The sequence below is a fragment of the Xiphophorus couchianus genome, chromosome 20, assembly GCF_001444195.1.
Source record: "Xiphophorus couchianus chromosome 20, X_couchianus-1.0, whole genome shotgun sequence".
Lineage (NCBI taxonomy): Eukaryota > Metazoa > Chordata > Actinopteri > Cyprinodontiformes > Poeciliidae > Xiphophorus > Xiphophorus couchianus.
The window spans coordinates 16,968,926-17,190,406 of NC_040247.1; the positions used below are offsets into that span (position 1 = coordinate 16,968,926).

At 37.3% G+C, this 221,481-nt stretch overlaps 5 protein-coding genes and 2 long non-coding RNA genes across 10 annotated transcripts; 2 read left to right on the forward strand and 5 right to left on the reverse strand.

The window, feature by feature from the left end:
• Nucleotides 1–5,274: 5,274 nt before the first annotated feature.
• Nucleotides 5,275–44,093, reverse strand: LOC114135634 (potassium voltage-gated channel subfamily B member 1). Its single transcript, XM_028003078.1, has 3 exons — nucleotides 43,738–44,093; nucleotides 42,410–43,074; nucleotides 5,275–8,380 (listed from the first exon to the last, which is right to left on the reverse strand). Exons 2-3 carry the CDS (start codon nucleotides 42,962–42,964, stop codon nucleotides 6,548–6,550), a joined length of 2,388 nt encoding a protein of 795 aa, XP_027858879.1. The 5' UTR covers nucleotides 42,965–43,074; nucleotides 43,738–44,093; the 3' UTR covers nucleotides 5,275–6,547.
• Nucleotides 44,094–46,134: 2,041 nt separating this feature from the next.
• LOC114135636 (prostacyclin synthase-like) lies at nucleotides 46,135–53,987 on the reverse strand. Its single transcript, XM_028003080.1, has 10 exons — nucleotides 53,929–53,987; nucleotides 53,407–53,530; nucleotides 52,664–52,839; nucleotides 52,164–52,307; nucleotides 51,571–51,698; nucleotides 50,193–50,374; nucleotides 48,616–48,769; nucleotides 47,344–47,525; nucleotides 46,508–46,659; nucleotides 46,135–46,418 (listed from the first exon to the last, which is right to left on the reverse strand). Exons 1-10 carry the CDS (start codon nucleotides 53,985–53,987, stop codon nucleotides 46,268–46,270), a joined length of 1,452 nt encoding a protein of 483 aa, XP_027858881.1. The 3' UTR covers nucleotides 46,135–46,267.
• A 2,761-nt stretch (nucleotides 53,988–56,748) lies between these two features.
• On the reverse strand, nucleotides 56,749–72,197 carry thumpd3 (THUMP domain containing 3). Its single transcript, XM_028003079.1, has 10 exons — nucleotides 72,140–72,197; nucleotides 71,516–71,842; nucleotides 69,909–69,986; nucleotides 69,385–69,828; nucleotides 68,309–68,439; nucleotides 64,619–64,688; nucleotides 63,174–63,289; nucleotides 62,060–62,164; nucleotides 61,670–61,793; nucleotides 56,749–57,228 (listed from the first exon to the last, which is right to left on the reverse strand). The coding sequence occupies exons 2-10, from the start codon at nucleotides 71,762–71,764 to the stop codon at nucleotides 57,037–57,039; spliced, it is 1,509 nt and encodes a 502-aa protein (XP_027858880.1). The 5' UTR covers nucleotides 71,765–71,842; nucleotides 72,140–72,197; the 3' UTR covers nucleotides 56,749–57,036.
• A 5,899-nt stretch (nucleotides 72,198–78,096) lies between these two features.
• srgap3 (SLIT-ROBO Rho GTPase activating protein 3) lies at nucleotides 78,097–146,560 on the forward strand. 3 transcript variants are annotated; one of them, XM_028002741.1, is made up of 22 exons: nucleotides 78,097–78,687; nucleotides 96,372–96,567; nucleotides 109,980–110,142; nucleotides 114,094–114,156; nucleotides 122,561–122,746; nucleotides 124,162–124,290; nucleotides 128,174–128,395; nucleotides 128,499–128,600; nucleotides 129,161–129,358; nucleotides 129,565–129,649; nucleotides 132,126–132,153; nucleotides 132,867–132,969; nucleotides 134,628–134,688; nucleotides 135,240–135,317; nucleotides 135,422–135,556; nucleotides 136,050–136,155; nucleotides 136,993–137,220; nucleotides 137,382–137,455; nucleotides 139,811–139,991; nucleotides 140,095–140,244; nucleotides 140,337–140,655; nucleotides 141,757–146,560. In XM_028002741.1, exons 1-22 carry the CDS (start codon nucleotides 78,624–78,626, stop codon nucleotides 142,201–142,203), a joined length of 3,318 nt encoding a protein of 1,105 aa, XP_027858542.1. In that variant the 5' UTR covers nucleotides 78,097–78,623; the 3' UTR covers nucleotides 142,204–146,560. The 3 variants fall into 3 exon arrangements, with proteins under 3 accessions (XP_027858542.1, XP_027858543.1, XP_027858544.1); XM_028002742.1 differs by lacking the exon at nucleotides 132,867–132,969 and adding an exon at nucleotides 133,455–133,485 and having other exon boundaries at nucleotides 78,098–78,687; XM_028002743.1 differs by lacking the exons at nucleotides 78,097–78,687; nucleotides 96,372–96,567 and adding an exon at nucleotides 107,029–107,284.
• LOC114135438 (uncharacterized) lies at nucleotides 84,948–91,978 on the reverse strand. The gene is made up of 3 exons (XR_003593594.1): nucleotides 90,637–91,978; nucleotides 90,468–90,536; nucleotides 84,948–89,787 (listed from the first exon to the last, which is right to left on the reverse strand). It is a non-coding gene; the product is annotated as an uncharacterized LOC114135438 (long non-coding RNA).
• Nucleotides 146,561–156,556: 9,996 nt separating the features above from the next.
• On the forward strand, nucleotides 156,557–185,725 carry rad18 (RAD18 E3 ubiquitin protein ligase). Of its 2 annotated transcripts, XM_028003312.1 has the most exons (13): nucleotides 156,557–156,727; nucleotides 159,092–159,170; nucleotides 161,137–161,198; nucleotides 161,951–162,021; nucleotides 166,414–166,820; nucleotides 168,261–168,360; nucleotides 169,570–169,757; nucleotides 171,625–171,695; nucleotides 172,004–172,064; nucleotides 177,205–177,336; nucleotides 178,000–178,126; nucleotides 180,819–180,863; nucleotides 185,486–185,725. In XM_028003312.1, the coding sequence occupies exons 1-13, from the start codon at nucleotides 156,677–156,679 to the stop codon at nucleotides 185,583–185,585; spliced, it is 1,494 nt and encodes a 497-aa protein (XP_027859113.1). In that variant the 5' UTR covers nucleotides 156,557–156,676; the 3' UTR covers nucleotides 185,586–185,725. The 2 variants fall into 2 exon arrangements, with proteins under 2 accessions (XP_027859113.1, XP_027859114.1); XM_028003313.1 differs by lacking the exon at nucleotides 180,819–180,863.
• Nucleotides 185,676–196,138, reverse strand: LOC114135761 (uncharacterized). Its single transcript, XR_003593648.1, has 4 exons — nucleotides 196,127–196,138; nucleotides 190,559–190,565; nucleotides 190,429–190,435; nucleotides 185,676–188,267 (listed from the first exon to the last, which is right to left on the reverse strand). It is a non-coding gene; the product is annotated as an uncharacterized LOC114135761 (long non-coding RNA).
• Between the last annotated feature and the right edge of the window lie 25,343 nt (nucleotides 196,139–221,481).

Genomic DNA, 221,481 nt, shown 5'->3' on the forward strand with positions numbered 1-221,481 from the left:
ATCTATTTGGCCCTCAGCAGCTGGCGCGCTGCGTGTAATCATTAGACGTGAGACATTTCTATGGAAACAATGAGACTCCACGGCTAGTTTATCGTCTTTTATTAAGCATCAGTCGGTAAAAGAAGAAATAGGCTTGAAAATTGTTTTCCTACAGCTTTTCTGATGATATTTACATGTTGTTTGTGTCATTTAGCGCTACATGTGTTGAAGAAAACAGGGAAAGCAAAAAACATATTCTTCTACAAACTCAACAAGTACAAAGTCTGAAACTTTTACAAAACAAACATTTTCTCTCAATCACACCATGAGGGCAGCACACAGAGCTTCAAGAAGACTGTTTCCCTGAAGGAGCGGGATGATTCAAGAATAATTTCTGTTTTTCAATGTGACAACCTGGTTCTTTGAAGTCTTTTATTTCCAGATGTGTGTGTGTGTGTGTGTTATTAGACAGTAGTTAAAACCAAAATGTGTTTTATATCAATATTTCAATTAATACAAGACAACAGAGGACTTCCTTCAGACAATTCAACAAAGTGCAGTTCAGAAAATACAAAAAGCTATGAGAAAATAGTTACCATTCACTCAACACAGGAAGGAGCCGCATCTGTTAAATTTACTATGGCTTATTTTGCAAGAGATTTGGCGACAATTAGAGGCTCGTTTTTAGAGATTTGTCATTTACTGCATGTCTGACTGTGATGAATGCTAATGAACCCTGATCCTTCAGCATGTTGCACACCCTCACCGTTTTCTATCTACTTCTCTCTTTTGTCTCCAACACCTCTTGTAGAGTAGGTCATACAACCATTTGTCAGTTTGACATTTTTATTCCATTACCATGCATCGCTAAAGGCTGGACTGACAAAAAAAAAAAGAAAAAAGTCCACACACACCAGTGACTCCGCAGTTCCCAGTAAGCTCCACTGTTTTTTTTAATCCATCCTTTTCTGGAGTATTTTGTTACAAAATGTGTTCTTCTGAAATGCATGACAACGCTGCTGTAACCAAGCCCTTCCTGAAGGACCAAACCCTGTGCGTAGCCAGGGGGATATTTATAGAATTAGAGATGCGAACTCATGCTCAAAAGGATGCTGCAGCCTGTCTTTGCACCATCATGATGGGAAAACAAAACAAAACAGAATTAGGACTCACACACAAATCCATGAGAGCCTTGCTCGGGACCTGGCTCTGATGGAGCTCATTTTGTTTTTAAGATTGCATCGTTGTCAAGCACAAGCAGCGCTCGGTAAAAGTTAGTGCACCTTGCAATTTTAAAGAATTCACAACTCTTAAAACTCTTACACAGTTTATCACATTACAGCCACAAACATATTCCACACAAAATGGTGCATACTTGTGAAGTGGAAGGAAAATTATATGTGGATTAAAAAAATGCTTTAGACGCTTTTAGAAGAACCATTTCACTGCAATTAAAGCCACAAGCTGAAGCCTGATGAAAACTGGATGGAGAACATCTGTGAAGATCAGTTTTCAGATTCTCATTTCAATTTGACAGAACCGGGCTACTCTAACACATGAATAATTTGATATAAACAATCATACTTTATCTCTGGCTGGACGTTTTTGTGCTAGAAGGTGAACCTCCATCTCATTGTCAAATCTTTTACTTCCTTCAACAGGTTTTTCTGCAGATGTGATGTGCAACGTTAGTCCTCTGGAACAAATAATGCTCTGTTTGATTTTTGGATTATTCGACCAGAACACCTTCTTCCAGATGTTTCCTGTGGCGTCAACATAGGTGAAATTTTAAATGGAACTTTTTATGGTTTAATTCCATCAAGACTTTGATCCGAGTTCCCATGGTCCGCTTGGCTCTTTATGTAATTCTGTCAGTTCAGGTGGAAGGCCATGTCTCCATACATCTGGATTTAACAGAGGTCTGTGTGACGTTCAAAGCTCAGGATATTACTTTAACCTAATCTTGGTTTAAACTATTTCACCATCATTTTTTTGGGTCATCATTATGCTGTTTGTTCACTTTTTTTTTTAACAAACCTCTGAGGCCTTCACATAATATATGTAGTTTATACTAGGATTACATTACACACAGGTGGACTCAATTTACTGATTAGGTGAATGTGTAGGTTATTTGTTGCATTGTATTTTATTTAGGGAGTAAAGATGGAAGCTTAACACAGGCAAAAACTTTAAAAATGCATAACTTGCTGTCCACTTCACACTTTTGCGCTTTAAGATTCGCATAGAATCCCAGTAAAATACATTGTTTGTGTTTGTCATGAGACAAAAGGTGAAAAGCTATGGCGAGTCCTTTTTGTCTTTTTCAAAGCAGAAGTTACCCATGACTTTGGGAATTCAGAGTGGGGCTTCAGAGTGCTCCAGCCATCATTCAGGATGTCAGTTTAAATCAAGCTGATAACTCTGAAGCACAGTCCGTCTGTCGCACACTCCTTGTTCCCACTCTGTTCACATTTCACACTCACTCCCTCCCTTCAGGAACAAGGTGGCTGAAGTCTTCATCAACATCCCTGAAACAGCGGCTCACACCCAGGTCCATGTGGCCACGCTCCGTCTGCTCTTTTGTGATTTGCAGAGACGGGTGCGTGTCTCCGCGAAAGCAACCGAGTGACATAAAGCGATGATCTGGCAGTTTGACTGAAAGACCCACAATCCAGTTTTCTTCTTTTTCCCCTGAACTGAAAATTGATGAACTGAGATGAATAAAGGAACTGATTAAGAGAAAGTCTGTAACCATCCTCTGTAAATTAGGCTACATGCGTGCATCAAATGTGAGCCATCCAGTCATCTCAGCCCCTCACCATGGAAACCGTTCAGTCTGCTGAGAGTGAGTCTGCACCTGCTTGTGTTTCTGGACTTTTTCCATCCAAATGTTTGGTGCATGAGAGAGACATTAGAGTTTAAAAACAGAAACAAGCATAAAAGCTCCACAGGATGAGTACTCTGTCCTTTTTGTGTTTATTTGCTCTTTATTCAGGCTCCATTAGAGCAGATTCAGAATGCAGGGTTTTATTAAAAGCAAAGGCACAGAAATATCTAACTCATACTACAGTGCCAGACAGATTTGTTGGCACTCCTGGTGAAGATGTGAAAAAAGTCTGAGAATAAATTCATATTTTTTTCCCTGCAGCAAAATCTCACACTGACAATTTTGGAAAAATTGAACCATGGCTGGTTGTACAGGTCATAAAGCAGAATTTGATTTGGCGGCCCTCTTTGTGTTAAGAACATCACTACTGCTACCGGCATTGCAATAAAAGTGTACAGTAGAAGAATCTGGGAGAGGAGGTCAAGTTTCATTTGCCGATCTTTAAAGCAACAGGAATAATTGGTTATTATTTGCAGAGATGTATTTATGAAGAAACTAAGCTCAAACACAAAGAAAATAACAAACCTCGTATCAGATCATGATTAGATATAGTTTTTCTTTGCTAAAAATGCAAAAGTCTTCTCATTCTTAACATTATAAGAATTTTAGATCTATAGTCAGTGTTAAAGTTAGAGCATTTATGGGAGCCATCCCCCACATGGCCTCTGCGGCAGGTTCACTTCCTCTTTTCTGCAGCTGCTGTTGTCCTGCACACACATTAAAACCTTGCACCACTGCAAAATCTGAATCTAAATCACTTCACATCTGCTGTTTCAGTGGTTCTCTGATACCAGGGTGATTTTCTCTGCCAGAAAAACTGAAAATAGGTTGCAACTGGCTCTTTCAGCGTGATAGTGAGTCAAAACATGTGATTAGATTAGCACAAAATAGTTAAACAAATAGAAAAAAAAGCCATTCCAGAGAGCATAAGGGAGGCTAGAGGACTTGGATGGATGTTTTAAAAATACTCTGCAAATTCTCCCAAATTTTAAAATATTACAGAAATAGAAAAAGTGAAAAAGAGGGTTTTAAAGTAGATGATGTTTTTCTGTGCTGAATAAATGCCCTCAAATTAAAGTTGCTTTTATTAGCATGATAATATGCTACTGCAATATTAGCTGAATGTTAAAGGCTTTCACACATCTTTACCAGGTTTTCCAATGAACGCGGCTGGCACTTGTATCTCTAAGGAAACCATCTACATTAAATAGGTCCACTATAATATATGTTTCCTGCAAAAAGTTCCTTTAATTCATGCTTGCAAGACATATATCATAAAGTTTATATGTTTTAAATTAAGTTAGTGTGAGAGCACCAAGTTTGGTGTCATCGGGTGCATTAATAAAAGAGCAAAATGCAGAACATTTGGTGTCTAAGTGCAGGCAATACAGATCACTTTAACTTGTGAAAGTGATTAATCTGCCAAGAAACATAAAATGAAACTTATCTTTCAAAGCTGTTTTGTTAGAACTCCAGAATATCCTCCTGCTTATGTGTTTGCCCTGCATGAGCAAATACGGCTCCCTGAAATGACTCCTATTATGTGGTTTTTAAAAGGAATGCTCCAACATTTTGAGATAAAACATCAGGATGCACAACCGTCTGTATATGTCATCAGAAAGAACAATTCTTTGGTTCTTTACATTGCACAGAAAGACTGCAACAAGCATGTACAGAGAGACGGTAGCAAATATAAATCTTTCTGCTGCAGAATGTTGTCTAAGAGAAGCAACTCCTTCAAAGAAATAGAGCACATACAGTGCTTTCAAATGCATAACTATGAGGTTACCACAACATGTCAGTTGTTTTAGAAAATATCTTAAAAATATAAATTACTTTTTAAAATTTTGTACAGGTGATGCGTAATGTCGTTGTAGAGTCTGGCTTTGCATGGATGCACGTACAATATTTACACTCATACAAAACAGATTTTTTTCTCTGTTGTCTCCTGTCGCTCAATGCAAAGTTCACCTCATCCGCTACAACTGCTTGAAGCTTAAATTAAAAAAGACTTTGATGGACAAATGTAACCCAAACTTGAGGACACACTCAGACATTTAGAATAAAGGTTATAATCAGTGTTATAATCAGGTTACAATCAGTGGCGGTTCTTGGGGAGCTGCTCCTTCTGCCTCCCTACTGACAGCCAACCACACACCCATTCCTCTGAGTCCCATTCAGGAAGAAATGCATCAGGTCACCAAGGCAAAATCTTGGTAAAAATCAAGGTAAAATCAGGTCACCATATGGTAAAAACGGAGCATCTGGAATCAATTTAACATTAGCTGCTACATGTTTGACAAGATTTTATCTTTTGATTTTTATGCTTATTTTAGCTTAATGTGATCCTAATTCTAAAAAGTATTAAAAGTATCTTTCATGTTTTTTTTCCCTTTTTTTTTTTTTTTTTTACAAAAACAAAATAGTAGCTATAAGTGCATCATAAATCTGAAATTATATGTTTAGAAATTTGTTCAGTGAAGAATGATCCACATAAGGGTAAATATTCTAATAATTTACACCGGAGATGGTCCAAGGCGGTCCAGAGTTTTGAGCTAAGACTCAGACACCAACTTTAGCATCATATTAATGTACAACAATATTTTCTTACAATGCTTGCACCCTGCACACCACAGGGAGCCACCGGTGCCCAAATGAGCCAAATAAAACCTGTTTTCACCACCGACAAATAACTTTTTATTTTCTGCTCTGTGGCGCCCCCTTGAGATGCATCATTCGGGAAGCCATATTTCCCATATCCAAAACCGCCACTGATTATAATAAGAAAAACAAGAGTGCAACATTTCCAAAATGATATTTTCCCTTTTCCCACCAATGATTGACGAGGATGGATGTGACCTCACAGCTTATGTGTAATCTGTGCAGTAAAAATGCCAACCCAGGAGAGACACTGAGCTGTTTGAAAGAAACAGACCGAAACACTTCATTCTGCTGAAGATTTGACATAGGATGAAAGACGACTATTGCTACATAATAAATATAAGTGAAAGGTAGTTATTGCACACACACGCACAGAGATACTTATGTGCTATCTTTTACCCTGCCTCAGGCTTTCCTCCTCAACATCAAAACGTAAAACACAGGACAACATGAACTAAGGCCAGTTTTAAAGGAAGTTGTAGGAAGCAAGAACATGTTCTCAACCCTCTGCCTTTGAAACATACAATGTATATAAATATACACTGTAGGGAGAGAAGATGTATGTCTTCCTTTCATACTGCAATTGAGGATTTTAAAATATCTCCTCTTATTGTGCCTTGTTTTGATGCCCTTTATGTTTCACGATGATTTGACAGCTTTAGCTGCAGTGACTTTAGCATTTTATCCAGGGCTCTCAGAAAACAGGTTATAAAATTTTAGACTAGACTCCTGCAGCTAGTCTAATGATGGCATTATAATCTGGGCTTGTATAAACAGCAAAAAATCCCTTCTTTTCTTCCACTCTGAGGGCGTTTGAATGTTTTCATCTGGAACGTTTTAGAGAAGATAACAACACTATTTCCAGTGATCCACAGGTGTTGTAATTTTGTAGGAAAAGCCTTTTTTCTTTCAGTTCTCCTGCAAATTGTTCCCAGACAAGTCTCTGAGCTCTTCATTAGCAATCCCTTATATTTTCATATTCTTTGTATTCTCTGTGCAAGCCATTCCTTTTAATCGACTCTAAGAGTTATACTGACGCTTCTCCCCCTGAAGCGGCCGCAGCTCTGGTGAAATGTGGTTTTCCTGTCCTTCCAGCGGCAGGGTGCTGTTCCCCAGCTTCTTGGAGAGGCCCTCCATGTGGTTGGGACCCTGTTGAAGCTGAGCAAACCTGGGGCTGGCTCTCTCCAAAAGTCTTTGGGTCACGTTGGCTGCCGAACTGTCGTGCAGGTGTTCCTCCTCGTCCGTGTCGGCGTCAATGAACTTACTGACAGACGAGTCGTGGAATGTGAAGATGCTCGGCCGTAAGTTCTCGGGGCTCTTGCTGGGCGTCCTGCTGCTGGCAGTGGTGTAGACAGATGTCTCTGGGCTTTGGATCGATGAGCTGTCAGAGAGACCTCCTTTCCCTAAGTCCTCCCCGCCTCTGACTCTAACTTTAAGTGAACGCCCCTTTATTGGGTTGTTTAATGGCAGAGCTCTTGGGTTGTCGTTGTTGAGCTTGGTGCTTTTGCCTGACTTGGGGCTGGTGGCGCCATGCAGTCCCTCATGCTCATTCTCCAGGGTGGGCTCCAGACTGGGGTTGGTACTGACCCTTCCAGGCATGTTGCTCCCAGAGCTGTGCGAAAATCTGGAGCTCTCAGGAAAGTCAGGTACGCAGCTGTTGAAGCTATCGATGCTGGAAATACTCTTCATGTCTGTAACGCCCTCCGCTGTGCCTGACACGGTCTCAAGGAGGATGCTTCCCATCTCAAATTCAGCTTTCTGCCTGGCTGACTTCGAATGTGACGCTTTTTCCTTGCTGTTCACGTTTGGTTGTGACTGTGCTTTTGTCATGTTGTTGTATGCTTCCTCAAGTTTCTGTGCGCTGAGATGCTGAGGACTGCTGGCTGGTTTTGCCTTTTCTTGGAAGCTGGACTCAATAGTCTTACTAGGACTACTGGGGTTCAGCGGTGACTTGATCCTGGGTGTTCCTCTGTGTGGTGACACGTGATTGTCATGGAGCTTCTCCTTCCTCTCATCAGTTTTTTCCACCATGACATCCATGAGTTCCACGCTACGGCCAAAGGCATCCTTAATGTTCATTGAGACAATGCTACCATTTCTCTTAGCCCTCTCCAGAGCCTCTCTCCTTTTGATGGCTTTCTCCTGCCTCTTCTGCTCTTTGTAAAACTCAGAGAAGTTATTTACAATAATAGGAATGGGTAAGGCTATCACCAAGACCCCTGCAATGCAACACAAACCTCCAACTATCTTTCCCAGCAGGGTTTTTGGGTAAATGTCTCCATAACCTACTGTGGTCATAGTAATGGTAGCCCACCAGAAGGAGGCAGGGATGCTTTTAAACTTGGTGTCCTCTTCATCCTTCTCAGCAAAGAACACCAGACTTGAGAAGATCATGATGCCCATGGCAAGAAAGAGGATAAGCAGGCCCAGCTCATTGTAGCTCCTCCTGAGAGTGAAGCCCAAAGACTGAAGGCCTGTGGAGTGACGGGCCAGCTTCAGGATTCGCAAGATCCGCATGATCCGGAATATCTGAACCACACGGCGAACGTTTTGGAACTGCAGCACGCTCTTGTTGGACTCTGTCAGGAAGATGGTGACGTAATAGGGCAGGATGGCCAGCAGGTCGATGATGTTGAGGGGACCTTTGAAGAACTTCCATTTGTTTGGAGAGGAGAGGAAGCGGAGCAGGTACTCCATGGTGAACCAGGCAATACAAACAGCTTCCACATGAGCTAGCTGTGGGTTGTCCGTGGGCTGGCCAAACTCGTCGGTGTCCTGCAGCTCTGGGAGGGTGTTCAGAGACAAGGCAATGGTGGACAGCACAATGAAGAGGATGGAGATGATTGCAAGGATCTGGAAAATAGAGGAGAAATTAATTAGAGTTCTGAAAACAGATGACAAGTTTGTCAAAAGGTATTTTACATTTGTCTTGCTTTGATTCCATTGAACTTCAAATATAAGTAGAAGAAGGAAGGAAATAGTTAACAGTGCCAAGTAATACAGGTTGTACAATCATTTGGGGAGAATCATTAGTCTGGTGGTGCTTCATGCTTTGTTGTATTTGTCTCAGAGATTGGAGCTGGGAATGAAAATACTCAAGTTAGACTTTCTGTTGCAAGTTGGAAAATATTTTTGTAGCACTATTTTTAGCAAATGAAAGTAATGTCAATGCAATAAAATCCAAAAGGGACAAGTTATAGATATTTCACATGCACTTCATGTACAAATATTTTGAAGAGGAATGACTTTTTTTTGCAGATTTTCTCTTATTCATACAGACTAAAAAATATACATGCAGACTTGAATATATATAGACATCCCACTGGTATTTAGTAAATATGCCTCAGCTTGCACAGCCATCAATTTTAGTCATAATTCTGGCTGGATATAATCATTTCTCTTGTAGAGCTGGTAGAGTTAACTTAAACTGGTTGGCATCCAAGCGCTGGTCCAGCTTGGGAGCATAGTACACAAATTTCCAGGAAGGCTGGTCATGCCAAAAGCTTAACGTTCACCTGCTTGATTCATCCCAGAACCAGCTCTGGTGTGTGTTTTGGATCATTGTCTGGTCTTGATCAGCCCAGAAATAATCGTGGATAAATCTTCAAGTGTCCTCAAGTGTCAATGTACACACAGAAGCCTGATTTATATGACAATGGACCGAGAAGAAAGAAGATTGAAATTTTGAGTTGTGTATGTAGTCAAGGAGAAAAGGATTGTGCTGACACAAATTGACTTATTTTCACAAATACAATCGATATAGTTAGAGGGATATGGATTTAAATATATCGATTTTTAAATCGATATATTTAAAAATTGCTTTGAAACCTAAGAACACTGCACTGAGTCTTTTACACAAACTGTGAAAAATCCTTCTAAATCTTCCTGATCTTCCCCTCAAATCAACCTCCAGATGGCGGAAATAAGGACAAATAACATTATTCAGCATTCATATCTTGAGACTAACTAGAAGAAGCAAACTTAAAGGGACTGAAATAAAACTGAAAGAAGGTACTGGATATTGGATATAAAATTAGTTTTTGTTCTGTGGTTCATTCTTCATTTATTTTAGGAACAACATTTATTTTTTTTTCAGGTCCATAGATCAATACTGGGTATTCAATGTCTGAAACACAAATCAAACTGAATCATTAGCTGTCTAAATTAGCATCTTTGCAGTTTTTTGTTTTTTTTTAGATTTGGCACACAAGGCAGCAGCAAATATGACAAAAGAAAACTAAAATTAGCTCTGCCCCTGAACTACATGCTGAAAGTCATAAACTACCTCCACAAAGTCATGTATATGGTGCTTCTTCAGGGTCAAAGGAAGGTTACTCTCCTGAGAAGCTGTGCTTCAAAGTGAAAAAGTGGTCCATATCCTTCTGCTAGAATATCCCTACCAGATATGTGTTTTTTAACGTTATACTGACCCATTTAACTTTCTGACCTTCCCATCAGCATTTCAAAGGAATCACGGTCAGAGCTATTATGAGTTCATGGCCAGGTGTTTTATTTTTTATGACTCTCGTTAAAATAATGTGAGAAAGTTTGTGACAGCAAAGTTTTCCACTTTGTTTTTTCACTTTTAACATCTATCCCTGAGAGCTGGAAGTTACAAAAATCCCCCAGAAAGTTGTATAAAGCCCACCACACACGGGCAGAGAGTCCGGCTGAGACACTGACGAGGTACTCTGGACATTTCAGTGACCTGCTAATGATCTAATCTGCTGAGTACAACGGGGTCTGGCCGCAGTGCCGGGGATTAGCATGGCTGCACATAGTTGTGGCTGTACGGCTGTGCCACACCTATTATTTCTGTCCCACGATCGGTGTGAAATCCAACACAAGGTCACTATGGAGGCTGTGTCCCAGGCGACTGGTGTGAGTAGGATTATTCTCTGGTACCGGTCAGCCTTCATAAGCTTTAATTAAGGCTGACAGGTGACTGCTTGAACACCAACCTTGGCCTTTGAAGAGATGGAGGGGGACTAAGTGCAAAGAAACATTGCAATGGAGAGGATGGAAGAGGAAAGAGAATATAATTCACAAATTAAGAGATACAAAAAGACTGAACTCTATCAAAACCAACAAAATACTTTATGAATTACTCTAGAAACACATATCTGTTTGCAATGAAAGATAAAACGTAGTTTCAGCGCTTTTTATAAATTCAAGATCTATTAGTTGGCTAAAAAAGGGTCTGGAGAGGTAGGATAACAGATTATGTGCACCAATTGAAAGGAAACAAGCCTTTGTTTCTGAACTGCACTGTCCAGTGGAAAATACACTGATCAGATGAAGGCTTATCTCTGTTCAGGCTGCAGTGCAGTAAATGAATCATGCTGAATGCAACAGACAGCGCTGAAACCAAACTGTAAAGGCAATACACACAGGATGATTACCTTCTCCTGGTCACTTTTTCCACTTCTATCGTAGCAGTGAGATAACCGAGGTCAGCCAGACCGGATATTAAGGAGAAGTGATCTGACTAAAGATGAACACTCAGGCAGAAAAGGGAAATTTAACAGGGACACACAGTTCAGTGACGTGTCTGGGAGAGAGATAGCCTAATCTGTGGTTTTTAGCCGAGATATTTGAACATTTTCAGATGCCAGTCAGATGTTCAGTAACTGCCATTTTTTTCTGTTTCAGGTAATAGATCTGCAAAGTCTTGGAGGTGTTGTGGATTTGTTTTCTAACTCAATGTCAAACTTTATTATTCAAATGTGTAATATTACTATTGATATTTAGATAAATGTCCCTCAGCAAGTTGTAGAAAAAACTAAACTGATTGTTTGGACTCTCTTCTAATTAGAAGTTTTACAGCTAATGTAAATAGCCTGAATCATGCTTGGAGCTCACTTTTAGGTATATACCATACATTTTCAACAGAGTTGCAGACAGCTTAATTCTAAAACCTTAACATAAATCCAGGTTTAGATCAAGAATTTTTATAATCCAAAGAGCCACTTTTACAAAGAGTCCCACAAAGAGCTAAATATGTTGTTTAGTGCAGCAAATGTCACACGACCCATTGGAAAAAAAATGTACTCTAGGAAAAGTGTGATTTTTAAAGAACCATCCTTTAATTTATTTGTTATTAGTTAAAGAAAATAAACAAATCTGCATACATTTTCTGCTATTTGATGTCGACATTTATGGAAAATATGTACCCCCTCCCAAAAAAACAATTTAAATAAAAACACAGCTGCCAACCCAGAAAGGTTTTGTGGTGGAAATTCAATGCAAAAACTGAAAAACTGCTAAAACCTGCATTTGTTTTTATGCCAAAGTTATGAGAGTCACTGAGGAAGGTGCAGAGAAGGTGCCACCTCAAGAATACAGAAAATACACATCAAATTCAAACAAGTGGTTTTAATATTTTTTTTGATTCTGAAGTTGTATTTTTATAAACAACAGTCAATGAAATGCAGAAGTTATTTTGACATTAGTGCATGTGATGAGTGTGTGTAAACATCTCAGCACCATAACAATGCAACAAAGGATGCAATAAATCATCAATAAATCATCAATAAATCATCTTATTCTGGCCATCAGGGGCCCTCCCAAGAGAGCTTGACTTGACACGCAGAATATTTAGATGTCGAAACATCATATTTATATATATATATATATATATATATATATATATATATATATATATATATATATATATATATATATATATATATATATATATATATATATATATATATATATGTAAGACATTCATTGAGAAGGATAAATAAAATATTCTGTTTTGAAACGAACGGGGATTTAAGGGATTTAAGTGCTTTGGTTGTGTTCACACAGAGTGAAACCTGGATTTAATGTTGTCTTCTGTCAAAATGTAATGCTGGCAAACTATTCATGTTTTTGTGTCAGTATTGGAGTCCCATTTTGTGCAGACAAATAAATCTCACTTAATGTTAATAAGTGGCTGTTTATGAACACAAACTATTAAGTTTGATCCTCTTTTTCTGGATCTATCGGTTTTTTACTGAAGAGCTGTACAGCAGACAAGATTTGTCCCAATCTATTCCCTCATTTGTTGCTCGTTATGTAATCAAGTGACTCATGTGAGTGGCAAGCAAAACCCATTCCAATTGGCTTACTTGCAAATAATAAAAATAGGAGTGTTAAATGCCCAAAAGAACATTATTAGTGGTGGCTGATGGGGTTAACTTAAAGTTAGGCCCCATAATCAAATTCTGCTTTGGTCCCTGTACAATCTATGAGAAAGAATTACAGAAAGTCTCTGTTTAAGAAAGGCAAAGTTAAAAACTAAGGCTCTGTGTTGTTTATAGTTTGTGTTTCCTCATCAGCTCTTAATGGCAGGCTCAGTCAACCACCTATTTTCAAAAGTAGAGATACTTCCTCTGCACAGTCCTGAAAAACACTTCATCTCCACCAAACACAAACACCTATGCATAACACACTTACATAGGCACTCCCACCACAGTAATTAGCTCCAGGCATCTCTTCCATACAAGCCGAGGGAGGAAGGAGAATGAATATTTAATATCATGCTGAAGCGCAAACTATCCCAGTCTTTGGAAGGGGAAGGCATTAGTGGATCCTCACTGAGCCATTAGAGACTGCAGAGTCAGAGCGGTAGCCTAGTTTCCACAGTTTTCCCTACACATGGTTACCTCAGCTGTCTGATCAAAGTAAGGATGAACAAGGAGGTTTCCCTTGACACAATCACTGTCCATTCAAAATGAGGAGTGTCACTCTTATTTGCTGTGGAGACGAGTTCTGCTCCATTTCCAGGGCTTTCAGAAAACATCATGAGTTTTCCGGTGGTTTTTCCAAAATGGTAATTTAATCCTATTCTGCACAATCTGGATTATATAATTCTGTGAAAAGACATTTCTTTTTTTTTTCTTATCATCAAATTTAAAAGTTTGGAGTCATCAAACAAACATTTATATCACACAAAGATAACCCAAGTAAAGAGTTATCTGAATAAAGTCTTACTATAGTCCTCAAGCAACATTAGATGCATCTCTGGTCCAACACACCTGAATCCAAGGGTTTAATTACCTTCTCAACATGTAAGTTCTGCAGAATCCTGATAATGACCCAATGCTTTGACTTTGGTGTTGAAAAAAAGTTGTAACACGCAACTGAAGTTTGACCATTTAACTCTTCTGCTAATTTGCCTAATAATCACCTTCTATCACCTGCTAAACTTAAATTGTCAATTTTTATTTTATTTAAAATATGCTTTACTTCAGTTGTAAATAAACTCAGCTGCTCAATGTGACAAAGAAGCAAAAATAGGAGAAATCTGTAAGGGGGAAATACTTTTTTACAGTGCTGGTCTTGAAAGGAGAGACGAATGAGGGCAATCAGGGTGAAGATTCAAATAAAAATTGTAGAGGTGTGACAAAACAAGTCACGACAAGATCATCCTGTACCAGACTTATGGGTTTTCCCTTGTGTCAGGCTGCGTGAAGCACTGATTCACCTTTGTCTCATATCATCCTAACTGGATTTGCTTTTCCTCACCACAAGAGCTGAATAAATAAAGGGATCGTCACTCAGTGACTCACTCATTTCATGTTTTTGTCGACAAGTGGAGTCCAAGATGGTATCTCTAATCCTCTTACAATGCTGCTCCTGTGACTTGACAGTATATTCCCTGAGCCTGTGCACTGAAAGCCGCCTATTTTCCTACAGAGCAGTCCCTCTGCAGGATACTGGGTCATTTGTTTTGGTTTTCCATTAGAGGCCTCAGCGGAAAAAATAGATGAAATTACACAGGCGGTAAACAAAGGGGAGAATCCTCTTCTCACCAGGGAAGACAGGAGAGGCCTGCTGCAGCTGCAAACACATCCTCCCAGGGCTACAGTCACCTTCTTGGAAACTTCCACCTGAGGACTGTGGTGCATCTGCTCTCCACATTTAAGGCACTTAATTTATAGTTCTTCCCTTTTTATTTCACCTAAACTGCGTCTAAATAAGTTGTCTTTTGTCTTATTTGTAAAAATTGACGGGGTTGAGCTGAGGAAATATGCATCCTTTAAATTTTGGGTCACAAACGGATTAAAAAGAAACATCTGATTGTTATTTATTAAATCTGTTTCAGCTGTATATTTATCACTTCGGTATGGAGTGAGTAGCTTGCAGAGTAAATAACTTTTCATTTAGTGCAGATAAGTGGCTTAAAGAGCAATGGAGAAGCAATAAGGCTTGAGCGATTAGACCAACACCTGCTGATAGTACATTTCTGGTTTTGGTGTTTTTATGAAGTCTAATGAGTGGAAGAAAAAGGTGGAGAACTACAACACATGTCACGTGTCAAAGTTTCTCATTATTTCCCAAAAAAATATGATTATTTGAAAAATGTCTCGTCTGATTTGCTGGAGTTATAAGTTAGTTCAGAATAGACTTTGATCTAACCAGCAACAACATCAACATCCTGTTTCCTTTAATTAAAACGCAGATGATGATCTATGAAGTTTACACACTCACTGGCCATTTTATTAGGTACACCATACAAGAACTGGGTTGGACCACATTTTCTCTTCAGAACTGTGTTAACTCTTTATGTCACAGATTCAACAATGTGTCAAACACATTTATCAGAGACTTTGGCTCATGCGGACCTGGCAGCATGATGCAGTTGTTGGAGAATTTCGAGACGTGCATCCGAGATGGAAACCTGTTCCTGCACATGCTAGAGATGTTTTGCTGAATTGAGATGTGGTGATTGTGGAGGCCATTGGAGTTCAGTGAACTCGCTGTAATGTTCAGGAGGTTTGATTTGAGATAAATGGCGCTTTGTGATGTGGTGCATTATCCTGTTTGAAGATGCTAACAATTTGGTCTTAAAGAGATGAACAGTAACAATAACTGTGTGAGATGTGATGTTTAAACAATGGTCAATTGTTCCTCATTCATTACACCACCACCACCAGTCTGAAACCTTAATGAAAGGCAGGTTATTAATGCTTCTGTGCTGTTTGTGCAAAATTATGACTATGCCATTTGGAAAATTTGGTGGACCAGGCGATGCTTTTTTCAATCTGTTGTTGCCCAATTTTGTTGTGTCTCTCTGTGTTGAGAGTTTAAAGATGATGTCCTCCATAATCCTGTAGGCAGCTTCATTACTCCAAAAAAAGCCCAGTCGTATGTAGTGAAAAACTTTAACTAATGAATTTTTAATGTGGTTGAAAACCTATCGACAGTTTCTAATTACAGTCTAAATGTTCTCGTGTATTCCTGAAGCAGAAAGAAAAAAAACTGGTTCAAAACAATTTCAACTTCGCTCCAAAGAGCCACAGAGATGTTTTGTCCTCCTCATTTGCCAAATTTCACCTTGTCCGACAGCTTTCTCTTTCCCACCTCAAACTGGGAGCAGAAGCCTGGCCCTCTCCACTTCTGTCGAGTGAGGAGAAGTCAGGGAGATGGATTGCCGAGCTTGAGGCGACTCACAGGACGTGTCCTTTAAAAAGTGTGAAGGTGGTGCTAAAACGATGAGCAACAAAGGCACATTGCATGAAAAGCTTTGCATACATAGGTGGTTTCCAGCATTGTATACTAATCTGTGAAAGTAACATGTGAAGGTAAAATTAGTTTTATTTATGGGATTTGTTATATTTAGTTTAATCAAATTAAAATGTACTTGAAATGATGAACATCATCTATTCATGTTTGTAATATACTGTATATATATATTTCTGAATAAATAGAATCTGACAATGGTTTCTGAAATTCCCAAAAGTCTCTATGTGCACAGTCTGAAGTCTTTAAAAGTAGCTGTCGGTGCTCTTAAGGGGACTGAAACATTTTTTTTTCAGTACGGTGAAAGGATGAGAAAAGGAGTAAAGGTGACATTGTGAAAAATGAGGACATGGGAGAAAAATAAATTGAGTGTGTTTCTTGTGGACGCCTAATAACAACCAGAAAATCGTACCAACCTTGGTCCCCTGTTAGGGTCAGAACCCTCCATAAAGCTTGCACTGTCCCCCACAGGCCGTTTGTGTTAGAAATACTCAGTATTATGTGTCAAAGGTTTGCATATAATTGGTAGGTGTGTATTTTGACAATACAGTCCCTTTTGAGATGTGCTGAATGAAAATACATGTATGTACATTACATGTATTTAAGACACTGAACTTTCTTTAAAAAGAGTAAAATGTTATCTCAGTTTCTGTTTCTATCTGCAGGTAATTTACTTAGAATGATTAAAACGTTTTGAGAAGCATTAGAAAACCTAACGAGCTGATTTGTTCTGAGGAATTCTGCAAACATATTATCAACTTCTAGGTAATTTCTCATACACGTAACTATAACAAAATAATTTACATTATCTTTTGGCAATTTGAAATCAACAATAAATGTGAGACAATCTTGACTTGAAAATATTTGCAGTTTTGTTTCTGGCAGAAAAGAGTCACCTTTTTGTGTAATCACAAGAAGAAAGTATCATATGAGGTGAAGTGGGCCAAACTCTTGGTGAACCATGTGTTGTCTGTTCACTGCTGAGACCTAAAGACACTCAGGTCATATAAACAGCTGAGTAAAGCTGTTGTAAACCTCAGTGTGTGAGTGCAGCCTTTCTTCTAGTCTGGAGAAAAAGAAAAACACACAAACAACCTGCATGGCTGAGCTCCACTAATGGAATAAGTACAGCCTCCTATGAGACCTCCCCTACTTGTAAGAGGTATACAGTATTTTTAAAAGTTTGAAAAGCAGTGATGGATCACTACATACATGACACACTTTTACTAAAGTTACACTTATTGGAAGCTTTGTCCTCAATATTTTTATTCTTGTTTGCAAACTAAAGTTTGCTGATTTCTATACAATGACAAAATATCTGTATTAATTGCTTTCTTCAGCATCAGGGCAAAGTTACTTTTGTAGTGATTTTTACTTTTTCTGAGGCTTAAAATGAATTGTGAGTGTTACAGCATCTACAAATGTGTTGAAAGGTAATGCAAACCACATTTGCAAGTGTTGAGACATGGTAGTGGTTTTAGACTGCAACGTTAGTATTTGAACATACAGTATTTATAATGAATAGGCTAAAACATTATGTGGCACAATGACAAATTTTATCACAGAAAATGATCATTTATAAAATATGGTGTCACTTATGACTCACATTTTGCGTCATAGTGAGCAAAGTTCAGTCAGAGGTTCATATGGGGGGAAATAGCTAACTCCTCCTGCAGACACGGTTTGACTATTAAGCAACAACAGACCAATATCCTTATACCTTTTTTGTTGTAGAGTAATGATTTTTTTCCATGTCCTTTTATTAATTTTCTACCTATCTTCACGTTGTGCGAAGCTCCATCATGCGGCTGCATCCAGACCGAAAGCCTGAAATGACAAAACTGCATATGGCGGTGTCTGCTGACACATAATTAGCATTCAACAGTGTTCCTGTCTGTGGTGGTGCAGCAGCCCAGCGAGGTCAGCGTTTACAACAAAGAGCAGATGTCGCCGGTTTCCTGTGACACGATTGGGTGTCAGCATTGAGCGGAGAGAGTTACCGCGGCAGCTTACAGTGAAACAGGAGGCGCCTGTTCAAATCCTCAGTTCCACTGAGTAAATTAAAGAAAGATAAGCTCTAGACTCAGGTGTAATTAAATTAAGAAGTACAGTACGTTAATTAGATAAGGAGTATTGCAGTTACTTTATCTGAAGCTAACTTTAAATTAAACATAAAGCTGTAAATTTACTCCATGTAAAATCACCTATAGTTTGTATCATTTGAAAGTAAATCCTGAAGAAACTTCAGTGAATGCTTAATAAGTATTTCATATTCAAACCTGTTTTGTCTTGCAAAGGAAATAAACAAAAATAGTTTAAACTATTTATTTTTATTTTTTCTGACAGAAACATGAGACTTTCTTCCATTTTAAACCTTATTGCTATAACGTATCAGTACAAATAAAGTTTAAAAAAGTAAAATATGACACACTTTTGAGCTGCTGTGTTTGCCTGTGTATACGTAAATATATGTAACATTTAAAGTCTAGAATCCTACAGACTGTGACGTTGGAGCCATTTTAAGCATTCAGCAAGCTTGAGTGATTAAATTTTCAACAGTGCAGACTGAGTGTCTGCATAGAATAGAATGAGATTAAATAATGTTATCATTTGTACATGCAAAAAGTCCAAATATATGTTCGGTGTTTGTGGCGTCTCTAAATGACAATACTCATTCTAACATTTTTTGACATGTCCAAAAAATTAGTGGCAGTCATTGTTAGGTAGAAACCAGCCCCTTGTTCTACGTTTTGCTTAGACGGTCTGGACCCTCGGTTATTGAGAAACGATTGCTTCCAGGAGGCGTGGACTCTGTTGAAGTTTTAAATTTTACCCAATTTCAAATGTTTGGCTGTGACATATGTAATGCGCCAGTTACACATTATAAAGCTTAGCAGAAATTGCTTGCGCTGTAACACTAGAATGGCTGGGTTTTCGATTTCTCCCCAGAATGGCTGAACAGGGCCAAAAGGCCCTGAGTCCACCCTGACGACTCTGATGGCTCAAATTAGCATTCTTCTTCAATTGTAAATGTGGCCGTTGACCGTCAGGCCAGAATGTAGGAATGTGAATAGTCCATGTTGGGGGTGGGTATCTATGATACCTACAACTCGTCATGAAGTGTTTTTGGAGAGATGTGACCTTTTGCAGCTGATCCATGATGTTGTGCTGCATTATCCAGGTCATTTTGCCAAATGTACATAGAGTTTGCAAAACATACAATCTGTTTCAAGAAATATGCAAAGGTTTTTCTAAAAGAAATTAGTAATGTTTTTCTTTGAAATAAAGCTAAGAGGGTATAAAATGACAGTTTAGAAATAAACTAACCAAATTAATTGTGTTGATCCACCTCAAAAAAATCATGCAAAAAGTGTAAGCAAAAGAAATCTGGGAGACTTTGCACATGCAAATTTGCATGCAGCCTTTTGTGCTGTGGAGGATAAATAGGTGACTGCTTCACCTATTTAGTTCACAAGAACTAGGTACCTTGCACATGTACATAGCTAAATAACTTCTATTTTACTGTCAGTCCTGCACTTTATATTTTATATTTAGATTTATATTCATATTTTATACTGTATTTTATTTTACTCACAACATTGGAACCTCAAACATTATCCTGAGCCGTATGCAACGAAATTTCGTTCTGTATACACCCTGTGCATTGAAAATGACAACAAAGTCAGTCTAAGTCGAAGTCGAAGTCTAAGGAACAATTGTGCAACTGTGAGATGCGTTGAGGCCATTACCAGGGTACTTCTAAGGTAATGGCCCTAGGTAATGGCCCTATTTACTGAACAAAAGGGCTTCAGTGCAACGGGCTTCAGGCCAGTTGGCCTATCTCTAGCCTGAATAGGTATATGTCCAAATGGCCTAACTCCAGCCATTCTAGTGGTAAACTACCATCCTCCAGAAGTACAGAGCCGAATAAAGCCGCTATTAATGTCAATTTAGTCCATGTTGAATGTTAATTCAAATTGTCATTGTTTACAACTCCTCCTTCTCTTTGCTAATAGTCTGGGTTGAAATTCAACTAGAGAAATCCAGCTCAATGGAAGGAATCCTAGACGGACCACTAAAGAGATGAGAATCAGTGGAACTGCGTAGAAAGGCAATGGCCCAGTTAGATTAGTAGGAAATCAAATTATGTTAATATTGGAAAACAGCATATATTTGTATCCAACATCATTGAAACACATGCCAGATATGCAATAGTGTAAAGGTGGAATAATAAAATATGACAGATTGTGTCTTTGATATCAGCAGAATATGCTTGACTTGATTACCTGTAATTTCAGAAATGAAGCCTGAGTCTTTGATTAATGTTGCCACATTAAATAATGCCTTTTGCTTTCGCTTCTTTTCCATGCCGTCTCACTGGTCTCACCTTTCTGTATGTACCCACAAAAGTACTCATGCATCAATTCTAAAATTATCGTAACCGGTCCCATTGTGAAAGGCCTTCCTTTCAGTGTAGTCATGACAACAAATTCACCAGGCAGCAATTATAGAAAAGGCTGCGCCACTGGATGCCTGTCAGAAACTATTTCCTTCTGTACCATTTCCTTTTTTTCCCTTTCGACTGTTACCTTACATCCATCCGTCTCAGAGCATGGGTCTACCGTGGTTCTGATTCTGTAAGGTATTTCTGTTTAAGTAATAGGTGATGATCAAAACGGTTAGCTGGAAAGCCAGATGGCACAAATGCTGTGCTATATTTCAGTACCATGATAAAAATCTGTGATGAGGAAACAGATTTCACACAATCTGAAAATAAAATATGCTGAGCTTTGGATTAAAAGTAACTGCCATCCGCCCGACACGCCAATAAATGTCGCACAAAGATGGACTTGCATTGCAGATTCATTGCAGTTTTAAAATGAAGGCATCTTTAGCGTAACTCGTATGCAGCATATACAAATCCCACTGCAACTAGAACCATCTATATTTCATTCTCTGTATATGAAACACCTGGTGTTTTTCTTGAATGATTCAGTAGGAGTGGGTGGGCAAGGAGACAGGAAAAGCTCCTTGCCTGACCACTGAAAGCCAAATTGGACGCACTCACACACGCAGAATATCTCCAGCAGCAAAAGAGTCACAAATTCCTCTTAATGTTTCCCAGACTCAAATCTTTTCTGTCCAGCTGCTTTGCACTCTGCAGGCCACCCTGCGCTACGACACCCACTCACCCTGAGCGGTAAAATAAGGTGAGAAATACATAATGCAGAAAGACGGCCAAGGAAAGGAGATGTTTGAAGTGCAGAGTATGGTGTATAATGTATTCATCCGTGATGTACGGGTACTGAGAAGCCCAAAGGCAACAGGCAGAAAAGAAACTTTAGAAGTGACCTATTTTTCTTTAACACCTCACTGAAATGTTAAGAAAAGAAAGAAGGAAACAAAGAACAAATGAAAGAAGGAAAGAGAGAGAAAGAAAATGTGACATTTACAATGGGAGCAGTTAAAGGGGATGTAACCTTTAAAATGAACATTCATTCAGAGCTTAAATGTCCACAAAACCAAAGTAAAACTCTCATTAGAAGTGAGTCCTTTGATGCAGAAAGAGAGCACATGGTACTTACATGCACCCGGCTATGACTGTGTGTATGCACTAACAGTGGAATATGAGAGCTGAGCAGTAAAGAGATCATGAAGCATAACCAGCAAAGAGGGCAAACAGCAGCAGACGACTGGATGCAGCATGTATGGTGAACTGGACCCTGACCTTAAAAATTTAAATATCTACCAAAGCAAACTGTGTATATAATGGGACCACAGCCATCTCCGCTCTCTTAATTTTCCTTTATTCATTCACTGAGTTACATGCACATGTAAACACAGGCGCACCATGACAGAAAGCAGCAGTGATTACACAAATCTCCTGATGGGAAAACTGCAGCATCCTCAACGTACTGACAGTTTCCATGGTTACGTGAGGCCTTTACCATATTTGTATAACAGACTCATTCACAAAAACCAAAACAAAACACAAGACACGGGAAAACACGGGCCAAGAGACACATGCTCATCCACTGGGAGGTACCTACAAATCTCCATCAGTGCTCCTCAGCGACTGTCAGATGAGCAGCAACAAAGAAGTGAGTTCGGGTAACTTCAAGAAGCCGGCTCTTATGATTTATGGAAGAAATCTGTGTAAGCAGTATTAGTCAGCTGTGAATTTGACAGGCTGCTTGCTGAGACATCTCTGAACACCACATCCAGTCCCACCTACATCCCACAGATTTGATTACAGAGAAACACTGGCGTATCAGTGTCCAATGCAGGAACTGAAATTCCAAAATTTCTACATAAGACATTGCTGAAATAGCCAGTTTATTTAGTCAGAAAAAATGACTGACCATGTCATTTTGCAGGTGAAATCTTTCACTTTGTATCATGACTTCTGATGAGATGTGGTTACATTTAAAATTTATTTGACGTTATCTTTTACTTAGTAATTATTCAGTAAAAAACTAGTGCAGCCTCAATGCGTCCTCTATACTAATCCCTAATTTTAAAGTTTCTCTAATCTACAAAAAGATTTAAAGGATTCAAATAACAGAAAGATGTTATTTTCCTTTGGTAACCAGGCCTCTACCGGCTACCAAAGTACTTAGTTACTCCATATCTGTATATTGGTACTTACTTGGTAGTATTTTTGATTAAATATGGACAAAACTAGTGATACAATGTTCTAATCTCAATGTTTATTTTAACCACAACAACATTTTCTTTCTGGAAATTATAGGCAGACTATAAAAAAAATCACTTTAAAAGATTGAATGTCGACACACCTTTGATTTTAACAGAAAAATGGATACTGTAAATTATTTACTAGGTTGAGCATCGTTTACGGTGTAGATTTTAATTTTCACTTTCTACTACTGTAGTGCAATAACACTACCACAAATAATGCAGGGTAATAATAATAATAATAATAATAATCATCATCATCATCATCATCATCATCCTGGAAAGTTAAAATAAATTCAGCATGCGGCTTAACTTGCTCAACTTATATTTGTGGCAATTATATCTTTATATATAAAGATAAAACAGTGTATGCATAAGAATTTCTGTGCAGGTGATTCTGAGCATCTCTGTGATTTAGAGGCTTTATATGTTATTTATATGGTAACATTTGAGGAAAACAAATGGAGAACAGACATAATTTCCAGTGGACACAAACAAATGGCCAAAGTTTATTTAAGATAGATGCAAGCTTCAGTTATAGCAGGGCTTCACTGTTATTGCATAACTGACAAAGGACAAGAATAAATTATCACTGAAAAAAATAACACAAAACCCCCCACATAAATAAAAAATCCTTCTTGAACTCAAATTTTCACAAAGTGTTTTGCTCTTAACAAATAAATAAGAGGTGTGCACGTTCATTAAAGCACAGACAACTTATTATGTTTTTGATTATGATCATGATCTGTATGTTGGAATAAATCATAGAACATAAAGCAATAAACGTTTTATTTGTGACTGTTAGTGAAGAAATGTTGGCTCGCTGCATTCACTCAGAGCTGTCTTTGGTAACACTAACACTACAAAGAGAAACATTCGCGCTAGCTCCAGACCAACACTGATTTCCATCCTGCTGCTGTCTTCATCCAACTATCCCAGCTGTGTAAAGTGGAAATGACAGAGAAAATGATTTGCAATAGGAACAAAACCCTTAATAATAAAAGGATGTGTTTATGAGAGTTGCAGTGTCAGGGATGTTAAAGCTGGGATGTTCGCCAGTAGGAGAAACCTCAGCCTGTAGGATGAGAGTAGCTATTGTTTAACCTTGACAGATAAAGTCATAATTAAAAAAAACAAAAACATATTATTATCTCATAAATACAAGTGTTGACTTTAGTTTCCCAGACAAAGTCTGAAGCATAGAGCAACTCGTACTGACTAAAGGCCTAAACAGATGTCAGAGTGGTGGATGACGCTCCACACGCTGCCCATATCCATTAAGGCTGCTGTAAACTGGCCGACAGTCAAGCATGCTGGCTCAGCCAATCACTGCCATACATGGACATACCGACCCTGCGTTACAACATGTGGAGAAAGGCAACTTCTGTCCTTCCTGACCCCTGCTGTGGTCAAGCCTGTGTTTCTGAGGAGGAAATAATGGTCATTGCCACCTATTTAAACTGATTCTCGTTAATCTCATCATTTATCACCTTACTTTTCCTGCCTTAGCGACCAATGTACCTGATCAAGCCTTACTGCAGACTGAGTAAGCAGCACTTTATTGCTTGTCCAATGGGCAGTTACAGTGCTTCACTTTATGAAAGAAATCAATCAGTGAGCAGTTTTAATTTGCAGCTGTTATCCTTCCCACCACTAATCTGCTTTTCCTCCTGCTGCTGCAGCTGATGCCTACAAGCTACTGTAATGTACTAAAGAAAAGCTGCAGGGTGTGAGCCCATTCTTTCCTCTGCTTTAAACGTCTGAATGAAGCCGTATATTCACTGCAGTTGTGGTACCCTTTGTAACAACGGTGTTGTAAAAGAGTAACAAGGGCTTATCTCTAAAAGACTGATTTGTTGCTAAAAAACCAAAAAAAACAATTTGTAATAGAATTGTATGTCAATATAAATGATGCCATCCAACATGTGTTAGTAAACATCTAGGAAAACTACACAGGATTAAAATCCCCACCTTTATGTCTGCCCACTTACATAAACACAAGTAAAAGCTGGGACCCGAAACAGAAAAAAATGCATAATTTCAACAACAACAACAAAATAAAAATAAAGTTAATTAATTAATACTGTCATTAAGCTTTCAGAAAATGTTCTTTGATGACTTTCATTAAATGGAAAAATATTCAGGAATTAACAAAGTTTTTCTACATCCACTTTTGCTAAAAGGTACTTCAGCAAAATGTGAACTTTGGGGGATTAAAAGGGTTTAATTCTTCATGAAAGCTTTTTTTCAAAATAAATCTTTAAGTTCAATTCCAAATTACAAATAAAACAATTTAAGAATTTCTTTAGAATTTTTTTGTGTTCGCTAACATTTTGAGAGTCATAATAATGATTTTTACAAGAAGGGCCTATTAGCTAGCAAACTGAGAGTTTTCTAATTAGCGGAGAGCTAGGTGTGTTTTACAGCTAGTAGCCATTTGACACTTTATTTTTTTGTCATCTCTGTTCCCAGACCTCAGCTGCTAAATGTTTTAACTCATGCATGTTGAAATCAAATCATCCACTTTTATTGTGCAAACTTTAAAAAGTCCTTCATGTCCATTTTATCATTTTAAATATAATCATTTATATCCATAAATCACACTCTTCTTTGTGACAAAATGCATTTGGATGGGTCTACTGCTGCCTCTTGTACCACAGTAGGATTTCCAAATATCTCCTCAATCACTTTTAGGTATTACACATAGAAAGTAAAATATCCCACTGAGATTAGAAAGCAAATCCTCACAGATTTGGCAGCAGAGTTGTTGGCATTATTTAATGAAGCAGGGTTGCCATGGGAAAACGCTGGGGATTTCTGATAAATACTTATTTTAAACTAGGGAGAAGCTTGATTAACAGTCTCTAATAAGCAGTCCTCTTTTTTTTATCAAAGAAGTGCTTGGCTTAAGACCCACAGAACTGACCTCATGAGGAACCGTGTTACATAACACCATTGTAAAAAACAAAAACAACAAAAAGAGATTCAGATGTGCTGTTTTCATCACATCCTTGGTTTATAGAAAAACAAACCAGAATGGCGTCTGGCCTGACTTGTTACACAAAGTAGCGTATTGGGTTTTTTTGGCAGCGCACAAAAGGCCTCTACAAACCAGATCATCTTTATTTCCATGTCCAGTGTGCAATGTGCTGAGCAAAACGAGCATTTAAAAATAGAGTGGATGGATGGAGTTGGGCTGACACATGTTCTAATGGTCTTAGCAAAACAAAATAATTCAGGGCAATCAGAACCTGCCAGAACTCTTGACACTGATTAACCCTCAATCCACACTTTGAATGACTTCAAACTATTTCTGCGCAGCAGCTGCACTCACCTGGTTCTCAGGCTCTGTCCACATTCACTTTGTATAATAATGCATGGCTATAAGCACACAAAGTCCGGTTTGCAATGGTTCTGCAACGTTTGCTACAAAGTTTCCCATAACAGCAGCAGTGTCATTTTAAAGGCTATACAAAGTATGAGCCTCCACATATATCTCAGAGTTAATTGTGGGTCTTTCATTATATTGAAATAGAATTAATTGCTGTTACGAAGTGCCTGTTTCAGTATTAACTCACAGAGGAACAATTGTCAGCCATAAAACCTCAGGCAAGTTTTACACATTCTTGGCTGCAGTAAAGACTAGTTGTGGACTACTGAGACTAAAAACAACGTGGCTCAATCAAAGTGTTGGAAACCTTTAATTCTGAATAAATAAACGCCCCAAATCATTGTTACTTACAATGACTTGGGTTTTTATGATTGCTCATTGGCATGTAAAATGCCTTGTAAAAGTATTCACACCCATTGAACTAATTTATAATTTGTTATGTTACAAGAATAAACTTTGACGTATTTAATTGGGATTTTATGTGACATAACAGAGTGTACTGGTGCACAGCTCCCAGTTATGAAGCATCAAGCAGACTTTAATTCTCTGCTGTTTGTCATTATGCTAATATACTGGCAAAAGGGAAATAAAATGCCAAAATATCCTAATTTGAAGCATCGCCTAATAGAATAAAGCTTGAATTCAAAATAAATAAAAATAAAAACAGAGAAATTTTATACATCTTTGAGAGTACGTTTATATGCACTCATATCTCATTTATGACCAGTCTGGTAAATACATTTATTTTTCAAGTTTTGCCTTAGTTGCTCTGTTGGATTCAGGTCTGGGCTTTGACTGGGCCGTTCTAACACGTCTATCTGTTCTGTTGTTGCTCTATCAATTTAATGTTTACGGTCAACAGGACTTTCTATAGTTTGCTTCACCCACATCCCAATCACCTCTGACAGTTTCCCTGTCCTTGTTAAGGAAGAGCATTCCCACAGCACTACACTGCCACAGCCATGTTTTAACATAGGGAAAATGTGTTGAGAACAATGTGAAGTGTTGGTTACCACCAAATATTCCACCTTGCTTCAAGGCTGGAAAGTTCAATCTCACTGTTTCTTCTATGATATTTTTTAATATACTGTAGATCTGAGGCCTTCACTGAACAACTCTCTTTACACTGACATAAATTTACACACTGGTAGAGTAATTAAGTGAGGCAATGCATTGCACCAGAATATCAAAATACAGGTGACAAACAAATGTATGCAACACTTTAAAGATTTTTATTTGTAGAATATAGAATATAAAAAAGGAAAAAGTCTCATTTTCTTCCACCTTTCAACTATACTTTGTGTTAGTCAGTGTGATATCATGTGGAGCAGGTCAAGACTATGGATATTATTGCAGCCTTGATCATTTTCACAGGTGAACACGTCACAATATTCAGGGTCTAAGACTGTGAAAAAGAGGGTACCACAAGAAAACCCAATTCTGCAATCAACCTTCTTGCTGTGAAGCAATTATAACTAACTAATTAACCAAAGGTGTTGGCATAGACTTTTGTAAATTAACAAATTAACCAATATCATATTGTCAGGTTAATAGATTTTTATGATCCTATGTTAGTTTCAGCGTAATGGGACAATAAGACTTCCCAATCACTTTCAGTCTGAAACAACAACTGTCTTAATAAAACAATGGAGTCAAGCCATTCATGCATTAAATGTAATTCACACACATCAGTTCACAGAGCCAAAACTATCAGCACAAGCTGCTGCCATTGAACGTCTTACTCTTTGTAATTTGTAGACTTTGAATCAAAAGAAACAGCAAGATGAGTTTTTTTTCTTTGCTATTTGCATTTTCAGTTTCAATAAGAGAGTCAAATCAAATAATGTTCTTAACATTCTCTTCATAAAATACAAAAAAAAATTAAAAATGAACCCTTTATAAAGCTGTTTTTCTTGACAAAACATTTGACGGAACTCTGTCACCATTAAACTTCAGTCAAGTGCCAAAAGGCTTGAACGTTTTAGAGGAAATGGCAAACTTTCGCATTTTATTGCCATTAATGGTAATGTTATCAACACCTACTGTTGTGCTATTGATATTGTATCTGTTCATTAAAATAATATTGCATAGTGGGGGTCTTATCAGCCCACTTCAGACCGATGTGTAGCCCGAATGTCTGTGTGACCCAAATTTCACAGCAGATCGAGGAAAGGTGGCATCCCTCTGACTAGTGTCTGGTAGAAACACGAAAGAGCAAGAAAAATTAGAGCAGCAAGGAAACTCATACTCTGGCAGCATGCTGAATAAAACACAGACTCCTGGGACTTGATATTACTGAGATAGTGGCTGAAACCTACTGCGACTTTTGCACCTACTCTCAGCTTCACTGGTTCCTTGTTTCAATTACATTTGGAGCATTTAAATTCAGGTGGCTGAAGGGATCTCTAGTGAATGCTTTCCATGTGACACACCTGCATGTCACTAATCATTGAGTTGAAGAGGCACAAGGACTCTTTGGAGCTTCAGGAAAAGAAGTCAAATACTTTTCTTTTGCTCTGATGTCACATTGATAAACAGTCATGTTGCACTGAGGTTCCTCTGAGATTTATACTGCTAGGCTTTAATGCTGCTCTTGAATGTAATTACAGCAAATGACAAAAAAATTTTTATTCAATCATCAAAGTATTAAATAATTATGTGAATTGTACATATTTTAAATGCACCTTTTCTCTCTCATCACTGCAGTGTGACAGACAGTGCTGCTGTTGCTGCAGCACATGTCTTCTTGTTTGCCTCCCTGAATGACAGCTAAACCTTAAGAGCTGCAGGACAAAATACACACTTGAATGACAGCAAACACACTTACAGACAAGCAACTTTATCTTTCCGCTGCGTTTTAAATAGAACAAAAAAGAAAAAAAACTTATACTGACCCAGAAAAACATTTTTTTCTCACTTATTGTGTTTTCCTAACACCTAACCTTGCTGAAGCCTAAATTTAACATTAACCTAGTAGAATTTGGCTAATTAATTTTACAGTTTTTCTTAATTGCTATCTTATTTAATTCTTACCTTACAGATGAATGGGTGCCTCTGTAGGTTCAAAGCATTGTCTCAATTCCAGCTTTTTTGTACTGCAGCGAGATTTTTTATGTTTAAAAAAATGCTTCAAGGCAACAGATGCTTCAGAGCCATCAAAGCGCAAATGAAACTAAACTAACATACTAATTACAACAGCCATTATGCCACAAATAATCACCTGTATATTTGAAGAGACAGAGTATCAATGGGCTAGACATCACTGAAATAAAACTAAGATAATGCACTTTCTCATTTTCTTGTGAAAACTCAAGTGTCTACCATCTTTATATTACTTCCATAAGCGTCTATCGAGCAACAATGGAGCCACAAAATATTCTCAAACCAAAATCAACCTGGACTCTTTATGAATTGTTTATAGCTTCCTGCTTGGTTGTTGCTCTTTGAAAATAAAACATAAGCTCATCCCACTGATTCATGTCTCTCGTCTTCAGAAAATCTTCGACCCTGACTGAAGTTTTGGGGAACACTTCTCTTGATAGGAAAAAAATAAACCCAGAGTAAGGAATTTAAGGGTGGTATACATTCTCTTTACCTGTTAACTGTTAAAATTATTTTTTGTGTTGAAAAATTCAGAATAATAATAAAAAAACAAGACATTTCTGCGTCTTACTTTGGTTACATTCACCAAACAGGTGCAGTGTGTTTGTAACTGAGCATCCATCTTCATTGTGGCGAACAGAATGCTGAGTGTTTCCACCGCCTGACCACTTTCCATCCTCTACACCCTGCGCTATCACACCAATCATTTGAGTGGCAGTCTATCTAACACTGGACCCTCTCCCACTCCATCTACGTCTCTCCCTCCGCTTGACAGAGAACCTCGGCTGCACTTTCCACTGATTTAGAAACAAAACACACACATGTACCTGACAGTCTGCTAATAAGAAATTAGATGACTGCCTTACAGGTTGATATAGTCTACTGAAAAGGTTCCAGTCTGTCATGAGCAATTAGTCTATTTAAGCATTTATCGGAGTGTGTGTGGGGGCGTGTGTGTGTGTGTAAAAATGACATGCTGGAAAAAGAAAGAGATGGACAAGACAAGCAGATTAGGTGCAGGCGTGTGCATGTGTGTGTGTGCACATTTATCACAGCGTATTTATTTATGGAAGTCACTTGGGAGTGGTGCGTCATTACTGTGCAAAGGAAGGGAATACGCTGGGGCTGTGCTTGATGTCACACTGAGGTGGTTTCATCACTCCATGCATGCTGTACCTCATTAGCTTGAGCAACACCCTGGATAACATTAACAGCTGCTTCTCCTCTGCATTGTCCATCTAAATGTCAGTATGCAAATAGCAGACCTTCTTTGCTGAAACATCCCTGCCACTGATGTCTGTGAAAACATCCACAGCTTTTCCTATTTCTCACACAAAGATGTCCGTGTCTACCGACTGTCCGAGTTTAAATGAAGTATCATTTTCCAGAACAAACTGAAGACCGTGGGAGGATGCATCGATCCAGGGATCGAATTGACCTCCTCCTGACAGTTTTCGTCTTTTTCTTCATGCGGCAGTTGCTACTTTGAAGTCCACCCAGGTAAGCAGCGAGGTGAGTAAATCAGCTAAGCCGAGTGAAGGCTACACTGAAGACATCATTAGAGGTGGGACCGCTGGGAGAACCTCTTACCTCGCTCCCACTCCATTCGACCAGACTAAAGAGCTGAATTATCCCCACACATCTCACAGACTCAGACTTCAAAATCACTGAAAACACACTGTGCGGAGTGGTGAACTCACACACTAGAGAGGATCTAAAAGGCATGATCATTCCAGACTGATCACTCAGATTATTCTGAAGTTTTGAGGCTGATGCATTAGTGAATCCTCAGCGTATGAGTTGGAAAATGAATGTTTGCGCTTCATTCTCCTTCTGTTTGCTGGAGACAAGAATCTACCGAGTGACTCTGGAAAGCAATTAGTGTGATAGCACAATGAAAATGAAGCTCTGCTTACTGTGCTTCTTGCGCCAAAGTGTGTCACTGGCACCTGTCTAAAATGACGTAAGGTGATAAGATCTACACCGGCTCTGTAACCCAACACGTTCCTTAATTTTGAGGCAGAGGTGACGGCCTTCACTGAGAGACCAAGAGGTGTGCTTTTGCTAATTGAACCTTTTGTTTTGATCTGTACGGTGTTTGCTTCTGTACCATTTTCAAGTAATTACTGTTCAACAAATGACACATTTTAATTCAAAGAAATGTCCTGCTGTTTTAATCTCTGCAAACAGTTCTTGTAAATATCTGCTGCTGGAAAAAACTGAAGAGCCCACTGCACTGAACCCCATTGAAAACCTCCTGGTTATTCCACTAATTATTGATTTCTGAAATCTTCCTGAGTTAAGACATTAATATTGTTGTTTCTAAATGAATATGAATTTGTTATTTTTGCATTATTTGACGTCTAAAAGCACTGCATCTTTTTTGTTATTTTGACCATTTCTCATTTTGTGCAAATAAATACAAAATTTTTGCTTGGAATTTCAGAGACATGTTGTCAGTAGTTCATAGAATAAAAGAACAATGTTCATTTTACTCAAACATAAACCTATAAAGAGTAAAACCAGACAGATTGATAATTTTAAGTGGTATTTTAATTTCTTCCAGAGGTGTACATTAGATTTCATAACTAAATCTTTTCTGAACTCCTCAATAAAATAAATTTTTATCAGACGGGGTTTTCTAACTCTCCTTTGATTTAAAAATTGCTCTTAAAAATGTAATGGAAAATTTCTATATTTTCTCCGGATTAATATTTATTAAAACAACAAAAAAAAAATCAACATGAAAGTTTACCCTTCATCTACAAGTTACAGAGGGAGAAAAAAAAATCAAAACTAAAATTAACCTATTAGCAAGAACCAGTTCTTCTATGAACCAGTTCTCTACTGTTCATTCAACTTCATCAAAAAGTCTGGTTCCAGCATTTGATAGAGTTTATGCAGATGCTGGTTATTAAAAGTAACTTTGGTCACAATAGTAGTGTGTTTTCGATGAGTAAAGTTACACAACAGCTGTATGGATGGTCAGTAGGAGCGTCTCATTATTTTCAAAAAAGCTCTAAACTCAAAGGTAATTTTGACTAAATCACAAAATCCAGTCCGCCAGATAAGGTGGGCAGGACAGCAGAGAGTGCTTGAAAGTAAAGGGTTAAAGGTAAGTGGTGTGCCTCACTGCACAAATATTCATACAAGTCTGACATGAGCACGTTAGACGTAGTTCTTTTTAACAAGGCACATCCTGTAATGAGTGAAGTGCATGGTGATAAGCTAATGGAGAGGGAAGAAACTCATTTGAATGTGCTTGCTGAACCTTATCTTCATCTGGATATCATATGACCTGCCCCTTCTTCAATACGATGAGGCATGGAGACAGCCATTTCTGCTCTCTGCTCATCAGTGAACCATTACAGTAGCATGGCAACTGCTGTGTTTTTCTGTTTATTCTTAAATCTCCTTGTGAACAAACTGTGGACGGACGCTGGAAAGCAGCTTTCTGTTTAGAGATCCGAAGAAAATTTCGACTCAACCACCTCCAGACACAATTTCCCTCTCAACCATATCAAATACAAAGAGGATTGCATGCATGAGAAGCAATGACTTGAGAGTAGACGGAAGGATAATGTTAAGAAAAATCAGTGAAGCGGAACAAAGAGTCAAGGCTCTGAACTTCCTCAGTTATATTATCATCACATCACTTTTTTTCTGCAGTGACACAGAATAAAAAGGCTGATTCTTCAGGAATGACTAAATGAACAAAATGAACTGTACAGAAACTCTTGAATTTTTGTTGTTTTTTCTTATTTGATTCTTAGAAACTCAAACTATCTGGTTCAACTAGACAGTAATGTGACATTGAGAGGAAAAGGTAAAGCTTACTAAGCATAGAAATAAAAATCCAAGGAGCTATTGAAAAAATAAAGTGCCATTTTAAAGTAATTAAACTTCAGAACTAAATATCCAAGCTTTCTTGGGTTTGGTGTCATTGTGTTGTGTTTTTTTTTTCCATGAGTGTTTGCTTAGGTTTGCAGGAGGTAACTTTTTCCTCCAGTCTGGTCTTGACAAGGAGAGTACAGCCCTGGCAGCACTTGTGTCATGAAGACACGACTGTGAGGGCTTGGAGATGGACTGCATCCAGCAAGTATACTCCCTGTCAACAACATTCCAATCCGTCATTCAGCCATGCAGCTGGAAGCTGACCTTTTCAATCACCGCCTGCTTGGTGAGCAACGAAAAGCTTCACACTCTGAAAAGAGACTCAAGAGGAAGCATGTGGTGGTTTTTGGTTTCTGATGTCGACCTCTCTGGAAAGTTGTGCTTTCCTCTGGTGGTGACCACGAAGCCCAGAGCCACTCTACAACTTCTTGAGTGGGTGTTCTTTTGCTGACAAGCCCGTCTGAATAATGAATGAAGCAACGCAGCAAAGTAGTTGTGTCTCTGTCCTCTTACTAGTGACCTCTCACCTTCTTAATGTCAGTGTCATCCAAGCGCTCCGCATTCCTCGCTGCATCGGTGAGCGACGGAGAAGGACAGATAAGAAATGTTGCTGAAAAGTGAGGCATGGATTTTATAGGTCTGTCAAAAGGAGATACTGTGTCGTGGGGATGTGCACTCAGTGTGTCGCCTCAGCTGGCTTGTGTGATAAGCTAATGTAGCGTGCTAGATCACCTCTCTCTGTAGAAACTGGCAGTGAAAAGTCTCTGAAGGCATCAGTCACCTACTTTTTTGTTCTCCAAGAAACTATATGAGCCAATCTGGAACAAATGGAGACATCCCGTCTTTATAACTCTGTTATAAACTACTCTTATTTCATACTTTAAGCAGGTGAGCACTCCAGGAAGGTAAAACAAAGTAATCTTTCAAGAGTTTGTTTCTGCATGTTGTATTTTTCTGTATTTTATGTTCAATATGCTGTGACTTTCACTGCTTCATCTAGGACTTTCCATTTGCGGTTCACTGCTTGTACTTTCCTTCTCCCTCTTGCAGTCCAAACTTTAGGTAGTTTGATTAGTTAGTGTAAAATGTGCGTAGGTTTTAATTTGAGTCTGTGTCTGGACTAAAATTAATTCAAAGTTCAGCCCGCCTTATATTAAATATGAGCTGATAAATCTCATCACATCTCTCTGTAGGATAAAGCAACAGATTATAATTATTATTGCTTTCAACCTCATAGCTGATGTTGCACTAGTTACAGCATTAAGTCTAAATCTCTTTATTATTACAAGATTCACTGTTTATAAAGTATAACCTAAAATCTAAAGAGTAAAATGTGAAGACTGCTTGGCATGGAGGCCCATTTCGCTGTTCAAAATGGGAAAGACAGGAAAATTTGAATTTCAAGTAACACAGACGTTTGTTGATCATCATGAATGAGGAAGTGGCTACAGGAAGAGTTGGCCATGTTTAGAGTCAAAGCAGTTGTTAGCAAAAAGTTAAACAAGTGAAGTTGTTGCAAAAAAAGGCTGGACAAAAAGTTTCAACTTAGCAAAGATTTAAGGCTCATCAACATCATTTTATTCCATTTACATGTCACATAATGACTGAGTAGTAACGGTAGAAAAGAAGCATTTATTATTTATTAAATATCTGGAGATAAACAACTTAAACTTTAACTGGAGGTGTGTGATGTGGTCAGGTGAGACTAAGAGCAACAAACACTTCAGGTGGGTTTGATTAGAAACAAAGGATGAATATGTGAAAACCCCTCATGCCTGGTAAAAACGTACAGTGGAGGACCTATGATGCTGTGGGTTTCTGTCTCATCCAATCGTCCTGTCAACCTCGTTAGAGTTTTCAGTGAAAGTGTCAAAAGTAATTTTAAATAAAAATCTGGTGGCCTCTACCTCCAAACCAAACGTTGTGTTGCCGTCGGGTCTTTCAGGTTGATGATGTAAAACACTGAATAAATCAATTCAACATTTTTGCCAAACCTAAAATTATCTTTCTTTCATGGCCGTCTCCATGCCTAGACCTAAATCCTACAGAAAACCTGCGAAATAAACTGAAGAGAAGCAAACAAAGAAGAAAGAGGTCAAAGATCGTCCCTCTCTATGCTCCAATCTTTTACAGAAGAAAACTAACCAACACTGACAGCAGGGTTTTCAATAAACCTATGATTTTGTTACAAAAAGTATTTCTAATTAAGAATTTTTACCCCCTGACACAACAACATGTTCAACATAAACGATTACCGTAGAAAAATTTAGAGCTAAATTGTTTAATGTTTAAAGTTTTGAGAAAAAATAGTTATTTTTCACTCACAGTGAACAGACAGCAGCTTTCTGTTCACTCTCTCCTTTCTAAAGTCTCTTCAGAGAAACATTTATCTTCTTAGCTACTTAAGGCCCTGCCATGTTCAATGATTTCTGTTTTTAGCACAAAGCTTGTATTATGCTCCGGAGTTGTTAGATCTAAGAGTCGAGGATGTTGCTGCTGTCGCTGATGCTGATGTGATCGAGTGAAGACGGCAAATCACTTATACACTTTTGAATTCATATAGTTACATGGTCCAATAATTTAGGATACTAAAAACTAATCATTATAAACTGAGTATATGAAAGTGATGAAAGAGAGTGTGCAATATCTTATTGTATTCAGGGCACCTGCAGTTCTGCTGTGTCCAATATTATATCTCCAGAGAAAGCAACCTTTACTTCCATACAATCCTCTACATGTTCATGCATTTGAAAGTACACGAACATATTTCGTTCCCCTTGATGTCATTTTCATTGTTTAGTTCGGGCATCTGCTGACGTGAGCTATGAATATATGAGCCAACCCAATGCCACATGTAGGTAAATGAAATAACGTACAGCCTGGCAGTGGGTTGGATCGTTTGTGCAGAGGTGTAATCATTCAAACATGAAACAGCCCTACAGATTGAACACAGATGCTTGGAGGCAAATTATCCACATTGGTAACGCAACACTTCCATCAACAAAGAAAGTAATTTATACGCCACAGGAGTACAAAGCTGGGCTCTACTTACTGACCATCATGACATCTATTCTCAACTTTGTCAGACGTTTGCTGAACAAGTTTCAGCTAAAATGTAGCTTTTAGCAGCTGTAGCTGCAGCATAAGTTCCTTGCAAAAGTTTTCATGCTGCTTCGTCTTTTCACAGTTTTTAAAGAGCCTAAATACACCAGCTACAATTAAATTATTGGCGTCAAAGCATACGCATCTGTTAGCCCTAATGTAAATGTAATTGAGAATCTGAGGCAAAATTTGAAAGTTGATCTCTGCAAATGCTCTCCATTCAGTCTACATTGTGGCTGTAAAATAACGTGACATAATGTGGGGAAAGTTCTATAAGTATAAATACTTTTGCCAGATACTTTAAGACCTTGAAGTTCTGAGAAAGTTACGCAGACACTCAACGCAAACAATTTAATCTTCATCTTCGCTGCTCACAGATGGACAGATCTTCTCCTCAGATTAGCTGCCACTCGGCTCTGATGGGATGCTGCTTCTGTTCGAAAGCTGATCAAAGCGGCGTGTTAAATTGATAATGTTAATTTCCTGCCCCGTGTTTAGAAAGCTTCATTAGAAATGTGTAATTGCTGCTGAAAAAGCTGGGAAAAACAAACTTAGAAGGATTTCATCAGAGCCTTAAGATGTCATCAAGATTAATACAGCTGATTTATTCTTTCGATCACTTCGACATGTCATTAGATTTTCCACAATAATTTCTGAGTATGTGAATACTGGGAAGAGGCGTCCCAGCAGAAGAAATGTGAAACATGTGGAGATGGTGATGAGTAAAAACAACAACAGAGACTCCTTAATCTCTCTGTCAATGAGCCTGGCTCTCCTTGTGACTCGACGCTGGCCCACATGGCGATATATGGCTCTGTAATCAGTCTGGCAGCTGGGAAACTGCGTGCCCTAAATTTATGGCTATTCAAAGCTTACCTAAGCGCAGCGAAGGAGATGCCGTTACCTGGCAACAAATCGTGAAAACAACGTAATATGCCCTCTGTAATTCCGAGCATAATTGTTAGTGCGAACAGACGGAGCGAGAGGAAGGTGAAGAGAAACAGAGGAAATGATGAGCTCTGGTACTCGGAGTCAACGCCGAGTGACTAACTACTGTTTCACCTTTGAACTCTCCGCCTTTTACGTCACTCACTAACACACTGACTGTACAACTTCAGCGTCTTGTGAAAGTCCCTCTTGAAAGTCTGATAACTGCATCCAATATGTCCCCAAACAGATTTTCTTAATTTTCACTAGAAAGTCATTGATCGGGCCAGATAGCTCGAACGCTAAAGGGTTAAGAGAAATCACTGGACTGTTGCATCCCAACACTGCCCTGGGCGCACACAGTCATCCCAGACTCTACAAACAACAAGGCAAAGTGCTTAAAGTGAAGTCAATCGGAAATATTTGATGTGTGGTAAGAAGTGCAGTTAAGTGCCCTCTGGTCATGGCTGCCTGTGTCTCACTGGGACGAGGAGTTTCTATGCAATTAGCTCACACAGCCTCGGCCAGAGCAGCAGAGTTTGTACATGCCAGCAGAGCTGCTCTGTTCATTAACAGGACTGCAGCACTTAAAATCAAATTCATGATTAATATTCAATGTAAACAGGTATTACGAGCATTCGGATGGACTTTACGTTACATGGAAAACACAATAAAATGTATTTTTAAAACAATCTAACATGAATGAGATTAAATATTTCCAGAGTAAAATTTTTTGGTCATTTTTTGGCTCGTTTTAAAGTTTTCTGAGTTTAAATCTGGAGCTTGCAGAAAGCCACTGCAAAGGAATTTCCGGGTTTTTAAGATCTGCTTCATTGATCAGCACAGCTGACTCATGCTTTTGAAAAAGTGAAAGCATAAAAATATTAAACTTATCTGTTTTGATAAACAGGCTGGCTTTAATTTCTCCTCTTGTAGAACTAAGTTGGTGTGACTCCCGCAGACATTGCCCTTCACCGCTGCCTAAAGACGGAGAGCCTTGGACTGAGCGCTACAGCCTAAGAGCCTCACAAGGAAATCAGGGTTTGCAGATGTTTCATTACGCTCCCTTCCTTTAGGTCGGAGTCAAACATTATTGTGGCACAATCAAAAATTTAGCACCACTGAAATATAAATGAGACACAATCTGTGTTTGGGAAGAAACAATTTCACAGAGACAATTTTTCAATATAGTGTAAGGAGCAAACTCTGTCTTAATGTGACATTTTTACTGTCTCACACTAAAGAATAAAATATTGGAGGAAAAAACAGCAGGCTTCTTTTTTTAAAACTTGTAAAAATGATTAAAGTTTATAAAACTGATTTAAAATCCTAGACCAGGTATTTGCCATGTAGCATCCTGAAAATACTTTTATAAGCAAACAGATTCAGGTGATGAATGAACAAACTAAAGAAGCATTTTGGATGATTAATTCTTGCATCATCATCTTCCCTAAACTCCTGAAAACATTTTTTTACGTTGACCAAAGAATACAATCAATCAAAACATTTACTCTTCATTTGTTTTTATACATTTCAGACCATTCTTGAGCTCCAGCATATTATCAACGGCAAAATCAACTCTGCAGAAAAACATCATGGAATATTTCCAGCACAGTTCAAGTGTGTAATATAGTTAAACCTAATGGCACAGCCACGTTAGAGAGCAGAAATGAGCCGATGGTAAAATGCAGACTAATGAATGCGGTAAACCAAGAGGCACTTAATCAGGCTGAAATTTAGCTTGCAGATGAGAATAAATTCTTCCAAAAATTCAGCATAAATGTAAAGTGAAGCAGAATCTAAATCTATTCAAAACAGAAAAGAAAAGAACAAATGTTTCTACTGCTTCTAAAAGAATAAAACACATTGACTATTAAAGAACAATCTAGAAGATGTGTGCTACATTTAGTAGCACTTAGCAACATGTACATACTGTATATTTGGGGTTGCTATGTTTAAGAACAACCAGCTGATTTTAGCTGGCTAATTAATCATGCTATCTGTTCAGGTATCTTGCAGCTGAAACAATGTAAGAGTGGCGACGCCCCTTTAGCTTCCACACCATGATTATCAATGTTTTTCACAACCAGAAATGTTCCCAAACAGCCAAATTTCTTTTCCTGTAACCAAGGAAACAAGGATAGGGGCCTTCCTTCAGCCACTGGCTCCGTAGTGCACAGCAACAGGTTGGGGAGGGGGAACCTCAGGACACATTTCCTGGCATCTCAATGAATGAGATTGAATCCTGTTTTAGACGTTTGTGTTGCTCATTATAAGAATATATCCAAGTTAGTGAAAGTGATAACTTACCATAAAAGCAGAGAGATGATCTGAATCTCAATTATTGTGGTGTTATCCATGCGGACATGGTCATAGTGGGCTGTTTGAGTTTCTGCCTGCTTGGTAAGCTAATGTTCATGCTCCTCTGCTGCCAAAGATCAGGCCCTGCAGTGTTTACTATGATGCTGCATGACTTTAAGCAACGTGGCCGAATATTGAAGAAAAAATGATTGCCAGTCTCTGCAACACAAGGTCAGACATGGATCAGAGTCTTTAAATAGACGAGTAACATTAATTATGTAGCAACTCCTGTTCAAAGAAGTGTTTGAAACTTCCTCGAGTAACGATTTGACCATCACAGCTCAAAATACACGTCTTGCCTTTCCACACAGGAGGTCTTTTTAATGCGTCTCACAGACTGACCCCGTCCTAACAGGGTCTATTCAAAGGAAATTTAAAAATGGATTAAATCTGGACAGAATTTATACACTTTTTCTTGTTTTTTTATTTATTTCTGTTTTATCAGTACTTGATCCAGATATACTTCAACGATGCAGATTTTTCCTTTAGCGATTTCTAACAAACCTGTGATGCCTTCTCAGAACAGCTGGGATTAAATTACACACCGCTGATTTCTCAATGCAGTTTGTTTGACTCCTTAACTCAGGCATCATTAATCCCCACACAAATATGCTGCTAATGAACAGGCAGCAATCCACGTGTAGTGAGCAACGACCAGGTTGAATCTTTAACTGCTTTCTTCATTTAAACGTGTTGTTAACATGGCAGCCCTCATTGATCCAACAACGTGACGTTCGTTTCTTCCTGGACTGTGAGTTATGAGCCTCTTAATGAGTTGGGTGATTGAGTACTGAGCTGGAAATGAGACAGAGGTGGCAAATGAAGCCAAGAGGGCAGAGTGTGAGGAAAAGGGAGTGGGTGGGTGGGTGTGATGTGAAGGGCTAAAAATACATATTTTGCACAGGAAGGTTCTCTAACAGTAAGTGACAAGACTCCTTCCTGATCTGTTTGCTGTTGCCCGGAAAACAAATAGTCATTAATTATCTCCTGTTATCTACACGCTAACAGCAGCGGAGTGGTTATTGTGCGACTGAAACCAATAAAGGGAAACAAAGACTGGTGTCATGTGTTTCAAATAACAAAAACCCACCAAGAACAAAAAAATTCATTAGTGCTCCAGGAAGACATCAACATGGAGCAGCTCTTTGAAGATTGCATACAGTTAATTTTATGTCACTGATTCATCGATTAGAGAGAACAAAATGAACCTCTGGAGTGCTGCTGTTCGATACCAGCTGGTGAGTAGACTATATATGCCTTTATTTTACAGACGGCTTTAATATTCGCTTTTTTCTTCTCCTTAAATTACATCTACTGATAGGAAAAGATTTAACGCAGCAGCTTAGTTTAAAGAGAAGCCCAGAATCTTTACTGTTTGTCATCTAAATTAAAAAACATTCAGTAAAGACCTAAAAATGGAGAAGTCATTCATTCAGTCTTACTGTGTCTTGCAAAAGTATTCGTGTCTCTTGAGCCTTTATAAATTTAGCTGTATTGTATTTTGGGGGAGATTTTATGAGTTTTACCAACACAAGAAAGAGCAAAATTATGTATCTGGAAAAAGAAATATGACATTGTTTTCAATTTTTTTTGACAAATAAAATCCTTGGAAATGTGGGGTACATTTGTAGTCACCCCTTCTACTCTGAGACCCATAAATAAAAACCCAGAGGACGAGTTCAGAACTGATAACATAGCTTCACAGTAGGATTTAGGATGTTGGATTTAACTGGAAAGTTCTAACACATGAACATGATCTCAGGCATCCTACTGGTGCAACTGACTCTTTACTTTACTCTCTTATCTGGCTGCAGAAACAAAACTCTAGACTGGAAAATAAATATAAATTATAAAGAAAAAGTTGTGTCCCTTCAGCTTTCATCTCATTGAACAAACTCCTGTGAAGATCCACTCCTCTGTGTTTCTTATGATGTGTTCAAGGAGACGCATAAGAGAAGGAAGACAAAGAGAGGGAAGGCTGTATTATCTATCTATCTATCTATCTATCTATCTATCTATCTATCTATCTATCTATCTATCTATCTATCTATCTATCTATCTATCTATCTATCTATCTATCTATCTATCTATCTATCTATCTATCTATCTATCTATCTATCTATCTATCTATCTATCTATCTATCTATCTATCTATCTATCTATCTATCTATCTATCTATCTATCTATCTACAGTATCTGTCTGTCTGTCTGTCTGTCTGTCTGTCTGTCTCTCATTTTAGTGCCACTTTGTATTTGGCTGTATTTGGTCAGATCACCTTCTTCTACATGTTTGGAAATTACTTTTTTTCTTTCAGTTTTCTGTATTGGTAAGATTTGTAGTTATCCCGTTGATAGTTCCTCCAAATCTGAGGAGGAACTATATCCATGCAGCTTCTCAAATGTCACCATCAGCCTAGTTGCCAGCTGTCTCTGACTGCTGCTCATGGCCAGTTTAGCTGGGCGGCCATGTCTGTGGATCTGACGTTGTGCCAAACTTTATGTTTCCAATTGATGGATTGAAAATTGGAAGGTGAGTTGTGCAAAACTTGGAATACTGTTTTATAACCTAAACCAGCTTTAAACTCATAGACAACTTGATCCCTGATGATATTAACTCTTGTTATTTACCAAAACAGCTGCTTTTACACTGCTGGATTCTGGAGGTAGTTAGTTGCATTTTATTTTATTTAGCAATATCAGAGTAAGAGGGGTTGGAGGGTGGGAGATACGCTTTTTGTTGACTGAATTAAAAAAACTGTACTTCAGTTTCCTTTAATTTTGATGAGCAGCCTTGTGCTGCTCATCAAAATAAAAAAGAACTTAGAAAATAGGAGGTGCTGAATACTTTTGCAAAACACAGCGAGCAACAAAAGTCTGCACACTTGAAGTTAGTTTACCTTAGCAGCAAACGATGAGCTGGGCTTCTCCAACAGGTCCCAGAGCTTCTTCCTCTTCTCGGAGCAGCATGTGGTGGTGAACTCCTCTCCGTCCCGCTCCCTCATGTTCTCGGCCTCCCTCTTCAGCTCCTCGTTCATCTGCTCCTTCTTCTGGTGATACCGGGCCTGGCAGCAGGACTCCAGGTAGATCTCGTCGATGCCCCAAAAGTCCAGCTCCTGGCTGAAGGAGAGGGCGCACATCTCCTCCATCATGTGCAGCTTCCCGGTGCGGTAGAAGTTCAGGATGGAGGTGAAGGCGCCAGGGTGCCGGTCAAAAAAATACTCGTTGTTGTCCAGGCTGTAGTCGTCACATATCTCCATGAGGGACTCGTGCGTGTTGCAGTCCCGCAGCTTGCCAAGCCGTGTGCGGGGCAGCCTATCCAGGGTCCTCCAGAGGACTTCGTGGAGAAGTCCCCCGACATTGAGTCTCACCCGGCGGGAGTGTGTCTTGGTCCGGATGATGTCTATGGTGTCCGGAGGCAGCGTGGTGGTCAACCGGGAGCCGGTTTTGATCATCTTCGCTCAGCTCAGTTGGACACTTGGAGAGCCTGGAAGACGCAGTCTGGGAGATTAGGGAGACATGATCCTGGAGATGACCGCATCAGGACCCCGCTTCGTGTCTTGTGCTTTGAAAAACAAGAGGAAGAAATTTTTTTTAATTATTCAGCGCCTGCTGAGCGGCCACCGCCGGTGTCCTACAGCAGCAATGTCAGGTGGTTTATCCACTCATCAGAGAACCAAATAGATATTTTAATCAGCTTTAAGAGGCACAGCCGAGTTTCTTGCTGACACGGGAGGTGGACAGCCGGGCCAATGATAAACTGGACTCAGAGTGGGATCGCTGTCCGGTGCTGAACATCCCCCCCAATCTGCCACCCCCGCCGGTCGGGTGCTGTCCGAGGTGCTGAAAGGTGTCAGTCCGGGTGGAAAAGCGTCCGGTTCCGGTCTAAGCTCGTCATATCATAAAGCTATGAAGTTGTGTGAATACAGAGATGAGCTGTTCTCGTATTAAGCCGAGCTAATACTGACACCGATTATCAACTTTGATTAAGAGCCCATAACACGCCGGGTTATCCCCCTAAGTAGAACCAGATGGACCTTGGGTAGATATCACACTTTTTTCCACCACGCTTATCCAAGCTTACATTGGCTCTTGCAAACATTGCGAGGGGAACAATAAACTTTTATGAGCGCAATAGGAAAATAAAATCAGCTCCAACGCCCCCATATTAAACAAACTAACAACGCAATATCTTAAAACACAGTCAATAAATAAGCATCACACTTACGCGTCTTCTTTACGTGACGATTCACCTCATGAAGCGAAATCAGCATCGTTTCGTTTGTAGGAGCGCAACAACTTGTTAATCCTGCCACACGCTCCTTCGCTCTGCCTGGAGTCGAGAGATGCATCATCAGCCGCGCTCAGACATGATGGAAAACACAATGCCAATACAAAAAAAAAATAAAATAAATAACAACGATAATAAAAATTAAAAAAAATAACAGCGCCAAGAAGTCTCTGTCTGCCTCTCGCAGCACTTCTGGAGTGAATCAACAAGTAGACTGCAGAGTGGAAGCGGGGATCCTGTCTGAATCTCGCCTCTGAGCAGCTTCCTGGCAGCGCTGAGTGGCTGTGACTGTGGACGGGATGCTGCTGGGGCTGATTTCACTCAGGCTCCTCCAGCGGCGGAGTCAGTGTGAAGTTAACCCTCACAGCGCCACAGCGTCGCGACTGATTGCGCTTTGTTACTTCGCTACTGGACATAATTGGAGTGGATTTTGATTTTGCCGTCGCGTTATGCTTCCAAGGAGTTTAGAAGTGACGTCTTATGTAAGGAAAGAGGGATAAAATAAAATCCTACTCACTTAATCTAATTGTATTTGATGGGGATCGTATGAAACACAAAAAAGTAGTGCATAATTGTCATGTGCAATAAAATTGATAGATTGTTGGATTAACATCCATTGCAACCAACAGCCTTTAAAGTGACATTGTTGGGAAATAAGTCCTACCAAGACTTGGCGTCCACCTAAACTAATATGGAGAGCATTCATCAGTAAACAACCAGAAGGCCCATAAGACTCTAAGGAAGCTACAGAAATGAACAGTTCAGTCAATCTGTTTTTACACAATCATAACACAGGACCTACATAAAGTGCATCTCTGACGGTTTCACATTAAACTTAGACAGTTTTTTGAGGTAGATTTGTGGTTTGGTTTTGAATGTGTTATGATCTTGTTTATTTTTTATTAATTTTTTTGTATGAACAAACACTAATACCTGACAAAATAGGTCAACAACTAGTCATAAATCTGATCTTTTTGAACAACTCAAACGTAAAAAGTCATTGTTGAAAGGAAGCAGTTACCAGTTTGCCATCATAACCAATATGATGGGTTATGATGGGTTAGAAATAACCCATATTTCTAATTCAGGAATATGGGTTATGAAGGCCAAAAATGAATATTTTTGTCCTTTGTGCAAAATGCCATGTGTGTCAGAAAACAAGAATGCACATCTTCTCAGAGAAACATGATGGCAGCATCATGTTGTGAGGTTGATTTTATTGATTTTATTACCAGAGGCAGAAAAGCTGGTCAGAGTTCATGGGCCAATGGACAGAGGTAAATACTGGAATACTGAATAAAAAAATACATAAATTGGTCAGAGACTGCAAAGAATTTAGATTAGTGATGGAGGTCGCACTTCCAGTAGACCAACAACCCGAAACATTCAGCCATAGTTACATTGGGATGGTTTATACTCATGCGTTAGAATGGCCCAGTCAAAGTCCAGACCCAAATCCCATTAGGAATCCGTGGCATTACTTTGAAACTACGGTACTGTTCAGAGAAGCTCTCTGTCCAGTCTGATGTAGCTTAAGTTATCTTTATAAGACAAATTGGCAAACATTCTGTCTCTACACGCATAAAGTTGGTAGAAACATAAAAGACTTGTGGTTCTACAACAGAGACGTCCAAAGTCACTTCTCAAGGCGTGGTATCCTGCATGTTCTAGATGTCTTTCTGATCCAACAAAAATAAATAAAATTCATAATTTATCTGGCCTCGGCAGAACGACAAACGGTGAAGAGCTAATTCAGACATTTGACTCAGCTGTGTTGAAGGATGGACACATCTAAAATATTAAGGACTCCAGCCCTTGGAAATATCTAATCTACAAAAGAACGACAGAGAGAGGGCTGCATACATAGTTAAAGCCACACTTTTCAGGTTTTAATTGGAAAATATTTGGTCAACCTTGCATTCTTTAAGATCTGTGATCTAAAATCTCAAGAGTTCAACAGGTATGCGTACAATTGCAAGGCACTGCATGTGTTTTTTTTATAGTTCTTTCAATGCTTCTGCTATGAGTTGTACTCTGTGATAGATACTCTCCTGTGAGTAAGAGGGACGAGTTGGAGCATAAACTGAAACGTTCCACTCAGATTCACTCTGCAAACAGCAGGCCTGTTTCTGCCGGTACCAGATCAGCTCTGTTTACTAGACAAGCGCCGCCCTCATTAAACTCACTCTGTAGTCAACATGAAGAACTCCCCAGCTTCCTAAAACAGTGAGCAGCAAATCACTGCAATTTTATTTTGTTACATTTTTATTGTTTTGTTTGCTTACAAAGGCAGACTAAAATATTTGACGCACCAACAAAAGAATATTCACAAAGTTCAGCAAACACATTACTCATTTTTATTGATAGAAAAAATAATGTTCTTATAAACACATACAACAATAAATACAAACGTACAAAAATTATATTGACAATATTAACAATGATTTCGCGATGAAATGTTTAAAATTTAACGCGTTGCTCTTGGCTTATATCTGACAAGCAGGTCTGCCTGAGGCTGCAGCATCCCAAACCCGTAACGGCTGGCATCTTTCTCCGGAAGCTGATCGCTGGAGTCACAGAGCTCCAGATCGTAGCTGGTCAGCAACACGTAAACAAATCTGAATCGTGAACACAGGCGAGAAACATAATTAGAACTTTCGACTTCAAAGCTGCAATTATTCTGATGAAATATGTGCAGGGCGCTCACTTTCTGATGGTATTGATGGCAAACTGCCTCCCCACGCAGCCATTGGTCCCTGCACCCCAGGGCATGGTGTAATATTTCAGCTTCTTTCCTCCTTTGTAAAAGTCCTTCTTCACTGATCCATCTTCATTCAGGAAACGGTTGAACTGGAATTTCTAGAGGGGTAACAAAGCAAAAATAAGATGCAAGAAATCACAAAAAAATTTAAATATGACTAAATGTGATGTTTGACAGTGGATATACAGCTCTGGAAAAAATTAAGAGACCACTCAAAAATGATCAGTTTCTCTGGTTTTACTTTTTATAGATATATGTTTGAGTAAAATTAACATAGTTCTTTAATTATATGAACTACTGACAACATGACTGCAAAATTCCAACCAAAAATTGGAAATGGGAAAATGAGAAATGGTCAAAATAATGAAAAAGATGCAGTGCTTTAATACCTCAAATAATGCAAAAAAATAGAAACAGTTCATGTTCATTTAGAAACAACAACATTGATGTTTTAACTCAGGAAGAGTTCAGAAATCAGTACTTTGTGGAACAACCCGGAGGTTTTCAATGGGGGTCAGTGCAGCGGGCTCTTATATATTTTCTGTATATATTTTCAAAGCAGACTTGCAGTGTCCTTCCCACGCCTATTAGCTCTGTTTCTGTTCTCATGCTCTGATAATCCCTGAGTAGCCCAGGGCTCTGGATCTGACCTCTCACTGGGCCGTTCAGGGTCAGCTTTGTGTGGCCGCTTATTCCCACCTTACATAAACCACTCTTGATATCAATTATGGTAAAACTTGCCTCCAACTAGTGGAGGAAGAAGAAAGACGCTGGAAACAAACCTGTGGCTCGGGGTGGACCTCTGGGTCCATCTGAGGGCTGACAAAGGGAAACAAACACAGCCTGTCTCCTTTTCTCAGCAGGTAATCCCCACCATCAGCCATGTGGAGGGTCTTGTCCCGCACTACCTCTCTTGTTATGAAGGGGGCAGCAGTGAGTCTAAGAGTCTCTTCCAAGACACTGTCTAAAATAAATCAAAACAAAAAATCACAATGACTGTGCGAACGAACAGACATGTTTATGTATTTTTAATCTTTACAATAAATATTTGCAACTAAACCAATGGATTTAGCTATTTTTCAGCTGCAACACACAGTTAGCATGTTATATTTATTTATATGTAAATGCTATTACAGTAATAAGCAAACGTATTGATACCCTTTTCACATTTTAATGTTTAAACCACTAACATTTTCAAAGATGGTACATGTATCCTGTCTGTATCAGTTTTAAAACATTTAGAGACTGAAGGTCCATTTTTCTTTTACAAGCTCAGTCAGACTGGTCGGAGTGCATCTGTGAAGATCAATTTTCCGCTCTTACATCAACATGCTTCGATCCCATTTTACACCAGGCTGTACGTTCATGATATCTGTGCTGATAGAAGGTAAACCTCCAATCTTCTGCAGCATCTAACATGTTTTCTTCCAGACCTGCCCTGTTATTAGCTCCATCTATCTTCCCATGAACTCCGATCAGTTTCCTGTCTATGCTAAAGAAAAGCATCACCACAGCATTTTGCTGACACCGCCATTTTGTTTCACAGTGGGATGGTGTGTTTTTATGCAGGTCTGGAAGTTTAATTTTAGTCTCATCACCTTCTATGTATGCTGGGTCTCCTTCACTGCTTGTGACAGACTGCAACAGGGATTTTCTTTTTCTTTTTTTTTTTTTACAATCATGCCATTTTTTCATAAAAGCCAGATTTGTGGAGGGCATGAATAATAGATGTTCTATAAACAGATTCTCCCAACCTGAGCTGTTGATTTTTGCAGGTCAGCAGGAATCTATTGTGGGGTAAAAGGGACTGAATATGAATGAATGGCACATTTTGGCATCCTGCATGATTTTGCTTCTACCTCACAAATATGCACTACTCTGTGTTGGTCTGTCAAATAATGTGCCAATAAAACATATTCACGTTTTGTTGCTGTAAACATAAAAAAATGAAAAGCTCCTAGTGGTATTAATACTTTTTAATTATTCTAAAAATACATCCAAAGTAAAGCAGAAAAATGCTAATCTGGTAACAAAAACAACAATAAAGCCCTCACCAAACACTGGGGTCTTCGTGGATTTGTCCATGAGAGGAGTCCCTGAACTCGCCATCTGTGAAATCTGGCCAAACTCTCTCTTCACTGCCGTCAGGGCTTCAGGGTTTGTCAACAAGTAGCCCAAAAGCCAAAATGCAGCAGGACCGACATTTCCCTGGAAACACACAGATGGAAAAAAAACCCCTCACATGAGCATGGTGTGATAAGATCCCCCACTCTGGTGTTGCATAGTGACGGCGCAGGTGGCTGTTTGTTAACGGCAAATAAAAAAATCACGTGACATCCACAGATCTAAAATCTACCTTCTGGTTGGAGTTGTGACAGAACACAGCCTTTATTTAAATTTAGGGGTTTTTTTGTAATTACATGAAAAGCCTAATGATTTTTTTTATTTAGTGCTGGAAGACAGATAAGAACGGTTTCCTTTCATGTGTCTGGGAAGAGGAGAGCCATGCTCTGGTTTGTCTCACTTCTGGCAAAGCCCAGTGCAGTAATGGTTTACTTAAAAAGGAAAGCCAGTGGAAACCTGAGGTCCCCTGCCATCTGCCTGCATTCAAGGGCAGGACGATCAGCACTACAGCAAAGCTTGTGACTAAAATACACACGCTAGAAAACAGAACTGTAGCAGTAAATATAATCACTTTTTCATTTATCAGTATTTCTCGTAGTAGAAATTTCACATGGACATACAAAAAGAAGGATTAAAATAGGAAACATCTCTCTCTGTCATGTTTTAGTGTATTTTAATTATATATTTTTTTTTTATCTAAAAAGCTAATTCATGTGTATTTATGCTCTGGAAACAAATAGAGCTGCAGCTGTACCAATAAGTTTTCTCTTGACTAAACACTGATTTCTGGTTGTTTTTGAGGTCTGAACTGCAAATTCTATTATTGTTTTTTAACGACCATCATATAAAAAAGGAAAAGGTTTTTCAGTAGAGTTGCATCAGAGAAAAACAGCTTCTGGAGCAGACTTTCTATGTTTCATCATGATTTTTAAAAAAAACAAAAAACACCAGGAACATCTTTAATGTTACATATCACAGTGTGAAAAATGTGTATTCTTCTAAATTCTTCTTAGACACATTAGACAGATTTGTATCCATTCTCATGTCAAAATGTTTAAGTAGAGATGCACAAGAGATCAGAATCAACTTGGCTGATACATTTATAGATCAGAGAAAGTGGGAGATCTTCAATCTGATACATGTATTGAAAAGGAAAATTTAATTTGTCTGTATTTGTACAATCAGGGATGATTAAGAGAAAACTGGCTGATTCTGCTCTAGAAGCTGATTTTCCTCAACACTGGCATCAAGTGCCAACAGTTTTGTCCTGTATCAAAAGACAACAGCACCACCATGTGACTAAAAGGGAAACTGCATCTCCTTTTCATTTTGAGAGTCACTTTCTTTGGAGACAACAAACAGAATACATAATAAAACTCTAATAAAGACAGGGTTATGCCATGTTAATGTGACAGAGCAGCAAGCTTTTCTAACTTACAGACATAATCACAGTCAGAAATCCAGGCTTTGTTTTCACTGAATGCCAATCCCACACGAGCTGACTCACCTGCGTGGCCCAGAGTTGCATCAGGACGGCCCTTCTTTGCATCTCTTCGTCCACGCCATCCTCTGTCAGGAGCTGCCTGTAGGCGTGGAGCCAGAGGCTTGACCCAGAGTCTTCTGTGAGACCTGCTGGAGCCAGCAGCTCCCAGAGCTTTCTCTGAATGCTCTGTGCAGTCCTCTTCTCCTCTGTCACACACAGATAAACAGAGCAAAAGTGAGCGTGTGAATAAGTCACAGAAAAAAAAAAAAAAAAAAAATCAAAAAGAAAAACATAAGCAGTCCGATTCAGTGACATTGTCATGTTTTACTGCAGTGAGGGTGGATGGATGATGGAAATCTCCAAAATAAAAAAGGGGATGAGAAGAAACAACAGCAGAGGGATTTCTATGTTTGTTTTGATAGATACGAGTTACATCACTGTTAGTGGAGCAAAATTAGTCACACAGGACTCAGACACTATGTAAGCAGCTGAGTAAGAGCAGCTCCCCATAACTACCTCTAAACAAATCTAAGACTATATTTTGATGATGTCAAACTACATTAACTAGTGACAGACGTAAAAACCAAAAAACTACATTTACTCATACTGGTAAAACTCCTCCTTTATTGACTTAGCTTTACCAAACGTAATCTCTCTTGCCCTTTTTCCACATTTTCTCACCCTGCAACCACAAATTTCCATTTATTTCATTGAGATTATGTTTGTTAAAGAACTTTAGTGATCTAAAAGCATTATGACAAACAGGGAACACAGCAAACAACTCATGGATAAACTTGTGAAGAAGTGTAAACAAAAGCTAGGCCAATAAGGCAACATCGCAATTTCAGAGATCACTGTTTAATAATTCACAACCTTAAAATGTAAAGATTAGGCACAAATGCACTCCTATCAAGACACGAACAGAAAGCCGAGGAGAGAGCATTAATAAGAGAAGCTCCTAAAATGGTTGCATTGGAGGAGCTGCAGAAATGCTCAGCTTAGGTGTGAAAATTTGCTGACAGGACAACTAAGAGTCACACATGGAACAAATCTGACCTTTATTAAGTAAAGGTCACATTCTAATGTCTAATGCTTAATGTTTAACAATAGACTGTTAAACATGTCTAATGTTTTTGCCATGCATTCAAACATGTGCAAAACTGGTACGGACTAAAAATATATCAAAACCAATAATAATCATTTTCCCTCTTCTTCATAATGATGGCTTAACTCTTGGCTTACCACAAAAAACATCCCAATTAAATTTACATCAAAGTTTGAGGTTCCAATGTGGCAACATTTGAAACAATTCAAAGCTTATGAATACTTTTTGTGAAGCATCTAATTTCCTTGAATTAAATGTTTCAGAAGCTTTTCAAAGAGATCCAGCCTGTCTCTGTACCTTTCCTCAGAGTCCCTCTCGCCAGACTGCATAGGACGCCGTCGAGCTTCTTATATTCCTCATAAACTCTTGAGGGATCTGTGCTGTTGTTGTTTTGTTCTCCTCCAAACAGCGTCAGGTAACCCGCCCTGCAGAGAGAAAAGAAAAAAAAGGATGAAGAATGATTAAGTCAATGAATGCTACACTCATTCTGTTGATGAACAGATAAACAGCCCAGACAGTTTTTCATTTTAAAAGCCCACAACGCATATCATTTGAATTTTTCCACTCGCACGCCTCGTCGATGTGCGGGATCTCCAAATTGTAGACACAAATGTATAAAAGGAAACAATCGTACACTGTTTCATGTGACCCTCTCCCTCTTTAGCTTACTTAACAGTTGTAGTAAAGTTACAGTTGGAAACATATCGTCCATCTGCCAAGATTGTTAAGCCGGAAAGGTGACCTCAATGCGTTTCTCCAGCGATGCTTACAAACAGAAAACCTCCAAATGAAGTAGTGTGTAAACTGTTTACCTAAAGGGTCTTTAGTCACATTCCTGTTACAACAGCCAAGAGTATTTGAGTGTGGGAAGACGTTCTTTTTTTTCATACTTAAAGAGTAAGCTGTAGGAGAGGTGGAACAAGCCCTCCTCCTTCCAGTTCCTCTGGTTGAGCGGCATTTCGGTTTTCAGCAAGGTCTCCAGGTTTCGACTCATAGTGCTGTTGAGCGTTGATAAACTCCCTCCCATAAAGTGCCTGCAGACACAAAATGTTTAAGAGGAGAGCAGAAAAGGTAAATTGCAGGGAATCTTGTAAAAATGCCTCACAGACTGATAGTAAAGCTAAAAAGCATAATTAGGGAGTTGCTGACTGGACATATTAGGCAAGAGGCAAGTGCAAGAAGCCAAAGAGCTCTTCCCCAAAAATACTTTCTTTATGTTTAATTCCCTTCAGAAAGAGACTTAAAATTCACAAGAAAATATTTCTGTTCTTCAATAAAAAGAGAACTGGATAATGACAAAAGGAGAAAAACAAAAATAGGAAGCAGATAAAGAGGAATAACCACAGCGATGAAAAGACGACATAAATGGCTTGAGCCATTAAATAATGACCTTTTCATCATCGTCTTGGCTTTCTCTGGCTGGTAAAGAGGGAGCCGCAGGTTAAAAATACGCTCCATGAGCACCTGAGCGTAGCGCCCGAAGTCCAGCGAATCTGGGTCATTGATGACTTCATCGTAAGAGTGTGGATCCAGCAGCAAGGTCACATAGCGGCCTGCAGCACGCACCTATGCATCCAGAGAAGTAAGAATGGATGAGAAGATTTTAAATTTCTCATTAAAAATACATCTTGTGACACTTGGTTTTTATGGTTACTTTACACATAGGGAATTAAAAAAAAAATAACAAAAATTTGATTGAATACTAAAGGTTCCTCTGGGTTAATTACATTTTGTTACAAAAATATAAAATGTGTTCTACAATAATCTGGAGTAAAGTCCTCTGGAAAATTGGTCTCTCCCAGGGTAGATTTTAAATGACAGAAACAGAAAGCAAAAACATTCAGAGAAAACATGATCAACATTCACTTCTCTATGTAAAGACTCTAAACTCGCCCAAAGCTGCAGGTTTTTCAAGATCAACAGGAATGAACCTCATCTTCAAAATGATCTACAGTGAGTGAGTAAAAACAAAATACAATCTGCCACAAAGAACTCGTGCTGAGTATTTCAATACTTCCTCGGTTAATTTCATGCAGCTGAACTTAGATTTCTTTCCAGATAAAGAACAACTTTCACATCCAGCTGTTACTTTACAGTAGACGGTATTTGAGGAGTTTAAAACTCCTTACTTACCGTGAATATGTTGCCATGTTTCAGCTTCATTCGGGTTATGAACTTGGATGCATCTTTTCCAAACTCAAGTGCATGACCCAACCATGGGATTAGTCCTCTGTCCAGAGGCGGCTCAGTTTTGTATCTAAAGGAAAGGAAATTAAAACAAAAGACACATCGTACACATGAGTTAATATTTGGAACCAATATCAAAGCGCATTTTGTTATGTTGTTTCCATCGTTATAAGAGATGTGATTCAAAGCACATACTTCTGTATTAGTAGATAATAATTATGCCTAATTACAACAACAAAACAAAAATAAAAGCTTGAGGCAAAAGGCATTTTGAATTTGATTTGTAGCCTGTCTGTATTTTTTAAACTTGAACTTCATAGTTTAATTTATATGAGATAGATCCTCCATTTTATAGCTTGTTACAATTTCCCTTTCGTGTGTAACACAGACATTTTTCTGCACTCATCAAATCGTTACAATAAAGTCTTCTTTGTAGTTGTTCATCGTCATGAGCTCAGACTGACTTACCTCCAGCGGTGTGTGAGGAGAAAACACAGCAGAACCAGCACAGGGAATATCCAGATCATCTTTGCTCAACTTTCTCCTCCGCGGAGTCGCGATGCTCCCACCAGCGTCTCGCTGGCTTTTATACTCTCGCGCAGGCGCAGTTGCTCAATAGCGCGCTCGAGCCGCTGAACACGTTTTTCCTCTAGTTTTACTTTCAAGTGAAATACCGAAAAAAGGGCAGACTTCCTAAATTAATTTGTTAACGTTTTGTATGTCATTAAAAGAAGAAAATAAAGTAGATTATTTAAAATGAATTGCTCCACCACGGAGTGTTTTCTTCAGAGGTAGATATTTTTCAGTAGAATTTGCATTTGTGATTAGGGTTTGTGTTCCTTCTCCAAAGCAAATGCTTTGGACAAGAACCGGAAGAATTATGTTTGTTTGTTTGTTTTTTAACTGCTGGGAATATCCCTTTGAAGAACAATTCCTGTTACTGTTCACGTATTCTACTGTTCGATATCTGAGTCACAACACTTGTGCTTAGTTTTTATTAGATCAGCACCTACAATAATGAATGGATATACGGGCAAAAAAGGGCAACTGCGTTTCCTCCTATGGTAGCATTGTAAAATATCCCTGAGGGCAAACAATGAAGGAATGGATGGATAGGTGGGTGGATGGGTAGACAGACAGATAGTAAAACAAATGTTGTGTTTAAGTGTTGTTCTCTCTGCTAAACTTCCATAAACGTTACAATGATTCAGTCTCTTTAGCAGGCGGCTGCTGTTTGTAGATCCCAAGATTACATTTTAGGCTTTAAGGCTTCACTTAGTATTTGGATGCCTGTTGAATCACCCTCTCCCCTATAATGTTAACTCTCACTGCCGCAGTTAGTTGAACACAAAACTAATGATTTTTGTAACATATTTTACTAGAAAGTTTGGATGAATGCCGGACAGAGACTAAGCCAAAGAGCTGCAGCTTACATCAGACAGCTTATTAGTTTATGTTTCCTGGCAGTTTTACATGATTTACAAAACATTGCTGAGATTCTTATGAATACTTGTGTTGTATGTTGAAATAAAAATAAAATTACAGGGAAAAAATGCTTAGTCTAAATCCAGTTACACTTTGACTAAATATCTAAATCAGATTTACGCACAATTGCGTAAATCTGTCATGTTTTTATGGATTCTGATTGTACGGATGTTTCTGTCTCAAAGGTTTGGGCTGTACTAATGGGATGTTCTCCATTGCGTTTAAATTGTGTGGTGTCTCATCAGTGTTGCTACATTCATCTCCTTCACTATTGGAGATGAGTCTCTCTTCGTTATTGCTGATGTAACAAGGTGTCGGCCAGTTATAAAACAATGACATGTCTGAAACTATACATGCTATTTCCTATTTTAGATAAGTAAGGATTACCATTGTTTTCTCTTTATTACGTAACAGTAATAAAAAAAAAATTAATTCAGAATTAATTTCCTTACGTTTTTGTCGTCTTTAAACTGTATGACTTCCATAAGGATTTCTTCCACACATTTCTCACAATAGCTTGCTGGTATTCTGACCCATTCCTCCTGACAGAACTGGTGTAAACAAGTTGGATTTGATGGCTGCTTTGCTTGCGCACAACCTTTCAGCTCTGTCTTTGTGACCAAGATCAAGGCTTTGTTGGCTTTAAGCCACTTGGTAATTAATTTTATGGGGCGGATATTATGATTGTCTATTTGACTCACCTATGCACAAGTTTTAACTCAGAGGCTGTCTTGAAATGTTGCTTCAATATTTCCACATAAATTGATTTTCTCACGATAAGGTGCATCAGTCCCTCTGGCAGGCAAACATAACAAATATAACAAACGTTACCGTTTCGTCAGACCTAAGGGGAAGTTTTCCAAAAGAAGAGAAAGGATTGTTGTCCCAAAGTGAGTTTGTCAACTGTAATCCAGTTTTGGGGGTATTGGATTCATCCTCACAGTATTGGATTCATCCTATTGCTTTTCCACCCATGTTACAACAGGTTTTGTGTCAGAATAAACGATGACGCTTCCTGACTAGCCTCAGTTGACATCTTCACAAGGCCTTTTGTGTTTGTTCTAGGTTTGATGCAATGGTGTTGGACTGAAACAGCTGGAATTTAGAACCCGTCTTTTTCCCTGTTGGGTATGACGGCTTTACATTCACAGGCTATTTATATTTGAACATAACTGTTTATTTATTGATTTCTCCATGATGTCACACAAGGAGTCGACGTGTTTGAGGTGTTGGCTTGAAACGCATTTACAGGTGTGCCTGCATTTGCCTGAAACAAGGTGAATGAACCAATCAGAAGGTTACAAACTGAAGGCACTCGTTCAAAAGAAGAAGTTCAGTTACCTTCGGCTGAAGCATGTAGGATTATCAAAGTTCTGGATGATTGAAAATCTACACCAGCATATCCTGGCAAATAAAATCTTTTAGTAATCCTAATTTCCCAAATGAGGAGAGGTTTAGTTGGATTAATGTCAAGAGTGAGGAAAGAAAACAACGTTTGTGTCCTTCTATTCTGTGTATGTAAATATCTGGTTTCAGAAATATTTTCTTGGATGTAAAAAATGTTTTAGAACTTGTTATTCAAAGTAACTAAACAACGATTTCTACTTTTCAGCATGTTTTTAAAATTACACTTCTCCAACCTCAGTTGGGCAAAATCTGATTGAATTTATGTAAGAAGTCCTGTTCTATCACTTCCGATGTTTGATGAGCTGTTCTACATCTTTACACTTTGTCGTGATGAAATACTAACCCATTTAAATACATCCGTTGAAAACATACTGATGAAAATGATAGACAACTTCCTGTAAATGAACCTCAACGGATCTTTATTAATGAAATGGAAAACTTCAGATCCTGTTCAACTGGAACATCAGATCTGACGAGTCTGATGAAGACGACTCCTGTTACCTGAACACAACAAATGAAATCACTGCCAATTAAACCGCTTCAGTGCTGCTGAACATAAAAGCTTCCTTTCCAAAGTAAGAAAAAATAAAAATCTGTTTGGCATGCTTGAGAACAATTTGAGATCATGTAAGCAGATTATCTTAACATCTCCTCATGTTACGCCACTTAAAGGTTGGATTAAAGTTAACAGAGTTCTTTGTCATCCCTTTCATCCTTCTGTGCGTCACCCCTCCCTCTTGATTCATGGACGTCCTCAGGAGCTTGGCCAAACACGGTTCCGGTCCGCTTGAGGAGGTAAACCCCGGCATGTAAACCCCCAACATTCACCCAAACAGTGTGCAGTTTCCTCCACAGACCTCCCATTCTTGAAATAGCCTGGAGGGAAAAATAAATCTTGTCAGGGCAATCGAACACACGAAACATTTGCTTTATGTGAAAGAGGAGTTCTGCGTAGACAAATGTCAGAGGGGGAGGACAGGTCTTTCAATGAGGCCGAGTTTAACTTGAAGTACTTTAACTGCTGAGTGGTTATTTGTAGAGCATTTCACAATGAGCTGATTCATGTTTGGTTGTTTAGAGATGAGGAATATCTACGCAGACATAAAGGCTGTTGCCAAGAAGAAAAAAAACCTCAGCATTTCCTCTGTTAGAGTATAAAATCAATAAATACCTTGTGAAAGTACTGCTGTGATTTAAAGTTTCTATCTACCTGCAAAATAATATAATGCAACTTGTAACCTCAACAATATTTTGACGTAAGATTATTGTTGGTTACCTTTTGTAAACATCCTTTTTCCTACTCAGTTTCAAAAGTAATATTGAACTGAAATACTTTAGTGTAAAGTCTGGAATTTATATAAATGTTATTATTTAGCATTACATTGTTTTGCTTCTTTAAATTCTTCATTTCCAATCGTGTTAAAATGGCCGTTCTGTGAGAATCTGTTAAGGTTTGAAAAGCAGTGTTTGTGGACATTCTCCATCCAATCTGACAAAGCTGAAACTACTTTGCAAAGCATAAAGGGCAAAGATTTCAATCTCTAGATGTGCAAAACTGATAAAGACAAGGCCTGAAACACTTGAAGCTGAAATTGCAGCGACTCAGCAGAAGAGAAAACTCACTATGTTTTAGAAATGTGTATCTTAAAAAAGGCACAAATTTCCTTTGAGTTCACTATTAAATACTTTGTTTTGGTCGATCACATTAAATCCAAATAAAATACAATGCCATTTGCGACTATAATGAAACAATACAAAGTTAAAAAAGATCAAATGTTAAATACTTTATGATTTTGCCAATGAAGTTGCAACCTATACCAAGTTATTTACCCTACATTTGCATCTATCTATTATCTGCACCCCCTTATTTAATGTTGGTGATGGTGGTAGGAGTGGGTTGTCGGTTCGGCCTCAGTCCGTCTCCATCTTTCTGTCCTAGGACCAGGTGCAAGGCAATCCAGTAGTTTGCCACCATCAGTGTGTGAATGTGTGCATGAATGACTGAATTCATAAATGTCAAAGGAAATGGGATCAGACAACCACACAATCTGACCAACAGCTAATCTACCATCTTAGCATCAACAATGTAAGATGGTGTTTCCAAACACAATCAACTTTTTAAGTGAAAAATGCTTTAAAAACAAGTGCCAACATTTCTTCACCGCGTATGTGAGAATCCAGACAGTAAAAGTTTTGTGGAGTCACAATCCTCTTCAGCCCTCAGGGTGAAATGTCACATTTGATACTCCAAAGGCAAATTTCCCCCGTGGGCTGATTTCTCGTTTATCAGGTGAAATCTTACTGGAAAGCACTCGACAAGCATCAACAAGGCTTCATCGCCTGACAGGTGATGACAGAGGTCACCACCAGGTATTTCTAGTTTACCTTAACCCCTCTTTAGCCATGCACTGCTTTTCATTCAATTTGTTCAGGTTGAAACACATAGTAGGCTCTGACCTAGTAACACTAACTTGAACTGTCCCTCCCAGATTTATGAGCACAAATGTATGGAAGCAGTTTTGGTTAAAATGCCCTAAGACCTACTTTGTGTCGGTTAAAGGTGGAGCGCAACCTGTCAACAGTTCCTTAAGAATAAGATTGATCATGTTTATGCTGAAATCAAGGTTGGATGTGTTTATACAACAATGGTGGCTCTAATATTGTCTTTAAAACTGTCTTAAATCCTTGTGACTTTTGTTTAACAAGGTGTCTGCAGCATTCTACAGAGATTTAGTTTCATGATCCAAATCTCCTGATCATCTCAAATCTGCTTTATCAGTTGAGATCTGGTAACAGCAGAGGCTACAGGAGTGCATGATGAAAATACGCAGTAAGTGATATGTTGCATTATTTCTCTAGAAATAGCCTTCGGAAGACCGTAGTCTTAAAGGATGAGCATTGTAAGCAAAAATACTCAAATAAGATGTGGTGATTGGAGGCATAACAATATATGTCATGATAAAAACATGATGAGAGAACATGATGAAACATGTTATCATCATCTCATCATGAAAACATGATGAGATGATGAGGTTGTTGTGTTAACAAGTAACTGGACAGGTGACTAAAAACCCACCTGCTTAGGATTGTATTTGAAACGTAATCAATTAAAAGATTTATTGATGGAACTTGACTTAATGTTGTGTTTTGATTGTTGATTCTATGTTGCATTGTGTTTCTGTGTTTGATATGATGTAAAGCACTTTGAAATGCCTTGCTGCTGAAATATGCTATACAAATAAAATTTGATTGATTGATTGATTGATACCTAATAAAGTGGGCAGACGGTATAATAATTGCTGTTGTAAGTTAACATTGTTGCACTCTCCTTCACTGCCAAAGTCAGCAGACATCTAAATGATTTAATGTCTCTGTTAATTAATATTATGTAGCCATTAACTCTTCATTTTCCAGACCTTGAAAGGGGTAGTAAGGCTCTTCCTCTCAAGCTTTGTGTCCTCTGTTCAGAATGTGCCCATTAGTGACCTCAAGCAGAAGGTCTCTTATCCTTTTAATAAGGAAGGACTTGTAAGATAAAATTTTTTTGGTGAATTTGCATTAACAAATTTGTGAATAAATCAACACATCAATGTTATTTACCCTTCAGTGTAGCTGATCTTGGGTTATGTAAATTCACAATAACTTTGATTGTTATGATAAGAAGATGAACATGCTGCAAAGCCAAACTGAAACCTGGTCTGAACTTGACTTTAGAGCAAAGCTTTGTCTCTAAATGCCCAGCAACAATTATCCCCATTATTGTTTTGCTGTCTGTTTTATCTGTAGGTGTTCTGCATGATTCAGTAAGTTAAGTTCCTTTTAAAGTGGATCTGTTATGCAAAATTCACATTTTGCATGTCTTTGAGCTTCTACTTGGGTGTCAACTGTTTTTAAAAACAGCTGAAGCGCAACAAAAAACAAACACCCAGCTGTTTTTGGCAATTAATTAATGTTTTTTGGTGACTGAAAAATTAATCGTTTTGAAAACCTCCCAACTGATAAGTCACAATAGACAGGTTACCTAACAACCGCAGCCAAGCCCAGCCTGTCACCTAGCAACCCAATCAGAGATCCAACACGTTTCGTCAGCTGGTTTTACTAATGTCCAATGGCTGCTGGAAAAGACAAGTGTTTTGTTGTTGACTTGCCATCCAGAAACTACTTGCTGCATTCTTGTTGGTTGTGCAGGAGGCTCTTCAGCGTTTCAAAGACGTACAGTTGTATGACTGCAAATCGTTTTGCAGTAATTTTCATGAACAAGTGTAAATGCTGGCTCTGAGGGTGTGGAGAGCAGCAGTTTATTTGGATTTAAAGTGACAAGAGGTCCTAAAACAGTTCAATCTGAAAGTAGCTCAAAATAAACAGAACTGACCAGACTGAAACCTCATTAATTATCTGCTAAAAATGTAAAGAACATATTTTCTATAGCTCAAAGTCCTATCCTAATCTGTTCAAAGAAACATAATAGGTCACCTTTAAGACTGTGATGATTTAAATTTAAGACATACATGAAAAATAACCAAAGATACACTGATAACAAAAGTGAGTTCAATAATTTTGCCTACTTAATTGGCTGTTATTTTGGATCTGGCACATGATTCTGATTTCACACGTATAAATTCTATCTTATAAATCTTATTGCATTTCAATAAAATATATTGAAGCGTATATCATCAGAGTGAAAAATGTATAAAAGTTCAAACAAACTTATCTTATCAAGTGATGATAATAATGTAGTTTCTACCATTTATCCAGGATCATAAGAACAACTTCACTTTTGGGTACATCTGCTTTAAAAATGACTTCATAGAAAGAGGATTTATCTCCACTCACTTTTTTATAGTATTCAGTGAAGCAGAATAATTAACACTAAAAAACAGAATAACACTAAAAGGTTACAGAAGCAACTTTTTAGTGTTTCAAAATTTAAGATCATCTGAAGACAGATCTGTGCAGTCAAAACTATCTGAGCTTAAGTCCAATCTTGGGGATCTGAATTTCAGGTTGCTTGTTTTTTTTTTCTCTCTTTAGCAATCCTCAATGTAAGAGGATGTCAACACAAGCTCAACAGTGAGTGTATTTTCTGTGGGTTTGTTCGATGCAAACGGTTGTCACTGTCGTAGTATATCGGAGCATATCTGTGGGTTTGTATGTATATTAGGTTTGGCATTTGCATAAAACTAACCACACCTGTCACAACCTACTACCAGGAAGATTTGGCAAGACAGGACCTGCATTTATTTGTAACTTCCTGGAAAAATATAATTGTATTATCTGGAAAAAAATCTCACATACGCATTATAAATGCCATGGTTACCTTTGCAAAACACTTTTTGTCCTGCGTCAGGAGCACGGCCTTCCCCGAGTCTGGTCTGCAAACACGAGCCATTTCTCTGAGACAAGAAGGGTACAAGTCCCAGTTCTTTTTCCTGGACCCCATCCTTCAATCAGACACAAGAAAACAGTCACATGACCATCTGCCTAGACTATAGGCATCACCGCTGATTCTAGCTAACTTTACAGTGATGCAACAGAAACGCTTGCAGCCATGTTGAAACCCGAGTTCATATTTACACCAGTTAGCACTTAGTGCAACACCATTAAGGATCTTCTCTTCTGTGCCATATCTGTTCAAGAAACTATTAAAAGGCCACAATTACAATGCTAAATGGTTTCTTTTGTATAGTAACGTTAAATGTCACAATACCTCTTCCCAAAGGGCATGTCAGTGATGATGATGTCCACAGAACTGGTCCTTATGGGTAAATTACTTAGATCCCACTGCACTGTGTCAATAGGTAATCCAGATGGGCTGCGTGCAATAAAATATGAAAAAAAAGCATTAATTGTTATTAATTAATAAGACTGCATGCATCTCAAAAAAAGAGTAGATTATATTAAACATAAACAGTGAACTATATTTTCCTGACACGTTTTTTACTGTTAGACATGTCTCCTCCACTTTTTATGAGTCTTAGCATCTCAGTTATATTCAAACTGGTAATTAAGTTTATTTAGACCATATCCAATTAGCCGAAGGTACCATTGATACCCAGAATGTGACAGTCCAACATCTGAGATATAATACTCTAATAAATATGCCATCCAAGCAGTTACTTGCAGCAGTCAAAATGCAAGAAAGATTCAATATGCAGTGCAGTGATAAAATATCAAACAAAACACATTGAGCTTTGTGCTTTTAATGTGAAAAACTAAAACTGTTGTAGGGATATTAATACATCTGCAAAAAACTGAATGTTCATAGTTCTGCTTTTTAATACAAAAGAAGGCTAAATGTTTGGTGAAACACAACTGCAGCAAATCGGTTAAAACTTGGGCCAGACTTACAAAACCCTTTACTGGGAAAGATTAACGTCACACTGCCTGATTTAAAAACTAAGAGAGAACTAGAGCACAACAGTGCAGATCAGATGTTTCTTAAAAGGAACCCTGCTGAATACTTTTTCCAAGTGAAAATGGCATATGAAGGTGAACACTTAAAGAGAGATTAAATTTACAACTCAAGCCAAGATTTTACTATTTCAAAATACTGGCTGACAAAGGGATTTTCAAAGGGTTACCAGGAAAATGCTGTTGTTTTTTTTTTTTTTTTTGGTGTAATACAAACATTTCTCAAGATTTCCTAAAAGGTGAAAACAAAATCCGAACCCGATGACAAAAAAAAAAGCTACCTGGCCTAAAGTCAACATTTCCATGGAAGATCTCCTGATAAGAATGAAGAGTCTCATGTGAACCACAGTTCAGCCTTTCAAAAATGAGAGCTTTTGTTGCAATATGTTCTCTGTGTGGGTCTCACCCACCTGCCTTTGTCCGCCCTCCTTTTCTGGATGTGACAAATGTTGTTGACTGTGCGATTAACTGCCATGTCATTGTTATCACCCGCAATGTAGAAAGACTCGCTGAATTCAATAGCACCCTATGGAGGGAAAAACATAATGCCATTATCAGTAACATAAGGTGCAACATGATAGTGATGTTCCAGATGCATCAAGAACTCCAGAATAACAGAGTTCAAAACATAGATCTTTTGCTGATGCCTTAAATGATTAAAGGTATTTGTGGTAAGATGTAGGTCTTCTAACTATTTATTGGTAGTTAAAGGGTTTTGGTCAAATCCTGCTGGGGAATGATTCTGTGTTGATATTGTGCTTTTCCTCGCTTCATGTAGACTTTGGGACATTTCCCCCCAAAAAATCTAAATTGACTTTTATCTGAAAAGAGGATTTTGGGACACTGACAGTCCTCTTTTATTTCTTCAAAGTCCAGGTAAGAAGCTTCTGATTGTGTCTCTAGTTCAGGAGTGTGGTGAACCACAAGTCAGCCTTTCAAAAATTAAAGCTTTTGCTGCAATACAACAAAGGCTTGCATTGCAACAAGCTTTTGTTGCAATAGCTTGTTGCAATACAACAACTGCTGCTGAGTAACTTGTGCTGCAGCAGCAGCAGCAGCAGCAGCAGCAGCAGTTTAAGGCTCCACCACAGTGTCTCATAACTGCTTAAAAATAAAAAATAACAGTATAGTGAAATATTCAAAAGAAATTCAGCTTGGGAACCAGTGCCACATGACCCACTATTGGCTGACATTTGTGAAATAGCCGATCACAGAGTGCTGTTTATTTTCTTTGGCTGATTGGCTGGATCCCCAAGAGCAGAGAAAAGGAAAAGTATAGATATATTTGCTTCTACTGTACTGCTAAGATAGTATTTAAACTATTAAAATAGGAAATTACAAGTGTTCTTAGAGGAGTTCTCAAGTAAAACCAGTTAATACTGGGGATCCACTGTATAAACAGACCAACACAAATAATAAAAAAAACTTTCTTGACCTTCAGTAGCAACTCTATGAAATTAAACTACAAGAATAAATTAACTTAACTTGACAAAATCCTGTGCTGTTTAAGAGTTTTAAATTAAATTTTATAAATTCAGTGTTTGACTGAAACATAAATGGTAAATAATCTGAGCAGCAAGACGTTAGTGGATAAAATGTAGCTCATTTAGGCAGGTAAACTCTGACGTTTTCCTTCACTCCTCATCTCTTCATGTTTACAACTGCCTCCTCCATAACAACTATCAGAAACTCAGAAAAATGACATCATGCATGCAGAGATGTTTTGTGTTGTGTTTCTATAGCTTTATGCGGTGTTGTAGCAATAAGCAGTAAATCACACCCATTCTGAATGGGTGTAGGGCTGAATTTGGTGGAGTAAGATGATGTAATGTAGGGCTGCTGAGTTGTTCCTCACCTCCAGTGGTATGGCTCCGGTCCCGCACATAGGATCAAGGATTATATCAGATTCCTGAGGTTTACACAGCCTGCCAACACACATCAGAGGACAATACAGCACAATTATGATTTACTTTCTCTGGTTTATTATGTAACTAACAGCATATGGAATTATTCAGCTGTCCTATATCGCTAAGTCTTTAAATTTCACATTGTGTGGACTGTTTTCTTCTGTAATGGGACATATATCAGTCCAGGATGTCATAAACAAGCAAAAACAAATAGAGTTAAGATCAGACGTACAAGCCAACGGATCAAAGCACACAAACTCTGAATATTTCCACGGAAACAACCATAATAAAAAGTGTTCATACTTGTATTGCTTCCAAAAGAATAAAAACAAACTATACACAAAGAGGGAGAAAATCAAGTTTCACTAATGTGCTGAATTTTAACATGGGAGCTGGGTCTGGATTTTCACATCCTTCAACTGCTTTGCGACCAACTTCGAGGCCTTAGGTCATTATTTTGAACCAGCAGCGGCATAACCAGCAGATTGATTTAAATCATTCTTCAAATGAACAACATACTGCTCATTTTTTGGTGATCCAATGAACACAAACATGGTTTCTAGTGCCTGAAGCAGGAAAACACACCACAGTCCGATGCTTTCATCTTCATGTTTAAAAGTGGGAATTAAGTTTTTAGGGTTGAAGGCCTCTTCCTTCCTACTCCAAACAAAATACATCTTTGTGCCCAAAAACTCAGTTTAGTCTCATCAGACCAAAGAACAGACTTCCAAATGAATCACCAAGTTGCAAATGTTCACAGGCATTTATGTACAGTTATTTCAGCAATGGAGTTTTGGAGTCTGCCATGGTGGAGAGCTTTCACAACTGTCTTTCTCGACACATCAACTCCAGAAGAGATGAGCTCATTAACAATCAGCTTGGCAGAAATCCAGGGATCCTTGATGACATCTCTGGTTAATTTTCTCTCCAAAGTTTTTACAATATTGCTCTTACAGCCACACCCAGGTTTGTTAGCAACATAATTTGTCTCCTGATGCGTTTGCAATGATTCATCATACAGCTTTTCTAGACATCATGAAACATTTGGGAATGACCTAATCCTCATGATAGACGTCTATCATCCTCTTTGTGAGGTTCAGACTAATTTAATTGTGTTTAGTATGATGAATTGGCTTCTTACCAAAAGTGTCAGAGTAGGCCAATTCTTCACGTGTCACTGGGCCTGCTAGCTGGAGTTCCTTCTGTTAGATTCAACGCTGACTGATTACTCAGGAGTGGTGTGAAAGTTAATTGGATGTTCAGATTTGTCTTGGAAGTAAAGAAAACACAGGACTAAGTAGTTTTGGCCTCGTCATTTTTTTCAGCACATCAGTGAAATATTAGTGTTGCACTGATTGCAGTTTTCTGGCTGATTGTCAATTACCAATCTCTAAAATTGGTAACTAGCAATCCAATCAGTTTATATGTCGCTACAGTCACTGAGTTGTCAACAGCGGAGTGACTATTCTTAACTGCAAACATGCAGACGTGACCTGGTTTGCCTGTCTATCAGTCAAACCTCTCTCACGGGAGAGCGGAAGAGGACAGTGGTTGATTTTTAGACCTTTACTGAGATTGATCAAATTAGCGGATAAGATCGGCTTCACTTGTAAATATCAGCTGATCGCAGATCTCCCAACCTTAAGGAAATCCGCGCCAATAAATCGGTCCACCCCTGTAAAATGTACTGATCAAACTTTGTGGAGATTTTGTCTGTTCTTTTGGGATCAATGCACAAATGAACAGTTGTGATTCTGGAGTTTTCATAAAAACATTAAGAGTTTTAAGGGATGATATCCTAATTAACTGTTTTTAATGGGCCAATACTTTCATATTAGTATTTAAATGATCTCATATAACTTGTTTTAAAGGAAATATCCTGTTTTCTCACTGCAGAAAAATTTTGCCTGTGAACCTGCTGGGAAGTTGAGGCTATTATTTTGTTGTTTCAGTTGCCTTGCAGCTTACAAAGTCTTTTGTTTGTTTTTAATTAATGGCTCTTTTATATCAGCTGTAGGTGGGGAAGTGCTTGCAGGTCTCTGCGATAGCGGTGTGAAAGGGTGTACCCCACCAACCTTTCGAAAAGTTTTTGTTCCAGCTCTGCCAACAGAAACAAGTTTGTCTTCCAAGAAGACAGAATGTGATCAACAGAAGGCGGTTCTGGTATTAAACACTCTGGCCCCACAACAGTTTGTTCTCTGTGATTTTCCAACAATGGTTGTGTCTAAAACTGCTGCCAGTTAAAACATTTTTGCTTGTCAGTTTCTTGAAGGCAATTAAAACGGCAAGCCTGAAAAACGTGTATCCCATTCATAGCATCACTGTGTGTGCTGTCCCTCTTTGTTATCTGCTCATCACATTGTTTACACTCTGCTAGAGGACGTCACGTGATGACACGTGTAGCTGCTAAATGTAGCAGACGAATCTGAAAAGGGTCTTTTGAATCACAGACTCACTGAACCGGTAAATTGTTTTTAATTATTATTTTTTTAAAGCAGCTAGAATGACGCAATAAATGTCAAGCATAAAGGCTTGTGACAATCATGTGTTCAAAGCTTTCAAATATATTTTTAGCCACTCTTCAAAATGGGAAAGACAACCTGACAACGTCCAGAAAACAGGCTTAGCTACTTAGCTCATTATTAGAGAACTGCATCAATGAGAGATATCTTGGAGTCACTAAGTCTCCATAGCAACCATTATATGCCATCTACAAGCCAGTCGTTCGTTTGGAGGCATCCCTCATGTTGAAAACAAAAACATGTAGAGTTTGCTAAACTCACTGGAAATGTGTTCAAATGAGACTTTCAGCAATAGACGATCCAGATGGGAACGACATGAAACAAAGGATGAATATGTGGAAAAGCTCCTTATTCCACTTTTAAGTACAGCACTGTAGAGAACCCGTGAAGCTACAGAAAGTCTGTTTCTCTTTCTCTACATCTTATTTAAGCGTAAAGCCTCACAAACTCTTCTACGATTAAACTCCTACAATAAAATTCACAAAATGTGCAAAGAAAACTCCTTGCTACCTGAACTAGCAACAATAATTGCGTACATGGATTTAAATTCAGTTTTTCACTGCCTACAAGATTATTTAAGCATAATGTTGACTCTAAATATAGAAATGCAAGTTTTACAGTCCTCAGCTGTAAGAAGAACGTTTTATCCAAACATAGGGCATGTAATAAAAGACTGACTATACCCAAATAAAACAAGTGTAATTGTGCAAAAACACATCAAAATACCTAAACCATAACGTGTCCTACAGAACATAAGATGTTGCTTAACTAAAAGATTTAAGCAACTACTTTGAAAACAGTACATAGTTCCCATAGTAGATACTCACAATACCCTCATCTTGATACTGATCTTCATGGAAATTGTAAGTCAATATAACAGTCACCTGACTATTTTGTTACACTACCTAAAAAAGCAATGAGCGTTGACGTACAAAAAAACATTTCTTTTGTTCTCCAGAAAAACACACTGGTTCCACCTGTATTCATTCAGAGCAGAAATATGAAGTCAACCTACACAGCTATTCTTTCCCACAACATGCCTGACTGTATAAAGAAGGCAAGAAAGAAAACATTAAACTTTATGAGGGCCTTCAGATCCTGAAAAACAAGAGTCACCTGAGCATGCCGTAGCACAAGGTGGAACGGAGAGTAGTGGGTCCAAAGTGACTGATGTTCCTCCTGTGAAGACTCTCCTCTGTGAGGGCAATCCCAATCACTACCTCATCATTATGGATGTTGAGCAAAACCTGCAACAGAAGATTATGTTATTTTACAGAAAGTTGGGAGATTCTACAAAGTAGGAAAAATACAATATTGTAAAAATAATAAAAATCTGAATAACTGCACAGCCCTAGGTTAACTCATTATAAACAAATCACAGTTCTTTTCTTAAGTGGTCTTCCATTACTTTTGCTACCGTAGTTACATGATGGTCCCCAACAAAGATCTTTTAAATCCAGACAAGGTGTTGGTTTATTAAGTCTCAGACAATATTTACTTTACTTTTATCATTACTGATTTACTTTTTAGCAAATGCTATACACTGATGATGTTTGTGCTTCAAACATCATCAGTGTGGGCAAGTATGGGCGAGAGTGTGTGTTTGAACCACAAACATCATACACTGATGTTAGCACAGTAAAGTTAGCACTCTTCATAACTTTTGGCTGACTTCTCAATTGTCTTTTTTCCTTCATGATTTTTTTCCCCCACATTTCTCAATTTTGGTCAAGGAAATGAGTGTAATTATTGTAAGCAACAAGTCTGAACACAATTGAAAAGAGAAATGCTGTAATGACACATGTTCTATAAGCAGGGGAATTGTCTTCATTCAACATGTTAACCAGCAACATAAGGTTTAGGGGCTGCGGTGGGAATATAGAATAATAGGAACAACAAAAATTTAAATCGATTTTATAACTTTGAATCTAAAGGACGACCAAATAAATCTTCAGCAACTTTCTACATCACAAACGTCACTGCAGAGATATTCATAAGTTTCTCCCCAGGAAAAAAAAAAAAAAATCTAAAAGGAAAATGTCACCTAATATTATTATGATAAGATCTTTTGAAACTCCCTAAAGTAAGTATGTGCTAATCCCTTGAGCATTTACCTCAGCGAGCAGAGCTTTTCTTGGCTTGGGTGCTGTAATTTAATAAGCTCTCGGTTCAGTCTGAACAAGCGTGCCTACCTCTATGTCAAACTTTGTCATGTCTGCTTTCCACTGGAAGAATTCCTGCACAGCCCCACCAAAGTCTCTGGCTGCCTCGTTAGAAGAAAAGCTGTGTTTGTCCCCGGCCCTGTTGCACGTCACACGAAACTTGATGAGTTTGACCTCTGGGGCAGTGTCCTCCAAGTCCTGCTGGCATGTTTCTGAGTCAGGCGTGACCTCTGCCTTTGCGTCATCATCGTCTGGAGACGTCACCTGAGGTAACTCATGCTGCTGGGTCTCAGCAGCAGCAGCAGCAGCAGCAGGAACTTCGCTGGGCTCAGCATTAGATTTTGCTCTTGTAGCATTTCCAGCTTTGCGGTGGCCCTTCTTCTTTTTTAGAGTTCTGTTGAGTCTCCAAACCTCTAAAGCGTTAGTCCAGGGAAGTTTGGAGGCAAGCTCCTGCAACTCATTCAGCGTCTCCTCCTGTACAAACCAACAAGCTTGGTTAATAAGATAATTAATATGTACTTTAAACAGAGAGAGCAGAGTTGAGACAGGCTCACCTTAGATTCTTTGAACTGGTAATGGTCATACTCTGCAACCACAACACACAGGTTGTCAACGGAGCGCAAAAGATGAACCTGTAACAAAGAATAAAGTCATTTAGACACTGTACAATAATGACATGCACTGATCTTCAAAACAACGTCAATGTAAAAAGTCAAAAGTAAATGCAGGAATACAAGAGGTTGAAAGAGGTTGATGGTAATCTGCCATGAAAAAGGTTAGGATAGTAGGGACATCTCTGGCCCATAGGTCCCCTCAGGTGACCCCATAGATTTTCTGGTTGATGTAATGCTGAACTCTGGCTAGCTCATTTCACCATTTTATTGATTTGGCCTCACTGTGATGATAAAAAATCCAATTCCTCTTCATCTGGAGAAATCTGAATGATTGCGGTCAACCCTTGTTGGTTTTTGGAACCGTTTGTAATTTCATTCACCTCAACAAAAATCCTAGTTGTATTTGAGGAAAACTGGCATGATGCTGTAGACACCATGTTCGGATTTTAGTGTTGTTTTAGTGCCAAACATTGAAATTGTTTTCTTAAACATAAAGTCTGAATGTTTTCTTTGGAAGAAAAGACTTTGTTTCTGCAGCCTACACGTTAGAAAAACCGGTGGTGAAAGGAAGAGATTGTTCTTGTGTGTTGACTCAACCAATTCTTTTGGGAAGTACCTGCCCTTCCTTCAGGGTTGCTGTCTTGGCAGATGTTTGCAAGAAATTACAAGGTGCTTTAGGAAAGAATTATTTTAAGGTTGGCCACACTAGTGCAGCCAGGTTATTTCAGCATTTTTTAAATATTTTACATTCCTTAACACATTTATTTTCAAGTTAAGGTGTACAGGTTACATGGAACTAGAAGTTGACAAATACCAAATAAAAAGACACCATTTTTTTCTCACTGTATGAAGTCAAATCTGATCCATCTGATTAGAACTGCCAAAATTCTTACTATTTGCAAATACTACAGTATTGAGAGAAAGAATATGTCAGCAATTTATTTATTAGTGTCTGTTTAACCATTAAGCAACTACTGAATAAACACAGAAGCAAAAAAGAAGCAGTCATTGACTGTCTTAAATGAAAATACAACCTCCAAAATAACTCTGCTTAGGGCTTCATTCAATCCAGCCCGGCTCTGCTTTTATCTAAATGATGCATAGTTCAAAGGTAATACACTGCAGAAAGTCCCTTTTCAAAAACAAGAAAAGACGTACAAAAACAGGGTAAATATTACTTAAAATATAAAAAGTGATCTACCAACAAAGCAAGAACATTGGTATTGTCTAGATTTTCCAAAACAATAAAGCATGTCTAACCAAAATGAGCCCACAAATATCATAAAACTAGTATATTTTCACTAATAACAAGACCTTCTTTACTTATACAAATAAGATACATGAACTTAAGAAAATGTTCCTTGATAATAATTTCTTGAAACCAGCACATGCTAAAGAAAACACTGACAGTTTAAAAATGTTCACATATTGGATGGGAAAAAACACTTTAAAATATTATTAGGAAGTATTTTATGTTTTAATGCACATGTTTGCACACTAGAAATTGAACTGTATATTGAATGAGCAAGGCGAGGAAAACGCTTTACCTGGAAGAGTTTGTCGGTAGTGATGGGGAAATATATGCGACCCCGATCTTTGCTAATTCGAGCATCGACTCCAATCTTCTCCTTGACCTCCTCTGCAGCAGTGTGCTCAAACCCAGTGGGCACGGTTGCTCCGACGGTGACGGTAATGATGGTTCCACTGGTGGGGTCAGTCTCAGTGGATGATGAAGAGGTGGGTGCTTCCACTGTGTCAGAGGTCTGCTCTGCAGCCTCATCTGCCTGAGAGGACATCCTGGGTAGGGAAGGGTCTGTGGTCTGCTTCTGTCCAGACAAGGTGTCAATGCGATCAAAGTGACAGGTGGGGACAAGCTAAACATCAACACAAACACAATAAATAACCAGTTACTGCTGTTTATTTTAAAGATGGGAAAGATGAAGCAGCCATAGCAACCCTGAAGGTCTATAAATCTGCCATTAACTTAGCTGGCTAACGTTAGCTTCAATGAATAATAAGTTGTTTATTTAATAAAGGTGAAGAAAGACACGCTAACTATAGGTATTTTATGTTAAACCTTTATCACACATTTATGTTTTTACAATGAATCCACCGACTGAACTATAAAGCCGATATGTTTAAAAGCTCTGCAGCTCTGGAGTGAAACCAACCTGCAACACACGCGGCAACAGCGAGCTGCTTCCGGTTAGCAACAAGTAGCTCCACTTCCGGTTGAATATTTTCAAAATAAACGAACCGCGTCCAATATTTGCTTTGACAGTCAGGAGAGAGAGAGAGAGTTGTTGATGTTGCTGAGGTGCTGTTAATGTCAGATTAATTCTCTGGCATTGTTAGTCCAGATCTGTTTACAGTAACCATGCAGGACAAAAACATTTTTGTGTACCTTTCATTTTGAGACCCATAAATTACAAAATCTGATTTGTGGTTTCTTATTTATTTTGCAGTTATTTACAGTTTTGTCATTATAGTGACAACTTGCACTAAGGGTTTGTACTAAATGAAACAAAAATGATCTTTTCTATCATTTCATCTCCTGACAGCTCGATTTTTTGTGATCAAGGAATGATTTTTATTCCATAAGATGAATGAACTTAGATTCCAGTTTCAGTGCTTTCTTTCTTTAAATAAAGGAGTGATTATCTCAATTTCATGACAGAATCGCTAGTTTTAAAACTGGAAAAAAGGCTCTTTTTAACTATTATTCAACATGTCGCTCTTATGAAAGTAATTTGTAGTCTCAGGTTTAATGATCAACATTTATACACATATAGTTTCTTACACCAAACGTCACTCCAAAATAAAACAAATTAAATCAAATTGAACTAATTAAAAATAATAACTCTATCTATCTATCTATCTATCTATCTATCTATCTATCTATCTATCTATCTATCTATATATATATATATATATATATATATATATATATATGACAGAAACTGTTAAGAGTCTAATGAGTCTAATAATTTCATGTAAAAATTCGTTATTTTAATTAATAGGGTTTTGTTTTGAAGTGCTAACTGTATGACTACTATGCACCTTTACTATAAAATGACAGAGATTGCTGTGATTGGATGGAGTGGGTCACTAAAGGTTCGAGATTGGTTCTCAGTGTTTAAGTGGGTGGGACTTATCGCTCTATATTTTGAAATCGACGGTCACCGGCGCGACTCACCTAAATGACCAGCAGATGGCGACATAGTACAATACTCTGAGCAGAGAACATGGTCAGTGAAACAAAAACAAATAATTTAAACACTTAATTTGATCAAGCAGAAAATATATTTATTTATAATAGATATATTAAAAGGATGAGCTAATTTTATGTAAATTATTAGTCTGTAAATTATTAATAAGAATCTAGACGATGTTCTTCTTTTCTCTTCAGATTAAAATAAATAATAACATTGTTGCATTTTCTTTTTAATCATATTAGGATAACAGAACAGCAATTTCTTCACATTTGACATTATATATTTTTGATTATTCTGCACTAAAAATCTGTACTGTTAATATTTGAATGAAAAATATATCAAAGTAATTACTCATGATGACAATACACAGTTAGATTTTGCCTCTAAACATGCTTTACATCTATACCATATCATTACTACTAATTTAATATTTTCTTAATTAACATTGCCAATCTTTCTGACCAGTACATACATCTCCGTGTAGCCCCTCATAATCTCCTATTTTCATTTATCATTCATGATTAATGAAGTTTATGCTCAAGGTGACAGTAAGAATAACAGTCTTCTCCTGTGTGTCAAATTTTCTGTGTGTGATTAATGACTTCTGTAGGTAGGGACAAGTAAAGGGCTATTCTGACCATTAAAGTAATCTCTATGTATCTTCAGCAAAAACTAAGGCTGATGTTAATGCTTTACCATCACACATGCTATACTTTTGAAAGACTTTTTCGTTGTTGTTTTCTAACTTTCAGTTATAGGTCAACTGATTAGTAAGCGTGAAGTCTGACACAAGTGGGTGTTTGCTCATGACGAGGAGCGAGCAGAGCAGATGGCCAGTGTTGCACAGAGTACATCTACTTCCTGCAGAAAACCTTTGACCGCTTAATGATGCTATTAGGTATGCAATGACAAGATCAAATGCATAAATAATGCATGTATTTGTTCTATGAGAGGATGAGTAGCAAGCAATGCTAATTTGTTCATTTCTACATGTTAATTTGTGCTACTTGGAGAAGAAAAAAATCTAAAGCAGTATTTTCAATGTAAACTGTGAGAAATTAAATTACTGTGCAACACAAGCAGGATTGTAGGATGCTCCTATCATCACCTGCATAAAAATGTGCCTTGCTGCCTAAGGAGTGGCACATATATGCAAAACTAGAGTAAAGGTGTTTTTAAAGTGAATATTCTTCACTGCAGCAAATTATAAGAAAAAAAATACGTGATCAAATGACAATCATCAGAGCCTTTGTTGCCCTTCACTGTTGACAAAGAAGACAAAGCACTGAGTCATATCATCGTATTAAGCTAAAAAACAAAACCTATATTTGCTCAGACATGTGGGAGATGTGAGAAACAGCTTGGAAGGAGACTGTCCTTTGACGCTGAGAGCATGTACATGAGCTCAGATGACAGATGATTATAGTCTTATACAATAACTTTATAAAGATCCAAACAAAAAGTTACACATTTCTGTAAAAAATTGCTTGTAAATATTTCCAACCAGAGACTTTCTCTGCTGATGTAAAGTCAGGTTTCCCCTCATATAGAGTTTTGCATGTAGGTCTCCTTTCCTAGCCTGTCATGTTTTCTCTGAGATGTTAAAAGGGTGGGATTTTGTTTTGTAACCTAATGCTGCTGTAGCATTCTCTACCCTATGTATCTATCTGTTAGGCATGTTGCTTGGTCTTCCCGATACTGTTTGTTCACAATCAAACTTCTGAGGGCTTCACTAAAAAATCTGTATTTAGAATGAGATTAAATTGGACAAGGAAGGACTCTGTTAACTTATTATATGGCTCCTGAGCGCAGTTTGTGCCACTGTCACATTAAAGGGGCCTTAATGACATTTCATGGCACACTTTTCAGATTTTATTTGTAAAACATTTTAAAAACAATTCTTTTCTCTTACAATTTGTGTTTATCTGTCACATAATGATGTCACAATCAAAGTTTGGATGCACAAACTGTGAAAACGAAGTAGATGCAGGGATAAAAAATAAATGAAGGAAGAAATCCATGTAATTCAATAAATCATTATGAATAAAAAATTAAAGAGAGCCCTAATAAATAAGTACACTGATTAAGCTAAATTATGAGACTTAGATCAAAATGCTGACATCATCCATATCATATGTAGATTTTTTTTTAACTGAATTTTAAATTTGTTGTTGTTTTAACTGTGGGGAGTATATTTACAATATTGTTATTTATAATGAGAAAGTTATGAATTAATTCCTAATTTTTCCAGTTTCATTCCTCAATAAAATCCTCCAGTAATAGACAGCAATATAACTGAGATCAGCATGCACCAAACTGAGCTTGTGTCAGCATCTTGTCTTCAGTCCTGTAGTTCTGATTTTTAAGAAGCTAAGTAATAAAGTTCACAACAGTGATACAGCAGCACATACCCGTCCCGTGTTTGTTATTAAATTCCTATTATCACAACCCAGCTACACGTAAAACCTAGATGCTTGGAAATCTCTCCTCCTTCCTTCACATGGAGTCATCTGATCATGACATGCTGGCTGTGTCAGGATCCCCACTGGTAGATATTTCAAACTAAAGCAGGTGCAATTACAGTGTTGACAACTTATAATAGTTGCATCAACACCTTTGGAGGAGCTCCTTCGCTCACAGTCCTTCGACTGTGATTTACACAGTCATGCAGTCTGTGTAAATCACTGTTACAATCTAGTAGGATGCGATGTACAATATCTGTAGCCATGGCAACAACAACTGAAATCCTTTTCTTTCAAAACTCAGCGATGATGAAAATTTCAGTTACCATCTCAGGACAAAGTCAAACACAAGAAAAAAAAATCTGAAACTGTAATTTGAAACTTGTCTGTTTCATTTGTTGTGTGAGGTCATTTTCAGATACTCAGAAGATCTAAGCCATGCGGAACAAGGACGACAGAGAGGTAAACACAAACAAAACCAGAATGCAATCACACTGGCCTCTGTCACAAGTGACATGTCCTCTCTGCCCCTCTTCGCGGGCCAGTCGTGTTTCCGATACACAAAGTCTGACAAACAACTTACGGCTCACCGCTGGAACCACAAAGATACACAAAGACTCTGCAGGCTGCTGTGTGATTCATGCAGACAAACACAAGACGAGACTTTGTCTCTAATCCACTGTCACGGATAGAGCAGACGATTCACAATAACGGAGACCATTCAAAATTCGTTGTTTTTTACTCCAGAGAAGAGATTCATTCAAACTTTAATTGCCAGAAAATATCCTGTGAGAAGTGTAGAAATAACACCACACATTTTTTTTCAATTATGCTGGTGACCTGAATGCAGGAATAAACTGTATGCCTAAATGAACATATAGCGGAGGCTCCATTGTTTTCAGTTGTTTAATGAACTGCACATATGTACAAGTGCAATGTACTTGTACATATGTGCAGTTTTGAGTTCTTTTTAATAATTGTTGGCTGCTGCATTAATTATAGATTGCCAAAAATGCCTATTGCATAATTATTTTTTATTTTTTTATTTTTATTTTAATTCGTAATAATGAGCATAGTAGTTTGAACTTAAAATGGCGTAATGTACTGAACATGTGGGTATATGTACATATATTTCTCCCCAAGTTTCTTTTTCTTTTACTTTCCCTCTTGAGCTGCAGATATAAATGATACACAAACATCTCGGTGTGTGTCAGTATGCCATTTTCCACCGACACAGGATGTGAGTTAACAGCCTGCTCCTTTTTGAGCTCAGAATAGCTAAGGTGACAGATAACAAATACAGTGTCACCTCCTCCTCCCCTCACCTACTCCTCTGCCCTCAACCCCCCAAAATGATGAAGCATCATCCAGATGACACTATCTGCCAGTGAGCGTAAAGGGAGACCTGTCTCTGTCACCATATTGCTTTGCAAAGTCCTTCTTTTTTTCATGACATGCATGACAAAAGGTAGGGAAACCTTGGAGGACAATTTGTTTTCATGTATAAGAGGACTATGGCTTCAGAGAACATTCATTTTCCAGCAAGACGACTCAAAGCATCCAGCTAAAGCTACACAGAAATAGCTTAAGCAACAAGGTGGAGTGGCCCAGTCAAAGTCCAGACCTCAATCTGATTTGCAGCAGGTCTTGTAAAGGATTGTTCACGGCCAATCTCCATGTAACCCGACAAATCTTCGCAAGGAAGAATAGAGTAAAATCTTCAAGTGAAAGCTTCAACGTGCCTCAACTAAATGCTGACGTAAAGGGATGAATATGTTCATACAATCCCTTATTATGTGTCACATATTTTTAATTTAATTATCATTTTGTAGAAACCAGTCTTCACTTTGATATTAAAGTTATTTGTTGTTGTTAAAGAAGGCCAATTTTGTTTATCTTGATTGATTTGTAAAAGCAATGAAAAGAGTAAAACATCCGGGGGGGGGGGGGGGGGGGGGATACTTTTTTACTGACTGTCCTTACTCATTCATCTATCTAATGTGAATTAGGTTTAGCTACTTTTTAAGGACAAATGCCCGAAATCCTCAAACTGTAGTGGTTGAAATGCACACTACTCAGATTTGTATTTGCATTTTTTAAGATGACAGTTCCAGTCTAATTTGTGTTGCCTCATCATGTGAATCTCCCCACTGCCCCCTCGCCCAAACTACCCTTTTACAATAAATGCAAGGTTTCCATGGCAGTGAAATGCACAGAGAAAGCTTTTACTCAACCATCTATGATAATTAATGTTATTGTTACATTTAATTACACTAATTGCCCAATGCGGGGACTCGCAGTTAGTCAAAGGGTGACAAATGCATGTGGAAAGTGGTGCATATGACCAGGGGAGGCTTCAGGAAATTGGTGGTAAGTCATAATGTGATGTCCTCTGAAGTGATGCAAATGCGTGCGTGGGTGCAGGAGGGGGCGTGGGGTGGAGGGGAAGGAGATCTGGTTGGCAATGCGAGGAGGCTCACGTGAAAATTCCTGTTTCCCCGCAGCGCAGTTTGTCAGCCTCATCTCTGTGTGTGCGTGTGTTGTCTCGCTGCTCGTACGCATGTCTGATGATTCGTGCCACAGAAGGACCTGCCTGACTGCCTGAGACCTTCTAGCTCCGCTCATCCTCCTCATCATGTTCTTGTTGTAGTCCGAAGCTCTTTTTGTTTTTCCCGCTGAAAGCCTTTAAGTAGACTCGAAGCAGGAGGAGAAAGCAGGGGGGGAAAAAAGCAACAAAAAACAAAACACATGCAGTACTGACTGGACCGATGACCAAGAGCTGTGTGTACGCTGATTTCAGGACTGCAGGACTACAATAGCGAAAAGCCCTCCTTGCCTTTTTAGAGGCCACAAGAAGGGGGAAAAGGAAAAGAGAAAAAACGGAGGAAAGGCGCCGCAGTCCTGCAAGTCGGAGGGGGAGATCGACACCGAAGAGAGTCCTCGATCATCGGGGGTCTCACCCTGAAGCCTGAGGAGACATGTCATCCACGAAAATCAAGAAGGATAAGGAGATCATAGCGGAGTACGAGACCCAAGTGAAAGGTGCGTGAGGAATCCGGTGCTATTGAGTCCTTGGTGCTTACTTATTACGGGATGAAGTGGCACCACCTTTGGACTGTAAAGCGCTGACAGACCGCGCCAGTCAGGTGACAGGTAATCCGCGACAGCCACTGAATGCACTCTTAAGGCTCACATGCCCTAAGAGTGCAAAAAAAACCGTAGCTACATTTCCGTGTCTCCTTCTCCTTTCACTAATTCACCAGCAGCCGGTGGGGTGGATGTGGGTTGAAGGTGGCTTTGCACGCTTTGTTGCTGGGTGAAATGATCCCTGTGTGGAAATGACTGCAGGATGGTGGTCCGGTTTGTGATCTTTTCTTCTGTCAGTCTGGATTTGGCTTGTTGTTCTGGTTGCATATGGTTGACAGAAAAAATTGGGTTAAACAAATTAAATGCACACAGTGACATGAAATGCTAATTATTGCAATTATAATGGATGGATGGTTCCTTCCCATGAATCCCATTTGCTAGGGTTACCTCAACCCTCAGCCTTTGACACATTTATGCTCCCACAATAAGCTGATATATCATCAGTTCTCATGGGTATCAAAGCATACCAAGGTTTAACACAGTAACTGTTTCAAAATCACCAACATTTTCCACCATACTCTTTAAATGATTCCTGGAGCGACTGATGTTTTCTCTGGCTGCATGGATCATTGCCCGCACCCTGTTTGTTACTGCACATTGCCAGCCAGATGGCTGAAATAAGCCAAGTACACATTATCTTCAGTTACAAGAAGACATTATATTCACTGTTTGGAAATATCCCTACACCGTACACCCTGTTTATATTTATTCAGAGATGCTCCATAAAGTTAATTTAAGTCTGTGTAAGTCTTAAAAAGTTATGGATTAAAAAATTCTGCCGGTCAGAAAAGCGACAACCCACTGTTATTTAATTTAGGTTTCAGTAAGCGGTAAGGCTCCTATATATCAATATTACCCTATCACATAATGTAATTTTGCTACCTTGTTCATGTTATATGATGGAACAATTTGACTTTCCTGCTTGGTTTTTACTTGTTCCGCTCGATTATATCATTTCATTGCTCCATCTGGGATTTTTGCCATTGAAATGCATTGTGAAATGTTATAATATTATTTGCCCTTAGCACTTGAAAACTATTACTCTGTGTAAATTTATTGTTTTTTCTTAATTCTTTGTATAAATGTTTACTACATTGTCGTAACTCAGATAATCATATCTTATATTTTTAAGATTTTGCTGCTTTTTGAATCCTGCGTAAATAACAGGATCAAGTCAAGTCAATTTATCTTTATTTGTAAAGCACATTTCAGGAACAGGGAAGTTCAAGGTGCTTTGGAGGTTTTATTTATTTTTTTACTCATGTTTAGTAAGAATCTCAACCAGCCCATGCCTGTCCTGGAACACCAAATTGGACATTACGGTGGTTATTGTGGCATTAAACTTATGCTAACTGAGAAAACATATACATTTTTGAGTGGATTTGCAAGAACAACTTTGATCACCTCACTTGTAAGTGTTCCTCTTAAAAAATAAGACAAATTTTAAGGCTTAAGAGCTCTGCCCATTCACTCTCCACTGAAGCTGTAATTGAGCCACCTTTCTTTGAGTTTAAAAAATAGGCCCCTGTAAAAGATTTGTGTAAACATGTCACTGCTCATCTATCCCGTTTTGCTTGGTGCCTTTCTGCAGGCCATTTCTGGCGACTCAGGCATCATTTATTCAGCTCAGATCCAACGGTATTGTGGCTGAATTGCTCCCGTGTCACATATCCGGGCCCCGCTTGCAGCCTCTTTTTCGTTAGGCAGCACCCCTTCAAACTGTGGACGTTAATTCACGCAGACTGCTGCTTGTTTCTCATTCACAGCTGGTGTGTTGTATACGGCCTGCGGGCACATAGAGCGCCCTTGCTCTCCACAGCCACCACCTCACAGGCACAAAGGCGACGTTACGAGCCGGAGCAGGCAGTGAGTGAGCCATAATGATATTCAGATTGGAAATTGCACCTGTCTCATTGTGAGTTATTACTTTATGGTTAATGTGTAGTCAACATGGCAGATGGGGCCATATCATCCGAGTGTCACTGATTAGGTCATAACAAGGCGGCGGGGGTGCTTTATTATGTATGAGCTTTAATAGACAAGTGACAGAAAAATAGCTGGTTTCAGCAATACAACAAAGGATAAAAAACTGTTAGTGCATTTGTCAGGGATAAATAATAGACTTGTTTGAATTCACAAGCTGCAGATGACATGAAATGTAACCCCCTCCCCTTATAGAGCTGCAAACCGCTGTGCTAAAATTTGAACCCCCTGCCACTGATGAATTCCTGACGACCCCCGAGACCGGCTGCCTAAGCAGAGACTCTTAAAGACCCTGGGTGAGGGTGTTCACTTTGTTCAAGCTGTTCAGCTGGCTGATCTTTCATTTGCATGTCAATAGGGGAGGGCTCCAGGCCTGAACAAGGAGGGAGAGACAGAGTGGCTGAGGAGCTTGGACTCTGTTTTGTAGCTCACCACCATGTGGTTGCTGGACTGCGGCGCTGCCTCCTCCTTTTTGCCAAGTTTTACAGGAAGCTTGTGAAGTGGGCTCAACTAACAGCAGCTGCTTGACATTTACGATAAAATCTGTGTCCGTGAAGCTATGCTCCCTCATTATTATATACACATATGTGCTTTAAATGTTTAAAAAACTGGATAAGAAGTAGAAGCTTTCAGCCTGAATAGTCAAACACCTGAACGTTTGTTTCAGCAGGACTGGTTTTTATTTAACTGGTATGGTGTTTAGTTTTTTTTTTTTTTCCTTTTCCTTTTGCTGCACTTTAAATTGACTTAATTAACTGCAGGATCTGTTGGCTGCGTTTCCTGAATCCCACACAGTAATTAATCACTGATTCCATCCACTGGATGGAGTTCAGTAAAACTTCACCCCTACTGTTTTCATCTGGTGTTTTCACATAATAGTGTTTTTCTTATGGTGTTTTACATGCAAACGATGGAGTGATCTGTTTTTTTTTTTTGTTTCGGATTATTGCATTTAAAAGTGCACAGTAATTATCACGTTTACGTTCAATTAAATAATTTACAGTGTCTTGCAAAAGTATCTATATCTGCGTTTTGATATTTTGCCATGTCACAGACACACACTTCAGTGTATTTTTTCAGAATTTATTCTGAATTACACCAAAAGCAAACAGAGCCTTGTCTTAAAAGAGAAGAATTTTGTTTAAAATGATGCTTAAATAAAACTGTAAGTTCATTGACAGTTTTACATTGGTGACTTTTCTTATTCGCCAAATAACTCAAGCTCAATCATATTTAATTCAGCGTTTTTGATTGGACTTAGATTCAAACACATGAATGGGCTTTGATCTAAAACATTCCTTGAAGTCGGGTTGTATGTTTGGACTTGTTATCCTGCTGGAAGGTGAACGTCTGATCTTCCCGTTAGCTCTGAGCAGCTTCCCCGTCACCACAACTTGAAGCTGCTGCCATCATTTTTTATGAAGACGATGTGAAGACGATGGTGTGATCAGAGTGATATCCTGTGTCAGTTCTGCACCACACATAAATTAGATTAAGCTGACGTCTGAAGGTATTTGGTTGCATGGTATTCTATTTAGTAGTATAAAAGTTAAGGGGGTATACCATACTTTTTAAAAACCAAATACCGTTTTCCTTTAACTTCACAATTATTTGCTACTTTCTGTTCATCCGTGACATAAAATCCCAATTGAATATGTTGTTTGTTCTTGTAATTTGACAAAATACGGGCTTAGAGTTTTAAAATGATCTTATCTGGGCTACTTGCTCTTCTAAAGAACTGCCTTGAGTTGGTAAATTAAGACATAAAACAACTCATGAAAAATTATCAGTATCCTCCAGCTGTACAAAGTTATGACACCTTAAGTCAAAAATGCACACTTCAAATGAACAGGAGGTGAAATTTTAATACCTCTGCGTTAAGGCTTCAGTTTGAACTTTTACTGCTTAAATTTACAAAGAGAAGTAAAAAAACAAACAAAAAAAAAACAGAAAAGCAGTGTTTTTACACTCATAATGTTGTCATCATCATGTTTTACTGTGATAGTGTTTTCAGGGGGTGAGCATTATTCGCTTCTGCCACAGAAAAAGTTTATCATGTATGTATCATGCAGCACTTCAGTGTAATCTGACCAGAGATGCCACGTTTTAAACTTCATCCCTGACCTTCTGCTGGTTTTGTTGGTCTTCATGATGCTATTTTATTAATTCAATAATTGTCTCTGACAAACCTCTGATGCCTTCACATAATAACTGGTTTCAAACTGAGATTAAGTGACATGTAGGTGGATTCTGCTTACCAATAGGCAACATCAGAAGATGTTTGGTTGCACAGGATTTTATTTATTTACTTACTTAGTGTCAAAGTAAAGGATCCTGTCAAAAAAATAAAACACAGCTTGTTTGACCTCCAAATTTGTAGAAAAGTTTAAAGATCTAGTTTTCTTTCTACTTCAGCATTATATGCTACTGTACATTGTGTTGTTCTGTCATACAAGACCCCAGTAAAGTGTATTAATTTGAAAATATTCCAGGGATACTAATGCTTTTGGAAGTAAATTTGGTCCAGTGTTAGCTGAACTCTGGGTTTTTGGTTAGTTGGTTGTTGAGGTCTTGGCAGGCAGCAGGAAGCTGCAGGAACAGACAGAGAGCAGAGGAGTTGGTCACGCTGAGTCATTTAATGTGGACCCTCCAGCTTCCTGCTTGTTGGGCAAACCTGCTGCAGACTAAGTGAACATTGGCAAAGGAAATTTAATTAATTTGCTGTTAGGGCATTAATCTTGAGTGGGACAGCTTGTTTATTGTACGGCCCAATAAATTCACCTCCTCTCTGGGCTGCTTTGGTTTGTGTGAAACTGCAGTGAGTTATTAAAACATGACAAAGCTGGAGATTGCTTCTGTTGGATTGTTGGATTCCCTATTGTTAATCACTAAGAAACATTTATTAAATGCACTTACTTACTCTGTTGTTGAAAATAAAATAAAAAGATTGATTATCTTGATTTGTTCATAATGAAGTCTTTTTAGAGCTTTATTACGAGCATAACTGGGGCATTGGGAAATCTGTTTGCTAATATTTCCATCTAAGTTATATATCTTTTCTTCTTTTGCTTTTCTAAGCTTTGTGTTTTTTTTATCTAAAAGTGTCTAATCAAGTGATAGTTGACTGACTGATGGGTAAATCAATTTTCAACATACAAATAGGAACATGTTCTAAATGCAATGGTTGGTCTGGGGTGGATTTCACCTCTCATTGCGGAGACAGAAGGCTGCAGCAGGCAAAATGTAAACTTTAACGAGTTACACTAAATTTGCAAATCTGGATTTTCCTAACCAGTCTGTTGGACCCCATCAACAACTTCCCTCTTGCATTTTATTTCATGAATTCCCCAAGTTATTAAATAAAAGATAATGTGGTGTTTGAATTGTTAAAATAAGCAGTGATAGGCGTTTTAAAAAAGCGGTCTCAAATATTCACAGATTTTTGGCTATTAGCAATTATTCGTGACGCTTAAGTCCTTTGAATAACAGGGTTCACTGTGTTAGTAATTGTTTACCAGAATGTGCTAGAAATGTATTAAATGCCTCAATAAAAGTGCATCATACTTAAATCGTCCATCATAATTTAAAGTAAAAAAGATTTATAATTATTTCAATAATTATTAATAAATTGTCCTGTGCTATAAATTAATTATGGTACATTTATTTTATCTGGAAGTCTTAACCGTTATAGTCAGTGGACGGTGGTACAATGGCTCTATGTAATTGGCTACCAAACTCGATAGGAGTAGTTGGTGTTTTTTAAAATTGGTTTACAAAAGACTGTAGCACCTACAACGTAAAATAATAAATGGGTTTCTAAAGTTTCATTCATTATTCATTTTTGTAAAGCAAACCTATTCATATTTAACAAATTATTTATTATCTAAAAACTATCTGAGTTTTCAGCAGCACAGAAATTGGTATCGATCAGTGAAATACTATCATTTATTTGTATTTATTGGACTTTTAAAATAGGATTATATCAAGATGTCTTCACTCATAACTGGAGCCTTGATAATCTTTAAACATTTTCCAGAGGAGATAAATATGTGAATTCAAATGTCGGCTTGCATAAATGTATTAATAATAACCGATAAATATGCATAGAAATCAACCAACCGTACATGCCGCTAATGTATTTTGCTTTTTTCTTTCATCTTGTCATTTTTATGTAGTTTATTTTTTAAACTTTAAACAGCACAGACATAAAATCAAACAACATTACAATTACAAAGGGAGACCTAGATGTTTTCTTAGATGCATATAAAATAATGTATCATGTCTTATCACTAGTGAGCTGTTCATAAATAATATCCTTTTATTACACACTGTATGTCATCCTAAATAATAATGACAATTTACAGCAGGAAGGCTTCAAAAAATGTATTTAATGTTGTTCATTTTCCCTCCCCCACAGTCTAAAACTATGACTCTTAAGCTAATTAGTGTCTCTAAATTGCTCTCCGTGTGGACGTGTGTGTGTGTGTGTGTGTGTGTGTGTGTGTGCTTGCGCATTGTTGTGCTGTGTGTTGCTGTTTCCCCGTAAAGAGTGTACCCCACCTTTTACCCAATTAAAGCTGGAGATAGCACCAGTAACCCCACAACCCTGCAAGAAAAGCAGGTACAGACAATCAGAAAGCTGGCTGAAGCTTTGGAAAACCTAAAAATTTAAAAGGTGCTCTGCTCATTTTAAATTGAGCAGAGCACCTTTAAAATGCACAACCAAATTTTACCTTTTACAAAACATTTTTTGAGTTGTCATTCTTGTGTACTGTATCATTCAACTCTGTCTGTTTTGCTTCAGAGTTCAGAATCAGCTTTTATTTGGTGTCTTAAGGCTCAGTATGATGAATGCAGCTGCGACTTGATTAACAGAGACGTTGTTCTGTCTGTTTCACAAATTCTCCAGATATAATTAGCCTTTCAAGAAAATGCAGATCTGTCAAGCGTTATTTATCATTTAACAGTGTTTGAATAGTTCCTCAATTCATGTGTTGGCATTAATGAAGCTAACAAAGGCCCTTTGAAAGAAGACAAACAGCTTCGTTTTCATGGTTACTCAGTGCCAGTCAGTCCAAGTGTTCACTTTTCATTTAAGCCATTCAATTTGTTTTAAAAAAATAAAAGTCAGCATTTCCTGTAAAAGTGACCCTTTAGCCCCATTCCAGTAAGAGACTGCTGTGTACTGGGAAACTAGAGATGAATTAGAGGCAGTTTTACATATTTTTCAGCTTAAACCTATAAAAGATTTGTAAAAACCAAAATTAGACTCTCCCCACTTCTCTTTTATTGCCACCACTGCACTTCTAAAGCGAGAAACCTCAATAGGTTTGATATTTGCACCATCAACACTGATGGTTGTCTGTCCTTTTCTTTCTGTTTTACGACCAGAAACGCATAACAAAGCCAAAAAATAAAATTGTAAAAACGAGATTAATATGTCCACAACCCGAGTGACAAGAACATTAGTGATAAAAACAAAGCATCATTTAGCGTGTATCTTAAAGGTGAACTCTTTTTCTAGAGAAGTTGAAAGGTAATCTTTTAACCCTTTAAGTGGCCCTCAAAATGCTTACATGTACGTCAATGAGGACATCAGTGTCATCGTGAGAGTTAAACACAGACTCTTTTCTTGTCAACACATACTATATTTTAATCTTTGTGTCATGCCTTAAAGGACAGCAACAGCTCCTTTGCACCAACAGCAACCAAATGCAAAAAAATTTTTTATAAGCAATGGTGTTAACAAAAATGTCAGTTTCAAATGAATCGACACTTGTTCCTGTTTATGAGGACAAGGTAATGTTTGCACTGCAGCACAGGTGTTTGTTGCAGGAAATAAGGAAAAGCAATAGTATAAGTTTGGATTAGCCATCTCTTCTGAAGTTGTTTGGTGATTAATAATCATCATAATGGAAGTTGCACTTTGACACTGTAAAAAGCTAAAGCCATATATCTGTGCGTGAGACATCTGCAGTGAGACGTTCTTGTTAAGGATGCTGGAAATTTGCAGTCAAAATAAGATAAAACTGAATATTAACTTTAAATGTTCAACATGACTTTTTTTTTATCAAGAGATAAAAATGGTTCAGATGGAACCATATTTCCCCCCCACTGTGACTGTTTACATAAAAACTGGCTTCAGCACAGCAAGCTCCTACACAAAGGTAGGAAAGTAGTAGTTAAAAATTGATGGCCAATCAGGCAGAAATTTATTGTACTCACCGTGTTCAGTGTTTTGCAACAGAGATGTTGCTGAGTATGGCTCACATTCGTGCTGCCAGCATTCCAAGGTTGGAAAAAGATAAAGTAACAGACATTGCATCAGAAATGTGCAAAACAATGTTTCCAAATGTGTCCATATATGGACTATAGGGGAATTATCGCTCCCCCTGCAAAGCCTGCTGCTCTGCAAGCCTGGTTTGAGACTAAAGGAGATTTTATTTCTCTCTCTTTTTTTCAGAAAACAAAACTGCCTGTGACAACACTACTGATCTGTTCAAATTAAAATCTTCTGAGAGAATACAGGCACTGTAACCATAGCAACAGCTACAACAAGAATGCTCAGCAAAAAAGAAAATGCAGAAAGTCTCTCAAAGCTCACTATCTGATGAAGCAATTAGTTAAGTGGTAATATTTTAAGCTCCAGAACTGCTAGATTAACTTTATCTTAGCATGTCCCACAGAAGACTTTAGATAATTAAACAGTCACCTATTTGCAGCTCACAAATCCCTCTTGTACACTAAGGAGTATAGATATAGGATCAAAAGTGGCACACTCTAAGAAGCTCAAAACTGTGACATTTCACTCTATAGCTTTTAAGAGGTTAATTCAAATTTTATTTTAACTTTGATGGCGATTGCATTTGTTTGGCTAACACATTTTTAATTTGCTGCTATATCATCAATGTACAGCTTTGAAAACAGCGGTATAAAGTTAGAAAGCTAAAATACTCAGAAAATTTATTGTTTTCTGAAGTCAGAATATGATTCCCTGACTAGATTGAAACCAGAAAATAACTGGCATTACAGAGGCTTGACAAATGGCAATGGCAGTTCTGTCATCTTAGTCTTTTCCTTGTTTCCAATTTTAGGCGAGGTGAAATCTTATCTACTTTTAGAACTTGTGCAAGTTGTTTCAAAGCCTCACACAAATAAAATATTTATTTGAACCCCTAAAACATTAGTTGTCTCTATTCTACTGCAAGTGAATTGGTATTTTATTCTAATTTAGCTTAATCGATGCTGTTTAGGGGAAAAGACTGTTTTACTGCTGTAATCAGATGCTGCTGCATTCTGATAAACATAAATCGTGTCCATCTAACTCTACCTCACTCAGCGTGCCACCTCTCCATGTCCGCCAGATTTAACCCTTTCCTCCAATAGGCTTCTCCCCTGAGACTGGTTTACGCCCATGTTGCCATGGAGACACTTTGCAGCCTGGTCCTGCGTAGCTGGATGCTGGATACAGCAAATGATTGAAAGCTGGGTAGGATTCTTCAGCTTATGCCTGGATTTAACCATATATGGTGATGAAATGGCCCTCTTCAATATGGCTTGACAGAGATAGACAAGCGTTCTGCCTTTTTATTACTATTGCAGTCAATACTATTTGTCTTGGTAGTATTCAATTTCAATACAAAGAGGATCTTTGAGGAGAGGAGAGCTTGGGGCAAGTCAAAATGATGCACAAGTCAATCTGATCTGTTGGGTTTTTTCTTTCAGTCTGGATTGATTTTTAGTTTAGTGGACAGAACATCCAGTGGAAAATCCAATAAACCAGCTGATAATTAGGAGGACCAACACAGAAACTGACAGCTGACATCTTGCTCTAAGACGCTCGACCGGTTCATCTCTACCCAGCTATTGATTGGGCTCATCTAAAGTTCTCTTATCTTTGAGCACACGTGCTGCAGCAGCCTGGGCTACAGAGAGAGACCGGGTTTGATAGAGACAGGCGAAGAACTCACAGCGACATCAGCTGCACGGCCCCATGAATCCAAAATTGTGCTAATCATTAGAGGATTAAAGCTGAACAGAGAAGCAGGGGGATTTGTTCAGCGCTGGGACTTGTATTCTGAGACTTAGTATAAGGGGCAGACAGAGTGAACTGAGGTCTGGATAAGGGCTGCTTTCTTCTATGTGTCTTCTTTTCACACAAATTTGGCTCTGAAGTGTAGAACCGAAATGCTGCAGAGCTGGAGTCAGAGATTAGGTTGGAGAAATTTGGCTTGTAGTTGCTTTTGTCTATTTTTGTGTGCTCCTCTTGCTGCACAGTGACATTGTGACACTTTAAATGCTGCCCCCATCTGCAGTTATCTCCAAAAAGAAAATACCCTCAAGATCAGGGTCACCCATTTTCAAAAATAATTGTAGACTTCTTATTCAGTAATAAAATGCAAACATAATGCATGGTTGGCTTAAAAGGCTAAACAAAACTTAAATGGCTAAACAAAAGATTTGAGACATGAACAGATGCTGACACATTGTGAGCATAAATGGATTTTAACATGTGAAATATAAAGCTTCCATTTAAAGCTCTTAGTCTGAATGTCCTAATAAAAAGCAGCAGATAATAGTGAAGTGGAAAAAAATTACTAATGTCTTTTATGAAAAAAAAAATATATTGCGACATGGATTTGTATTCATTCCCTGTTAATTAACTTTCACTAAGATTAACTGCATTGAACCAGTTGTCTGGTTTATCACAGCTTGTTAGGAAGTCGAGGTCAATCAGAATGTCGTTCCCCTCCAGGGTCAGTGACCAACAATCACAGCTGAAAGGTGCTCGGCATTGAACCTCTGACCTTCAATAAGTCAGAGTGTTAACTGCCCCGTCGACACCGCTCTCGAGGCAACACCAGTAAAAACTTGAAAATCACTGAAGCTCTGCATCTGGTAGTAATTTTGGTGCCATTCTCTTGCTGGGGAGCCAACAGGAAGTCAGGCGGAGCAGCTAGAGGAAGTCTCGAATGCAGATGCTCTCAACCAGATGACTGTGCTACACAAAGACTGCAAAATAAAAAAAAGAGATCTCATAGCACATTTGAAAGGCTAACAATCATGTAGAAATGTGTCAGGCATCAGTTTAAGATGTTGCAGTCAATCTCACTTAGATCTCAATACCTTTTCTTCAGACATTTCACAAAGGAGCTTTGTTAAATCTAAATCTTGTTTTATGAAATTTATTATAAATTCCCCCAGAATGTGGTTCAGCACTGTTGTCCCTGCAGGATTTTGTCTGGAAGGATCAAAGTTCATGCATGTCTGACATCCTGCTATTGTTTTTAGAGGTTTTCCTGTTACTGTCCTATGAGTATCCATATGTTGATCAATGTACATAAAAAATCTCTTTATGGAGTATGTGTAGATGAGGATGATGATTAGGATTGCAATACTGTCACATATAAATGATACAGATGTTTTAAAAACCTGGATCTCATAATTTAGTCACTGTAAAACTATAATTTACGTCTTCCCAGACGACACCTATTTAATTTCTGTGCAAAAGTTTTGCTTTACCATAAAATTATTTTTTGATTGCAAGTTTTAGTGAAAGTGTTATATTTGGTCATCCTGTTTAATCGTCCAGTTGACCCTGCATGTGCTCTTCTGCCACAACTTATGAAAACGTTTGGATCTCAAGGGTTGACCACAGGATTATTGATTATTATTATTATTCACCCTCTCACCTCAGATTCCAGTCGCTAATCAACGAATGCAGACTGTTGCCATGGTGCCAATGAAATCGCTCATAACACCTGAGGTGGTTTTGAAAAAACAGGGAGGAACTGAACAAGGTCTTTAAATAGAGCTGAATCTGGTCGGGGTGGACTGTGAGAGAACTGGTTAAAACCACACCTGTGTAGAAGAAGATTTAGTTTCCCAGGTCAGTCGTCGTGGAGCAGGGTGGAGTACAGCTGCTGTTTCCCCGTCCATAACTTGCTGGAGATATTTTAGATCCATTCGTGCCTGGGAATGCCATGTGATTCTCCAGACTGAGCTGGAGAGGAATGTCTGGGATTTGATCTGTTACTTTCACAAACTAATCTCAGAGAAGCAGAAAACAACAGATATTAGTGTTCGACAAAATGATTTTATGGTTTGCTGCCTCATCACACTCTCCTGTGATGAATGCAAAGTGGCATTACAAATAATTTATGAGTGTAATTTAAAAAATAAAGATGTTGCAGAAAAGTAACAATGATAGTAGAGTAAGTAAAGTAGAGTAGATGTTAGATGTATTAGATGTTGCTGGTGTGAGCACAGTAGTGTTTATGCATTTCACACACAAAGACAAAAGAAAATGTTGCTGGGTTTCATAAATGCTCAATATAACACATTTACAGTATGGATTATGTTAAACATTAAAAACATTTTAATTGCTGTTTCTTTTAAACCATTAGACTGCAGTTTATTTTAGATATCATTTTTGTGTTTGTGTAGAATATATCAAACTGTTCATAGGTGCTATTTTGGAGCAAGGAACTGGATAACAAAATAAAATAGTTCTTTCAGAAAAGATGCAATTTATGCTCAGCTACACCAGCAAAAGTGAATCATCAAAGTCTGTGTGGTGGCCTAATTCTAATTAGGTTGTTACAAAGGTTGTAAAAGGAGAATTTATCCAAACAGAAGTGCATCCCTCATTTGTGTGATCCCACTAGACTGTTAATCATATGTCAGATGCTCTTGGCCCCCCCACCCCTAGTCGGCCTCTTGTCACATCCGTCCCTGTTTCTATTAAAGAAAAGATCCCACACAAAAACAGAGCAGATGGCTGCATTGCTGCTTGGAGATGACAAGATCCAACAAAGCAGAAACATTAAAGGCTTAACTTAACTCGTGTTGAGTTTGACGAGTCATGTTTTTGGTTCATTGCCCAGATAATCCCTTTCCAAACTGGAGGTGTGAGGATTTTTCTGTCACTTATTTAATAGAATAATGAGAATCACTGTTTGAAATGCTAATCCTACATGAGCTGCTCCAAATGACCAAGTTATTTGAGGAAGAAATGCATGAATCAGAGATTTGTGGTGATTTCCGATGGATTTTGGAAACGTTTGACCTGCTGATGTGAGATTTAGTCTTTTTCAACTTACTAATTTTAATTAAAATTAAAATTCAAGAATATTTTATTTATCCCCCCCCCAAAAAAATAAACAATGTGTTGGTGGACCTCTCATTGTCTAAGTTTCCAGCTACTAGGAACTATGAATAGCAAACTAGTTTTTGTAAATTATTTTAAAACTAAAAATACTTTATATGAATTATAAAATAAAAACAGTTCTTTAAAAAAAACACATCTGTCTCTCTGAAAAACTGAAAATGTACAAAATAGTTAAATCTTCAGGTATTTACACAGATTAAAAATAAAACCATGTCAAAACAAAGAAAATTTCTAATCCAGATCATTTTGATTTTAAAAAAACAACTGATGCCACAGTGCTTTATTAATTTGGTTTAACTACACAGAAAAATTAACAATTTCTCTCAATTAGGATTGTTGACAGTTTATCCTTAGCATGAATAACTTTCTCTGTGTGTATTCCCGATAGAGCAAGTGTAATATTTCAAAAAGACTACCAACTCTCTCTAATCCAACACTAATTAACTACAGAAGATTAACCCGGCAACCAATACGAGACTTTTCTCATATCTGCTGATGTCCTAAAGGTTTCCATGGTTGAACTGAAGTCTAACAATCAACCCTTGGTCACATGGCTGCAGGACGTTCGTTTCTGCACACACTATTCAAGCTCCACAAGACACACTGAGCCAAACTCCTGAAATTCCTCTGCAAGTCAAGTAGTAGGAGTTGTTTTCCACATAAACAAATGTGCAACTGCTGTTGAGCTTACAGTGAAAACTGATTTCGGCACGTCGGCCATATGCGTAGCCATCAACTCCCTCGGTGACGAAGCGTGAATGACCAGCTTGGATGCCACTGCTTTCTCTGGAATCATTCTACATGCCTCACTACTGCTGAAGACAGCGGAGTGTTTATTCCCGCAGCAACAGCTTGTTGTCAACCAGCTACTTTTTGGTATGATGAGGTCACTGATCTGAAGAAATGGTGCGATTTTTAGATTTTGATTAGTTGACTTCTGTCAAAATGAATACTTACATGCTTACATCTGCCTTTATCTATAATTGACTTTGATTTGGATCAGCTGTATTGAATCCACATGATTTATCTGTTCTTTAATTCTTTGATTTTTTTTTATAGAAGTCCAATCTAATTTTACACTTCATTAAGATAATTCTTGTTGAAAATTGAAGAAGACAGCCTAAGGCAGATTTACAAAATATCTTGTAGATGCAATAATGTAACACGTCACTTACATTGAATCTGAATTATTCTGACAGCTGCATTTACATTAGCCTAGCAGAATCTCCCCTACTCGTTCATTTTCTTTGCAGAGACCATTAAGTAAAGCAGTAAATCTTCCTCCCGTGAATGGACAAAAAGAATGACAGAACCTGCTTTGATGGTGTTCAACAAGATAAACATGCATAATCAATTTAACCACAGACATACAGTACTTCCACAACATTTCTTCTCTTCAAAGACCGAACAGAAGCACAGAGGGGTCGCTCTCTTTGAATAAGCCGCAGCGAATGAGGCTTCTCAAAGGGCTGGGAATAGCTGGGGAATAATTCTCCAATTGCTCATGGTCTCTGAGAGGAATGGGCACACTTCTGGTGAGGGTGTGTGTGTGTGTGTGTGTGTGTGCATGACCTATTTCTGTCTTCGATTGTGTCTTTTAAAAGTGAGGATGCAGCTTGTGGTTCAGACTTGCCTTTTTAGACAGAATGTTTTCAGAACTAAATCCTGTCACTCAGGCATATCGGTGTCACATTTTCCTCAGGCGGTCCTCTTTGCTCGCTTGCGTCGCCTTTCTCCTGGAAGAAAGAACACAAAACGGGGAACACAACGGCACGTCTGGCACCACTAGTCCTGAAAGTACTGGAGTAGTAAAGTGGTGTCTGGTTCCGAGCTTCCACTTTAAACTGAGCTTTCAGCTTTTTGAGATGGTGGGAGAAAAGGAGGCCCCTGGATAAAGTGGAAGGCAGGAACAATGGTTAACCGCAAAGTGGAGTTCAGCGTTTAGGGCTGAAGCCAGGCGGCACGACATCATAGAGGCTGCTGCTGCACAACAGCACTGTTTCCTCGTCACATATCTATGATGAGGGCTTGGCTCTGACCAAATTGCACCATCAACAGCACAAAAACACAGTCTGTGTGGTTTTATCATTCAGCTAGCAGCTCCTGTGCCTGCCAAAAATCACCCTGTTCTTGTTTTTTTTTTCTGAGGCTATTACTTGCAGTGACTCACTCTGCAACAGAAGGGTGTCGCAACACGATGTGACTCATTATGAAGTTCAAGTTGCTTTTGGTAATGTTGTACAATTTAAGGCAGACTTGTTAAAGACAAACATAGCACAAGAAGGTGGAGTTTAGGGCACAAAGGATATTTGCAAACAAATAACCATTAAACTGTTTTTTCTGTGTAAATCCGCTGCCTCGTAAACTGAGCTATAAAAGAGAGATTTAAAAAAGAAAAACAGCTAGTGCATGTATCTTTTGTTTTTATTCAGTTTTGCTTGTACGTTTAATATAGAAACCCAGATCAGATTGGGAAACTTCTCTTATCAGACCTGGAGGCTTCCTTCCTTCTGTGAAGTAACACCGTTCTGCTTCTGGTAGATCTGCCTCATCTTTCTCTTTTTTCTCTCTCTCTCTGTGGGATAGGTCTGTCTCTGTTCATGAGTTGAGGCATCGTTGCTGCTGATGACAGCACTATAAAGCGGAATCAGGTTATGCTCGTGGCTCCCACAGGCACGAAGGATCCTTGCTCTGCCTCGTAGTGTCAGGTTCCTCTTGAAGAGAAATGTGACTCGTCTTCTTTTCCGAGTGTGGGAGTGCATTACCTTCTCATTAGATCAGTCTGACAAATTCACAGGGAAAATTATGAGAAATCATTGATGCAGGTCATCCTACTTGCTTTTGCATGGAGCTCAATTTTTATCTTTACTTTAAGCAGACTCTTTATAACATGCGTGTCTTTGATACTTGAAGAGCAAAGTGAACTTTTGAGATTCAGAAGGGTCCATTTTTGATAATATTACAGCCTTGCACTGTTTGCTGTTTTATTTATCATAAATATTTCTTGTCCAAAACCTTTATAAATGACTCTCACTTGAATATCTCTTGTATTGCAGAGATATGTAGCACTTTTCTGTTTTAGCAGGTGTGTTCACCAGCTTTTTAAAACTTCCTGTTGTGGAACCGTGAAGAACAAAGTGCAGTTTATTTATAACAAACGTCTCCCTTTTTGGATTAATTGTGAGTTATAACAGATTTCAGTCTAGTTTCCATAAACACCATTGACTAGAAAACAGTGGCATGTTGATGAACCTTGAATGGGTTTTGAATTCTAGTATTACTTGATCTGACAGCTTTATTTGAATCTAGTGGACATGATATTTTTGATTGGCAGTCTGTGCATTACTGTAGGAGAGTCTAGCGAAGTTTTCCCCACACATTACTGTCAGAATATGCATTTTTTGCAAACCGGTTAATCTCTTAATCTAGACGTGTTTCATGTGGAGTACCACAGGGTTCATACATTCTTCCCCCTGATGTTTCTTGCAACCTTTATTCAGATGATATTCAGATTTATTCGGTACTAATTTAAGTCCACTGCATGTCAGAAACTGTCTCTGACCAGCAATAAACAATGGTTATGTGAACCTATCTGTAGTGTAATGCAGAAAAGACTGAATTCCTTACTGACACTGCCAATCTGATTATGCATACTTTAGCTATTAAGACCTGGATTATTGCAGCAGCATTTTTATATGTTTAAATAAGAAGAGGCTCTGTAGTCAGTCCGGAATGCTGCAGAAAGGCTTTTAACTAACATGGGAAACAGAAAACATTTTTTACCCTCCATCTGTATGTGCTTGATGATTTTAATGACGGCATTTGACAAAATGTACTGTTTATAGCTTCTTTCATAATTGATGCTGTTTTTATGATCTAAACTTTGAACTGTGTTGTCGCTGAAATTTGCTATACAAATAAATTTGACTTGATTTAATATGTTAGTCACATGGTACCTTTTATAATTATATTTTTGAGTCCACTCTAAAAACTTTAGTCCTCACTTTTAAAGCCCTGTGTTGGTCTGCTCCTGTTTACATCTCTGACTTCTTGGAGAGTCGTGTCAAATCTGACAAAAAGAGTCAAATTGTTTGAAATGTGTTGCTAATCCTTTTATTCACTTTAATCTTTTACAAGGCCAACTTTTCATTAGTTAAGGGGTTATTTTTATATGCTTTGATTGCTTTACAGTAATACATATTTGCTTTAGAACACATTTTACTTTATTCATAATTTTTCTTCTTACCAATATTGCACGTTTAATTGCATTACTATTTTCTGTGTTACTTCTTTATATCATCTAAATGTGCTTTGGAAACAAATCCTCTTCAACACAGTCTTTAAGTATGGCTTTAATTATCAGTGCCATCATTTTTTGTTTAATTTGTCTAATAATGTCATGTCTGTGTTGTTTTATAATGAACAGAGATCCGTAACCAGCTCGTGGAGCAGTTTAAATGCTTGGAGCAGCAGTCGGAGTCTCGTATCCAGCTGCTGCAGGACCTGCAGGAGTTCTTCCGACGCAAAGCTGAGATCGAACTGGAATACTCTCGCAGCTTGGAGAAACTGGCTGAGAGATTCTCCTCAAAGATCCGCAGTTCCAGGGAGCATCAGCAGTTTAAGTGAGTTTTCCCCTCAGCAGACAAAATGCATTACATCTGCCATTATAACGGCAAGATTCTTTTTGTTCGTTTAATGGAAAATTAGAGATTTGTCATGTTTTTTAACACTATTTATTGAAACAGTACCTTGTCAGTGTGCACTTTAAGCCTGTTTCTAGAATCTATCGCTTCCTCTCTATTCAATTTAAACTCAAATCATAGAAAGCTTCATGTGTTTTATTCTCTATTTGGAAAAAACAACAACAAAAACAGGGTATTTGCAGCATGAGGCTGTCTGAATATGCTAAACATTAAGACAGAAAACAATGAACATTCATAAGAAATTTTCAAAGACGAATATTCAAAAAAATATTTGTAATAGATTCTGGACTTTTTTTTAAAATTTAAGGATCTAGGGGGTAAATTATACACATAGACCGATGAGAATTTTGTGCCCAGTTTCTGATTCCCAGAATGCGAAAATCTTTGATGTGCTGATTTTACATTATTCTGATTTATTTTTGTAATTATTTATTTATTCAGATTATTTTTAAGAGCCAAGAAAAAAAAAATTCTAACTATTCCACAATAATAATCACAGGAGCACAACAACACCCTTTAAGGGAGTTGTTGTGCTCAGTATTTTACTATTATTTCAAAATTAGAGGAAAAAATTGCATTTCATATTATTATATTTTTCTATATATCATTTCCCTATTTTTCATGTATCAAACAAATAACTCACTGAATAGAGACTTAGATGGACAAAAACAGCTTCTGAACGTTATGTGGTTTAAATCTGATTTTCTAAGATTTAAAGAAAATGTTTTATTTTATTTTCTGTGTACTCTCAAAGAATCCAACATAACCCTTTGCACCAATTATGCTTTGCACAAATGTATGCCGCCCATTTTCATTCCTCTGCTCGAAAATTACAAAAACATGTGCAAGTGTAGAAATCTGGCATCATTTGCCCAGAATTTCCCACCAACTCTCGGCTACATGGCTCACGCAGGGCATGAAATTAAGCTCCGCTGCTCTCCAAATCAAATACCTACAGCAAGCAGAAGAGCTTAGCTCAGTCTGCTAATGGGAGCGCCGGGGCAGCTGTGTACTGGCAGCAGTTCTCAGGTCTGAATCTGTGTTGGCATTACATTGCCATAATGTCTGCTTGGAATTTTTTTAAGTTAATGCTGCAGGACTCTAGGTGTTCATCTTTTTTTTGTTTAAATCCTCTTTTACATTTGGTAATGTGAAAAGGCGTCGCGGTTTTGACCTTCTGGAGTGAAGTTAATAGAGTTACAGATTAACACAAGCAATTATTAAATGGGAGGTTTAAAACAATTGACAGATTAATTGGTAAGATTTGAAAATGGTGTTTTATTGTGACATCTAAATATCCCCTAACAGAAACAAACAAGCAAACATAAATGCACCTTTTCAAAATAATTCACTAAGCCTAGGCAATTTAAATTAATATCAGCTGGATATCAGAAAGATGAAAAGATTTCTGAAATGTAACAACATACAAGCTTGAATTTTGTAATTACTTCTGCATCTTACATTTTTAAAACATATAAAAGATCAAAATAGAGACTCTTCACTTTCTCCAACTGACTTCATTCTATCAAAAATATTTGAACTTATCTTAACTTTGATGTTAGAAACTCAGAAAAACTTTCAGGTCAAACTTGTTTACCACTGTGTTACATCAGACTTCCATTGAATCACCTATTTTAATCATTTAGGAACTGAGAATACCAACTGCTGCAGTTTTGAAAGGAGGTCCTGTGTCCATTTTCTTGAAGCAAGCTTTCAGTTACTCAGCATTGTGTGGTTGTAGTGTCTGATTGTGTTCCTCACACATATTTCTATGAGACAGATCTGGACTGGTTAATGCACACTATAATTCTCTAAGTTATGCAGGATTTGTTCTGCTAAGAATAGCCATTATAGACACAGGACCTCTATTATAGAAGTCTGTGTACTCTCAAAGAATCCAACATAACCCTTTGCATCAATTATGCTTTGCACAAATGTATGCCGCTCATGCTTCATGCAACCTATGCATTCATTGATGGTGTTTTAATGGACTTGTGTTGGTCTTTTCTATTTGGCACCCTGAGCCCTAACATCAGATGTAAACTCATCTGACCACAAAACATCTGTCCGCTGACTTTCGGTTCATCCTTTATGAGCTCATGTATGGAGAAATTACAAGCAGACGGCTGCTGTTTGTGTGAAATTCACAGTGATGTCCTGGGATAATTGATCCCAGACGGTTTTAAGGAATAAAGGCTTGACTTATAGTAGATATAAATGTCCTGCACTTGATGCATCACTGTAGTGAACCACTGGAGTCTACAGATTATCTTCTTCAATCAGCAAGGGATTTGTCAGAAAAGTACATCTAAAATGACATGTTTAAAGAAAACTTTCCAAATGCAAGATCATAATTTTCATGAGAAAATCATCCACATTTTCTAACATACATATTATCATTTGGCAGCTCTGGTGACAATCAAGCTCACTCCCGATTTTTTACTATATAGCTTCACAAATAATAATAATTAAAAAAATGTAGAAAATACAGCTACGTTATAGCTCTGGAGGAGGTGCAAAAATCTGCAGGTTGGGTGCAAGAATTTATCCTGCAAACATGTGGAAGAAAGGGCTCTGGTCACATGAGATCAAAATTAAACTTTATGTGGTAGAAGACTAAATCTACAGATCCCCCTAAATACATGATGCTCACTGAGCGACATGATACTGGCAGCATCATTCTTTGTGAATGCTTTTTTTTACGAGACAAGGCAGCTGCTCGGAGTTAATGGTGAAGTGGATGGAGCTCAATACCAGGAAACAATGGAAGAAAAAACATGTTAGAGACTGGAAAATACTTAACACTGCAGCAGAGGTTCATCTCCAAGTTAGACAATAAAGATAAACACGGCACCAGTGCAATGGAATGGTTTAGATCAAAGCATAGTATATGTTGGCATAAGTCAATCAAACTCCAGGCTTACATCTAGTAGACCTTTTAAAAATTAAATTAGTAAAAAAAAAAAGAGAGATTAATGGATTTTAGTTTTCATTGAATTCACCAATTCCATTAAGAATTTGTGACAAGACTTGAAAAATACTGACTGAGCTTGAGGAAATTTGTAAAAGAAAAAAAAAAACATGCAAAAATGCTATTTACTAAATGACCAAATCTACCCTGAAATACTTGTGGCTGAGATTGTTGAGAATTGACTTAGATCACACTTTTAAGATTTTTATTAAATAATAAAAATAAAAACCACAAATTCCTTTACTTCTCCATCATTCTGCACTATGTTGTCAATGTCAATGTCAAATATATTTATATAGCACTTTAAAAACAGGCATAAAACTGCACCAAAGTGCTGTACAAGAATGACAATAACACAAATGAATAAAAACAGAGTATCAAAACACTAGTTTAATTAAATTGTTGTGTTGATCTATCACAAAACAATAAAATACATCAATAAAAACTTCTCAAAATAGGAAAGATAAGCAAACCATGGAGTTAAGTAGATGTATTTTCATCTTTACATTGAATGACTTCAAGACAAAATTTGACTTAACTTGCCCACACTGAGCAGGACGGTAGAATGAGGTAAAAAGGAGGTAGTAATATCTCAAGATCAATTTCACAGAGTGGCAGTAGATTTTTCAGTTTTATGTTAGAGCAATTTATTTTAAAGCTTTTGAGAGTAAATCTGGGGGGCCATTATGTTCAGATTTAATCTGGAGTTATACTCCATTTGTAGCCAGTGCATATTGAACTGGATCAGATTGCCAAGACTGTAAAATTAAGACTTAGAAGGGTTATTACCTTCCATTTTGCCACGTTTGCATATATTACAGGCACACTTCCTTATTTTCTACAGGAATATGACCTCTGTTTCAATAGCTGATTCCTTTCTCCTCAATGTGTGCGAACCTTTCACACTGCAACAACAAAAAAAACAAACATGCAAAGCAATGTTTCACCTTGTCGACTCTAGATGCTTGTAATCAGCTGTGGCACACCCTTTGCTGTGGTTTTCTTTCTACTTACGAGTAGTTAGGATAATCACAAGCCACCAAAAACACCTAATGAGCCCAGACTTGAAAACCACTTGTGTTTGTCCAATCAGAACAGTTAGCTGGCAGAAAACCAAAACAATCTCTATGTATCATCGGAAAGAAATGCAAAGCCTTATATTCTGACATTTTAATTTTCAGAGTTTTGTTATGAACTTACTGATTTTTAATAAAGCTTTATCTCCGTCTCTATGTACATTAACAGGAAAATCGTTTTGGCTACAGTCTTCCTCGTACAGTAGCTGTCATTACATCCTATTTTATGCATGTAGCTGTGTTTTTATGCTCAGTAATTAAATATTTTTAAAGGGACAAAACAATAAAACAGCACAGCAGAGTCATCCCGACCAGGATGGACTTGCGTATGTCCTGGATCCAGGCCTAAAGTGTGTTGGCTGAACTCTTTTCCCTGCTGATTCATTAGCAAGCTGTAGATTCTTGTGATTTACAGCTACTGCAGCTACAGCCACACCGCAGCAAAACCAGCCAGGAATCATTTTGCTCTTCCCACTTAACCTCACTTGCAACAATGAAATCTAATACTTCAGGTGAACGTGCGGCCCTGTGCGACGCTTTTTGTTTTCTGTAGCTGAATCCACAGTTTTCAGTGCGAAAACAAGACAAGGTTGTTAAAATGCAGCACGTGATATGCCTTCAAAAATAAAAATTAGGTGCACAAGTCTGGTTATATTGTGGTTTTTTCCTAATTGCAAAGAGTCATAAATATACATTTAAGGTTCATATTCATACATACAGTTAGACTAATATTTCAAAACATCATCCTTGCTTGGGCATAGTTCTGCCAGGATTTTGACCACGCTTTTGGTAGAACTAGTAGAAATCATTTAAACTGGTGGCTTCCTGGCACAGGTCCAGTGTTTGGGATCACTGGAAATCATTTAGAGTAAACCCTATTATGTCAAAGATGTTCTGTTTAGCTGTTGATCTGAGATGAAGTTGAAGAACTTGGAAGCAGACATCTTTCTTCATTATTTCACCCACTGGTAGATGGAAAGGCTAAGCATAATACTACCAACACCATGTTTAACAGTTTGCACAATGTTCTTGTGTCTTAAAGTCTCTTATTGACTTTTCTGTACGCACTTCTTGTGATTGTGGTCAGGTAGCTCAACGCGTCTCTCATGTAACCCTAAACTTTTCTTCAGAAGTCTTTTAGTTTTGCTATGTAGGAAGGTACACAGTTCAATCAAGCACAAAGAGGTAGTTTTTGGAGAAGGGCCTGGGTGAACCACCTTTCTGACGCCCCATCCCCAGAAAGGGAAATTTGGGCACAATTAGGGGTTGTAATTTACAATGATCCTAAACATATGCACATTTTGGAACAAAGAAAGCAGGATAAATGTAAACTAACCTTATTGAAACGTTGCAGACTATTATTAAAAGCTTTGTCCTAACTCTGCCTGTTCTTCTAGTGACAGTGGGCACATATCCATCTATTCCAGAAGGTTGTTAATGGCTACAAATACATTTGCTAAGGGACATTCAGTAGAATAGCCTTAGGGGTGTAGTTATATATTTTAGCATATGCATGCATGCAAAAGCGAGACTGCTCAATAAATCCAAATTGTTCACCCAGTGCTTGTTTTACAAAAATATTAAACATCCAAATTATATAATCACCATACCCAGAAAAGTAAGTTTTCAATAACATAATTAAAAGCACCAGATGATATTGAATTTTTGGCTTTTTTAATGGCTCCAGTATGAAAGAAATTTTTTGTTTGTTTTTTGGTATGAGGTCCTTTTCCCACTGAATTGATGTTTCTCTGTATGTCGTATTTATCAGGAAGTGGAGTTATTTGGTTTGAAGAGATTCTTGAAGCCATTATCCCCGTTAGTTACGATGTAACATTGTAGAGTGATGTTTGCTGCTGTTGGATGGTGCTTCAAACACTGACACTGAGTGGCTTGTACAGCTTTATACCCATTGAGTGCAACTATGTTCTTGAAGTAAGTCTCCTTTCTGGTGGCCTGCAGGGCAGAGGGCAGGAGGTTGAGCTATATCTCACCAGGCTTTGTTGGTTTGAACAGAGGAGCCGGTACTCGGCTCTTGTCAGGTTGGCGAGCCCAGCTGGCAGATGTCAGCTCATAGACGATGAATAGATCAGCTGGTTTGCAGCTTGTTTTATGTTTTTTGTATCTTTTCAAATCCCCATCTTGTCTTCACCAATGATGCCCTGCTTTGGCCTGTATGTGTGTACAGCTGTGAGATGTCAAATCATGAAACTCTTAATAGAAAAGACTGAAATGGCGACTGGTGTGTCAATGTAGAATAAGAAACAACGCGTAAAATGGAATCAAAGTAAATTTTATTCCCAAAGCTTGAACATGTGCCTCCTCCTTGTCTTTTGAAGCTATTTGTCTCTTTTTTCCTTTTTCTTTGACTGTTTTATGGAGACGTGGAAGCGAGGCAGTGTGGAAGAGATTAAAGGCTACACAGAGTGGAGCCCTGAGTTGATAAATACAGACTTCCTTCTGGAAATCCTGGCTCAGACGCATCACAGGCTCTGAGGGATTGGATGGTGGAATTCAGTACATATATAAGTAAAGCAATGACCCTGTTTTATGACTGTCACTGATGTTGGTTGCAAGCATTATGAGGGAAACTTCATTTTTGTTTATCATTGTGTGAAGGGATTATTGCAATGTGTTTCAATTTAGGAGTTTAATCCTCATCCAGAAAATTTAAGAACTTATGAATCATTCTATGTTGATCAAAGTGTTATTGCTTTTCACATAGAGTTTAATGGCTTGGTGATTTGTGCCATTTTCAAATTGAAAGGTTTTGTGTCAGATGTTTAAAGCTTGGCATATTGTTTTAAAACATAACCCTGCTTTAAACTTTTACACATCTTTTTCTCTGCACTGAGGAACACAGCAAACATTTCTAATATTATCTGCTAAATCTGTGAACCCTTTACAGCCCTGCTGTATCAGATTAAATCCCAGACCTGTTTAGTCCGCTTTAATCTATCTCTAGTTTGTTTGCCTAGAAAGCCTGTTAGTTTGGGGAGGTGTGAGCACGCAATGCGGCCAAAAAAGTGAACTTTGGTCCGCCTTAAAACCTAAGACTCTATTCGGTTGAAGTGAACTCTGGCGCAGTTCGAATCCACGTGTGAATGCCAGGCGAACAGGAGAGCGCTCCAAAAGCAAGAAGTGAGAACAGTGTAGGGATTCTGGATAAATACAACCGAAACATGTGTCTAGCACTAAAGGAAGAAATAGATTGTGGCCTTTTACCAAAGACAGTAGAGAAATCCTACAACAACTAAAATCTGATGCCACTTCATTTTGGTTTAGATTTGGAGAATAAGGAAGTTGCGCTCATTGTCTTTATTTTTAGTGGTTTTCATGTTTTCCCCAGTGGGTCTTCGTGCAGCGCCAGGCGAAGAGGTCAACAGGTTTTTCAAAAGGTTTGGTTCATTTGACACAGTGCAGTGGGAAAGTGAACAGCAGCAGCTGAAAATGTAACATGTTGTAATTTTTGTCCCCAATTGAGCTGAGTTTCCCAGACTATTAGATGTGAAAACACCCTAAGTTACTAGTTATATGACAAAATGGGAAAAAGTTCAAGGGATATAAATAGTTTTGCAAGACACTGTGGTCAATTACTACTGGGTGAAAACAATGCAGTAGAAGCAAAAAGACTGTGTATAACTCCTTTTTTCACCGCAAATGTCAACGGAAACCTTTCAGCTCAGTGTTTGGCCTTTTCTACTTGTCAGTGATATATCTTGGTTATCAGAGGGCATACAATCTGCAGGTCCTTTGTAGGAAGATGGAGGGAGGTACAAAGAAAAGAATTTGTGGTGCAGTTTGTCTTTCGTGATTGACAGTCCCCTGAAGACATAGAAACTGGTCTGTGTCAGTGCCATAAAACAAGCCAAAGAGCTACAATTAGTACAGTGTTAACAGACTCGGCTCCCAGAGACGCTGCTGGTGAAGCACTCTGGCCTAATTAACGGCCCTCTGCTCCTCATTTCTGTGAAATGAGGGCATCAGCGAGGGAACAACAGATTTTGTGCCCTGTGTTTCTTTCAAGTCTTCACAGCTTTTGTCCTCCGTATGAAGCATTTGCACTCTTCACATTTCAGGCTCTCTCATTCCTCAACTTAATTCTCATCCTGCTACCATGTTGAATATATGTCTGTTTTTATTCTCACTTGTCGTTGTGTTTGTTTTTACTAAGTATTAATAGGCACATCACTAAAGACACACAGTGTCTTTGAAATATTGGATAATTGGTTTATAAATGCTAGATATACAGTATACCGTTACTTATTATTTACATAACTTTACCGTAGATGTTTGATAAAAGAGCAGTATTCTAAAGGCTAAATCAATGCATGTCTTTTAGGGACAACACTTTAGAGACAACACAAGTAATGCAACACTTGTGTTGAACAGCTAATAAGCTCATGAGGGTAGTTTAATTGATACACACATCTTCTTGTGTTTTTAAGAGAATGAAGTAGGAGGAGCAACAACAAACTAGAAGTTTAAACGGGGCCTGCCAAAGTGTGCCCATCACTTGGAACTCATCATTCTGATGCTAAAAATTAGCATCAATGCTAAAGTAAGCTACAGCATACTCAATAGCATGTGAAGAGTCACAAGCATGTTGAGCAACATGGACTTACTCCATTCAGTATGTTAAAATTAGCATATTAAATAAAATCATCCAAAATGCTAATGTTAGCCTAAATACGTCCAGTGGCATGTGGAACGTCACTTGCATGTTGTCTTACATTGACTTCCTCCATTCAGTGTGCTAAACATGGCTAATGAATAAAAAAATAGCTAAAAAGCTTATTTTTTGGAAAAGGCTGCTTCTAGTAGACCCTTGTCCCTAATGTTGGTGTTAATGTTGATGCACTGCCTTCTGATTTTTACTTTAAAAAAAGTAAAAGTCAGATGTTTATTGATGAGCACGTTTTCTGATTACCAGAAAACTCGCTCATCTCCTAGCAACAGAATAACAACAAATATTAGTATTGTTCAAAAAGAATAAGATTTCTTCTGCTCTTTTGAAATACCAGTTATCTTCTACTACTTAACAAGAACAGTGCAGTTGGTGAATTTTACAGAAAAGTGAAAATGTTTTTTTATTTTTTGTCATTGTTGGTAATTATAAAAAAAAGAAAATCGTAGCCACAAATGTAAGAATCAGATTTTGACTTCGTGGCAGTTTGTTACGCAAAAAAACCCGCTCATTTCTTAACACTAAATTAGTAATATTGTTTATAAAACATAAGCTGTTTTGAAATACTGCTTATCTGCTTAGACACAAGAAATTTACAATTGGTAAATCTTGCAAAAGATCAGATGTTTACTTCCTGGCACTTGGTTACCAGAAAAAGCGCTCATCTCCTAGCAACAGATTAACAACAAATATTGTTATTGTTCAAAAAGAATAAGATTTCTTCTGCTATTTTGAAATGCCAGTTATCTTCTACTACTTAACAAGAACAGTGGAATTGGTGAATTTTACAGAACAGTGAAAATGTTTTTTTTTTCTATGTCATTGGTCGCAAATATATGATAAAACAGACATTCAACACAAAAGTAAAAATCTGATTTATACTTCGTGGCATTTCGTTGCCAGAAAAAAAAGCTAATTTTTAACACCAAATAATAACAAGTAATATTATTGTTTATAAAACACAAGCTCTTTTGAAATACTGCTTATCTGCTTAGACACAAAAAATTTACAGTTGTTAAATTTAGCAAAAGTAAAAATTAGATTGTTTACTTCGTGGCACTTGGTTACCAGAAAACTCGCTCATCTCCTAGCAACAGATTAACAACAAATATTATTATTGTTCAAAAAGAATAAGATTTCTTCTGCTCCTTTGAAATACCAGTTATCTTCTACTACTAAACAAGAACTGTGTATTTGGTGAATTTTACAGAAAAGTGAAAATGTTTTTTTTTTGTCATTGTTGGTAATTATAAGACCAATATTCAACATAAAAGTAAAAATCGGATTTATACTTCATGGCAGTTTGTTACTAGAAAAAAAAAACTTTCATCTTTTAACACCAAATTAATAACAAGTAATATTATTGTTTATAAAACATAAGCTATGTTGAAGTACTGCTTATCTGCTGAGACTCAAGAAATTTACAGTTGGTAAATTTTGCAAAAGACCATATCAGATCAGATTTGTGGCACTTGGTTACCAGAAAACATGCTCGTCTCTTAGCAACAAATAATAACAAATATTGTTATTGTTCAAAAACCATAAGATTTCTTCTGCGCTTTTGAAATACCTGTTATTTCCTACTACTTAACAAGAACTGTGCATTTGGTGAATTTGCCCCGTTGCGGAAGTAGAGCTTTCCTCCGACAAGCAAACTGTTATTAAGGCAGATTAACAGACCTCAATGCGTTACCCAAGACATTTTTGCCTTATAAACCAACATTGAGGCAAAGACGGCGGGCAAGAAAATTCTGTAACTAGTCCTATGTCAGGTCTATATGGTTATTAGCGGGGAAATAACGGTGAAATCAACAATAAAGCCCAAAAGGAAAACGAGGAACAAAAAACATCTGGTTGGATGTGAGTTTGAAGCTGTCGATGCATTTTGCATGTACAAAATGGGTGAGTAATTACTTAACTAATACCGGCTTGTGAAAATCTGCCTTCAGGAAAATGCTTAGAAATAAACACTAGCATGAAATGGTGTTTAAATGTCAGTATAACAGTAACTTCAGTCTGTTTTCATGCTGCCATAGAGCTACTGTTGGAATCTACACACTTAAAATCCAGCATAACTACAGTACCTTAACTTATTGATCTGGAAATGATTAGATGTTTAGCATTGTTATTTTAATTTAACTGAGTTGTGCGTTTTTGACGTCGTTAGCACAGAGCCTGAATCGTTAGCACGGAGCTAACAGTAAGTGTCATAACAAACAAAAAAAAGAAAAGAAAAGGGATGTTTACTCCCGGTTACCTTCGTGGTGCTGACTAACTTGGTAGTTTCCGTCCATCAGTTTCACTCAACTGGACGTCAGGTGGGCTGCAGTCCATGATCCATTTCTTGCCTTATTCCAGACTCCTTTTTGATTTTGGAAATGTGATTAATTGTATTCCGCCCTCTACACGTTCTGGGTAACGGCTGTCGGGATTGCATATTACCCACTTGGACCGTGATTATCTATTATATTCCTCAAAATCTCTCTGACTGCAGCATGGACCTTACCAAGCTCCGCCCACAACCGACCCACGTGACCGCAAGTCTCACAAACAAAGTCTCGCAGCTCGTTGTTTCTATGTAAACATGACTCGATTAGTGCATCAGTTCTACCGGATTTTCACAATATATCAGCTACTACAATGGACAGAGGAACTAACAAGTTCATGTCATCATCTGGGAGGAGGTTACTGGTTTCTCAGTCAGTCACAAGCTGGTTGCAAACCTGAGGCCAGCAGGTGTCAGTCAGTTATGGTAGATCTGAAATTTGGTTTGATGACATCAATATGAGAAGCTACAGACTGATAGGAGGAACCAAAGAGCTCTGTAAAGGTAAAGGCAAATCTTCTGAAGTTGGGATATAATTAATTTAATTTCACATAATTATCGCGGTAGAAGCCATTTGTTTGTTCAAATGTTATTAAATATATTTGTTCAATTTGATGTTTGTTGTGAATGACAAACGAACGAGGTAATTAGTCCAACGTTTAGAAACTACAGCGGCTGTAATGCGCCACAGCAAAGGGAAACAAAGGTAAAATAACCCGAACAGGTGATCAACTCAAAACCACTCCTACCTTTTTACTCTCTCTCTCTCTTTGTAGTTTAAGCACACCTGTTACTATGGCAACTGTCTTCGCCCCGCAAGACGAGCAAAGATTAAGTTAAAAACATAACATTCAGTCCGTTACGATATCAAGTTTCCAGGCTTGATATTTATGTCTCGATTATTAATCAGCGCTTCCCTGAACACAGCCATGGTTGATTGACTAGCTGTACTTGGTGCTAACGTGGCTAACACGAGTAACAGTTTAGTCCAAAGCCTTTTCTGCTAAAATAAAATCTTTAGTGTATGTCAGATACAGCACACATTGCATATTGATCTGTTTAGCTAACGTAAGACTGTAGCAGACAGGCTTCAAGGTGTAGAAGTTGTATCAGTTCTGCCATTATGCTGTAGCTACTTAGCTAACGGGAAGTGAGACGGCCACGCACGTGACCACGTAGAATGGGCATCAGCCAATGAAAAGCGGCCCCTGTGGTAAGGTCCATACTGATTGGTCAGTTGCTGACAAGTGCCCTGGAATGATTGGGGGAGGATTGCTCTAGGTTAGCATGGGGGGGTGGAGCCGGCGTCGTGTGCAGTTGGTAAATTTAGCAGAAAAGTGAAAATGTTTTTTCTGTTTTGTCATTGGTTGTAAATATATTATAAAACAAACATTCAACACAAAAGTAAGTCAGTCTTGTGTCAGTATTGTAGGTTAAATTAATTGTGAAAATTAAGTATAAATATATGCATGGGGCTTTTAATAATATGGCAAAAAGAGACCTAGGATTCTACCCATCATGCATTGCTATTATTTATATGTGTGTGAGGGTGCAACAATAGCATCTGTTTTTAAACAATTTGGCTGTCTAAGAGATCAAAACCCCTGACCACTTAATGAAAATGTAAAATCGCTGAAAAGAAAACCTGATCTGTGTTTTCTTAGGATGATATGGTTTTTGTATCTTTGTTCACTTAGATATAAAGATGAACCCACTTTATTTGCCACTTATCAGCTTCATTCAATGTGATCAGCATCATGAAAGCTCTCTGCAGAGGATGCCTTTGATGTTGGTGGTGCTTATCCATTTCTCTTCACAGTGAAACCCAATTCCCCACTCTGTCCTGGTTCTCTTCCTGCTTCACTCTCATTTCCCCCTTGCTCTGTTTAGTCTATGCCCCTCCCCCAGGGTTGTTTGATTGATTAAAACCCCGATGTGGCAGAGACAGGTCTGGATTGGTCACGTGTCTGGATAGATATAAATGCACCTTGCTCCCTCTGTTTGAAACTACCCAAGGCAAAGTATAAACTGATTATGCAGCAATAATGCTCTTGACTCTGGATTATTATGGTCACCAGCATTAAAAATGTATCCTTTACTAACCATGATGCAGTTTGGTGAAAGGGGAAAACATTCTCATTCGGGGGAAAAAATAAAGTCTACTTGAAGTTGAGGTTATTTATCTTGCAATTCCCAGGAACACTTAGTTGCTCTGGGTTTCATTCTTATGGATCCCCTGACACCCGTGTATTGCTGTTGTTATCATTCCAGGAAAGACCAGCACTTGCTGTCCTCCGTAAACTGTTGGTATCTGTTGCTGAACCAGACAAGGCGTGAGAGCCGAGACCATGCCACGCTCAGTGACATCTACACCAACAACGTCATTGTGCGCTTGGCTCAGATCAGTGAGGACATCATCCGCCTGTTCAAGAAGGTCAGTGAAACTGTCACCCCATTGATCTTAGTGTGCTACAAGTGCACAAACATGTTTAACTACAAAAGAAGACATAAAGCACAGCTAGTTAACTTTGAGTATTTGTTTTTATAAACTGTTTTCCTCAGTGTCATGTTGTTCATGTGCGTATTATTTTAATATTCTACACACAGTCGTTGGTTCATGTATAGTTGAGTGAGTTTTAGTGACACTTAAACCCATTTGCAGATATTTAAATTGTAAACCTTACAATTACTGTAAAATGTATAGAGCTGTTTTTGTCTGGTTTTGTTTATGTATGTTTGACTTTGGAGACTGACAGTGAACATGTCCAATGTTTGTAACCTACCTGATGTTTTCATGGTCTATAGAGCCTTAAAAAAGTGTCCTTCCTTATCATCCTAAACTCTACATCCCCTATGAGTGTGAGCAACATCTGGCTGACCGTCAGCACATAGCAGGAATAACTTGGGTCTTATCCAAACACCAGAATGATGTTTTCACCTTGCGGGCTTTCCTGTAGGTTAAAACTCAGATGTGTGTGTCGACACCTTTCCAGACCTGAAAAGGAAGAAAAACCAAACCAGGTTTAGACATCTGTTTCCACATATGTAAAGATGAATGGATGGCTCTGCTGCAGCTATAGTTGGCAGTTATATTACACAAAAATAAATAACTTAAGACAAACATTTAGTTTTCACCACCATTAACCATTTTGGTCCCAAACTACAGTATGGGTACTAAAGTTAATGACCCTGGAAACTGTTCACACAACAGTCCTTTTTCTTTCTTTCTTTTTTTGTTTAACTACAACCTTATTGCAAAATAGACTTGGGATTTTCTGTTTAAAAATCTACTTATAATATTCTGGATATATCCAGCAAAACGGCTCTTTAGAGAAATGTGCAATAATTCTTATTTTAATTTTTTTATGCAGACTAGTCATGACGTTCCTGATGCAGAAAATCAACCCCACAGTATGATTCTGCCACCACTACTCTTCACTGTAGGGATGGTGTTAGCCATTTGATTAGCAGTGCCTGTTAGTCTAATAAAGCTTTGAGTTTAGGCCAAAGAATTATATTTGGGTTTAATTCAAACTAAAAGTCTAGTTTCTTTGGTTATGAAAAACATTTTTATGATGTGTTTAAGGTGAACAGTAAATAGTTTTTGCCAAGTAAACAAAATCTGCATTTTTAAATCAGCAACGTCTCACAGCTTGCTGTACAAACATCACAGAGAAAAACTATTTTTTTCTATGTGAAAAAAAAACACAGAGCAGGCTATTTTTTGCAGGCTATTTTTAAACAATTAAAAAAATTGTTTAAAAAAATAAATAGTTTTTTTTTTTTTTTAAACAATTATTTGACTATTTATATTTGGTTTAGGAAATGTGTTTTTCTCATATCTGAAAGTTTTTGAATTTACTGTTATTTTGCTCGTTAATTTCTGATTCTGTCCATGAAGATAAACCACCCTGAAAACATTTTGTTATACATATACTGTACATTAATAATTGTCACCTTGAAACACAATTGTAAACTAACTTGCGGTCATTAAAAAACATTAAAGAAAGGATTTTCAGACTTTTTGCAGATGAATGATTCCAGTTGTTTAATGATTTGTTGTAACTATGTATCAAATTTTTAATCAGTTGTCTTGTTTTATTGTGACTAGTTCAGTTTGTAATTATCCAAATTTAACAAAGCAGCTCCATAGTTTGAATGAGACTAAATCTTACGGGGAATTTACAGGGGTGTTTTTAATTTTCTAATTTTATTGGCTAACGGTACCTTTGATCACAGTTGTGAAGATTTTATGTTCCACCTGTTTGCTTCTTTTGTCTCACTTACAAAAATATAAAAGAGTATACAATGTGAAGCTTCTGTGCAGCTACATATGTCAGATTACGCCTTTAAAAAATATGCATTTGCAGGCTATTACAGCCCACCTGTCATGGCTCTAAGTGTGTGTTGCATCATGGTTGTTGGCTTGCTGGGTGAACCCTCCCCGCTCATAAACCTCTGCAGTGCATGCTGCAGTCTGTCTCAGCTCAGAGCCATTGATGCATACAGATGCTGCTCACCAGCTGCTAGTGCCCTCAGAGGATGCATCATGTTTATCGAGTTCAGAAAAGCTTACTTAAACACAGCTTAATGCTTGCATTTTTATGATTTCCCAATTCTGCAACCAGTAATGCAATTCTTTTTTTTTGACACAAATTTCATGTACACATGTTAAAATAAAGATTGCTAATTTCAGACCTAGCAGCTTTAGTTGTTTCCAAGCCAGGTGTGAACAACTTTCACCTTCTTTTGAATTTATCTCTCTGGTTCTGGTTTCTGCAGGTATTGCTCATCTGTTTTACAACAGATTCCTGTCTTCCTTGTGTAAAAATAGAAAGCATTGCTCAGTGAATGCATTTAGTCATGGCTTTGACTGTTGAAAACAGTGGTTGTGGTTATCCTTTAAAATTATTTATGGAATTTGGGGAAATTGAAAGATTTTTTAACATAAAGTCATTTTATATTTTATTGTTCAGTACAAATTTTGTTTGCAGAGTTGGAAATGATTCATCTAATACAATTATAATTCATCTAAAGAAAGATTTAGTGTGCAAAACAATAGAAGATTGGTGGTGAGAAGGGGTTGGGGGAAAAAGTGGGCAACAATTTGTAATTTGTATACAAATGCCTTCTGATTGCCCATTTTAATGCTTCTAAATAAGTTACATTGACAAGTATGATTCATGTTCTTTCCTTTGGTTGTTTTTATCTGTGGTCTCCAATGTATGTGTTTTAAAATATACTTCAAGTTGCTTATTAAACAGTGCTAAATAAGAGAGCTAATTTACATCACATCAGAATAAGCTGATTTTTTTGGTATGTTTGCAGAGGTGATGCTTCTATTAGGTCTGACACAGTTACAATGATGTGTCCTGCTGCTTGTGCACTTTCACACGTCAAATAAAGGCTTTCTGTTGCTCCTACACAAACCACTACTATTTTCAATGTGACAGGTAAATCTCCCACTAAGCAAGCTAGTGTGAGAGCGCTAAACTTGCTGTGTGGTTTGATTGCTAGCACTTCAGTGTGGATGTGTGTCAAAAGTTATGACAATTGTTATTTTGAAGAGTTTGTGTTTGGGTATTTTTAAAGGGGATTTAGGCATTTGGTCGGTTAGTAAAGCTCTCCTCCTCCTCTTTCCATTATGATTGAGTTCAGTATAGGGTCTGCAGACTGCCCTGCAAACCCCGCCACTGCTCTTCCAGCCTCGTCTGCAATGGTCTCTGACCTTGCTTTCATCTTGTCCCATTTCTGTTTTTCTCTAAGAAACAGAGGAAAACAAACTTTGATGGGATCTTAGCAACACAATGTGAGCTCCATGACGAGATTTTTCTAGTTTTATCAGTTACCATGTTATATGTTAGCACAAAAGTTTGATTTTGCGACATGCTGGGCAGATTTGAGCTGCCTCGTAAGCTGTCTGTGTTGTGTTGAGCAGCCTATATGCTGTTCTTTCTAATATCAGTTCTGCACTTGACTCTTCAGTTTTCAACATGGGTTAAGAGAGTCAGGCTTTTAAATTGCAGTACGAACAATCACACTAATAGTGCCTATGATCACATAACCCAACAATGTGTCCCCTTTAGACAACTAAATTGTCTCCTAACAAAGTCAGGATGACACTTGTTTTGGTCACGTTTCAAGATGTGAATGGTTGTCGACTTGCCTGGAGAGACGGATCAAGGCTGCAGCTTTTTAAGGAGAATCTGAGCTGAGTCGTTGCTCCAGTGAATTATTGTTGACTTCTCTGAACTAGTTACGGACATTGAACCTGCTGCAGTAAATGCCGTTTGACTCACCAAAGTCATACCTTTGGGACAGTCGACTGTGCTTGTTCCATCAGGTCACGACTGACAAACCTTTTTCCCATCTTGTTGTTTTCCAGAGCAAAGAAATTGGGATCCAGATGCACGAGGAGCTGGTGAAGGTGACAAATGAACTTTACACTGTGAGTAATAGACTGCATCTCCCGCAGATTGATCTCTCACACCTCATTTCATCGCCGTACCAGGACAAAATCTTTCATCCTCACTTGATCTTTCTGACATCTTGTCCTAGTTTCCATTTGATTTTTTCATTTGACGTCTTTACTTTATATTTCTGTGCATTATTGAGGGCTCCGCCTAATATGTGATTGTTCTTGTTGCCTTTTAGAAAATCCTTTAGGTAAAAAGCAAACACATGCTTTGCTGTAAGAATGCTAACTTTGTTGAAAACTTTCCGCCATATGCTTTTGATTTTTTTTGTCTTGATTAGTTGCAGAAGTTGTTGTAGGTCATTGGTTTGTAAACAAATTGATTATTAAACTTTGATATAGCAAGGAGGTTTTTCCTTCCATTTTGTTTCACTAAATCCGTTTAATATTGGATTTGTACAACTGAGTTGATGAGAAGAAGTCCAGTTGCCTTCAATTTAAATGGTTAAGATTGCCATTTCCTGGATGACTAAGAACATACACCAACAGAATGAGCTGATGATGAACGATGATGACGAACAGCAGCAGAGGGAACAGGTAGTTGTGAATGATTTAAAGGAACATGTGGCACAGTTTGTAAGCTGTAATCACATCCACATCTGGATGAACTATGAGCTCATACCAACTTCAGGATGCTGGGCTGAAGAAACACCTTTATGAATTCACAGATCGCGTGCTGCCACACTATTTGCTATCTTGTCATCTATCTAAAGTCAATTTATCTGAGCCTAAATGTGAAGAAAGTTAATGCATTTTGTGAAATACTATCTTCTGTTACTGACATCATATGTGTTGCTTATGATGCAAATCTAGAGCTCCACAACTTATTAAATTGTAAATTGTCATTGCAATGCCAATCACAAGGAGCTGCTTGGGTGCAATGTTACATAGTCTATAAAATTTCATGTGCCGTACAATAAAACTCCAATCGTCTAAATGTTGGTCTGTTGGATGGACTCTCACTGTCCATACAAATCTTTGTATTCACAATGAGCAGAGAGGACATTTTTAGTGTAGAAAATTAACATGGTAATAAAGCAATATTTGCAATGCCTTGTTTTCCTAAACTCACCTAACTACAGTACCAGATGTATAGAAAGGCAATACTGAAGCAGCGCATCGAAAGGCAGACATGCAAAAGTCTGAGAGGGGAATTAGGGCTAAGAAGTTGGAAACCCTTCCTGACAATAGTATTTACTAAGTCTTTTCTAGTTGTTCATGCAACATGTTGACTAACTAAGATGCAATATAATGCTTCATATTCAGGTTAGTATTATGACTGGTTTTATTACCTGGTATAAATTAGTTAGGTTGTCTCTGTTACACACTTTCTCGCTTATTTCCTTGCCTTCTTTCACACATGCCAACATTTCATTCTTAATACATAGAGTTTAATATATCAGCCCACTATTTGAAGCTATAACAGCTTGAACTTTGTGTGTTTATGGGAATTTTTGGCCCTTCTCCCAGAAGTGTCTTTGTGAGGTCAGACACCGATGTTGGACAAGAAGGCCTAGTTTGTGGTCTCCCCTCTAACTCATCCCAAAGAGGTTCTGCCAGGACAAAAATAAGTCCATAAAGACTTATTTATGGACCACAACATGGTGCACTGGTGTCCTGTCATGTTCAAACAGGAAAGGACCCTCCCCGCACTGTTCCACAAAGAGCTAGGGAGCCTAAAATTGTCCTAAATGTCTTGCTATGCTGACGCACTAAGAGTTCCTCTCACTGGATCTAAAGGGATGAATCCACACCACAATCCACTCTGCACCAAACTTGCTACTAGACTTGCTGCAATGCAGTCAGACAAGTTTCCCGTCTCCTGGCACATTTCAGTTTCATCTTGGATTGCCAGATGGGAGACATGATCCAACAGTGCAGAGAACTTGCCTCCTCTGCTATAGGGTTCAACTGTGACCTACTTTACACCACTGCATTCGACGCTTTGCATTGCACTTGATGATGTAGGTTTGGATGCAGCTGTGTGGCCATAGAAACCAATACCTTGAATCTCTGTACACACTGTTCTTAAACGGATATAAAGGTCATACAAAGGATTAGAGGTTTTTTGTCTTTTAACTTTCTCAATCTCTTCACACTAATGCCTCAGCATCTGCTGACTCTGCTCTGTGGTTTTCCACAACCATTCACTTTGATTGTGATCTGCGGTCGGAAATTTAATTGCATTGGGGGCATCCTCGCATGGTATCACACTTGAATTTACTGGATTCACTGAGCTCAACCATCATTTACTTGAGATTTTCCAAATATATGTTGACAAATCCAGCATGTTCCATGCCAGACAAAATGCACAAAAGAAGAAAATTACTGCAATAAATTCAGCTTTCTGTTATCTTGTGACTTCTGTCAGCTATAAAAGCTTAGATGAACAGTCAATATGATCATGCAGAAACTAGCTTCTGAATAGTTTCAGAAACTTCTTACACCTTTTGTGCTTTTCTAGCTCAGTGGTTCCCAATCACTGATCCATCTTTTGATTCTGGTGTTTTCAGGGAGAGAAGAAAAACATGCAGAATACCGACCTTTGAGGTCTGACTTTGGACTTTGGTTTTAATTGTCTCCTTGCTGTGGTGATTAGCAGGCTTCAGCTTCCCTGATGGCATGGAGAGAAGGTCATGCAGTCATTTCAATCAGGTGTGCTGGGACAGAGACACATCTAAAACATATAGGACAGGGTTGGGAATCACTGTAGTAGCTCAAGAGTATTGTTGTTAGTATGACCTGTGAGAGTTGTGAGATGCATCTTTGTATTTGCCCTGCTTCCTTGTAACATGTTTTACTTTTTTCAGCTGCAAGCAGCTCTCTTGTATCCTGCAGCTTCTATCTTACATCAGAGGGCCTGTGAAATAACCTTATGGATAGGTCCGTATTTACTTGACAGATTTAACTTATGAATTTTTCATACAATAGGTAATTTATTGTTTTAAGACCGGAACTAGTCTGCAGAAAAATAGTCAGTCACATATCAGCACTGCATCATTTATCAGCAACATTAATGGGAGCGATCAGAGATTTTGTTTCTCTATTTATTTTAGTGTCTAACATGCTGTGGTATTATATCATCACTTTACAGCACAAACAAAATCACATTGTTTTGTTCGATCATGTGAAGTGATTTACATATTTTTGCAAAGATGTTGTTCTCGAATCTAGTATTGTTGAAAATTAGCTTGTAAACAGGGGAATTTTCTGTAGGGGAATCCACACAAAGTTAACTGTAGCACAAGGATAAGAGCACTGGGCACTTTTTCTGCTCTGGTGCATTTTTACTTAGAGAGGCTTAGTGTCTAAAACTGGACGAGCTCCAAGCAAATTCAGCAATCTTCTGCCCCCTGAGGTGAAACAGAAAACAGGGCAGAGCTGACTTATATGACGTATTCATCTTATCAGTGTAATAAGAGTCAAAAATATCAAAGGGTAGCATTGGCAACTTTCCCCGATCGAGTCATCTGTGGGTTTGAGTGTCACAGCAACAAGCAGGAATATCAGATGCATGTGCTCTCAACAAGTATCTTTTAATATCTTTAATTGTACGAGGCTGCTCTGCTTGCTATATGTTGGCCGCTCAGAGAACTTGTACAGAACTACTCATTCAGTAGTTTTCCTTTAATTACAAATTTGCTTTCTCCATTTTCCTCCTTCAGAAAGCGTAATAAAACTCAGATGGCCCCTCTTATTATGATCTACTTGGCCTCTGCTAAGATCTGGCAGTTAACTAAGCATCCTAATGTGGACATGGAGCCTCATTCCTTTTAATTGTAACACAGTTTGTGGGAGTTACGTAAAACTTTGCAGCTCAGATGGAAAAAGAAATGCTACATCAACAAACTGTGTCTGTCGTTGAAATGAATCGTTTCTGTGCAGAAGCTAGTACATTTTTGCACAAAGTACTTTTTAAAACTTTTTTTTTCATTTGATACACTTAGTGTAAAGAGATTGTGCGTATAGTATTCTGCCTTTTCATTTTTGTCAAACTCTCAATCAGAGTTGTTAAGTATTTCCACGTTTTGGGTCATGTTCTTCATTTTGTCTGCGCACTTTACTTTTCTGAAGTCCAATTAGCTGAACAAATTGCATTTCAGAGAACTCCTTAGTCAGTTATTATATTTTACAATATCCGTGTATTCGTGTACCCCTTGATTCTTTGCATCGGTCTTTCACATAAAACTGGAAAAAACTTGAGAATTGTGTTTCAGCCAACATATTTTTAACAGTTGAAAACCCAATAATGTACATGTCGACCCCAGTGGCTGTTTACTTTTCTCTAAAGTAAAAGAAACATTTAACTTGATATTAACACTGGCTCTGAGTTGAGAAAATGAGGGAAAGTTATGAGTCGGCACTTCCTATTGCTGGTGTCATCAACAGAGATCAGAGAATTATTGCTCTCTTGGTTTCTACCTGAATTAATATCCTGCCATGCCGACAACATTTCCTCCCGGGATCAATAAAGACTCAGCTTCTTTTATCTCTCGGATCCGCCACCTTGAGTCTCATATCTGCACGTCTGTCTCACATACAGGTGTTCTTTTGTCAACACCAGCGTCAGGTTTTGATGTAGCTTTATTCTTTTGGTTTGTGATGCTCCTCATTCATTGCTTCTGTTTAAGTCCATTAAAGCTACACCGAACTTCATATATTTTCCATGAATTTGGTGAAACTCGTAGGCCTGTTATGCAGATTGTTTTGTACGGTCTGCTTTCATGAACTGGTCCAACTTTTATAGAGATTTTTCACCATTATTGAACAGACACATCATTTACAAGGCTTGATGTGTCAATCCTTGTAAATGACACATCATTTACAATTGAAATTGAAGACAATTTTAAGAAGTGTTAAAGCTGCCAAGGTTTCCCCTAGAAAACTTGCTCAGCCTGTTGGTTTAGGTGCAGTCGTTCATCCAGTGGCGCGTTGTGTTTTTGAGTTAAAAAATGTTATGTCATTTATTTCCAAGTTATGAACATTAGGTCTCCATGAGGTGAGAGGCAGCATGTTCCAAGGATAGGTCATCATTCTACCACAGCTTTTTACACCTCATTATGCAGGGATAGTGATATAATTGCAGCAGATGACTTGAAGATAAGATGTTATAGTAAAACATATTTTTAACCAGGCTGTGAATTTCTATGGTGGATGTATCGAAGTGGTTCTGAATAAAGTATGTTGTCCTCTTTTGTATTGCCCTTTATATCTATAGAGAGAGTTTTAATATATATATATGTATTTTTTTTTTGTTATTATGATATCCTTACCTTTAGTGATTATATCCAATCTGGGCAATGCATATTTTTGAAAATCTGCTTTGGTTTTTGCTTTAGTGTAAGATAAAACATTGCACATTAACAAAATATCCAGCCTTTGATTTCACTGACTTTTAAATCCCAGCTTAGAGACCAGGTGGCCCTCGGCTGTTGTCACAGCACTCAAGCACACACACACTTTTTGTAGAGACAGCTAAAGCAAAACATTTCTGCAAATTACTCGGTCTTACTAGCTGCGGGTGTTGTGGATAAGAGAGTCAGTGGAGGTTTAACAAATTTTAGAAAAAGTTCATCAAAGTTACAACAGCAATGTATATCGCTTAAAATGTTGTGTATAGTGTTAGAAAAATATGTGGCTGCTCTAACAAACCTCTGTGTAATATTTGGCATTTTCTGTGAAAGATAATATGGGGGTGTCTTAATCTATTTTTCACCAATGAAGAACTTATTTTTAATAAATTGTATTCTGCAAAAAAATAGTTTTACATAATTTCTTCAGTTTCAATTGTTTGGTTATTACACCTGAATTATTGTGCTTTATGACATAACATAGCATTGGATTAAGTAAAGTCATTTTTGGGTCATTGTTAACTGCATAAAGTCCTTTAGCAGTGCATATGTTTGCCAATACTTAACTGGAAGACTTTTTGGATTTACCAAAACATCTGTGGCAGTCCGGCTTTGATGGAGATCACATCATGCATCCTGTCTGATCAGATGTGTAAAAACTCGGTGCTGTTATTGACCTATAGTGTTATTGACCTTAAGCTGCATTTTCATAAACAACTGACATGGAAGAGGAAGTAGTGGTAAATTACAGTTGTGTAACCCAACAAAAATGTATCTGTAGCTTCCAGATGAAAGGCATCCAGCTGTGCGATGATTGTTTATATTGACTGTCAAACATCTTGAGGTGTTCATAGTAAACTATGTCCACTTGAGCTGTTTGAAGATGCCTCTCACATCTGGACTTTCCTTTATGAGGCTTAAAGATTGAAAAGGAGAGTCTCCAGAAGCATCTGGGACAGGTTAAGACATATTAAGGGCACTTCTGTGTAGTCTAATGATGATTTTTTTTAAAGTCTTGAGGAAGAAGTATATTTTGTGTTTGAAGAGATCAAAGTAACAACATAATTGTAGAAAACATGTAAAACAACATCAGCACTTACAAAAAGTGAGAAAAGAGCTGGGGGTGAGATGGTAAATTGGAGATTTGACAAGTGGGACAAAACTGTAAACAACCCTGTATCCAATTAAATAATCCTCCGTTTGAGTCATCTGTGTTTTCTGGGATATTGACATCTCAAACGGATCCACCAGGCATCAACGAAAAGGCAAAAATCAAAGTAGACTTTCAAAACCATGAACTCTGGAATGGAGATGATATTTCCTTTAAAGATTTATTTTTTTCTTATTCATGCTGCAGGCTGAGATAAGGAGGTTTCAAACCAACAATAACACTGTTGCAATTCATTGCACAAGTGTGGCTCATGTGTAAATGAGGACAGCACATATTGGTGTGTTATGAATTTTGGTTTTAGGGCTCGAGTGACATATATTAATCCACCTCAGCTTGTGTTAGTTTGTGTGCACTGGTTCCAACATATTCCACCCGCAAGGGAAAAATACAAAGCAACCCTTTGTCTCAGACTGTTAACAAATACTGCTGAAAAACTTTTCAATTTTGCATTTCTTGTTTCGTCTAAAAACATAACTTTGTAAGAGAAGCATTTTATTTTTCATTCTCTGTGTTTTTTGTCCTGTCAGTGTGTCGATGCTCTTCTGTTGTTGTGTTCACGGTAATGCACTCTCTACTGAAGATCTCAGTTTTTTGTGAGTTTTAACTGAATTTGGGCAACAAAACAAAACTGAAAAGGTGATTAGTTGTGATTAAAATACTTAGATTAGTGCGAGCTGAATTCAAGAGAAAATGTATTTACAAACACTTATTTATTTATTTTATTTTATTTTTTATAAATTGGTGAATTGTGGAGTCATTTTCAACAGTCAGTCTCTTACTTGAGAGAGGATGATCAACTGGACTTGTAACATAACCACTATGTTTGTTGTTTCCTAAATAAATACATTAAAAAGTAAATGTATCAACCTGTCGTGTAGAACAGTTGCTGTGATTTCATTGTTAAAAAGTATTCCAATTTCCACTGTTTATAACTGATTTCGGGTAAATCCTGATATGTTCAGGTGTGTGTGAAACGAATTAGTAATTAAAAAAGGGGCGTGTGCGTCGGCGCAAGAGGTGCAAGCGGGGAGGAAGACGCTGACCCTGGGATCTGTGCAGCGGGAGTTTTGACTTGTCTGAACATTTAAAACTAGTAAAAATCAAAGGAAAGACATAAAAAACAGCTATCAAAGATCGCCCCGTGCCACAGATGGTATTTTAGGAACTGGATCGGAGTTTGCACCCAGGAAACGGCGCCCGGTGCAAGTGGACGCCGCCAGTGCGAGAGGACGCCACTGAGGGGAAAGAGAAACGCTCCCGGTGAGATCTGGACTGTACTTTTCTTTTTGGGGATTTTTGGTGGTACCACTCTTTTTCCGTATCTTTTTGGGGAGGGGTTTGGACGTTAGGATTTTTCGTTTTGGATCGGGACTTGGGGAAATACTTCCAGGACTTTGTTTATTTTTCGAGGATATGGAACTGCTTTGTGGACAATAATCTCTTTGAAATAAGAATGGGAAAATTTTGGACATTTAATTAATTAGGTCTTTTGCTGATTGAAACCGAGTAACCATAATTATTTATTTTTTTGAGGGAATGGAGTTATTGATCTATTTATCAAGATAAGCTATTATTATTTTGTGGTATTGTAATTCTTTTTTGAATAAATAATTGTTGCTAAGGATCAACTTATTTCTTATTGAGTGATTGGGTATTTATTTATTTATTTTTCCAAATTAATGGTGTAGCATACCTTACCTGATTTCCTGGGACAGATCTCCCTTGTGTGTATTTGTAAGTTCTGCTTTAAGCCGAATGTAACAGACTGACTGTTAACAACTGTTGAAACCCCCACTTTAGAAAAAATGCATTGTACTTGTATAACTGGAACAATGTCTTTTTTGTCTCCCTCCAGGTGATGAAGACATACCACATGTACCACACTGAGAGCATCAGCGCTGAGACCAAGCTGAAGGATGCAGAAAAGCAGGAAGAAAAGCAGTTCAGCAAGTCCGGAGATCTTAACGTCAACCTCCTGCGCCATGAAGACCGCCAGCCGCGGCGCAGCTCTGCCAGAAAGATTGAGAAGATGAAAGAAAAGGTAAGCATGTGTAAGAAGAGAAGAGTGTTGTGTAATTATCCCTTGCACTGGATTCATGCATGCTATATAAATTTTTAACTCTCCACTAAGGACTTGGGCTTGAAAAAGCCTTGAGGAAAGTCTCATCAATTTTAAATGTTTATAGTTTGAGCTGGAAAATTTGGAGAGAAAAAGTCTTGCAGAGAGAGAAAGCAATTTAACATCATACAGTCATAGGAGCAGTCTGAGGTCTTCAGCCAGATCCAAACCTAGCAATAACCTGACTCCCTCTCCAGCTTATGCAGCTTTCCGCTTTCTATGCCAGACTTGCCAGGCTCTTGTTCTCTTGAGCCTTCTGTCCTTCGGATGCGACCATGCGTTTTATATTCTTAGCTTACTCCTGAATTTCTTTATGCAAATAGAGAAACTCCTATTATCTCTGAGGAGCAGGAAATCAAAACTTCTCCTTAGCCTGCGAACGTCAGTGGCTCCACCTGCTCTGGAAGCTCCAGACTATTTATAACACAGAGTCGCAATGAGGATTCATCTTTTTTTTTTTTGTCTCTCGACTGCAAGCTCGTCTCTTATTACTCTGCATGGAAGTGGGTTGAATGCAAAGGAAGGAAGAGAGTTACTCATTTTTCCTTCCTGTATGTGCACAATAGCTTTTTGAAATTGGAAATAGAAAACTCGAGTGAATTGGGAAATGTACAAAACCAATAAAGAAGACGAGGCTTTTTGTGATTTGCTTGAGAAGTGCAGAACTTTAATCTGCCAAACAATTAAAGCACTGAAAATCCAATCAGTTGGTAAACAAATATACTTGATAAATATTCAGCTAGAGTGCCATGAAAAACACCCCACTTTTAGCCACATTACATCCTCAAATATCAAGGTATTTTATTAAAATTTTAGGTGCACAAAGTAGAACACAGTTAAGTAGAAGGAAAATGATGCATTGTTTGAGCCACTCATTTGTGCAGCTCTGTTGTGAGATAAAGTTTCCCATTGCCATCTCATGTTAGCATACAGTGAAATTTTAGAAAGCAAATCTCAAAATGTCAACATACTTCTGTCATACAGGGATTTATAAAACTGTTCAGTAATATTTAACATTGACAACTGTGTTGAGTTGCTAAGCATAAATAGGGTTTTAATCTGGTCCCTTTGCCGGTTTGGTGCAACCACAGGAATCCCTTCAGTGGGAAACCTGTAGAAGGGAATAATATTAACAAAATGCAAATCCAGCTCAGTTTTTCAAACATAATACTGTCTAGAGGCAGATTCTTTTTAGCCTTCCTTCAAAATTTCTAGGCCGTCTCTACCTGTCTCTTCATCCAGACTGTTTCTTTGGTGTACAGGAAGACTCCTCCATTGCTCAATTTAGAAGCACTTTCCCTTCATCTGCCTCTGTTGTTCTCTTCTCTCCTCCTCAGAGGCAAGCCAAGTATTCAGAGAATAAGCTGAAATGCACAAAAGCCAGGAATGACTATTTGCTGAACCTGGCAGCAACCAATGCAGTGGTGGCAAAATATTATATCCACGACGTCTCCGACATGATTGATGTAAGTATGCGCTTGGAGCATGTGTTTGTCTCTCTCAGCCGGGACCTCTGGTGTTGATTTTTCTCTGCAGCACTGTCACTTTTCTCGCCATCTGTTCTCATGTCTCATTCCCTCTCAGCCTGTTTGCTGTTTGTTTTCAAGCTGCTCTGCTGGCCCCAGTAAATGAAGATGCTGCCATTTCTTTATTATTAATTGCTGCGTAACAATCCTTGACACTAACTTTTGGTGACTGTCGACAGTTGACGCAATGCATTTGTTCTACTTCAACAGTGATGTGTAAGCATGTTTCTCACTGATAAATTAATGAGGCTTCATCGGTGTTGACAAAATGTTATTTGTCCTGTCTGTCTCTGTCATGTTATTAATTAGTTGCTTTTAGGAATTCTGCAGAGTAAAATTCAGTGAAATACAAATGATTTAGAGGCAGATCTGATGCAGTAGTGTCTTAACTGTAAGATAACAGCGCTGTAATAAACTCTTCATCAGTGTTTAAAATGGTTTCTCAGCTGCTAATGTATGCTTAAAACTGTTCGTCTGATTGGCTGTAGTTGCTCGGCACTCAGGGACCAGAGGAACATTAACAGGAATTGGAAAAGAAAAACATTCCTTTTTAATGAACACATTCTTACTTTGTCTTTGCACACAGTGCACCTTTTTGCGGTGAGGTGCAAAATGTATTCATTAATTCCATTACTTATCAAAGTTTCCCCTTCAATTACATAGTTTGTGGCCTTTTGCCAGGCTAATTTGTTTCACCACAGTCATAATGAATTGAATGAAAATCTTTATTTTCTGCCACTTTATTCTGTTATGTGGTTCTTATTACAATGGATAATTTGTTTAAAATATTTTTGCCTTTGATTGCTTTGATAAAATGTGTGTTTCAACACAATCATGTTTTGGAGATCTGACTGGAAAAGAAAATGTAGGATGAAAATTGAAAAGGGTTCTTGATAAACTCTTTCCTTGAGTAAAACAACTATTGGTTTAGCAGAAATGATAGGTCACACCATGAAAAACCAAGCAGACTTGGAGCTGATCAATGTAAAGAGTCTGGGATTACAGCTGATAAGGAAAGTTTAAACTATGATATATGGGCTTTGATTTGATGTAATGTGACAGTTTAGCAGTAAATGTATGGTGGTAATGTTGTTTTTTTCCCACACATAATTTTTGCATACAGTTCTGCAAAAGTTTCAGTTTTTGCTTTTTTGTCACACTAAACTGTTTCAGATTGTCAAACTATTTCTTTTCAATCAGACTAAGATAACCAGAACAAAAACAAAAGAAAATCAGTCTTCAAAGCAAGAAAGCTTTCTAAAACAATGTTGGCCTGTGTTGAAAATAGAACTGCCCCTCTTCATATCATCATAAATTAAAACTGATTAACCACGTCATTTCAACTCTTCTTTTTGTGACTACTCTGGTCATCCTTGTCTGACACTGACATTTGTTTCATTAGTTGATACATTTATGTGCAATAAAAAATAAAAAACAGGTTAAATATTTTTCCCAGTACTGCAGCTCCTCATATTTCAAGTCAGCTTATAGTCCAATCGGTTTAGAAGCGCTGACATGTTTCAGTGAACACATCTTATTGAAAAACTTGTTGGAAGTTATTTGCAGTCACTTAATAATCTAAAGATGATAGATGAACATTTTGAGAGCATTTGCCCTTTTGCCTCATTGTGTGGCTGCTGCTGTGGATCTGGTTTCTGGACACTAAATGGTCCGTGTCATTGCAAATCCTGGTGAACTGCATCTATTTAAACTAATCCTCATTTATCTTTTCACCACAGTAAGTGAGAAAAAAAATGCATTGTTTGTCATATCTAAGTCACAGCGAGACATTGTGCACTTGGACTTGATTATTTACCTCATGGAAGCAAAATGCGTTACAGAAAATAGATTGTTCAAATTCAGCTGATGAGTTATGATCGCTTTGCAAGTGTTTACTTAGTAGTGTCAAGGCATGGAGTATCAAATGTGGGTATCAGAATATCTTGAAAACTAATATGCTGTGAGTCAAACTAGCTCAACTGGCTCATGCAGTGATTAAACATGCAGTTTAATCACTGCATGTAAAACAGTGATGAGAATGAGAGACACCAACAGTGCTTGGATTTACTGTAAGACATTTGAAGGTGGTCTAACTTGAAAATGAAAGTCCACCTGTTGCCTTGAAAATGCTATTTCAGTCAACAAGAAATTTGATTTAGCTTTAACTCAGAAATTAAAGTTCATGAAATTGATTTAACAACAAGAAACAAGTGTCTAAATATTGTTTTTTTTAGCTAGAAGATTAATAATGGCTCATTAATCTTGAATTGTGAATTTTAACTTAATGTTGCAATTTAAACCAAATAATCATTTCACAATATGAAAGGAAAAAACTCACCCTAGTTAAAGATTACATGTTTCTGTATTATTTTTACTCACATTATCAAGTTAAAATAACTAATTATTTTACTTCATTTAAATTCTTGTTTCAAAATACGTGAACAACATTTCTGATCTGATAATAAATTTCATTTAACATCACAGGACATTATCCTCAAGCTTTGCACACTGAAAATTGGCTTAAAATAAACATTTGCCTTAATAAAACTCAAGAGTCAGATCAAAGTAATGCACTTCCATCTCAGGACACAATAATTGCTTTTTTAATTGCTAACCTAGAAACTATAGTTTATTCAGCTCTTTGAGGTTTGTCAAAATTGATAACAAGTTAACACAACTTACTGCCGTAAATTTGTCTTTCACAAACTCACACATTTAGGTTCAAAATCTAAAACCTGCTAAATTCATTTGACTTCAAAAGAATATAGTAGACACAACTAAATTCGGCTCAAATGTTTCACAGTGTTAAAGCTTTCTCAATCATCTTCTGCTCCCAGCTGCTTCTGGATTTGTATGCACACATTCTCAGTGTGTTTGCTTGTTTTAAAAAAGGGGCCAATTTACTCCCCTTAGATTTGGGTCTAGTGAGCCGACTTGACAGAGAGTCGAAATGATGCTTGTGCAGAAGAAGGGGGGTGAGACAACTTCCTCAGCGCTAAAGAGTTTTAAAGAGTGTTTACTTGGTGATTTACAGTGCTGTCAGCTGCCCCTAGCTCCCTTTAAACGTCATCAGTAGCATCCTCTGCCTAATTAGGTTACTTCATACAGCTCTGTGTGATAAGACTCTGTAATTATCCCTCGTGTAGCGCAGTGCCAGCTCCTGTAATTCTGCTATTTTTAAGCATTACCATGTAGAGGAGCATGATTAGGCATTTAGTCAATTAAAGAGGCTTGAACATACACTCTGAGGTTCTCTGAATAATATACAGTATTTTACAAGGGCTTTCTATACTATCATAGTGAGGAAGATTTTTATATATTTTTGCATTATAAGATGTGTAATTAAAATATTACAGTTTCAGAAAAAAGTACATGGTTCTAATTCATTTTTGTCTTAACAGAATAGAAGTAGTTATTCCAACTTTAAAGGTGAAGGTAAAGGTAATTTTATTTATGTAGCACATTTTTAGCAACAAGGCAATACAAAGTGCTTAAGTACCTACTATATACAACATTATCACTTTGTTTTATCCTGTTTATATCTGAATAACACAATTCATTACAATAAACCTTAGGAATCCTTATAACAGAAAATCTTAGTGCTTTTGAGAATGTGACTTCATATATCATTATAGGGACCAATCTGTTCTTGCCTAAACACCTAAACAAGCTGAAGACACAGTATTTTAACTTCTCATGTTGTTGAAACTCTGCTAAGAAGCTATTAATCCCAAAAAGATTTTTCCTCCTTTGCAGTCCCTCTTAAAGATACCTAATTATAATTTTTATTGTCATTTGTCCTTTATATCTTTTTCTGTCAAAGTGCTGTGATCTTGGCTACCATGCCAGCTTGGCGCGCACCTTCAGGACGTACTTGTCTGCAGAGTACAACCTGGAGACGTCGCGCCACGAGGGACTGGATATCATTGAGAATGCGGTGGACAACCTGGACTCTCGCAGTGATAAGCACAAGATCATGGATATGCATAACCAGGTGTTCTGTCCTCCGATGCGCTTTGAATACCTGCCACACATGGGAGATGAGGTGAGAGGATCTGAATGCTTTCATTCCCTCGATCTGGCTTTTATAAGGTAACTCTGAACACTTCAGGTTGTTTTGTGTAACCCAACCCATTTGTCCTCCATAGGTGTGCCAGGTCAGCGCCCAGCAGCCGGTGCAAACTGACCTCCTGATGCGCTACCACCAACTGCAGTCTCGGTTAGCAACACTAAAGATCGAGAACGAAGAAGTAAGGATTTATGAGATTTGTCTGAATGCTTCTCATTTTCCATAGACTATCACACCGCTGAAGGGTAAAACACCAAGCAGAATATCTACATCACCATCTGTTTTCTTTGCAATTACTCCCCAATTCCCTCAGCTCTGCAGGAGTCGACCCTATATGTCCCTGAGATTGGCTGTTTTGTCAAGAAGCCAAGGTTTTCTTTTATAAAGAGCAGACAGATGTAAACCAGAGGTGGTAATGACTCTGGAGCCCTATCTTCTCGTGTTGTATTAACAGGGAAAATTGAACAGCCGCGCCATTACTGGGAACGACATTTATTAATCAAAAAGCCTCTTTGTCATGTCAGAAGCATTGTGGTTCATCATAGTCTAATATGGGTCTGCAAGATTCTCTCAATTTATGCCTTTATTATGTTCTAATCTACCTAATTCAGAATTCTAGGCAGATTTATTATTATCATCAAATCAGAATTCAAAACAGTTACTTGAACCGCTGATAAAACCCCCCAAAATAAAACAAAAACATTTTGTTATCTTCACTCCTTCCACTCTGCTGGTAACCAGGTGAGGAAGACCTTGGATGCAACCATGCAAACACTCCAGGACATGCTGACAGTGGAGGACTTTGACGTGTCAGATGCCTTTCAGCACAGCCGCTCCACTGAATCCATCAAGTCTGTGGCCTCTGAGTCATACATGACCAAGCTCAATGTAGCCAAGAGGAGGTCAAACCAGCAAGAGACCGAAACCTTCTACTTTTCGGTGAGTCTGTGTCGACCTGTCTGCTTCCTAATGACCGTCGGCTCGCTGTGAGCATCACTCTGCTCTTCCACATACTCTGAAAATAGACTTGGAGCTACAATAAATTACATTTCTGCCATTTCTTTGATCCTGAACTGTTTAACTTTTATGATAGAGTAACTCTGTTTGACTCCTTTAACTCATTTTACTTCCATCTCCCCTCCTAGAAATTTAAAGAGTACCTGAATGGCAGTAACCTCATCATCAAACTGCAGGCGAAGCATGACTTACTGAAGCAGACGCTGGGAGAAGGTAAATAGACTTTTTATTTATCACACTTGTTTTTTTAAAAAGATCAAAAACATTTTGGTTACATTTATTTAGTGGTACAGATAATTATAGCCACATTAATTTTAAAAACAATAGTTTCTTAGCAAGGGTTTTTCTCCACTGCATAAATATATTCAGGTTAAGTGATTTTTGCTGTGAGATTATGCTGATTTATTTTAGGTCTTTCTACTCTTCTTTAATATGGAGGCCAATCAATTTGTTTGTTTGCATTTCCACAAAAGGCATTTTTTGAAAGGTAGCAGGAAACAGAAAAGAGAAGTGAGTTTCAAAAGGAGTTATGTCACACCGGAAACAGACCACACTTTGAGGTGTTCATTTCTCTCTCTGCTATCTCTGCTGGTTAGAGTGTTATCCGTTTAGTGAATATACTCACTAGTCACTGCGAGGGTTTCTATTTCCAGGCTGGAGGGGGAGGGATTACCTTGGCTCCACCCATTTCCCCAGGGGCCTCCTTGTCACCTCAGTCGTGATGAACAGCTTTACACCCAGTCAATCAGCTGGATCAAACCAGGGCCCATTTCTGCAGCTGCTCCTCCATCAGGGGTGCACCTAATATGAAAATGGGCAACTGAATTGCTCACACGAACTCAGCATATTTTTCGTGTATTTCACACTCAGGACCCATTCATTTATGACTTCAAATTGCCCTTTGGTTGGTACCATGTTCCATGGCAAAATATTAGTCTTTTTACATTTATAAACACTTTATTCTGTGGTCAAGAGTCCACAGTGGAGCAGCTGAGAGAGCGCAGGAGCAGACCATATGGTGCCCAAAAGGTACCACCCATGTTTAATTATTTAGTCGATAAATCACGGTTGAGTCGTGCTCATTAGCTGGCTGCCTCCCGCTCAAAACAGGGTGTTTGTGCATGTGTGTGGGTGGTGTCAGGATGACAGAGGGAACGGGATCAAACTGGTTAGTGCCACATGGCGTTTACATCTTGCTGTGTGTGTTAATAAAAACATAATATCAAGGTCTGGCACCAAGTGGTTCTGTGATAAATATATATGTATGTATTTATCTCAACCTAAGTTTCACAAGTGGTCATTCAGTCTATCTGTTTTTGTCTTGTCAAAAGTTGATTACTATTTTGAACATTTGAAAAGGTCTTTAGTTTTGAGGTGAGCTGTTTAAAAGTAGAGACGGCTTTCTCTTCATGGATTTTTTCTGTGTGGAAATTTTAAGTTTTGAAGGCTACTGACACTTCCCAACATTTCAAACAAGTTCATGTTCAAAACAGACCTTAAGATGCTAAAATAAGTCTCCAAAAACGCTAAAATGTCAGCAGGCTCTTGCTACTCTTGATTAGAAAAGTATTAGGTTTGCGTTTAATGTGAGTTAAATAGGAAGGGAACCTTTGCTCTCTAAGAAACTTGGAACATGGGCAAAGACCAGGACTTCTGAATTAACATTATTTGGAGAGAGGAGTCTAAAGTTGAATCATCAAGACACCATGATAGATAACAGGAAACATGTTTGGCTTAGAATAAATGCAGCAATCCAGGAGAAGAACCTCACACCAATATTGAAGTATGGAGGTGGAAAAGTTGTTTGGAGATACTTTGCTGCAGCAGAACCTGTCCAAGTCGTAGAATCCATGAAATCTACCGTGTATCAGAGGGAGCTTGAATAAAATATAAAACCGTCTCTAAAACAGTTGAAGCTGAAACATAGTTTAATTCTCTGCTATTCTTTGACAGATTTAATGCTGTTTTAGGTCATTGTCATTTTTGAAAGGTCCAGTTGTGCCTCATTTTTATCTGAAATGAAAAGTCCTGGGGCAAGTCCAGACTTTTATCCTTTTAAAATGTCGGTTGACTTGAAATGGGTTGTAAAAGTAAGGAACCACTCAAACGTCTTATGGCTGAAAGGAGGATCAAACTTTTCTTAGACTGATGTCAGATACTGGTGTATTGCAACAAGAATAATCTCACAGAAGTTATTTTGCCTAAAGGGAGTAACCAGCTATTAGGGTTGGGGTGTCGTAATGTTTTCCTCACTTTTAAAACACATTTTTGTTCAAATCTTTTGTTTAATGAATTAAACGAGGTTATTTGTGGGGAATCAATCTGCGCCTGTGCTGTTGGAAAGCCACAACAAAAGGCTCGGTGAACCAGTACAGACATCATTCAATGTCACCACAGATGGACCCCTCCCTCCACAACCTGCGCACACTGCAGCTACCCCTGTTTCATCATCTCCAAGAGACCGCCTGAGACCGTTTTAGGGGGGCCTCTTGTGTCCCCTGGGGCCCAATGACTGTTTGCTGGGTTTGTCCCTTGAATAGTGTTAGCACAGCTCTATTTATCCTGTCTTCAGCAGTGATTCTGTCTGTTTTGAAATCCTTTAGTGGGATAGGACACTGATTGGACTCTGCATAATGTGTAACATAAAGACACAAGAATATGACAAGTTCCTCCTTTGTTTCTTCCTCAGGGGAAAGAGCCGAGTGTGGAACAACGAGGTAAGATGTTGGTCCTAGTCTCAGCTTTACTGCCGCTGCATTTGACTCAATTAATTAAAAAACACGGTTCCAACAAATTCAAGACTACTTTTTCACATCTTTGGGTCCCTACAAAGTTTGGAAAAACAAAAGAAATATTTAATTACTTTAAAAACAATGTTGTTTTTAGGCATTTTACCTTGTATCCCTTCCCTAAAAGATTTTTCTTTTTTTTTTGACCAAAGAACCATCCATATATGAAACCATTTGTGAGTCCGTCCGTCCGTCCGTCCATCCATCCATCCATCCATCCATCATCCATCCATCCATCCATCCATTCATCCATTCATTCATTCATTGGAGATGTTTTGGAAATTTGTCTCTAGAAATTTAATAAGGAAAGGTGTATGAACCCTGTAATTCTAACAGAGTGATCTGACAACCTTATTTATTGTTTATCTTCCTAATTTGAAGTTTTAATTTTTAATTACAATGTACAGAATCAAATGTAAAAATCCAAGATGTCATATGATTCTAATGTAATTGTTTTGAAGTATTTTTCTAAGCCAAATTCCTGTTTGTTTCAGTTTTCTTCAGTTTAAAGGTCAAATTTCAGTGAAAGTTTTATATATATATCTATAGCTTTTGATTAGTAACTATGTCTGTATGTTTTTATTTTGTTTTCTCCCTTTTCACATTGTGGTATTTTTGTCCCCCTTTTCAATTATTCCTAGGCCGCCCACCCTTCCCCCTAAACCACAGAAAATGCGGAAACCTAGGCCACGTTCCATGTTTAACCATAAACTGTTTAACGGCAATATGGAGACCTTCATCAAGGTACCAATGGTGGCGGTGGTGGTGTTGTATGACTGAGCATCCCCTGAGGATCTGAGGGAACGCAGCCAGAACCTTCACTGTTATTCTCTCACAAAATTTAGCTTTCCGCTCCTCCCTTTTCCAGCTGCCTTTTGGTTATAACACCCTGGTTTAACCTCTAATGCGCCTTCCTTCCATAGTCCTACTGGTATATATGGTCACAGTGGCTATCAATCGTCCCTTTATTTCCCTGCAGAACAATTTAATGTCTTCAGCTTCCTGTCTAAACCCAGTCAGTCTGTGATGACTGAAATACAGGAGAAAACAGCATCTTTGCTCTGTCCCTTTCTGCACCCAGTCCTGACTGCACTCTGTAGCGTCCTTTTGTGAATCCCTGTGTTTAACCGCCCTTAACCCACAGCAAGGTCAATAGCAATCTGAGTTTTTCTTCTAACCCTGTGATTTCTCTGTCTCTTCTTCCTCTGCTTTGCTGCTTTCTTTCCCAGAGGAAGAAGGAATGCCCGTACTCGTATTCAGGTATCACTGTTATTAGAGAATGTAGTCCTGGCTGCAAGGGACACCAGACTATTGCTATACTAATAGAACTTATTGATAGTTCCTGCTGCACCTGAAAAATATTTAGCATAACTTCCGGGGTTTTTTTTGTCGCTTTCCTTCTGTTATCTAATAAAACATGTTCTACTTGTTGTGTTTTACATATTGCACAGTTAAAGATTGATATGCATGCCAGATGGCTCTGGTACAGTGCTTGCCAAAGTTTTCATATTCCTTTCATACCCCTTGAACTCATCTACATTTTTATGGCACAGCCAAAAACGTGAATGCATTTTATACAGATTCTATGTGATTGAACAAATAGAGATGGGAGAAAATCCATAAGAGGTCTTATAATTTCTTTTCAAATAAACATCTTGTCTTCCATACATTTGAACTTAGCCCCTTTACTCTGGTACTCCTAAATGCAATCCAGGGCAACCAGTTATACTCAGAAATCACCTAATTATTAAAGAACTCTGATTTATTCAAGAACATTAGTGAACAAACAGCATCTTGAAGACCAAGGAACACAGGGAGAAAGTCGTTGAAAGGCTTAGTGTAGGGTTAGGTTATAAAACAATAACTTAAGTTTTAATATCTTACAAAGCACCATGCATTCTATTGTTTGAAAGACAAAAGAGGATGCCAGAGAACCTACCAAGACATTGACATCCAACAAGTCAAGTAAGCAGAGCATTAACCAGAAAAGCAGCCAAAAAGAATAACTTTTAGATTATCTCTCTACACATTTGGCCTTTTCGAAATAGAGGCAAGAAGAAAGTCCTTGTTGAAAGAAACATGCAAGAAGTTCTATTTGCAGTTTGCCAACATGTGTAAAGAGCTCTCTGGATCAAATAAGATGCAAGTATTGGCTCAGAAGGTGCTGAATGCTTATGCATGCCACACTTTTTACAATTTTTATTTGTAAAAACAAAGTAAAACCACATATCCTTTTACTTCTACTTCCCAATTGAGGACTATTTTGTGATGGCCAAGGGGAATGAATCCTTTTGCACGCCACTGTACATGCAACAAGAATCATTATTTACAATTACAATATTCATAAGATTGAATGTGTCTTTCATATCCATATATTTTTCTTTTGTCTCACAATGTTTCAGGATTCAGGCCAACCGATTCCGCTTGTTGTTGAAAGCTGCGTCAGATACATCAATCTGTACGGTAAGTTTCACTTTGTGCTTTTATCGCTGTTGAAGAGACTGCAAAAAGGCAGTAAAAAGAAACAATAAAATAAGTTCATTGTGCTCCTGTTTAACCTTTACAAGGGACAAGAACTGACCGACACACTCTTTGAAGCTCTCAGCTGGCTGACTGTAACTTGACAACAGATCACACACAGAGTTTTGAGTCTCCAACTGGTCTTTGTTTCATCGGGTTCAGTCCGCCCCCTAACCTCTTTAGACTTCCTCCCTGTCTACCTTTACATCTGTCTTCAGCTCATTGCTGTGGCCTGCAGGCCTCTGCTCTGGATCTGGACCTAATGAAACTACAAAAAACTGATTAGAAGCCTCTAACTAAAACCACATGCTGCCGGCTCACTGAGGGGGCCCTTGCCTGGAAAAATACGTATCTCTCTCTTTACGACTAGATTACATTTCCTGCCCTGTGTTATATGTTTCCAAAGCTCTGTCATGAAGCTGGTGATGTGGTTTCAAGATAGTGACAGCCAGCGTAGTTCTAAATCAGTAAAATCTGGTTTGGATTTCTCCCAGGGTTGCAGCAGCAGGGAATATTTCGCGTGCCAGGATCACAGGTGGAAGTCAACGACATCAAAAACTCATTTGAAAGAGGTGAGTTTATCTTCTGTGTTCCCAGTTTTTAATATCCAAAGCACTTAAACAGGACAAACCAATTCAGACCAAAGTTTGGCTCATCAGATGTTGTTCTCCCTTAGGTGAGGACCCACTGATTGATGACCAGAATGACCACGATATTAACTCAGTGGCAGGAGTGCTGAAGCTGTATTTCAGAGGGCTGGAGAACCCACTCTTTCCAAAGGAGCGTTTCCTGGATTTCATCTCCACTATCAGTGAGTCAGCAGAAAAGACTTAAACAAGATGGGATTTTCACAAGATGAAAAAAGGAAAATCGACACCTTACGTTTTCTTAAAAGTAAGACTGTGCCATGCCCGACATGGACCTAATCATACCACCATGTGCCTATGATCTGCCTCAGAGAACCAGGCTGATGAGAATAGCTTAATACACAATTGCCAGAAGTATTCCCCAAGTCTGGATAAACATGAAAAAAAAATTGAAAAAATATGCGGGAAATATTCACATTTCTAAACTCTACTTCCAATCCCATCATTCACTTCTGATCTCAGATTATTTCCAGACTACACTGTCAGGCCTGATTAATAAAAAAAATACCTAAATAAGAATTGGGAACTAAAAAAAACTCTACAGTTTTAACATAAACATTTGTAGTAATTCAATGTTCTTTTGCTTAGCAAGTGGCCATGTCAAAGTGAAATAATTTTTAATTGATGTTTGCTATCTTTTACTTTCTGCTGTTTCAGAGCTGGAGTCAGAAGCGGAGAGAGCCCATCACATCCAGCAGATAGTCGTTACTCTTCCTCGGACCGTCATAATCGTCATGAGATACCTTTTTGCATTTCTCAATCAGTGAGTTTTAGTCCTTAAACCTCAAGTTACACCCCCTCCCCTGTAACAAACAGCGTGCAAAAATTAGTTTGTGCTTTGTATAGTCCCTACAGAGGATACGACATTGAATCTTCTACCTTATTTTACATGCAAATGTAATTCTCCTCTGGGTTGAGCAAACACTAAATAGATTGCAAGTAAAGGAGGGAAAAGACCAGATATGCAATCTTACATGTGTTTGAGAAGTTATGTACAGATCTGAAAACTCATATCCTTCGGCTCGGTGTAATATTCCTCTAATAACAGATGTTATTAATGCTACCTTTACTTTCTGCCTGCAGATCAAAGACACTGACTTTATATTATGCTCTGTTGGAGCAATTCCAGCTGCACTGTTTCTGCCCACACTTAGCCTGCTAATAATGTGCAAAGACTGATTATGATTTCCTGTTGCTCCACTGAAAGATTTGGTTAAAAAGGGTTACTCTGTAGCATAAGCTGTATAAGTAGATTTCAATATGTTGGATGATTGCAAATGCTTTTAAAGCAAATGTCACGGCTGTGAAATGAAGCTTGTGAAACTGTGTTCCTTTGAAACAAAGTCCCATTGCAAGATTTATCTTTTATCACTGTCCCTTTCATAGAAAAGCTCTGATCTTTCCCAACAACTCCAAATAAAACATTATCCTCAATTTACAGACATTTCTTTCTTCTTTCATCAGATTTTTTCAACTGCTTTTTTGTCTCTCCAATTTCTCTTGCTATATGTTTAAAAAATAAAGTGCTGCTCTCTTCAGCAATATCACAAATCAGCCATATACAGGCGGAATCAACAACCTCTGCTTTCTTGTTCCTCAGTCTTTCCCAGTACAGCGATGAAAACATGATGGATCCCTACAATTTAGCCATCTGCTTCGGCCCCACTCTGATGCCCATCCCGGACGGCCAGGATCCTGTGGCGTGTCAGGCCCATGTCAACGAAGTCATCAAGACCATCATCATCAACCATGAAGTCATCTTCCCAAATCAGCGTGAGCTGGATGGGCCGGTCTACGAGAAGTGCATGACGGGTGGGGAAGAGTACTGGTGAGTGGTTCCCTTATCTGGGAATAAACTTAAGAAAATTAGAGTAGTTTTCCAATTCTCCTATTTGTCAGCAAGATTTATTATTTCAGTTTGTGCATGAAAATAGTTTTGGCTGTATAAGTTATTAGTGATGAAATTTCACTTCACATTTCTTTATGTAGTGACAGTCCCCACAGTGAACCAGGAACCATCGATGAAGTTGATAATGGAACTGAGCCACACACTAGTGATGAAGGTAAATACACTGTTGAGGTGTTAAATAGCAAGATGCATTATTATACGTGTATGCTTTCAGCTTTAATGGCATTTGAAACAGTGTTAAATAGCAAGATGCATTATTATACCTGTATGCTTTCAGCTTTAATAGCATTTGAAACAAAAGCCTCTACAATGCAATAAGCCGATCTCAGTCCCTAGACCTAAATCCAGTAGAAAACATGTGGAGTGAAGAACCATTGAGAGAAGGCCCTGTGACCATTTTCCTAAAATGGTCACAGTTTAATCTCACTGTCTGTTCCAAACCTGTGAAATGCTGTAGAATCCTGAGTGCTGTATTTTTCTTTTTTTTTTTTTCAAATAACGGTTATACAAATGACTAACACTAGTAAATTTGCATAAAAAAAAAAAAAGTAAAATAAAACATTAAACTACAAAATAAACAGTCAGATTCTTCCCGTGTGGCGCTCTGCGACTGCAATAAAAGATGAGTTTGTTATAATGCGTTTTACACATATTTACCAGTGGGGCCAATAAATGCGGGAGGCACTGTACAACATTTATTTTAGACAAGAGAACATCCCTACAGACTTTTTGGCTCAAAATACTTTAAAGTGTAGACAGGCTGGTTGTATCGACTATATTTCCACTCTTGAGTATGTGCAGTATGAGCTGCAGCAGCTTCTGAAGGCAAAAAGGCTTAGGTGATGTTTGAAGCTAAAGGCAACTTGAGTAAACAGTGCTGGCATGCAGTGTAGTGTTTTTGATCTGTGTTGCTGTGTGTATGTGAGCGCGTGCCTCCCCCCTCTCTGCGCTGACTCTTTGTTCGGTGTTATTCAGCGATTCTCTCGGGACATTCTCCTTTGTATAGTGTTTCCTCGCTCGTCCTCTGAGCTTTGAATACATAACCGGGCCAGGCACAGGAGCCAAAGTGTTGCTTATACACTGAGGCATCTCTCCAGTGCTCTCTCTTAAAATTTCAGCTTTGTAGATGACTTGTTTTTTAGGGTGTTAGAAAGTGCTGACCCTATCTATTTTTTTTCTTGTTCTCACTTGAAAAAAGGAAGCAAAGCCTTTCTGGTTGCCCTTCATACATAACAGTTTTTAGTGTCCTCTGGCAGTAGCTCGTTTTTCATGAAAGCAAAACAGGCTCATGTTAATTGGGAGCGAATCCCCTGCAGTGATGAGGGTAGCATCTGTCTTTCAATTTAGGTTGCATTTGAACTATAGCTGTTCCATTTTGCCTCAAATGGCAGCTCAAACATCCATCTCTGGTGGGTTAAGAACATCAAACTTTCTGGGCGTTTTCTTTTTAAATTGTGTTTTTCCTGCTCACATATGACCGCTGTTGAGCAGTTAACTTTGACTGACCCCTGCTGGCCTGTTGGAAAACACTGCAGGGCACTTTTTTAGCTGAGATGTTGTAAAAAAAATATTTATTCAAAACATAATTTATTCACTTGTTTAATTTTTTTATTGAAAAAAATACAAAACAATCATGTATTTGAAATGTCTATAGTGAAATAACTTTTTATTAAATTTTCATTTCAACGTAAACTTCAGCCAATGTAAAGACAATTTTCAAAAGGTTTCTACAGATTATTATTCCCTCTGTGGATAAATTAACAGTGTTATATTATATAATATTAAAAAATAACATCAAAATAGGCACATATTTTCTGCAATTTGAAGTAAATTATGCAGTTTTATAAGACTTTCTTCTATTTTTTAAACAATATAGAGAGATATCTTAGATAAAGGAACCTAAATGTGACAAAATGCAAATTGCCATGTTCAGTAATTGTGGTCTGATAACTAAATTGCACACAAACTGAAGTGTAGAAAAACTTGGATATTGGTTACCAATGTCAGTGCTTTTACAAACGTGTAACTATTTTATTAGTCAATGCACCTCACTCCGCCATGGATTCTTCCTTTTTGGGATAGTAATAATCCAACTTCTCCTTATCTTCTACAGCACAGTGGCCAGAGCATACAAGCCTCATGAAAGGAGACAGGAGTTCACACTAGAAAAATAGAACGGTTGTGTTTTTGTCTTTGTTTGCATGGAAGACTTTGAAGAATAGATGTCCTGAACAAGCCATGATTTTCATTTTGAAATTATAAGTTGCTCATTGAGCAGTAAGAAGACTCTTGACTATGATAACAGAGCATGATTGGTTTGAAAACAGAGAAAAGAACCAAAATGGGGCAGAACTATTTTATTTATTTATTTATTATTTTAACAATTTATTTATTTTATTAACAATTTTTCCCTGTTGGCTTAAAAAAAATAAGCCAGTATGTCTCTAATCATGTGTTGCTTCATTTTCTGAAATATATCTTATGTAATTTTGCTCGCGTGTGTTTTCAGAGGTCGAACAAATTGAAGCCATTGCCAAGTTTGACTACACAGGACGCAGTCCCCGGGAGCTGTCCTTCAAGAAGGGAGCGTCTCTGCTTCTGTATCACAGGGCCTCTGAGGACTGGTGGGAGGGTCGTCACAACGGCGTGGACGGCCTCATCCCCCATCAGTATATTGTTGTGCAAGACTTGTACGTAACAATGTCATCAGTTTTAGTAGTGGCTATGTTTGAAAAGGGATTTTGCAGGGCTTTGATGAATGTCCGCTGAATAGATCTGACTCTGCTGTTTCAGGGATGATGCCTTCTCCGATAATCTCAGCCAGAAAGCAGACAGTGAAGCCAGCAGTGGACCGTTACTGGAAGAGAAGGGTTCCTCCAAAAATGACATCCCATCGCCGTGTGAGCAGTCAGCAGATTACAACTTCGGAGGAGTCATGGGGAGGTGACAAAAACATAAAACCCACATTTTAAGTTCTAATGGTCTGAAATATGCTGCAGTGTTTCTAATTGATTTGTCTGGCTTCTCCTCTCCAGGGTCAGGCTACGATCAGACGGCGCTGCGGTCCCGCGCCGTCGGAGCGGCGCTGCGGAGACCCACAGCCCAACCAGAGTACCTGACACTCCGCCGCGTGCCGCTGCCTGTCCCAGCAGTCCTCATAAAATATTCATTAGCAAGGCTCGCATAGAAAGTCCAGAAAAAAGGCGACTTGGCACTTTTGGTAGTGCAGGCAGTATTAACTATCCAGATAAGAAGGCATATCCAGAGGGCCACCCACTGAGACCAGTGCCAGGGGCCACTCGCCACAGCAGCCTGGGGGACCACAAAACACTGGAGACCGAGGCTCTGGCTGAGGTCAGACATTTTTTACCTTATAGCAGAAAACTTTTATCTTCAGTAGCTTATTAGTATTTGTACATGACTTTAACAAATCAAAATCTGGAAGGATGGCGTGCCCTCTTTACTCTGACACCCCTTACAAAGTCTGAGTGTACCAGTGGTCACCTAATTAGAAAAAGTCATTTAATCTGTGTATAATTTAATCTCAGTGTAAAACCAGCTGTTCTCTGAAGACCTCCGAGGTTTGTTAGAAAGCATGAATGAAGAAACAATATCAGAAACGTAAAATGCAAATATACCCAGGCGCAGACCTCAGCCTAAACCAGGGGTCTCAAACTCCAGTCCTCGAGGGCCGCAGTCCTGCAACTTTTAGATGTGCCTCTGCTGCACCATACCTGAATAGAATAATTAGGTCATTAGCAAGGCTCTGGAGAACTGATCTACACAAGGAGGAGGTAATTAAGCCATTTCATTCCAGTGGTTTGTACCTGTGGCACATCTAAAAACTGTAGGTCTGCGGCCCTCGAGGACTGGAGTTTGAGACCCCTGCCCTAAACCAACAGACTTGACATGGAGGACATTAATCATAGAAGGGGCCCAAAATCACTTTGGAGGAGCTGCGTAGAACAAACAAGTGGCCCTGAAAATTATTGTCGACAAAAGACTATAAGTCCTGTTGGACGTCCAGCAGGACAAAAAGCCTAAGAGCCCATCCTGAACTCAAGTGACATAGTTTTGATCAAATCCCAATCCACATGTTACAATAGTCTAAATAAGTCCAAAACTAAATCCAGAGAAATATTTTCTATAGTATTTTCTCAAATGCTCTTCATCAGCACTGAGATTAAGCTTTTTTGAGCGAAATGTCTCTAGATGTGTAAAAATAGTAGAAACTAACTCTTAAAGACTTTACACCTATAATTGATATCTTAAAAAAGAGAGATCAAGGGTTATGAATACTTTCCTGGACACTGTCGTAAACCGTAGCTTTTTAATATACGTAGTGTAATCTGTGAATATGAACTGCAGTTCATAAATTAAACTTAGCAGAGTCCTTCTGTTTTTAAGGTGCTTTAATACAGTCTTGAATATCAAATTCTGTCTGTATTTTTTCAGGACATTGAGAAGACCATGAGTACTGCGCTACATGAGCTACGGGAGCTGGAGCGTCAGAACACCGTGAAGCAGGCCCCCGATGTGGTCCTGGACACCCTGGAGCCAATGAAGAACCCGGCAAGCTCAGAGCCCGGCAGTCCACTTCACACCATCATGATCCGTGACCCGGATGCAGCCATGCGGCGCAGCAGCAGCTCCACCTCTGAGATGATGACCACCTTCAAACCCGCCCTGTCTGCCCGGCTGGCCGGGGCTCAGCTGCGCCCCCCGGCCATGAGACCGGCACGCTCCGCTCCGATGCAGCACCGCTCGAGCAGCTCCAGCTCTTCAGGGGTTGGCAGTCCCGCCGTGACTCCCACTGAAAAACTGTTTCCCAGTAACAGCTCAGCTTCAGGGTCCAATGTGAATGTTTCAGGTGATGCCGGGGATAAGACTGGCAGCATGTAGCAGAGGTGGAATCTGTTGTAAAAGAGAGAAAAGATGATCGAAAGAAGAAAATATTCCTTAAAGTAGAGACAAATATTGTCCTCACTGTACAGGAGTCTCCAGGTTACCATGGTGACAAAGCAGCAGACGATGCTGTAGGGGTTTAATGTCATACAGCTCTTTGAAACTTGACCTACTGTGTAAAAGACTATGTAAACTTCAGTTATACCTCAGCTTCAACAGAAATCTATGGCCATGCTCTCGTTTCAAAGATTTGTTGAAGGCCATTGAAGCAATACTTGAGTGAAAAAAAAAAAAAGATTCCCACTCGTGACATCCAGTCCAACTGATGTTTTCCATCTCTCCTGTATGAAAACGTCACGTGGACGAGTGTCAAACCACTAAAACACATCCTTTGTTTACCATCCAGGGCTCAGACCTTATGGCCCTGCATACAGGTGCATCTTGATAAATTAGAATATCCTTAAAAAAGCAATTTATTTTAATAATCATTTCAAAAACTGAATCGTATTTATTCATTACACACAGAGGGATGAATTCATTACACACAGTTGTTTGTTTCTGTTCATTTCTTAACATGGTTGTGGCATACAGCCCAATGTTCAGTTTCTCACAAATTACAACATCACCTTTGGAAAAAAAAAAATTAATCCAGAAATATTATCCTGATATAAAGTTAGTGAGTATCCATTTTGGATCCCTCATTCTTCTTTTGACTGTGTACTTGATATTCTTTGTAGTATTTGGGCCTGAAGAATTTGTTGGCTAATCAAGCAAATGGTGTCATGACTGTCAAAGCTAGTATTCATACTTTTGGCAGGTATCCAGTCCTGCTAGAATTTTAAATAAATAAATCTATAAAGTGTCTCAGCAGAGGGAAACATAAAGTGCTCCAAAATTTCCTGGGAAATGACTGTGCTGACTTTGACTCCGTTAAACAGAGTGGACCAACACTAGCATTTTCTACTTGTCATCACTGACTGACAAAACCTCACACTAGGCCTCAAATAACTTAGTATGTTTCCTTCCAGTACCTTTTCCTTCCACTTAACTTTCTAATAATATGCCTGGATACCTTTATCTTCTGTATTAATTAAGTTGTATTGCATACCCTCCTTCTGAAGGGTGGCTGGACTGTCTGTCGCCAAACTATCCAAGTTATCAATCTGAAGCTTGATTTTAAAAGATTTAACATATTGTTAAAATCCCTATATTAATATATAGCAATATTATATTATTGCTCTCATGTAATATTTAATTCTTTGAGAGACTAAATTTCCGGTTTTTACTAGCTGTAAACCATAATTTTCAAAATGATCAAAAATTAACATTTCAAATTTATAACTTTGTGCTTAATGAATGTCTATTGTACTTTCAATTCTCGAATCAGATTAAAGTAATATATTTAATTTTCAATTATGTTTGTAGTTATTGAGATGCACTTGTACAAACCTACTTAACATCATTATGTTTTCTGGTTTTAGTACAAGAACAATGTGACACCAGGATGATATTTATTTCTGCATGCATTGAAAGGAGAACAAAGGGCAAACTTTTAATGGAGCTTGTTAACCATTGTAGAAACTTCTATATATTAATCACTATGATGGAAAAAATGCAACAAGCTTAAAGTATCCAACATTTCTAGGGAAAAAATGCCTTGTTATCTTTATGTGTTGGATTTAAAAATTGGCATGAGTGTGGCAACACTGCAGCAGATGAAGCATCTTGGCATGAAGAAACTTGACAAATCAGTGCCATGGTACTGGAGCAAAATATTTTCCCTCCATACTGCATGGTTAGACAGAACAGACTGAACACGGCCCTGTCCACGGTTTGTTCTCATGTGCTGTATATGAAATGCAGAAAATGAACAAACCGCCTAATGACGGAATCCTGTAGGGAACTTGTACAGAATATAGAGCTAGTAATTTGTAAGTGTTTTATTGTGTACAGGTTAAAACAAAATAAAACAAAGATGGGTTGACCTGCGCTTAGATCTTAAAACACATTTGTATTATTTTCAGTAAATTATAAGGAAATTATTTGATAGTAAAATACAGTTTAGATCTTCTACAATGTACTCTGTAATTAGAGTGTGTTTGGAAATAGCATTAAAGCGCAAAGGCTGAATAAAGGATTTTTTTGTTTATGTTGCTTAAAATATTTTCTACTTTGACACCATTTTCATCTAGATTGTTTCATATTAAAGGCGTATTTTATTTTATTTTATTAGTTACCACAGCTTTTTTAAAGTTCTTTTTCAAATTTACATTTCTACAGTAAAATCTAGTATGGAGATCAGAATTTGCCAAAATTGTTTAAATAAATAAATCATTAAATTGTTACAGAATTGTATCACTAGTAAATTAAAAATGGAAAGAGCGACGTTGATGATTTTAAACATGTGTAATTAAGAGTGTCCTAAATATATGTATTTTATAGAATAAAATAATAATTATCTCACTATTTATTGTTTTTTCATGGCTATTTGCTGTAATAGATCATGAATTTCTTTTATCTGTCAGTAGGTGGCCAGAGCTGCCATTGGTCCTGTTAAATGAATTAAAACTGACTTACTCTGCAGGCTCACCAATCAAACATGAGGTTTGTTTGATATATAGGCATGTGTGATTTTCTTTAAAATGGTATTTAATTTGGTATTAGTTACTGCCTTTTAAATATTTGTAGACACATTTAAACATGTATTACATGTATTCATTTCCAATGTTATTTTTTCAGCTATAACCCATATATTACAAAAACATCTGATGATTTATTTATTTACTACTTTATGACATTTTGGACCTCCATAATCCTGATAAATGTGAGAAGTTTCTATTTTTTATAAGTAGCATAGTCTGGTGTTAGCAGACTATGCTATTTACTTCAAGCGTTGTGTTTATTTTTCCTGGCTGACACAGTAATGCTCAGAGTTAACACCATTCCAATTTTTCTATTGCTGGATTTGATCCACGTCACAATATTTCAGTGTTTATATCTGCTCTAACTTCTGTCTTTTGACATATGTACTCCAGAGACCTTGTAACCTGCAACCCAAAGAGCCTGCTCAGTTCTGCATGTTTTGCGCTGTAATGTGGGGCTCATGATATCAGACTCAGTGACTGTGTCGTGGTGCCTTTTCATGGTGAAATGCACAGATTGAGTCCATCTGGACTTCCATAGATTTGGGTGATGATTAAGCCTAACTCACATCCTAAACTGGGTACTGATTTCACAGTTCGACCACAGATACACCATGCAGGCTGAAAATATTTGCTGGATGTAAACTTCACTTTTCAACTCTCATAAAAGGATGCATTGGTGTTTCTGTGGCGTTGTTGTTGAGAAGAGTGATCTTCTAAAGCTAAAATCAATGGTGTTTCAAAGACATAAAGCGCCCTCTTCTGGTTCTTACTGGTATCACTCTGTGTCGTAAACCAGCTATCAATTCATCAAGGGCATGATGGGAACTATCTGAATCTAATATGACGCTTAAACTGATCCAATATGTTTTTACTGTTTTCATTTAATATTGTATTTCAGATCTTTTTAAATCCATGAGAAAGAAAAGTTCCATAAAGTATATGATTACATGAATGAAGCATATTTAACACTTTGTCTTTATTTATGTGTAAGTAGAACACATTTGAGTGCCTTTTGTGCACAATATAAATTTTTTTATTAGAATTCAGCTTTTTGTTCCTTTTTTTACTTTTATACTATAATATGTTGCCTATTGGTTGCCATGTTATTTCAAAGTGATGTTTTCTTTTTGTCCTACTTTCTATTGCTACTCATCTATCAAGCCACAATGAATCATGGAAGATTCATTAAAAAAAATGCTCATCTAGACTTGTGTGAATCCAGGGTAAGCTGAAAAAAAAAAACTGCTGTAAACATGAACTACCAGTAAAAGTTAAAAGATTCATCTTGAATGTTTCTTTTTTTTCTACTATAATTTACTCTGTGATCTGGCTGTGCTGAAGTTGAGCCATTAGCTCCTGTCCTTTTAGAGATAAGTTGTTGTGGTGTTGTTGGCAACGGCTGAAACAGTTCAGACTTTTGTTGTGCGTTCGCTACAAGGCACCTGGTGCGCTTTCATTTTCCCTATACATGTGATGTGATGTACCTGTGGTTCAAAAAGATGGCATCAGAGTCAAAGAGCAGAGCGAGGCCCTGTCTGGGACTAGTGTGTGAATTACTGTCACACTGTTTTACCTTCTCCTTTACCTGTTTGTCTGGTGATGCTGTTTGTTGATGAGTGGTTGGTTGAAACCTGTAATGTAGTGTACTTGATCCCACTGACCGGATGTTGAAAACTCCTGTGTCGAAATAAAACCATAAACCTCTGTGATCTGCTTTCTGACTGAGGGGTTTTTGTGGATCTAGAAAATGAATTGTGTGCCAAAAGTCCTAGTGCTTAAAAGTTGTGTTCACTTGTCAAACAAAAAAAACCAAAATGTTCAAATTAATAAAGAAAAATACTTGAAAGGTACACAATATAGTTTCACCTTTTGAATTGAATTATTAAAACAAATTACTATATTTTATTGTACTACTAAGTCTAGTTTTCATCACTTTCACCACTAATATTTAGATTATGGCAAAGGTAAATTAATTATTTATTAAAGCTACATTAAATGGAAGTTAGATATAAAGGTTTTTGAACCCTGGTGGATCTCACTTTAGTCATCTCTCCTAAATTAAGAATGGCCATTTACTCTTTTGACCATTTTAAATTCCTCCTTTTCAACAGTGGTCAAGAAAGACTTCAGCTTTCAAGTTTACAATCAGATCCATAAAATGTGGCTTCCCTCATCATTCTTTACCCTAGATCTTGACGTTGATAGTGGGGACATTAACCTTTAAAAAGAGCAAAGTTGTGCCAGGTCTTTGGTAAAGTATCTGGGCAGACTTTTACATTTTCTTCCAAATTCATGTCTTTCATCTAATTCTCTGTTTTGAATTCATGAGGAATGCTTTTAGTCAATTTTCCCGTCTAATATTGTCTTTCTTAAAGCCTCTTTCAGGATGACATTTTTTAGTCTTGGTCTAATATCTGCAGGATCTCCGAGCTAACTCTACTGACATAGCTCTGTTTTCTTTTTTAATGTTATTAAGCTTTAATAAACTCTCATTAGAAATGCTTTTTGTTCTCCCTTTTCAAGCTTTGGGCTTCTGTGTAATGCTTCTCCTAAGTGAATACACATTGCAGCTGAAGATAGCACCCAACCTGAATTCTTTATATAACTTCAGCAGAGAGGCATCTCCACAGCCCACATTTCCAAACTTATCTCTTTCACTGAACATGTGATTACAAGTAGCTTATTAAAGGTTTTTAAGTAAAGATCACTTTTTTTTCATGTTGCCTCTGAAGAGTTTTGTGGCTTTAGTAAATTCAGACAAGTCAAACTTTTTAGTTTTTTTCATTCTCCTCTGATGTATTTTTAACATCACTCTAAAGAGAGATGAAACCACATTGCAAGTGGTTTTTTTTTGGTTTTTTTTAGAAACTGTGACCATTCTTGTCTAAAATTCTCATTATATTTATGTTCAAAACTATGTTTTGCAGTTCATCCGCTGGCCACATGATGGAGAAACTGCAACAGAAACAGAAATGGTTTGTGACTATCAGCATTATACTGCTCGTCATTTTTCATTTTATTATTTAAAGGTTGACTAAAAGTGAGGTGAATATGGCTATACCTTCAGTTTTGCAACAGCATTTGCATAAATTAACTGATTACATCTCTGTGTGGAATTGGCTTTCTAATCTATTGGAAAAGAGCCTCACACCAGCAGAGCAGGGCATAAACAAAATTCAATTTGTTCCACCTGAGAAACAGCTGCTCAACAGGAACATGTAAAACAAGCAGCTGGGTTCACATTTTTCATCAGCCTGGAAGGTATTTTACTAACAGGCATGAAGGATCTTACGCAATCACATTCCCAAAAGTCCTGTGCTGATGGGCTTCAAATACATGTGAAGTTGTAGAGTCAGACTTTAATATTATATCAGAGTGTTAAAGAGGTTGCACTCACACACACAGATACACAGTTAAAACATTTCTTTGTCAGAAAAACAATAAAATCTACATTTTGGTTTTTTTTGTCAGATATTTCTAGACAGTGTTGTTACAGGTGTTCATCAACAAATTGTTGTTCTTTTCTATTAAAGTGGACCTGACTCAAATGGCTCATTTTATAACAGAAACATATTGGCTTAGATAAACACTAGAAGAACTTATTTTGATGCAATTATTTTCACAAACGTTTTTCTCTGGTCATCCAGACAAAGTGAAAAATAAGTTACATAAGTTCTCTCTGGTGGCTTAATTGAGAATATATTTCATTGTAATTAATGCACAAATGAAGGTCAGCACATCAATAACACACTATCACTGTCCAAGAGTCAAAGAACAGCAAAATTATTACAGCTTCTTGTTTGAGCCTTCAGCGTCTCTTTGTTCCTTTCCGGTTTAAATATCTTGAGGACTAGGCTTAACCTAGGAAGATTTGTTAGAAACCTTTATTATTAAGAGTTAAAATAATGCAATTAGTTCTCTAATGACTTAGAAACTGGTACTTTTTAGAAAACTAGAGTTTTTTTTCAGTGTTTGGACTGAAATTACTTGTCTCTGGATCAAAGCAGAGACTCTCCAGATGATAGTCCAGACCAGATCAAAATACATTTCCAAGAAAAAAGTCAAAATAGGATTTTTCTCTCATGTTTAGCAGTCTCGGGGTATCAGACAAAGGTCTCAGTGGAATCCAGTCCAGCAGATGCTGCACTGAGACTAATGGACGTATCTTTGATGTGTTCAAATGTTAAACTATTTTTTTTTTCTGTTTGTGCGCATATTTGAATCAAATTGTGCCGTGGCAATGCATTTAGCTGAATTCCATCAAAAGGTTTTCAAGGTCACAGAAGAATGGCAAAAGCTCCAAATTCTGTGGCGTTTCCAGTCATGCCTGAATCTTTGAAGTGCTGTAGTGCAGCAGGGTCCTGTTCATATTGCATGCATAATAAATTAAGCTTGAGGACAGTAAGTCACAGACAAGTTGGCATGTGGCGTCACTGTTGTGCAAACTTTTAGCCAGAAAAGGAAACATACAATATGCTGCAAGATGAGCTCAAATATTTATAGGGATTGAACTGCATGGAAGACATCCATGGTGTATAGGCAGCACAGAATACATAAATACTGCATGACATCATGATATAGTTGAACTGAGGCACAGATTTTTGGCCATGATGATAAAATTACACATTTTATTCTGTTTGGTAGCTGTTTAACTTCAGGACTTATTTCAACTCTTGCTTTATTCTTGTAATGTTCAAACTTTTCTGGCGGGCAGAACTTTTGCATAAAGAAGAAAAAAACTCAAGCAGCATAATAATTTTCTCAGAATTCACTGATGTGTCAGCTGACAAGTTTCTTTTGGTTCAGTGAGGCTAAAGCTTCATGGCCAAGAGGAATATAAGATCAGGACCTTGCAAACTTACTCAAGTTCTTTTAGACCTATTTTTTTATTCAACTTTGATTTTTTAGTTGTATTCATAAATAAATTTCAGAGTTTATGTATTTCAGTAACTTATTTCACAAAGTGAAACAAATCAGATTAATTACACAGACTCATTTCAATCCTTTATTTCAATCTTTCTGATTTTCCACTTACAGCTTATCAAAATGCAACATTTAAGATTAAAATATTACATCAGACCAATAGAAAATAACACTCATCATAAAGACAGGAGAGCTTAATGAAAATTATGTTTAGCCTGGAGGCTATTTTCAAAGGGTGCCTCTATTGATCATGACTGTAAATAAAAAGTCATGACAAACTAAAAAAAAGGAAAGTGTATAGTTCTCATTCCACAGCATCTTTAAATACTCGGCTACAATGCTGGTACTTCTTACCTCTGACTTCATCTGTTTTTTTCTAATTCTCCACGGTGGCCACCATTGTTAAGATGCCAAGCAGGTTTGGCCTTGTGCACTGGGCAACACAGGGTTAGATGACTCAGTGCTAAGGATCTCATTAGATACAGACACACCAGTCGGGAAGAAACAATAGCGTACCACTGATAAGGCCAAGCACAGTACAGGACTATAACACCTTGTTAAGCAAACTCAACTATTAAATCATGGACTGAATTTGAATCATGACAATACCACATTTCAGCTTTTTAGCATCCATGTTTGCAGATCTGATAAATTCTTAATGTTTTGCTGCCTGTGTTGTGATTCCACAGAGTTACTTTGCCATATCTAAAAATCAGCACAAGTGCTGTTGCACAGCAACTACATGGTCAGATAAAAAGAAAACGTGGTGCAAAAACCTTCTCCTGTGAAGAAAACATTCCATGTTATATTCTTATGGATGGTTTGCTCCACACCAAGATAATACATGTGGGTGTAGAAAACCTTAACAAGGTTTCTTATTAATATCTCAGTCATGCCTTGTTTGTAGATAGAATAAAAAATAATGTCTGACAACAAATGTAGCAGAAATTGGTTAATTCGTCAATAAAATGTTCAAAAGAAATAGATTAAAAAAACATATGCACTTATAGTAATATAAGTAATATAAGTTAAAAATAATTGAGCTGAATTTTTGAGCTTGAGTGTGACAGCAAAAACATGAAAATCCATTTTCTTTTTTTTTTGTTAAAGGTTTTATAAGGTTTCTCATTAATGCCAAATTATAGTTTACTAAAGCATTTTGCACAAAAATAAAAAAAAAACAAATTATGATAATGTCACTTTTTATATTCTGTACTTGCAAGTAAGCATTCTGAATATGTACTAATATATGTATCATTGCTTATTGTAATCAAATAGCTTAAATATAATCTAAGCTGTATGACACAAAACCTACATGGACCAACATTGATCATGTTTACATGATGTTTGGGGGACGTTTTGGTTTAAATCAAGTGTTTGCAAATTTATCGTGATTTTTCTGTCTTGTTCTGTTCTGACAAATGATCCTGAGGGGCATGTTCTTTGAATTATTGTGATTTGTTGGTTGTTTCAATCATGTTGAATGTTTTAATTAAAAAGAATGGTGCTTCGAAGTGGTTAATGTAATCAGAGTTGCTGTAATGAACAAAGTTTCTACAGAGTAGGCAACAGATTGAACATATCTCACTGTTTAAAAAAAAAAACAACAACAAAGTATCATGTCATTGCTGCTGAGGGATGTAATTGAATTAAAGATATTTTTTTATTTGTATATCACTTTTCTTGCCAGTGGGACTTTGTATCTCCTGTCTGATGGGAGGAGACTGACTGAGTGATGGAGGGGATAAGAAGGTTCCTCTGTGATCCACACAGAGTTCATACTGATTGGACAGTTTGTGATGTATCAATTATTTTACTAGCTTGATTTGTTATGCAGGAGAGTTTTGTTTTCTGTGTGCTAACGATAGAGTTGTACCAAGATGTTATCTGTGAACATACAGTATATCACATCAGACAAAAACACATAAGTAAGCACATATTATATAGCTACACTTAGAAACTTTTGTGAATCGGGTACAAAACTATTGAAGAATACACACACACACACACACACACACATATGCCCGCGCCCACCTACACACATGTACACACACGCCTACACACGCCCACACACACACCGTGCTTTGTGAATTAAAGGCAGCCTTTATTCTTTATCCGTCATCTATTCTTTTCTTACACACTAAAGTTTACAGAACTCTAATGTAAATCATCTGAAATTAAAGTGGTCATAAAGTATAGATACCTCTTTGTCAACAATGAAAAATTAAATTATTCTAAAACTGAAAATATATTTTGAATCCTACATTATTCATTGCAGTTCTTATAATTTTGTCTTATATTTTGAGACTATTTTTATTATTATTATTAAAAAGGAGAGTTAATAAAAAAGTAAATGGTGAATCAATAAAATACAAATGAAAACTTAAAATCTATAATATGTATGTTTGGGTTTTTTTGTACCAACTTTTAAACATCCACTGGATTATGTTTTACACTTTGTCTAAATTTGCATGGATGCTACAATATAAACAAAAATGCTTCAAGGAGTCACATATTTAGTGAATTAAAACAAAAAGTAGGCATAAAAGTTATATCCTGATCAGAATAAGCACTACGCCAGTTTCCCTTTTTAAGGATTGACCTCCACATAGACCAAAAGGATTCCACTCCACAGTTTTTTTGGAAAGTGCATTATCCAACCACACAGTCACTGATCTGGATCATTGTAATCTTATTTTTCATTTGAAGAAACAGAAACTTGAAAACAAACAAAAAAATGTATAATAATAAAATCATCAAAATACCAAAAGACATTAAATGAGGCATTTTGAACTTGTAAACACACAGGGTCAAAAACTGTTTAGAAACTCTGGACTGGCCAAATTTATCAAAGAATACATGGAAATGGGTTTAATCTGTAACACAATACCAGTAAATCTGAAACCTGGAGTCTAATCACACAGGAATCCAATGCATTATGTCATCTAGCTAATATAAGTCTGCTTGGCTGAGTAACCAATGGATAAACACTCCTATTGTCCAAAACCATCAGTGTCTCTACAGGCCGATGAAAATAGGCAGAGGTTGGTCAGACTCCAGCTGAAACGCTGAAGCAAAGCAGCTTTTTGCTGAGTTTATGTGATGTGACTGAATATGGCATTTTTAAAGCTTTAATTTGACTTCCGTAAGTTTTTGTCTCATCACAAAAGCTTGGAAGAAACTTGGATGAATACATTTAAAATTTAATTATGGTTATGGTTAGAAGAGTCTTTGTCTCCTCCATAAAGTGATTTTCCAGAACACGAGTGACATTTTCATGGTCATAGCTGCACATTTCAGTTTTACTTGAATGTCCGGGAAGGGAAGGCAAGTTCGGCTGGATTACTCCATTCACATACAGGGTAACTGAAAGCTATTTAATGGAAAAAAAAAAGAAACACTAAACAGACAAAACAGTCCCTCTGTCTTCCCCCCCCCACACACAAACACGCACCAAATAGATGTAAAACATGTTATCTGCATTAAAAACAAAGCATCTTATAAAAGAAAATGGAAGTTAGACAATCACATAAAGGAAAGAAAAAAATAAATGACAAAATTTTCATCCAGTCTAAGGTCATTTGAAATGATGAAGCTGCACTGAAAGTAGACTAATGCTGGAAGAATTTCGGTTTTCTTACATTGCTGTCGGACTGTAATTCTACATAAACAAAAATAATGTATAGTATTAAATATAATAATAATAATGATGTGTATTTAGTAAAAGACAGCAATTTATTGTATCCATTCACCATTTCCTCTGATAAATGCCAAGCAACGGTACCAGTGGTCAGTGAATGATCCAGGGTTTCTCCCTGAAGGCTAAATAATTGGTTCAGTGTTGCTGCAGGCGTAGTCCTCAGTGCTGACAGCGTGGCAAAGATCATGTAGGTCTGACTATGAAGGAGTTGTGCAGGAATGAGAGTGCTTTCCTTCATGAAAAGTGACTGACATATGAAGAGGTATACATCCTAATGCTTAGTGGTGTTTTTGTGCATTTAGTTTCTTATTTGAACTATTTAGTTTAACATGATGCCTAAAATTCTCAGGTATTTTTACAAAAAGTATTTTAATAACTGCTTCATATAAGTATTAATGAGAAACAGAATTAAAAAAAAATGTTTTTACAGATAACTGTTAATGCTAATTCTCACTCAAACACTTTACTTTTGGTCTATTTCTATGTTTTATAAATATACTTTCTGGTAAATGTATTCACCATACGAAAATATGCTCACCTCACAAACAGAAGTATGGAAACATTGAACTACAGTCTGATCAAACAACAATGATGACAAGATTTTACAGGTGATTCATAGTTTTTCACAGTCATTTAAGTGGTACTCATGAAGGACACTGAGGATTAAAAAGCCACTTTAAATCCAACTCATGCATTGAAAACAACTGACTCCATAAATCAAACAGAGAAAGTCTAAGTGCCTTGTTAAGGATACATGATCAATGAAAGTGGAGTCAGTAAGGCCAACACAAGCTAAAAAGTGTCAGTAAGCAGTTGAACCACATCGGCTCTTTTTCTCCCTCACAGCTAATTGGTGAAATCAAAGAACCAATGCAGGGATTTCACAGTCAAGGTCAGCATTTTATCTGATGGCTCAGTACTTACAAAGCAATAAACTTAATTTGGCCGTTCTGCAAAGTCCACTTAAGCTTATCTTAAAAGTCTCATTACTTTTTATAGAAATAATTGAATGTCTTTCAGTGCTGTACGTGACTGAAGAAAAAAGATATTTTAGACTGAAACATCAGGAGCTAATGAGTTGTAAGCATGGCTCAACCCTGATGACATGATGCTGAACGTTTTGACCCAAATGGAGAACTACACTTAGACCCAGAATAAAGAAGTGGGAGTTTATTTAGAGATTGGTAGATATTAAGAGGAGCTTCTGGGTCCAGGCTTGTGATGTCTGAAGAGGACAGATTAGAGTCAGGAAGCAGATGAATGGATGAAAGTTTTAACTAATTAAGTCGGAGAGCTTAGTTTCCAGGATAGGTCTCTGGAGAAGAGGAGGGTGGAGAATCCTGACAATTACTGGTTAAGCAAGGTGTGAGATGAAGATGATTTAGGAGATGGCATTAGAGAGCAAGCAGGCAGGTAGTTGTTTTTAGATAATAGAGCAGCACTGGAGGACCAAACACATGTGAGGATGACTTCATCAGAAGATCTTGACGAATGGAATCAGAGATGACTGATTAAAGCAATGACTTTAATAACCGAGGACACAGTGAACTCAGACAGTGAGCAAGAATCAGTTTGGCAAAAATAACCATGTACTTCACTGACTAAAAAAATACTTAAGAAAATCTCTTGGCTTGACCTCACCAGTAAGAATGACCATCAGGTCTCCCAGCTGCTCCTTAATGGTGGCTCAGGGGATATGAGTTTGGCACTGGCGAGGAAGGGGTTTTGCAGCTGTAAACAAACTTTGCTTAGTGAAAAACAGTCAAAGATGTCTGTATAGATCATTTAGACTTCTCATATTGTCTAACCCCATTTGTGAATGAGACCCCAAAATGTTTGGAAGTCTCCCACTTCGGTCAGCAGCTCAGTCATAAACCATGGCTGAGGTTTGGCTGAAAAAGTTGGTTTATTTAAATTTGCTAGAGCATTTTCCAGCTTAAGAGCGAAACTGATTTAATGATTTTTCCAGGTTCAGAAAGGGGAACTTGAGATGACTCCTAAAGGCGTGCAAGCGTAGAATATGTTTGTTTTTGATGGTCAGCTTGGAACTTGTTTCATTACATGCTTAATACTTCTATTTCATTATAATGTCGTCCAGGTTCAGCTATCTCTTTAACAAATCAAACGAGAGTGTGAATGCTGTCACAACATGGCCAACAATCAAAGTCAGTGGCTCTGGAATACAAAATTTCCATCCTCTGATATTTAGACTGGGCTCAGAAATTACATCCTTTCTGTTTTTTCCCCCCAACAGAACCAATAAAGTTTTACTGTTAGAGCCTAATGATGAATAGCTCATATAACAATCCCTCATAAAAAAGAAAAGGATATTATCAAGGTAAAATGGGTAAAAAGAAGTCATGGTTCTTCATTATGACTAGTAAAACTAAGCAAAAAAAAAAAAATCAGTAATGATAGCAGATTCTTAACTAGCAATCAAATAACCTCAAACTCCCTCGCAGGGAAAATTTCACATTACTAATCATCCAAAACTCATGTTATGCTATGTTGATGCATAACACTCTATGGTGAGTCAGTTGTCAAATCAACCACAGTGATGCCAACATTAAAATAGGTAAATTTATAGAATAGGCAGCGTGAATTGTACTTTCAGAGTCCAATAACTGAACTGTTGATCTCATGTTAAAACCTTGCATTATGACAGTAAGAAAAGCTCTTCTCCAAATACTTTACGTACCCAGGTGCTGCATTTGGGTGCAGCACCTGGGTACAGGTTTTACAAAACATGTTAATTGTTTAACATGTTTATCAAGAATTTGTTTTTCTTCAGTGGAGAAACTGAAAATTAAAGAAAAGGGCAAGTCATATCCGATACGTTATAAGAAACGAAACAAGAAAAACAATAACGTTTATGTATTACAGGAACAAATGGTCAGGTAACACGCATCAACGTGTAAGCAGAATAATATAAGATATTGAATAATATGTTACCACGGAGCCCGTTCCGAAATACAAAAACGTGTAAATTATAAAACTGAATTTGATAATTCTCAACTGGGTGTGTGGCGTTTTTCTGTGAATATGAGATGCCCCACTGGCCGTGAATACAGCACCAGTGGCGGAAGTCGTTTATTGACGTCAGTTTGCGTCTCTTAGGGCGGGAGCTGGTCGAACGAGTAGCTTTGAGAAGAGCTAACTTTCTTAAATCTTTCCCGAGAGCTGTACAACTTCTCCCAGAGACATGGCCCAGCACATTGAAGATGATTTACCGCTCAGCCTTGCGTGTTTAAAAGTAAGTCATGGCGATGTCTGTGCTGAAATATTCATGTTTTGATGTCAAAACTAGCCCCATTAGCTGTGTACCCTCTCAGAACGTTAAGTTTATTAAGCAATTCGATGAAGAAAAAAACAAAAACAATCACAAAAGCATTTCCGCTCAGATGTTTGGTTCTATAAGTAACCAATCAGTAATAATTGATATTTTGTTAGCCTATATTCATAACGACAGCGCGTTAATGTTGACATAAATCACAGTTCATGTATTTACTTTAAATCTAACGTCTGTCAACGTTCATTTAGGAAACAGCATAAAACCTAACGCTGACGCGACTGACCAGTTATCAAGAGAATACTAACAATCGATGTTTTTCAATTTAGGTTATTTCACAACCAACGCCGATTAAACAAACAAATTCTACAATTTGAGTGAATTCAGATCCACCCGATTCATTCCAATATTATTATTATTATAAGATTCAGAACCATTTCCATATAGTTCAGTTCTATCCCAGTTTTTACATAATAGTCAAACCATGATTTAAAAACGTGATTTTTATGGCAATTCCCACCCATTAAAAACACTGGAATTACAGAAAAAACACAAGAGCATGTGAGCCTAATAACATTTTTGTAGAGGTTTTGTTTCATTTGTGAAACTCTGATGCCAAGTACTGCTGAAATTTTATATTTTAGTCTCAAACAGGTCAATGTTAAATTTAACAATTTTAAATATTGTTATATGAGCCAAAACTCAGCTGGCCGATTGTCAGTCTAAGGATAAAGATATTTTATTCAGTTGTGGGACTGTAAGTAAATTGCTATTTGACAGAAATTAGATTTTTTTAATTTGGTGCACTTGATGAGCTGATGGGGTTAAGAAGGCTGTCTTAAGGATTTCAGCCACCTTGCAATGTGTAACTCTAAAATGCTTATTTTTTTTGCAAGTATGTTTTCAAAATAACATAATTTAATTACATTTTCAGAGTTTTTAGTGTAAAAAAGTTTGGGATGGTCATTGAACCTATAAATAAAGAAATAGGGTTTGGGGCTTTAATTTATGACTGTTTTCCATCAGCCACATTTATCAAAACCTTTTTGTTTGCACTCTGAATTTTAATTGATAAAAAGTGGAGGTTTTCCTATGATGAGTTATGTATCTAGCAGCTTTTGATAAATGAGGTGCAGTAGGCTTGGTCTTGTTGGAGATTTCTTCCAGTTGAAAGGCAGTGCCTCCTCCTCACTGGTGTCTCTGTACCTGATGCTGAATTGCTGCATTGTCAGTGGCTTAATGCAATCAAGTTGACCCTCTTACAGATAACATTTAATCAATTTGCACCGTATAATAAAACAAATCAGATTTTACTGGACAATAACTAGGATTTTGTTGGACAGCATTTGGTTGGATCTGAATGCAATTACATAAATGGATTTAATAAAATCAGTTGGATTGATTTGTAACTCAAATTTGGACCAGTGTTTATGTTGTCTAACTGGACATGAATTGGATGTGTTTTCCAGGTGAAGGGGTTTGAGTTGAGATGACATCTCTTGTAATTTTACGCTATATAAATAAAGCTAAGTTATGATTTTTAATCCGTCAATTATTTGAATTAATTCTCTTCTGTTTTAAAATATCCATTACTGACTTCAAGTTATGCCAGAAGGGGATGTTTTGATTTCATACAGCTGTTTTTGTGTGAACTGAAACAGTTTTAATTTTTAAGTAAATATTAGTGATTTATTATACATTAAATTAGCCATCAAGTCAAGTAATTTCTTTTAGACATTTACATAAAGATGTATCAATCCATCTGGTAGTGACAGAAAGGGCCCCACACAGTCCGAATATTTTTCTCTCCATTACGTTTATTGAAACTAAAATCTTCCACCTTTTTCAGTCTTTAAACACATCAGCAAATCAAAATTGGCCTGAGAGCTTGAAGCAGGTTTGACTTTTCAAGGGTATTTTTTATAGGCATGATCGTTTATATGCAGCAGCAGCAGCAATTGGCAAACACCTGGTGGAACTGCGCGTCTGCTTATGTTAAAAAACAAAGTATTTCTCAGTCCAACCCTCTTCAGAACAGTTATAAACAGCATAATGGAGAAACGTTGTTGTGATGACATGTCAGAAAGAGTATGAGCTTCTTAAGCAAACTGAGGCCAATTTTAAAACATCAAATTGTGAAATCAAATTTCTTCCAAGTTGTGTTTGATTTATATAGGATATAACAACTGAAAGTAGCGTAGTTACTTGATTGCGTTATGCAACGACTCTATGTGCCTGAAAAATGCATAACCTTATTAACCCCATTAATCCTTTGTATTGCACAATGTTTTAGTAATTAATTCACAACTCTGATGTTTTTGTCCACAGACGGTTGATACCCTGCTACGTTGTCCAATTTGCTTTGATTTTCTCAACATTACAATGATGACTAAGTGCTCCCACAATTGTAAGTCTTACACCGAACCTGAAAAATGTCAATATGGTGCAACTTGAAACATTCTTAATAGCATTTTAATTGGATTCTTGGGCTTTTTTTTGGAGCACTGGCATAGAGAAGTACATTGGAAGGGAGTAGACTTACATTGTACTTTTAATTTCTCTTTCTGACAATAAGTCAAATCAGTCACTTCTGGTTTATCTTTGTTAATTTAGTGTTGCCCTCAAAACACTGGCATTCATAGTCAAAATGTTTATAAAGCCCTAATATAAACAACCTTTAAGTCCAGTTTCATAATTTTGAACATAAAGCAACCTTTTATTTGACTGTATTTGTATAGTGGGGAAAAAGTTACATAAAACATCACCGGTGACACACTTGTCGGCAGTCCTGCTGTACCGCTCGCCTTTTGCAGTTACCATTCAGTCTTCTGCTATAACTTTGGAGCAAACAAAGATGGGGCTCATTCACCATTCCTCTATGCTCCACCTCCCAGCAGTTCCTGCTCATACTGTTACTCGAATGCTTGTGGGGATGTTTGTGACAGTTCTCACTAATATGTGTACAGCCGGCTGTCTCTGTTGGGTATGAACAAAAAAGTCTGTGAGTCCTCAAGTTCTCTACGGGAAGATTTGGGGGCACACAGGCTTTGTTCAATGGGAAAACGTGAGGGCACAGATTACTTACAAAGTGGTTGTCATAGAGACAGTTTGTCACTAATTTGGTTGTTTGCTCACAGTCAGTGTTCAGTCAGAAGACCCATTTATGCTCAAGCTTTCACTTCTTGCCTGATGATATGGAACTTTGATAGAATATTTACTCATTACTGTCTTTTCCAAGGATGCCATCTATTTTGTGAAGTGCACCAGTTCCTGCTGCCACAAAATACAGTGATGGCATGATGCTATGAAGTACCTGCATGTTATTGTTTATATCCGGACATTTTGCACATGCGCACAATGCATTTATTTTTAGACTGTTTGCACATTTGTACCTGGTACGCTTAAGTGTTTTGGGTACTGCATAAGTTGTATTTAAAAACACTTTTTCAAGTGCTTAATGAATAGCTCTACATTGAATAAAAGTAATTTTAGAGTCATTGAATCAGCTCATTAAGTAAATTGAGCTTAATTTGCTGTTTGTTTTTGTTTCAAAAGTTAAATATTTTTCTGAAAATACAGGCTTGTTTTTAGTTTGTCAGTGTTAAGCTTAGTGTGTCTTCAGAATTTTCTTGCTATACATCAAATTTAACAAGTGCACAAACCTCCACAGAGGCTGAAAGGGGGGGGGACTTTTTATCTGAATGACTCACAGCACTATAATTAGGCTTAAAGCACCAAATGCTGAAGGGAGACACGTCACTGTCTGTCATAGAGATGCTCCCATTTTCTAGTATCTTGTCTGACAAAGGAGAGACAAAACCAGAGTTGGAAAAGCACAACAGGAAAGGATGGTTGTTGTCTGGGAAAAACAGACAGGTGACCAGATCTTTATTGTCCAAATCAGAAAGTCCTTTCTGCAACAACTTCACCTTAACTTTTCTCAGCTACTATGCTGAAATGTTTGAGTCTGTGTGTTGCTGTGCTACAAAAAAAGAAGGCCGAACAAAAAAAGGAAAAAACAAGAAATGAGTGGGGAGATGTGTTCAAATCAAAATACCGTGAATCTCAATAAATTATTTTAATTATTTAACTTATTGATGGAAAGTCCAAAAAGGTTAGAATTTGCTATTGGTGTACATGTATAAGTTAGTTTACAATAAGAATGCATCAAATCACCAGTCCATTTCAGATTGCAGGGTAATAATGTTACAGCAGTATGATCTGCATCCGTACAGTCTGGATAAGTATCAGATCAAAATAAAAAAAAAATATATATATATATAATTTTTCTTTTACCCAGATTAATTGAAACAAAACCTGGATCTATTTGCTTTTAGAATAAGTACAAGTCTGTTTGTTTTTTCATTTTCCAGTTTGCTCTTTGTGCATCAGAAAATTTTTGTCCTACAAGCTGCTTTGTCCAGTTTGCAACTCGGTAAGTATCGACATGAATTATACATTTTGTCATTTATGTGCATCACAATAAATTAAAATATATTTGAATACTTCATTTAATTCATTAATTTGATTCAAGAAGTGAAACTCAATAATAGATTTATTCGACAGTCATGTATTTCAACCACTTCTTTCTCTTAATCTTGTGGGTGATTTCTGGTTTGTTCAATCAACAGTCTTTGAGACCCGTTGAATGAAGGGTAAGCCACAAAACGTGAATGCTAATGAAGTGCACTGTTCAGAGTGCTGCATGCAGACATATTAATGGAAAGTTGAACTGAGGGAAAAAGTGGTAGGAAAAAATGCACAAGCATGAGGAATAACTGCAGCCTTGAGAAGATTGTGATGCAAAGCTTGTTCAAAAAAAAATGTGAAGAAGATTCACAACGTGGAAACAGCGCTTCAGGAGCCACGAGATGAATGTAAATTTGCATTTCATTTGGAATCAAGGTCTCAGAGGTGGAAGGTAGGCTAGAGAGACCCTGAATCGTCGTTGTTTGAGGTTCAGCGTGTAGCTTCCACAGTGATCATAATAAGCATCAAAATGATGGAAAAGAAAAAAGGACTTGACGTATATCACTGTGTGTGTAATGAATCTATACGAGTTTCACTTTTTTAATTTAAATTAAAGAAATAAATGCAACTTTTAAGTTCTAATTTTCTCTGAGTGAAATGTCAAAATTGTAACTCCAGTAAGTGTTTTTAATGCTGTATTTTTCATCTCTCTTTTAGCAAATGACAGAACAGGACTTACAAAACAACCGCCTGTTAGATGACTTGGTCGTTAACTTTCAAGCTGCAAGGTTAGGAACCGTTTGTGTCAAATATGAAGTGAACTGTTACGTCTAGAGAAAATGAAGCTTTCTTTCCAACGAAAACTGCAGGGTTGCACACAGCATCGTCCGAGTAAATTATTCTTTCCTGTTTTTTTAAAGCTTTTTCTCTGACAGAGCTTGCGCAGTTAGGGAGCAAGGATCAAAACAATGCAAATTGTTTCAGCCAGACATGGCTTAGTTTTTATTTCTGGAGAGATTTAACCGGTGGGTTAGCTCAGCTTAGGGGACACTCACCCACTGCATGGAAGGAGAAAACAATGCAGCAAAGCTAAGCTTATTCAACTAGATCTACATTGAGCACATAGACAGGAATTTGCAAATATTGTATATGTATATTTTTGCTTTAAAATTCCCCTCTCATCAGTTCTTGTCATTCAAAAAGTTTGTGGAGTTGGTGTGTGTCAAGAGTCACTTCTTTAGAGGGAGACTAGCAGAAATACCAGTAGCAGAGCAGGAAATCAGGCTGACTTTACTGTGAACATGAATGCGTTGCCTCAATATATCGTCTATTTGTTTTTAATGCTTTCAATACCTGGGAGGAAAAATGATTGCCATGGTGATTTCATGGAATTACAGTTATTGATGGGATGTCTTGGTGTATCCCCAAGGTACCAGCACTTTAGGAAATAAAAGCTGTTATTGGTTTCTTGTAATCTTTCTAATTTGTTTGTAAATCCATTGGGATTTATTCCCCTCAGCTGAGGTCATGTTGTCATGTTCTGTGTAATATACTTTTACACACACACTTGAGAGTTTTGTAGATTTTTTTTTATTACATCAGGGTATAAATACTGGTAGCAGTGTCCGAGCTGGGTTACAGGAAGCTTTGCAGAAAAGTTTAGTTTTTCCCAAGTGACGTGTAGACAGTGTAGGAAAAAAAAATAGCCTGAGACCAGATCGTCTTGTTATAGTTGACACCTGCCTCATGGGTGCAGCTTTCCACTTGCTTTCATTCACTGCCTGTCATGGACAAACTGATAAATGCTGGCCTGGTTACATGCAGTGTGACACTGTGAACAGAAAAGTAAAGTTATTTCCAGTAACATAAGAAAAATAAGCTGCTCATTTAGGCCTCAGGCCTGATGTTATTCCTTAGGTTTAAGATCACAAATTAATTTTACTAGAAATAAAACAAATTAATTGTCTTATTTTGACTCAATAAGCTCACAAATGAGCTCTTCTCTCTTGGGGAGGGGGATTCTCATACTGGTCTTTGAAACTGTGTCTTTAATATTGTCTTCATTGTTTTGGCTGACAGCATGCTTGAGTGCTATTATCTGTCAATAAGCTGCAATATTTGTCTCCTCCATCAATCATGTCACACCATTGACGCGATGAAGGGTTTCACCGCCAATAGCAGAACCTCTGATCTTCATCGCTGTTATGAATAAGTGGGTTACGTTGCAGTTCTGTGCTCCAGAGTTTAATTTCCTGTTGTCCGGCTCTGGGCATCTGTGAGGGGAAATTTCTTGTAAGTGGCCCAGTCGTAATAAAGTGCTGTTTTTATGTAGACATAGTTCTAGATCCATATTAGAATATGATGTGGTTTCACACCCTGTAACCAAGAGAGCTTTTCTTTATTTCATTCTTCTAATTCTTATGTTTGAGGAAAAGAGACAAAAGACAAAACTGAAAATAACGTAATGGCACCAAAATATTCAAAACTTAAAAAAAAGGAAAAATGTTCATCCTTCCTTCCTTCCTGGATTTTGGTGGGGTTTGTGGATACCTGCTGTGGTCATCGGGCAAGCGATTGGCTACACCCTGGACATCATAAAAACAATAAATAAATTAAAAAGAAAACAAATCTCTCCACTGGTACAGCATGATTAATTAAAACAGAGTTATTATGTGTATTATTTTAGTCAAAAGTTTAAATTTAAAAAAATTTACAGAAAGATCTCGAAAAGTAATAACTCCAAGTGGGAAAGTTGGCAGGTTTCTCAGCTATTCAGAGCTCAATATCCACCATGTGAACCTGGCATGTCTTTTGTAAGATGATCTAAGGGATACTGTATACAAAGTTGAATTTTGGGCATTCCCAACTGTTATCTTGAAGTTTCAAATTATTAAAATGTATCATATTAAATAACCACAGCACACACGCCCGATCTTATCTAACCTTGCAAGCTAAGCAAAGTCTGACTGTTTTTTAATGCTTGAACATTAGAGCATGTTGGAATGCCAGGTGCTGAAAGCTCACAGGGATTGGGGCCACACTGCCCTTTCTATAGGTTCTAGTTTTTGCCTGCAGTTGAAACGGATCAGTGTAGAACATGTTTTAAGATAATTATTTCAAACACCTGTTTAGTAGAGTTGTATATGTTCAGGGATCGGCCTCTCAGTGTGAAAATACTGCTTTAAGTAGTTTTTGGATGAAAACCATCATTTACTGCCATTAAAGCAGAAGCCGAACAGTCAGTGGTTACCACAGTAGTTCATTAATATATAGCTACAGCTACCACTGATCATACAGTCTCTTCTTAACTGGTTTTGAACATTGCTGGTAAATGTGTTTAATTTCCACCAAACATATTTGTACTAATTGAGGCACTTTTAAAATGTATTTAAGCCTACTCTCTACACACTTACCAGAGGACTAGAGCAGACAGTCTGCCAAATTGCTCAGAAATTGCCACTTTTTATCAGAATTGTGCAAGTTTCTGTTCACTAAAAGATGAAGTTTCCTCAAATGCACTTTATAAATTATATTTTTCTGAAATGTTCATGATGCACTTGTAATTCACGACAATTATTCCGCACTACACTCTCAAAAGAATCAGTTTGGTTGCGAGTGAAAAACTTAAATGTTCAGTCATTGCTGTCAAGGGAAAACTTGATTCATGTCCGTTTTACTTTTGATTTCTGCCCCTATTAGGACAGTTGTATAATTTAACAACAGGTTACAGACACTGCAGATACTTCTCATCTTCATATCAGAAACAATGAGTGCTCTCCTTTCTCCTGCTCACTAATGAATTATGGATGTAGTCATATTTTATCAGGAACGAAACGAGTCAAGGCTGATCTAAACATAGATTACATTTTTAATAAGTTCACAACATATTTAATATAATTTTTTCAACAAGAACTCCACAAATATGGATTATCTGGTCTCTACCACAGTCATATTAATAAAGAAAGAAAACATACTACCTTGTTAAAAATTCCAAAAGGTTGTAAAATGTATTCATTTGTCTTCACAGTAGCAAAATAATGTAACTGAAATTGTTTATTAAAAAATAATTTGATTACCTTTTTGTTGTAGTTTGAAATCCAATTTAGATAAAAAAGTTCAGTAAATAAACTTTAGTGAAGTTTAGTAAAAATTTTATACTTCTGCTAGATTTTGATTTAAAATGATTTTTATTCCAATAGGAGTTTTTACTGATAGGAGATGAGACGCTTAAATATAAAGCTAAAAACGGTATCAATTTTGAAGACAGTAAATTGTTTGTTTTTTATTTTTACATTTTTAAAATTGGATTGTAGTTGTTTATGCTGTTCCTCTATAAAAACGACACATCATCAATAACATTGTTATTGGCCTTTAAGTGTCATTGAGACTGTAGTCTAACAAACTGATATTTTCTGACACTACGAAGGAACGGCCTTTGGTATTTGAGCACTAAGAACCATTAAGACTCCTGAAGTGCCGAGAAACTGAGTAAATACAATGCTGCATTGCTTTTAAGTGGTTTAAATTTTCTGCGGTTAAAAATACAATCGATAACAGTGAATTCATCATTAGATGTACTGCAGGAGGTATGATAGGAATTTATAAGATTAACAACTCATCACTCATTTTGATTTGGGTTTCTTTTGTGACTGTGTTGTAAACTCTACCTGTCTGAGTGTATGAAGTGTTAAGGATGAATGCTACCAGGAAGAGTGTCATGGGAGGAGCCTGTTCCCCTCATCACACTGGTCGTGTGTGTGTTTGTGTATCTGGTAACACACATGCATGAGCATGAACCTGCTCTAATGGAAACAGTAAGCACCAAGGAGTTTTAGATATGGAAAGCAGAACATCACACACCTCATTGAGTTCGTTTTATTGCCAAGCGATGGCCCCGCTGCAGTTTGTTTGCTTTCCACTTTTCCAAGACGGTGGCCAAAGTGTCTCCTTTTTTAGCTCTGTAGACGAGCCATAGAATAACAGAGCTCCAGCAGATTTCCTTAGAGTGCTCTCTCAAATGTCACAAGCAGGCACTGGTGGATATAGGTTCTTTTAGATGTGCTCAATATGCTTAATGGGGATTCTCAGTTTGTTTCCCTGCATGAACTATACATATGTATATATATCTATATATTTATATTTAATTTTTATTTGCTTTGCTTTTGTTATTTTTTTTCCAGGAAGCAGTTGTTAAAAGTTAACTTTGAATCTCCTCCAATATCGCCAAAGACTCCAGCTTCCTCTGTCAAATGCAAAACTTCCAGGGAGAACAGCCAGAGGTCCGGCAGTTCCATTTTAACTCACTTTTTCCAAAAGAAGCCTAGAACACCTCCCGGTAAAGAAACTCATCAGGATGTTCATCGGGGAGAAGTGCAGAGAACACCAAGCCGTAGAGCAAAGGGCTCTGACCTACATTCTGGAAAAGCTCAAATGTCAGCGGTTGTGAAGGAAGAACCGGTGGATGTGGAGGAACCGTCTATCAAGGTCCTGATGTCCCTGAAACAGCAGGTCACGCCTTGTCTGACTCCTGGGTTTGAGATGGCACATTCGTCATCGCCATCAAAAGATGTAAAGCCTGGAATCAAAGGTGCAGCCATTTTAGCTTTGTGCTACTAGGAGCATGTTACCCTTTTTAGCTGCTTTTTTGCTCCCTTTCATATCATTTTCTGCCTCTCTAGCCACTGCATGAAATGAGGAAAAAACAAGGAATGGAAAGGCACATTTAGAGCTGCAATACAGCAACACATAATGATCCCATGCATAGCCCTGAGTATGAGAGAGGGGGTACAGATCTTTAAACTTCCAGGAAATAAGATGATTATACTTTATTCATATATATTTTTTAAAGATGTACTGATCAGGCTTTTTCTGGTCAACACCAGTTTCCTGTGGATTGTATTTTCTCTTTTGTTTCTAAACATAAGGCATACAAGAGAAAATGTGCAGCAGTCTTTTTAATATAGAACATAGTTTTAAATATTATAGAACATTTGAGTTTTAAAATTATTTGCATTTATCCATCAAAGCACAATTAAAAACAGTGCATCAAGACATACTGTGTTGGTAGATGTTTTTTTTACTAAAAATGCAGCAAGCTCTCAGTCTTATTTTGTTTGATGCAGAGGGACAGATTTGATCCGGTTTGACCCGTCCATCACTAATCAGTCAATCAGAGGGAGACAAGATTGTCCAATCCTGGTCTTTGACTGATTTGATGATTTCTTTTAAACAATTTTTCAGGTTCGAACAGTTCTACTTCAGATAATTTCACCAACATATCTAAAACTGGTTTTCTTGCCACATTGATCTGATGTTAGCTTTGCTTTTTAAGCTTTGCAGTGATGAGTCAAATTTAACATGATCATAAATAGTCCTGAACAATTTTAGAAATGCAGGCATGACATGAAAAGATAATGACCATTCAAAGGTACCAATATAATATTGGTAAATAGTTTGAATTCACAGACCAAGACATAGAAACTTACCAAATATTGCATTCATCTCATCTGCATGAGCGCAGTTCAGTGGGTGTTGTGCAGCTCTAAATATAAATGTTTATTTCTGCTGTGTTTCAGAAATTTCAGTCAAGCTAATTGTAGTTTTATTCTTTTAACTTTAGATGTGATGTATGAATTTTTATGAGTTATGAATTTTTAAGTGGTTGTATGCTTTTACTAAGTGATAAATATAATGTCTTGTAATTAAGGAGACATCTTATTTACTGTTCCTCTGTAAGTATTGCTGTTCTTATGGCTTGTAGTTAATTATTAGAATCATTAATCATGGTTCTCTGGTGGTTATGATAAGTAATTTCACATATTAACCCTTTTGAATGAGTACGGTCAGCAATGCAGTTTGCTGTGACAACATAAAAGGCTGGGACCGAGTTAAGATTCATTATGTATGCTCTGCAGTCAAATTAAGCTTGGCAGTAAAGAATCTAAAATGATTAATTAGTGTTGAGTGTCGATTAAGATGCTAACAAAGCCTTCAGCCTATCCTTTTTTATTATTATTTTGTTTTCCAGTTGAGTGTCCTGTGTGCTCTGTTAGTGTGGCACAGCACTTTATCAACAAACATCTGGACACGTGTCTTTCCAGCGGGGAAAAGAAGGAAAGCCTAAGAAGGTAAAGGAGTCAAGTTATTATACTTTAATAATTTTATAAACTCACTGGAAGCAAAATGGATGACAACTCCTTTTTGACTGGTGGTGTCCTCTGCTGTTCTCAGCACACTCTGTTGTGCTTTCCGGCTCTGACTAGTGCAATTCCAGTAGCCCACTGTGATGCAGATGCAGCCCGCTGACAGGCTGCATCTGTAGAAGTTTCCTCATGTTGCTAAAATAGTTATTGATAATTATAAAAAAAAGTTACCTTACACATTTATTTACCTTTATTTTGAATTTGATGCAAATTCCTAAGCAAAAATATAGATGGAAACGGCAGAATTATTTGTTTAACATTCATAAAAAATGACTAATCAAATTCTGTAGAAACAATATACTTTTTAATAAAAGTAAGTCTAAGATTAATTGATTTTAGGACCTATTTTTGAACAACACTGCTTTATTTCTGTATTTACTTGAATTTGATACAAGTTGGATAATAAAACAACAAACAACATAAAGCTAAGGTTACCTGATAAAAACTTGCTGTGTGCTTTAATGTGCTGAATCATGTTGTGTTTTCTGCCTTATTAGTGACATTAATAAGGCACTAATAAGGCAGTTGAAATATGGAATAAAATAACAGCTGCATTGGCCTCAATTGTAATGTGTTCTTATTGATTTTAAACCAGTGGTTACTAATGTCACGTGTCTGAGTTTGGCAACAAATTAGTCAAAACTTCTAGGCTCTCATTTTCATTCTTGCTGGAATTCTGCTTTAAGTCTCTTCTGTCCCTTTAGTGTTTGTCTTTGTACTGGGTGATGTTGGGGTAAATGATTATCTTATATTTGCAAATTGTCTGTGCCTGTAAAACGCATTTAATGTCACAGACCTCATCTTGGCTGCAGGCTGCATCAATATGCAGTGTGTGACTTTATTAAAGTGATTGATCTTTTTTAAAGCTGCCCTTGAAACCGTTTTGATTGTTGATTTGTAAAGCATCAATGTGCTTTGGTAAGTGAAGCAGTGTAGCCACTGCTTTATCATAATTAGGGGAAGGTGTCTTATTTATCTATAATCATTCCACAATATAAGTTTAATATATGTGGTGTATTTGATTAACCTTGCATTTTCATTGTTATTCTAATATCAGTAATTAACTTGACCATCCTAGAAAGAACCACATAACGTTTTATTCCTGTGCATAAACTGTCCATTTGTCTCCTTCAGCTCTCAAGGCACGACTGTGCGTCCGATGGCAAAGCTAGTGTACAATCTCCTTTCAGTGCAGGATCTGAAGAGGAGGTTGAAGGACTGCCATCTGTCAATGCAAGGTTCTCGGGACCAGCTGATCAAAAGACACAAAGAGTTTGTCTACTTGTACAACTCGCAGTGCGACTCCCTAAAGCCTAGATCAGGTGAGACAGCCTCGTCTTTGTAAATGCATCTGAAACCAGATAATTACAAGTACTGTTCTTTCGTTATGATGCCATCTATTTTGTGACGTTCATCACTCCCTCCTGCAACAAAGCTACATAGCATAATGCTGCCTCCCCTGTACTTCACAACTGGGAAGGTCTACTCATGCTGGCAACTTTCCCCCTTTGTTCTCCAAATATTCAATGGTCATTATGGCCAAACACTGCAGTGTTGGTTTCATTAGACCACAGGAAATGTCTCCAAATAATAAGATCTTTGTCCTTAACTACAAACTGTAATTTGGCCTTTTTTTCTGCTGCTGTTATGCTTTTGGAGTAATAACTTCTTCCTCACTGAGTTTCCTTCCAGCCCCTGTCAGTACAGGTCTTATTTCACTGGGGATAATTACACTCCAGGCTCAGCCTGCATCTTCACGGGGTCTTTTACTTTTATCCCCTAATGAACAGTTTGTTGACTCCACTTTCATATTTTATCTATATTTGTATATAATTGTTTGAACAGATCAACCTGGCACTATCAGGAATTTATGGAATACTTGTATAAAAGGGCACAATTTTCAAAGACATGGGAATGCACTTAAAGAATATTGTTTAAAAACGATGAGAACATTTTCTCCAGAGTCATTAATTGTTAAATTGATTGTTTTACTTTTGTGTATGTCTTATGTTTCAGTCATGAGCACCATTTTGTTTTTGTTTCTCTCCAATAAGTACTGAATAAAAATTAACTACAACACGCAAGTTTGATGTATCAAGCATTTCCTTGAGAGCTGAGTGGCTGAGCCTGGAGTGTAATTATCCACAGTGAAATAAGACCTGTACCGACAGGGGCTGAAAGGGAACTCAGTGAGGAAGAATTCATTCTGTGAAGGTGGTTATCAGCTCTGTAGGTCAACCTGAACTCACTTTGTATATATGTGGGGGGGGGGTTCTCGCAAAAAATGTGCAAATAGAATCAGATGACTAACCACAGTAAGGCAGGATGAGTGTAATTAAAAAAAGAGAAACAGTGATTGACTATATTAATGTGGTTATGAATATCAATTAAATTATTAGACCATGAAAGCTCCTACCATTTGCAAGAATTCCAGTTGTTATGAAATCTTTTTGCATTAATTAACTTACAAAGATAAAAAGGATTCACTACAGTAGGTTGATATTGTAAATGTCATTTTCTGCTGTCCAGACGTGGTGTGTAGCAGTTTGAGGGTACTATGGTATGCATTGTGATCAGACATTCTTCTCAGAGGATGAGATCATTTCAGAGGTAGTAATTTTTAATTCAGGGATGCAGTTGACATTAATTTATAGCCTTCTTCTAACAGGAGCATCCTAGAGTAATTTGTCTCTAAGCTCAGTATCAATTCTTCTACGATGTCTCTAAAACGTTTTCTGCTCACAGTTGGACATAAGGATGTTGCCTGTTGAGGAGGAGAAAAAGATGAGACGCCAGTCATGCCCTGCCTTCTTGTTTGCATTTTTATTTTCTCAGAGCATTGATTGGTTGAGAGACAGTGCATTCTTGGTTTTGAACTCAAATCTAGAAACTCAACCTTCTCCAGGGGTTAGGTATAAAAGTGGTATGCATGCCACACCTTTCAGATGCTTATTAACAGAAAAACCTTCTCTTGCTACTTCAGATTTTTTTTTTTATCTCTGCGAGTCTATTTAATAAAATTCCTTTGAAATATTGTGAAGTTTGTTGTTGTAACAAAATGGAATACGAATTATTTTGCAAGGCACTGCTCCCACTGGTTGTTTCTTTTGTTTGCACTGTAACATCATTGATAACCCTTGCATTTTATAATACTGGTGATTCAAAGATTTCTTTCTATGCTGTCAACAGTTGAAGAGCTTGCTAGAGAGGTGGAGGCCAATGAGAAGATGAGAAGTCAGATGCACGAGAAGACTAAACCTGTAAGTATTTATTGACCAAAGACAGCTGAAGATATATTATTCATTTTGATGGTTCTCATACTTTTTTTCATAAGAGTTGCTAATCCTAGCTGTAAAGATAATTGAGTATTTTTATGACTGAAGAAAAACATGGCATTTTAGTTACAAATTCAGAATTTGTGAAACATTTATTTGTTCCAATTTCAGAAAAGAAAACTTTTTATACCATAGAAGTTATAATTAAAAGTTTACTGTTACTGACAGTTTAACAAAGACTTTGCCTGCCATTTTGTTTTCATAAACGTTCCTTTCATCTTATTGATTTGCAGGTCATGGTTTTCACAAAGAATCAGTCTGAGGAAGAGATTGAGGAGATGCATTCAAATTATAGTAAGTGCTGTTTCTTTCTCTCTGTTGTGATGTCTTTTACTAGTTTTACATCCAAGTAGTTTCTTTTAAACTGAAGATTTTAAATACTGCTACACCTACTTATATAAGCCTATTGCGTCCTTTTCTATTACCAGCTGTGGAGTTTACCCTCCACTTCAATCTCACAGGAGGCTGTGAGCTATGAATGTGGATGGTATAATAGTAACCTGCAGGCTGTTGTGTGCCACAGTTCCTGATAAGCATGTCTTTCTGAGATATTTAGTGTTTATTAATTTCGGTTCCCTAAAGCCCATCTGTGAGAGTGAGCTGCCAGCAGCGACGTAAATCAGCCAGTTTTGTCTTCAAACACCATGAGGAACACTGCAGCCTTTAGGTAATTCTATAAAGACAAAGTGAATCAAGAAATGGTGAAGAATACACAGGTGGCTGTGAGAACGTCTTGAGGGTTGTGGAGCTGCGGTTTTCTTTGTTAAAATGTCAATGCAGGTTTTACATTCTCAGTCAGTCTCATTCAAAAAGTTTGGAAACAGTGTGAACCAGATTTTCATCAATCAGTGGTTTTGTGCCAAATTTACAGTCTTCAAATTTATTGAAAGATTTGACCTGTCATTACAGATTTAAGTGGATTCTGGTTTTCTTTTAACAAGTTTGTTATCAGTAACATTAAGAAAAGTACAGGGACACCTGTACTTGTGTTTTTCTTAATTTAGGCCCTACTTTTATTATATTTATGCAGTGTTGCTTGACGACATCAACTTTCTGTCTGCAAGGGACGACAAGTAGCGTTACCAACTCATTTAACTTGGTTTGGAAAACCCTATAACACATTGGCATAGACGAGACTCTTGACTTATCTCGAGAACTAGATTACACCTCAGCCAGCAACAGACAGTACAGATATTTTGTGAAGCAATTTGAATAAACTGGTAAAGCTAGTAAATACACTTTCATTAGAAATGCAGATAAATAATTCCATATATTGTCCCAACTGTCCTTATGATAAATATTCTACTTGCACCAAGTCTTAAACGTTAGTTCTCAAACTTTATTGGTTGGGCCATAGGACAGTTTTTTTCCAGGCCCTCCAACAAACAACAAAAACAGAATTTTTCTTTTTCCTTTTACAGAAAAAAGGGGGAGTAAATCAGTACTGAGCAATACGGTATTCATTTGAAGTGCCTCTATTTCTGCATAAAATGAGACTATCTGAAAAATTTGTGAGATTAATGAAGAACTTAGCATATGTTTGAAACACTATCAGTAATCTTGAAAAAATAAGTTTTATTTTAGAAAATAAGATGCTGTTTTAAAATTCTTCTCTTTGAAATGAAGAAGCAAACGAGCCTCTACGTATTAAAGACTAGAGGTAAAAATGTGTTGTATTTTTAAAACATTACAATTAATGTAATTTATTTGTGCAAAAAAACCGAATGTAACCCACGATTTCACTACACTGTGCATGTACGTGTTAAAAGAAAAACATTTGTGAAGAAGTTTGATTCTTTTGACAGATTTATCTGATGGTTTATTTTTATAACTGACTATGTTTAACAGCAGGTATTCATCCTTTTAGCTCTTTCGTTTTCTTTCTATCCTTTCTCTGTGTATTCATGATATTTATACCACATCACATAGCGATACACTGTGATCATTACACAGAAAGATCATGTACCTGAGCCCTTTCATGATAGATGGCAATATTTGCTCCAAAACTGTCAAGAAAATATACTCCTCCTGCGCTGTGGCTGGACAAAAGCTCTACTAAGTACTTGAGCTTTTCCAGGTTGTGCCTGTCACCCTGGAAACACTAATTTGGTGAATGTACTATATTTCTAAAACAAATCCGGGTTGACACATTTGAAGAAAAAATCGGAGGAAAAAAAGCTAAGTAAATATCCAGAAGGCTTGTTTACTCCTCTTGTTATGACACCCTACTCTGAGAATCACAGGACTAAACAGACTTTTTAAAACTTGGATATTAACTGTCTAATGGCTCAAGTGTCAAAATTAACTGAGATTCAATTTTGGTCACTTCAATTACGCTCTCTTTTTTGTGTTTTTTGTTGTTATGAGTCTGATATTCAAGCTTTCTACATTGAGAATTGATCATCAAAAATTGATCATAAAATGTCATGTTCATTTTATTTGTAGAAGCTACTTCTGAAAAAGGTTGTTAGGTGATATTACTTTGGCTGCAAGCTGTTAGTTTGTTACCAGGACACAGGACTGGGCTAAAGTGGTATAGGAAATCTGCTGTATTTCAACATCGAATTGTTCTTTGACAGTTTCCTGAAGTCTAAGGTTTTATAAGTGTCAGCGCTTGTATTCGGTGCTCTTCCAGTCAGCTTGTTCATCTGGAAAACAAACCCCTGCCTCATCCATTGTAGCACAAAAGATTCACAGAATCAGCAGGGTGCAGTTTTATGTGGAATAAAGTGCAGCATATTAATACAGCAGAGATGTACGCTGTTCCTTTGAATACGTGCTTGTTCATAATATAAAGTCATTTCACATCTGAGACAGGACCATTGTAACACAACCGTATCCAAACTTTTAATCAGTGTAGAAAGCCTCCATCTGGAGCGATGCCCTTTATCAGTGCAGTACCAAACTCGGTGCAGATGAATAGGTATTATTTGACATTTAGAGGTGATGAAATAGAAAGTGTGTTTCTTACTTTTTTGTGACCATATATGTCTAGATAACTGGCTTAACCCACATCTAATGACAGATATTTTTTTAGTATCAGAGGACATAATCCTAATCACAATTCAGGTCATGCTGACATAGTTGGATAAAGAGCTTGTTGAAAATAACTTTATAGAGCTAACTTTAAAAGTGTTTGAGAAAAGGATGTGACTCACAGGAGGTGGGTTCTATTTATAGCTGCTCTGGTGTGATAACCTCTTGATTTATCAGAGGAGGATGTGGATGAGTCACTCTACTGGCGTGGGGAAGAGTGAGTGAGCAAACAAGAATGTGGAAGCAGACTATACTCATGCAAACACAAAATCCTTCAGGACATTGTAGACATTATTTTTAGTGTGACCTGCTTATTTTTGGCATTGGTTTCGAAGAAAATTATCTTACAACAAAAACCAAATACAAAACCTGGGCAATATTGCCCAAAATACCTCTTAACAATATCACAGATGATTTATTGATTTTTTTTTATTTAATTTTTTTGTTTAATTGGATTTGCCCATGTATATATATATATATATATATATATATATCCATATATATATATATATATATATATATATGGATATGTGTGTGTGTGTGACCAGAGACATTTAGTCTGTTCATAGAAATGCTGCTGTATCTCTTGTCAGTTTATAACTTCTAAAATAAAAAAATACAAATCTGTTATTTTAATTTATTTAAACATTAGTCCATTTAAACATCAGTAAATCATAAGGTCTAACAGAGTAAAAAAAAATACATTTAATTAAAAGAAAAAAGTTTTATGCCAGTGGTCAAATCTGATATAATTTAACTTGAACAAGCATTATATGGATCCTGGTTTGGCTGCTGCAGACGGACTCAGGCTACTCCAGCAGAGGAAATCATGACACTCCCCAGCCAGTGAGACCTAATCTCATAGTGTGTCGTTGTTTTGCCCCCGGGTCTTTTCCTGGTGAAACATGACTGGAATAACTTATTTGGAAAGCCTCACAGAAGCATCTTTGACAGATGCCTATATAGCATCAATTGCCTTCATTCTCCATTTGGAGAAGTCGTTTTCCCTACACTATGAAAAAGAACGTATCCCGACATTATATACAGCACTTTGAAAAAGTATTTTCCACATTACATATTTATTCTGTTTTTGTCACACTTAAATGTTTCAAATCATGAAACAATTTTTATATTCGACAAAGATAATCAGTGAAAAACAGAAAGTGGCTTTTAAATGAGAATTCAATTTATTAGGACAAAAGCCATTGAAACCACCCTGTCCTTCTGTGGAAAAGTAATAATTTTGGTCTTAAATCACAATTTTTTTAAAAACTCATAATTTATCTATTTTTGCGAACCTGAGATGGATTTCACAAGCCACACCCAGTGATGATGTCACTTGAAAAGAACCTATAAAGTAGGTTAAAAGATCACAAAAAGCTACACATCATGCCATGAAATGAATTTAAAAAAGTCATTTATATCAGTTTTTCTGGAAAGGGTTATTGACCCACTACTGAAGCTTTTGAACTTGAATGAAATACCTTGAGAGCCATTGTACATAAAACAGTGGTAAACCTATCAAACTTACTCCTAGAGAAGCTTAATGACCCATCCAAGAGATCACAAAGTAAACCAGACAATCGTCTAAGCACTGTGGGCCTCATTTGTCTAAGGTCAGTGACTTAAAACTAGGGATTGGATGGCAAGATGGCATTCAAGGGAGAGACCCTTTTGAAAATATTTGGTGGGCGGATGAGAGAAAATTAGAACTTTATGAAATGTGTGTGCACCATTGCATCTGGCAGGACGCTTGCATATTATTTCACTAAAATAAAATTAGGCTTAAGAGGTAGTTACTGTTTCACACAGGCATAGGTTGGTTTTAATGGCGTTTTTCCTCAATAGTTGAAATCATCTTAAAAACTTTTGTTCAAATCAGCTTTTAAACTTTTGTATTTACTCAGCTTACGTTTGTCTTGTGTTAAAATTAGTCTAATCTGAAATATTTAAGTTGGACAAAAATGCAAAAGTGGAAGAAATCTTCCACAATGCTCTATTGTGATTTGCATCAGTATTTTCTGTCTGAAATAGAAGAAAAATCAATCTTTTTATCTTTCCAACCTTTTGAATATTTAAATAAAGAGAAAATCAAAATTAATCCAATTGAACTGATGTATTGCAGATGGTTGTCTTGCATTAAAATATGAGTTCACATATATATTACTCTGCATTAGTTTAAGTTTTCCAGTTGTCTGCTACGATGTATTATTTTCTCTAATGCATCTTGGTGTGTGGCTTTAGTCCGCTCTTTACCAAGCAGTGCAGCTCAGCCATGTGGCTACCACTTCAATTATCGAAATACATTAAGTTTATAGCACTGAAAGACAAGGCATGTTACTGTAACATAATGCACACAGGTATTTCTATGGCTCTTTAATATATCCTTTGTCCGCAGGGAAGCAGCACAGTGGTGACTTCTTCCGGCTAATTGCACAGGTCCGAGGCCGACTGCAGAGCACCAGACAAGCCCATATGAAGCAGGATGTGAAGGTGGAGAAAGAAGAGACCCAAGCTTCACATTCTTCTGGTATTACAACAGTGATAATTATTGATCCTATCAACTATCAGCAACAGTTGGCTTGTTCCAGTTCAAAATGCCCCTTAGATAATTTTTTCGCTTAGAAAGCAATGGAAAACACAAGTGCACTCTCTTAAATAATAAAGCACTGTTTACAACACAATATCATCAGGATTTTACTGGGTCTTAAAAGGTCCTAAAACTCCAGATTCTTGTTATTATAATTCATGTTCTGGAAATGTGCTGGCAGCAGAAATTTGGTACATATGTTCTAGTTCGGAACCTAATAAACACATTTAGGGTATTTATTCAGTCTTTCTTAGAAATCCACTATAGAGATCTGTCCACCTGTCCGATACTTTGACCCTATCCTTTACCAGCTGCTTCAGAAGAATGCTTGTATAGTAAAGTTGGTCTTAATAAACACAGACTTGCTAAAACTTGTTGCTAATGGATATAAAGAAAGAATAACGTTGAAGCACAAACACAGTTGACTCACATGCCAGATCAGACATCTCCATAAGTTCTGTGAACAATTTCACTTGGTTGAAACCCTGGATAAATAAGTCAACATTAAAACTGACCTTTTTGTTGCCAAAAAACATATTTTTAGGTACATATTTACATACCTGAAAATATGTAATGAAAATGTATATCTTGTATTATGTTCAGTCCATGTTGGAGAAACAAACCATTCTGTAGTGATAAAGGTTGAAGATGAAGAAAATGATGAGGATTCGTTTGCAAGAGGAATGGAGTTGCCATCCAGCCCCAGCTTTAGTGACGTGTCCATCAGCAGGTGAGAAATCACTTAATTATTATACACTTTGATAACCTAACTTGACTTAACTGTTTCCATTGCTTAATTATAGTTCTCATGGTTTGATGAGTCTAAACAAAATTTGCATTGTTTCAGGGTATTTTGTTATAAAAACAGACACATTTTATGATCTATTCCATAATCAGATTACTTTTATTTAAAAACAGAAATACTATAAATTCTATAAATCAAATTAATTATTGTTATTGTTCTTATAAGAACTGTAGGATTTAAGTAGAATTGTTTATGTATACACTGTAGTACTTTACAGACACATTATTAAAAGTAAAATAAATCATGTAAAGTCTGTGTGCAACTATTTCCACTTAAAGTGTTGAACTGTAAGATTATAGTTTGGAAAAACAGCCAATCTTGTTTATTTAAGTTGATATCAGCCACTTTACAGTTAATTTAAGGCAAAGGCAAGATGTACAGACAAGTTGTAGACGTCTGAACCAGTTAGCTCTATCTTTTGTTTTCCAATCAGCAATGCAAAGTGCTACAGTGGAGCAATGCAATTATTTCATCTTAGCTCAGTAATTGCTCAGAAGGTAATCACAATAATCAAAGATAATTAAAGCCCCAAATTACAGACCAGGTCAGCATGTACCAAGCTATTCCACTAATACTTATTGCCTCTTGTTTCAACTAAGTGCTGCAGCAATTAAACAAATCTGCTTTTTAAAGTTTACCTTAAATGTCCCTAAAGTCCATTAAGCTTTATTTATAAAACACTTTCTACTACCATAAGGAGAAATGTTCTGTACAAAATGCATTACAAAAACGTCATTACAAAGACACAGAAGCAGAATACTAAAACAGAGACATATTTTTTCAAAAAGGATATAGCAAGCTATGCAATAAATATTGTAATAAAATAAAACAAACTAAACTCAAGATCTCATTGGTCGTCAAAAGCCAAGGCAAAGCAATGAGTTTTAAGAAGTGATTTAAAAACAGTAATTTATCCTACCTGCATTCCTCTTTTTTAGTCAAAGAGGAATGACTTTTTTGTCTTTTTAGGACCGGTCACAGGAAAAGCACACCCCTCTCCCCCAAGCCTAAGTTTTGTTTTAGTTGCGCTCAGGAGCAGCTGGTCACCTGAACTGAGTGAGCAAGTTGCGGCACCAAGATATTGGATATCTAATCAGCGTGTAAATGGATGAATGAATGGAGTGTGAAGTTATTTGGGATCCTCTGGACTTGATTAAGCACCATACAAGTACAGGCCATTTTTGCGATTAATTTAATGGTGCAGCAGCACCTTGGACAGGGAGGAAGGGGCAAAGCCATGTATAGCTATAAAAACAAATAAATTAACTGCAGCGGTTAAATCCAAAAGGACATGTTACGTTAGAAGAATTAAAATTTCCTAAGGACTTAAACCAATTATGATGAAAAAAGGATTAATGTATGCTTAAAAAGCAGAGTTGGAAAATAACTCTTCAAAATAATAGTTTGTCATATGATTGTTTGAACCAGACATTTTAGTTGGTTTTACAATCCTATTGACCGCAGACCAACACAAGATTTATTTGGGCTTTCAAAAAAAAGTTCTTGCTACTTTTCAAAAAAACAATTAAAAAAAATAGGTTAAGCCTTTTATAGGTTAGATAATAATAGATTAATAGTAGGTTCCATATTACCAAAGGAACTAAACCAGTCATGAATAAGGGATTATGTTGGCCTTTCAGATAAATCTTATAAATATTCTTCAAAATAAAAGCCAGAATCTCTCATCGAGTAGATGAGAGAGTGTGACTTCAAAATTAGTCTTTCTCCATAATGGGTTAAATTATTAATGAATTTTGTTCAAAATATAATCATCAGCTATAAATATTATAATGTCATTATTAAAAATAATGTTGTTAGTGAAATGACCAACACTTTTTCTGCTAAAAACTAGACAACACTAGAGCTGATTAATAATGGGGAAAATATGCAAAAATATTGGTGAATGTAACAATAAATATATGATTTGAGATAAATAAGTATTCATAAGGGGTTAATTCTATCTGCCTTCAGTTCATAGCAAACTTACAGTAGGTGATGATGATTAGTTTGTTCAGCTATTGGAAACGGACAAAACAATATATTTTCATCTCAAAAAGATCTCATTGAAAAAGTTGCTTCTTCCTCACATCTGCTGTTGTGGTGTTGAAACTACTCTGTTGAAGTTTCTTTATGATTTGACCACTTTCACATCTGTTTTCCTGTAAAAAATTTCATTCTACATTAAGCAGTAAGTTTCACTAATTATATTAAAGGCAAAGTATAGAGAGCCTAAGTGAAGACTATATTAATACAGTCCTGGAACTTCTTTGAGATTAATATGTTGTAGAGTGTTATAGTAATAAAAAAATAGTAATAATGATAAATTTGTGATATATGGTTCCATCTCTAATTAAGACAGTCTAGTCCTTAGCCCCATCAGCTTAGCTGTCAACACAGACCCAGGGTGTGATATGGCGTTGCCTGTGATGAATAGGTCAATTGGACATGTCAGACCCTCAGTGGGGGGACAAAAACCCACCTGGGTGTAAAAGATTTGCTATGATTCATAGATTAGAGCTATTTAGGTGGAAGTCGGATTCTGTTCCAAGGCAGCAAATTAAAGCTGGTAAATTAAATCATATTGTTCTGTCTCCCTTTCCTCTTTCTCCCTTTTCAGTTCTATTTCAGACATTTTTGGTCCAGAATCTTCCATAAACATTAAGTAAGTGGCTCTTTAGTTATTCAACTTTCCTTAACTTTCTATTTTGTCTTCTGCCTGACAACTAAAAATTACTTTTTGGTGTGTCTTCAAACAGAGTAATTTGCTTTTGCAAAATGTGTACAAAAGCAGCACAGCATTGTTTCACCATACATAAAAATCCACCTTTGACCAATTTTCAGTGTGCGATAGAGTTTCTGCAGTAAAAAAAAAGATCTTTTGAAAGGATGCCAATAAGTTAGCTTAATGGCAATATATTCTAGTATAATTTGGTAACTAAATCACCGAGTTCAACAGTAGGAAATTAATGCTGTTTATCTTTGAAACAGTTTTTTTTTAATTAAGTGAAACTCAATATCAGCTGTTAGCATGATGGAAGCCAAAACTCTGAAGAAAATAATGAATATGACATGATGGTGCAGAAATCAACTTTAGAACCTCTGCATTTTACTGATCATAATAAAATCCACATAACATGTTTTTCTTATATGCAGCGATCCCAACACACTTGATTTAATGCCACTTAAGTGAACAGGGAAATATATATATGACATTTATCATTTCTGTTAGTGTTTTTTTCTACAGAAAAATCTTCTTATTAAACTAAAGGCATGTGTGAAACACCCTGATGCCATCAGTAAGCTTCCTGGGTCATGTTTTCTTTTTTATTATTATTTTATTTTGGCTTTTTTGTATCAAGCTGTTCTGTCCAAGGTGACCTGACAAAGGGAGATTGAAAACCCTGCCCAGCAGCAAGAAACCACGAGTCAAGTCTGCTTTCATTATCTAAAGATACCTTGTGACTTTTTCAGTAGCTTCAGTCATTGAATGCATGTTGTCCCTTTGCAGCCCAACTGATTTGTGGCCCACTCGGAGCCTTGCAGAGTTGAAAGCTTTGTAGATCCCCAGCTTCCCATACAAAGTCCTCAAGCTTCCCCTGCTAAACATCGCAACCTGACAAGTCACGCCTGTAAACAGATTGTGGAAAAATAGTGGACAGGTTTTTGGTCTTCATATTCATCTTCTTGTGACTGCCATTTTTTAAAAACATTATTTTATTCCTTTATCCACGTTAAATAATTAGTTATGTTGATGATACATGTTAAAAAGTCATGCATCTTCATGGTCAAATAATCACCAAGCTTTCTTCTGACAGACAGCTCTGTTTATTCCTTTCCATACATTGATATATATTTCTTATCGTTTATATTCCTGCTAGCCTGCTGTCATTTCAATCAAACGATTTTGACAAGCAATAAGACCGTCACACATCTGCTCACCCCCAAAGGACACAAATAAATAACTGCACCTACCTGGAGCTCATTCGCTTGCGAACCACGATCAAGGACACTGAATCATATCCTCGTATTAGTGGGGCGGTGTTGTTTTCAGTGCACACACTCGGTTCTGTCACGTCTTCTTCAGGGTTTGTTGTGCTGCTATTTGTAACTTATCTAAAATGAAGTGGGTAAAACACAAACAGGACAAAGACGTTTTGAAATTTGACTTTTATTTTCTGCATTTTTCGACCAATGTTGAGATAGCAAAGCTGTTTTGTGGATTTTACGTTTGTTTCAACGAGTTCCCATTAAATACTTGACCAGTATGCATTCATAATTGACCGGTACTGTGGGTCTTAAAATGACTCATCAGTTTTATAGACTCATGATTTAAAGAGTGCTTTTGAAGCCATCCGGAGAAGGAATTTTCTTTTTATCAAATACAGCTTTAGCTCCGTCCTCTGCCTTTAACCCACCAGTAACTCTCCCCACTTGGATGCCTAACCAAACTTTTACCACTAACACCTGGTGTTCTGATGAAAATTCCTTCACCGGAATTGTTTTTCCCATCCATAGAACTGAAAGAAAAGGGTTTAAATACATTACATAAGGCTGGAGGGTTCTGTATACATCTATAATAGAATCAGCTGCACAGAGCACCCGTCATGTGCAGCTGAAAGGGATTCAACAAATGAAACACTGCTTTTATGGGTCCCTTTTGGTTTTCAAAGCCATGTTATCTGAAGATTTATTTTAGGAGAAGATTGGTGAAAGTCAAGGTTGAGCTAGTAATAGATCTATAACTTGACACAGCCACTGGGCTTCGGAGCCCGCTGGGGGCACCCATTGTATGGACTTGGTAAGGAAAATCAGAAAAACTATTTTATTTAAAGGCATTGTATGCCAAGTCCACACGTGTCTTCTGAGAATAGAATTTGATTGAACAGTTTAAAGTGTATAAAAGCAAGTTAAGCAAATAACTCTTAAGATTTCCTCACAGTGTGTAAGTTATGCCACTGAAAAAATAGTTTTATTCTAATAAAATCCCTAATTTATTTTAGTTTAGCAAAAAAATATGAAGATTTTCTTTGTTTTAAGATTCCCAATGTTGTAAACTTGACTTCTCTATATAATCATAAGCAGTTTTTTGGCATGATTAGTTAGACTTCGGAAAAACCTTACATTCACTGGCAAAATTATTATAACGTTATGGAAATTTTATTTCAACATTTCTAAAATTTAAGTAATAACCCATTGTGGCGTAAACATTACTTTTTGGGCTGGGGGAGTCAAACCGTCCAGTTTGAAGAGAACCAGATGTGATGCTCTTTGTATTCTGACACCTTTATTTGAAAACCAACTTTAATTTCATGATGTTAGGCACTTTGAATTGCTGAGATGTGCTATACAAATAAACTTGATTGATTGATTTGATTCAGAAATTTGAGCAATAGCAGCTCATCTGGTAAATTGGAGTAGATCAGTCTTCACTGCTTCATGTGTATGGATCAGCCTGTCACTAGTTTACCACAAGTCTTTCCTTGGACTACTTTTGAAAGATTTTACCCACTACTGACCTTGAACACCCCACAAGTGCTGTCACTTTGGAGATGCTCTGACCTTTAGTAACCAATCACAAATTGCCCCTCGTTAGATTCACTCATACCATTATGTTTTCCCATTTTCACTTCTTACAGATAAACATTAAGATAAACATAATGTTCACTTGCTACTTAATATTTGAAACTCATTAAGAAGTGCAATGATCGAGGCGTTATCATGTTATGCCTGATCCAAAAATTAGCTAAGGTCTACTGTAATACCGCTGCAAAGAGTCTATTATAGCATTTCTTGATCACTTGCAACACTATGCAGACACTCCTTCTATAGGGATGAAGATTCACTCACCTTTGTATGCAGAATGCTTGAAATGGGTCCAATGGAAGGATAGTTGGATCCACTTAATGATTAATTTGGCTAATTATTTCATCACTCAGGTGTGCTGTCTAGAGCAGTGATTTTGAACTGATAGGTTCAGGAGCCGCCATCATGTCTTGCTGAAAAACACTGTCCTAAGTCAAGAGAATATTTTTTTTTACTTCAGTCACCTGAACTGAGAGTAGTTTGTCTCTATGAATTTCAACACACACTCAAATGATACACCCCAGCTGACTCTGTTGTTGCTTGGCGATGTGCCAATTTCCGTATTGATTTGAAAGCGGGCGCCCATCCAGTCGTTATCCCTTTGCTTCTTGGGTGTGAGAATGTTAAACATCAGCCCTAAATGCCTGATGTTGCCTGATCAACAGGTAATGATCAGGCAATCATTACCTGTTGACTGAAATACATGAAACTGTGGCTCATGGCAAAAATTAACTTGCTCTCCCTTAATGAAGTAACATGTAGTAACGTTTACACCAGGGGGACGGTCCTCGAGGGCCGGCATCCTGCACGTTTTAGTTCTCTCCCGGGTGGTACCCGTTGTTCTTAGTCCTTCTAATGAACCAACATTGGATCCAGGTGCGTTAAACCAGGGAGAGAACTAAAACATGCAGGATACCGGCCCTCGAGGACCGACTTTGGGGACCCCTGGTTTACACTTTCAGCCAAAAATAAATGCATTACAAGCAACAGTGGTGCATTAAAAGCCACAGACAATTACCACATATGTTACATGACATCATAATCCAAAAAACGCGCTAAATATGTTCAGGGTTAGGCCCATGTCAAGCATGAGAAGCAGTTCAAAAAAGGTGATTTTATGAGGAAACATAACGGAGAGTTGTCTGTTGATGAAGAAAACTTAATTTTTATGTCTTTTGCAGCCGAGTCATTTGTTAAACAGGTTTTTCATATTCCTTTATTTCTCCTGTAGTCAAATAGTCTGCAGAATCTCTACTATATTTGATCTAAGTAAATGAGCTTTTAGTGTTAATTAACTAAATGAACATAGGGGAAACTGAAGGAAAAACCTTTATTTGTCTTCCACTTGTCCATCCGCTTTGCATCCTAATTATGCTGATACGCTTGTTAAACCTAAATTATTGAAGAGGCAATGGTTAAAGTAATCGTCTGCAGAGAAAAACTGATTCTCTCAAGTGATTAAAACGCGAGAAAAGCAAGTGACAAATTTAGAAAGTCTGTTATTGCCTTTTTTTATTGAGCAGCCTAATCACAGCCATTTTTATCATTTTTATTTTCTTCACATTTCTAAACTACTTTGTGTTGGTTATTTACCCTGAACCACAAATAAAACACATTAAAGTTTGTGGTGCTGTGTATCATTTCACTTTTGTCTTTTTTAAATAACATAACCTGACCCTCTCTGATTGTGTTCTTTCACAGAGACACCGAGACGTCTTCAGCAAAGAAGCGACCGTCGAGCTCCAGAGGCACGGACACAGAAATGTCACCCGATACGGGAAAACGACAGCGTAAAACATGAAGGGTCGGGCCAAGATGCAGTGTTAGTGAAGGTCTCATTCATTTGAAAGGATTAGCACATTTCAAAGATTTCCTTCCTTTTCATATGTTATGGTTTTCTTTGTAATTACTTTGAAATAAATTCTATCGCATTTTATCATATTTTGTTGTCATGTGTTCAGTATTGAGGTAATATTTGTATTTCACTGTTTATTCAAGACGGGAACTGTGGAAACAGCACTTGAAATGGAAATACGTTTTACGTGCAGCAGGTTTAGTTTGTTGCTTCAAATCGACTTAGCACTTGTTAAAGATTAGACTCATGCAAATTTAAGAGGTTTCTGCTCCCAAAGGTTTTTCCTCTGAAAAAAAGATTTCTGGTGAAGTTTTATTCCACTGAAGTTGTCCTTTTCTTCCCCCATTTAATCCATAGTTTATACCACTGTAAATTGCAGCCTAAACCCAAATAAAATTGAAGGAACACTAAGTATTTTTCCAAAAGGCACATTTCCAATTTTTTTTCTTGCATTGAATTGTTGTATGTCAGTCTGTTTGCTAATCTTTGACCTCCATCTTCTAGGTCTCCCACATGTTTTTAAAACTCCACAGAGGAGCTGTGCTGAACGCAGTTTCAATGTCATTTGCAATTTGAAAGTTTACAACAAATCTGCACCTTTTGAAATTGATTGTTTTTATTGAACGTGAAGAAACTAGGGTTGGTTTAATTTAATAAACGCAATGCTTGTGGAAACCCCAAGTTAGGACAAGGCAGAGTGTAAACACTTAAGAAGCGGAGGGAGTGTTTATGAGTGCGTGCACAGAAGATTTGGCAGGAAATCTTTTGGGAGCCGACCCTGATTGAAAACAGAGCTAGCCTGCAGTCAGGCATATGGCCGATCAGACTGCTGTGATTCTCCTCAGATAAAGCAGACACAAAAATATCTGTGGACTCTTAATATGAACAAGGAACAAACCCCACACTCCTCATTCCTACTGCTAGTGAGTCGTTTCTTCCTGCACTATGGGACAGTTTGTCTTTGCCGTTTTAAGCCGCACTGCAACTCTTCAGTGAAATCAAGATGAGACTAAATTGCTTTTGATAAAGGTTCGATTTGACCAGCTGTGAAGCAGGAGGAGATCTCATCAATCCAACATAGCTCACTGTTTGGGAGAGATCCATAGAGTGCATCTGTGTCAAAGTCACCTTATCTGTCTGCGCCTGGGTGGTATTGTTGAAGAGTACATCTTATCACTCGTCCAACATAAGTCTCATAAATCTCTGGTCCACAGTATCTAAACATACATTATATTCACTCATACTTCAGCTTTTCGTGAGAACCTTGACCCCCTTCATTACTTTCAAAGAAAGGGTGACCAATCTTTGTCTTGGTGATGATTCAGTGTGATTCAGGAGATCATTAATCCTCAGAGCAGAGTGTTCTTTCACTCATCTGCGAGATCTTTCTTTAAGCTCAGACTGTAAACAGCGGTGAGAATAAGTGTATTTCTTTGTATTTACTTTGTGATTTCTTTTTTTGTTTGTCACATCTAAGAGTATAAGATTCTCAAACAAATACAAAAGCCAGACAAAGATGATGCAAGTTCATACAAAATCCACCGTTTAAATTAAGGTGTTTGTTATGAAGGGGTAAAATCCAAATCTATATGGAACTGTCTGGAAAAAGCAATTGCCCGTAACCTGGGAACTGGTTAAGCCACACCTTAAAGTAACAACCGCAGTCAAGCCTTTGAGATAATTAAGTTAATTTGTATTGCACATTTCAGCAAAAAGAAAGTTCAAAGTGTTTTACATCATGAAAACATCATAAACGCATCATACCTTCAACACTGAAAACCAGTAACAGACATTTGGTCAAGTGCCATTGTTAAAATTGTCAATACACATCAATATATATCAATGTTCCATTTATTATGGTTCAAAAGTATCTAAACAGATGGGTTTTTAATCTTGATTTATAAGAACTCAGTGATAACTGATCAATTTGTTTTTTACAGTGCTGTGGAGGCATTTTTAACCCACCCATCTTAGAAAACAGCTGCTTTCAGCACACTAATAAACCTGGTTTACAGGTTTATAATTTCCTTGAGCTAGGAAAAAAGGAAGGACACTTGCTTTCTATTTTCCTTCATGAATATGTTTTCCCTCTGGAATTAGGAATGAGGTAGATGTTTTTCTTTGTTGTGCTGACTATTCTCTTTTGCACTGTGTTTACTTTGGCTCGAAATTTGAAATTAAACCTCCAAGATATCATTTTATGTCATAGTTGGAAACAACAAATTGCACACTGTCCAAATCTGTATATACATATGTTTTGACAGCTTGAAGCAAAACAGGAATTTCTGCCTTCAACCTCTTGCAAAAATGTTTGGGAAAGAAAAATATTTCTTATGATGACCCCGATGAACCCCTCTATGTGAATTCTTACTGCAAAGAAGTTTAAATCCATTCAGTAAGGGCATAATTGTTAACATTTAGGGCTTTTTTTCCCAATGTGGAACAATTACACAACTTTAAAGAAACTTAAAAACAAGAATTCAGAAGGCAAGTGTCTTGGCTGCCTTTTGTTTAATCAGAATTAGTGAAACTGGTTGGTTTCCAGACCTGAACCAGAGTTTAAAGCAAAGTCCATAAATCTTAGGTATGGTTGAAGCCGGAGCTGCTCTAAAGCATAATGTTAACCTGCTTTATCCAGTCCAAAACCATTTCATTTGTGTTTTTGATAACTGTCCTGTTACAACATCCAGACTTGCCCAAAATAAATGTCTCTGATCTCACTTTCCACACTCAAATATAAGGAAATTGGTCAGGATGTCCAAAAATAAACCAGAAACTGCCCAAACTTGTGTTTTCCATAAACTAGAATAGGTTAGGACACCAGTAATATAGTCCACAGTGAAACCAGTTTAAGATCGCAGTGGATGGGGAAGTTTTTAGCTATAAAAGAGCTACCTGCTCCAAAATGAACACCTTCAAGCCAAATGGCAGGAAGTGACAAAGTGAGATATTAAAAACCTAAGCACAATGTTCCCCTTGTTCAGAACAGTAGTGGAAGTGATCTGCTGTGGGACTGTTTCACTGCCGTTGGCACTGGTACTCACCCGTGAATAGAATAATTAGCAGCACCTCAGAAATCTTTAACTACACCTCAAATTAACAGTAAAAAGTATTGACACAGCTGGTTGTTCCAGCTGTACTATGATACAAAACGCACATGAAAGCTGATTTGTTGGACAGCTTTGCTTGACCACAACTTTTGTTAAAAATTTCTGGCCCATGATTTTTATTTTATTTTTCATTTACTGTTACCTGTCAGCAATTTGAATTATTTGTATGGGTCTGGTTGTGTGTGGATTAAGAGCAAGAGCCACATTAAAATGTTTATGTTTCACTTTGTATGTGAACGTTTGACCCTTTTTAAAGATATTCACAATAAAATGAGGCTTGTTTTTAAAATAGTCCACACAGTTTAAATTAATATTTAAAGATGACAAAAAACTAACACTCCAAACTACAAAATATATGACATTAAGTAATTCATCTGGCTATAAATACAAACATAAAGATTTAAACAGTGTAATTGTATGAGCGTGGTTCAAGGCTCAAGCTTAATTTAAGCTTTTAAAGGTTATAAAAACCACAATAAATGCAAAAATTAGGACTTTTCATTTTCGAAAATTATTTCCAAGTTTTTAATAAAGCATGGAATAAATGTTTAGTCAGGTCAAGATTATTTATAGTAATACAGAGATAAAATCCCAAACGTCCACACTGCAGGGCTGCCTGGAGAAAAAAAAAAACTTTATTGGTACAGTAAATAATTTTACTTTTGGGGAAATCTCGAGTGCAAAGAGCTAAGTTCACATAAAAATGAAATCATATGCAAAAGTAAATTTTAAAAAACACTTAATTTCTTAAAATAGTGTAGATGGCGCCGGCGAGCTGGCTGCCTGCAGACGCAGCTCCCGTCATGTGTGTTTGTCTGTGTATATTTGCTGTAACCGATTAATGATCCGTACTTGAAGAACCCATGGATCATCAGTTGGGCTTTCCACAATGGCTGGATGTGGTTCTGTCGATGTTCTCCGCGTTTGTCTGCTACTTTTTCTACTCTTGGTTGCGGAGAACCTCGCCGAGCAGAGTAGCGGCATTGTTTGCTCTCGTGAACGGCTGATTGCGCTGTGTGGGCCTCTGCTGCTGCCCGGAGACGGGCCTGTGGTCCCGGAGGAGTTACGGAGGAGACGACGGGGCTGCGGGGCTGGAGTTAAACGGAGGTAGAAGAGGAGACGACGCAGGCCAGCGGTACCGGCGATTATCGTGGGGAACGTGAGGTCTTTGGTAAATTGGACAGACGAACTCACAGCGCTGGTTAGGACCCAGAAGGAGTACTGGGAGTGCAGTATCTTCTGCTTCACGGAAAACTGGCTGCACTCGCTTATTCCAGACTACAGCGTGGAGGTCCCTGGATTTTCCTTGGTGCGGGGAACAGGGACTATTCCAAGAGTCGGAAGAAGAGGGGCGGCGGGATTGCACTTTATGAGAGTGAGAGGTGGTGTAATCCCGGTCATGTTAACGTGAAGGAACAGATTTGTAGCCCGGACATTGAACTCCTGGCTGTGGGAATGCGGCCGTGTTATTTACCGAGGGAGTTTACGTCCGCCATTTTGATCGCTGTTTACATTCCCCCCATCAGCTGATGCAGCGCTGGCCTGTGACGTCATCAGCTCTACCACAGCCAAACTCCAGACTAAACACCCGGACGTTGTTATTGTGTCTTGTCTCTTGTCTTGTCTTGTCTCTATGCTGTAACTGCGAAGTAATTTTCCTGCTGGGATGAATAAAGTACTTCTATTCTATTCTAAAAATAAAAAGTTAACCTTAAATTTGTCTTTATGTTTTATGTGTTGTACACTGAGCATAGCTAAGACTCAAAGTCCAACCTGAAGAGAGGTATTTTCTCTTTGGAAAAGAAAAACTGTAGGACTTGTTCATTGTGCAGATTTGGTCTCTAATTTATCTACATCACATTTGCATTATGCTTTCCTTGTAGCACATTTGGCTTATCTCAAAACAAGACTGAGCATCTGTTTCAAACACAAGTCTCCATTTCAAACCAATCAGCTGGCTAATCAGTGCAGACTTGTAATCTATGAAATGCAGGCTGGGGCTTTTTGCAGAGCATGACAAAAACTCTGTAAACATAAGCAAAACACTTTCTATCTATAATGTTTGATTATGACAATCTGGTATTTCTTTGGTGTGTTTTGGTGCTGCTGCCTACAATTTCTTGAAGTATTTTCATTTTTAACAAAACATTTAAATTAGCTTGTTTTCTGATAATTCTAATGTTTCTGTTTTTATTTGTTATTCCTTTTACTTTTTTACAAGTACAAGTGTTGCATTGATTGGTCAGTGGACCACTTCCTCCTACCTATATGTTTGTTGTCTGGTAGACATGGATGGTACCAGCAGTCGTACCGCAAGATGCAGATCCCATTTAGTTACAATAATGCTGCCGCATCCTTTGAACTTCACTCACAATGCAATCAAAGGCCACAATTTGATGGCTGCATCTTGGTCACAAAGGCATCCCATAATTACATGCTGTTTGTCCATCCATTAAGAGACACAAGCTGAAGCACAACCTTTCAAGAAAGATAGAATAGAAAGGGGCTTTATTGTCCCACAGAGGGAAAATTCAGGTGCAACAGCAGCACCAGATATATTTAAGTACACACTAAGGTTCCAAAATGTAAAAAACAAAATATAAAAAACAAGATTAGCTATAATAACAATGCTACATTACTACGATTTTAATAGAAAAATTAATGTGCAGTTATTAGATTTGAAATATTGTATTCATGATCCAAGGGATGTGGAGCTGAGTACAAATGAACACATGAAAAGAGCTGCAGAAATCTACAGCATGGTGGTTTATCTGACACAGCCTGGCAACAACACTTACAACCCATGAGCTTTTCTTACATTTTATCACTTGACAACAACCTTAAATCTCATGTCTTTTCTGATAGACTAACACAAAGCACTGCATATTGTTGAAGTTGAAGAAAAACGTTTTTAACAAACAAAAATCTAAAATTGTGATGGATAAATGTATTCAGCCCCCTGATTTGTTTGTGAAAATGCTTTTCACAGCAATTACAGCTGCCACTCTTCTTGGAATATAAATTCTTTAGTTTATTGTTTAACGTGTTAGTTTTTTTTTTTCTTTTACAAAAGTTAAAAAGACCAAAACATTTTCTTTTGTTTTTTCTGTGGCCCCTACACAGCCCAACATTGGCTCAAGAAAAGTTTAGACTTGTAAACCACATGTTTAGTGAACTGTTCAATATGCAGTATGTAGAGATTTTGTCTGTGGGAAAGCAGACCAAATTCAAAAAAATTTAAAAAATAAACTGAATTTGAGAGAGTATCTGTGATATTTAAGTTGACTTTTCTGCTGTCTTCATTATGCTGTTTGTCCTCTAATGTTCTCCAACAAAACCTAAGAGGCCTTCATAGCACATTTGGATACTGGGATTAAATTACACACAGGGAGGTTATTTGATAATTGGGTGACTTTTGAAGTAAGTTGCATGCAATAGATTTTATTTAGGGATAAACGACTGAAAGAGGATGATTACAAATTAATTCTCATCAGATTTTTATTTGTAACAATAAAAGTTGAAGAACTAATTTTTGTATCCCTAGCAAATCACAATTAAGCAATACTTAAACTTAAACTGATACTACTGTTGGTTACCTTTGTAATGTGCAAATGAAATTGCAATCAGACATTGCAGGTTGATTGCAAGTTTGATTGAAAGTTGTAATCAAAACTCCCTCCATCATCTGTATTCACTTATCCTTGCAGGGTAGCGGCGGGGCTGCCTGTCTCCATGGACAAGAGGCTGGAACAGGACACCAGTCCATCAGAGGACAAAACAGAAAGCACAAAGACCCCAGGCTAGGATTCAAACCGAGGACCTTCTTGATGTAAGCCATCAGTGCTACCAACTGCCAGTGCAGCCCAGCAATAAAATCAAAATCGAACATCACATAGAGCTAAACTTGTGAATGACAAGCTAGTTTTCAAATGATGATTTCATTTTTATTTTGCTCTGTATATTGCAACAATGTACACATTTGCACACAATGGTTAGTTTAGTGAATACTATTGATAGAATATGTATAAACACAAATGCCGAACTATCATACTGTATATGCTAAGCTATGAATGCAAATGATATGTTTTGAAACTCCTCTGATCTGATGTCAATGTTCAACAGTTCTGAAGCATCCACATCTGAAATCCACAGAAATGATGCAATATTTATTTTCCATTTCCCTTCAATTTATTGGTTACGTCAGCTGCTTAAGCTTTTTAGAGACAGACCAAATCGGATCAACATGAAAAGCGACATTTTTCTTTGGATCAGTTTTTTCTTCTGAACTTCACTGAACTTTGATTATATGATCAGCCTCCTTTTCAGTATGAATAACAGTTTAATTTGTACTGCTCAGATGAAGCAGAAGATTTCAGTAGCAGAGCTGCATTAATTTTTCTCCTTACAGTAAAAAAGGAAACCGCTAAGACCTCTTTCAAATCAAGGCAATAAAATGTCCTGGTGAAATCCCAGCAGTCATGACAATGACATGAAGCAGAAGCATATGTAAGACAGAAAATAGACGGTTCACCTAGATGGGTCACAATCACTAAATAGGTAAAGAATAGATTCTTACCTGAAGCAATAATATTAATATTCCTCATTCCTTAGTTTTAATTTTAATTCTCGCAATTTTGACTGTCCTCTACACCATAAAATAGTTACAGATCATAATGGATTTAAATATTCAGTTAAACTGAAATTGGAATATGTTAAAAGGAAATAAAACAAATGAAAGAACCTTCTTCTATGGAGTTTGTCTAATGTTTTAGAAAGATTTATATGTACCTTCTAAATTGGTAAAATGTTTGCAGGTAATAAGAAAAGAGTGAAATAGCACAGACTGAATTGCTGTCATTTAAAAGATTAGATTGTTATTTTCATTTTCTCAAAAATCAGGGACATGTAACTCAACATAAAAAAACGCATAAATGAACCACAGAAGATTTTTCAAGTGCTATTGTCATTCTCTACAAAAGCCCCAAAATATGAGCAATAAGCAAGCTTTGGTTCTCTGGGTTCAACTGGCAGGATGATTTATTGGATGCAATAATACAAAATGAATCAGGACTTCCAGTAAGTTGGCAAGAAGTGAAAACGAAAACCCACCCCCTGTGGTTTTCCTGTGATTCCCTGATGCTCAGCAGATTGCTTGAAACAAATGACGAATTAGATGTAAAAGGTTCAGATCAGGTGAATGTCTTTGTTGGTATTCCTTAGGAATTATAAGTATTGATATAATGCTGTGAGAAAGCATTTGATGTCTTGAAGTTATTTTTTTTATTTGTCACACTTAAATGTTCCAGATCAACCCCTTGTTATTAGCAGGCAAAGATAAACTGAGTACATAAAAATAGTTATAAAATGGGATAAAGGATCCTTCATGTTTTTAGAAGGTGCTGTTTTCAATAACATTTTCCTGTAGTAAATCAACTGTTAGATCATCAGGAGTCAGACAAATATTTTATTTTCCAAATATATGATTTGTACAGATATTATTGGTTGATGGGTTTTTTAAAATTATCTGACAAGAGAAATTCAACTTTTGCAAAAGATTATAATGGACTCTTAAGGTAACACTGAGTAATAATTTATCTTTTTAAAGGTTTTCCAACTCTGAGTTTGGAAACAGCATGTCACCTAATGACATGATAAAAAAACAACACTCATTTTGTACCATAACTCTGTAACTAATTTACAGTCGCACCGCTGCAAGAGCTGTTATGCTCAAAAGATAAAACTTTTGGTCCCTATAAAAAATGCAATGATATAATCCTTTTCAACTTTGTATAAAAGTCTGAAGTTGCAATCCCACATGGAAAAAGTCTTAGGTAAGAGAAGAAGGACATCTGTTTGTTTATGTGGATTCAGTGCCAGCCAACAGATGCTGGATTCAAATATGCAATTTGCTCATCAGACTGCGAGTCTTATGCTGCAGGTATGAGAGGCAACAGATTTCTTCTTTTGTTAAATATTCCTCATTAACCCTAAAACCCAAAGTAATTAAAACCTGCTGTTTAGGTGACACGAAATCAAGTGGAGACACTTACCAGCATGGAGACATTGAATATGCCAGCTTCTGTGTGCAGGTTTGAACAGGTGAACTCATTACCTTTCTGCATTTACAGCCAAGTTAATGCTCAGAATCCATCCTATTGAAACATTAGCAACTTTTAGGTTTTATTGTGTATTTGCTGATGATACGCAACAACAAACAAGCAAAGGTTGTGCTTTGTCGCTTTGAATGAAGTTGTTAGACAGCTGTGTTGACTCAGAGGAGTGACTGACTGAGGCATATTTGTTTAACATGGTACGTGATTATATTTTAAATGATTGTCTTCCTGCTAAAAGCGGAGGAGTTGGAGCAGAACTACTGTATGTCAAATTGAAACTCCTAATGATATTTCACAAACTATTGTTATTTTTGTGAACACTGACATCACAGAATGACACTTCCTAGGCAAGTAAAACATCTGTTCTTTTTCTGGGCGAAGGCTTTGCACCTCCATTGATTGTAGGATATTCAAGTCTTCTCACGAAGTGCCTTGTGTCTAATTCAGATTTTATAACTGAATTACTAGGCCAAATTCTTTTTAATAGCCTCTTTAACTTGAAGAATTGAGAATAGGTCCTTGAAGAGCTTGCTGTAATGACTTGAGAAACCTTTTGTCTGGAAAAGTAAAACAAATGTCTTTCAGCCCACATTACACAGATAAGTTAAATGCCTCTGCACACTCCTTCTGTCCTTCAAAACTACAACCTCAGAGCAAAAACAATAAACTAACGGAGATATTCTAGAAATGCAACTTCCTTATTAGAATATTAATTTATGCTGGGCAATAATCCTAAAAAAAATAAAAAGATAATATACGATGTGTTGTGAATTTGCTTTTATGTAACCAGTAGAAGACTTGTAGAAGTCACCTGATAATCCACATCTATATAAATTTTTATCCTATTATAAATTCAACTTTTCAGTGAAGAAAGCAGCACATCAGACAGATAATGCAAACTATAAACCTAGCAAACGAGACAGACATTTGTCCAGACATTTAGTCAATCTTACAAAGATTGGTTTGTTATGTATAGCAAAAGGGAAGGACGTCTAAAGACCTGCAGCTATTAGATAAAAGATAAAATATCTTTAATCCATAAACCATTTTCATTCCACCACAAAACAACATAGATCTTCTTCATATAAGACAGAGGGAAGTTTGTGACTGAAACATAAAAAAATACTAAAAAACCTAAACATCGATACATTTGGATGGTATATTTGTAACAGTGTTGGTTTAGTTGAATTTTACAGAATATATTAAAGGATACTGCCTTGGCTATGAGCTAGTGGGAAATAAGAGATAAAAGTAAGACTTGCACAACACAAATTTGAATTAGCATTGAAAATGAAATAAACAAAATATACTCTTCCTGTCTCCAACGCCTGCGGGGGAACATGACAAATTTGCAATTTGTACCGCAGCTGGTGATCTGCAGCAGCCTCTTAATTTCATTCTCTGTTGATTAGTACACCGTTTTCCCTGGATCCTCTTTTATTTTAATGTCAGCTATTATCCCAAGGTAAACTAATTTTAGCATTATGACAGAGCACAAACTCAGGACAATAAAAATTAGTTACTCTTTGTGTACTGTCCTACACACACACACACACACACACACAATATATAATTTTCCTATACTTCTTCATAAGTGATTTAAAATCTGCAGGGTCAGATATGATGAGGGTCAACTTATTCTATCTATACTCAGAGATGTTTCTTAGCAACACCGTGATGTCATGAGGAATGGCTGCTGGAGTCTTCTGTCTGTCACTCATCAGGTGTGAAAAAGTTATTTCATAATTCATTCAGTTGTCATATATGGTGGGAAAATGAACTTGTAGTATTTAATTTTCCTGATTCCAAAGCTCTTGTAGGCCAGTTGAGTCTGTTGTTGGAGTTGGTGTGAAGATAACCATAGAAGGCAGTGAAGCGGCCGCCGCTGTATCTGCTGTGTTAAATTCCTGTGGTCTTATCTCACAGAGCGGGAGATAAGAGCCCATAAAGAAGGTTAACTGGAGGAAGAGTTGGGTCTCCAGCTCACAGCAACCTGGTGATTTTATTATTTGTGAGATGTGGATTTATCAGCCAAGAAAATCTTTAGTTTGGTTTTTGTGCTTGAAGCATTATTAGTTTTCTGTTTCTGTAAAGAGTTTGCATGGCTAATCGGTGTTGATATCTTGTTAATGTAGAATCTTGTATATGTATTTGCTCCCAATTACTTTGTTTAAATATAGATTTTTGACCTAAACATTGCTTAATTAGGATTAAATTGTTTTCTACTGTCAGTGTAATCCAGTGAATTATTCTGTTTTAAGGCTATTTTTGGTTTGGAAATAAAATTTCTATTTGTTTAGGACGAATCTATAATTAACTATTTTGGAATTTGATTAATTTATAATGGCAGTCTCTATTCAGGAGTATTTTGATTTAATAAATGCAGACTGAAATGTGAGAACATGCTTATGTTACGTTACAAGTGCAAATATATGAATATCAATCATTTTTGAATTAAAGCAAAAACTTTACCCCACACTACTTTTACCAATGTCGACATATTCATCAATTTAGTCAGAGCTGAGGCAGTTAGATAAAGTAAAACTAGGAGTTTTTATTTTGACACAATCCTTTGATGGAACATTTTAGATACAAAGTTTCAGTTTTAATCTGTTGAAGAAATCGAACATTTCTGATTGAGTGAGATGGGATGATTAGAGCTCCTGTATTCTCAATTCTGGGGTCAATAGTTATAAAACAAACCAGACCTATGTAACAGATTTTATGCCACTGCATAAACAGAAAGATAATGACACAATGAAACCTAAATTTCGAGACAGGTTATGCTTTGAGCTGCACATGTAAGCATAGGTGCTTATATCAGAGACCCTGTTGAAACTTAGTGTTACATGAACAGATGATCAATAATATCTGAGATAACTTTGTAATGATTACGCGTATAGTTGCTCGTAATTTTACAGCCGGTGCTGTTTCACCTTCTGTTTTCCTGGTGAGACCTGCCACTTCAGCAAAAAAATTGATTTTCAAACACAATCAAAATGAAACCTCTTGGAATTCATCGAGGAAGTGATTTCTAAATCTCAGGAAGCAACTTATTTTAATTATTAGTTAATGTCTCCTTGTGTTCTTTTCTGACTGAAAGTAATTATGTTTCTTTCCAGAAAGAAAGAATCTGTTTGTCTTTGGCTGGTAAACCTGCGTTGCTCATTGCTCTCTAATAAAATAAAGTCTGTTTGCAAACCTGCACACACAGTTTACCAAGTTACAAGCAGTTCTCACAAATCCATTTGGACAGTTTTGTGAAAACCAAGCCCAGAAAACAAAATGATTGCTTTTATTCTCTATACCAGCTTCATCTGCCATCTGTTCTGTTCTTTTGGGTTTCTGAATATTGTAATCTGCTTGAATGCAACTTAAAGCATCTAGCCTGGACAGCAATTTATATTGAAAAGACTGACAAATGGTCAAAAAGAAATGGCTATTACAGCCAATATTTTATTCTGAGTGTCTTTCTGAGAAAGTATCCCGTTATTACAAATCACATCAGATGTTTTTTGAGCGTAACAGATAAATTTTCACTTGTGTCATTCTTTTTGTCGCCCTCATGCCATTCATCCTAAATGTTTTGCTTCTTTTCTCATGGCTAGAACATCTTAGTGTTTTGTCTGGTATTATGCAAAGGTTATGTTGAAATAGAGGTCAGATGAAAGTAAATATTGAGGAGCTCAGCAGGAAATTGAAAATCACAGGAGACTGGCCTTGTATGCTCTCAGGGGGAAGTGCCCCCATTGCCAGTGGTAATGGGATTAGCTTCCAACGTCACAGTGACATCTGCAGATGTACAAAAAGAGAATCCACAGGAAACGAAGTGAAGACAGCAAAAATTAGGTTTGTAGAATATTGATGCCGAAAGCTTAACAAATTACTCATTCATTGATATAACAATGCCTAATAATGTTATAGCTTACCTATTTGAACTAACTCGCATTTATTTGCAAATGTTTTAGCCAGTTTTCAGCTTTTTTACCGCTAAGAATGGGGTAATAAAGCCGCTTTTTGAGATGTGCAATCATGTGTTTTTTATTTTTTTAAGAGAATTTGATACACCAAAAATTGTGACATGCAGTTTTTCTGTTGAAATTTGACTTTCCTATATGTATTTTGTCTTCACAAAACCTGATAACAAGTAATAAATTAATATAAATGTAGCTCAAAGGTTAATTTAAATTGCTTGGTGTCTGGGTACAGACCTGTCTTTAAAGCATAGCATTTTTTTTCATTGGGAGGAGGTCAGGACCCTTTAAGAAACTTAATATTATTCTACTTTATCCATGCGTGAAGCCAGATTTTATTTGTGTTTGGGAGAGTTGTAATGTCGGAACTGCTTATTATGTTCAAGTTTTTACCATGTGGCTTTTCCCAGAAGTAACTTATTGGCAAAAGTTATCTTGAATTGCAGTTTAAAGTAAAATAAATGTAATTTGCAGTAGTAACACATTAAGTTATAAAACGATAACAGTAAAACTGTTTTATCAGCTCCCTCAGACTCGCAGCAGGAGAAAGTAGACAAACAGCAAACAGTTATCTTATTAAAAGACAACTACAAAAATGAAGGGATAAGTTCTGTCAGAAAATTAACTCAGCGTTAAAACAACTTTTAACTTAAAAGATGGCTTTGATCAGCAGCCTCTCTGGACATTTTTATGCTAAACCTGCTGCCCACTCCACATCGACACTCATGCTTCAGCGTGTTTCAGTTCCGATATGCTGAAATCTTGATAGTTTTTGATCATCCTAACCAATTTCCTTTATTCTGAGGGTGATTTTTTTTTTTAGGTCAGAAGATTGAAACCTTAGCCAGTGCAAAGTGTTCCTGCAAGACAGTGATCCCAGACACACTTCCAAAAGTGCATTAAAATGGATACAGTAAGCTGACATTAATTTTCTAGATTGGCCCTCAACCCTACTGAAAAATTATGGACTGTGCTTAAAACCCAGGTCTGTGCCAGAAAACCAGTGATCTTACATGAGCTCTTCGAACTCAGCCAGGAAGAGTGGTCGGACATCAAGCCAGAAATGGTTGGAGCTTATTGACGGCTAAAAAAGCCCATGCTTTCTCATCTCTGCTACTTAATAATACACATTTACTCAGAAATTACAGTGAGTATATGCATACGTTTGAACCTCTAGGTTAAACTTTGATCCTGGGTGAATTAGGAACATCCACAAATAATTAACCTTAAAAATTAATTAAATGATTTTATAGCAATACTTAAAATATGTTTATGACATTTCCATGTTAGTGTAGTTCATTTAAAACAAAGTTCAAGTGAGCAGTCAGTCAAAGCATAGGAAATATTATAATAGGGATTTAAGCAAACCCTGAGGAGAAAATGTTAGCCAACTACAACAAAAAGCCTAGAATCCTCTTCTCAAAGATCACTTCACAGAGGCACAGTGTGGAGTCTTTGTTATTTGATGGCTTTCTCCAACTACCACGCTCCACACTGTCCAACACTGCAGGTGCTGCAGCTCAGGTAATTTGCAGTCACTGCTGTGCTTTTTTTTTTTTTTGCTCATCTCTAGAACCTATTTGAAACACAACAATAGGCTTTCATATTGATTTCCAATTGAGGTACATATATCAAAGCCATCAGTTGCTAATCTCCAAAAAATATTTTTTAATGATGTTGTGAAGGATTCAGTGTTGTTTAGTTTGCAGAAGATTTGTTCAGAAGATGTGTCTAAGCCACAGTTTGCAGCTCCTTGCAGCACCACTAGTGTCTCGTCTGTATTGTTTACCTGTCAAAATAAAAGCTTTAAAAATATTCACATTTTAAAATTGTCATTTTTCATATCCTGTCTTGTTAAGTACCTGGAAACCATTGCTTTTAGAAGTTCTTATATTCCGTCAGCCCCTCTAATTGTTTTTCCCTAAGACTACTGCAGTGTAATCCTGGTCCCTGGCATTATTATGGGCATAAACCTGAGGAGAGGCATGCTGCACATTGTGATGTGTCCCTTTACTTCCAACACAGAAGCAACTTTACTGTAGAAAGACATGCAGCTGTCCTTCCAGAGGGCTGAATTTTATTCGCTATCCTCAGCTGGCACAATGCCTCATGCAATAATGTGTTTTTTTCAGCCATTTCTTGCTATTTATTTAATGCTCAGCAGGGTGCAAAATAGATCTGTGCTTGAGAGGCCATGCAGGATGCTGACAGATTTATCTTGCAATAAAACTTCAGGGAGCATTAACTTGATTTCTGGTGGATTTTGACAAACAAAATAAAGGAAGACTTGTCAGACATTTTGCAACAGGTGGCGAATGAAAGCTCTGAAAGGTTATGAGTTTCATGGAGAGTGGAGTCATAACTGAATTCTTGTGTTTTTCAGCTTTTTGACATTTGACTAGCTTGATTTGATTAACTCATGCAATGCCATTTCCATAAATCCTCGGCTGTCTCTCCCTATGATGTGTCCCTGAAGGATCTGGTTCAGGGCGTGAAACGGATGGAGTGTGAAATGTTTTTAATAAAGCCAACCTCACAACACTTCCAGTTGTCAAGGGGACGATAAAAAGGATAATATAATTGGTGCAAAAAACCCCAAAACAAAACATGGACTCTGTGTTCATATGTTCAGAACAGTGCATCTAATTATTCCAATCACCTGTAAATTAAATGCTTCCTTGGCAACAGCACACAGTGTTCATGTTGTCAATCTATTACCTGCAACAGGTTGGTCACATGGGAGCCACCACATAATGTTTACAGCTGTCCTTAGTTACCTGTCTTAGCTTCAAATTTTCTGAATGTGACACTTTTTAATATTTTTTCTTCCTTCTTTACTCTTTGATGTACAGTGCCTTGCAAAAGTACTCATATTATTTGATCTTTTCAAGTTATTTTTTATGTTGCTGTACCATACAAGTATTTATTTGTGAAGTGGAAGGAAATGACACATTTCAACTTTTTTCATGTAGCATCAGCAATCAGGTTTTCTTCAAGAGTTGATCTGTATGTAGCCCAGTTAATTGTCCCAATAACTCTGACTTGCTTTCCTGTTACTCCTGATGAAAAACATTCCCACACCATGATGCTGCCTTCACCCACTTTATTCATAATACGTCTGGTTTATCTGCAGGTTTCACAATGGGGTTTTTCATGATGTTCTCAGTTTTGTTTTGTCAAATCCTCACTGAAAAGCTGAATTGAGATTTAAATTACAGATATTTTGATTCCGTGTACTAATTATGTGAAATCTGAAGGTATTTCATTGCTTTGGATATTGTTTAGGTTTATCATAGTAAGCGGATAGAAATGAACGTCACACTTTTTTGATTTTGACTCCTAGGAAATTTGGAAATCTGTATATATAAACTATATATTAACTTCCTTCCACTTCAAAATCTATCATGTTATTTTATCATTTAAAAATCAGATAAGATAGATTTTAGATGTAACATGACAAAAATATTTAAACAGTTTGCAAGTACTGTGCACAATTCCTCTCATTAATATAGAACCAAATTAGAGCAGTGTATATATAATGTATGCCAGTGGGAAGCAGAAACCACTGCTGTATCGCCTTCCGCTGCTCATCATTTAGTCTTTTTGAACATAATGATAAATCTTATGCCAAAAAACAAATCTCAATCCAAGAATCTATTCTCGTTCCTCTTTTTTTTCTGTTCTGGTTTTCAAAAAGAAAGTTCTTACTTATTTTGCTTTCACTGGCACCGCTGTGGTCACACATTGTGGTGCTGTGGTTATCACTGTTGCATTGAGCTTTTATTTGTGAAACCTCCATGCTCCCTGCATGCGTCAGCTTGTGATGGACTGGAAATAAATGTAAGCAGGGGTTGGCTGTGGGCCCCTCGTAACCCTCTGCTGGATGAAGAGGATATCATTAACTGATGTAATGATGGAAGTGTCTGCCAGACTGCAACTCTACTACTAAATCAGCTGTGGGGGAAGTAATTTAAAAATATGACCACAGTTGAGTTTATTTTTAAAGGCATTTTTGTTTTGTAATATGCAGTTTTTAAGTGGAAAATGTATTTACAAGAGGTTTCACTTTTTTTTTTTATTTCAGTCCACTGAAGTTTATTTACAACAAACAGGACAAAAGCAAACCAGCTGCCGACCGCCTGCAGGATTCTCAAACAACTACAGCATCCAGCTAAAACTGTCTGCAAAATTTCATTTTCAGTGATGATTGGATGACCCGTTTTTGATATTTTGAGTTACTTTGTTCCTGAGTTTTGATGTGCCCAATTTGTTTGGCTTGTATAATAATCTTGGTTGTACTGGACTAAATCTAAGAAAATGGTTTTAATGTATTACAACAAACTGATGGGTATTAATTAATTAGTAACAGATGTAAAGATGGCATTTGCTGGAAATTGGCACAAAAACGTAATTTGAAAACTGTATTTTTAATCATTTGAATTAAACAGAACTGAACTAAATCAACTTGGACTAAACTGAAGATGGGCTGAATATGTTGCAGTTCTTATCACTATTGCACTGCAGCAAGGTGCTGGTTTCAAATCTTGGCTATGCCCTGGGGTATTTCAGGATGGAGCTCACATGGTCTTTCCATGCATTTGTAGATTCTCTCCAGTCAATCCGGCTTCCTCTCACAATACAACGATGTGCATTTGGATAATTGACCTATTTAAATTCCCCACAGGTGTGTATTTTTATGCATAGTCAGATGTCTTGTGTCTCTATGTTGCCCTGTGATGGACTGTGTTTCGACAGTAAACCTTTCCTCTCACCCAGTGACTGCTGGAGATCAGCCCCAGGCCCTGCCATCCTGCAAAGATAATTGGGTGTAAAAAAGTCTCCCTAAGTCTGTTTAATACATCAAATGAATGACCTACCACAGGTAGGTTTCATGTTAACTTTAAGGCAACTTTAGTTTTAGTTTTTTTTTCTAGTATTACTCAAAGAAATTCACGTAAAACCAGAACAGAGGTGGACCTTGTCCCAAAACCTAAATTAATTATTCTAAGGACAGAATCTTTTCAGTGCCAGAGGTGAAATCAAACAGGCTAAAATAAGAAAGAACAGATTCTAAAGCTATTGAGTACCTGATTGAAATCTTTGCATAACCTAATAAAGACCAAATCACTGACCCTCTAATTAATAGATGGACTTTATTTTTGACATTGCTGTATATCACAAAAGCAGATCCTTGTCTATTCAATTTTATAGTGAAGCTTATTTGTGTATTTTCTTCAGTGAGCTGTATTGGTGGGAAACAAGATTATTAAGTGTATTTGCAGCACAGTACATGATCAGATTGTCCCAACAAAGAGTAGCCCACTGTATTTCCTGAGAGGAGATAACAGAAACTCCCCAAGGACATTTCTGCCATTGCAGCCGTAGCTTGGATACTTCTGGGTCACTTCATTCAAAAAAGGAAGAAAAAAAAAACAAAAACAAGACGCACAGAGTTTAGTCAGACCCATTTCAGCATACATCAGATTGTCTGTAACATTTCAATTGTGTTGCAAGGCTGTGGGATTTCTGGATCAACAACACGGGCAATTTACTGTCTGACTTCTGCTCTGCAATTTTTCCCTGCTCAGGGGAGCCTCTGAACCCAAGTCGCTCATTGAAAATAAAAACGAGGTTGCAGGTATAGCTGGTTGCTATTTGCCATTCCATTCAGGAAACATTTACAAGCTTAAAACTTGATGCTTGTCAGGCTGAAGTTGAGACAATGAATGCTAATGAGGTTAAAGATTTGAGTAACTTTATTCTGAAGTAAACGCTTGAAAGTAAAATGTTCCCCAGACCTATTCAGGGAGGTTTGCAGTAATGTTTGAAGCCTTTACTTACAAAGATACACATCAGTCTCCCTGCTGTTCACTTCCTTGTTTAGAAAGCCACATTGTATTCTGATTCAGTATAGCCATTTATGTCAATGCATTTGTCAAAAACCTTTGAATTTTAAGGAGTTGTTTGGCAAATGTTCAGTTGAGAGATACATTAAACTGAGTAAAACCAGAACATGAACTTTTTTTTTATTCACCCATTTTCTCTACCTCCTTTGTTCTGAGAGCTGAAGAGAATTTTGGATTGTATCTCAGCAGTGAACACATTAGAGGGACAGAATGCACCATAGAATGGTTAGAAAATGGAGAAGTGGAAAAAAATGAACAGGAAATGAATAGGCACCTCACACAAAGGATCCCTACAAAGGAACTTAACTGTGGATGCTTTTCAAACGATGAAAAACCTTAAAATGTAGCAGCCATTAAAAAAAAAGATCAATGCAACACCAAATGGTTCAGCGGCAAGCATTTTTCTAAATATTTATTAAGACTGAATAGACTTCTATAAATCTTGCTCACTGTTATTGGTCATAGCAAGCAATAAAAAGTTTCCAATATTCAAATATTACAATTAAAACAAAGACATGTCAGTGGTTGATAGAAATACAGTAGGCTGTCCTTTAAATTAAAATATCTACTGTCAATTCAGACTCATGCTTTCATATAAAATCCTGTCAGGCCACACCATCAACTCTCCACAGTGCTCAGCTTTCCCTCTGTGGAGCTAATTAGGACTCAACATTACACTTCCTGCAAATTATTTTCCCTCCCAGATGTGAACTATTCCAAATAAAGTCCGCAAGACAAATATGCTTATATTTATCCTATGCTTAGGGTAATGACAGTCAGAAAATTTCCAACCAGCCACCATGCCTCATGCACATTTATTATGGAGACTATATATAAAGACAGGCTGCAGTTTGATAGCTTGATTGTTTTTTATTTAGTCTTGGAGATGATTGCTTATTTCTTCATGTCAGCCTGTTAATAAGCTGATAAGGTGTAATGGTTCTGATTAGATTCAGGTCTGTGTGCAGATCTCCTCCTGTTGCTTAACACTTTTAGTATGGATGGCAACACCACCCCCCGTCACATAGTTTGACGCTGCAAGCAGCACTGAGACACAATGATTGCTTAGAAATGACCTTTTCTTCTCCATCTTAGCGAGCTCAAGTGGAATGTCTTGACCTTACTGTCCTCTAGTAAATGAACAACCTGTAATAGCGTAGAGGTCTGTGTCATACATGAGAGAAAGATATACATCAGCAAATTGCTGAAAGCCCCTTCTAATAGTTACACTTCTGATAAAAATTTAATTTCTAGTACATATTCACATGTAGTTTTTCAAAAATAATTTTGTGAATGAATTAGGTCTTAGTGTTTTCAATTGTTCAATATAAACAAAGCTTGCCAAATTTTTACTTTTTTGTGAAATTGAAATATTGTGAAAATTTATTTATGCTGATTGATTGCTTTTATTTATTTCATTTATTTATTTAAAATAAAATGAATTTAAATAATGTTTTCTAAAAGGTGAGGTTGGGCTCATCATAAGTCCCTCTGCTTGGCGATCGTTCTTGGCGGTAGGTGGGTGATGTAGCAGTGCTGCAGATTCTGAAGGATATATGAAGTTGAGATCCATCAGTCAGTTCCAGTTTCTTAAGCCTCGACCAGACCGTATCAGATTTAAAACAAAATATCCAGCTTCCAGCTTAGAAAAACTGACTGTAGCATAGTTTTGATTAGCAGATTAAACAGTTTCAACCAAGATTAGCCTTGTGAGAGGAACATTTTAGCTGTTTTATAAGTCTATCAGTGTTACGCCCAGAAGGTCTAGGGGTTTAGGGTTCGGTAACATAAAAATGTCCGGAGAAAAAGGGATTATATATAAAGGTGATTTATTACAAAAACAGGAGGTTTCACAGAACCAAGACACAATAAAATTCAACCCAAGTAATACAGGAGAGAAGAAAAAAGAAACAAATACAAGGAGAACTAGCAAACTAAAGAATATTAAGTGTAAATGAAATTACAAAGTGTCCAAACAAGTCAAGCCAAAGTAAACTCAAATAACCCAAAAGAAAAGACACAAAAGGAGCACCAAACCTCCCTAGCACCAGCTTCTAGCTTGAAAAAGCAAACAAAGTCAAACTGCTTTAGCAGACCAAACAAAAAGTTCCAAAATTGCCCACAGCAGTAGCAAAATACAAAAGGTGGGGAACAGCTGAACAAAACCTCTTTCTACTAACTGCCCCACTGGAGGAATTATTTCCAGGCCTTTTATAGTGAACAGGTGAGGCTCATCAACATCTGATTGGCTTGTAATCCTCTGCTGGTCCAATGAAGTGTAGCTCCGGCAGCTTCCAGGCAGCCAATCAGAAGATGTGCTCTCACAGCTGAACCTGCATAACAAAGAAAAGAGCCTGCACAGCTTCAAGAGGCCAGGGGCCATAACAATCAGATATTAAAATATTTAATAATAACAATTCCCTTCAGGTTTTTATTCATCCATGAATATACTAGTACAAATAAACATGCTTTCTGACTCTCTCTTGCTGCTCTTCCTGTTCACAGAGAGCTTCGATACTACAAAATTGGGATTTGTGTGACCAGCCAAATATCGCATTTCCCAAAACAGATGTTATTACTCATCGACTTGAACATGAACAAACACACCGAACGTAAATCACCTGTCTTCAGTTCTTTGTTTTTTTCCTGCTATTGTGGCCATTATTTGACAGTAGTTGGTTTACCCCTGCACCATCACTGTGCCCTCTGGCTTCTATATTTAATCTAATCTATTATCTTTCAAAGATAGGCGTAGGAACAGAGGTGTCTGATCGAGCTCCAGAGGTGCCCAACACTATCCTGGCCACCGCTCTAGCTACGCTCCTGTTATTCTTATAGAGAGGGGAAGAATTTTAATATTTTTCTCTTCATCTGATCAATGAATGACATAAAAAGATGGACAAATCCACTTAGACACCAACTAATAAAAATAGCTCTTGTGTTGAAGCCCAACATTTCTCACTATCAAATGTGTTTGAAGTTTGAAATAAAAACATTGAGGAATTCCAGGAGGACTGACTTGTTTTTGGAGCCAACCTGAGGGGATGATTTAAACAAAACCTTTTTTTGCACTTCCAAATTGGCTTTATTTTTCAGCAAGGGACAGTTAATACAACACATTATATACAGTATGATTGTTCTTTTTTCAAACATACGTAAACAACAAAGAAATGTTGCATGTGAATGCACTGACTAACAGAATTTCCTGTTGTCTGAAACTAGGATGTTAAGTCCTGTAGGTAATCTTAGCTGCTCCAACTTATGTGGGTGGTCCCACAAGCAACAGAAATCACATTACTTACTATAAGTCCTGACAAGTTTACAGCCACATAAATGTCTTGGACTGTAGATTTTTATTTTACTTATAAATAAATGGTTAGATAGAATGTTCAGATTACGGGGGTTCCTGTAGTAATGAAGTTACTGCTGACCGACATATTCTGGTAGCATGTTTGAATAGCATCTGCACCAAACAGGACCTTTAGAAGAAAAATATTGTATAAAGACGTTCAGTAGAGCTGTTGTACTTCAGAAACAAACTGTGTAGACGACTTATTAATATGTAGTAATTTTACAAGATACCTAATTTATTCTCCGTTAATTTTTGTGATTATATTTCATTATTTAATGTATTACTTGTTTTGCTTTCTTTCACATGGTCTTGACTGGATTAGTTCAAAACTATTGACACAGTGAAACCTTATTAATTAGGTACTTGAGCAAGAAACCATTATCAAGAGAAAATAAGCTTAAGATGGAACTACATAGTTCAGGTGAAATGTTACCAAGTCTCTCTTGTAGTTATTAAATTGTAGAGAGATCAAAGAGGTTTTAGTCATATAAATGAAGGGGATTAAATTCTTTGTCATGGCCTTTACATTCATTGCCATCTGTAATTTCCTTGCAGCTTCATCTTCCTTTTAGCTTGTGTTGCTTGTAAATTACTTGATTGTAAATTACTGGCAACAGTTTCAATTGGCTCAGAGATTCATGTTCAATGCAGCTGGGGCAGACGCTGCACATCATTTGTAATCATGCTTAGCATGGATCAGACAGGAAATTATGCAAAATATGAAATTAAATCCAGCTGCTGCTCCATGTTCCACTGGGGAGTGGAAGAATCAGAGGACATCCGTCAGCATAAAGCAACTGGAGCCACAAAAGCAAAGCCGTCGAAACTTGATTCTTCACTAGATTTTCTTCAGATTTCCTTCTCAGTTAGGAGAAAACTAATCTCAACAACATAAAGCTTCCCAGGGTCAAACTTTATGTTGTTGCAAGCTCATTTTTGGATCGGGAAATATGAAGACAACTTTTGCAATCTTTTAAAATAAATAGCAACTGCAATGCTCAATAACAGTTGCCTGATAAGAGAGCACAGACTACATAATTTGCTAAACCAACTACAACCAAGTGAAGAAATCAAACTCTGAGGGAAAATATAGCAATTTTGAAGTGTAAACCGTTTGTATTGTACCCATTTTGTGATTTGCTAAAACGATTTAAAGTTAAAGAAGGGATGACAAAAGAAGAAAGTAAACATGGATGAATATTGACTCAGTGGTGCTGTGTCCAACCCTCTCCTCTTATTAGAAGTTGGCTCCACATGTTTGCATTAATAATCAGCTTATAAAATAAAAACACATTTGAATGGACTGAGGTCAAGGCGTACATTGAAACACTATTGTGCCAACTGATGAATTGAAGGTAAAATCTGAAAAAATGATCTTGAAGGATGTTCTCACCTTGACATTCAGCTACTTTGCAAAGAATAGTAAATAAATTCTTTCTCCATTTGTAGAGACATACTACAAAAGAGTTGCAGATGGAGTTGCAGCCAGATAACTTTAACAATATAAAGGACTGAATATTAATGCACATCACACTTCACTTTATCAGTTGTGAAATCTTTTTAAAACCACATATTTTTTTTCTTTTACTTCATAATGATCCACTATTTCTATTTAAATCACATAAAATCCTAATAAACCACATTAATGTTTGTAGTTGTAGTGCCTCACATTGTGGAAATATTTAAGAATATGAATAATTGTGCAATAAACTATACATTTAAAGTAATATTCTATGTCGCTGACATATTCCAGGCAAAAGAAACTCAATTTCATTTCATGTTTTATGTTTTTGATATGTGAAATACCAATAAATTACTTGTAACTTGTTGCTGAGCAGATGATGATTGTGACATGAACACCAAAAGGGATGTAAAATTATGGCCAAAATTATGAATGACGTCATACTGATGAATAGTTTTGCTTATAGTGTTTAATTGCTGAACATTTATCTATTTTATTCACTGAGTGTTTGACCTACATGTTTTACAACCTTATTCTCTGCTGCGTTTTAAGGGATTTTACAACTATGTGGCATGAAATTATGACATCCATACGTCTTACACCTTTCTTAAAACCCCGAGTGCAATTTACGGTTTTATTGGTTTTTATTCAGTTCTTTTTGTATGTAGTGGCACAGAGACGCTCAGTTTCATTTTCTTGTATTTTGAATTTGTCTTTATTTGAAGAAAAAAAATAAAATCCTGTAAATATAATAAATATAATGGTTTTCAAAAACAGACTCTTTTTTTGTTTGTTTGTTTTTAAGATGAAAATATGCTTGGAAATGATAGCTGCCAACTGGAGGTCTTGCAGCACATCTGTGAACACTGTACGACATTCATGCCCTTAGTGCAGAAGGAAAGCTTCTGGTTCTCTTCCACATGAAGAGAATGTTTCCATTATTAGGAAATTGCGGAAAATGCTTAAGTGCTGCCTGTAATTTGAGTCTCCAGTGTGCTTAGAGTTTGCATTCAGACTTAACAGCAACTGAATACAACCATGTTCATTTTGTCTGGAGTAGAAACAAAAACCCCAACCATTTTAAGCAGTCTCTGCTAACAGTTTTTCTTCCTTTCAGTTTCAAATGTAATTTCTTAAATTTTAAAGTTTTTTTTGTTTAAAATTATTTAACTGTGGTATTTGTCCCCCTTTCACTTCCCTTTGACATTGCCAGCATTTCTGAACCGAGTGTAAATTTATTTTACAGTCGTGCTCCATGGTGAATGTTTGCATGAAGGTGGGTGAATGATATTGCGCAATGGAGTCTGCACTTTGGAAACCGTGGGAACGTGAGGGTACACACATGTTGCTCTGGTTCTAGTCACCGCAGACAAACCCCGACACAGAGTTGCTGTTTTGTGTTCCAGCTACGTGTAGTTGGTATGGCTGACTCACAATCGACTCATATGTCAAATATCTCATTTATTTATTCCACCACCATCTCTTTCTACTACATTGGAGTGAACTACAACGGACAATAACTCCACAGAACCTCACTTCAGAAATGTTAACCTTTACCAGAAGTAATGACTTGTTCTCTTCTAGTTTGCTAACAGCCACATTTCTTTGTAAACAAGTGAAGAGTAGCATCAGTCAACTAATCAATAGCCTGCAACATGTGTGGAAGGGAAAGTGTTGTTTTATTCTGCTTCTTACAGCCAGAGAAAACTCTGCTCACTCTTGACACTTTTTTTGGTGACTCGTAAAGTATGATGGAAAGTTTGCTGGGTTTTAAAATCATCATTTTAAAAAACCTTGTTATACCTTAACCAGCCCATGCCTTGCTCCCAACACTGTCTTAAAACAGGTATTTCACTGTGCTAACACTGTCTTCCCACTTCAATTCATGCCTTCTGGTGCCTATTCAGAGCGAGGTCGCTCCTTGCAAATCAAACCATTTACATACTCCTCACTGCTCTGCATGTGTGCCAAATTACTTCCAAATTGAAATATTGTTTGCATGTACATAACTTTTATCAGTGAATGCATGTTAATTTTAATATAATTGAACCATTTCTGAAAATGACATTCTTTTCAGTAGCAAAGCAATATTGCAAAAATAAATAAATTGTAGGTGTTGCTGAATACTACAGAAAAGCTGTAAAATAGATAAAATGTCATTATTTGAAAATATAACCCACTAATTAATGCTTTTGAAGCAAGAATAATTAAATCAGTAGGTATAATAATAAAAAGTTAATAATAACAAAAATTCCCAACAACTCGACAGGACTCGAACTGACACCACTCATGGTCCTCCAACTTTAAATTGTTTGTCTGTTGTTTTGGATTTTCACTTAATGTCAATTGGACACAGTCCCCGGAGAAACAGTCGGTAATTGGCCAAAGCAGCCAGCAAGGGGACACACTCACCTGTGTTAGCAGAGTTAGACATATGTCAGTCAATAAATTGATTCTTCTTCCTGCGCTTGTACTCTTGAATGTTGCAAGGACAGCAGTCCACTGAAGTCAAGCCTAACATAACTGTTAATGTAAAGGCACCAAACATGTGTATCTTGAGTTAAAGTGATGCAGTATTTTTATCCATCTACCTTTTTAATGCATTAAGAAAATCATGTTGCTACCTCTTAGTCAGCTGTAAAAAAGAGGTTTTTAATCTCAATAGGACTTACTGTACGTGACCTACTGGTGAAATAAGTCAGATGTTCTTGAATTTTGTGTTTCTATTTAATTGCTTATTTTATATTTATATTTATATATATCACTATATTTATAATTCAATAATCCATTTGACTTAGTCTTAACTTGGCTGTTTAATTTACATGTATATGTTTCATTTAAATAATCCTCCTCTTTCCCTTGTCCTTTGCTCAGGTTGCGCTTCGAAGTTGTCTGTCGCACATGTGAATGGCCAGCTGCTGCCATCAGGCAAGAGATACAGAGCAATAAAAACCAGGACAAATCGCCTAAAAAACAGTTTTTTACCCGATGGCAATCATGGCACTAAATTCGAAGGCATAAGAACTTCTGCTCTTGACACCACTTTGTTAAAAATGTAAATTCTGTTGCGACACCTCCAGGCGCTGCAACCATCTTCTGACGTCTATTTATTTCTCATTTTGTATTATTTATTTCTTTATCTTTGTATATTATGCATGTATATACACATAACCTGCATCTTAACTCGAGTCGAGCAAATCTCAATTTCGTTGTAATCTGTTGATGACAATGACAAATAAATCTTATCTTATCTAAATGCATTTTATTGTTGCCATGCAACTGAACAAGTCTAATAAAGTGACCTGTACATATATTATACAGAGCTTCCAACTGAGAGTTTATGATGTGAAATCACACCTAAGGAGTGTGTTTTAAGGCAACCAATGAAAAGATTTGGCTGGAGCCAAAATGTATCAGTACCTATAAATGCTTTGCTTGGTAATTTTCTTTCATCCTGTGACTGTATACACACACAACAAGCTCACACTCTGCTCTGACAAATATCTGTGTTCTTACCTGCGGTTAAAGGAACCGTACTCCTGCTGTCACCGCAGACAAACCCTGACACAGAGTTGCTGTTTTGTGCTCCAGCTACGCGTAGCTGAATGTACCCTTTGTTGATTGAGTCAGGCAAACCGATAGTTACAAGATGGCTTTTCTGTCCTGAAATATTTCCAAATCCGCTACTGATTCATACTGTCTGTTTCAGGTCATTGTCTCAATGTGTGAAGTAGTGTTATTGTCCCACCACAGGCAGCATTTACATTTTGTTGTTTCAGGAACCAATGAGCATTTGTGTAACTTCTTTTGAAAAACAGAGTCTGTGGACGTTGACACCAGCATTGGGGACATCTGTGCTTGCTGTTGTTTTTTTGTTGCTGATGTTTTGCATTGAGATGTTACTTTAGATCTGAAAAACGTCTGTAACAGGATAACTCCTTTTTCCACAACGATAATCTTTCCAAGCCTCCCATCGGATCATTTTTTGAAGCAAAGACTATTTCCCAGTGGGGCATCGCTGTTGTTTCCAGATGCCAATTGTGTGTCCAATTAAAAAGCTCATGCATATGTCATCAAATTGATACATGATGAAAATTGCATTATTTTGCTGGCAGAGATACATCCGCCTTACTTTCTTGATACCAGGCCTTGGTTGAACTATTTAGATAAAGCTCTGTGTCACGTGTTGTGTGATTGGTCAGAAATTTGTTGCCCTGTTTTATGCAGAAATACGCTCGGACATCAATGTTGATATTTTTCTTTAATTCACCCACTTCCGGTTTTTGTATCCACAGGAGACAGGAATACTTTTGAGGAACATTTATCAGACTTGAAGAGAAATTATCTACATTTGTGCGATTCTTCCTTAATGACTATAAAAACTAATAAATGGTTAAACACTCCTGAATGGAAAATGCAGTGTTGTTGTCCAAGGAGACTCTCCTTGAGCGTTTTGTAAAAGCAAAACTAGAGGATGCTAGAACTAGAGACGGGACATATATTGATGTGGGAGGAGTTTCTCCCAGGTGGTTTGCACTGTGTATGAAAGGTGTGTGTGAATACAAACATCCTGAATTCACATGATTGCACATAAACTGTTTGGAAGCTTTTACCTGAATACATGAGTCTGCTCTGAACTGCTGTACATAAAAGAAAAAGTGATTAATTGCATTAAAATTTGTAACTCATTAAAATCTATTAAATTATTTAATCAAAAATAAGGCATCAAAGTCCTGATCCTACTTTTGATTGGTGATTCGCTTCTACAACCTGCCACTTTAGGTTGATGTTCATGTCTTTGTAGGTTTACTGTTGACCTGTACTCTTCCAATCTTCAGATGATAGATTATACAGTACAGTTTTACATGAACAAAGCTTATATTGTTTTAAAACATTTTTTCCCCTTCTCTATAACTTTCTCCTTGCTGTGCTCTTTGGTCTTCATGTGGGTTGTTCTCTAATGTGCAAATCTGTGATGTCTTCACAGAACTGATTTATGCTGATATTAAATTACAGACAGATGGACTCTGTTTACTAATTAGTTGATTGCTGAAAACAGTTGGTTGCTAAGGATATTATTGAGGGGTAATAAAGGAAATGAGGATCAATTAGATTTTTTTTTCTTGTAAAAGTTTTCAAGGAATCAGATGCACATAATTGTACAATTGTTCACTGCTTCATGTGGAACTGTCTCGTTAAAACCACATCAAACTGTTAACGTTTGTGGTTTCAATATGAAAAAAAAAGAACAACTCACAGGAACTGAGATACTTTGTATAAAAATGCTTACTGACTTTCTTTTAAGGACCAGAGTTTTCTAACATCTGTGGAAAGTAACAAGCAATGTAAAAATAAAAAAGTCCTATCTTTGCTCTTCACTGCAAACTTTAAATGCATCCTGTCTAAAACTGGAGTATTGACAAACTTGAGTAATGCACCATGGGTGGTTTTTAGAAGAAAGTTGCTTGCTGTGGAACACAGGCTGGGAACGGATATAATTGAGATTTCGAAGAATGTCTACTTGAAAGTACAATAAGGACAAAGGAAGCACAGAGACGGATGTAATACGGGGAAAGCTGAGCCAGATAATTCTGCCTCAAGTATAAACATCTTTTACAGTTATGCCCATGTATTATAAATCAGGTAGGCTTACCTTAGGCTTTTGCCATTTACTCTGCATTTCATCAGCATCTGCAGAGAATTACAGCATCTGTAAGCAGAAAACCTTGCCAAGACTGACTTGTACCAAAAACTGAAACATTTGGGGGATTTAATGGTTTTTGTATCCTGCAGATAAATATCTATTCCTGGGCATTTACATGCAGCTATGATTCTTGTAAAACTTTGAAAAATAACTTTTTGAAGCCTCGTCAATTCATTCTGACTGCACTGCTGATATTTTTAAATGATGTGATGTGAAATTGTCATGTACAATGGGCCTCCGGCTATTCAGGCATGAAAGAAATCTATCTGCTAATGCAGAAAGAACATAATCCTCAGATTTTCTCTTAATGGGGTGCTTGAAGACTGACTAATAGGGTAATAAGTGCCGTTTAAGAGGATTATGTTTTGTTTCAACTAAATTGGATTATTAACCCTTGATTTTGCAGTCTTTGGTGTTGAGCAGGACCATGAGCAGAAGTTCATTTTAGTAATTGTCACTAAAATCACTAATCACTAATCACACATGCGATCATAAAAGCATAAAGCTAGAGATCAGATATATCAAGGATAAAGGAGACAGAGATAAATATTTGTAAGACAGCTATACAACTTAGAAATAAAACCAAAAAATGCAGTTTTTTCATGCAAAACCTCAGACCATCATTGTACCAGTTTATAAGGTAAAGGGAATAGCATTTCAAAACAGGAGGAAACAAAGTCCAGGATATCCAGGTTTACTTGTATTTTTGTTTCAGGGGCGTAGCAGTAATGCAGTGTTTCTTGCTCCATGCTCCACAGAACAAGCAACACATTGACTTTGCATCAATCCCTCATGATCAACATGAGGGATTGATGGAAAGTCAAAGATACGATGTAAGCGATTTCTACCCAGGAAGAGAAATCCAACTGAGATGTACCAAAAGTTGTTTTTAGCAATAATAAGACCAGTGTTAAGCTTCTTTTTATTTCTTGCAGATCATTTGTTCATCAAACGTTACAGTTTTTGAAGTTAGTTGTGAGGATTTGAGTTTTTCTGTGTGTTTATTTAGCTTTTGGAGTTCTGTGGAGTCTCTGTGTTGTCCCGTCTACCCCTTGATTAGTTACACCTGTTCCTTATTTCTCCTGATTGTCTCCCTGTGTATTTAAACTCACCTGTCTTTCTTGTTCTTTGTTGGATCCTCATCTTGTCTGCTGTCAAGTCTGTTGCTGGTTTTGTTATACTGGTTGCTGTCAGCTTTGAGCTTTTAGCCTCCTGCTCATTCTGTGCTGCCTGGATTTTGGATTTCTGGATTTCTGACTTCATTAAATCGTAATTTCATTTAACTAACGTGGGTCCACAGCATCTCCCTCACCACCTCTCACCGCACAACGTGACATTAGTTGTTTAGTTTTTCAATTAATTAATTTATGTTGAGATTAAATCATAAATCATTTTCTTCAATTTTAAAGGCAATTGCACTGGATTTCTCTTTGGAATATCTAAAGTAAAGGCGGTGGAATACAAAACACACCACACTTTACAGATATTTATTTATAAAAAGATTTGATAGTTATGTGTGTTTTTCATTATCAGTTATGAACTAACTTTTGGTGAGTTTTCTGGCTGGTACATGCCAACAAATTATGTGAAACTTGCATTTCACATTTTGAATAGCACAGAGTGCAAGGATGTGAGACCTTTAAACAGAACAGTTCCCAGTTAATATTTTTACACCGAACACAGTAATTAACTCAAATTAAACACTACCTATGAATGCACTCATAAATAAAGTATATTTTGCAGGAGTTCTGCTATGTGATATCAATTTGTTCTGTGTTTAGCTGACTACTCATCTGATGACATCTTTGATACTCAGGTTATCTCAGTCAGCATAATGTAAACATAAAAACTGGATCTCATAGCTTCTCCAAGCACTTCTATCCAGTACCGTTTTGGGTGCAGACTTCAGCAAAGCAACATAAATTTTTTAAATTTAAGAACAGCATGGCGGGGGAAATAATTTGTGATGCATGTATCTGTGGCCAGAACATGAGGAAAAATAGTCAAAAGTCTGGGCTTTAACTTTTAACGAGCTCCTGACTCCCTAAAGAGACTGAAAAATGTCACTTTGAGACTCTGATGTACTGCTCACATCATTACCAGTGCTGCCCTTGACTGTCTGACTTCCCCCTCCCCATGTCAACTATCCAAACAAGCAGCTGCTGATTAGCTGATATCATGAAGCCCCCTTTGTTCCTCTCTCTTAGCTGCCCTTGGATTTACATTGAATTCAAAGTCTCAAAGTCACTGAACAAACTCTGAAGTAGGTTCGTTGATCCTGGCTTTGTAAAATGATTTTTATTAGCCTTACTTGATAGACTTTGAACCAGTAATTATCTATTGTTTAGTTAAGTCATAACCTCGCCATAGGATCAATGCTGTGTGAAAGAGATGGAGTAGAACATGTGCTGTAGAAAGATCATAGTATGGTGGAATATGGTGCAATATTCGGAGCATGTATGCAGTTACTATTTGATAGAGAAAGTTCAACAAGTTTACACTGAAGCCGAAAACTAGATGCAAATACACTACACTCCTGTTTAACATACTAAGTGTTGGTAATTGCCTCCTCTGAGTCCTTATGATATACAAGAGCTAATCTATTAGAAAACTGACAAAATGACTGACATTAGAGCCTTGGAAGGATTAATGAGTCCAACTCCAGGGCTCAAGGACAGATACAAGACAAATCAGGGGACCAACACCTGAATGTAAAGTTATCAGCTGCCAGTCAAACAACCGTCAGCACACAAAGTCAACACAAAGACAGAATATACTTGCCAAAAGCTTGTTCCTTAAATACAGTAAATACAGTACAGACCAAAAGTTTGGACACACCTTTTAATTCAATGAGTTTCCTTTATTTTCATGACTATTGACATTGTAGATTCACACTGAAGGCATCAAAACTATGAATAACACATGTGGAAATATGCACTAAACAAAAAAGTGTAAAACAACTGAAAATACCCCTTATATTCTAGTTTCTTCAAAGTAGCAACCTTTTGCTGTGATTACTGCTTTGCACACACTCTGCATTTTCTTGATGAGCTTCAAGAGGTAGTCACCTGAAATGGTTTTCATTTCATATGTGTGCCTGTCAGGTTAATAAGTTGGATTTCTTGCCTTATAAATAGTCATGAAAATAAAGAAAACCCATTTTAATTAGAAGGTGTGTCCAAACTTTTGGTCTGTACTGTATGACCAATAATGTCATAAACTAGCTTAAAAAAAAGAGGCTGAAACACATCAGACTTATTGGCCAAATATGCCACAAAGAAATAAATAATTGGTGAAAAATTAAAAATGCCTTTCAAAAACTGAGTCTGGATGTTTTGTAAAGGCAAAATAGACAGTAAAATATTGCCTAACTAACACACTGCGCTGTACAATGAGATACAAAATCAACTCAAAAAATTAAGTGATATGTTGCATTAAGTTGAAAGCTCTCTAGAAGTTAACTCCTGCAAAACATCAAATGTGAAGACTTGACTGTGAGACTGGTGATGGGTCCTGCAAACATTTGTTCAGGGGAAAGGACGAGTTTACACAAGAAAAACATATTAATAGAAAAATTACTTTGTTTTCAGACCAACTTATTAGTTAAAAACAGGAAAGAAAATCTAAAAATATGATTTAAAAAAACATTATCTAGATACTAAATTTAGATATATCCACAGTCCTAGTTAAATCATCACATTTTAGGTGAAAAGGAAGTTTACAGTTTTTTACTGTTACCTTATCAGGCAAACTTCAGACCATGTAGATACATGATAAATGACATTACAAGTCTGTACCTAAATATTTCAACTTTTTTTATGAAGTCAGAGTGGGGCCAAGGCATAGGCAAAATAAATTGCTGCAGGGGTTTTCCAGACCAGCAGGGGGCATCAAAGAGTGCTTGACTTCCTACATTAAATACAGATCTCAAAAACTTTGAATTTCTTGTGATATCTACATGGAAATAGCCTAGTTTTTGTTTATTGGTGTGTAAATGACAAATTGAAAATAATCTAAAATTCTTCTAGATATTAAAATTGTACACTGGAGATATACACCAAGACTCCTGAAACTCTACAAGGACAAGCAGGGATAGACAATGGGTGGGATGTAGAAAATGTTTAATTAATCCTTTGAATTAGGATAAGTGAGGTGTATCCTAGAGAAATTCTAGTTATTTTGTAAGTGGACTTGAAAGATCTTGAGATTTAAAACTAATCAATTGAAATCCAAACCCTCCTGTGAAGAATCAGGATCGTTTTATCTTTGGAAACAAGACCCGCTGGTATGACTCCTCAGGCAATCTTATCTAACATATAAAAGGGTTGTAATTATTACAGCTCCATGCTTTGGTGAGATATACACGGGCCTGCTGTGATTAATGACTTGACTTTAATTGCTTAAACCTTTGAAACATGTGGCTATAATTTTAAGAATTACCAACACCATCTATTCTATCACTGCCATGTTGTATCCAGTTGAGCTTCCCTTTGGTGGATTTTGATTTAATTTCCAAATGCACCTCATGACAGCAAATCATCCACATTTAAAAAAAAAAAAAGCATGTTGGGAACCTCAAGTGCTAATTCGTTACATGAGCAGCATGAGCCAGAAGTATTAGTGTGTAGATCCCTCACATGTCACTTCATTAAGAACTCGGTCCCGAACTTTGTCTCTAATTAGATCTGTCAGCTCAAAGCCCAGTATGTGTGGGAACGGCACAGAGAACTGCTGAGCAGCTGAAATCCATCATGGGGATATCCATGCAGTATTACTGTCAGCATGAAAAGAGAAGCGGAGGCCCGACTAACCTCGCTTTAATAATAATGCTGGTTATGATAGCACACCAGATTATCTCTGTGCTGGTGTTTACATGCAATGTCCGCATCTATTTGTAAACCCGGGGCCTGGCATTGATCCTGCAGCTGACGTCTTAGTGCCATATCAGCTGTGTGACTAAACAAACACCTATCCTCTCACCGTCACTCTCCCTAAACACTCTCATCAAGCTGCATGTTAGTTGCCAGGACAACAAGTTATCTTGTGTTTTATAATTTCACAAAAGATGTCAAACAATAGAAATTTATGAAATTTATTGATTTCCCAAAGGGAAATTCTCGTGTTAGAACGGCAAAGATAAAGGATGAATAAAACAACGTGTCTACTGCAGAACAATGACACAAGTTAATTCAATTACGCACGTTGCAGCAACAAAAGTTGCAGGTACAGTTTCACCGAAAAGTATTTACATCCCACACTGCAAAAACATAAAATCTTATCAAGTATTTTTGTGTAGTTTCTAGTGGAAATATCTAAAAACACTTGAAATAGGAGAAAAATAACTTGCACGTAATGTTTTAGCACGATAATGGAGATCATTTTAAGTCAATAAAATGATTTAATATTGGTGAAAAAGTTTTAGTTCCATTGACAGATAATTTCACTTATGAAATGGAAAAAAATGTCTAATAATAATAATAATGAATTTTATTTATCATTAAATCTACATTTTAAAAAATATCAAAGTGATTGTAGAATGAATAAACCAATTAATATAAAACAGCAACAAACAAATACTTAAAATAATTGCAAGATTGTCTTACTTCAAGTGTAGTGAAATATTTATATTAGAAACTAGACCCAAAATTCTTGGTAAGACTTGGTGTTTTTGCAGTGCATGAACGTTTTCCCATTTTGTCATTTGCAACCACCAGCCTCCAATTATGTTATTTAGATTTTATGTGTCACAGCAACACAAAGTAAGACATAACTGAGAAGAGGAAAGAAATGGACATATGCTTTTTCTATTTTTTTCTTTTACAAAAAACAGAATAAAGTGTGGTCTATATTTGATCTCTCCACTTCAATACCCCTAAATAAATTCAAGTGCAACTGACTCACCCTCCTTTAGAAGACCATTAATTAGTAAATGGACATGCGATTTAATCTCAATATGTTCAGCTTTTCTCTGAAGGTCTCAGAAGTTTATTAGAGAACAACAGGGAACAGAGAGCATCATGAAGAGGAACGAGTCAGGAATAAAGCTCAAAAGACTTTTGAAGCAGGGCTGGGTTATAAGAATAACTCCAGCTTTGAACCTACATGTTTAATCCATCATCCCATTATGGAAAGAATAAGACAAAACTGAAAACACACCAAGGCATGGCCATCCACATAAACAGACTGACAATGTATCAGCTTCCTTTTCCCTCATGATGTAC

What these genes read in the sequence shown, in the direction of transcription:
- thumpd3 (XM_028003079.1), bottom strand. Translation starts at nt 71,764, where the DNA reads ATGTCCTCTCAGGCAGATGAGGCTGCAGAGCAGACCTCTGACACAGTG. An exon ending in ACCAGTTCAAAGAATCTAAG is followed by an intron (nt 69,829 to 69,908) that starts GTGAGCCTGTCT and finishes TGGTTTGTACAG; the next exon opens with GAGGAGACGCTGAATGAGTT. An exon ending in AGGAGGGCGGACAAAGGCAG is followed by an intron (nt 62,165 to 63,173) that starts GTGGGTGAGACC and finishes TATTGCACGCAG; the next exon opens with CCCATCTGGATTACCTATTG.
- LOC114135636 (XM_028003080.1), bottom strand. Translation starts at nt 53,987, where the DNA reads ATGATCTGGATATTCCCTGTGCTGGTTCTGCTGTGTTTTCTCCTCACA. An exon ending in GAGAGGGACTCTGAGGAAAG is followed by an intron (nt 50,375 to 51,570) that starts GTACAGAGACAG and finishes TGTGTGTGACAG; the next exon opens with AGGAGAAGAGGACTGCACAG. An exon ending in TGCAACTCTGGGCCACGCAG is followed by an intron (nt 48,770 to 50,192) that starts GTGAGTCAGCTC and finishes GTGTGTTTCCAG; the next exon opens with GGAAATGTCGGTCCTGCTGC.
- rad18 (XM_028003312.1), top strand. Translation starts at nt 156,677, where the DNA reads ATGGCCCAGCACATTGAAGATGATTTACCGCTCAGCCTTGCGTGTTTA. An exon ending in AAGAAGGAAAGCCTAAGAAG is followed by an intron (nt 168,361 to 169,569) that starts GTAAAGGAGTCA and finishes TGTCTCCTTCAG; the next exon opens with CTCTCAAGGCACGACTGTGC. An exon ending in AGTGACGTGTCCATCAGCAG is followed by an intron (nt 178,127 to 180,818) that starts GTGAGAAATCAC and finishes CTCCCTTTTCAG; the next exon opens with TTCTATTTCAGACATTTTTG.
- srgap3 (XM_028002741.1), top strand. Translation starts at nt 78,624, where the DNA reads ATGTCATCCACGAAAATCAAGAAGGATAAGGAGATCATAGCGGAGTAC. An exon ending in CAGATACATCAATCTGTACG is followed by an intron (nt 134,689 to 135,239) that starts GTAAGTTTCACT and finishes GATTTCTCCCAG; the next exon opens with GGTTGCAGCAGCAGGGAATA. An exon ending in GGATTTCATCTCCACTATCA is followed by an intron (nt 135,557 to 136,049) that starts GTGAGTCAGCAG and finishes CTGCTGTTTCAG; the next exon opens with AGCTGGAGTCAGAAGCGGAG.
- LOC114135634 (XM_028003078.1), bottom strand. Translation starts at nt 42,964, where the DNA reads ATGATCAAAACCGGCTCCCGGTTGACCACCACGCTGCCTCCGGACACC. An exon ending in GCTCATCGTTTGCTGCTAAG is followed by an intron (nt 8,381 to 42,409) that starts GTAAACTAACTT and finishes TCTATTTTCCAG; the next exon opens with ATCCTTGCAATCATCTCCAT.